We start from the raw sequence: 233,526 nt of genomic DNA, 5'->3' as shown, positions 1-233,526 counted from the left end.
TAAGGTGTTATCTGTTGGGTTGGTACTCGGATGTGTACTCTTCCTTGGGTATCAATGTAATAAGGCAAAGCTTTTGCCTTTGTCTCAAAAAAAGGATTTGCAATTTCCTTGATCTTAATGAAATTTGGTCAGCACCCTATCGCCGACCCGGCAAAAAAGATTTGCAATTACTGATGACCTCTGAAATATGAAACATGGATAATTTCTTGCTATTTATTTCATCATTGACATCACTGAAGGACAGAACATGTTTTTATAGGCCTGTATTATCACTCTTACTCATACATATTTTGAGACGGAGGAAGTATCAACCTGGAACATACCAGTGAAACGAGGTGATGGTGATAGGGTGTGAAATTTTAATTGCCAGGACATTAAGACTACGTTGTTATGCTATGATTTTAGGCAAATAATTCCAAAGTGGAGCCTTCTGCATTTCAGGTCCAGCCTTCTGAAAGTTTAAAGCTTTTCTTGATACTTTTTGAAACCGCAGTCTCCAAAAAATCCTGAGGTAGCTTTACTGCAATAAGAGGGTTATTCATCCCAACTTGTAAGGCCCATGAGTGCCTTTCTAATTGCAGCCCACAATGGCACAACCAATCCTCTCATCTTTTGTAGATTAAGCATGGATAACAGTTCTCTGGGTTCATTAAATTTAAACATGATGCAGCTTTTCTCTCTTCTTTCAATTGATGCCTACTTTTATTCCATATATCTGTTAAATCTCTGGTTTTCAATGCTGCACCATATTACTACATAGCTATTCCTTCATATTTCTTGGTAGACCAGCGTGAATAAATGCAAGAATAGAGGGGGTGCTCGTCTTATCATTTCAAGAGGTTTTGTTCCGGATGTACTTTCTCTTTTTTTAATGCCACTACTATTATGATCCCATATTTTTTTAAGGCACCTATGCCCATATCACAATAACAAAATAAATGGATACTATTCAACTCGGTCATATAATTCAGCGATCAGAATCTTTTCTTGACAAGGAACAGTGTGAGAAACCGGCAGGTTTATTATCACTTTATGGCAGATATGCAGCTATTCAGATTGGCCGTATCTACACAATCATGTTGCCATTCAATATGAACTCTGCAATGCAGTGTTTTTGCATGATCTATTTTTAAGACCTTGGTACGAAATCTGACACCATTAATTTCGTAATTAGCCACCATCACATGGGAGGATTCCCAATGTTTTATGCTATTCTGTGCAGAGGTTGTCAACATTGTTTTTCTTGCATTTGTGCGTAGATTTGTAGGACATAAAGCACTGTTCTTTCCTTATCTAGACCCATGCCATTAGATTTCTGCTTCATGTGACCATGGGATGCACATTGTTGTCACATTGTGAAGCAATCTATGTTTGGTCTTGTACTTAATTACTAGTAATGCTCCCACGAGAGCTTAACATAGTAGTATGTTACCTTTTGAGATCAGTAGTTAGGAACAAACTTAACAAGTATTCCCTCCCTCCGTACTAAAATATAATAACTTTTAACCCTCATAATTTGTTATAAAATATAACAACTTTTCCACCAACATTCTTTTCCCAACCAATCACAACCCTTCACCATTCACTTTTCACACCTATCTCTACTATTCATCCAATCACAACCCTCCACCATTCACTTCTATATACTTTCTTAATAACTATATCTAACCCCTAAAACTTCTTATATTCTGGGACAGAGGGAGTATATACAATGGTTTGCTTGTAGCATTTATGCAGACAGAGTGACACATCATCAGACTGGTTGGCCATGCATGCCATCTGTTGCAGCAGCAACGTTTTGTGTTCTTTGAGATGCTTTAGGGCCCCAAAAAGGTACAAATGGACACGAGAAGCACCTTTTTCTGTTGCACCAAATCATCTATTCATTAGGCCATGGGCATGATTTGCACAGGACAAGATGCTTTCCTATGAGTTTGGCATTGCTAGATGAAGGGACAACAATTGAGAATGAAAATAGGAGGTTGGTAGCAATTTTTGGGAGCTTTCGTACATGTCGTTAGCACTGTCTCTTCAACAGTTTTACCAAAGTAAAAAATGTTGTTAATCTCTTGTGCTTCTGAAAGTATGGAAAGAGGTTTCACCATGTGACAATTTCTTGTTTATCTTACCAAGTGAAAACTAGTCCCAACTTTTTTTTTCTTCAGTTAAGTTAGTTGGTAAAGCAAGCAGTTTAGTGCTTATGAGTTGTGACAGCTGATTTCCCTTCAGAAAGCGATGGCATGTTTGCTCCAAACTAAGACATTATGATGGCAATCCAAAAGGAGTTGTACGTGACAATGGATTGGATATACTGTAGAGTGTAGACCTAGAAAGAAAAGCAGTGGTGTGTGGAAGGCATAAGGAATTGTGTTCTAGAGTCACGTTTTTATCACCATTATTTTTCTTGTTTGCTTATTATTGACTTGTGGTTCCCTATTTCACTCTAGATAGCCAAGGGACCAAACTGAGAACTAGTTTGTGACCTCTATACAGTACTCCCTCCATTTTAAAAAGAACAAATACTGCTTAAAATTTGATAGCTTTTTCAAATTCATAGCCAAAAAAATATTTTTTTAGGGGACAGAGATGGATGCTGTATGCATCTATGGGTCAGTTACAAAATTATGCAACAAAAGCATTGTCGAACTTCAGGAAGGAAAGCTGTTTAGGTTGGGCACACAACTGCCCCCCATGAATGACATGGCCAAGAATTCAAGCTGATGTGGAAGTTTGAGATATTAAGTCTAACAGAAATTAAACGCTGGTTTGCTAAATTTTCCAGCCAGCTAGTACATACTTCTATTGCTGTGGTCAATTTAATTTGAAGGTCTGGACCATGCTGAATCTTTCTGTTAAAGGAGGCTAGTCATGGAAACGGCATGTTCATCGCTTTGTCAAGAAAATAGCCGGGCGAGAAGTACAATGTACTTATGAACAAGAATGTGACGTGTATTGACAACAATTTGAGAGTAACTTTCAGTCTTCAGTGTTCATCCCATATCAAACTTAATTACGTCCATGCTTATCTATTTTTGTTTGAAGAAAAACAACTTGATATTTTGGACATAATGATTTGAATATCTGACAAATCAAATTCAGTGCTCATACAGGTGAATATGTAACAACACTCCATCACGGAGTTCAGTTAACTACCAGTGCAAACCCAGGTTCTGAATTCAGAAACATTGAATTAGTTTGCTTACAGGTATCACATCAGTAGGTTAGGAAACTGCAAAGTCGGATCTTTTGATGAAAGAAGAGACCTGTCGACGGTACCAAACCAACGCATGAAGTTATGCTATGCAAAAGTATGTGCTTGGTTGAAATTTGAGTACTTGACCTACAAAAGCAGTGGTTTATGGCGAACTTGCTTTTGTAGTGTCATACAGTCACATCCCAGTCACCAATTTCTTGCGCATGGGTTTATGAGATTATGCACTCCTTTTCAATTGTTTTTGCAGAATGCAGATAACAGTAAAGAGGGCCGCTGATTAACACCCTATACATGCACCCAGAAAAATAAAATGAGTACTATAGATATAGATAGCTTGATCAAACTATCACAAAACTACATATTTAAGACGATAGTGTATCTTAAATTATAGTTTTTACACCAAAATCATTCTAAAATTTAAGGTAGAGTATCGCAAAACTAAGGATTTAAAAATTAAATTATCACAAAACTATTTTAGAGTTTAAATCCCTAGCACTATTATCATGCTCGAATTCATACCATTGTAGTTATGTGATTACATTTGTGGTAAATTTGTAGTTGTATGATAACTTGATTATAAAATTTGTTGTTTTGTGATACTCCATCTTAAATATATAGTTTTGTGATGCATTTCATGTTAAATTTATAGTTTTATGATATACTATCTTAAATATATAGTTTTGCAATAGTTTATTTGTAGTATGTAGTTTCATGAAATTTATTCGAATAAAAATATAAGAAAATCTCCTGTATGAATTGGGCTAGGCATGATGCATGGTGTGTGTGCTCGTCGTGTAATGGTAAAAAATGGTAGGCTTCATTACAAATTTTAGTTTCTTCTAACATTTTAGGTTTGCCTGGTTATGCATGTCTGAAAATGTCACATGGTTTCTGGAGGGCATTCACAGCTCACATGCTGGCTGAATTTATGAGAGAACCTGGACCATGCATGCATACTGAATCCTCTGTCATCACTCATCAGCCTGTAGCCAATGTGATGAGAGTTCAATGTATGTAGTACAAAATTCAACCCCATCTTCCTTTTTTTGTGACTGACTTGCAAATTTCAAAAAGGAATGGCATATGTATGGGATATACTTGATTAACTGGACCAGCTGTAAACATTTACATCATTGTAAGTGTACCTTCTATCATATCACATGGGTAGGGGCCCTGAAAATATATCCTAATTAATGTATGACACTTTTTATGATTATAAGAATCAAGAAAAGAATTGGCGGGAACAAATACAACAACTGTGCGTGGTGGACTTGTGAACATGGACAGTGAGAATCGAAGATCATCATGGAGAAGAAGAGGAAGAAGAAGAAGAGAGACACAGAGAAGAATTCACCAATTTACCCTCTCTACCACCCAAATGTGAGCTATACTGCTCTACGCTATTAGTTGACCTTGGTGCAGACTCGCCGGATCTCGGCGTCGGAGCCGGCGGCCGTCTTGACGCCGACGCGGCCGAGCTTGGTGATGGCGGCGACGAAGGCGTCGAAGAAGGCGGTCTGGTTGGCGGCGAAGTAGTTGACGGTGGCGCGCGAGCGGCGGTCGGCGAAGAGCACCTGGTCGGAGGCGAGGAGGCCCTTGAGCTGCTGCAGCGTCTGGAAGTAGCCATTGTCGAACTTGTTGGGCGAGACGGCGTCGAGCATGGCGACGGTGGTCGGGCTGTAGCTGAGCGGGCACGTCTGCCTCATCTGCCGCAGGAACGCCAGGTTCATCGGCGGGCTGTACTGCGGCGCCGCCCCCTTGAACTGGTACAGCCGCCGCACGAACTTGTCGCAGTGCGTCACCCCTATCGTGTGCCCTCCTGCACCACATTCGTTACGACTGATAAGCTAACAAGCAGACGATGAAAACAGATTCACCCAAAAGTTCATTTGAATTTTATAAATTAGTTTTAGAATTTGATTTTATAAAAAGGAATTTATGTTAGTACGTTTTTAGAGTGATTTTACAATTTTTAAGAAGATATAGCTCAAGATACTCTGAGATACCATATATTCTATTCTATTGTAACATTTAACACCGAGAATACCCAATTTTATAGCGAATACCATATATTCTATTCTATTGTAACATTTAACACCGAAAATACCCAATTTTATAGCGATTTAGAGTGATTTTATAGTTCTTAAGAAGATACTCCCTCCGTCCCATAATATAGCAATCTAGTACCGAACGAGACACTTCATAGTATAACAAATCCAGATATGTTTTCTGTTCAGATTCGTTGTACTATAAAGTGTCCCATCCGGTTTTAGGTTGTTATAATTTCTAGTGTAGAATTTGGCACTCAGAATACAAAATTTTGGTACTGTAAAATTTGTCATGTTTTTGATACCTGAGAGGGCGATCATGTCGGTCTGGGTGAGGCCGTTGGTGGCGAAGAGCTTGTTGAGCTGGTCGAGGTCGAAGGCGGCGCCGGGGAGGCTGTGCTTCACCACGGCGCGCGTCCCGACCTTGCCGTCAAGCCGCCCCAGCTCCACCTGGTAGTAGGGTCCTCCTGCCTGCAACAACGACAACCACCACCACTGTGATTACCACCACACATCATACAACTTTTGCCTTTGCCTTGCAGTGAAATCCAAGCAATTTTACTGCTACTACAGCACGCCGTTCTTGCCATCAACTGCAACTACTCACGAGTGTGTGTGTGTGTGCGCGAGCAGAATTTTCGGCATGGCCCAATAATAATTGGCAGATTTCCGTAGCTCTACGAGTCCACAGCCTGCCTGTCGACTGTCGAGAGCGTGGCTGGTTTGGTAGGTACGTGTTGAACGCCGGCGTCTCTGCTTCTGTATCGCCGTACCGTACGTACGCGCGCGGCTCATTTAAGCGCCCCAACCCATACCGCGTAGGAGTAGTAGTAGATTTGAACGGTGTGTTTAGTTCACGCTAAAATTAGAGATTTGATTGAAATTAAAATAAAGTGACGAAAAAGTTAGAAGTTTGTGTGTAGAAAAGTTTTAATGGAATAGAAAAGTTGGAAGTTTGAAAAAAAACTTTAGAACTAAACTCGGCCTATACTTGTTTTTCACGCTGGAGAAAAAAGAATGGATGGATCCAATTGGAGAAGAAGAAAGACCAAAGCAACGACATCGCAGTAACTCTCGCTGACGAGACGACGACCACTATGCAGTGGTGGTTACATGGACACCCTGCTCTGAATTAATAGGACAGCTGAATTCGGACATGCTAGGGGGGACCACCTCCCTCGGCCTCGCGAATTTTAGCGCCAAATCCCAATTTTTCCGATTCCATTCGCTTAGGTGAATGAATTCTCTGCTTGGCTTTGGCTTGCTTCTGTGGAGTATTTTGGGCTTCTGTTTAGTGTAGCAAAGCACCGGACCGATCGATGTAACGAAGCGCACAGCGAGAGGCGCATAATTGCCGCACAGCTAAGAGCGTGGACTCGTGCCGAGACGGGAACACGCTGCGGCGCCGTGCGGGGCGGCATGGCATGTCACCCTCATCATCGCTGTCGCGCGCGCACGGTGAAAAAACGGCAAAAACTACGGGCGAAAGCGAAGTTTTCTCTCAAGCGAGCGCACTCGGAGCGGCACGCGCGCGCACGCCGAGAGAGAGAGAGAGGGGATGGTGTGGGTGTGTTTACCTGGGAGACGACGTCGCGGGCGGCGAGGGCGAGGATGTCGGCGCAGGAGACCTTGTTGGCGCACTGGGCGTCGGCGTCGACGGCGGCCTTGGCGCGGGTGATGAGGTCCAGCGCGTCCGGCGACAGCGTCGTGTCCGCGCCCGCGCTGTGCTCGTCGTCCGGCCCCGCGATCAGCACCGACGCGTCGCACCCCTGCACACGCACGAGCACGACACGGCACGATCAGCAACACGAAGAACACGGAGTCGATGGCATCAAGTTCTCGGGCTGGTCTGTCACTACTGTACCCTGACGAAGCAGTCGTGGAAGAAGAGGCGGAGCGTCCCAGGCGCGGCGTTGAAGGTCTCCTTGAGCTTCTGCGTGACGGCGCCGCGGACGAGCGTCTCCACGTTGGGGCACGTCGACGCGTAGTAGCTCTGGCTCAGCTGCGCCGCCGCGCAGGACGCCGTCGCTAGCAACACGGCGACCACCACCACCACCACGCTCTGGCTCTGACGCCGCGGCCCCGACCTCCTCCTCTGCCCCATTTTGCTTAGCTACCTATAGGCAAGCACCAGCTAAGCTCGCTCGCTCGTTTCCCTCTCGCTGCTGCTGCTGCCTATCCTCCCAGCCTTAATTACTCTCTCTCTCTCTCTCTCTCTCTCTCTCTCTCTCTCCTTGCCAACGCTAAAGCTCGGTGCTTTAAGTGAGGAGAGAAGCGGCTGCTTATATAGAGGAGATGAGACGAGACGAGCTCGATCGCGGCTGGACTCACCGGGGAAGAAGAGATGGAGCGTGTAACTACTACGGCTGCTGGCTGCGGCTGCTGCTACCGGTCGCGATTGCAAGCGATGATGGGGACAAGGGGAGAATATTAGGCCCGGCCCCGGCATGGGCCTCCTCCTTGGGACACGAAACGAAACCCCAAACCCAAGCGCCAACTAGCAACGAGCTGGAGGACGTGCACTGCTGCTATAGCTTACCTCCTCTACTCTCCCAGGCAGCCAGGCTCACCTCACTGGCTCACTCACTCTTGCGGTCTTGCCATGCCCGATGCCGCCGGCTGCCTTTCCAGAGAGAAACAGAGAAAGTGAAGCAACTGCTTGAATCAATGCGAATGTAGTACACCATGTACAATCTCTCTCTCTCTTAGCCGCACAGAAAAGTGATTAGTATACGATTAATTAAGCATTTATTATTAAAAAAATTAAAATTTTATTTTATTTTATTTTCAAAGTACTAATTTTTTATATAGAAAAATTTCACACTAAACACACGGTCTAATCGAGAAAGCAGCCAAACCAACCCCACTTTATAACAGACCCAAAGCTATTTGTTAAGATCATTTCTTAATTAAAATGTTTAATTTATCCCTATATTTAAGTAGATAATCCGAGATAATATCAATTATTATAGTAGATTATTTGTTTCGCATTCTAAAAAGTATGTTTCTTATAACTATTGTACTCCTTCTTTATGCCATTTGTCCTAACTTTTTTTATTAAGTCCATTTCTTAAGAGTGGATCATTTATTTCATTTTACGCGTTCATCAAACCTTGGTCACTGTTTTCGGCAGCCTGAGTACTTTTGCACTGGAGACGACCAACGTGGTCACACTATATCTAGCTGTGTACTACAACCGTGGCAATGTGTTCTTTCAAAAAATAAAACAACCGTGGCAATGTGGCATTCAGCTGCTTATTGATTATGCAGTCCGTTAGGAAGTACTACCTCCGTCCTAAAATAAGTGCAGCCGTGGATATCCGTGCCCAACATTTGACCATTCGTTTTATTTGAAATTTTGTGAAAAATTTAAAAATATTTAGTCACACATAAAGTATTATTCATGTTTTATCATCTAATAGCAATAAAAATACTAATCATAAAAAAATTTCAAATAAGACGAACAGTCAAACATTAAATGTGAATAGTGTAAAACTACACTTATTTTGTGACGGAGGGAATACCGAAATGGTATCAGGAGGACACAAGGAGAAGATCACCGAATTATAGTAGAAATCAGGCACGAGCTTGTCCGGCCGATCAACCCATGTGGCTTCCATAGTTCCATCAGCCTAACTGTTGTGTCATATCATATCAACAACGATACAAAAAGGTTCCTGTCTAGATATGCTCCGTGGGGCCCATGGAAAAGTGACTCAAAGAAGAAGAAGAAGAAGAAGAAGAAGAAGAAGAGATGGTACTCGTGGCGAAGGAAGGATCGACGGGGAGAAAGCGGCAGCAGCAGGAGAGCCAAAAAGGGCGCGTCTTTCCTTCTTTTTTTTTTTCTTCCTTTTTTCTGTCTGAGCATATATTCTTGAGAGATTATACTGGTTTAGTTTAATGACCCCACTATCAGACTACCCGTTATAGTGCAAGAGACATCTTTGCTTTTTCAGAGTCTTTCGGATGCAGAAAGAGACTAGTTTAAAGCGCTCCGCTTCTTGACTTCTTTCAGTAAGGACATCCTTGTTGGCACTCAAATGTTCTAGAGATAATCTTCTGGACGAAGAAATGTGCATAGAACTATTACATTCAGGGTGCCTAGTTATACCCATTAAACTAGCTACTAGTAGTACTAGTACATTCTTAAAGAAAATGTTCTACTACTAATTACTCCTTGCTGCTAGTACTATCCTGGACTTGATGACTGAATATTCACAGGCCGTGTTACTACAGATCGAGCTTAGTAGTACTCCCAAGTTAATTACTGGACATATTCAGATTTGCCGTAACTACCGTGCCAGTTTTGTACAGAGATGTCATCGACGTAAAAGGACCGGAGATCATTCCCTCACATGCCTCCTCCAAAAGTTCTGAATTTGTCTGTGCATGAGCAAAAAAGCAAGAGTTACTACCTCACTTTCGTTGCACCTTCACATGCTGCCTCCATCAAGTTACTCGTGTCCGATTTCATGAACTCAACAACCCGAGTTACATACTCGTGCACAACATCACGAGCAGTTATTAATGCGAGTGCTTGTGATCACTCGGAAGAAGTGGCCGGTGCGTCTCTCGGATGGAGCCAAGTAACTGTGACCTGTGAAATTCAGGTCACATCCATATGATTTCAGAACCACTGAAATCCCATTGGCACGATACGTTTTGTGGTTGCAGCTTAAAGAGCGGCTAGCTTTCGTGCTTTGAATTGAAAGTTCGAATTACATGAGTGGACCGATTGATTAGGTTATCTTTCGAGCTCTGTTATTACTCTAAGTTATAACTGGAGTACTGTAGTAAGGAAGACACTGTAGTTAGTTAATACTAGTATAGTAATAGTACTGAATTTTGGTATAGAACATTATATTGGGTTGGTACATGTGCTTGTGTACATGTTTGTATAACTTTCCATGCCTACCTATTGGATGCATTCATGGACAAAGAAAACTGCTTTCAGTGTCTAGATTAACATATCTCAAACTTCATATGCACGGAAGAGGATGCATGTGGCACAAAGCAATGCAAATTCGGTACAGATTGCTCAGGGATATGCCTCTTCTAGCCAACCAAGTAATTCTAGTTTATTTCCGTTTTGAGTACCTGACCATACCTGATCAGCTAGGAATGTGCTACACAAAAAAAAAGTGTTTGCACAAAAGAAACAAAGTTTTGCTTTGTCAGGTACGTGCAAAGGAGAATGATTGAAAGGGCAGATGAATTCTGATATGAGTGAATTCTGAGACCGGTCAGTAGGAAGCAATAATAATTGTACACAATCCTGTGCTTGAACGGTAACTGCTTTGGAAAAGCTTGACAGTTGCAGCGCAAAGCACAACACTTTATCGTGCTTACAGAACAAAAAGAAATGATTAATCGAGTGTTTCTGAGTAGATTTAAGCCCGGGTAGGAAGCAGTATGGAGGGATTATCTTAGGGGTTTGTGCTAACAAAGCAAGATAATAATCAGCACAAACGTAACTTGGACGGCAAAGTCAGGTAAGCCATGATTAATTAACAAAGGGTTAATGATGATTACAAGTTCTTTGGACGCCGCTCCTTCCACTGAGTGACAGACAACGGCTTCGGAGCGGGTAGTGACTCGTCTCCCTCCACTTGTTATTTTCCATCACTTGTATAAGTAAAAGAACACTGAAATGCCGGTAGTCTCAGCTTGTTCTTCACTCCCATCCATTCAACAGGTTACATGAATGAATATACAACAAACATTAAGTACTGAAAAAACAGATTTAATAAATCTGTCAGGCCATATGTGATGAATTAAGGGATGGAAACGGTCAGGAACTTTATCATTTCTAAAAAATGGTTCTCCATCTATTGAGAATCTTTTATATTTATCAATTTAACGACGATCTCAGTACATCGTTAATACAAACTAGAAAAGTCAAAATTTATGTATAATAAAAAATGTAAATGGTTGAAAACGGTGCTCCCTTCGTTTCACAATATAAGTCATTTTAGCATTTTCCATATTCATATTGATGTTAATGAATCTAGAAAGTACATTGTGAAACGAAGGAAGTACTATTTTTACGAAAACAATACTCGGTCTACCACGAATTTTCGTCACTATATTCATCATTTTCAGTAGTAACATGGATAAAGAGTACACTGGTACAAGAACAGGATCCTGTACACAATCGGCTTTGAGTACACAGTGGTAGTATTTCTTAGATGCAGATATCAACGCCGTATTAGCGTGTCACGGACAATTCTAGCCAAGGACCACGCAAAACGTTCTAGACTTCTAGTAAGGCGTGCACCTGCATTATGCCGGCATCCAGCCCCCATTCCACCCGGTTTTCCCCGTGAATCCACGCCGATATCGTTGGGCTGGCGCCTGCTGGCTTCGCAACCGTCTCGCCGCAGCCTCGGATTGACCAACGCGACGCATCACGCGCGCGAAGCAAGCAAGCACGCCTGCCTTCCAATCCGTCCCGATTTTGCACGACGATGAGGAGGTCGTTTTCGCGGCCACGACCACGTCGTTTTTGCACCGGATTCTCCCGTGCGCACGGGGCGAGGCGTACTGCCCTACTTGGGCGACCGATCGATCGAAATGGGGCACCACGACCACCGTTGTGGTGCGTGGCCGTATCTATCCGGCTTTCCCGGATGTTCCACCACTAACAGCGATCTTATCTCATCTTTCAGATTGTTTCGTCAAGCTAATCATCATGGTCGACGCATTCGTTGGATTATACGATCCTGTGATCCTACAAGGGTAGGTTTAAGTTAACCGTGGGGGTTGATTATTGCTGTCTCTTGTTGAGCCCGTGAACATTAGGTGGTGATAAAAACAGAGAGGAACAGACTACAGAGACAGGCCCAGCGCAATCTCGGACTCGCCCAATCATCGCCGATCCCGTCGTTACGCATCGTACTCGCACAAGTAAGCGACGCGAAGCCATTAAACTGGGAAGAAAAACTAGCCACACCCGTGAGCGAAGAAGATCAGATTAAATATAGACACCCAGCTGCGTCGTTGCAACGGGTGTGATTCGGCGCCAGTTAATCGCGCAGCAAGCAACTGATCAGTCACCCTAATCATCGGAGGAGCTCGTAGCCTTCTCGATCACTTGACGCGACGCTTGCCGCTCGCGATCTCGCATAGTGGCAACAGCTAAGCGTGGCAAGTGACGACGACGACGACGAGGCTAGCTAAAAGGGATTTAGGTCTTGTATCCATCCGTATCCTATCCTAGCTATATCATCATTCCGTCGTGATCCTGGGATTCGTGTACGGCACTTCTCCAACATACATAAATACATTATATGCATACTTTCTTGTATATTGCCCAATTTTTCTCTTCTTTTCTTTGGTCCCTCCCTGCCCTACATAATTCCACAGTATCCTCATCATCGATCGATCTCCTTAATTTGGAGTTTGATAGATAGAGTTAGGTTGCTTGACGGGTGGCAGAGTACTTCCCCTGCCTGAACAATGTGTAATTAGTGCAGAAAAGCAACGTACTACGCATATCCAATGGAATACAGTAAAGCGTGGTGTATATCTTCAAGGTTCAGCAAAGACGATAGGCACTAGTATATCTTTACTGATGCCCCCACATCCAGCGGCGCACGTCAAAGCTAGACATACATACATGCAAAGATGCAGTGGTACACTACACATACTGCAAAGACAACAAATTAAAGCAATAGATAGGATGGATGGGTACATGAATACGGTTGGTCTCGGTTTGCCGAATGCCAGGCTGGTCACATACATGCGAGAGGATGTGAGGTAGAGATGCCACATGGACAAAAGTACGTGCTCGCCTACAAAGCTATGTCCGGGGAGGTCATCTTTATCGGCTAGTCTAGCTAGCTACGCGAAGAAGAAGAATTTAGCCCGGAAAGTGACGGCCCACCGGCCGCTTCGATCGACCGGGCGCCGCGCCGATCGATCGACGGACGCATTCGGATGCAGTGCACAACTGCACACCACTTCATTTTTTTTTCTGTATGTGGCACGTACTGTTGTCTCCAAGCATGTACAGGACAGAGTTCACGTGCAGGTGAAGTGTAGACCTGGGCACCTGGCCGTAGAACACAAGAGGACAGAGAAGAGACAAACAGAGTTAGCTCCTCTGGAAGAAGCTACCTCTTAATCTAAGGGTGTGTTTAGTTCCACGTTAAAATTAGAAGTTTGAAAAAATTAAAACGATGTGACGAAAAAATTAAAAATTTACGTGTAGAAAAGTTCGATGTGATGTTTTTAGGGTTCAAACTTTGAATCTAAACACGGCCCAAGTCAATTTTGACGGCATCGTAAAATCGGTTTTGGCCGCGAGCCAGCCGTCCTGCAAAATCCGCCGCGTCCGCGCACGCCCGCGGCCGTCGGTTTTTCTGTCTGCCTGGTCCAGGAGAAAGCCTGTCTGGCTGGCTGGCTGGCTGCCTGAATGCGTTGATAGGGGAAGAGATGAGAACGAGATGGTGGTGGGCACTGGACAGGGTAGCGAGCCTGTACATCTGCATGCAGAGTAGTAGAGTATTTCTCAGCGTCTTCTCTACGTCCCTGGTCGCTACGTTACTAGTACGTTAATCAATCCGAGTTTTGGAATGTTTCGCACTTGCCAACCAAGTATGTCGGAATGTTGTGGTGGTAGTACACAGTAGTACACGGTGTGTGCTTGTCCTGTAGCTGTAGTCCGTGATGACAACTTAGTTCGACAGTACATTATTCATCCAAGTTTTCACCTACAGATTATAATAAACTTCTACTCTCAGTTAAAAGCCCTGGCAAATCAAGGCCAAGGACGGCAGAGCTTATCTAGTGGAGTACTAGTATATCCACTAGTTGGTGGCGACACGCATGACCCGATGCGACGCTGGGTGTGGATGACTGCTAGGTTGTGAGTTGTGACTGATCGACATCGATCATGATCCACTGTCATAAGCTTGCCTAGGACTGATCTTGGATAGATGAACTCCAACTTGAGATCATATTGAAGCTGTGCTGTGATTGTGAGATATATATGGGCCCAGTAGGCCTGCTGGGCTGTGCTCCACAAAACAGGCCAAGACAGAGATGTAGGTTGGGCTCCTGGCCGACTGACCTGATTAGACTAGCTCAATTAGCCGACACTGATGATGACATTTAGGGTTGGTTTGGTTTGTGGTCTAAATAGGCCTTACTAAATTTTGTCAGTGTTAAATTTTGGCACGTTTTGGTATGACTAATTTTGGTAAGGCAAAGTTGTGTTTGGATTGAAGCCAATATAGCCTAAGTTCACTATTGAAATGGCCTATTTTCTTAGGCATGTCAAAATTTGGCTTCAAACCAAATAGACACTAAACATTATTGAAATTGCTAAATATTGGTAAGCCTAATTTAGACCTCAAACCAAATCATCCCTTAGAGCCCTTCAATTCAGAGATGACGACGGAAGTACCAGCTAACTGAAAATTGTATATCTTGGAGATTAATTAGACAGACCCCAACCGATCGTTTTCAGGCTGCTTGATCGTATAACTGGCCTAAACACGATCGATTTCTTTTTTCGGATACGTAAGGAACATACTTTTTTCTATTAAAAGAAATAAAAGTTATTTACATGTAAAAGGAAAAACAGCATGAGACTGATACAGTCGATCATGCTGGGTGTGCTGTAGTTACGTACACGATTTGAGCAGTCAGTTAGTGAGACACCAGCGCTGAACTCGTTGCTAATTAAGCATTTCGGTATCTTAAGCTTCTATGTGTTTTTTTAAACAGAAGAGCAGAGCTCCTCCCCTTTCCATTAAGGAAAAGCACATGTTCAGTTCAGCATCTTAAGCTTCCATGTAGCAGTGGCATGCCGAATTTGGAATGGTTTTAGTGGCAACAGGCTAGCATGATAGGCAATTGTGCAAGGATTAGTTATAGCTGTGGAAGAGCTTAAACCTTTATAAACTCTCTCCCTGGCTTCTCTTCAACTATAAACACAATAGTAGTTTGAAAATCATTTGACAAGGTATCCAATTGCACGAGGCCATTTCAGGAAGGATTTAACTAACACTAGAGCCAGTTAAATCCAGACTATAACACGGTGCTTGTACTTTCTATTGACATATTTTTTTTAATCTTGTTTTATATATTGAGTTTGGATTTGATTTTTTTTGGTTGTAGAGATGTCGTTTACTCTGTGTTGTCAATTTTTCTCAAAACTCTTTATGCCTATTTGTATTGTATTTGAGGATTAACTGCGTGTCTGTTCGTAAAAACCGGAAATGTAAATTATTTCCATTATTAAAAAGTATATATATTTGAGGGATAAAGGTGCACGATGGGATATCATAGAGGGGTCAAAACCACTTCTAGGACCAACTGTGGCCTCCAACCAAATAATCTTCTATACCATAATAACAAAGAAATCCACAAAGTCAATAGTGAAATGGTAGAAAAAAGTCATGCATTAAATATGCAGAGACTTTTTCATTCCAACACTAGCTCATTCTAGTTAATAGATGGAGAATGACTCCTAACAACACTATAAATGTGGTCGTGTGCATCCCCTTGTTGTAGAGGCACCACAGGAGAAACGATCTTTAATACCGGTTATAACAACCGAGACTAGTAAATCAAGACTAAAGATGTGGAATGTGTGCATCCCCTTGTTGTAGAGGCACCACAGGAGAAACGATCTTTAATACCGGTTATAACAACCGAGACTAGTAAATCAAGACTAAAGATGTGGAATGCTAGGATTCGAACTCAAGATCTCTCAGCTCTCATACGCGTTAACATCCTATCTACTACACACATCTAACTTGGATGGAGATGCTTTCTTTTTAATTAACACTGGAGACATATTTAATACGGGTTGGTGTTACCAACCGGTACTAAATATGCATCTTTATTACCGGTTGGTAACATCAACCTGGACTAAAGATCCTCCAGCATTAGTCTCGGTTAGTGTTACCAACCGGTAGTAAATACACATTTTTAGTAAAAGATATTTTTAGAGACTTGAACTTTTAGAATCGGTACTAAAACACTAAAACATCTTTAGTACTTATTTTTAATCTTGCTAGGATATTTGTGTTTTGGGTTTAGGATAAAAAATCGCTTCTCTCTTGGTGAGGACGAGTTTTATTAAATCCATTATTACAAAAACAACACTAAATTAAAGTATACTATATCATATTGCAAATATGTCCACCTTTCATGGCTGTGCTGAGCCAACGAGGTAAGAGTGATTCAAGATGCATTTTACACAACATTCTTCAGAATGATTCAAGATGCATTTAACACAGCATTTTTCCGCGTTATTTCAAGCAGTACCATTACTGACAGTCTGACACTGCAAGTTGTGACATTGTGGCTGTGTTTAGATAAGTTTGGATCAAACTTCAGTCCTTTTTCATTATATCAACCTGTCATACACACATAACTTGTAATTTTTCAGTCACATCATCTTCAATTTCAACCAAAATCTAAACTTTGTGCTGAACTAAACACAGCATGTATCTACTTGTATATCATGCACGCATCACGACTCATTCCATGGCAATAATTAATGGAGGACTGGATGTTTCTCGTGGTCTAGCTAGTGACACTATATAATTAATTAGTGTAACAATAATTAGGTTGGATTAACCATGACAGATGATATTTTATATATACTGTCTCCATCTATAAATATAACAGATTTCGAGTTCGAATTTATCCATAGATATAACGAATTCTAACGTACCACTTTCATAATCCATCCAAAGCACAAGTTTACTCACAAAAAATTGCATCATAGGTGTAATCTTTGGAGAATGCAATACGTACGCTAGGGATTGAGATCCTCTGACATAACTTCCCTCTAACTTGGTGGATGATATGTAGGCCTAAGAGTGATGGGTCCACATGTTAGTCACAGTGAACAGTAACGTCAGAGGATCCCTCTCTGTACGCCAAATACCCGACGCTAACGAAATTATCGAGCGTCCACAGCCACTAGTTCCCCCTCTATCTCCCTACACACCTACTCTCTCACTCTCTCACACACACAAAACATGCTCCCTTCTCTAGTTCTCTCTATGCATATATACATGCATACTTCTTAACAAACTTCAAAACGACTTATTCAATATACAATCTAATTACGCTATTATATTCATTACAATTAAATTTTAAAACTATAGCTAATTATGTTATTTTTAATTTAAAAATTTAAAAAATAGCAAAATATCACATGATTATATTAGGATAAAATATATGTTTCAAGCGTTAAATTCAATGTTTCACCTTTCATGCGTGAGAAGAGAATGTTTCAACTAAAATTCGATCGTGTACGTTGCACATTTTAAGTTTTGTTTATCTATATATATTTTTGATATTTCAATTACTGGGACTCAGTTTCATTTCCTGGGTTGTCGGTGTTATAGTAAGTATTTTCAAAATATAGTATTTTTTTTAAAAAAAAAATGGTCAAGTGAGTTGAAATATTTGATCGAGTGAGATTTTCTTTGCAGGTGATGTAAACAACTTCTAGTTTTTTTTTTTGGGTAGAAGTAAACCCCTGATTTCGCCGTGATCTTTTCTAATCGAGTAAACTTCTAGAGCATCAAAGTAATTCTACCTCAACCATAAACTTGGCTAAATAACATAGCATTGCTTGTATTCATGATTCGTACAGCAGCGAGTTAGCCATGTGAGACATGGACAGAGATGTACCGTGCATGCGAGGATTCGAGGTCTCCAAGTTGATATGAACCCCCCTCGCGTGGTCATGGCTTTGCACGGTCAAGTAGTCGACGACGAGGAGAACACGAGGTCCACTACTGACGCAGTATTTTTAGATCGATTTGAGCGCTTTGATGAGTGAGCCGTGATGGACCGAAGTAATTAAGTAGGGGTCAAGTCGTCTTTGACAGGACGGCGACTTGGAGGTGGCCGGAGAGGGACGGGAAAGCGAGAGATGTCATGGCGGCGAGGAAAATGGAGGAGACGACGTCGATCTACAAGTGTTGGGGGACTTGGGGCGTCAATGGTTTTTGGGCACCGGCGGCGGCTAGGGGCTTCGGAAATTCGGTTTCTTTCAAGGAAAACTGACATACTCCCTCAGTTTCAAAATGTTTGACACCGTTAATTTTTTAGTATGTGTTTGACCATTCGTCTTATTCAAAAAATTTAAGTAATTATTTATTCTTTTCATATCATTTGATTTATTGTTAAATATACTTCCATGTACACATATAGTTTTACATATTTTACAAATTTTTTTTAATAAAACGAACGGTCAAACATGTGCTAAAAAGTCAACGGTGTTAAATATTTTGAAACGGATGGAGTATATGCAAACAACGAGAGAGAACGTTCCTCGACAATTTAGAATCCACTTTCTGTACTAGCCCATGGGCTTCTTTGCTATTAATGGGCCTGTAGTTTCTAAGGTCAAATCAAATTTATCGCTAGGAGTAAATTAATCTATCTAGTTTATCAACGTGTAACTGTATAAAGTCATGGATCGAGATTGAAACAAAGGAAAAAGAAAACACCTGCGCCATATACTTAGATGAGATTCACAAATGGAATTCAATAATTTTTTGATTCGTAATCTCAGTATGCTATCCGGGACTGAAGGGGTTGCATATCGGGGTTAAAGACGGTTTGTATAGCAGTGTGATCCTGTTATGATGTGGGAGTTTTTAGTAGTTTGTGTGTGCTTCTATTTCTTTAGACGTGTGTTTTGTTAAATTGGTGTAATAATTGGCTGTAGCTCTTTAATCAAAAGCCGGGATTATATTCCATTATCTAAAAAATCAGTTACGGACATCTATCACGTATGAATTATTGAATTGATCGAGATTAATTATTACAGTGACAGTCGTCGTGTTCATCGTCAACTAAGTACTGTAGTAAGAAGTCCATGAACCGAGCAAGATTGAATGTTTGCATGTACAAGTAGTAGTGCACCGTGCACGCACGTACGGTGCGAGTTAGCCGATCAATTCGGGAATCTGCAGTCGCGGCGTATCTCGCCGCCGGTGGCCGCCGTCTTGACGCCGACCCTCCCGAGCCTGGTCATGGCGGCGGCGAAGTCGCCGAAGAAGGCGCTCTGGCTCCACGCGTAGTAGTCGACGGTGCCGCGCGACCGCTGGTCGGCGTGCAGCGCCTGGTCGGAGCCGAGGAGCCCCCTGCCTTGCTGCAGGCCCCGGTAGTACGCGTTGTCGAACGCCGCCGGCGTCGCGCCGTCGAGGAACGCGAAGTTGTTGGGGTTGCCGCCGCAGGTGTTGCGCAGCTGCGCCGCGAAGCCCTGGTCCATGGCCGGGTCGGCGCCGATCCTGTACTGGAAGAACCTGCAGTCCGCCGCGCCGAACGTGTGCCCACCTGAATTCACGCGCAAGTGACGATGCGAATTCGCGACCGATCAGTCACACAGATTGGAGTAATCGCAAGCGACGTACGTGTGTGGAAAAGGTGTGCAGATTGATGAATTGTTGGGCAAGTGACAAGATCGATCGATCGATCGATCGGATCGTCAATGGATGTACAGCTATCGGGTGAAGTTTTTAGTCCACGATGACGACGATGAGTTGAGTTGATTAGACATTTTTGGAGTACCTGAGAGAGCGATCATGTCAGTCTGGGAGAGGCCGAGGCCGGCGAAGAAAGCGTTGAGCTGGTCCAGGTTGAAGTTGGCATGCGGCAGCACGACGCTGTCTCTGGTTGACACCCTGCCGTCGTATCTCCCCAGCTCCACCTGGTAGTTGGGCCCTCCGCTCTGCACCAACCAGCCAATGCATGCATCCATGCAGGATTAGTTACAGCGTTGAACGCGCGATCTCACGATCAATTTTTTTACCCATCATGCATGCATGCCCATGTGTGCAAATTTAATCTGCTATGCTAAAGTGAGTTTACCGTCCTAGAACTGAGGAAGCAACAGGAGGTATAATATTTTTTAATATAAAATTTGGTACTCCCTTAATACTCATAAAAAAAGTCGTTCCCTCCATACTCATAAAGAAAATCGTTTAGGACAATATTTAAGTCAAACCCTGGAAATATAAATCATGAATAACTCTTAAGTTGTTGAGTTTCAAAATGTAAAAATTATATGTATAGATTTGTCTTGAAAAATACTTTTATAAAAGTATACATATATCACTTTTCAATAAATATTTTTATAGAAATAAGAAGTCAAAATTGTGTTTTGGAGACCGTGTTGTTGTCCTAAACGACTTCCTTTACGAGTATGGAGGGAGTATCTCCCAATATCTTCAATATTATAAGATATATGAAAATTTGCAAATATATTCTACAGTTCTTAAAAGTACTAAAAGATAACAAAATTTTAGTGCAAATTTCCGTATATCTTAGTATTGTGAAGTGATATATTACATATTAACCTATCATGTTAATTTTTTAAAAAAATTTCCATAACTATTTAGATGACATGCAAGAAACGGGTGGACATCCACCCGAGTGCTTAAAACAGTTTCTCTAGTTTTTACTGTTTTTCCTCTTTTTTCAATGTATGAACTCTTATGCTTTTTAGTGAAAGCTGGGCGTAATGCCTTCATCTAAAAAAAACAGTAGAAAATAGAAAACATGGTATCTCCTTAAAAACTATAAAATCACTTAAATTTAAACTGAAAATTTTGGTATCTCCAAGTGCTGTAAAATTTCTTGCTATGCTAACCTGGTAGACGGATTCTCTTGCGGCGAGCGCCAATATGTCGGCGCAGGACACCTTGTAGCGGCACTGTGGATCGCTGTCGACGGCGGCCTTGGCGTTGAGCACCGTCGTGAACCCCTCCGGCTTCAGCGACTGGTTGTCTGAGTTCCGCCACTCGTCGTCGCCGTTCGAGTTCACGATCATGATGGACGCGTCACAACCCTGCAATCGAAATCACACACTGCAGTGATCACTGCTTACTTCTACTGATATGATATTCTGATCACCACATTGCTTGCATCGATCTATGGCGGTCGATCGATCATTATCTGTTGCAATCTCTAGATGTACCCGGACGGCGCAGTCGTGGAAGAAGAGCCTGAGCGTCGCCGGCGCGGAGATCGGTGACGCGGCCATGGACTGCTTGACGGAGCTCCGGACGATGGTCTCCAGGTTGGGGCAGATGGTGGAGTAGTAGTCCGTCCTCAGCTGGCCAACCACGGCGAGCGGCGACAGCAGCGCGGCCGACGTGACGGCGAGGAATGCCAACCCAGCAAGGCTCGCCGCCATTGATCGATCGATCGATCACTCTTCTTGCTTGCTTGCTCAGTGACGACTCTATCTGCTTCGTGCTAGCTAGCTAGCTGTTGCGTGAGTCTTCCAAAAGCTTGGCTGGCGATCAAGATAGGCAGCTAGCTAGATACAGTTTCTGTTTCGATTGATCAGGATGATGATCTGTGAAAGTGACGCGATGTTTGGCAATCGCATTTACATGGGTATATATAGTGTAGGGTGGCGTGAGGGTTGAGAATGTGCTGGGCTTCGATGGTCTTAAACTGTTTGGTTAATTTAAGCTGAAGCTGCACTTAGTACTACTGTATATACAGTAACCATGTGCTTTGTAATTAATTGGAGAGTCTGGTTAAAGTGATATGCAAGTAGCAGATTATGTCGGTGACTAATTCACAGCTCATTCTAACTTGCCAAAGCCGCATGGAGTACTGAAGCAATGCAAGCCACCGGCCGTTCTACAGATATGTACATTGTGGGCTTGTGGCGCTCTTATTACGGGCCGTTTCTTCGTCAGAAATCAGCTTTACAGTTACGTAGAGCTACTGATCATAGGCGTGTGTGAACTTCGGCCAGAAGCCCAGAACAAATGCTCTTGCGGCTAATTCTACTTGCCATTGTGCTGATCATTGGCTTGTCTGCCACAGCTTAAAAATTAAATTTTACTCCCTCCATTTTTATTTAGATGACATTGGTTAGTTCAAAAGTTTCATTTTAAACTAACCAACGTTAAATAAAAAAACAAATGTAGTAGAATTTAGGGCTCCTTTGAAACGTGTGATTAAAAAATAGAGAAAAACATAAAAAAAATATAGTATTTTGATAAGAATACAAGTGCAAATAAGAATATTTGAAAACACATAAAAAACAATGGAATGGTTATTCGATTAGACCTCATGAAAATTGAAAGGATCGGATGAGAGAGATAGACTACTCAAAGGGAATTTTTTCCAAAGGTTATATGTTTTGCTAACTTTTCAACAAAATGTCTATACGATCATCAATTTCATAAGAACTTAAAGGAAATGATAGGATTCAATTTTTTCTTTCAACCGCTAAAAAATATTCTTTGCTTCAAAGGTCTACATTGGAATTTTTTCCATTGGATTAAAATCCTCTAAATTTTCTATGTTTTCTACAAATGTAAAGGGGTCTTAGGCTTTTTTCTTGTGCTTTTGATTATGGATTTTTTTCCCCACCACAAATTAAATTGAACTATTTAGTAAAAAAAATTACTATGTTGCAACTTTATCTAAAATCTAAATATTTAAAACAACTAAACTATATAGTACACTTTTATTAGAAAACTACAATGCTATGAGCGTTTGACATGTGGGCCCAAAGTGCAACAATTTGAGTATTATATATATGTACACGTGGACCCAGACCTACAAGATGAATAAGTTGCGATTAATAATAAAATCTTCAACTATTGTTGCAGTTTCTCTGAAATGCCCAACTGATGTTACAGCAAACCTATAGTCTAGACGAGATAGTACTTCATAGTTACAACTCTCTAAAATTTACACTAAACTTGATTTTGGAAGCGGATTCTCAGATTCAAAATATGTTTTCTACTAAAATCCAGCAGCTAAATAGTTGCGTTTGTGGGTTTTGAATAATAATATAAATTGCATATTTCATATGTATCAAAATCTAAAATCACAACACTACAACAAAAACCTTATATAGAGGCACTTTTGTAGAGGCGTTTTACAAATTGCTTCTAAGATCAGAAGTTTTATAGTGTAGAGACACTTTATAGGGCCACTTTAAAAATTGACTAGAAAACTTTTACACTAGAGACATTTTCAGCTCAATTTATTAGATTTTATCTTGTAGAGGCATTCTTTCGGTATTGTAAAATGCGTCTGATATGTAAAGGCACTTTCTTCAGACATTTTAAACTATGTAGAGACACTTTTAGAATGATAATGTGTATTAAAAGACTAAATATAAGTAACTAAAGGCATAAACATATAAGTAATGACCTAGAGTTGAGTTGGTTAGTATATTGAAGATAAAAAAATGATTTGTCCAAGAGATCCTGATTTCAAGGCATGACAAAAGCAAAGAAACTATTTTATTCTCCTTTTTTGACTGGTTTCATATGTTTATGGTACAATTTAATGTCTCTAGAAAATACCTCTACCATCTTATAGACATTTTATAAAATGTCTCTTCGTTTGTAGAGATAATTCACCATAAGACACTTATGAGACATTTTTAAAAGGGTAATTAATGCCTCTACAATATTGTAAAGGCATTTGAAAAGTGTCTCTACAATACTAGAAAAATATCTTTACAAAGCATTTTTTTTAGTGCAACCAGCTTTTCTAGGAGCAGGATTATGAGAATCGAAAGCAAAACAAAACAAGGTCTCTTTTTTTTAAAAGAAAAACGAGGCGTTTCTTTCATTACTTTAGCCTTTTCTTTAAACCGCTAAGAATAAAAAGAAAGATTTGGAGGGAGAGATGTCACTCCAAATATTTTTTTTAGAAGAAATTGTGAGCTTATTAGGGATTGAACATAGGATCTCAGGGTTAAAACCACACACCCCTTATCACTGCACTATCAAATGCATCTAAGACCGCTAAGAATAAAATTATAGTAGTATTACTCTAAAATTATTTTTTGTTATGTATTTTATTTTCTACCATTTATAGCCATATATAGCCCATCAAAGAGGCACTTGGTGATTTTATTTGGTTTAGATCGAATCACATCGAACATTGATAATGAAATAGTACAGCCTAATAGGTGGTTGCCCATGATTTTTTTCTTGTGGCTTCAGTGGTGAATCTGAAGTCAGAACGATCTTTTGGATCGCACGGCTACATACGGCAGATAATTGATGTGCTATAGGGGAGATTGATATCAGAAAAAAAAAAGTTCTTCTCAATACTTTTATTTTTTTAATAACAAATTTACTTAGCTCGTGGCATTTTCATAGATCTAGATCACATAGCCTTGGAAAATAACTTTGGTCAAAATAGGCATGCATATGGCCTGGTTGCACACATCTTAAATGTAATTGGTTCTGTAACTAGGGGGAAACATGCAGCAACCAATGCCATGTTTCCTCGCATGTTGCATCTGCATATAAAACCATGCAAAATTGGCAACATGGTGTACGTGAATTTCACCATCATTTCATCACCATCCTATCAGACGTGCGCACACACTGGTACAAATATTTGGTAACGCTGGGAAAATTGTACCTTAATTTAATAATTTTAATCTCTCGTGTGTTCAAAAGTTATATAAAGTCTCAAAAAAATTGACAACCTCCATACAATATACACATATCAATCCACAAAATATCGATTATAAACTGAACTCACATGTCAAGAAATAAAAAAAGATAAATCCATCATTGAACAATACTATTCAAACCTAGGTTTATCTTCTTTTTTTTTCTTTTCTCATTGTGTAAATCAAGATAATTTGAACCTGACTTTTGTGGAGTGATACATGTAATTTTTTCTAAATTTTTTCTTAACTATTTTCATTAAATTTGATTGAGAAAATATGTACGAGGGATATTCCCGTCGAGGAATTATAATTTATTCCTAGTAACTCAGCATAGCTAGCTAGCTACCTTGTTTTCTCAGTGAACCCTTGACCATTTCGTCAGTAGTTTGTCACACAGCTGAAGCAAGCGTTTCGTTTCCTTATAATTTATAGAAAACGAGATCATCTGAACCGTGTTTCTTCGCCGAGACACCGGCGCACATGCACAAATAGGATGGTGAAGGCGTCAGATATCAAACAGATCGATCGATCCCTCGCCGAAAAATCACGTCACTGCGTGTGGGAATTTTCGCCGTGTTGGCCTGGCACTTAGCCAATGTCCATGCTCGCGTGCGTATGCACGTAGACGTTAGCTTATTATATTGCAAGTGAGCACTTGCAAAATTTGTGTTGCAACAAATGGCAGAGTTGACCTGACATAGATGCGGCATTATCTTAGTTTTTAACGCACCTGTTTCTAGATGCAGGTTACATGCACTTTGTTAAAACGAAGACTAGCTATAGGAGAATTTTTATAAGAAAGGGTAGGAGTTTTTTAAGGGACAAGCTAGGATGGTTAGTAGAATGGCGAAGAATAAAGTAATAATCCTCGCAGAGGAAAAGAGTAAAGTATTAATTAAGATGCACACCATTTGCATCCCAAAGAATTAATGAGTTTGTCCCATATGAGATGAACAGGAGCACGATTAGCAAGAATGGGGGTGACTCACTTATTAATGAAGTCTTCTGGCTAAAATACTTGCTCTGCATAGCTCGGGACAGCGGTACAACGACTTTGGGTGTGTTGGTGAGAAGAGAAAAAGACAAATTGAAAAGATATACAAAATGATGTGAGCTATTACAAAATGAGGTGAGCCATTAGCACATAATTAATTAAATATTAATTATCACACACTTAAAAAGTGGATTAATAAGAATCATTCCTATAGACCTATAGATTATTTTTTCAAACGCACTATTTAATAGTTTGGAAACAGTTTATTTAATAGTTTGGAAACAGTGCATGCAAAGCGAGAGACTTTCCAGCCCAATTGCCTTAGGCCCGTTTGAAACTGCAATTCAATTTAGCTTTTTGGCGATACATAAAACGATATAATTCATTGGCGTATAATTAATTAAGTACTAATTATTACAGATTTTAAAAATATTTTCAAGTAATTTTTAAAGAAACTTTTGTATAAAAAGATTTAGAAAAACACACGCGCGCGTATTTACGAAAAAACGAGGGTGTTGTAGTTTAGAGTTGAAGAAAATAATGTACGTGTGTTCACATGTCTCAGATGGAAACTTTTTCCCTCCGTACGGAAAATGGAGCAGTCCATTAGCACGTAATTAATTAAGTATTAGCTATTTTTTAAAAAAATGGATCAATTTGATTTTTTTAAGCAACTTTCGTATAGAAACTTTTTGTAAAAAATACTGTTTAGCAGTTTGAAAAACGTGTGCGCAGAAAATGAGAGAGAGGGGGGGTTGGGAACAAGAGGTTGCAAACACAGTCGTAGTTCTGCTCTGGGCCCTGTTTGGTTCCATGGGCTAATGTTTAGCCCTCACCTTTTAGCCTCAAATTAGCCCTCAAGAATCCAAACAGGTGGGCTAATTTTGAGCTAATGTGAATTAGCCCCCCTCAAAACATTAGCCCCTCCAAGAGGTGTTAATGGGGCTAATTTTGTGTGAGGACCATCAAAAAGCAGCTCTCTCTCTCTCTCTCCTTCTCTCTCCTCTTTTTCTACTCTCTCTCTCCACCTTTTAGCCTTTAATTAGCCCATAGATTCAAACATACCACCCTAGGCTAATGTTTAGCCTACCAATTCATGACTAAACATTAGCTCTCAACATTAGCCCTAGGCTAATCTTTCAACCAGGGCCCTGGTTTAGCTAGCATTCTATTGACATTCCATCACATTTGATACGGAGGTTATGAAGGAAGAAATACCACTATACTAGTAGTAGTAGCATGCAGGACAGCAGGGTCATGATCGAAAGCGCAAGTTCATAACGAACCTATGGATCTATGACCAAATCTAAACACTCGAACTTGGGGGGTTTTACTGTACTTGCCCGCGAGTGTGACCAGTACTGTACCATTAATTATTCTTCTCTTAATTGATTGGCAAATTTTCTGTACTTGCCCGCGAGTGTGACCAGTACTGTACCATTAATTATTCTTCTCTTAATTGATTGGCAAATTTTCTGTACTTTACTTTTAAAGATTGGTATTTGCAATGTATTAACTCAACTGTCACCTACCATTCACCGTGATGTACAAGAGGAATAAGTGCCAAGTTGTAGCAAAAATTAACACTAGTATATACACTAGGTGATCTAGCTCTTAATATTAACTCCAAAGTCGAAATAATAATAAAGACCATTGCCACAAGTACTTAATAGAAATTCTTGTCACAAAGAAACTTATCAACCGTTTGATGTAGTTTGTTGGAAGTCATAGAAAATCAAGACCCATTAGTAGTGTACGGTGTACGACATCATCGTTTGTAAACGTTTTGTAAGAAAAACAAATGTACATACAGCTTTCCTAACAAAAGAAACTCATGAACATACGCTACTCTACAAAATATACACAATACCAGTGAAAAGGCATGTAGCCTAATAGTTGCAGTGACCTAAGTAACACATTAAGGTCCTGAGTTCAAATCTCCATAAGAGCGAATTTCAGATTGGATTGTTTAAAAGCTAAGTTTCATGTTTGATAGGCTAGGTTTCTAAATTAAAATGGTTGCATATATCCGATTGGATATAGAGGCTGGGTAAAAAATAATTTTCTCTTTAAAAAAAATACACTATGATTGAACATAGAGACTGGGTAAAAAATACCCTTCCCTTAAAAAAAAATAATACACTCTACCGAACTTCCGTGTGTGCATGTCCTTAAATCCAACGAACAAATGCATCGCGTCACATTCATTAGAAACCGTCCGATCAAAGATGAACGGCTCAAATTAACTTGAGTGCACCTTAAAAGTTTCCAGTAAAAGTAAAAAAAAAATATATTATGGACGAGTTCAGTGCCCAGTGTGACGTCCTGGAGCTCACAGTTTTGCACCCATTTTGTGATGTGTTCGTCTTAATGTTGACACCTGCGTGTGGCGATATGTACCAGGTCAGGTCTACCCACAGATTGCGATTGAACTTATAGTTTTCAAAAAAAAAAAAAAAACTGCACTTATAAGCCCCTCGTCACCAAAGCAAATCATGGAGGTACACGTTACATAACGAGTATGCAATGGGTTTTCAAACTCTGTGCTAGTCAATCATGCATGGCTATATTCTTCAACGGAAGCTACTTCAATTTCTTTTGTGAAGGTACAATATAATGGAAGCTGCTTTCTGGAATGCAGAACAGAAGGGTGGAATTCAGAAATGCTGTTCCATCGATCCAAAGTTGAGAGAAACAAAATATCATCATTTTGTTTTTGTTACGGAATTACAGTAGTAGTATGATCAATATTCAGAGGGACAGATCTCACAAAAAAATTTCCAAAAAAAAAAGAATCCTACAAAAAAATAATGTTTGTACACCGAAGAAGTGTATCATACCCGGATCTCAGTTCATCAGAGACATTCAGATCCGTAGGAATGTTGATTCACAAAAAAACAAAAGAGATTAAGATCTGTAGGAATGTTCATCTGATCAGAGCTGGATTAGTATATGCAGAAATGCAGAGAGTATATATAATTGAGCAGAAAGCCAGGACCCACAGTTTTGCCCATCTCGAAATCAGGTTTTGAGCTTAGCTGTGCGTGATTAATCATGGCCATTAACTACCAGTTGCAGATTGACCAGTTAAACCTCAGTTAAACAAATGATCATTTGCATGATCACCTTCTGAGTCTACGCACAACGAGGCAAAACCCTAAACAAATGGATCAGAAGCTCTCAGAGCGAGGACGACACACGCCATCACTCTCCTATATAAACGCCACTCACCCATCGCTTGCAAAACCACCTCGAGCTCAAACACAATTTATTACATTTCAAGCTTGTTTAAGCTCAAGTAGTGAAGAGAAAAACATCGACAGGATGAGGAGCTTCCATTTCGTCGTCGTCCTCGCGCTGGCGGTGGCGATCTCGTCGCCATTGGCGGCGGCGCAGCTGAGTCAGAACTACTACGCCAGCATCTGCCCGAACCTCGAGAACATCGTGCGCGGGTCCGTGCAGAGGTCGATGCAGCAGTCGCCGATCGCGGCGCCGGCGACGCTGAGGCTCTTCTTCCACGACTGCGCCGTCCGCGGGTGCGACGCGTCGGTCATGATCATCAACCCGAACGGCGACGACGAGTGGAGGAACCCCGACGACCAGACGCTGAAGCCGGAGGGGTTCACGACGGTGATAGCCGCCAAGGCCGCCGTCGACAGCGACCCCCAGTGCCGGAACAGGGTGTCCTGCGCCGACATCTTGGCCCTCGCCACTAGAGACTCCGTCTTCCTGGTAACTCACACTCACTTATCTGTATCGAGTTGCATGCACCGACCAGTTTAACTCAAATATTTTAGCTCATAAGAGAAAACTGGCAATTTAGTTTATATTCGAACACGCACGAATGGCCATTGATGGGTTGGCTGCATGATGCAGAGTGGAGGGCCGAACTACGCGGTGGAGCTCGGCAGGTTCGACGGCAGGGTGTCGACCAGGAACAGCGTCAACCTGCCTCATGGCAACTTCAACCTCGACCAGCTCACCGGCTACTTCGGCAGCCTCGGCCTCAGCCCCACCGACATGGTCGCCCTCTCCGGTACGTTGCCATGGCAGCAGCTACGTGCACAGCAATGGCGGCGGCGGCGACGCGTGTGATGTGACAACGATGTCTTGTGGAATTTGTTTTTCAGGGGGTCACACCATCGGGGCGGCGTCCTGCAGCTTCTTCGGCTACAGGCTCGGCGGCGACCCGACCATGGACCCCAACTTCGCGGCGATGCTGCGCGGCAGCTGCGGCTCCAGCGGCTTCGCGTTCCTCGACGCCGCGACGCCGCTCCGGTTCGACAACGCCTTCTACCAGAACCTCCGCGCCGGCCGCGGCCTCCTCGGCTCCGACCAGACGCTCTACTCCGACCCGAGGTCCCGCGGCCTCGTCGACCGCTACGCCGCCAACCAGGGCGCCTTCTTCAACGACTTCGTCGCCGCCATGACCAAGCTCGGCAGGGTCGGCGTCAAGTCGCCGGCCACCGGCGGCGAGATCCGCCGCGACTGCAGGTTCCCCAACTGATGACATGGCGCACGATGCGATGCACACGTGCGACGTGACGTGATCTACCTCGAGGGGGATGCAGGCCTCTGCACTTGTGCAGGTTGCATGTTCTTGGAGGGCAATTGGGCGATAGATGGCAATCTTTCCTTTTGGATTTGGGGAAAAAAACAATCGGTAGTACATTATTGTGTGTTCAAAAATTTAAGTTGTTTTTGTCAACGATCCGAATAAGTTGTAATATACAACGATGTAAAAGTGATTTGTTCGATTAATTTGTGTTTGACTTGACTTGACGTGCAGTTTGCCACGATTTCGTCGTTGCTGTTTTGTTTCCATATTTTTGAATTCGTTAGTCCTGACACACTGACACGTACTGGGAAGGAATTCGTTAGTTGAATTCGTTGCCTCACTCAACTCATGTACATGGTTGAATGGCATCCCTTAACGGTAAAACAGGTTATAATCCGTCCTCCAACTCTTAAAACCATTCCAAATCGACTCCTCGGGTGGTTACAGAGGTGGTTTTGTCTCACGTGGTATATTTGACCTTGTTGATTGGCTGAATCAGCTTGCAGGACCCACATGTTAATGACAAAAATTAAAAAACGCTGGGCCCACTGTCACTGCCCACTGCCGTCGGACGCGTTCCCCACGCATCGCCTGCGCCGCCTTAACCGCATCGCCTTCGCCATGTTTCCCTCTTCCAATCCACCACCGATGTCGCCGGCTGATGCCCTCTCCTCCCCCAACGTCATCGCCGCCGCCACCGCAGTCGAGGATGAGGCCGCGGTAGCAGCGAGCAGCGCCAAGACCTTAGCGGTGCCCCTCAGCAGCAAGAGTCACCCCCCCCCCCCCCCCCGCCACCATGGCAACCCCAACCTAGGGATTGGCTTTGCCTCCTCCGATCACATGGTAGCACCGCCACCTCCTCCTTCACGCCGCGCCCCGCGTTTGCCCAAGCGGTGCCACGCGGGGGTCACCTCCTCGTCCCGCTCCTACCAGCCACCACCGGCGTCTCTCGTTGTGGCTCCGTGGAATCAGTTCAGCCACCTCCATCGCACGCGTCGCCCCCGCCATGCTGTGGGCCGTTACCGGCCATCCATTTGCGTTGCTGTATAAACGAAGGTGCGGAAGGAGGAGGGAAAAGCGCGGTGGGAGGAACATACAAGTCATAAATCAGAATACAATACAAGATATGCATGGTACTTCCTCCGTCCTCTAATATAAGGGATTTTAACATTTTGCTTGTACTGTTTGACCATTCGTCTTATTCAGAAAATTTGTGCAAATATAAAAAACGAAAAGTTATGCTTAAAGTACTTTGGGTAATCAAGTAAGTCACAAATAAAATAAATAATAATTTTAAATTATTTTAAATAAAACGAATGGTCAAACAGTGTAAGTAAAATGTTAAAATCCCTTGTATTCGAGGACGGAGAGAGTAACACATGAACTTACCAGTCAATCAACGTCTGCACTCTGCAGTCTGGACTTGCAAGTTGAAATAGTACTATCATATTGTACTACTGCTCATTGCCCAACTGATGAAAAAAATGCATAAATAAGTAACCGCTGATCTGACTTGCTTAACCGGTGCAAGCAGTCGTTCACCACCAAGAACTGGTTGTAATAGTAGCCGTCGTACTCCGCCTGCCGCTCGGATGTCCTGCTCCTGCACCGTGAGCCGCCCGGCACGGACCCACGGATCCAACACCGCCTTCACCTCCGGGTTGACGCCGCCGGCGTCATGGAAGACGAGACGTAGGGCTGGAGCTGCCACAATGCGACGAACAAATGTGAGGAAGGCGAGCGAGAGCACGAGAACGACTTGATGTTGACGCACGGGACTGACGAACACTCTGCCGCCCGCGTCTTTCATAGCTACTTATACCCTGCTGCGCGCCCGATAGACTCCCTTGTCGCCAGGCGCCGCCCAGCACACCAGTGGTGGAGCCAGAAAATTTCCACGTCTAAGACTAAGCTAATGAGATCTCAAATATTTTCATAAATTATATAGCATTTTTCAAGATTATAATGGGGATTATGGAGTTAGGCATAGGGCCCAAGCCCTAGCTGCCCCATGCCTGATTCCGCCCCTGAGCACGACGAACCATTAGGCAAGGCAGATCGGCGGGCAGAGAAGGCAAGGTATATATCAAGACTCAAGAGGACGCGAAGGATGTGGATGGTGATGATGGGAGAGGCGGAAGGGGACGGGAGCGAAAGGGTGATAAGAGTATGAGACCGTTGGTGTTGCGCGTGAACTAAAACCCATTGTTTTCATTTTTATCCTCATCCCTGACATGTGGGCCTCACAAGCTGACTCAGAATCAATTATGTCATGTGGGACAAAACTACCTTCAAAACCGTTCAGGAGTCGATTTGCAACGGTTTTGAGAGTTGGGGGATGGGTTATACCCGGTTTTACGGTTGAAGTATGTGATTCAACCAAGGACGTGAATTGAGGGATAGAAATTGACTTATTACTACTGGAAATATAATACGAACTGGGCCTAGTGCGCCAGAATCTGGATTCGAGTTACGGGCTGTGGCCTATGATTCGGCAGCTTTGGAAGCCCATCGCATCTCATACTGTTGTTGCTGTTAGTTTCAGAAAAAGAAATGTGACTCCCATACAAAATGAAATTTTGAGCAAATTCAAAATTTCGAAAAAAATAAAAAATAATCATGGACGTAGTGCTTGCTTTGCAGTGTACTATGGTGAAGATATTTATTGAAAAAGAGTAAGATAAATTCAAATTTGAGAGCAAAACTGAAAGTCAATTAGGAAATAGGAAAATGAAATAATGAAATGGGCCTAAGTTTGCACTGGTCATGCGGCCCTTTAAGGCCCATGTGGAGAAAATATCTCCTGGTATTCTCATCTCTCTAATTTTCTGTTATTATCCCTAAACTCTACACACATTTAATTATTTCTCCAATTTAATTTTTACATTTTTTTTCATTTTGTTCTTCTTTCGGCCAAACATCTCGCGGTTACCACGCAAATACTACAGTAATCATCCCAAACCGCGCGGTAACCGTGCCAAAAATTGTAATACCGCAGTTTTTTTTTAATTCAAATTTTTGAAACCGAAATTTACAATGTTTTTCACGGTTATTGCGTGGTTACCGCGGGGGGTCGGTAACCACCCCAAAAAACGGTAAGGGGAACCGTGGTACCACATCACCGTTTGTAAATGTTTTGAAAGAAAAAAAAAGTATATATAGCTTTCCTAATCCTAACAAAAGAAACTCATGAACATAGGCCACTCTACAAAATACACTCTACCGAACTTCCGTGTGTGCATGTCCTTAAATCCAACGAACAAGTACATCGCATCACATTCATTAAAACCGTCCGATCAAAGATGAACGGCTCAAATTAACTTGAGTACACCTAAAAAGTTTCCAGTAAAAGTAAAAAAAATACATCAGAGAAAAAAAATATGCTTCCTTTTGTTGCTCGAGGCATAGCATAGTACTGTATATTTGTACACATTTTGTATGGGAGTCACATTTCTTTTTCTGAAACTAACAGCAACAACAGTATGAGATGGGCTTCCAAAGCTGCCGAATAAATAGGCCACAGCCCGTAACTCGAATCCGATTTCTGGCCCACTAGGCCCAGTTCGTATTATATTTCCAGTACGTGTCAGTGTGTCAGGACTAACGAATTGAAAAGATGGAAACAAAACAGCGACGACGAAATCGATCGTGGCAAACTGCACGCCAAGTCAAGTCAAACACAAATTAATCAAACAAATCACTTTTACATCGTTGTATATTACAACTTATTCGGATCGTTGACAAAAACAACTTAAATTTTGAACACACAATAATGTACGACTACTACCGTTTCTTTTTTTTCCAAATCCAAAAGGAAAGATTGCCATCCATCGCCCAATTGCCCTCCAAGAACATGCACCCTGCACAAGTGCAGAGGCCTGCATCCCCCTCGAGGTAGATCTCGCACGTGTGCAACGCATCGTGTGCCATGTCATCAGTTGGGGAACCTGCAGTCGCGGCGGATCTCGCCGCCGGTGGCCGGCGACTTGACGCCGACCCTGCCGAGCTTGGTCATGGCGGCGACGAAGTCGTTGAAGAAGGCGCCCTGGTTGGCGGCGTAGCGGTCGACGAGGCCGCGGGACCTCGGGTCGGAGTAGAGCGTCTGGTCGGAGCCGAGGAGGCCGCGGCCGGCGCGGAGGTTCTGGTAGAAGGCGTTGTCGAACCGGAGCGGCGTCGCGGCGTCGAGGAACGCGAAGCCGCTGGAGCCGCAGCTGCCGCGCAGCATCGCCGCGAAGTTGGGGTCCATGGTCGGGTCGCCGCCGAGCCTGTAGCCGAAGAAGTTGCACGACGCCGCCCCGATGGTGTGACCCCCTGAAAAACAAATTCGACAAGACATCGTTGTCACATCACACGCGTCGCCGCCGCCGCCATTGCTGTGCATGTAGCTGCTGCCATGGCAACGTACCGGAGAGGGCGACCATGTCGGTGGGGCTGAGGCCGAGGCTGCCGAAGTAGCCGGTGAGCTGGTCGAGGTTGAAGTTGCCATGAGGCAGGTTGACGCTGTTCCTGGTCGACACCCTGCCGTCGAACCTGCCGAGCTCCACCGCGTAGTTCGGCCCTCCACTCTGCATCATGCAGCCAAGCCATCAATGGCCATTCTTTTTTCACGAACGCGCAAAAAGATTGCACGTCAATATATTGGAAGGAGAAGAGTTTTTTTTCTACACAACGTAATTGGTCAGACAGACCTATGTTAAAAGAAGAAAAAAAAAACAAAACAAAAACTGTAGCTAGGAAAAAGAAAAACTACTATGGCAGCTAAACGGAACTCCAATCAGCGGAAAGGAGGGCAGAACCACACTACACTACCAACAAGCCCCTCAAAATAGCAACATCAGCGGAAGAGCACATACGGCCCTCCGAGAGAATGAATTCCAGAATCATTCGTGCATGTTGGAATATAAAGTGAATTATTCGTTTTTTCTCATCAACTTAGGCTTTTAGATTGTAACTCGATACCGCGCAAAAATGGGCCGGTAAGGTAGGGTAGATACAGGCAAGTGAGTGTGAGTTACCAGGAAGACGGAGTCTCTGGTGGCGAGGGCCAAGATGTCGGCGCAGGACACCCTGTTCCGGCACTGGGGGTCGCTGTCGACGGCGGCCTTGGCGGCTATCACCGTCGTGAACCCCTCCGGCTTCAGCGTCTGGTCGTCGGGGTTCCTCCACTCGTCGTCGCCGTTCGGGTTGATGATCATGATCGACGCGTCGCACCCGCGGACGGCGCAGTCGTGGAAGAAGAGCCTCAGCGTCGCCGGCGCCGCGATCGGCGACTGCTGCATCGACCTCTGCACGGACCCGCGCACGATGTTCTCGAGGTTCGGGCAGATCTTGGCGTAGTAGTTCTTCCTCAGGTTCGCCGCCACCAATGGCGACGAGATCGCCATCGCCAGCGCGAGAACGACGAGGAAATGGAAGCTCCTCATCCTGTCGCTGTTTTTTTTTTTCCTTCACTACTTGAACTTAAACAAGCTTGAAATGTTATATAAACTGTATTTGAGCTCGAGGTGGTTTTGCAAGCGATGGGTGAGTGGCGTTTATATAGGAGAGTGATGGCGTGTGTCGTCCTCGCTCTGAGAGCTTCTGATCCATTTGTTTAGGGTTTTGCCTCGTTGTGCGTAGACTCAGAAGGTGATCATGCAAATGATCATTTGTTTAACTGAGGTTTAACTGGTCAATTTGGAACTGGTAGTTGATGGCCATGATTAATCACACACAGCTAAGCTCAAAACCTGATTTCGAGATGGGCAAAACTGTGGGTCCTGGCTTTCTGCTCTATTATCGTACTCTCTGCATTTCTGCATATACTAGTCCAGCTCTGATCAGATGAACATTCCTACAGATCTTTATCTCTTTTGTTTTTTGGGAATCAACATTCCTACAGATCTGAATGTCTCTGATGAACTGAGATCCGGGTATGATACACTTCTTCGGTGTACAAACATTATTCTTTTGTAGGATTCTTTTTTTTTTTTTGGAAATTTTTTTGTGAGATCTGTCCCTCTGAATATTGATCATAGTACTGTAATTCCGTAACAAAAACAAAATGATGATATTTTGTTTCTCTCAACTTTGGATCGATGGAACAGCATATCTGAATTCCATCGTTAAAACAAACATTTCTAAATTCCTCTGTTCTGCATTCCAGAAAGCAGCTTCCATTATATTGTACCTTCACAAAAGAAATTCAAGTAGCTTCCGTTGAAGAATATAGCCATGAGCCCATGATTGACTAGCACAGAGTTTGAAAACCCGTTGCATACTCGTTCTGTAACGTGTGCCTCCATGATTTGCTTTGGTGACGAGGGGGCTTATAACTGCAGTTTTTGTTTATTTTTTGAAAACTATAAGTTCAATCGCAATGTGTGGGTAGACCTGACCTGGTACATATCGCCACACGCAGGTCGGCAGGTGCCAACATTAAGACGAACACCGCACAAAATGGGTGCCAAACTGTGAGCTTAAGGACGTCACACTGGGCACCGAACTCGTCCATAATATATATAGTATCCTGCTGAATTTTTTTTGTTTTTTCAGCTGAATTCCTAGCCACTAGATCGCTCCATGATTCGTGCAACTATTACCGGGCCCGCAACTTGATTTGGGTTTGGATGAGGACGGATTTGGGTTTGATTCCCTGGCATCCCCGCCGGCGAATCTAGCCGTTTAGAGCCGAGGGATGTGAGCTACCGTCCATCTCGAGGACGAGGACGGAGGTGGAGCAAGGAGAGCGTAGCCAAGTGGTGGCATGAAGACGATGGGCTTCTTTTATGATTTCAAGCGCTTTTCTTTTGTGTGCGTGTTCTCTTCCGGGGTGGTCAGGGAGGCGGCTTATGTGGCCGTCGCTGATGAGAGTTCTACGGCAGTTGGCTTGGTGGATCAGGTAGTAAGCTTGGCGGCTTCCGTGGCGGCTGGTAAGGCATTCACACTGGTTCTTGCTGCGGGGGCAAGGTGCGTATAGATGGCCAAACGGGTGGCACGGCCCGGCGGCCCGACCAACACACCGGGTCATGCCGTGCCAGCCCACGGGCCGCACACACAATCTAGGCACGGCCCAACACGACTCGGGTCGTGCCGGGCTGGCCCGAAGGCATGATGGTCCATCGTGCTTTTCCACAGAATAAGTCTAATTTTCCTCCCTCCTCCTGGACCGTGACATATAACTAGCTAAAAAGTCTATATTTTCTCCCTCTTCTTTGGGCTGTGACATATAAATAGCTAATAAGTCTATTTTAGGTCCCTATTCTTTGGACAGTGATATTAATATGTCTATTTTTAGTCCCTATACTTTGTGTGCCAGACCTAGCCTACCGGCCTATCGTGCCGGGCCAGCCCAACGTGTCGGTGGAGAGGCCCAAGCACGGCCCGATGGTTGGGCTGGGCTATCACGGGCCCGACCCAAGTCGTGACGTGCCGTGCTTGGGTCGGGTCAAAATGTCGTGCCGTGGGCCGGGCCTTCGGGCCTCGGGCGTTATGGCCATCTATAAAGGTGCGGGGAAAAGTACACCGAAGGTCCCTCAACTTGTCGTCCGGATAAAAAATGTTCTCGAACCGCAAAACCAGATAGGCGAGGTCCTTCGGTGGTTTTGAACCCGGTTTTGGTCTATGTGGCGGCTGAGTCAGCGTGGGACCCATGTGGGCCCCACATGTCAGGTGTCCACGTCACCCTCTCTCTTTCCTATCTTCTCTCCCTTCCTCATCTCTCTCTCACTTCTCTTCAAAGCTCGCGGGGGCAAGGCGGGAGGGCGGCGCCGCAACGGCCGCCGGCGGAGGCGGCGTGCGAGCGCGGCGGCTTCTCCGCTTTCTTCGCCTCCTCGTCCCGCTCGGGCGACATGGGCTGAGCATCTGCGGCGGCAATGCGGTCGTGGCGCCGGCGTTGCCCGCGGACGACGACATCGACTCCGCCGCCCCGCGCGAGGAGGAGGAGGAGGAGGAGGGGACGGGCGCCGCGCGCGCCGCCGACGCGTCGTCGTCGGGCGGGTCGGGGAGCAGGAGCGGGAGCTACCCGCCGTTCAAGCGGGGGAGGGACGAGCTTGTTGACAGCCTTAGCAAGTTTGCCGACGAAACCCGGCCGTCGAAGCGGCCCGCGGCGAAGCGCCGGACTCGCGCCACCGAGGTCCATAACCTATCGGAGTGGGTAAAACCTCAAGAACACCAACCAACCATTGATGGATAGATGGTGTTGCCTCATTTGCAACAAGGTGAATGTTACTTGATTTTTTCTGTTCTTGCTGCAGAGAAGAAGGGATCGGATCAAGGTAAAATATTTTTTGCGAAAAATTGTGGGAAATTTTGTTATTATGTTTCTGAAAGGGTTTTTGTCTAGAGCAATTCTATGGTCGATGAGGTACCAAAAATTTAGTATAGTACCTGAGTACCCAAGAGGTACTAAATTTACAATAGAAAAATGATACCTCATGGTACCTTCTCAAGGACTGTAAAATTGCTCTTTTGTCTATGGGAGATGAACTGGAGGATCCCTTTGCATAGATAATCAAGACAACAGGAAAATGCTTCATATGATGCTACATGTGTGGAAATGACATGCACCGGCAATATATGAAGAATATAGTGGCTGTGTGGATTCAGCTTGAGCCGGCATAGCAGCAGCTGCACAAGAACATAACAGTGACAGTTTCACTCTTCTTTTAGCTGATGTTACAGTTATATGATGCCTGAGGGACCTGCATCTGGTGAGTTCTTACAAGAAAAATTCTAGGAACCAAATGACAGTTTTGGTTGCTATGTTGATTTTTCAACTGGATAAGCATAACCATCGGTTCTTCAAGATTGCACATGGTCTGAAGCAGAAAGAACCTTCAAGAACTTAGGTAGACTGAACCATGTGCGGAGCGCGGCGGCTTCTCCGCGAACGCCCGGCACCCCACCACCGCGTCCCACGCACGTACGCGTCGCCGGCTCCGCTGACAGGGCTGACGCGTTCGTCGGCGCGCACGACGACACGAGCGCGCCCACGTCGGCCGAGCGGGACGAGGAGGCGGAGAAAGTGGAGAAGCCGCCGCGCTCGCGCGCCGCCTCCGCCGGCGGCCGTCGCGGCGCAGCCCTCTCACCTCGCCCCGGGCAGCTTGCCGTTGCAGAGAAGTGAGAGAGAGATGAGGAAGGGAGAGAAGAGGGGAAAGAGGAAGAGGAGGATGACGTGGACACCTAACATGTGGGGTCTACGTGGGTCCCACATTAACTCAGCCGCCACGTAGATTAAAACCGGGGTAAAATCATTGAAGAATATCGAGTGACCGGTTTTGTATAGTTAAGGAACCCCGTATATATGGTTTTGTGGTTCGAGATGTTTTTTATCCTGATGACAAGTTGAGGGACCTTCGGTGTACTTCTTCCTAAAGGTGCGTATGACTCCTTTTTTGCTTTGCAGATGCTCTCTTGTTATTGTTTGTTCCCTATGATCCATGTGTTTTGTTGCTAATATTTGTATATAGTAGTGTGGGTGATGTTCATAAATATATGGATCAGACTATGCACTTGTATATGGTAGCGGGCTGATGTTCTGGTCTAGTAGCGTCTCGCAGATCTGAAACCTTCTGACGAGTTCATGTTTTTGGGGTTTCTGTTTGGGTTGAAACTGAATCGAAGCATTAATTTTCTAGCCATGATGTAGGATTGAAATTTTTGCTTTTTGTTCAGCCAAAACTAGCTGGGTGGCCCGTGCAATTGCGCGGCTAGCACTTAAATAAAATCATATATTTTTAGTATGATTTTATTTAAAATTTATTAAATAGCTATCTCATTGTCTTAAGAGTTTGAAAGACCAAACCTTATCATCCCTATGTTTCTAATTATATAGTTTTTAAAAGTCACACCAGTTGCTACCTCTTATGTCATCTCCTTCTTTATTTGCTTGTTCGATCTACCACTATTTCTATTCATTCTTCTTGGAACCTTTAAAAATTGGATCTTATAGTTTTTAGAGTTTTTTTGTCACATTGGGTTTCGTTTTTATAATTTCTAGGTGTCCAGTCAAACGTTGCCATTATACTCCTCTATGGTCCGTCCACTATCTCTTCTCTTTATTGTCATTGAGATTTTAAAAATCGAACATAATTATCGTTTGGGTTCATTTTTACTTTCTAGAAGTCTTGCCAAACCGTCAGCGGCTTTGCTATTGTAGTTCTCTACGGCTCGCCCGCTGTCTCCCTTCTTTATTATCATTGAGATTTTAAAATCAAACATGATTATCATTGTTTTTGTTTTACTTTTTAGAAGTTCCGAACCTTTAAAAATTGAACCTTATAGTTTTTAGAGTTTATTGTCTTGTTGGGTTTTATTTTTTATAATTTTTAGAAGTCTCGTCACACGATGCCACTATGCTCCTCTATGGCCCGTACGCCGCCTACTCTTTATTGTCATTGTGATTTTAAAAATCGAACATAACTATCGTTGGAATTCATTTTTTATTTTCTAGAAGTCCCATCAACCGTCGGCGGCTCTGCAACTATACTCCTGTACACCCCGCCCGCTGCTTCTCCTTTTTATTATCATTGAGATTTTAAAAATCAAATATGATTATCATTGGGGTTTTTTTTTACTTTTTAGAAGTCCCGACAATCACCTTGTTCGTTTGCTTCACGGCCTTCCTACCGTCCCTCTTTTTAATCGTTATTAGGATTCTATTTGGTGTTTTATTAACAGTTTTTATATGTTGTATCAACCGCCAACACTTTACTCTATTATAGGCCTATTACTTAATTTATCTCGTCATGTCTTTTAGATGGTCTTTTCTTTCAATAGTCTTTATTTTTATCATAAATTTTAGTTAATTATAAATTGAAAAGTTATTTTTCGTTTTGTAATTTTAGAAAATTTTTTCCCAAATTTTAATTAATATCGTATTGTGTTCTTTTAATATTTTTATTTTTTATTTTCAAGAGAAAAGCCCGTGCGCTGCAACGGATGACAGCTATTTTAGTCTTAATTCACTGTGAGAATTCGCTTGGATCTATATATTTCTATAAAATCATAAGCTGCGGTTAGGAGTCTGTTCATCTAAAGTCAGCATGCGAATTTTTTTATACGACTCCTATATTTCCAAAAGCGGACGAACTTAAGAATCAACTCAAAGGATATATATTTTTTCAAAAGCGAACAAATTTATAAACCGACTCATACACGGATGACATACCAAAATACCGACAAAAGAACATCTTAAATTTTTCATAATAGTAGAGGTTTTTTCAAAAAAAAAATAGTAGAAGTAGAAGAGAAGAGAAGATTACGGACAAAAAGTCATTTTCGAGGCAATCGTACATTTTTTTTAAGGAATCGGTCGTTTTTATTTTTTTATACGGTAGAAGTTTTTTTTCTCTTTTTTTATTAATTCTTGCCTTTTTTTCTCCACAGATAGTCGGACTTTTTTTATGGAGTCGGACGTTTTTTTTTAACATAGAATTTCTTTTTCTCTTTTTTTCTTTTTTTTTTTCCACCGGAGGAGTCGGTCGTTTTTTTAGATAGAAGTTTTTTTTCTGTTTTTTTGATACCGGCAAAAACATCTTCAATTTTTATAATAGTACAGATTTCGGTTGTTTCAAAATTATATTCCTACTTGAACTCTCTTTTAATTTATCTAATTTTGGATATTATTTTATTTTTTATTCTGAATTTTAATTAATCACATATTGGGTTCTTATGTGGATTCTTCTTTCAATATTGTTTTTTTAATTCCGAATTTCAGCTAATTTTAAATTGTACTCCTATTTGAACTCTTCTTCTTTTTTTTCTAATTTCGGATTTTATTTTTATTTTTATTCCCAATTTTAATTAATCTCGTATTGTGTTCTTATATGGACTTTTCTTCTAATATTCCCTATTTTTAATTCCGAATTTTAGCTATTTTAAAATTGTATTCCTACTTGCACTATCCTTTTTTTTAATTTTGGATTTAATTTTATTTTTATTTCGAATTTTGATTAATCTCTCGTATTGGGTTCTTATATTGAAACTTCTTTCAATATTGCTTATTTTTTATTCCGAATTTCAGATATTTTTAAACTGTATTTCTACTTGGACTCTATTTTTTTTCTAATTTCGGATTTTATTTTATTTTTTATTTCGAATTTTGATTAATCTCGTATTGGGTTCTTATATGGACTCTTATTTAAATATTGCATATTTTTAATTCTGAATTTCAGCTATTTTTAGATTGTATTTCTACTTGGTCTCTCCTTTTCTTTTTTTTTCTTTTTCTCCGATTAATGTGGGAATTTCTAGCCCCTACAGCGAACGCGGTGCCTCTTTTCAAAGCTGTTTGAATAATATAACAAGCATGGTGACCCGCGCAGAATGCGCGGCTAGCACCATTATGTTTTCTCTCATATAATAGCATATATGTTTTCTCATTATATTATTCAAATATATTAAAATGACAACATAATTTTAAATTTTACAATAACTTTATAAAACTACTAATGTGTAATATTCATATTATATTTTATATTCGTGTTAGTTATTAATTATTTTTAATATCAAATTTTAGTTATTTGTAAATTATATATATTCCTACATGTACTCTAGACTCGTCTTTTAATATTTCTTTTTTTTTAATTCCGAATTTTCTGTAAATTGTATTTCTATATAGACTCTATGCTCTTCTTCCAATATTATTTATTTTTATTTTATGAATTTTTATTGTTTCTAATTGTATTTCTATGTGGATTCTAAACTCATCTTTCAATATTCTTTAATTTTAATTTCGAATTTCAGTTACTTCTAAATTGTATTTCTATATTTGTATTTCTATATTGACCTTAAATTCTTCTTCCCATGTTTTCTTAATTTCAAATTTTACTTATTTGTAAATTGTATTTTTATACATACTCTAAACTCTACTTTTAATTTTATTATATTTATTTCAAATTTTAGTTAGTTTTAAATTCCTATATGGACTCTATACTCTACTTCTAATATTCCTTATTTTTTAATTCCGAATTTCTATTTTTTTTCTAAATTGTATTTCTATATGGATTCTATACTTTACTTCTAATATTCCTTATTTTTTAATTCCAAATTTATATTATTTCCTATTTGTATTTCTATATGTACTCTATACTCTACTTCTAATATTCCTTATTTTTAATTTCGAATTTCAGTTATTTCCTAATTGTATTTCTATATGGACTCTATACTCTACTTCTAATATTCTTTTTTTAATTCCGAATTTCAGTTATTTCCTAATTGTATTTCTATATGGACTCTATACTCTACTTCTAATATTCCTTTTTTATAATTCCGAATTTCAGTTATTTCCTAATTGTATTTCTATATGGACTCTAGTCTCCTCTTCCAATATTCCTTATTCTTTAATTCCGAATTTCAGTTATTTTTAAATTGTATTTCTATATGGACTCTGCCTTTTCTTTTTCTCCGATTAATGTGAGAATTTCTATGCCATGAGAGCGAATGTGGAGTCTCCTTTTTCTATTCCTTTAATAATATAATAGATAGATTTGAACGATGTGTAGCTCTAGCCCCTTTAGTAGGTCTCATTACCTTCTGAGTAAGAGCTAAACTCATACTCCTACATGTCTGTTGTGTGCCAAAATATTTGCTTTTTTTTGCTCAGCGCCAAAATCAATGCCTCTTTGGCACAGGTCAGCGCGGCTACAACAGTCATCAAGGCAGGCATAGCGTGATAGCGACTCCCTCCGTGAGTCCTGATTGATTTTGTTTATAATTTTGTGGCATTACATTCATCATCAGAAATGAGCATAGTTTCTGTTCAGACCAGTGTCAATTTTGTATTTTTGTCATTTTTTAAAACTTCTAAAAATAAGTGGTTTTGTCATATTTGTATTTTTATATTTTGTTGTTGTCAAAAAATAAGTGGTCGCAAATCCATTTATTTCTCTGTCTTTGTTTTTGTATTTGTTTTTGTCAATATTTTGTTTTTGTCTTTGTTAGATTTTTATAATTTGGTACATATTAATCAGTTTATCGCTTATTTAGGTCATAGCCTAACCACTTGAAATCGTTCTTAATGCCGCTGTTTGCTTCCATAAAAATCTCTCAATTCTTAGTCCATGTTTTTGTCATAAACAATCTTATATCAAAAATAAGTGGTTGCAGATCTTGTTTGTACTGTCCTTTTCTTGGTCTTGGCAATCAATAAGCTGAAATTAAATGCCTTTTGACCATTGTTTTAAGTGATCTAGGATTTTATGTTTTGTCTTACCATATACTTAAGTTTAGCATCAAGTTAGGACCATTTGTCCCTAAGCTACACCAACCCATATGTTTCAGCTATATCTGACTGTCGGCAAGAGAAAACATAGGAGTAACATGGTTTCTCCTACCTAATTAGCAATTTTAGAAATAAGTATATAAGTAACATAGTTTACCTGTATTTTTCACTGATAAGATCCTAGATTGTTCTATAGGAGAGCTTAGTGACTTTGTATCTTAGTAGCTGTTTTTTTTTTCAACTTTATGTTGAAGCCCCATGGAGACTTAAATAATTCGTGGTTATTTGGATTATACAAATACACTTGTTCAACTTGCTCCAAGACAGTTATTGACATGATACATCAGTGAACATTGTTAGATCAAGAGGTATCTATTTCTTCTCTACAGATTATATGTAAAGTGGCATGGACGTCATGCAAACTTGGTAATGACTACTAACTGAAAAGAAAAGCATATTCACACAGCTGTGCTCCTGCTACCGCTTTCATGGCTCAAGTTTCTGTTTTTTGGTTTGCTGTTACTTCACACTGTGCAAAGTGCAAAAGCAGGAATTGTTTCAATTCTTAGGAATTGTTTCAATTCTTCTGTTCAGATATGCCTGATCATTGTGCAAACTACTATTTTGTCCTGTGTTTTTGCGGTGAGCATTTGTAAGCATCTTGTGTTGTCCTCTTATTTTCAGCCAAACAAAACGGATTTGAGGTTTTGTAAGTATATTGTGTTGGCCTCTTATTTTCAGCCAAACAAAACGGGTATTAAGTCCAGATCCAGCAAGCTGGGCCATATGGGGGACACGTAGACTTATTGGGCTACCGGGCTCTTTTGAAATGACAAAACGGGCTTTTAAAAAATTACCTAACCCAACAAAATGATCGGAGACAAGTACACCACGCACATCATGCTCTACGCGCACGTGAGGACAGGCAGGGGATGAGCGACACGTGGGGGTATCCTGCGGTAGAAAATTCGGCTGCAAACTAAAATTTTTTCAGCTGGCTGTCAGCTACTCCCTCCGCTCAAAAAGAGACAACCTAGGTGGAGATTTGACCTCACCTAAAACAACAAATCTGAACATAAAGTTGCCTTTTTTTGGGCGGAGGGAGTAGGCAGTCCCGAAATTTTCCCTTTTTTTTCTTTGAAAGAAAAAAAGACGGGAATTTATTCACATTGCATGGGAGTAACAATGGGCCTGTTCGGCTGGCTGGTACAGTCACTATACGCAGCCGTTACTGCTGCAGCTATAGACTCAACTTTGTTTGTGAAGTAAAGTTAAATACAGCCGAACAGGCGCAATGTCGATAGCACCGTGAAAACAACAGTCTGAAAGACTGAAACGCAGACGGTTTCTATGGAACGTTCTGGAGATTTCAGAAAGACTCAAGCAAAAATGAATTTTATTTTCATAAATTGACGAAATTTAAGTGAAAAAGTACCGGACGAAGCCGTGCCAAGCCACAGTGTTCAAAACAAGTTGAGCTACGCAACAAAAACGAGCGCTCAAAAGATCTCTCTCTGCTCTAGAACGTTTCACCAAAGCCATTCGCATTTGGCCACGTGGTGTTTTCTCATCTCAAGATAAGCCTTCTTCTACTACCTAAGCTTCGAGTTCTCTCCTCCCTCTTCCTCGCTGCAGCAATCCAAGACGAAGCTGAGAGAAAGAAGACGAATCGAGAGCAAAAGCTCAATCTAAGCTCGCAAGAAAGCTCGAGTAGCAGCCATGGCTTTAGCACCCACGTCTCTCCGGTGCTTCCTCACCGGAAGGCCACTGTGCAGTGCGGGCAGCACGGCGGCCGTGCTCCCGGCGCCGAAGCCGACGAGGCGGCGGCCATCGGCGAGGCTCTCGTGCAGGGCGGCCAATGAGGCGCCGTCGACGCGGGGTGATCTTCCGGTGAAGCTTGGCAAGCTGGCGATGGTCGCGCTGGCCGCCGGCGTGCTCGCGCTCTCGCCTGTCGACGATGCCATGGCGGCCAAGTCCGGCGGGAGGGTCGGCGGGCAGGCGTTCCGGTCTGCGCCACGGTCCGCGCCACGGCCGTCTGGTCCACGGATAAACAATTCGAGGTAATAAACGATGATTGGTTCCATGTCAAATGAAAATTTCATCACATTCACCATGGATAAACAATGATTTGTTCAGGCTAGTTGTTGTTTCTTTCAGTACGAGATCGATCAGATTTTGACTGAATGTTCACATCGTAGTAGTGTTGATTCATATCGATCTCTCAATTCGTTCTCAACTCGATCATGAGCAGCTGAAAGTCTGAACCCTCGAAAGATCAAAATTTTCGTGATACGAGTTTCTAATATCTGAAGGTTGTATGCTAATGTTCTGAATATTCAGTCTGGTTGATTTTTAATTTTCAGTACGAAGATCTGACTTAACTGAATGTTACAATTGTATGTTTTGCTCATCTCGATGATGGACAGATAAATGAAAGTCTGAAACCTCGAAAGATAATGGTTTTCTTCATGATATATCAATTTCTGAAACCTGAAGGCTGCTGATGCTCTGAACATTTTGTGACGCATTGGCGCAGGACGAACATCTACATCAACCCACCGGTGGCGCCGCCTCTGGTCGGCGGTTACGGCTATGGCTACGGCTACGGTTGGTCGCCGTTCTCGTTCTTCGCTCCCGGCCCGAGCGTGGCCGTCGGTGTCGGCGGCGGCTTCGACACGCTGGTGCTGTTCATCGTGCTCGGAACGATCGTTGGCGCTGTCAGGCGGTTTCTCAACAGGAACGACGACGACTACGATGATTACTGAATTAATTACTGTGTTGCTGATACTGTTAGGAACGATGTCATCAGATCATACCGTGTGTAATGTGATATAGCGAGGCTATTTTTTTTCATGTCAATTCTAAGGGAACAGATCGGTAAGCTAGAAGTGAAATACATTAATTGGTGCATGAGGAGCAACCTGTATGTATAATTTTGTTCTTGTGGAGTAAAACGAGAGTAGATTTGTATATCTGGAGTTAATCGATCTGAAATTGTCTGAAGAACTGATGGTTTAATTTGCACCAGTGTTTCCCTAGTATTGCAGCGGGCGGTGCAGCATGTCGTATAATTGTATAAACATCACGGCATTCGTGTCAGTTTCAACAAGCCATTAGCTAAAACCGTACGTAGATCAATTCACAAAATTACTGCCCACCTACTAACAACAAGCATAAGTGCAGAAGATATGGGGATTTTTTTCACACAACTAGAAAGATAGCTCGCGCATCGTAGATTGCATTTGGAAAACTTATATAGATAGGATATCAACCGGATGATACCTACCATGTTTGAAAAGCAATATTTCTCAATAAATTTTCTACATCGCATTGCTTAGATAATTTTTTTAAACTATTTGTTAGCTTTTAAAATATATGATATTTAATACATCCCTATAAATAATTATCTATGATCTCTTCAGTACATAGCTATATTTAGTTTGTTTAGAAACCATTTCTAATTTAAAAGTAAGGTGTTTTGTATTATTTAATTGAATGTTTAGTGTCATTTTTTTTAACAAATCAAAAAAACTATTATATTAGTAAATGTGTTTTATTTGTAGAATCAAGTTAGTCATCCTTTTAGTTGGTTCTTATTGACGCAAGTTATTACATACTTAGTATACACTGCTACCTTAGTGTGGCTTCTTATATATGTAACAATATGTCGAAAAACTCATAGTCCTATGGTATGGTATACTATAGATGTAAGGCCATTAATATCTAAGCATTTAAAAATTGTTATGAAAATGAAACATGCAAAGGTTGGTCCAATTTTAGTAAAAAGTAAGAACTATTTTTTTTTGAACTTATTAGACTTTCTCCAAATAATTCAATTTAGTCCTTTTGGCATTTTGCATTTTACTTCTATCATTATAGATATAATTTAATTATTGTGCAGTTATATACTCCGTAGAACGATAAAATATATATCATTTTTTTCATAATTTCATAATTGTTTGAATGTCATGATAAAGTAAAAAAAAATATAACCCCAAAGTGGCATATGAAAAGTTAAATTACAGTGAATATGGGTTTCTAAATGTAAAACAATCTAAAGACATGAATGGATCGCGTGATTTAGATGCTATAGTTATTTATTTTGTAGTATAAGTTTGGCAGCATTGCTCATAGTTATATTCATTTTGCTTTTCTGATTGTAAATCTAATTTAAATAATGAAGTTATGTACGATTATTATTATTATTATTATTATTATTATTATTATTATTATTATTATTATTATTATTAAAAGTCTAAAAATAAAACCCAAAATGACATTTCTTTTCAGAGTTGAATTATAGTTAAATTTGTTCTTCAATCGAAAATTTAGTCATAAGATATAAGCGGATCAAAATTAGTTATATGATTTAGATTTTATAAAACATAATTTTTGCTTTTCTAACTAATAAAACATGAAAATAGGAGAAGTAACAGGGAGAAAATAGGTCATATTTTTCCTTAAAAAAAGTAACATACGTAAGTACATACATGCCTAGGTGGGCCCAATGTTAGGAGGTAACTTTTTTTCTTTAAGATAATTATAGGTTGTTACAATTTCAAGTTTTTCTTATCCATAATATTGACATACTTATATAGTAAATATGAGTTTTTAACTGTAAATTTTTTAATGATAAATGATTTAGATACTATATAAATAATCTAACAACATAAGAACATAAGCATATAAGAATACACGTATTATTTAAATGCTTTCGATGGTTATCATAGGGGTAGGGTATACGTGTATGCGTCCTAGGGATGAGTGTGTGCATGTTGTGAGTGTCTGCGTTTGTTTTGTGTTTCTAAAAAAAGTACTATAGTTGCTTAAACGTTTAGATATAAATTTTGCTTTCCAACTAATAGAAGGAAAAAATAAGAGAGATAATAGAGTGAAAAGAGAAGAACATAATAGGATGGTACGGAGTACGTACGTATACGAACGTCCATACAAATAGGTTGGGTTCAGTTTAGAGGTAGATTGGTTTTTTTTTTTTCATTCTAATCTAACGGTTAAAAGAATGGATCCACCAATTTAAATGAAAATCGATGGTTATATAATTTTCTTCCACGTGACAGCTTAGGACCGTTTGTAGGGTGCCACATAGCGGTCTAGGAGCGTTTGTAGAAAGTTTAATAAACTTGTTAATATATAATAGATTGCAATAGAAATTAATTGGAGACAAACAGTTCAATTCAATATCTCATACATTATACATTCATACATAAGTGGATGAATTGAATGCTTTGTAAACAAGCATTGATGTTACATCAGTGTGACGTTCAGACTTCAGAATCGATCATACGGCTGCTGCAGCTGGCCGACTCCAACAAGGGTCTTCTTCCTCCTCTGGTTCTCTCTGTTCCATGTGAGAACTTCTCCCATGAGACCTCCGAGCAAACCGTCGCCACCTTCGTCTTCCAATCATGGAGAGGATTCCATTTTGCTAATCCAAGAAGATCCAATAACTCTCATACATTCGCATCAACCAACGTCACAATTTAGCTTCTTCTTCCTCTTTTTCTTGGTCTGTTCTTGTGCTGGCTAGCTCCGATGTGAGTCAGTATAGATCACCATGTCACCAACACCACAGTAGCATCATCCAAAAGCTTCTTTGATGATCTTTGCACGCGCAGCAATTGCAGTCGACTCCGATCAAACGATCTTTGCGCCAATCCATGCTGATCAGTGATCACGCACGGACTCGCTGGTGAAGCACGCCGCGCCGATCGTCCTCGAGCTTCTCCCAGACGGGGAACGGGACCATGGCCGTGCCGGGCGTCCAGAGCCTCGCCGCCGGCGCCGCCTTGTACGCCTCGTGGCACAGCGCGTCGGCCACCTGGTTCCCCTCGCGGTAGGCGTGCTGCACCTCGCACACGCGGAAGGAGTCGAGCAGCCAGAGGATGTCGTCGAGCATCGCCGGCGGGATGCGGGTGTGGGTGGACTCGCATCGGAGCAGCCGGACCAGGGTCAGGTCGTCCCCTTCCACCAGCAGCCGGTCGTTCCAGCCGTGGTCGAGCGCCAGCTGCAGGCCGCGGATGAGCGCTCGCGCCTCCACCACCCCGATCGTGGCGTGCGGCGTCCGCTCGGCGAAGGCGAGGAGGACGCGGCCGTGGTCGTCGCGGATGACCCCGCCGATGCTGGCCCTGCCGGAGCCGTCGTTGTGGACTGAGCCGTCGAAGTTGAGCTTGACCCAACCGTGGCGAGGCGGCGTCCAGCGAACCAATGTGATTCGTGTGGGTGGGGAGAAACTGTGTCCAGCCGCCGGACGAACACCTCGGCAGTGGTGGTGGGACGATGGGTGTGAAGCAGCAGCAGCGGGACATGAGCTCACCGGCGACGCCATGAGAGGGAGAGAGAGACCGAGGGAAGGAGAAGTGGAGTGAGATGTGCGAGAGAGTGAGACGGAGATGGTGGCCGAATGCTTGGAAATCAGGTGAAATTTATAGAGATGAGCTGAAACCGAATCAAACTTGGAGTCGGATTGTGTTACGAATCGGAGTCGGAGATCGGGCTACTCGCGCGCTCACGCCGCTACGTCCAGGTGCCGAACGCCGTCTCCTACTGCGTGAGGATGGACGTCCAGGATTTTCGCTAGATATGCTAGGAAGGAAAAATAGAAGAATTCAAAGGATTTGTTGGATTCAAATTTTGAACTTAACTTTGAACCAGGGTTTCGGAAGAGGGGCTTTTGATGGAATTTTTAAACAAGGAGGTATTCAATGAATGATTTCGGAGGGGAAATTTGAATAGCAAAAATTCAAATTTCGAGATTTGAATTCGGATATGGTTTTTTGAATTTAGTATTAAGGAGGAATCTAATTGAGATATTTGGCGCTTATTCCTTAATGACACAGAGAGAACCAACTTTTTGTAATTAGGGTTTATGTAAAATATAGTACTTTTTTAATGACTTAAAAATTGGGGTGTTACATATATCAAGAACTTAAAAAAAAGTAACACCCCAATTTTCAAGTCATTAAAAAAAGTATATCTAGTGCACAGCCCAATCTATATTTGTTTCTCCCTTTAATATGTACGTTGATTTTGAAGATGATTTTTTTTGAACGACTCGCACGAAACGATGCGAAATTCTATGTATAGAGTATGAAAAAAAAATACAAGATTACAACCCAGGAAGGTCGTAACCAGGAAAAAAGAAAAAAAAATATACCACCACCCACACACCAACAGCGCCAACACACAGGTCCAGGAGAAGGCTAGAACCAGACCGGCCGTAACTAAGCATGACCGGACACCGCTAGGCCAACAACGGATCACAGACGAGATCACCCAAAAAAAATGCCCTTACAACCAACACAAAGCCCAACTCTATCCACATCTTCCGGATTTAGGGAGAGAGAGTGAGAGAGAAGATGGAACACCTCTCCCCCTAGGCCCTCCAACATGGCCAACTTGTAGAAACTAGGACGCCGTCATAAGAGGATGAGAATCTAGAGCGTGCTTGCACCAATTGCTCGAGTGGTTTTGGCAAGGGGATGCCTAAACGACGTCTCCAAGGAGAGAAGCGACGGAGAACCGCCGCCGCTGTCCATTAAGGTCTCAAAGGAGCTAAGACTGGGCTTTCGTCCGGCAACCATCCTTTTAAAGATGATTTTTGGTAGAGTTAGATGTCAGTGTCACTATACTCTACAGCCATTTTTTTAATCAAATTTATTTTACAATCACTTAGTTGAATTTGAATAAAAACGGTATACAAGTAGTACAACCCCCTTGAGTATCGGCAAAATTAGTAGTAGTAGAATCAATTTCCAAGTTTGCAACAGATCGGAAAGGTGTTCGCGCTGCGTCCTCATGCCCCTCTTGCTGGCGCCGCCGCCGAGCGCCGCCCGGCCGCTGCTCGCCCTGACCGTGCCCCACCTCGTGCGCATCCTCCTCGCCGGCGCGCCGGAGACCCCGCCTCTCCTCCTCGCGATACTCCAGGCCTCGCCGCCTCTCCTCACGCCGCTCCTCTCCCACCTCCTCCTCTCCCACTCCCCGCCCCTCCCGGCGCTCTCCCTCTTCCGCCGCCTCCTCGCCCTCCCGGGCTTCCCCGTCCCGGAGGCCTCCCTCCCCGCCCTCCTCCGCCTCCTCGCGCGCTCCCGCCGCCACGCCCGCCTCTCGTTCCGCCTGCTCGACTCCCTCCCGGCCACGCACCCGCACCTCCTCTCCACTCCGGCGCTCGCGGTGCTCCTCTCCACCGCGCTCTCCGAGTCCGCCCCGGGCGCGTCCTTCGACGCCGCCGTCGCCTGCTTCGACTCCGCCGCGCGCGTGTGGGCGCGCGCGGGGCGCGAGTTCGGGGTCGCCGAGCTCAACGCGCTGCTCCGCGCGTTCTGCGCCCGCGGCCGCGTCGCCGAGGCCCGCGCGCTGTTCCACCGGTACTGCGACACGTACCCGCCCGACGCACGCACGTTCAACACGCTGCTGCTCGGCTTCAAGGAGGCAGGGAACGCCCAGGCGCTGGACCTGTTCTACCATGACGCCGTGCTGCGCGGCTTCGTGCCGGACGCCGTGTCGTACTGCGTGAGGATGGACGCCTACTGCAAGAAAGGGAGATTCTTGGACGCCCTCGACCTGCTCGACGAAATGCGTAAGCGGGAGAACTGCAGGCCGACACTGCAGGTGTTCACCACGCTGATCTATGGAGCTGGGATTGTGAGGAATGCGACACGTGCGCGCCAGCTTTTCGATGAAATGGGGCAAGGGGGAGTGACCCCAGACCGTGGCGCTCACAATGCGCTCATGGGCGCATATGTTAGGGCGAGAGACTTGCAGTCTGGGATGACAGTCATGAGCGAGATGGAGCGCAAGGGGATTGGTCTGGATGACGTTAGCTACAACACAATGTTGTGTGGATTCCAGAGAATTGGGGATTTGGAGGGCATCTGGAAAGTGTATAGCAAGATGGTTGGTTCAGGGTTCATGCCGAGGACTAGGACAACAATGTTGCTTATGAAGGTCTTCTGCGAGAATGCACGACCAGATCTTGGGCTAGAGCTGTGGGATTATCTGTTGGGAAAGGGATGTGTGCCTCACCGGCATGCACTGGATGTTCTGGTCACTGGTTTATGCTGCAGAGGTATGGTTTTGGAAGCATACAGGTGTTTTAGGGAGATGATTGAGATGGGGATGACACCTACAGAACGAGCTTTTAGGGTTTTGGAAGGGTTTTTTAAGCGGAAGCGGGAATTTGAGAAGCTTGAGGAGATTAGGCAAATGATGAAGGCAACCCAATTGGAGGAACATCAATGTGATGAAGAGGCTGCCTGAAGCCTGGCTGTGAAGTTTGATTGCGTAAGAACTGCAAGCCTCAATTTCTTAATAAGGCCAATGCAATTCTTTGAACTGTGATGTCATGGTCTTTAAAGAGTGAAATATTGCAATGGCCAAACTTGTTTCAGCAAGGAAAACAATGGGGATAAGGAGTTGGCCTGTGGTCAATTTGAGAAGCACCGATATGGTGAACCTTCAAATTATGAAGAGCTTTGGTACTACCCTAATTGGAATTTCGTGGTGCCAGGTTTATGAAGAGCTTTGGTACTACCCTAATAGGAATTTCGTGGTGCCAGGTTTTACTGAAGAGGCGGATGTTTCTAGTTTTATCAGAACATTTGCCTTTGCCATGGAAACGCACTGAAAGTCTGGCAATTCTATGATACGCTGATGTAAAACGCATCTCTATTCAGTGAAGTAACATTGGTTTAAAGTTTTACTGAATTATTTATATTTCAGACATACAAAGTGTTGTGATACGTTTGGTTTTTTCTTGTTGGAATTCTTGTGCATAAAGATTGGTACTGATCATCTCAGTACTTTGGTGTATTGATTCAGAACCATAAGACTAAAACTGAACGTCTTTAAATCACTGAAAAGCAAAGCTTTGTTTTCTCTTGAATCTTGATCGATGCATAACTGAACTCATGTTTCTACTCTGTCAACTGAACAGCCAGGATGGATGGTATCTTTTCCCTCAGTTTTTGTGTTACAGCTACACGTACTGTCATTACACCCGCTGCAGGTCCAGTTAACCGAACTTTGACGACGGATTCATCGATCTGAACAAGATCAAGGCTTCCACCTCCGGTGCCGGAAAGGTATGGTCTGATCTCATCCAGCACCTGCAACACCCAAAAAAACCTTCAGAATTACAGTGTGATAGTTCAGTAAGTTACTGAATTTGTCTGAACTGAAATTGGAACATGAACTTGCTGTCTAATGAACATTGGAAATGCAGGATTGCAGGAACATTTCAGTGACCTTGTCGACGTTGTCGTGGTTGAGCTCGAGGCCGGTCTCGGTGTCGACGATCTGCTCGACGGCGAGGATCTCGGGGATCTTGTCGCGGAGGCGCGTCTCGATGCCCATCTTGAGCGTCATGGTGGAGCTGGGGCACGAGCCGCAGGCGCCCTGCAGCTTGAGCACGACGACGAGGCCGTCGATCTCGTGCAGCGCCACGTTGCCGCCGTCCGCCATCAGGCTCGGCCGCACCTGGTCCAGCACCATCTCCACGTTCTCCTCCGTCAGAGGCAGCACACGCACCGCCCAGCCTGACACAAACAAGCACCAATTCGCACATTTTCCAGGTAACCATCAAACGCTCAAATCTGCAGCTTGCTGTTCGGTGATTCTTCAGGTACTCACCTGTTCGTTTCCCGCGGTTGTTCGGTGACTGCAGCGACGTGTGGCTGAAGCTGAGCCGGCCATGGATAAGGGGAGCAGAAGAATTCTGTGGACAAGTAGGATAAGTCAGTGGAGGAAGAAGGGTAATTGAAGATGAGGCAGAAAAGAATCGGAAGTGACAAACCTTGAGGAGAGCTGCGGCGAGGGGAGGAGCGCCGGTGGCCGCAGCAGCCGCCGCCGCCGCGGCTTGCCGGAGATGAGGGGAGAAGGGCCTCATCGGACGCACGATTTTTTTCGTCGGTCGCGAGGCAGAACGAAAAATCCAAAGCCGGCGCGAGGCTCCCTCGCCTCACCCACCACCAGCTGCCGCCGATTCCCTCGCCCCCGCAACCACTTGTGGCAGAGCTGAGCCGGAGGGGAAGATTTCATGGGCCGAGATGGGCCGGCGAGCTGGTTTCAGACGAGCCAAAAGCCCATACAGCCCATGGTCCTACCAAAATACTCGTACTTAAGAGTAAGAATAAGTTCATTTTGACTCCCTCACTGGTTGGTCCAATCTCAAATATATTGGCTCCCAACTATTATAACCGATTTAAAATAACTCCCTCGTAGTTTAAAGGCAGTAGTTTTTGCTGGCGTGGCTCATTGACCTAGTCTAACCGACCGAGTCATCATGGGCCACATTAGTGAACTAGTAATAGCCTCATATGTACGAACTATACTGGAGAACAATTTTAGGGGTTCAAGTTGCCGTCAAATAAACATGAAAGATTGTGATAAAAATTTGCGATGTATAACATGGTAACATGCTCCACTTTATTTTGCAAAGTTTCAACTCAAAATTCAATGTACACGCAGTGAAAAAGTGATGTTCGTTTAGGTGTTGATACGGTGATATACGCGTCTATCTAGCAGGTTAGTGGAACTCATTCCCAGTGGCCCCATTTAGGTTTCAAACCATTGTTGTGCTAGTCCTACTCGTAGATACCGATATTCAGGACTCCGACTGTCGGATTGACAAGGAAAACACACTAAAATCCCGGATACTGATTTTTTAGTGCTGACAAAGAAAACCAAATAAATCCGGATTGGGCTGGAATAATCCATATCTATCCACACAGGAGAAATGAAAAAGAAAAGAGGTGCTTATCACCAGGCTTCACTCCTTGCAATCCACTAGAAAAAAAGCTAGAGACTTTAAGCAGCAAAGCATGCAAAAAAGATTGTCCATGAGCAGCATATCAGCGAGTTAAATTGACAGATGTGTTTAACTGACGTTGGAGCGCAACGCAACACCCATAGTATCCTATGTCAAGAGCTACAGGACAAGAGCTGATCGGTATATCCAAAAAAATTGTGTGAATCGTGCACCCGGGTGTGCTGCAGTGTGGTCCCTGCAGTGAGCCAGCCAGTTTGATGTTGCTTGTTGCTACTGGCCACCAAGTGCATCTGCGTACATGGCTGCAGTTCCTCCCTCTGGATCGATGAAGACAAGGATGAAAAGGATTAACGGCAGGTAGCCTGTCGGCACTTTGGAAGAGAGTATGTGACAGTCTTGCGTTCATTTGGCTTCTGCTCCTCCTTATTTGGAATCTTTCTACATTTTGATTCTCCTCTCTGCACCACAGCAACAGTGTTTTGCAAACGCATGAAGAAATTCCCATGCTCATCAAGAATTAAAACACAGGAGAGCAAATTGTTCTAGAGTCTTGATTGAGTTTATATATGGATGAGAGCTATGTATATAATACGTACTTCCTCCGTTTGTAAGATTTTCTAGCGTTGCCCACATTCATATAGATGAGCATCTATATGAATGTGGACAATGCTAGAAACTCTTACATTGTGAAACGGAGGGAGTAGTAAATTAAGTTAGGTTTCATGAGCTAATGATTATCCATTATGCATGCTAAAGAACAAACATGAAAATAAAGCTACCTATGTTTCTACCTTTTATTAGCAAGTTTGTCTATACCGTTGATGTATTTGCTCCTTTGACAGGAACTATCCAATATATGGCCTGCACGCATGGTCTAGGAGTGCAACAACAACCATTAGATTGTTCTCGAAGTTATCCACATATATGTAGTTGGTGCTAGTGGCTTGCCTTTGAGTGGTACGTGGATGGCCATGACGTTGTAATGTTCCTTTCCGAGTTAGATATTTGGTTGTCTGATATCGGATGCGCATAACATATGGAGGAGAGCACATCAACATTCAAGTATTTAACACAGCTGCTGGAAAAAGAAAAGCTGTAGATTCTCTAACCTGACAAACAGCATGAATATGCTGTACTTCCTCCGTTTCACAATGTAAGTCATTTTTGCATTTCCCACATTTATATTGATGTTAATGAATCTAGACATATATATCTATCTAGATTCATTAATATCAATATGAATGTGGGAAATGCTAGAATGACTTACATTGTGATACGGAGGGAGTAGCAAAAATGATGTAACAGTACAATAATTACCAATGCCAAATAATACTAATTTTCATGTAGACCGGACGATCAAACATACATGCCATACATTAGCTTTAAACGCTTGAACCCATGATAAACTTCTCAGAAAGAAAACGAACAAAGAATCACATCACAGGGTCAGAGTTAGGTCATGCTATATATTTTCCATGTGAAAATCCTTTTCAGGAACAGTGGCAAATTGATTTTCAGAATTCCTTCTTTTGTGGATGAAAATTGATAACTGGATGTATTTTATTTTTCTGTTTGAAAGATCACTTGAGAACAGAATGTAGTTTGTAGTCAGAGTAGCTAGTAAGTAGCATGGCCTAATATCATTTTCTACGTCATTAAGTCTTAGGTGTTGATCATAAGAATCTTGAAAAGCCAAGTGATGTGCAGCATAATCTTATCCTACATTGTACTGCTACAGTGCCACTATCCTATGTGTGTACCAGGGTCCATATCTGAAGGGTACATAAGCTCTTCACAAAAATCGAGCAGCTATATATGGATAATGTTCATGTGGTGTGGCTGATATCATGACATTGATCAATCAAAGACAAATACAACTAAAAAATGCCAGAGTCGATTTCCCATGGAATCAGCTGGGCACCAGATCAAATCATGAACTGATTGAAGTATCGAGCAACAACAACCTTGCTAGCGTACTAAGTCAACTCAAACGGCAAAAAATAATAACAGTCAACTCGAATGAGATATAGAATAAGAGAAGACGCATAATAAATTTACCGTGTCGGTGTGATTAAGGTGTTAACAAGAGCTTAATCTGAGATCCAGACGTCCATAAATCTTGGTAAGGCATGCAGCAGGGTGGAACATGCTGAAGCAGAAGTACAGAAACAACCTGTCAAGCCGTCCAAGTTAGAAAAAAAAAACACAGATTAAGGGACTTGCAACTCACATGGAAACTTAAACTGCAATTTACTTTTCTGAGGCGGCTGTGGGCAGATCCCAGAGTTGGGATTGTGACGACGGTGAAGGACAGCCTAGGATAACTCATTGCCGTGGGCCCATGGTATCTCCAGATCTCTGCTGCAAACTGCAAACATGTGAAGATATGGGTGGCCAAGCTTATCTATGAGAGAGATAGAGAGGGAGAGAGAAGAGTTGCCAAGTACCTAGCCCAAACCTTTTGATATCTTTAGTCCCGGCAAGGCCTGCGTGGAATATCTGCTTCACATGTTTTTAGGTTGGCCTTGTCTTGTTTCATTAAACCAGCCAGATTTGCCTCTCCGATTGGCTGCTGCACTTCCCTGATCCTTCCTTGAGACCGTTAAACAAATACTTCACCTCCTGCCAACGATCTCAGCTTCTGAACCTTTTTTCTTTCGTGCCCTAGCATTCTGCTTAGCCACACACAGCCTGTCGACCTTTTCAGCATTACTAGTTTACTACCTTTTCTTATCTTTCGGTTGGCTCCTGCTGTTTCTAAAAAGGGATGTTGTTTGCTTCATAAGTATGAGAAAGAGCACCTGGCTGCTACATCCTACTCCAAACTGCCTTCCTCAGAAGTCTCTCATAGTTAGGACCTTCACTGCTGACAAGTGAAATGAGTCATGGGTGCTGAGGAGAGATTTGTGAAAGCTTCGTCCCATACTGTGCCCTTGCAAATATATGGAGGTTCCAAGTGTTCATGACCTGTAACCGAAGGGGAGGGAAAATGCAAGGCAAGCAGCTGGAACATGAGTTGCAAGCTTTCAGGTGAGTGAATCATCATGTGAATTCCCTTTGCTTAATTTCCTGAGATTTTATTTTGCATCAGTAACAATCATGAATCACTTTCCTTCATAGTCTGCAGTCAAAAAAATGACAATTACTTTGCAAATAGTCTAGTCAACTCCAGTTGCAGTTTCACTTCAGATGACAATTAACTTACCACGCAGACAAATAGGTTATGATGATCTATCACTCTGATTGTTTCAGGGATGGCTACTGATTTATTTGGCCTTCATAGAATCCTCTCTTCATTGTTGGAGATAGAGGGAACAAGAACCACTAGAGAGATAAAAAGTAAAGATTCTATTCAGAAACTAGCCAAAGTATTGCTGAAAGCTAATTGGCAAAAGGATTTACACCACATCTTGGTAGAGCCAATGGAGAAATCCAAACAAGACAGCAGGGAATCAGTTCGGAGAACAATCATGGAGCATGATGAAGTCTTCAGACAGCAGGTAACAAGGAGTGGCTTTGTTTTTATTATCATAAAATACGAGATTCACTCAATATCAATGTAGCACAAAAGAGGAAATTGTACATGAGAAAAAACAAAGTTCAAATACCTGAAAAGGTGTCAAGCCTTTTGCATTTTTCAGCCTTCAGTGAGAAAAACAAGCTGTCCCAGTTCCTTTTTTTTTCAGAAATAGTAGGAGAGCAACTAATTGCCTGGCATAGTAGAGAACAATCTTACATGGGAGCAAAGGAGCTGTTCCAGCTCCATAATATAACGTAGTGCACAACTGCAGACTAAGTTAGCAATTCTTCATGCTGCATAAACCTTCATCTGAAAAGTTGTCAACCAACTATTATGCATCCTACAGTCGTTTTCTCATTCTATCACACAAAATCTCTACAACTCACGCTGTCTGCTTCATCAGGTGCATGAACTGCATCGACTATATCGTGTACAAAAATCATTGATGGCTGAACTAGGAGGTGAGAAGCACAGGTTTCAATCAAGGACAGGAGAAACTCAAGAAATGATGCAAGGGCCCCTGTCAAACCTCAAGAATAGCCCCTCTACATCAGAGACAACCCAATCTGCTCATCTTGGTAGCACACAACACTGTGCTCCAGAGCAAGTTCCTGAGCATTCAATTCTTCAAGAATACAAACCAGCAACATGCCTAAACTTCTTCACTGAAGAAACCTCAAGAACACAAGAATTTAGACGAGAAGGTGGTAGATCAACTGGAGGTGAAAATTGGAGTGCTTCTGACCCTTCCGTAGAGAATGATCTTGACCTCAAACTAACAATTGGCCGCAGTTTGCATGCAACAAAAGCACCACACTGGCTCTTCTCAGGAAGCAGGGAAAGAAATCCTTCTGGTCAGCATCGATGACAAAAAGCTGGCATTGTAGAACAGTTAGTTGGATGACAAAAAAAGAGAGGAAGCAGAAGCTTCCTAGTCCTAGCAATGGAAGGCAACACTTCCAAGATATATCATCAATGCAACCAAGCCTCCAAATTTTGATCAGAGTTAAGCCTCGATCATGAGTGATCTGTGTGCAAACCATAGAGTGTAGCAGAACTAGGATTTGCTAGGAGCACATTATTGTAATGTCATGATGAGCTTTACCAACGATTTGGCTCTTGTTTGTCCTCTCTTCAATTCAGACAGGAAGAGAACAAACATTACTGAGGAAGTATCAAATTTGAAAAGAGCAAAATAGTTCCTGACTTCAGTCTTCCTGATGCAGTTGTTATATCAGTCGTCATATCGGTCTTCCATGATTGGTTATTTCTTATTTACATTTCTTTGTCTGCATATCCATGTACTCAGGTAATTCTTCAAAATGAATATGACTTTTTGGCGATCAAATATCCAAGCTCTTTACTACCCAAAGTCCCAAATATTGCAGACTACATCTGCATTGTGTGATACTTCAACATACAATGGATGTGCCATTGACTGCACTCAACCAATAAGCTGTATTCTTAAGTGTGTTTATCCTGCTCTTCAGAATCAAGTGGCCGATGTTCAAAAACTAGTCAAATAAATAATCTACCCCACATATCATTCATATCAAGATCCTGTTCTGCCATTTTGATATAGAGATCTGCTTTCACCAGAATCCACCACAGGAGCATTCTCCATTCTTGAAATGATGGAATCTCATATTGTCCCTGACTATAATCTCAACAGATTCAACTCTCGATACTAACCGCATAAACAAATGGCAGTCATCACAGATCCTTAGATTCTTTATGATCCTAATTGTGCATCCAGATCCAAGCGTAAGCAAACCGAACGACAAAGCAAGCTTCTCACTATGACCCATCAACAGCCTTTCCTTCTCTTCATCGTTCACATCATAAACAATTGAACTCAAAATGGGTACATAACCTTCAAGTTTTAGCTTTGCCACTAACTCCAACAATGCTTTCTTTATTTCATGTGTCCTTGGGTGGGCATTATCACCAGCAAAGAACTGGTGGACCAAACCATCTCTGCCTTCAAACAAGCTAACAGCAGGATCCTTTTTCAGTCTCTGCTTTCTCATCAATATCCTAACCTTTGACACTTCTTCCCATTTTCCAGCTGACGCGAGTATATTTGATAATAACACATAGTTTCCTATGCTCTCTGGTTCGAGTTTAAAAAGATGTTCAGCTACAACCTTAGCAATTTCACTCTTCCCATGAATCCGGCAAGCTCCAAGCAGTGCTCCCCATACACCACCATGAGGCGTCACGGACATTGATCTAACAAGATCAAGGGCTTCATCCACCAATCCAGCCCGGCCAAGCAAATCAACCATGCAGGCATAATGATCTGCAGATGGCATAATCCCATACTTGTCCTTCATCTGTGCAAAGTAGTACCGACCTTCTCCCACCATCCCTGCATGGCTACAAGCTGTCAGTACCCCAATAAAGGTAACATGGTTTGGTTCCACATTTGCCCTATTGACCATCTCCTTGAATAAAGCAATCGCCTCGCTAGCCCTCCCATGCGATGCAAGACCAGCGATCATTGAGCTATATGTGTACACATTCTTTTCCTGCATCCCATAAAAAACCTTGGATGCCTCATCAATGAGCCCACACTTGGCATACATATCCACCAACCCTGACCCAACAACTACGTTATTCCCAAAGCCAGTCCTCTCTGCAATCTCCTGAACCCAAGCGGCACGTGTCACAGCACCAAGCTGAGCGCAAGCTGAGATAGCACCTGTCAATGAAACCTCATCAATGACCATGCCAAGTTCTGCCAGTCGATCAAACACTTCTAATGCCTTCACTGGCATGGCATTCTGCGCATAGCCAGTCACCATTGCTGTCCAAGCCACCATATCCTTCACAGGGCACCGCCCAAACACCTCCTCTGCTGATCGCATATCCCCGCTTCTGGTATAGGCGACCACAATACTTGTCCATGAAATGACATCCTTCTCCACCATTTCATCAAACACCTTGCGTGCAGCTCCCACATCACCACACGCAACATAAGCACCGATCAGCGAGTTCTCAACAAACCGGTGCCTATCAAACCCGCCGACGAGGACCGACACCGCGTGTGCGGCTGCGGCAGCGGGGAGAGAGCGGGAGGCCGTGGCGGATTTGGCGAGCGTGGAGAAAGCGAACGGGAGGAACGGGAGCTCCGCGCCGTGAGCGCGGCGGAGGTGGGAGAAGACGCGGAAGGGGAGCAACGGAGGCTGCGTGAGGAACGCGAAGCGCAGGAGCGCCGCCGCGAGGAAGTGGTCGGGGGGAGAGACCGCGGAGAAGACGTTGAGCGCGTACGGCAGCGGCGCGTGCGGTGGTGGTGGGAGCGCGGCGAGGCGGCGGAGGAGGCGGGAGAGGAGGAAGGGGAGGGAGGTCGCCGGGAGCGGCAGGCGCACGGCGAGCGCGTGCAGGTGGCGGAGGTGGGGGAGGGAGGGTGAGGAGGAGACGGCCTCGAGGAGGGTCGCGGCGAGCGCCGGGGCCGGGAGGAGGGGGAGCGGCAGCCCGGCTGGAACACGCGGCGGCGGCGGCGGTGGGGCGTGGAGTCGCGGGATGAGGCGCACCATGCCGCCGGCGTCACGGCGGCGAGGTGAGGCGGCGGGGCGGCGGCGCCATGGCGAGGAGACGGGTTCGGTAGATTGGCTTTGGCAACGCGCGGTTTTTGGTGGCCGCGGCGGCAAAAGCGTCGCGACTCGCGAGGCTGCGGGAGCACGACGCAACGGGAGGACAAAGGAGGAAGACAGAAGAGCCTTGACGGCCCATCTCCACCGCGTCCTGGGCCGGCATCCATTGCTGAAACCGTGCTGGCCCAGTACTTTCTTGGGCTCCTGATGGCCTCATCCGAATGAGCGACTTGTTTCATAGCATTTCTAACCAAACTAAAAACTTCGTGTCAAAAAAAAACAAACTTAAAACTTTTCTTTGCGATTTTTTTAAAAATATATTTGAAGAGAGAGACATCCCTCCAAACATAAACATATTGAGGATTGAACACAAAATCTTAGGGTTGAAACCACACATCCCTTACCACTACATTATCATCTCTCCTTTACCTTTGCAATTACAAACTTGAACTTTTCAGTACAGTATGATTCATTCGGGCTAAAAAAAATTATTTCACGGGACAGCGCAGTCACAACCCGTAAGACAACCCATAAGAACATAATTTAAATATATCGTTAAAAAAATATTCCTTCCATCTAGTAATATGGTAACATGTCCTATTATACTATTACGAATCAATCAGGATGTGATTTTAGATCAGATATAGTAGTACTCCCTCCGTTTCATAATGTAAATCATTCTAGCATTTCCCACATTCATATTGATGCTAATGAATTTAGACAAATATATCTATCTAGATTCATTAGCATCAATATGAATGTGGTTCATTAGCATCAATATAAATGTGGGAAATGCTAGAATGACTTACATTGTGAATCGGAGGAAGTATGGTTGTGTTTAGTTCAGCTCAAAGTTTGAAATTTGGTTGAAATTGGAGATGATGTGACTGAAAAATTATGTGTGTATAACAGGTTGATTTGATGGAAAAGGACTAAAGTTGGGATCTAAACACAGCCTATATTGTAAATACCAGGTTTATTTTGACGCCAAACCAGGCATGCATGCCAGGTGTGTGTGCGCGCGTGCAAGCAAAAAGACAACAGCGAAGCTCTTGGTCAGGTTCTTTCTGATTCTGTGAATCGACATGTATGTCGCTCACCGGCGTCTTCTTCTCAGAACTCCTGGTTCATTTTCTCTTCATCTCCATCGCCCAATCGAAATCTCGAGTGATCGAATCTGTTATTTGCTGCATGCACATGATCCAAGCCTTCCCTGATCACCCAATCTTCTTTACATGCTAGTGACATTTTGTGACCAAATATACACAGCCACTAAATTCACTTCACTGCCAAGACAAAATCAATTATTCGCCTCCCAAGCAGCCGACCATATCAAATGTACCTATCAATGCCCATCGAAGGAATGCATAGATTCTGGCACTCTTAAGTGTCTCCAATAACCTAAAAGATTTTGTTTCTGCACAGTGAACAAATCTATCATCCATTCGCCGCCATATCATATCTTAAAGATGAAAAGGGCATAGCACCGATCCTCCACTTAGCTCGAGCGTGCATGAACCGCCATTTGAACACTACTGCACATCAGCAGTGCACTGTTGCCCATAACTCGCATTCAGTTGCAGAATTTTATTAATCTTGCCAGATTTACATATATAGTGTCAGTACACATCAGGATGCACCATTGCCTGCCTAAGGTCCATTCTGTTGGAGTTATGAGTGTTTTTTTTTTCCATCATGTAGATCTAAAAAGGCACTAAACAACTTAGCATTTCTAGTAACATGGTTGGACGGATACACTGTCCAACATAGGTGAAACCTGCCAAGAACCTTAACCATGAGAAACGCCTTTCTTTCGTGAGAAAGAAATGCACTATTAATTGCCTGTGAGGTGCAATCAGTTGAAGCATTTTTCTGAATCATGTTAGGCAAAAAAAAAAGAAAGAAAGAAAGATGCCAATTAACTTAGCATTTCTGGCACTACGATGCAGTGATGGACAGATACACTGTCCAACATAGTACGGCCTGCTAAGAACTATGTTGTTATTTTTTTTTTCAAATTTTTTGATAACTATTTATATAGCATGCAAACAACAAGGTGATGTCCCCTCGAGGGATGAAAAACCACATCCGTATTAACTTAACCATCAGAAATGCCTTTCTTTCCTAGGAGTAAGAAACTAAATGGGATCCCAACATGCCATTCTTCCTGAAGTAATTTCTCTGTGGTCAAAACGACTGTCAAAAGGAGGCCCCATAATCTTGGGCAGGATCACACTCTATGGCACATTCTTTTCACTTACAAGGTGACAAAAGCATGCGCTCAAAAAAGCCCTAGAAAAAGCTTCCGCACACGCAGCCGACCATGCCGTCTGGGAGAAGAAGAAAAGCTTCCACCAATCCATGCGCTTCTAGAACCTGTGGTGGTGCGCCACATCGCCCATCCATCTTCTCCCGCATATAAAATGGCTCTTGCCAAGCATGAACTCGCCATCAATCGATCGACACATCGATCTCTTTCCAAAACATTCAGCAGTAGTTTACTGATCAACTCTGCATGGCTTCCTCTGCAGCTTACTTTGCTTTCTCTGTGCTTGTGGCTTTAGACTTGTGTTGCTGTCATGGACAAGCTGCTGATGCTGCTGGTAGTAATAGCAGTGATGTAACTGCGATCTATAGCCTTGGTGACTCCATCACTGACACCGGGAATCTGATCAAGGAGGCACCTCCTGGCATGTTTGAGACCATCAAGCATCTCCCGTATGGCATCACGTTTGGGTACCCGACTGGACGCTGCTCTGATGGCCTCCTCATGATCGATTTCCTCGGTATGCACAGTTAATTACTGAATGTCTGAAACTCTGAATACTGACTGAATTGCTCATCTTTCTGAAGTCAGAACTCTGAACTGATGCATTAGTTTTCAAGATATCTGCAGAATGACAGGATTAATTGTGTAATTAGCTTGCATTTTGTGACATTGAGCTCTTTGTGCATGCAGCTCAGGACCTGGGTCTTCCATTTCTGAACCCTTATCTAGGCAAGAACAAGAGCTTCGACCATGGAGTAAACTTCGCCGTCGCTGGAGCCACAGCAATGGACCCTACCGATCAGTTCAGCGGGAGATTCTTCGCGCCTTTCTCTTCTAACTCCCTTAATGTGCAGCTTAGGTGGTTCAAGGACTATATGAAGTCCACCTTCAGCACTGACGAAGGCAATTCCCCTGATCAATTTCGTTCATTTTTTTTTTCTGAAACCAATATATTTGATTTGAAATGAAATAAGCAAGTACTACTAAATGTTGCAGTTTTACCTGTGTCATGTGCGACAATATTTACACGTGACATTTGTGTCTGCAGATATACGCAAGAGGCTCCAGTCTTCTCTGGTTTTGATTGGGGAGATTGGAGGGAACGATTACAACTACGCCTTGTTTGGAAAAAGTGTCAGCGAAGTGGAGAAGCTAATCCCAGGTGTCGTTCGGACCATCATAGATGCAGCCAAGGTATCAAATATCATCTTTCACAGTAATTTAGAAACAGTGATATACTCGTTCCGTTTCATATTATAATTCGTTTTGACATTTTCTCTAAAAAGTTTGACTAAGTTTATAGAAAAGCATAATAACATTTTCAACTCAAAACAATACATTATCAAAATATATTCAATGCTAGATTTAATCAAACTAATTTGATGTTTTAGATGTTGCTAAATTTTTCTATAAATTTAATTAGACTTATAAAAGTTTGATCAGGAAAAAAAAGTTAAAAAATAACTTATAATATAAAACAGAGGCAGTAATTAATTAAGCCAAAGATAGTTAACAACAAGATAAAATTAACTTTCTGTCGAATTGCTGCATCACTTTTCACAGGAAGTTCTTGAAATGGGCGCGAACAGAGTCATCATCCCGGGCAACTTCCCCATCGGCTGCATGCCGACCTACCTGACCAGCAAGCGCTCATCCGAGCCGTCGGACTACGACGCCACGGGCTGCCTGCGCGAGCTCAACCGCTTCGCCGCCAAGCACAACGCGAGGCTCCGGCGCGCCATCGCCGACGAGCTCCGGCCGTCGTACCCGGCCGCGGCCGTCGCCTACGCCGACTACTTCAACTCCTTCCTCGCCCTCCTCGACGCCGCCGGCGAGCTCGGCTTCGACGCGGGCAGCGCGCGCAGGGCGTGCTGCGGCGCCGGCGGCGGCGAGTACAACTACGACCCGAGGAGGATGTGCGGCGCCGAGGGGGCGGCGGCGTGCGCGGAGCCGGAGAAGTACGTGAGCTGGGACGGGGTACACATGACGCAGGCGGCGTACAGGGCGATGTCGAGGCTCGTCTACCATGGGATGTACCTGGAGCCGCAGATACTGAGTCTCGCGGATGCGCCATAGATCTCCTGAGGCTGGAGAGTGTGTCGTCATGCAGAAGCTGAGACGAAGATGATGGAGCTAATTTTGAGGCTTCTTCTCTCTGAGTTCATCTGCTCAGAGAATTTTATTTGAAAAAATTATTAAAAAAATAAAAAGACAAGTAACGCATAAATTATTAATCATGTTTTATCATCTAGCAACAATGAAAATATTAATTATAAAAAAATTTCATATAAGACGGACGGTCAAACGTTGGATACAGAAACCCAGGGTTTGACTTTTTTTTTGGACTGAGGGAGTATGTAGTATCAGTCACACAGTGAGTCGTACTAGCATTCATATGCTACTACTACATTACGACTTACTATGTACTCTCTCTCTGTCCCAGAAAATAGCAATCTCAAATTGGATAAGATGTATCCGTACTATGAATCTAGACAACCCTCTGTCTAAATTCGTATCCGTCCCATAATATAGCAACCTAAAATCTGGACAGTCCAGATTCATAGTACTAGAATACGGCTGTCCAGATTCATAGTGTTCATAGTACTAGAATACGGCTGTCCAGATTCATAGTGTTAGGATACGTCCCATCCAATTCTATTCTATTCCAGGAGGGAGGGAGTATCAACTATACCGAGTTAGGAGAAAGTGACACATATATGGCAGCTTTATTAAGGGAGATTAATGATCGAGATGGCTCCGGTGGACAGGACAGTAAATGAGCAAATCGAAAAGCAAAAACAAGAGCAACAACGTTGAAAAGAAAACAGAGAAAGCGTAAGGGCATCTGACTAGATAGCTCGAACTCGAATTTCCATGGTAAAGAAATCTCATAAAGAGAAGGGGCCAGCGGCCAAGATTTTCAAGGCTCAATTTCATCTAACAGCTAGTATTTACAACAAGAATACCAGTCACACTGGAAATCAGGAAGAATGATTTTTGGTACATAATTCATTGAAACATGATAGCAACATCGTCAAGTCTGGGTCAACTTCGTGCTTCTTCCAAGCTTCCTCAAATTGCTGCCCCTTGCATCTGCATGAGGATAGCTTGCTGTCACAGATATCTTGTAAGCACCAATGGTGAAATGCAACTATAAATGAATTTTCTATTATCAGAATAGGTACATAATGCAAGTTGAATTATGTTCCAGGGTATCTCCACCTCCAGGAACAGTAAGAGGTCTTGAGGTGCTCTGTTTTTTGGCCAAACAATATTTAACTGTGATGGATTTAAAAGTTGCACCAATTTGCATCATTTCTCGGTAGTCAGTACTCCCCAGCAAACAATGAATTTCTACTGAACATATACCGTATGCATATGCTGAATGGGCAAGTTCAATAGTAACTTCTCTTAGTGTAAAATGTGCAATACAATGCAATCTAAGATTTTGCTCCTTAAAGAGATAGAAGATGTGAACTCATATTAGTCTGGATTACTCTGAACAAAATGAAATCTGAAACAGTGAGTCTGACTGCATGGCATACATGCATGTGATGCCATCATGTAAATACTGGTATTTGCTACCAAATGAGAATATCTTACTTCTGGAGTGTAGCGAGCATTTCCAGGATGTGATTCCGCACGACCTCACGGCTGCTCCTTGTGGCTGACTCTTTGTATAAAAGGACAAGCTCATCCACCAGCCTAAATATGCACAGCATGAGTTGCAACTCACCTTCATTAGCTAATAACATAAGCTTTTGATCATCATATTATAACAAGCAGAGCAAGAGGGCATTAAAAGAAGTAACTCATAACTCATATTTCCTAATACCTTGAAGTATAAGGTGATTTCCTGATCCATGTGAGCTTAATAACTTCATGGATTCGCTCTAAGACCTGCAAATGGTTAACACATAAATAAGCTTGATCGGTATGGTTATCTTACAGAAAAAGGAAGGAAAAGAATGTATCACTGATGTTACCTAATGGTCATATAAGTTTATTTTATCTACGATATGTAAAAATTCCTTACCAGAAGAACTGTCTTGTCATCATCGGCATGCATCCATTGAAAGAAGAGAGAGAAAAGGAGACGAAAATGTGCTAATAGGAAGAGGCCCATAGCTTCAAAAACTGGCCCAATAAGGGTAAGCCATGCAACACGGCGTTTTTTATTTAATGGTTGCCGCTCCAGGTGGCCCAACATCTCAGCTAGCATACGATCATACCTGGAACCAATGCAAAAGAACTGAAGTTGATGGAAAATAAGAGAGATTTTTTGGATGTTCATACTACACATGGACAACATGTCAATATCTACTAACGCTATTGCGTGACTCATATTAAGAATCCAAAATATCAACCAGTAGATAGCTCACTAAACTTATGGCGGTGTCAAAGTTTTCTCTGTCCTTGCCTTCTCTAATAGTGACCAATGTTTGGGTCTTAAATTTTTTCCATCAATGAAATATAAGCAAAACAGTTTCCAGGTAAAAAAAAATGCAAAACAAATATTATGCCAGACAACAACCTTTATGTTCTCCATTAATAGAGAAATTGTTGCACCTCCTGTATCTCAAATTACTTTATAGAAGTTATCTTTATCTATACTTATTTCTCAAAGAAAGACCAGTTTTCTAGGTTTTACACTCTTACATAAATGCTAATTCCAAATCATCAGGAAAGTTCAGGACCTGATTTGTACTCCCTAGTTGGTTCATCTTCATTTTTTGGTGCAAAGGGGCAAAAAAAAAAGATACCACAGTGATGCAAATCATAATAATCATATCTGTTCCTAACTACCTATACTCCATGCCAGGGTAAGGTTTATTTGTTCTGAGTTTGTAGAAGTAGAAATAGTAGTTGTACTCAAAGTAGATGACAAACAAAAACAATATAAAGAGCTAGAAAGAAACCGCACCAAGGGCTACGTGGATTACTTCTTTGAGTGCAAGTCAACAAAAGCACGGATACCTCAACAGCGCGATACCACAACTCATCATCGGCGGGAATGTTATGGCAGCATGCGTCAAGTATTGCAACTTCATACAAATTTAATTCTGTTGCTTTCACACTCTTTGCTATGTGCATGAAGCTAACCATTCCCTGTTCCTGTAAGCATATGGAGCAATGTCACTTAAAAAGGCTCATTAACAGAACTAAAGCTTGAATTGCTGTACACACTAGAACCCCTACTCTAGTATTATCTGCAACAGATAAACCAAACAGATAAAAGAGCACGTACCTTAACTTCCGGTGACCAATGGTCTAAGGCAGTCAAAGCACACGGAATCAGTAGCCAACACAAGTCGCCAAGCTTAGGATAAGTAACCTGAAACATCCATACATGAAACTGAAGTGAACCTCTAGATCCCCAAGGTCATATCTTCACTTACTAATGCTTCTGTAGTTGTGCTGCTACTACTACAAGTTTGCAGCGTAAAATATTCCATCTCGACCTTTTGTTCTACCACAAGTATGAAATTCTATTGCCATAAGCTACTAACCAATTCTTACAACTCTTCCAAAGGATAACAACACATCGAATGCTAAAAACTAGTTCTTCTGTAACATCCACCATGGACAAACCTGAGACACCAGCCACCTGAACTGGTGAGCGGCGACAACGGCGTGCTCTTTGGGCGGCTTCTCCTTGCCAATCTCCTCCTCCTCCGTGTCCACGCACGTGGCCTTCACAACATCCTTCAGCGGCGGCACCACCTCCGGCATCATCCCCACCACCATCTCCCCTACATCGCCCCAGCCGCCCGCCGCCGCCATCTCCTCCACCGCGGCGGCGGCAGCGTCAGAGAGCGCCACAGGAACCCAGTGCAGCGCGGGGTACTCCGGGGAGGCCGCGCGCGCGGCGGCGCAGAAGAGGAGGAGGCCCGCGGCCTCCTTGCTGCGGGCCCCGCCGCCGCCAGCCGGAGCCTGGGGATGGGACGAGGGGAGGAGGGAAGAGAGGAGGGACTTGGTGGAGGTGGAGGAGCCCTCCGGAGGCGCGTAGGGCGCCGCGGCGAGGGAGTCCCGGAGCGGCGCCGCGATGCGGAGGAGGGCGTCGCGGGGGATCGCCGCGCCGGCGGCGGGAGGGGCCATCGGCGGCGGACGCCGGACTGGACAGTTCGAGCAACCCACCTGCACAGTGAAAGCCCAGCTAATAAATGTTTGTGTCGTTGTGATTGTTTCGTGGGCCGGTTTGGGCCAGCGTTGACGCACAAGCTGGACGAGGTCGTCTGCGGACGCAGCGTGTCCTTGATTAGGTGGGGCCTACATGTCAGTGGCCCATATTTCTCTGACGTATGTCAAAGGAGCCTCATCCTCAGTCTGCATCTGCCTTATGTTTTTGCTATAAATTTGTTGACAAATTTGCTCATTGACTTTATAGGAAAAAGTCTGTATATACTAAATTTTGTCTTAGTAAGCTCTTACCATGTGTCACGATGAGTATATATAGATTTTCTATAAGTTTCATCTATTTAAATCAAAAGGTTGAGATTTATAAGAGTTTTGCAACGCTACAGACGCATGACCCAATGACTCATGTCGTCGACCGCGCATAGATGGCATATGCATAGTAGACATAGGAGGAATATGCAAAGCCGTATATGTCCTAGTTTCTCGTTTGATGGCATGTATGGATTGAAACACCACCAAGTGATGAAAAATAGTCTTGCATGCATCTTTTCCATGTTTCACTGCACAATGGGTAGGAGAAAATCCCACAAACTATATTCCACATGAGCCGTGACACGTTTTTACGATAATCACCTGTAGATTATACCAAATAAGTTATGATCCTAAACTATCTTACAATTAGACCCATACGGCCATACCTATATGAAGAGGGCAATATTATCAAGGCTAGCTTTGTAGTATTTAGTTTTAACCCCTTTATATCATATGACGATCAATACTTTAGTACAACCCCTTAATCCCGAGATAGCTAGAATAGATTGATGTTGATGGCGCCACTCTAGTTCTCGAGGAAGCCCCTGGTGGCAGCGCTCAAAGTCTCAAGGAAATTCCCAATGGTGGCACTCACAGACTCACGGAAGCCCAACCTCAACCGCTATTAAAAGCTCGATGGCAGTGGTTTGGAGCTTGGGGCATCGTGATTTCCTCTCCCTCTCATCTTCAGTGAGGGGCTCTAGTGCCTGTTTTCGTAGCAAACATGAGTTTACATCATCAAATGAATCAAAAGGATTTAAATTCTTGTAATTTTACAATTGTCACATCAATCTTTGGTGTTTATAGCTGTAGCTATTGGATGCTATATTGTTGTCATAGGGGTAGGCTAAGGCCCTGTTTGTTTCAGCTTATGATTATTATAATCTAGATTATTAAACCAGATTACTATAAGCTGTATTATAATAAACTGACATAGAATAAGCTGTGAGTTGTTTGTTTGTCTGGATTATTGGAGGCATGGATTATTGGGTTTGAAAGGCTAAAGTCTATAATGCCCTTAGCTATCTGTTCGGTTGATGGCATAGGTGGGTAATCTTTCTCAAGTATATAGGGGTAGTGGGTCTTTAGCCACTCAATAATCTGAAAAAAGCTCATCTAGAGCAGCTTATTAGATTATAATAATCTGGCTTATAGATTATAATAATCTGCTATAATAATCTACTTGTTTGTTTCAGCTTACTCCTAATAAGCTAGATTATAATAATCCTAAGCTGAATCAAACAGGGCCTAAATCTACAACCATGATTTTTTTTTTCTTTTGATGCATTCATTCTAAATCTAAATGCTTATTTGTTTCAAGTGGACTAACATATCGTTAGAGGGATTTGTTTCAAGTGAACTAATATATTGCTAGAGGGAAAGGGCTAAAAGGGGAGGTTGTGATGTGAAGTTATTTGTTCATAGTAGTATATTAAGCTACAATTTTAATTATAGGGACAAACTATGGTTTAGAAAAGGAAGTACAACAATTGAGATTGTCTAGCAAGAATGTCACCAAGAAGACAGTGGCAATGTCGAGGAGGCGAGCCACGCCTATGGTGTGGAGAAGGAAGACAAAAGGTTGCGTAAAGACAGGGACCGGTTGCAAATTTGATTATTGTTTTTAAGTATTCTAATGTCGATCCTATTGTTTAGAAATTAATGGTCGAATATTGTTTAGAAATTAATGGTCGAATATGAGTGTACCCCTCAAAAATGGTTAAAGTCTCTTTTAAGAATATAGACAAGACTCAACATCACATGACATCCAGAAAGAAGAAAAATATTAAAAGGATGGGATATTATTTATTGACCTTTGTGATATAGGGCAAACAAATATTTTTAGATAAACTACAAATCATATATTTAGTGTTGTGGAGTTATACTCTTTTATGAATTTTTTTTTATTGATTTCAACCGTTGTTGAACTTTTTATACGCAACTTTCATTGCATATATTTTACTTTTTCTAAAATATAAGTTCCATCAATCGTTTTAGCTATCGTCATAAGTAGTAGTTGTTGTACAGTACTTTTGCTAGAAAACTTGTTTTATTTATAGCTATAACCTTTAGAGCAATGCTACACGTACTAAATTTTTCTTACTAAACTTTTACTAACAATCATCTCAACCGTTTGATTTAAGTATATGGAAGTTACAAAAAAATCTAGATGCACTCATAGCATGACATATCAGTGTTAGTAAGAATTTAGTAAAAAAAAGTTAGTACGTATAGCCTTTTCCTAACCTTTATAATGTACCACCAAATGTCCTTATGTACAATGACAAATCATAACGAAAGTCTCATTAATATATACCATTTATTATGAAAAAGTTTTCATTTGTCATCAATTCTATTACCTATAGGAAAGGTACGACCATGCTGTGTTGTACACCCAGCGAGGTACCAGCACAAAGGAACAGGCTCACCACCGGCCACGGCGGTTCCGGTGGGCATTCTCATCTGGTGTCCGTGGGGGAGAGCAACCAACTTCGATCCGTGCTCCGGAAACCGATCTCCACCGTCCACGTACCCCGGCCGACCAAATCCAACGGCGCGGATCGACCGCACTGGACCTCGTCCAGTGCACGGCAAGGTCGGTTTCCCGTCCACTCGTTGGGTTTTTTCACCTCTTCCTCTCCAGCGACAGCAGCAGCAAACCCAAGCCCGAACCCACCACCTCCGCCCATTTCCGCCTCCTCTCAAAACCTCCTCCTCTTCTCCTCTTCTCTCATCCAATCGCGAGCCACCAAACCCTAATCCCCAACACGCACACGCACACGCACACGCGCGCGGTCGCGCAGCAGCGCGCCATGGGATGAGCCGCGGCGGCGCGGGAGCTCGGATCCGGAGCTAGGGTTTCGGGCCGCGAGTTTGCCCATGGAGTGGGACAGCGAGTCGGACGGCGCCGGCAGCATCGGCGCCGGCGAGGAGGAGGAGGAGGAGGAAGAGGAGGAGGAGGGTGGTTTTGGGGGAGGAGGTGGTGGTGGGGGCGGCGGCGGAGGGATGTTCTCGTTCGCGATTGAAGGGATGCTGCGCGCTTCGGGGCCGTGCGGGCTCGTCGTCACCGACGCGCTCGAGCCCGACTGCCCCATCATCTACGTCAACTGCGGGTTCGAGGAGGCCACGGGATACCGCGCGGAGGAGGTGCTCGGCAGGAACTGGTTGGTTCATATCAATCTCGCATATGTCTCAGTTATTGGTTCGACTTGTTTGATTTGGGCGTTCGAATTGGTGGCACTTAGGATCGAATATAATTTGCATTTTATATGATTTAATCACGCCGTGAGCATGATCTTTTGAATTAAATGACAAACGGTGCAGCCCTTTCGTCATTTTTAGTATTCCCAGCGATTACTTGTGTCCATTTTGTCTATAAAAAAAATAAGAACTAGTATGTTTTTTTTTTCACTAGTATAGCTTACGGGTAGCTGATGGCACTAATGGACCAGATAAAATAGAAATTAGCACTTAGCACCATAGGGTATCATGACCTGTTGCATCCTGATCTGGGTGAAGTTTGGCTTAGGATAGATTGACTTTGTAGATTAGACTTAGTGAACTGCATCTTGAGGCAATACTAGTTTTAAGAACATGATGCTTGATTTGTGTTGCTTGGCTCAGAAATTTTCTTTCTAATGCTACCAGTAAATATGACTTAATTTTGTTGCTAGTTTCTTTTATCTGACTCTAGGCTTGTTTAATAGCATGCTATATTTTGTGTTCACCAACACGCTAACTGCTAGACCTTTGTTTCAAGAAAAGAAATAAAGAGGAAAAAACACTAAGAGCATTTTAGGCTGCAAACATGTGCCTAGTTAGTGATTAGGTGGTCTGAGGCAGTATAAATTGGCTGGGTGGCCCTAGGGAGGAGGGTGCTTCTTAGCACATAGGTAGGCTAGTCAGGCAATTTTTAGAACATTGATTATGTTGTTATATCCTTAAGGAAGAATAGCTATTGCTTGTTGGTAGTTGGAACTTATGCTACTTATACCATAAAATGAAAATAAATTATTCAATGGAATGATCTCTATGTAAAGAAAATGATGGAACTGATTCAGTTAACGAAGTATCTGAAATAAGACTTCCCTAAAGGTTGTGAAAAGTTATTTTGAGATTGTTAGCCTGAACTGAATGAAAGGAGGTCCATAGGTCTAACACATTAACACAAGGTAGAACAAAGAAAAGTATTATATGGAAATGGATATTGTGGCCCCAATTCCTGGCTCCCCCTTGGTCCCCTGTCTTTGTTAGCGATCAAACCCCAAAAAATAGGATATCCGTGGACATAGGAAATGATAAAACCGTGACATGTTATAATATATTGCAGCAATGTTCTTTTTGCCTTTTTGGTCAACACCTTGGATCTTGAAGTTCATATACCAGAAACCTCTAAGCTTTTCCCCCCTGATATTACCTCCAAGGAGAGAGGATTTTTTCCATGCATATCTAAATGCTATATTAAAAAATAAGTCTACTTTGATCTATGGTTCTTACTAGAACATGTTAATATCAAATTTCAACTATAGGTTTGATTGATAAGATACATAGGAAAGCAAATCAAGTGGGTACTACTTTATGTGATGGAACAAATATACCACTGCAACAATTGTTTGGCTAAGTTTACAAAGATTGATCATGTAAGCGTGTGTAGTTTTTGCATATTTTGATTATCTGTTGTTTTTCATCTTCACTAACTTTCTAGTGGAGTCGAAGTGCTGTGAAGTTATTTTGTTATTAGGCACATGGTTTGACAACATGCTTGTGCCAAAAAAAAATCTCCCTTTTTTGAAGAGTATTATTCAGATACCTCACCAGGATTAACTTGCTTGGTTCACTTTACACGTTTAGGGATCAAAATGCAACTCCCAAGGTCAAGGAGCCATGTGATACACCCATGCAAGTCTAGGGGACTACTGGCCTATGATGCACTTCTATTAATCATTTATCTTATCCTACATTCGTGGTAGCAGTTTAGCACTTACCTCTCCACTATTACTATCACAATTATTCAATACAAGTATACAACACACTGGCTAAACATTTAGCATCAAGTATCAGTTGGGATGAAGTTTATGGTGTGAAGTCAAATTCAGATGTGGTTATTAGCCATCCAACTCATGCACATGTTCTTTCTTATTAATTCAGAAACCTGCCCAAGATATTTTTACTCTACGCCCTATGAATATGAGTGAAAATTTTCACATTGTTCGCATATGAAGGGTCAAATTTTTGGTGGCATCAGAAAAAAGTTTTGGAAAGAACATATTCTGTTGCTGAATTTTTCTACATCGTTGTTCACATCAAAAAGATCATGAAAACTGAGCTAACACAGCATCTAGTACCAATGTGCTTTTGTGAGAAGGGAGACTGAGTGGTGCTTACAACACTTTGAATTTCCTCGGAGACTTGTGCTCAAAAGTAGTTGGAAATGGCACTCGCCAACTGAAAGTAGCATAGGATTTTTGCAAGTGTGGTTCACATTTTTTTCACTCATATTTCTTAAATTGTTCTATGTGTTTTACTTAGTACACACTTACTTGTTCTTTATGTACTTTTCTTGACATTCTTACACACTGATGTTTCTTTCCCACTTTCAGCCGATTCCTGCAATGCAGAGGGCCCTTTGCGCAAAGGAGACATCCCCTAGTTGATGCCATGGTGGTTTCTGAGATTCGCAAATGCATAGACAATGGTACCGAATTCCGTGGTGATTTGCTAAATTTCAGGAAAGATGGCTCTCCATTGATGAACAAGTTACACCTGACCCCTATATATGGAGATGATGAGACCATAACTCATTACATGGGCATTCAGTTCTTCACCAATGCTAATGTTGATTTGGGACCATTGCCTGGCTCATTGACGAAGGAACCTGTCAGATCTACAAGATTTACTCCAGATAACTTTTTCCGGCCCATATCCACTGGACCAGGGCAGAGCAACTTCTGCCGGGAATATTCTAGCCTGTTCCAGTTGACTGATGAAGTACTCTGCCAGAGTATCCTGTCAAGGTTGTCACCAAGAGATATAGCATCTGTTAGCTCTGTGTGTAGGCGGTTGTATCTCTTGACAAGAAATGAAGATCTTTGGAGAATGGTTTGTCAGAATGCATGGGGCAGTGAGACTACTCGAGCTCTTGAGACTGTCCCTGCGGCAAAAAGATTAGGCTGGGGTCGATTGGCAAGAGAGCTGACCACACTGGAAGCTGTTGCTTGGAGGAAGTTGACAGTTGGGGGTGCCGTGGAGCCATCTCGATGTAACTTCAGTGCCTGTGCTGTAGGGAATCGTGTTGTTCTCTTTGGTGGGGAAGGTGTTAACATGCAACCAATGAATGACACATTTGTGTTGGATTTGAATGCTAGCAATCCAGAATGGAGGCATGTCAATGTAAGCTCAGCTCCTCCTGGCCGTTGGGGCCATACCCTATCATGCCTAAATGGATCGCTGTTAGTTGTGTTTGGTGGATGTGGAAGACAGGGCCTGCTTAATGACGTGTTCACATTGGATTTGGATGCAAAACAGCCGACCTGGCGCGAGATTCCTGGAGTTGCACCACCAGTTCCACGTTCATGGCACAGCTCCTGCACTTTAGATGGGACGAAGTTGGTGGTTTCTGGTGGCTGTGCAGACTCAGGTGTACTACTCAGTGATACATATCTTCTTGATGTAACGATGGACAAACCTGTGTGGAGGGAGGTACCTGCATCTTGGACGCCACCTTCGAGATTGGGCCACTCAATGTCTGTCTATGGTGGCAGGAAAATTTTGATGTTTGGTGGTCTTGCTAAGAGTGGTCCACTGCGACTCCGGTCAAGTGATGTGTTTACAATGGACTTAAGTGAAGAGGAACCCTGCTGGCGGTGCCTCACCGGTAGTGGAATGCCTGGGGCAGGAAATCCAGCCGGAGCTGGTCCACCTCCTCGCCTTGATCATGTTGCTGTCAGCTTACCTGGGGGGAGAGTTTTGATATTTGGTGGATCAGTGGCAGGTCTTCATTCAGCGTCACAGCTTTATCTCTTGGATCCAACTGAAGAAAAGCCTACCTGGAGGATACTGAATGTTCCTGGGCGACCCCCACGGTTTGCCTGGGGCCACAGCACCTGTGTTGTTGGAGGAACAAAAGCAATAGTGCTTGGAGGACAAACTGGAGAAGAGTGGATGTTAACCGAAATCCATGAGCTTTCTTTGGCTAGCAGCACAGTTTGAGGTTCGAAGTTTATTTTTTATGTTTCAGCAAGCTTCCTTCAGAACAATCATGATTATTCATGTGTGGCCTGAAACTTTTCTTCACTGGCAGGACTGGAACACTGGATGAGTATACTGAATCTTTTGGCAACGACTTGTATTTACTTGGAAGAGGTGGTTTGCCTTGAGTAGATCAAAACCTACATTTGGGGTTGCTTGCTTTATGTAGTCAAGGTGTAGTGATATGTTCTTTTTCTTGTTGTTTGTTTTGTCTTTTACCAGAAAATATAATTCATAAGCTACTCTTGTGAAATGAGTACCAATTTTATGTATTCTCAGACGCTTCTGACATGCATTATGTTAGGGAAAACAGAACAACGTTGTATAGCTGAATCATTTGTGATGTACTATGCTTCTTGAGCATCTTGCTGCCATCTCTGGCCTCTGGGACACAATTTGACGCTTATGTGATGTATGCGAGAAAAATTTTGATCGATCCTCTTTATTGTAAATCATGTAACATGATGTAGCTGCTTTGTCAGGTGAACTAAGCTCTCTATGTTTCGGCGTGACCATCAGACACTTCCAATGCAGCTGTTGCCTGAGAACTGTGTTTAATTATCTTCGCGGTGTCCTTTGTTTTTATCCTGGATAATATACTTCATGATGATTTATTGTAACTTATTGAAAGACTGCCTGTATTTTCCGCATGTGATTGGTTACTTGGATGTGTACAGCCATATATAATACAGTACAGCGATTGGATGGAATTGTCTAGCAGAAGTATATATAAAGAATGGACACTACAAAAAGGCACTCCATTATCTCGAGGACTAAACAGAGTGAGTTACTCTGCATTTTGCATTACAATTTACAAATGTACATGTACAAGAATATTTGAAAGACCATCACTTCCACAAACTCTCGCCTACCCGGTAAAGCCGGTGCCATGATCACCACAAGGGATAGCGGCGAAGCGGCGGCGGCTCCTGCCTCGGGGACGCCGCCGGCTGACCGATCTTCGTCTCATCAGCTGCTGCTATGCCGTCGACGGTGGCGTTGAACCACGGAAGCCGAAGCGCCTCCGCCGCCGACAGCCGCGCGTCGGGGTTGCAGGTGAGGAGGCCGTTCAAGACCTCGAACCCGTCGCGCGACAGGCGCTCCTCCGGGAACAGGTCGCGCAGCCGGTTTCGGTCCCAACTCCGGCAAATCGGCACCGCGCCGAAGAGCGGCAGCGACGGGTAGCTCGGCCATGTCTGGCGGCACGGCGCGCCGAGCAGGCGGAAGATTCTCAGCAGCTCGTCGGTCTCGCTGTGCCCCCGGAACAGCGGCACGCCGGCGAGGAGCTCGCCCATCACGCAGCCGGCCGACCAGGCGTCCACGAGCTCGCCGTAGTCCGGCTTCCCGAGGAGCATCTCCGGCGCCTTGTACCCGGGCGATCCAGCCTTCTGGTACGGCGGCTTCCGCGCCGCCGTGTCCATGGCCAGCCCGAGGTCGCACAGCTTCACGACGCCGCCGTCGCCGACGAGGATGTTCCCGGGCTTGATGTCCCGGTGGACGACGTGGCGGTCGTGGAGCCTCTGCACCCCGCTCAGCAGCTGCCGCATGACGCGGCGCACCTCCTCCTCCGTGAACGGCGGCCCGCCGCCGCCGCCGTGGCGCTCGCGCAGGACGCTGCTCAGGCTAGGGCCGACGTGCTCCATGACGAGGCCCCACATCCCGGAGCGCGGCTCGAGCGCGAGGCCGTGGTAGTGGACGATGGAGGGGTGGTGGCTGCAGCGCGCGAGGTAGAGCGCCTCCCGCAGCAGCGCGTCCTCGCCGACGGCCTTACCACCCATGCCGCAGCGGTGGCGGCGGAGGAACTTGATCGCGACGTCCCTGCTCGTCGCGCGGTGGCGCGCCCTGATGACGGCGCCGAACGCGCCCTTCCTGAGCCAGCACGTGACCTCGTAATTGTCGGTGCTCTCGATGCAGCTCCGCTTGCCGCCGCCGCCGCCGCCGGCGTGCTCGTCGGCGTCGGCGATGCCACTATCCGCAGCAGATCGCTTCTCGCCCATGGAGACCAAGAGGAGATTTGAAAGAAGGTGTCAAGCTTAGCCGAGGTGAGTAAATGGAGGCCAAGGCTGGACGTGGGCGAGTTTAAATAGTCACCTTTCGCGTCATGAATCCGCGTCGAACTCGAACTCATGCCTCCGTTTCGCATTCGGTTTCTCGAATTCGAATCCGAATCAGCGCTCGCCTCGGCTTCGCGCCACAAAATACGAATCGGACTCCGTCTCGTGTGGCGATATAAGGTGGCCAGCGACGCCATGAGAGCGTGTCTCCACTCTCGCATTCCTCCTCCTCTCAATTGATCGCGCGCGCGATCGATTCCCCTCTTGTCGAGCGGCGACCAAACCCTAGTGCCCGATCGCCATGGCGGAGCAAGGCGTTCTCCGGCGGTGGAAAGCGCTTCTTCCGGGCGTTCGCCTCCATCCACGCCGCCATCGAGGCCGCCGAGCCGGGCATCTCCCGCAGGGAGTTCCGCGACGCGACAGACAAGGTGGTGGCGATGCTCTGCAACGCGACGGACGACGAGGCGGTGGCGGAGGAGCTCCGCGTCGTGCTCGACGGGATGATGGTCGAGGCGCTCCTCACGCTGGAGCTGGTTCCGGCGATGCCCAAGATGCTGGCCTCCACCGACCTCGCGCAGGACGTCGGCGCGCTGAGGAATCACCCGTCGGAGCGAGTCCGCAGCCTCGCCATCGGCATCGTCCGCGGGTGGAGGGCCTCCGTCAAGGACGAGCTCCTCAAGGCCGCAGCCGCCATGGAGAAGCTCTCCCAGGCGATGGAGCCCGACGAGGCCGACGACCATCACGCCAAGATCCTGCAGCCATCGCCGCCCAAGAAGACGGCAAACACCTCACGGTCACAGCCGCCTTTCCCCAAGAAGCAGAGTGCTCGTCCGGTGGTCCGCGGCAGCCGTGTCACCACGACGGCCAAGATCGATCCGCCACCGGAGAAGGCGCCGGCGGCGGCTGCGGCTCGAAGCTCCCACCACCGCGAGAGCGTCGTGCCGTGCTGTACCGACGAGAAGGCCATGAACGCCGCGAAGAGGAAGCTCCGGGAAGGGTACCAAGAAGCAGAGGAGGCGAAGCGGCGGCGCACGATCCAGGTGATCCAGGCGCCGGACAGGCAGCGGAAGATGCAGGCGATCACGCGGCCGCGAAGCCGACCGAGCTTCGCCGCCGCCGCCTCCACGGCGAAGAAGAGCTCTGGATTCTCATCGCTTCGGAGGTTTTAGCTAGGGTTCTTGTTCTCCTCCGGTGTAACAGTGATGTGTCCATGATCAACTGATCATCCCCAAAGTGTATTGCGTCAAAAAAAAAAAAACAAAGAAAATCCCCAAAGTGTATGTATGTAATTGGTTATCGAGTTTATCCTGCTCGTCCTGGATTACTCGCGTGTTTAATCTATCAAATCAATGATATATTGTTGTGAAAATTGAGCAAATTTCTTTATGTGATTGTAGTATGTGTCAATCTGATCGCGATCGGCTTGAGGGGCGAGAGCACTGTTTCTGCTCGGAGTGAAGCTTCGGCTTGTTTGTCCCGAATACCAGGCTTCTACATGGGCCTGAGGCTTAGTAGTCGTGGGCTGGAAGCCCGTTATAAGCATGGGCCAGCGACGCCCGTGACAAATGGGAATATCTGGGCCGGCCCATCAAGCCAGCTTTGGTCTCCGTCTCTTCCGGGCCCATCACGGAAGAGTCTTCTCGAAATCGCAGCCGTTCGACCACGATTTGACGGTCGCGATAGATCGCCGCCGTCGAAACGTAGCAGCGCTAGCCTTTGCGCACAAATGTCGCAACGAAACTACGAAAGCAACATGTATAAAATGGAAATGAAGCCCCGACACGATTGCCATGCTCTTCAATAATACAAAGCATCACATCAGGATGAAACATGCATCGTACATGGCATCGAATCGTGCTATTATTCGCATTTAGAATTGAAACCTTGAAGGAGATTGGTAGGATCAACACGGGAGATTCCAAGAAGATTGTAATTAGCTGTCCTGCTCGTGTCAACACGTCTTACTGTAAGGGACTCCTAAACAAATATAAACCACAACACTCTGCATATTATAGATCGATCAGAGATTGCTGGTTTGGTTTGCTTTTGGGTGCCTTCAACACGCAAGCACATCAGCAAACGCTATCATCACAAGCAAAGAACAACTTTTCTTCAGTAATCAGCACACCACTCTTTCCAGACGCTTGCCTGATGCGTCGTGAGCTCAAAGCTGCCAGCCACTGTGGCTGTTCACGGGTCAAGCAGCAGAAATCTTGTAACTGTTGTGGCTAAGGCCGTTTTAAGCAATTGACCAGTGGCAGTGGCAGTGGCAGTTGCAGTTTTCAGTTGTACAACTGAAAACTGTAACTGTCTACTCATCGAAACAGAAGCAACTCCAGGCAAACCACTGGGAATGAACTCAATCTTGTTCTGGGAATGTCCTATGAAGTCTGCTACATCCAAGCAGCATTTTTCCAGCATTTTCCAAAAACAGAAGTTTTCACCAACATCGCTATAGAGATGGGTGCTGGATATATACAAAATGAAACTAGAATCATGAAACCTGTTGCGAACGATCAATGGAGAGTTCTGTTGCTAATTTATATGCACAGGAAGTTTAGGCTGGGGGGCAGGGCAGCACCTAGCAACGATAGAGGTCGAAAAGAAATGTAAATGAGCAGAGGTACAATGTTCTCATGATCGCTGCATCACATAAAGACTATGCTCCTTTTTAATAGCTGGTCCTACAAGTACACCATTTATCGTCCATATCTTGTATCCCTGGATCCATCAAGAAAACATCATATATCAACTCGTCAGAAATGAAACAAGGACAGCGTCATGCTTTAAAGTTTTAAATTTAAAGAAAAACATGAACTATATTATTTACATCTCATGCTGAATTTGGAAGGTAGTATCAAATTGTTTTCTCCACAATGAAATCAAAATTTTAGGGTAGGTAGCCTCATGTTTTCAGTATTGTACTGCACATGCACGTCTCAGGCACTAAAATCCTCTCCTGAAACTTTACTAACCCCACCTAAACATACCAAAAGTCTTAACACCTAGCGCATAAATATGCAATAGATCGGTTAAAAGAAGGAGCTACCTCAAAGATGCTTTCACTATGCATAATGCCATCAAGAGGAAAACAGGGAACATGACAAAGAGTAAAAAATGTAAACGGCTGTATTTTCTATGCATAACATGGCAGCTCAGGTAGGTACTGTAAAAGTAAGTGCATCAGGAACAAGAAGATTCCAAAAGTGCGGTATGTTTGTATTCCATATTCTCTACAACCTGAATATTTTTCATTGGACTAGCATGTGTTCTTTGTTCTTACAAAAATGATAGATATAGCTCCAATAACTAAGGAAGATTAACAGTAGACTGTTTCTACAGACCTGTAATGGAAACTAGCCATTCTTCCAGGTGTTGCAATACTAGGTATGGCCCCTGTGACTATGTATTCATCATCAATTTCATCAAATCTGATTTCTCTCAAGTCAACAGATTGTGTGGGAACCTCGAGGTTAAAGCTTTCGAGATGTGCCTGATTGCTGTTCCTCCTTCCACTGCCTCTTCTTTCCCTTGCCCTTGCTCTTCTTCGTCTTCTTGAAGATCTAGAGAATCCCCTGAAAAACATACAAGACCACCAGTGCCTTCTGACCCGCCTGAAAACTTCATATTCTTCTCCAGTTTCATCATCCCCATACTCAATGACATAATCTCCCAGAACAATTCCATTAGGAACTTGTGCATGAATCGTGCTCAGCACATCAACAATATCAGAAGATTGCTGGAAGTTCTCCCAATCAACTTGCCTAGCAGGATCAATTTCCGAAGGGCGTGAGTCTGGATGCTTTTGTTGTGTGTGCTTCTGAAGTTCATTGAAGTTACCAACGAATGAACAACAATCCTCTTCACAGCATCTTTTCTTCTGGTTAAGATGTAGACGAGCCTCACCGATAACAATCCATCCAATGACATCTCCTCTACACAATGGGCAGCTTGGGCGGTTGTTCACATTAGGAGCCACAATATGGATACTATCAAGAGGAGCCACCGCAATGGTTGAAACTTTCATATTGGCAGGGAGCTCATATGCACCTTTAAACCTCTCAAGACAGTTTGAGCGGGTTTGATCTGTATCACAGACAAATGGCCTGCAACCTTTCTCATAAGATGTACATCTTAGCAGGACAGCATTGTGAGGGTAATCAAGACAGATTGGGCAAGTAACATCCTCTGTCCAACTTTTATCAAGCTGTATGTCGAAATCAAAAGAGCTGGGCCTCACCACCTTCTTCATCATCAGGTTTCCTGACCCCATGTTAGATTTTCTAACAAAACTAGTAGCTTTATCAAGTGCTACTTTTCATTAAAACCTGCATGACATCAAGATGAAAATAGATTAGTTTGAGACTCATCATTTCTAAACATAGTATATTTCCAATACACAACAAAGTTTAGCATTTCCATCGATCCAACATGAGTTTAACGGTATCACAGAATCATGTCAATGGATATTTGGTTCCAACTGGTTGTTTTGAACTGCACAAACTAGAATCTCTCCTACATCAACCCATATGATTGCCAAAAGGTTGAATTAGTAAGCCTTCTCCCAACAAATTCAACTACTCAGCGTTCATATCATCTTCCCTAAATCCCCAAAACTACAATACCCACCTGGTCAAATCCACCAAAAACCAGTCTCCTCCAGGATGCAACACAAGCGAAAGCAATCCGCACAACTACAGAACGAGCTCTATAGTTAATCGCATGGGAACTACGCCTAATTCAAATAAGAGAATCCAAACCAAAATTTCCATTCCCCAAATACAAATACCAGTAAAAAAATTGCAAAGCAACCCCCCATAAAACTCGATCTGGAAACTGATCAGACCCCAAACCCCAAATTCCCAACCAGCTCTTCCAATCCAATCTAACCTCGGGCACACGAACCACACGCAAACGAGATCAGGAGATCGCCAGCCCCCACCAAAATTACACCTCATCATCAGCACACTCCCGAGACTAAACCCCCGAGCTCCGTAACATCCACACCGAACGAACAAACTCCCCCAAAATCAACTACTCCCGCTACACCCGAGAACCCAAATCAAACCCCACACACAAACACATGAAGCCATCGATCGCCAGAATCCGAGAAAAAAAAGTCAAAATCGAACCAAAAAAATCTGGCGAGAAGGGGATGAAGACGAGGAGGAGGAGGGGGAGAGGAGACGTACCGCGGCTGCCGCTGCCGCTGCCGCTGCGGCGAGGGTAGGTGGCGCGGTGGTGGTGGGAGAGGAGACGAGAAGAGAGGGGAGGAGACTGGAGGGGAGGAGGGTTGAAAAGGGAGTCGAGACGCGAGGCTGCGAGGGGGGGAAGAGAAGATGCTGCCGCCGCTGCTGATGCTGTTGCTGCTGCAGCCTCCCTATCTATCTCTCTCTCGCTTCATTTCGGCTGTTTTTTATATAATAAAAATATTTATTATTTATTTATTTGGGTCAGCATACTGGTGCTTTTTAAATTTGTATTTGAGCGGTTTTTTTGGATTATCTTGTGGCGGGGAGAAAAAACATGCGGACTGTGCAGGGTGAATGATTAGGCAAGGTCAAAAGTCAAAACCATGTTTGGATTTGTAGGAGTATGTTCTACTACTACCTCCGTCCCAAAATAAGCACAGTAATAAGTTTCCGCGTCTAATTTTGGTCGTCCGTCTTATTTATTTTTTTTATAATTAGCATTTTTATTGCTATGAGATGATAAAACATGAATAGCACTTTACTCGTGACTTATGTTTTTAATTTTTTTAAAAAAATTCAAATAAGACGAGCGGTTAAAGTTCGGCGTGGAAAATCATGGTTGCACTTATTTTGGGACGGAGGGAGTACTACGGGAGTATGAATGCAGTACGGGTTGAAATGTTGAATAGGTTGACGGGTTTGCTCGTCACGTTTTAACCATCTTTGAAATGAATTTGCATGATTTTCTTTCAAGGTAGTTCAATTCATGTGAAAATTCTCTAGAATTCTTAAATCGAGATAATACAGTATGAGAGTTTTTTTTTTCTACACTACATGAAAGACACATATGCATACACAATAAAAAAAAGAGCATATAGATCAATGAATATGTTAGCTGTGTACTCACTTTAAGAGATGAACACCAACGATAGCTCCGTAATCTTACTAATATTCAATTGAAAACACAAGTAAACTCTGATGGATGAAGTACTACAAACACTTCCCTTAAAATCGGTGAAATGTTTGTTTAGATGTATACATGATTTATTCCTTATTCTAAAATTGAAATAAAAAATTAATTTGTTTATTTTATTATTTTTTATCAGAAGAAGTAGACTAATTTTGTATTCCAGTGATCGCTCCTAACCGTTCTACGAGAGATAAATTAAGGTTAAATTCCCTAGACAAACCGAACTTCCATGCGCCGATCGTTAAAATCTGTATTCTAATGATCACTTCAAATCATCCATTGAAAGATGAATCAAGGCCAAATTCCATGGACAAACCGAACTCATCTTCACATATGGTCTTCTCAAATCTCAACGCGAAGACTATTATAAAGGGAAAGGGACTCCCATCGTTGGAAAAAAGATGTGAAAAGGACGGGCATGAATCATGAGTGACGCGTGGAGGACGAGAGCACGGCATATGAAGGAAACTCGTTTGCAGCTTCAGCGCTGCATACTTTTAAGTTGTAACAATCATCTGATGTGAAATGAACAAGTTGCATTTGCCGTGGAAAATTGGCTTCTGCTATGCAAAAAAGAGTCCATACTAGTTTAGATACAAGTTGTGAAAGTCGGGCCTATTGAAATTCCGATCCTACAGTTAAATTTTGATATGTAGTTTGACCATTCATTTTATTTTTTTTAAAAAAATACAAGTATTAACTATTTTTTGTAACTTTTATATAAATACTTTAATCATAATCTATCTATATTTACATATTTGTATTGTTTTTAAAAACAAATGACCAAACATTATGTTGAGGCCTAACTCTATATTAACTTGGGCACAGATGGACTGGGCTAGGCACGACAAGGCCATGGCATTAAATGGGCCACTTTTGGGCTAGCCCAAATCTGAATTGCACACGGCTGTGCCGGTTGCTTCAAGTTTGCTGAGGAGCACCTCAACAAAGTCAAATATATCTCCAATTTTGACGGGTTGAACTTCAGTTTTGTGTTCTAACATGACTAAATATCCTGGTTATTGTTGGAACATGTTTTGGCTGTCCTATTGTTCTGTCAGTTTTCAATTTTCAATATGCTCTTGTTGTCATTCTGAATCCCGTAACTGCTCTGACTGGATGGAGTAGTCTCTGTTTGCTTGATCAATTTTGAGCCCCTGCAGAACAGCAAAGTTTCTTGCACATGACTTTTTTGTTGGAATGCAGCTTCAAGCTTACAAAATGGGATATCTTATCTTCTAATTGGGTCATCCACATCTCAATTTCTTAGCAACTCGATTACCAAAAAGGGTAAAAATATCTTCAGTACGTTGCAGCCTCGCTTGGACAATAGAAGAGAGTGAAAAATCACAGTATAGAAACAACTCAAACATGTAATAGTATATAGAAACAAGCATGATATGATACTCTTATTCCAGGAGCAACTTCAACAACATAAAGATCTGTGTCCACTTTAACAGTTATTACAGAACTTGACAGTAAGGTTCTATTATTCGATTATTATTGCTTCTGTGCCATGACTAGCAGAAGCACAGAAAGAACACCCATGGCCACAAGCACAAAGGTGATGCTGTAAGCCTGTACTGGAGCTCCAGGGACTCTTCTCTCACAACCAGAGTGGAATGGCCTAGTATGGGCAGTTCTTGGGCAGCTTGCGGATCACATTGTTCTTCATTCCAATCTTGGTACGCATGTTCTCCACAGTCTTGTTCATCGCTCGGAGAGATTTCAGCCTTGCAGCTTTCTCCTTCGACTGAAGAGTCACCAAACGCATTCCCTTGTAGCTGAAAATAAGAGAATCAGGACATGAGAAATAATAACAACACTGGGCTTGAAGAGTTCTACTGATCTTATCGATGTAGCATAGCACTGCAAATAACCAAATGGATGGGAATAATAGAAAAGAAAGAAAGAAAAGAAGAAAGGTTTCGGACCTGGAAGCCAGGGAAAGTGGAAGAACACGATCCGTTGCAACAGGAATATGTGGTTTCAGGCGATCTTCGTAAGAGAATCCCCAACAAGAACGAAGAGCCCTGACATAAGCTGCAAGATTTTGCTTAGTATCAAAAGACTCGAGATGATGCTCAGCCCAACCGCTTTCCATCTCAACTAACTCATTATCCTCTTCTTTTATCCGCTTACACCCTGTTTGGTAAATGGCAAATGGGTTATGGAGGTTGGATTGGTAGATGGAAATGAGTGAGTGAACAGTTAGGATTAACTGGAGGTGTAAAAGAATGGATGCTAGGATTGAATCTTACACCTTGGTTGGTATTCCCAAAGGCCAATGTTAAGCCAGCACTGAAAGTCCTCATCCTCTATATCAGCAAAACTGCAATGACAATATCAGAAACCATTGGCCGTTAGATCTACGAAGACTCCACTTCCACTCACCACAAAATGTAAATTGTGATCTCGAACCTTGGCCTGTAGTGCGCTTCTTCGCCCATGAGTTTCCTCATGGCCTCTTTGGAAAAGCTGGTATCTATCATTGCAGTATAAAATCACGCTTCACCTGTAGGTAGAACAACCAAAACAACCTCATTATTGAAAAAAAGGAGTTAATTTACTCAAAAAGCAACCCCATAGATGATAAAACTCGATCCGGAAACTGATCGGAAGCAGGCCCAATTCCTAACCAGCTCTTCTCACATCCACATGGAACCAGGACACCCAAATACATCCACCAGCTATGGAAAGGAGATCAGGAGAGCGCCTCAAAATTACTAACACAGGAGTATAACTCCAAAGCTAAAACCCTGAGCTTGGTAAGAACTAGCCAGACCGAAACGGAGGAAACAACCCAAAATTAAATTGATCAAAAACTCAATCCAGAAATCATATTCTGCGACGACAAGAACCTAAATCAAACCATGAATAACAATCTAATCTCAAACGGGCCGCCATCGATCGCCAGGATCCCAGGAAAAAAAGTACTTCCTCCGTTTCACAATGTCTAGCATTTTCTATATTCATATTAATGTTAATGAATCTAGGCATATATATCTATCTAGATTCATTAACATCAATATGAATGGAAAATACTAGAATGACTTGTATTGTGAAACGGAGGAAGTACAATACAGAACAACAATCTCATGAAAAAAAAAGAAGAGGAGGCGTACAGCAGTGGCTAAAAAAATGCCAATATAGAACTACAATATTTTAAAAAAAGCTAATATAGAACAACAACACGATGAGAAGGGAAGGAGGAGAAGAGGAGTACCGGAGCGGCGGCAGACAGACAGGGTAGGTGGTGGTGGTGGGAGTGGAGAGGAGAGTGAGGGTCCTTTTAAAAGGAGCCAAGAACCTGGAGGCAGAACGCAATCCGAAAGGCCAAAAGCTCAGAACTACTCCAACCCACGACCTCTTCAAGCAGGCTACCAAACCAAATCCCACATCACTCCACCAAAGCAGGCAGGTGAGGCCTGGGGGAAACCTCATCAAACAGCTAGGATTAGGATTGCTAAATAACCATTTTACAGGCTGAAAAAACTGCAAATCTTTCTTTATCTCTCCTAAAGCAGGCAGGGCGAGGCCTGGGGGAAATCTCATCTAAGAATCAGGATTAGGATTGCTAAATAACCATTTTACAGGCTGAAAAACTGCAAATCTCTTTTATCTCTCCTAAAGCAGGCAGGCAGGCGAGGCCTGGGGGAAATCTCATCTAAGAATCAGGATTAGGATTGCTAAATAACTATTTTACAGGCTGAAAGACTGCAAATCTCTCCTGCTAAGTCATAGGTGACGTCATGCATGTTAATATTATTACTTCAGCACGTCATAGGTGATGTCATGTATGTTAATATTACTTCAGCATTATCTTGTTGGTGTATTTACTCCATATATACCACTTATGCTTCCCTAGTTTCTTGGATTATTTTGTGACATAAAAAAAAACGAATGCAAACATGAGACGAGTATGCATGTTCAAAATCACAGAAGGTGATGTGTTTACCGAAGTCATAACTCTTATACCGGATACAGTCTTGTTTCCAGTAAGCATGATACTCTCATTTGAGGTGCAAATTAAACAATATAAAGATCTATTGTTTTTGCGAATATCACAAGCTCTCTGCCATGGCTAGCAGATGCACAAAAAACAGCCATTGCCACAAAGATGATGCTGGAGCTCCAAGGGCTTTGATCCTGCAACAGGTGGCATCGACTAATATGGGCAGTTCTTGGGGAGATTGCGGATCACGTTGCTCTTCATTCCAATCTTGGTTCGCATGGTCTCCACACCTGTCTTGTTCATTGCGCGGAGAACTTTCAGCCTTACAACTTGCTCCTTTGACTGAACTGTCACCAGACCCATGCTCTTGTAGCTGATGAGGAGAAGCAGAAATCGTGAATAACAGCATCAAACTAAGGAGTTGCTAAGATTTTATTGATGTAACATGGCAGATAACCAAATGGAGGAAAAGTGGACAATAGGTTCAGACCTGGAAGCCAGAGAAAGCGCAAGAGCACGATCTGTTGCAACAGAAGGACGTGGTTTCTGGCGATAGTAGCGAATAAATTCCCGAGAACCAAGAGTTCTGACACGAGTTCCTTTCTCACTCTTGTTCGTTATTACAAGCTCAGCCCCACCACTTCCCAGTTCAATGTTATCCTTGTCATCTGCAGCAACCAACTCCTTACCCTCCACATCAGCATAACTGCAACGAGAATATCAGAGACCATTGGCCGTTAGATCTACAATGATTCCATGCATTCAACCAAATAAAGAAATTTTGATCTCCAGTGCTAACCATAGTACCTACAACTAGGGCTCTGTTCAACATGATTATGATACATAACGGAGGAAGAACTAGTATACCCACTATCTATATCATCCCTTATGGAGGAAGAATTTTGATCTACCACATGATTTTTCAATTAAATCTATAGTGCTAGGATTGTTCTATTATAAAAGTCTCACTACCAGTCTGAGAATATAATTCAGTCATGGAACATAAGGGTCAAAACTCAACAGACAATAGCAAAAACTATTCAGTCATCAACAGCAGATGCTCGGGGCCTCTATTATTTGTAAAACATGGCACACAAAATGTTAGTGAGTAAACCAAGGTACCCGAAACCCACAGTGCAATTCATTTATGTTTAACTCAACATTCAAACATAATAATGAAAACAAGCAATATTGAACTATTGTAAGAGGAAACTCTTAATAGAAACCTGCTGCTGTAATCATAGAAATCTTCAAGGTCAGCATCTTCATCATCCCCACCATCTCCATATCGTACTTTGCAGTGTCCTTTTGCATCCATATGCTTTCTCACAGCCTCTAGACTTTGGAAAGGCTGGCATCTGTCATTGCAGTATAGGCATATAAAATCACGCTTCACCTGCAGGTACGATAATCAAAGCAACCTTATGATTAAGATTATAGTACCCAAGAAAAGTAAAAGAGAAGACTTTACACAAATGAACAATGCCTACCTTCAGACCAACATATATAAGAAGACCATTTGGATCTTTCAAGTATTCGCTATCAGGTATGAAAAACCCATGCTTTTTGTGCATGTGGACCATGCAATTCTCAATGGTGTCATGCTCAAGATCACACATGAAGCAGAATGTGGGATCCAACTCTTCAAACTCATCCATCTCATCATCTGATTTGGAGGAATGCTCATCTACTTGCATTTCCGAAGTCGACTCTAACTCACTTGGGTCCACTTCAACCCACTCTTCCTCCTCATCTTCATCTTCATCCTCTTCTACTGCAGATGGAGCCCTGCGTTGAACTCGCTCAGGACGAGGCTTGACTATGGTAATTCCAGCAATGGATGCATTAGGCTCCTGAGAAGCTTTCATGAGATGTGATCGTGAATTAAGATGTTGGGCATGAGCTTTTGAGCTCCTGTACTCCTTTCCACAAAGAGCACAACTGTAGAGCATTGGAGTGCTATCAGAGTTGCTCCCCTCTGCTAAAGCAGTTTGTCTAGCCAAAAACAGAGCCTCAGTCACTCCAGGAACTCCAGCCACCTGACACAGAAATAAATGTGTCGGTCTTAGTCTCACAGAAGTTCAATTAATAATTCTCTAGAAGCATGTTTTCCAATCATAATGCTCAAGATAGACAAATTTCTAGCAAGTATGCTTCTACAACATAATGTCACACATCGACTTGCATCTATGTTGCTCCCTAAGAATTTACCCAACAGGAAGCATGCTTTGCAAGGATAATCATAATGAGTAAAATAGTTTGTCTAAAACAAAAGATGTAAATCTACATCAACTATCCCATATAGGTTTTTGTAACAACATGCGGGATATTTCTACTGGGAACACGACAATGCTTTTTTAAAGGGCATCTCATGCATGAACAAATTCACCAAACCACAGCCACTCAATGAAATCTCTGCCAGCGCCAAGAGGCCAACAGAGATGCTCGTGTAAGTGTAACACATATAGAAAGCTCTCCTCTCGAGTTAATCAAAGCATTAGAGCCTCCAGTTCAAATTTCGGCCACCATAATTTTACCACTAATATTGCCTTAATAGCCGTAGGAAAATATTCATCCTGAAATTCTCCAAAATCCAGGACTGACCAATTTCAGTTGGAAAAACAAACTATTTCCAAATTTCCAAACTTTTAACAGGCGACTTCAAAACAAGAGCAAAATTCCATCACTGAAGAGTTCGCATGGGCTTTTCCTACACTTAAAGTTTCAAATTCGGTCCATATACGCGCAACACACCAAAGTGCCTAACTAAAGAACGAATCATCTCCTACATGAACGGAAAAAAAAAACCCTAAAAACAAAACACGCTCCCTAATAGACCTAAAACCCCGAGAGGTCGATACAGATAGGAAGGCGGCCAGGCCACCCCACGGTGGAAGGTAAACGATAGTACCTTGCGCTTGAGGTTGTAGCGGTGCCACTCGGAGCGGTAGTGGAGGCGCTGCTGCTCCTCGTCATCGAACCCCGCGTTGCACGCGTTGCAGGTCACCGTCGGCATCTCTCCCTTCCCCCCTCTTCTTCCTTCCCCCTCGCTCTTGGCCTCGATTGGCTTTGGCTTTCCTTGCCGGAGGCGGAGGCGGTGAAGCTCTTCCTCTCCTAGTCTCCTTCAGGTTTGCCTCTCCGCGGCGGTGCAGTGAGTTGCGGGAGAAAAATCGAGGAGTGGCGGCGGCGGCGGCGGGTTTGATTGGGAGAAGTAGAAGAGAGGAGAGGAGAGGTCGAGGCGAACACGCTCTGTGCTGACGTCGGCGCTTCGGTGAGGCCTCCACCGCCTTTGGGTTTAGGCCCATTGGTATCAGATCCAGGCCTTTCTAAATGGGCCCTTAATTTGGACTGGTAAGGTTACGGCCCAGTATCCTGGTTACAGAAGAGAAAAGAAAAAAAATCTGAAGGTTCTCCTCCCTTCCCCAAAGTGGGAAAATGAAATGAAAGGGAAAAAAAAGGAGTATTAAAAAAACTAACGTAAGATTTTTTTTGTTAAAAAACTTTCAAATGCAACTATAGTATAGTTGAAGTGTAATTGCATTGTAACTGCACTATAACTATATTGTAACCATGATATAACTTATATAAAACTTACATTCAACTATGGTTTAGTTAACTTATATAAAAAACTTATGAAAGTTTTCTAGCAAATCCGAAGGAAAGAGAGTACTGACGACAACGCAGCATCTCTAAATAATTATAGCACACAAGGATAGTAACTGAATAAAAAGTGAACATAGAAGGCCACCATATGATGATTTTCTTTCTTACGGATCTGTATGGCTATATGAAACCTATGAAATTCCCTTGATTCAGAACCAAATCACATCGACAGGTAGTGGAAAATGAGCATTGTTTCTCCCCAGGTGGAAAATATTTGGATTTTTTTTAAGGAAGGGCAAAAGCTTTGACACTTTTGTAAAGTTTGGGAATATTTGATTATGTGAACCCAAAACAGAGAAAACATGTTGCTGTTCTATTATTGAAAAACAAAGGAAAAATGCCGCTGCGCAATTTGCAGCCTAGAACGGTTAAAAAGAGAAAAGGGAAAAAGAAGGAAAGAAGAGAAAGCCTCAACGAGTATAAATCATAGAACACTGTCACTGCTACTCCATTGTAGTCAGTTCCATCTAAAGTTTGGAAATAATGAACCAGAAATAAACAATCAAACAAGTGCCTTAGGTGTCTGTCAGTCTGATATGAATCTCAAGTTCTCTCAATCTTAAAGCAACTTTTTTTTTAAACCGTATCTTACAGCAACTAGCAGGTATAGCAACAAGCTTTGCGGCCCATAGCTCAACGGGCACCGGGCAGCTAGCAGGTTTCAAGCACCGAATCCAACAATTGAAGAATAATTTTGAATCGCATGGCTACAATATGACCAAATATTCTGTTACAAAGGCATGAAAGGTAAAAATGTTGCTAAGAATTCTTATATCCTAAAAAAACAACATGTGTTATAGCAACATACATACTTACAGGCATGCATTATACTATTCTTCGTCGTCACTGCTTTGCTCAATCCTAGCCTTCTTCACTTGTATTTGCATGGCAGTTTCTGGTCTTCTCTTAGCACGATGGACCCGAGAAGGTAATCGAATCGTTGACAATGGCACCATGACTGGCTCAGCATCGGGTGTCCCTGTAACTCTTACAAGACAGAGTCCCCTGTGATCGGCTTGTCTCAATACAAATGCTCGTTTCCATTTCTGATCAATTTTCACTTCAATAGGCACCCAGGGTGGCATGGCATATGCACCAGAGACCAGCCTCCTTGGGCCATGACCCATTTGAGCACTCGGTTCCCTACACACAAGTTATTCTGCATCAAATCATTTGATACAATTACACTTACAAAATAATTGTACAAATCTGCCATATCATGTTCATGCAAATATGGTAGGAACTACCATAAACACTTATTGTTATGCGTGATCCTACGAGGCAATACTAACAACGGACTTATGGACATAGTGCAAGCACAAACATATAAGAATAAAATAAATGCAAACAGCCAAACATTATAATCTGTAAAAGTGCAAAAACTTCTGGAATGAATGAAAAATAAAACTAATATCAGAGCTTCAGGAAAGCAATGCACCATGGCAGGAGACAAGGAGTCACATCCCGGCAAAAAGGAGAAGTGGTAACGATCTAACTGCAGGAGTATTTGCGACTTCAATTTTTTTTAACGCAGGATTGATATAATAAAAGGGTAACAATTAATAACTCCTATAATTATCACCTATACCTTGTAATAAAGGAAACTATGCTTCGACTGTTCAGAAAATACAGCAGATGGATCTTCACGCATTGATCACAAGGTTGTTTGAACAGTTGTTAAATTAAAAAATAAAACGGTCCATGAGGATTCTTTAGTATATCGCATGAATTGTTCCACTCATCACTTGGGAGAGAACATTCAGGGATGATATTCTTGTGGAGAACTTTTTTTTAACCAATTGTAACTATGTAAAAAAAAATTCAATCCTACATTCTTATCGCAGTTTTCATCACTGAAGCCAATGCTCTAGAATTCGGCCATAGACGCACGCCTATTAGGCGTTAGGCTGCAGGCATCCACTGCGATCAGGCATTAGATGGCTAACCTGCCTTGGGTGCCCTTGTGCAATATGCTTGCTAATTGCTTGGAATTCACTAGTCGAGTTGGTCCTAGGTGTTAGATGCCAACACTGTAGATGTTTAGTGTCTGGCGTGTTCATGAACCATGATTCAAACAATGGAGCAACATCACTTCTTATGGTGTCACTGCACGATTTGTCAGATAGTATCTATTTCCTTGCAAACATATCTGTTACCACATATTTCTAATATTCAACAGCAGTCTAAAGCAGCCCACCGGAACCATTAAATTGCCAAAAAAAAAAAGTCAGGGGCGGGAGGCCAGGAAGCACCAAAAGCCATGCACCCAAGCAGTTAGGAGAATATGATGTAAAAAAATAAAAATCACCACCACTTTTGTAGGAGGGAGGATTTGAACACGGGTGGGCTAGCACACCAACCATTAACTAACAAATCCATACTGTTGCAAATTTCAGATCGAATAACTGCAGTATCATTAGGTGCATAAATGGTAACATGAGTAGTTCAGGTTGCTCCTATATATAATCATTCCAGGAATGGAAGAGAGCATCAATAAAGCTGCTCCTATGGCTGCTCGCATATAAGCAGCAGACATCGTTTCATTAATCACAGTATCACAATCACCTTATGCCTCAACGGCACAACACAGAATTTCCTTAATAGGGAAAACCAAATTTCAAATGTGTTGTCTGACTATGCACAGACACTTGTAATAGCTTAGACCTGACACTTTAAAACACAAGGAGTAGTGGAGTACCAGCATTGCCAACTAGGTACAGGAGGCAATTCTGTGCTCCTCCTTATGTTGATTTCTACTGAATCTTAAATCAGAATTGGAACATGGGCACTACCTGTTTTGATACCCCTACAACTCTAGTCCTAGGATGAAGTATACAAGCACTCCAGCACAGGCCTCGATTTAGCCATGCAATGCGAATCGCAGGCTCACAGCAGCAACACAAAGCAGAACTGCAGTGACTTTTGTGGCGTTCCGCACACAACAAGACTCGTACCTAGTGAGATCCTACAGGCCCTCCCAAATTGACTTTCACCACAAACCAAATCCCAGAACCAGATAAGCATCTCGAGCAAATCGGAGATTCGCACCACGGATCCATCCAATTCTTTTGGACTCAAACTGCGCAATCCCCATTGAATTGAGTACAACATACTCACGAAGTACCATTTCACACAAATCGCAATTCATGGATTAATTAACAAGAGGTCCTATCATCATATTATGAGATGGGAGGAAGAGAGGGATGATACCGAGACCCGCCGGCGAGGACCGAAAGAGCGCCGCCGCCGACGACGACCGCACGGAGCTGCAGCGGCGAGGCGGCGAGCCTCCTCTTCGCGTGCCGGATAAGCTCTCCTTGAGCGCGGCGGCGGGCGAACTCTTGTATTCCTTCTCGAAAGCGGCTTTCCCTCTTTCCATGCTGCGTTTCCGCCTTCCAGTTCAGGACGCGCCCAGAAGGGTGGGAATTCGAACCCGCCTCTCTGACACGGAGGCCCCACCTGCGGGTGACAGCTGCAATTTTCCCCATCCCCCACGCCACGTCATTTTTCTCACGCGGCTCCGATTTTTTTATTTTTCCCGCTCAAACAAACTCCGCCTCGTCTCGTCCCCTCCGAAACCGCCGCGCTCCGACGCCGCCGGCGAAATGGCCGCGGCCGCGTCCTACTTCTCCGGCACGGCGCTCATGCCGTCGCAGCGCAGCGGGGCCCCCGCGCCGGAGTACTCCGCCGCCGGCACCGGCGCGGCCGCCGCTCCTTCCCCTTCCAAGGTTCGTGATCTTCCGTTTCGTCGTAACCCTATCTCCGTCTCGCTCTCCCCCGAACCCTAACGCCGTCGAGGTTTCCTTGTCAGCCGCGCGACCCCCGCTTCTCCGGATGCGTCCCCGCCACCGTGCTCCACATTTCCCGGTCCTTCGCCGCCGCGCTCGCCGCGGACGGTGGGGGCGACCCCGTCTTCTCCATCGACGGCGTCGAGACCACCAACGTAGGCTACTCGGCACCTCCACAGCTTCCCTCAATTTATTTTCCGTGGCCCCGCGTAATCTTTTTTTTTTGGGTGCCGTTGATGGTTTTAGGTTAGGGTTTTGGGGAGGGTGGTGAGCGTGGTGAGCAGGGATACTGACGTGTGCTTCACTCTCGATGACAGCACCGGGAAGATCCCACTCGTTCGGTGGTGAGTTGCAATTTTGTTTCCCCTTTCGCATTGAATGCTGTTGCGATGCAGTACATGTGACAATTTTTTTTCTGGGATTGTAGGATCACTGATCAGTCGGATACTCGAGACACGTCTTACATTCAGTATGTGATGTGTATTAGTGTATAGGCTCTGAGATGTGCTTATTTTAGTTTCAGCGATTTTATATTCTGTTATTTATATTTCCTGTACATATGAAGGGAGGGAGTGTATGTGAAGGTTCAAGTGAACCTCATGGGATTTCAAGCTAAGAAGCAGGGTCTTGCTCGATCTATCAGGTAAGGTACTTGAATTCCTTTTGTATTGATGTGGTGGTACTCTGTTAATTCACCTAGAAAGCTTCTGCTCATTTGAATGAAGTACTACTATGTTTTTTAAAAGTTTTACCTCTGAAATTCATAGTTCTACTGGAGTTACATTAATTTTCAATAGCAATTATGCGCGCTCTGAAGTTTGCATACAATGCTGGCAATCTTTGTTGTGCACTTGCACCCAAATGTCTTGGCCGTTTGCTTTGTTTGAAGATCATGGGCTCACAAAGTATTATTTTGTGGATAATACTTGAACTCTGTTCTTACAGTAAGTTTTCTTGAAATATATTATATCATTTGAATGGAGTGCTAATCTTGGATGACCTGATTAGATACATGGTGGATGCAAATTTAGAAGTGTTTTGAAGAAAGTATGGGGATGTTTGAGATAAAGGTTTTATTGTATGTGTAGCGGCTATCTTTCGTTTTCTTTTCTTTTTGTATGTTTGTGTGTGTGTTTGATTCTTAACACTATCCTCTTTCAGAGTAGTTTTCTCTGTTCATCTAAGTTCAACCTGGGTATGTCTTTTGGAACTTGTTGCTGATTTTTTTTCAGATAGTACCATCATTAGCTGTTCTAATTTATTAGATCTTTGCATAAAATGTGCTGATTTTTCCTTCCGTTGCACACTACCTTTTTCTTCTATTTCTTCACCTCAGGTGTTTTGGAACCTTTTCTTTAACTTGTTCAGTTGGTGGACATGTTAAATCTGTTGCACTGTTATTGATTGATGTGTATTGTATGTACTTCCTTAATTGCACTCTTTTTTGTCATGTATTGCATAACCATGTTGCTATCGTGTATCTGTATTCTATCTCTGTTATACCTTTTCTGAAGTGTACTGTTGGATGAACTACTGATCCTACGAACAAGCTGGAAACTGAATTAATCAATCCTTGCTTCGCTGATTTAATTCAGTACATTTCTAATACAAGTGAAGTAAATGGTCTGTAGAAATACTAGCTCACTATTGTAGTGTTAGTTTATGAGTACTTGAGGAAACTATATATATTTGCTCATTTCTCTGTTATTTACTAAGAGTACTTCTATTCTATTAAGCTTCAAATTGTGATTCGTGTATTTGCAGGCCTATTAACAATTTCAACGAAGTGGTGCTACATTTCATTGAGTGTATGCATGTGCATTTGGAAAGTGTTCAATCGAAGGTACATAAAGCAAGTAATTCAATATTATGGCAATTCTATTACTAATTTGACAATGCTAGAAGTCATTAATGATCGCTACCTTTCCATTTTGAAGATGCAAAGGCAACTCCCTCCTTCAGTCCAAACCAATGAATATACTCATGTGCCCTCATCTGGTGGAGTGAGGGATTACCAAGTTCATTTCACTCCTCAAGTAAACCAAGGACTACCCCCTGCAGTTCAAACAAATACATCTACTTATGTGCCTCTTTTGGGTGGAGTTAGAGATCATCAAGCTCATTTTGCTCAAGTAAACCAAGGGCAGTTTTCTCCGGCAGTTCAAGCAAACACATCTACCCATTTGCCTTTTTCTGGTGGAGTTGGAGAACATCAAATTCATTTTACTCCTAAAGTAAACCAAGGGCAATTTCCTCCATCAGTTCAAACAAACACATCTGCTCATGTGCCTTATTCTGGTGGATTTAGAGAACATCAAGTTCATTTTACACCTCCTGTAAACCAAGGGCAATTTCCTCCAGCAGTTCAAACAAACCTGTATAATCATGCGGCTTCTTCTGGTGGAGTGAGAGAACAAGTTCATCTTACTCAAGCAAACCAAGTATGAAATTTTACATATCGTTTTGAGAATTGCTTGCTTATAAAAAATATAACATATTAATAGTATATGATTTAGTTGGTATATCTGAGAACTGAGATTTGGTTTTATTTGATAATTTGTGTCAGTATTATGGAATTGAGATTTTTATTGCCTTTTCCCTAGCAAAGTTTTTAGTGCCTTCCGTTTAATTCACCAACATGCATTCTTTAAGGCCCTCTTTCTTGTTACATGTTCACTCTTACCTGATCTTGTTAGATCTTTTATTTCCCGGCCCAGTTTTCAGCTTACTCAAGCACTGGTGGACTACAGCATGACCCACAAAGAATGGTTTTGGAAGCTCTGCAGCAACCAGATATACTGTAAGTGTATTGTCTTAGGCACTGTTAACCGATGATAGCTTATTTTGGATATTTGGACTGACTTTTTATTTCCACAGTGCTCTCGAACATGGAGCACACGTTGATGAATTGGTTAGAAGAACTGGAATGCCCAAAGCAAACATTATGTACTCTCTCTCTCTCTCTCTCTCTCTCTCATGTATATTTTTTTTTCTTGTGTGTTACTAGTATTATTATTTTTTAGTTGCACATGAATGATGATAAGCTCGACCGTTCACAATGCAGGGGGGTTGTCAAGCATCTGGCTGCAGCAGGCTTCGTCTATTGGACCATTGATGACAATCATGTCAAGTCTATGTGTAATGGTTGATCAATGCAATCATCCTCAAGACTAGTATAGCAGTGTGAGATTAAGTGCCCTGCGGATACTAAAAATTCGTGGCACATGCTGTAAGTAACTCATATAGGGTGTGACTCAGTCAGTCTTTCCTTTCAATAATCAAGTAGATCAAGTAGGGATATTATGGCCCTTTTGCACTCGGAAACTGTGATTGCTGAATGGATCTGTTTATTACTGCATACAAAGGTCACTGGCTTCTTCGATATACAATTTACACTTTTCATACTTAGGTTTGCTAAGCTTGATTGTCTGCATATATACTTATTATATGTTATATCACTTTCTTACTATGTCAATGATTCTTTTCATGCTTATGGGATTTTAATTCTTATTTTAAAATAATCTGCTGCTTTAACCAGATATAGACTCCGGTAAATTCTGATTCCTCAGCACAAGTGGCTACTTAGGTTTTGATAAAAGAAAAACCTTTTGCCTGGTGGTTTGCGGTTGTCCTTGCTTATCAAATACATTGTTTATGTCTTGTCCAATTCATTGCACCATGAGAATGGAATAAGAAACAGTAGGAATGATAGATAGGGGTTTGCTTATCAATGTCAGGTCAACTACTATTTGTTTTTACTGTTCATTGTGCAATGCATTTTGTAAGTTTTAGTTATCTTTACTCTTTAGGTTGTCTTCTCAAAAGTATGCTTATCTTCTTTGCGCATTGTATAAGAGCTTTAGTGTACTTTTCTGAGGTGCATTTCTTAATTGCTATCTAGTGATCATAAAGGTACACGTGCTATCCTAAAGTTTGTGCACCAAGGATTCTTAATTTATCCATCTAACTAACACTAGTTTGCTAATACGTGCACTAGCACTGGAACCCCCTACATCTTATTCTTATCCTAGATCATTCGGTATTACATTTATTCTGAAGATTACATACAATAGCTATGATAAATTGAATATAAAACGTGTAGAAAGAAGTCAATATCTTGTTTGAGACGGTTCTAAAACACCCTTGGATTAGGTACACTGTTCGATTCTCTGTCGTGACCTGTTTTACCACGAATATGCAAAAGATTGGCGCTGTGCATCACTTCAACTTTGTATTTCGAAAAACCAAAATACAACGTTTTACATGAGAAACCTTGGCCTGAAAAAAGCATCTAAGGCTACTACTCTGAAATAAAGTTGCGGTTCTGCTGTTTTGAATAATCACGTGTCCATTTTTCCCCTGTATTTCACTCACATCGGTAAAGAAATATCTCAAGGCTGCACATGACATGATGCATTTCTGTCAGGTCCATTTGGTCTTGTTTTCCCTGTAACTCTTTTTAGTTTTCTTTTGAAATGAAAGTAGTTTCTTTTCTGCATTCTTATCAGCAGATTTCCTTTAGTTGTCCATGCATAAATATGTTACGATGCTCAACATACTGAAACCATTATGGAGATGAAAGCAATATGGCACTAGTTCTTAAATGCACAGGAACGTCCTTACCAGCTTATTTTCTTCTGGTGGTGCATTATGTGGTTTCTGATAATATATTAAGAAAGATATAAGGATGAAGGAGTAGCAACCAACTGGACATGTTTATCTGGATCTTTCTATTGATAGACAACTCTCTTTAATATTCTTTAATCATGTCACAAACATTTATACATTCATCTTACACCTTACTGGCCATCATTATCAATGTGTGGTCCTTACCATGTCTAGATGCCTTCCTACAATCCAGCATCGTCAAACTATACCACGGGAAAAATGGGCTGATGCATTATAAAAAGTGTAGTCTTGCATTTATCTTTGTGAGGGAATTTTACCATGATACATTAATAAATAAATTAGGTTAATGAGAAATTTTTTCCACTAAGTGCTAATCTTAATAATTCTAGCTATATTTCAGAGAAACTTATGGTATTGTTGAACATCGCATTCTTCCATTCCTGTCTAACATTTGCTGGTGGACTGTCAGCCACTGGGTCAACAGTTTTTGTCAGGCATTTAGTTGCTATAGCTTTGCAAGTGATTACAACTTACAAGAAAGAGATGGACAAATTGCTCATTTCAATGTATTAGGTCCATGCTGAAGTTATTCTTATGATAGTTGAGATTCGTTTTCCTACTGATCATGCAAATGTTGCTGGTAATTACAAAGTATTTATATTGTCGTTTTCATAGGATTCTTTTTCCTGCCTTGCATTTTTTTTTTGTTGCTGGAAAATGGGAATGTTTGCCTTGTGGTTTTTTCAGGGCATTTCATCTCCAGGTTGCTCACTGAACCTTCTGTTTGTCTTAGTTTAGGTAAGCACTGGGAACTGTCCCACTCTGGTTTGATCAGTTGATTTATTGAGTATCTCATATCTGCTAGCCACGGTAGGTTTGACTGTGCTCTAATTCTGAACCCCTCACTTCTCATTTCTTGGAACCAAGCCCTTGTTTCTTTCTCCAACGAGTCAGATTTGGTCAGACCTTGCACGCTTGGATAAGCGTTAGCTAAGCCATGTGTATGTAGGTATTTGGTTCTAGGATACCTAAAAGTCTTGAGGGCCAATTATTGAGAGCTGATATATTACATGCATCAATTCTTTCATGTACCACCGGTTTCTCCTTTTTGCTGGATTCTTTTCTTGGGACTTCTCTCACAGGTGTAGAAACCACCTCAATCTGTCAGAGAACTATTTCAGACCAAATCATTTGGCACAACACTGAAGCAAGCACAAAGGTTTCAGGTTTTGAGTGTAACTGTTCATAGTGTAGTACCATTAGACTTAAGGAACACGCACAAACTTTGCCCAAAAACAAGCACATTATTAGTAAGCCATACGCTTGGAAACCAATGTATTGTATTCCCACTTTTAAGCTTTTGGACCAAAATCTCTCTTTCTCAAGGATGTTTTTCTTGTTAAGTTCTAGGCACACGCCTAGACATGCTCAACAACTTCCAGAGTCTAGAGAAGATAAAAACACACCTGCTGCACTTCACAAGTTCACAATTCACCTCAACAACTGCCACAACCATTAGGATTCATGTCTGAAGGAGCATCCAGCAGCAGGCAATTTAGGTCAGGATGGGGTCCAAGAGTCGTACAAATGGATGCAGCACCAGCACGTACCCTGGCTTTAAGGGGGTACAGCTCAACCTGTTCCAAACTGCCATGCCACGGCATTGCACTGGCCTTGAGAAATTGGCACAGCAAAACCAAGCCTACTTGGCCACGAACCCAACTGCCCGCCTTATAAATTAGTGCCACGCTGTGTCGCCTTCATACACCTGTAACCCAGCTGAGGTTGCAGGTAGCCTTGACTGGTACTCTTTCTTCAGAGGGGGGGCCTCTATCATCAAGGTTTAGGTCAGCCTGTGGCCGACAAAATCTCAGTTTGCTTGCTACTATTCCGCTGCCGAATTGATACATTCATCAACACACTTCCCCCCCGTATTTTATGCGTGAAAGTACACTATCTTTTGATGTTCATGTCAAGATCAATTGGACTGGTACTCTGGTATTGGTACTACTTGCTTTTCATAGCCTGTTGGATGATGATAAGATGAAAATCCTTTCTATTTACAAGTGGGCCCAGTGGAGAGTAACTATCAAAAATTTCATCTTGTAACAACATCACAAGCGTACTCACAATCTTAGATACTATTACTAACTACTAATTGCTCAAAGATGATGAGCAAGAAGATGGGGATGCAGTGTTGAACTCCTCTTCATCTTCGTCATCTTCGTCATCTTCGTCATCCAGGTCATCGAATCTCCATAGCTCCTCGTCGTCGTCGTCCTCCACTGCCTCGGGCATCGTCCACCGTTCTTGCCGGATCTCGACGCCTTCCAGCAGCTCCAGCACCTGCTACCACAACCAATTTATGGCCTACATTACTAGTAGTGCTGTTGCAAATTACTTGTGTTGTTACACGTAAACCAAGCAACATCATCAAAGGAGTAGTTTGTGGGTTACTGCTACATGGAGACATGTGCTTGGGGGCACCCTGTCATGAATCTCTGCCCTAAATTATGACTGTTTACATGGAAATGCTAACCATGCTAATGAAAAAAATATTTGCAAGTAGGTAAGCAATGTAGTGTTCCATCGCAGCAATCCTACTTGAGAAATGGGCAAGCGTTCGTTGCCTTCTAATCAAGGAACAGAGTGTGTGACCAATCATGTTTGTTACCTCGGTCATGGATGGCCTCCACTTCGCCGACGAGCGGATGCACAGCGACGCCACGAACGCCAGCCGCCGCGCCTCCTCGCCGTCGTAGTCGCCGCCGATCCTCGGATCCACCAGCGACTCGATCCTCCCCTCGTTCAGGAACGGCCTCGCCTGCACGCTCACAATTCAGATGATAATTTCAGACTTTTTCAGTGATCAAACAGTAGTAATACTGATCGCGAATGCTGAACTATTTCGTGGTTGGATTACCCAGCTGAGCAAGCTCTTGTGGCTGCCATCCACCGGCTTTCTCCCGGTCATGATCTCCAGGAGGAAGACGCCGAACGCGAACACGTCCGTCTTCTCGTCGACGATGCCATGCGTGTAGTACTCCGGTGCCAAACACCTGGAAGAAACCATGTCATTTCAGCCAAAATTCACCGTCAAACCCAGCAAGAATTCGACTCGACCATGAGCACAGAAATCTTTACCCGAATGTTCCTTCGATCGGGGCGATCGCCCGGTGCGTCCACTCCGACGGCAGCCACTTGGCGAGCCCGAAATCGGAAATCTGTGATAATACGATCAGTTCATGTCAATTGAAACAGAGGAGGTGATGAAAAATTGAAAATGTGGTGGATGAGATGCGGCTTTTTTTTTTTGAACGGAACCAGCACAAGATTGTGCTTATAGATTAAATATAGTTGGAGAAAAATACAGCTCCTAAAAAAACTTGGACCATTTCTCAATTTGTGTGTATCATCCTTGCGCAGGGGCCATGATCTTCTCTGTATCGTTCCAAGTTCCAATTTTATCAGATGTCTCTGAAGAGACTGACCTGAGGCTGGAAGTCGTCGGTGAGAAGCACGTTGGATGCCTTGATGTCCCTGTGGATGATCCTCCTCTGGCACCCCTTGTGCAGGTACTCCAGCCCCCTCGCCGTGCCGACGGCAATGGCGCGCCGCACCGCCCAACCCATCGCCGGCGCCTTCTTCTCGTCTGCGATGCAGCAATCAAATCAAATCAAGAAACGTCAAAACGCCATTAATGGCGGCGCGTTCGTGCTGTTGCTGTTAGGTGTCGCGTTCGTGTCGCTGGTACCGTGGAGGTTGGCGGAGACGGAGCCGCGGCCGGAGAAGTGGAAGACGAGGTAGAGGTCGCGGTCGACGCAGCAGCCGAGGAGGGCGCACACGTTGGGGTGGCGCGCGTGCCCCACCGTGCCGAGCTCCGCCAGGAAGTCACGCTCCCGCCGCTCGCACGCCCACGCGCCCATCAGCCGCTTCACCGCCACGGCCCGCCCGTCGGGGAGCTCGCCGCGGTACACCTCCGACGACCCGCCCTTCCCCACCAGGTTGCCCTCGTGGAACGCGTTCGTGGCGCGGTGGATCTCCTCGTAGGAGAAGCACCGCCACGCCGGCTTCCGTGGCGACTCCGGCGCCGCCGCGGCGGGCGTGTATCTCTCCTTGGCGGCGGCGTCGCCATTGCCGTTCTTGGCGCCGCGGTGGCCGATGGAGAGGAGCAGCTTCTTGAAGCTGCCGCTGCTGCGCAGGTAGAGAGGCCTCATCTCTCCCCTCGGCGACACAATGCCCTGCAATGCAAGCTGCGGGCGGTGGCGATCGCGGCGGCGCCGGCGACGGCGAGCGAGGTGATCAGAGGAGGCGAAGCGGAGGAGGGAGACGAGACGGCGAGCTGGTGGTGGCGGAGGAGGAGGAGGGAGGCATTGATGGGTACTAACGCCGAGGTGCTCTCGCGAGTGCCGCGCGAGCCGTGAGCAAATATGAACGCGACGAGGCGTTTCGCGGGGATACGCACGCGCTGGTCACGCGTGGACACGGTCCTCCATGGACCGCCTCTGCATAATGCTATAGCAGATTAGCAGAGCAAACATTCTCCTGAATTTGACACTGGATTTTGGTAATCTATGTGTGAGATTTGAGAAATTCTTGTACTGAAATCTTGATTCTGTCCGATGCATATGATCAACAGTTCATATACAACATGTGCTCAACAGTGTTAAGGCCTTCAGGGTCGTTGATAATAATAGCGAAGTTGGTGATCCATGACCATGTTAAGCAACATGTTTATAGGTTGTACCAACACAAATAAGAGCGTCATGACCTTCTTGAAGCATCATCTTCAAGATCTTGTTTTACCATTGTCATGCGCTTCTCTCAGTTTGGTTTTCACCGTTTTGTCAGTTATCGTTATTGGGTTGTCGTGAGCGACGAGTAAGATATTTTCTCCGTGAGGATAACTGGAGCCCACCGTACATCTTCTGTTTTAGAGCTTGTATTTGGGTGAGGCGTTTATGACCATTATAGGTTAGCAGCGTTCGATCACACATATCGGTGATCGGTATGGTGCTAGTTTTTTTTTTCCCCTAGGAATGTATTTGGAGCTGCTAGCATGTGATGACGTTGTGTTGGTTATAATCTTGTATTTTTCATCGTGATCTGCTTTGTTAAGGAAAAAAAAACATCTGGACCACTCTGCTTTCCCTGGTCTGACGGAGTGTGCACATACACAGGTCACAGGTGGTGCCGTGGAACATGTCTAGATGGGGGTGTGACGACGGGGACAGGCGGCAGCGTGGAACGGCAGTTGCTTATAAACAAGGGAAGGAAGCGTTTTCAGCAGCAGGGGAAGGGAGAAGGGTAGCCCCTCTCTCTCTTCTGTCCGTCTTCTCTGTCCTTTTTTGCTAGTACCGGTTCCACTGTGCAAAGGGAACCTGTCTCGTGCCATCTAGTACTAGTGAACAACACAACACTCGCCACCTATGTGCCTACGTGCACAGTAACAAAAAACGTACCGACGGTGCGTAAAAAAAATGACCAGGCATGTAGTAGAATCAGCTAGTAGTAGGAGTATAGTAGTACAGTAGTAATGCATCGTCACAGTCTCACAGATGTCAAACGTGTCCTTGTAATCTCGCCCGTGCTGACACTGTCGCGAACAAAGAAAATTTTGTGCTTTGTACTCCTACATGACTCGTGTCGCTTGTCAGTGTCCTAGCTTATGCCGTGTCCCATTTCAGCATTTATGCTCTCGTCTTGGGCTGTATCATAGCCTGGCCCATGAGCCCTTGATGGTGAGAGGAAAAGGCCAAGGCCCGTTTGACGCGCGAGCTGGGTTGCAGCTGCACACTCCTCGATTGGACTAGGGGATATCATTGCGATGACTGCCTTGGCTTCTCCTCGCCGCCGCAAGCACATCACTACGTCATCGCGGTTCATCGCCATGGGGAATTGGGGGTAGCCGTGTCGTGGAGGGCGTAGCCTGAGGGGGCGGCAGCGAAGAGAGGAGAGCAGACGACTATCTCCAGGTGATAGCCTGATACTGATAGGAGAGGCGCGATAGATCTTCCTCAATCCTCATCTTCACCCCAATCTGCAGTTATACATGCCAGGGTTCCTCCCCTTATCTTGGTCAGTAGTCAGTACCCAGCACCTAGCTAAACATTCTCTTTTTTCTCTCTGTTTTCGTGTACTCTTTTCTGTGTTCTTTTTTTTTTTCTGTTCGAGAAATGTTGCATATTGATTTGTTTTGCCTGTACTCTGTATGGGATTCTCGGTCGTCGTTCTTTCGACCTGTAATTTTTTTTTCTGACTAAATCACCGCCGGGGGGGGGGGGGGGGGGGAGTCCCTACCTGAATATATTAAGCCAAATGATCGGCTTTACCTACAGAGTACAGAAACGCAGGAGCCTTGGAGGATAGGAGAATAGAATACACGAGGATAGGAGAATAGAATACACGGAGAATACAAAGAGGAGAGAACAGAGAAAGGAAAACCTCTCAAAAGATAACAATTGACAAACGACATCCGCAAAATTACCCGGCCAAAAACCAAAACCTAAAGCTAACACCCTATCTTATCAACATCCATTTCCTCACGCAGCCACAAACCAAAACCTAAAGCTAACACCCTATCTTATCAACATCCATTTCCTCACGCAGCCACAAACATGCCGGAATAGAAGAAAGGCCAAAGAAAGGCTGCAGAAGTCCAAGGCCACCTGCATGAAGTCATCAAGAAGCTAACTTGATCTTGTTGCTGTTTGGATCAAAGCCCGCCGACGCCCTCTGGGGGAAGGAAGCCCCAGAGGAGGGAGGGCCACTGAAAGATGTGGCCGAAGGCCACCCGCAATGAGTTTTCTTCAATCAAACTTTATCGAATTGCTTGTTAGATCAACGCACTCCAACGTCCTTCAAGGGAAGGAAGCCTCAAAGGAGGGAGAACCTTGCGGTCTTGGACATCTCAAGGAAGGGAGTGAAGACAGCAGAGGCCAGCCAAGGTGCTGGAGGAACACAAATCCTAGGACAAACATCTGGACCAATTGTCAACAGCATGCCGAAAATGAGAAGGTTTTGAACGGGGAATAGCACCAGCAAACCCAAGAACAATGGAATAGGCCCAGGTTTGGAGCGGGGAGGGAAGAAGGCACAAGATCGAGGGCACTAGGGAGAAGGGAAAGAGGTTTGCTGCAACCAAGGGACGTGTCGGCAGCCAGAACGCGCGCAGGGGGACGTCCGGGCTCCCGAAGCCAGCCCTCCACGCACAACCCCGGCCGGCGGCGGCTGGAGGGTAGAGCTACGTCGCCGACCCTCGTAGCGCCACGCATTGGCGCCGCCGCCCAGACCCAGCGCTGCACTCATGGACAACGTTGGGGGGGGGGGGGGGGGGGGGGAGGAGCGCGACGGGGACAGCGGGGGAAGGAGCCCGCCGCCACGGATCCGACCAGATCCGGCCGCTAGGCGCCGCCAGCTGGGAGCACCGGGCCCAGCCCACACCGCCGGCACCAGGGAGGGGGGCGCGACGATGAGGATGCCGAGCCGAGGCCCTCCGTGGCCACATGGAGCTGCGACGGCGAGGGTGCCGCGCCGCAGAGAGAACCCGTCGTCGCCGCCGCCAAGGGTCCGACGAGATCCGGCCGCGAGGACAGCGGATCCGACCGCCGCCAGCCGGAAGCGCCGGGCTCGGCCTCCACCGCCGGCCAAATCCCTCCGCCGCCAACAGTTCCACCACCTAAGTGGCGGCCTGTTGCTCCATCGGCACCGTCGCCATTGCACGCGTCGGAGGCTCGCTCGCGCAGATCTGATTGAGGAAGGACCGGATCCGGCCGATCCGAGGTCGCCGCCGTCCTGGGGACGCCGAGCCAGGCCGTCGTTGCCTCCAAAAAGTCACCAGCTCCGTCGAGCTCTTGCTTCGAAAAGAAGGAAAAAAAGCAACCCGCCGTCGCCATCCTTGCCACCGCACGGGGTTCGGCGGCCGGCTCCGGCGACGGCGAGTGGGGAGGGAGGTTGGATGGGGGGAGGGCCGGTGGAGAGCGCGTCGCCTATGTCTTTCGACCTGTATTTGATTGGCTCTCTTTTTTTTATTGCTGTATAAATTGTGCTTGCATTCTGTCTAGTCTGAATGTCTGATTCGTGCGTAGGATTATAATTAATTGTTTGCTCATTAATCAGCGTTTTTACATTGGGGATTCAGACACTGCTTAAATGTAAAGCGAATCTTACTCCATTTTAGTTGAACCAGAATAGCGATATGACGCTGAAGTGTAAATTTTTTCTTTCTTCTCTGTGATCAGGGCTTACATGTACATAGTTTTTTCTCACCCTACTTAATACTAACACCAGCGTTTTGCTGGCTCGGTTACCAAAAAAAAAAAATCTTGCTCCATTTCATATCCAAACGGCTTCCGTTGCAGGTCAAACTAGGACAGCCAACAGCACGGGAGCTCAATCCAGATAGTGGGCCCCGCTTGGCAAAGGAATCGCGAATGGTGCCAGTCAGAATTGCCTTTGAAGTCGTCGCACGGGAGATGGTGTTAAGCCTTTCTTCCGTTTTCGCATCCTTCAACTTCTCTGCCACTGGAAGCAAAGGTTTAGAGAGCTCAGGAGTCAGGCCTCAGGTGAATGCTGCGCCCCTCGGCTGTGAAGGTGAGATCCAAATAGCTTTGCTTCTAAAGCTCTTGTCTCTAGCTTGTTCGATTGGTTCAGTTGGATAGATCAAATCCAGCATTCATTTGCTAGTTCGTTGTGTGATTTTGACTTTGTGGCTAGTAGATTATTTTTTTTCTTCTTTGTGAGAAAGTAGACACTAGTAATAAACAGAGTTTTAGATCTACACTTCTCGTAGTAGAGCTTTGCCTGTCCATGCAGCTATCAGCCGATAGCCACTATCTCAGCTATCTTCCACAATAGTTGCTTTAGTTTGCCTGTTCTTTTTTCTCCAACTGTCATAGACTAATAGTTACTTTAATTTAGTTCTAAAAGACTTCTCCATAGTAAAGCATGCGGAGATTGTATTTCTCAAAAGAACTAATAGTGCTTAAAATTATTACTCCCTCCGTCTCAAAATATAACTATGAATTTAGACATAACCTTGTCTAGATTCGTAGCTGAAAGTTGTTATATTTTAGATTAGTAGCTGAAAGTTGATATATTTTGGCATGAAGGGAGTAAGAAAACTTTTGTTAACGCATAACAAATGTTTGTTCACTGCGAATATCAAATGATCATGCCAAGCATGGTAACCAAAGATATGTTATCTACTGTTAGACATTTCCTTTGTATCTTTCTTACAGAGTATTTTGTAGTACCCACAGGGACACTATGGCAGAGGTGAATATATCGAGCTTCACGATCTCAGTTCTTGAAAAAGTTGCGTCCTTTGGCATTGATTGGGCTGTTGGTGAGATCAAGTCAGCTTGGAACGTCAAGAAAGAAATAGAGAAGTTGGAAAGGTCACTGAGATCCATATGTGCTGTTCTTAGAGATGCTGAGTACAAGCAGTCTACTTCACATGCCCTTCAAGAGTGGTTGGATAATTTGAAGGATGCAGTCTATGACATAGATGATGTTTTGGATGATGTGGCCACTGAAGCCCTAGAGCAAGAAGTTCATAAGGGTTTCATCAATCGAACGAGACACTTACTTTCTTATCCATTCAAATTGAATTACAAAATAAAGAAAGTTCGTGAAAAACTCGATGAGATAGGAGCCAACAGAGCACAGTTTGGATTATCCGAGCAACCAATTGATAACCTAGCATATGGGAACAACAACAGGGAAACACATTCCTTTATAATTGACCCAGAAATCATTGGAAGAGATGAAGCTAAACATGAGATTGTTACGAGGATTTTGATAGCTACAGAGTCAAATTCTTTCTCTGTGCTTCCTATTGTTGGTTTAGGAGGCATAGGAAAAACGACACTAGCAAAATTGGTCTACAATGATGTAAAGATCACCGAGAAGTTTGAGAAGAAGCTATGGGTTTGTGTCTCTGATGTATTTGACATTAAGAAGATCTTGGATGACATAATACAATCAGGTACAGGCACAAACAACAAACATTTGAACCTAGAGATGCTACAGAGTAAGGTACGTAGGTTTTTATGCAAAAAAAGATATCTCTTAGTGTTGGATGATATGTGGAATGACAATGCTAGTGATTGGGAGGAACTAAAAGGTCTACTGTCTAGTGAAGGAAGTGGAAGTATCATTATGGTCACCACTCGCAGTATAAATGTTGCATCGATGGTGAAGACCCTACAACCTTATGATGTGGCAAAACTACCTGAGGATAAGTGCATGCAAGTATTCATGCATTTTGCATTTAGAGGTGGAGAAGGAAAGGACCCTGAGTTGTTGAAAATTGGAAAATCCATTGTTGAGAAAAAATGTTGTGGTGTTCCCTTGGTAGCAAAGACATTAGGGTCACTCTTGTGTAATAGTCAAGATGTTGAGGAATGGCAGCGCATCAAAGAAGAGAAATTGTGGAATATTGAGAAAAATGAATATGGCATCTTACAAACATTGAAACTGAGCTATGATGCACTTCCACCCCATTTGCGAGCAAGCTTTTCTTGTTTATCCATTTTCCCAAAGGACTATGAGATATTTGTAGATCTTTTGGTTATGTTCTGGATGGCATTAGGGTTGTTGGACACAAGTAGCAAAAGCAAACAAGTGATATCTACTGGAAGAAAATACTTCCTTGAACTTTTCGGAAGATCGTTGTTCCAAGACCCATATGTTCTTTATGATAGAAGCATTAGTTTTTGCAAAATCCATGATCTTATACACGATCTAGCATTACTTGTGTCTCAAAAAGATCACGCTGTTGTCAACTGTGAAAAGACTGTTTTCTCTGAAAGGGTTAGGTTTCTAGTGTGGGATCACAAGAACTTGTCCACACAACTCAATTTCCCTAAGAAACTGAAAAAGGCTTGTAAGTTGAGAACATTTGCTAGCAGATACAGCTATGGTACAGTGAGTAAAGTTTTTCTTGAGGATCTCTTCTCAACTTTCACACTTTTGCGTGCCTTGATTATTTCTGAAGTTGATCTTGAAGAGCTTCCAAGTTCGATTGGAAATTTGAAACACCTACGGTACTTAGATCTACAATGGAACCGGAAAATCAAATGTCTACCAAATTCTTTATGTAGGTTGGTGAATCTACAAACTCTTCATCTTAGTAGGTGCGACCAACTAGAGGGGCTACCAAGAGATGAACATCAACTTGTCAGCCTTACATACTTGGTCCTCACATCCAAACAGAAGTATCTATTCAAAAGTGGATTTTGTGGTTGGCCTTCCCTGATGTTTCTACATCTTGATTCCTGCAGTGAGTTAACGTCTCTGACGCAGGGATTTGGGAGCCTCACTGCCCTTCGAGAGCTGTACATCCTCGGGTGTCCAAAGTTGGCTTCTCTTCCCTCTGCAATGAATCAGCTCTCTGCCCTTGAGAAGTTGGTGCTTCATAACTGCAGCAAGCTGGATTTGATGGAACAAGAGGAAGCCTTGAGCGGGCTGGGGAGTGTTCGTACACTCGATCTTGTTAGGCTCCCGAAATTGGTAGGTTTCCCAGAGAGCCTCCGATCTGCTGCATCCTCTCTTCAATATGTTGCCATTGTTGATTGTGAAGGGCTGGATAAGCTGCCAGGTTTCATTGAAAGTTTCACTTGTCTCAAGAAAATCGTGATTCTTGACTGCCCCAAGCTGAGCAGGAGATGTGCGGTAGTATCCGGAGAGGATTACCCTCTCATACGCCATGTTCCTACCATTTGGGTTGAACGGAAGCGCTTGCCAAAAGTAAGTCCATCATCCACTATATATGTTTTTGTTTTTTACAGACTATTGAATTCCACAATTATTTCTCTTCCAGTACAAAGTACCTCTCCAATCACAAAATAATACATCATTTTAGAACACATGCAGTCAATATATGTTAAGTTTGATGACATTATTGTTTAGACTATAGGTTTTGGACATTGTGTATCATTTTGTGGGCAGGTGCAAAAGAATTAAGCGGCCAGAGCTATGTCTGGTCGACTTTGAAAAGACAAGCATTTGTTCTTCTTTTTTGACGGGAGGGAGTAACATTGTTGCTCCAATCCATGCACTTTACCGAGTTAATTTGCATCATCTCACGAGATGTAATTGAAGTTTTGTCCAACTTCGTGTATAGGAAACATGAGAGTTGACGAGACTCTGCCGAGCTTGTAAAGCCTGAAACTGATCAAAGCAACGTATGACGCATTGTCCAAGTACTGAGCTTACATATGAGCAAAATGTACATGCTTTTCATTGTGCGGATTCCTGGCCTTATATTAATTGTCCATTTTCCTGTTAGTCACCGATGAATTGTGTTTTTCCTTCATGTGTAATGCTACCTACTACTCATAAGTTTGTGTTAGCTAAGAATAAGCGGACATGCACCAGTGCTTGAAATGCAATGACAGTGCAACATTTGCTTATCCCGTGTGCATGCTTCTACTGTCGGTTGTTTGTGGATTGAGTGATTAGTACAGTAGTGCTCTTGTCGCTGTGGTTTGTTCTTCTTTCCCAGCAGTCCAGCAGGGCCTCATCAGCATTGTGTGGCGTAGGGGTGTGATTGCAATTTAATCTTGAGAAGACCCTCTCCCATACTTGCTTTGTGAATGTGCGGTCCTTAAAAAGGTGTTCTCTTGTCTCCAAATTTATGTAGCATAGCTAACAAAAGTAATTGTTGGGCTATTGCTGGAGCTGCGGATGATCAGCTGTCCAAATCTTGTTTTGCAGCAGTAGCCACGTGAAATTCTTGCATTTTGATGGCGCCCAATATTTCTAGATCAGATTGGCAGCTCTTGATCCGCTTCTGCCGCTGAATTGAGCCATATATGCTGCTGATTTGCTGAATATTTGCCACTGTTCGTCCATCTCCAAAGGATAGTGTCTTCGGTGCCACTGGAATTGCAGGAGTACTAAAGGAAAAAAAATTGAAAATATACTTTTTTTTTTCTTTCAATTTACAAAAATATACTTGCATGACACATATTTATGAAAATATACCTCATCCGCATATTGGGTTAGCGGGAGCGGTACGGTAGGCACGGTCGCGCGTAGTGGGGAAGCGGGATCGAGCCGGTCCCGTACGGCGGTTGCGCGGAAGCGATGCAGCCCGCGGAACGGGTATGCGGGAGCGGCGGGGATGCGGGAGCACCTCGGGAGGAGCACGGTCCCGCGGAACGAGCGTGCTGGAGCGGCTCGGTTCCATATTTTTTACTGTATCAGTACTGTTTTGACACTATTTGGCACGGTTAAAACAGCGGTACCGCGGATCTAATGTGCGGAACCGGCTCATGAACAGTGTCGAAACAGTGATGAATAGTGTCGAAACAGTGTCAAAACAGTGCTATATGCATGTATGTGCAGCTTGGCCGCGCAGTGCCGCGCGGCCGGCCTGCGTGACCGCGCAGTGCCGCGCGGCCGGTCCGCGGAACCGACAGACCGCCTCGGTCCCGCGTAACCCCACCGCGGGATAGGTATATTTGTGCAAATTTTCGTTACATAGGTATATAAACGCAAAATAATATAAAAAGAGGTATATTTTCAATTTTTTTCCGAGTACTAAATGAGTAACGAACGATTCGTTGCATTTCATGGGCAGGAAGGCGGCAGCGGCTCGGCGGCCACTCGCCACTTCGCCAGCCAGTCGTCGGTTCGAAGTTTCGAACGCTCGAAGCTTGGGCTTGACAGAATGTTTGGGCCGGAGTCGGTCGCACACGTCGCACGAACAGGCCTCGTTGGATCGTTTGGGCCGGACGACTTGGGCAAACAACCGGAATGAATGGGCCTCCTCTGGTGAAACACGAAAGCCTTCAGCTTTCTTCCTTGGTTCCTCCTCAATCCTTCGTTCCCAAACTCTTCCCTAACAAATCCTCCATCAAATCCCCCAAAATCCCTAGAAGTTTTGTATCAGGTGATGAAGCAACCTGACGCTCTGCCTTGCTGCAGCGAGGATCCGACAGCTTTTCGATGGCTGATGCGGTCCGTTTCTTTCTTCTTAGTAAGCCCGTGGTTACCGTGTGTTCATGGCTTAGTTTTTGCATGATTCCAATCCAGCAGCATTAGCTTATGGTGTGCCTAGGTGCCGGCAGTGAAGGCGAGCGTGCTGACTGTCACTCAAAATGCCGGTGCGGCGTTGCTCGATTATCTAGCCCTATGGGATGAACTGCAGCTGGTTCAGCTTCAGCAAGGGGTGGAGGATTCTATCCTTTGGAAGTTCTCAACCAATGGGCAATTCTCTGTTGCATCAGCCTATGAGTTTTTCTTCCTTACAGCAGTACGCTGCCCTTATGGGGAGATGATTTGGAAGGCTAGGGCACCAGCTCGGATGAGATTCTTTATGTGGTTGATGGTGATTGGTGAAAGGTCGCTGCCTCACAGCGGACAACCTTGCTAAGCGCGGATGGCCACATGATCCTGCTTGCCCCCTGTGTTCGTCAGAGCTAGAAGACTGTGATCATCTCCTCACCAAATGTTCCTTCACCATTAGAGTCTGGTCTTTGCTGAGGACTTGGCTCAACGTGAGCTTTCCATCCCCAGGACGTCAGAGTCTATCTCTGCCGGAATGGTGGCAGCTAGCACGGTGCTGTTTTTTTTTTTGGAATACGCGAGACGCGTATTTTTGTATTAAGAGGAATAAATGTATTTACAGAACGGGCCTAAAAAATAAAAAGAAATGGACAGGGTACAGGAGAGGGGAATAGAAAAGTAGAAGCCTAATCTCCCGAATGATTTGGCGACCAAAGAAGAAAAGAAGGGACTGTCATGCTGTTTTCAGACGCGCTACAGGCGTGCTTTCGACACCCTGTTCCTGCTGGTAAGCTGGTTAATATGGAAAGAACGCAATGCTAGAGTCTTTGATCAAAAGAGCAAAACGGCAGAGCACCTGGTGGCAGACATCAAAGGGAAGTAGCAGTTTGGAGAGCTGCGGGGGGTTTTTGAAAGTTGTGAGGAGTAGCCCTAGCATTACCACAGTTTTTCTTTCTTTGCTTCCCCTCCCCACTTCTGTTTCCAGGGGTCTTAACCTCTGGACCGACAATATAATGTCGTGTAAATATGTACTTATTCCCCCTTTCTATCTTAATGAAATTTGGTCGCCGACCCGGCTGCGGCTAGCTTCAGGAAACTTGCGTGTTTCTTGTTCTTGTTCATTTCGACTGTTGTGCCACCGGAATCACCAAATGGTTTATGTCCTTCTCACCGTCCCATTTTACCATCTTGGAATCGTTGCATCTCTCAGACTCTCACAGAAAAATGGAGAAGAAATGTTGGTGCTCACTCAACATCAACAACTTGGAGAGGGAGAAGTGAGAACCACTTGTTTACATTTTGGAAAATGACATGGAGTCGCTGCGTCCTGGTACAGTATAGAGGAGCCCGCTTGCCAGAGGAATTTGGAGAAGATATTTTGTTTGCGCTTCGGCGAAAGGTCTATAGGTGTGTTTATAGCAAGTACAATAGCAGGCTATAAGCCGGCTGTAACCATATATCGAGAAGAAAAGAGAAGAGAGAGAAGAAAGCGGACTACAAATTTGTAGCCGGCTACAACACAAACTCCAAAATGTTACGTGTGTATGAGAGGTGGGACCGTGTATTAATGGTATAGTATATTTTTATAGTTAACTATTGTATGAATTGGCTATTAGATTGGCTATAGATGTTTTGAAGCCAGTAGTTGGCTATACTATTGACCTTGCTCTTATAGGATTAGATTCTCCTTGTTTTCTGTTAGCACGCTTTTTAAACTGCTAAACGATATATTTCGTATGAAAACTTTCTATAAAAAAGTAGTTAAAAATCCAACAAATTTATTCATAAAAAAATATATATTAATACATAATTAATCATATGCTAATCGTATTTCTTGTTTTACGTGCGGCTAAACAATCCACCGTCACTGCTGAAACGACAGCTGACTTCAAAGTCGTCGCATGGCTGCCAACCATGTTCGATCTTATCCTTAACCCTATGTATTATGAGATCAAAAGCTGATCTGTGTGAGCTCTGAAGCGAATGTTGAGCCCCTCGGCTGTGAAGGTGAGATCACTAGCTAGTTTTTGAAGTCCTTTACTTTTGTACTGTTGCATATCTGTAAGATTATGTCTGTCTATTTGCGTACAATTGTTCTAGTTCGATGAATCAGATCCAGAATTTCACTTTATAGTTCATTGACTAAATTTCTTGCTATTACGCATGTAACCAGTAGAGTTTTACATCTACCGTTCCTATAGCTATTTTTCGTGGTCCTTGCAGTGATCAGCTGCTAGCTATTTTAGATAATGGATTAGATTAAACCTGGCCTCTAAAAACTATTATCTCTGCTCTCTTATTTGTCCAACTGTGGTAGACAAAAATATTGGTTTTAGTTTCTTTACGTTCCAAACGACTTTGCTCTTTCACACTCTTGGACGTGGAGAATATATTTCTAAAATTGTTAAGAAAAAAAAATCCACGTCATAAAAATGTTCTTCCACTATCAATATGAAATGGGCATGCCAAGCATGGCATCAAAGAAACGTATCTACTGTTGTACATTGCCTTGAATCTGTTGGTTACGGAGTATTTTTGTAGTACCCACAAGCAGGGTTTGAAAATTTGGTAATTTCGTCCCCCACCGGCAAGCTCACATCTCGCCCGAAATTTTCGGGTTTTTTTTTATGAATTTGGTCAAATTTTATTCATAATCAATCAAAATTTCAAATAATTTTGGCAAAAGAATTTGAAATCCCCCCCCATTGGGCACGCAAAAAAACTAATTTTGAAATCGAAAACCCTGCCCACAGGTACACTATGGCAGAGGTGAATATATCGAGCTTTGCAATCTCTGTTCTTGAAAAAGCTGCGTCTTTTGGCACCGATTGGGCTGTTAGTGAGATAAAGTCAGCTTGGAACGTCAAGAAAGAACTAGAGAAGTTGGAAACATCACTGAAATCCATATGTGCTGTTCTTAGAGATGCCGAATGCAAGCAGTCTACTTCCCACTCCCTTCAAGAGTGGTTGGACAATTTGAAGGATGCAGTCTATGACATAGATGATGTTCTGGACGATGTTTCTACTGAAGCCCTGGAGCAAGAAGTTCAGAATAGTTTCATCAATAGAACAAGGAACATGCTTATTTATCCATTAAAATTGAGTCAAAAAATAAAAGAAGTTCGCGAAAAACTTGATGAGATAGCAGCCAATAGAGCATAGTTCGGATTAACTGAGCAAGCAATTGATGTCCATGCATCTGGGAGCAGCAACAGGGAAACACATTCTTTCATAACTGAACCAGAAATTATTGGAAGAGATGAAGCTAAACATAAGATTGTTGAGACGATTTGTACAGCTACAGAATCGAATTCTTTGTCTGTGTTTCCTATTGTTGGTTTAGGAGGCATAGGAAAAACTGCACTGGCACAACTGATTTACAACGATGCACAAATTACTGAGAAGTTTCAGAAGAAGTTGTGGGTTTGTGTCTCAGATGTATTTAATCTTAAGAAGATACTGGGTGACATAATACAGTCAGGCACAGGTGAAAGCAACAAACATTTAAACCTAGAGATGCTACAGAGTAAGGTACGCGGGTTTTTATGTGAAAAGAGATATCTGTTAGTGTTGGATGATATGTGGAATGATAAAGTTAATGAATGGGATGAGCTCAAAAGCCTACTATCCAGTGGAGGAAGTGGAAGTGTGATTATTGTCACTACACGCAGTATGAGTGTTGCATCGATAGTGAAGACCCTGGAACCATATGATGTGGCAAGTCTACCTGACAACAAGTGCATGCAAGTATTCACGCAATATGCATTTAGAGGTGGAGGGGCACAGGACCATGTGTTATTTGAAATTGGGAAATCCATTGTGGAGAAATGCCGTGGTGTTCCCTTGGCAGCAAAGACATTGGGTTCCCTATTGTGCACTAATCGTGATGTTGGAGAATGGCGACACATTGTGGAAGATAAACTTTGGAATACTGAGGGTATAATCCCTGCATTAAAACTGAGTTATGATGCACTTCCTCCCCATCTGCGAGCATGGTTTTCTTGTTTATCCGTTTTCCCAAAAGACTATGAGATATTTGTAGATGTTTTGGTTATGTTTTGGATGGCACTGGGGATGTTGAATACAGGCAAGGAAAGCAAACAAGTGATATCTGTTGGAAGAAAGTGTTTTCATGATCTTCTAGGAAGATCGTTGTTCCAAGACCTGCGTGTTGTGTTTGATGAATCCATTCAGCACTGTAAAATGCATGATCTTATTCATGATCTAGCACAATTCGTTTCAAAAAATGAGCATGCTATTATCAGTTGTGAAAAGACTGCTTTCTCTAGAAGGGTTAAGCATCTGGTGTGGGATCGCAAGGACTTCTCAGTAGAGCTCGAATTTCCTAAGCAGCTGAAAAAGGCATGTAAGGTGAGAACATTTTCAAGCATATACAATTATGGTACCGTGAGCAAACCCTTTCTTGAGGACCTCTTCTCAACGTACACGCTTCTGCGTGTATTGATTTTTTCTCGTGTTGGCTTTGAAGAGCTGCCAAGTTCGATTAGAAATTTGAAACACCTACGGTACTTAGATCTACAATGTAACCGGAAAATCAAAGGCCTACCAAATTCTTTATGTAGGTTGGTGAATCTACAAACGATTCATCTTAGTGGGTGCGACCAACTAGAGGGCCTACCAAGAGGCGTGCATCAACTTGTCAGCCTCACATACTTGAGCCTCACGTCAAAGCAGAAGTATCTATTAAAAAGTGGGTTTTGTGGTTGGCCTTCCCTGACGTTTCTAAATTTGAGTAACTGCATTGAGTTAACATCCCTGACAGAGGAATTTGGTAGCCTCGCTGCCTTGCGGGAGCTGAGCATCTTCAACTGTCCGAAGTTGGCTTCTCTCCCCTCTGCGATGAAGCAGCTCTCCTCACTTGAGATGTTGGTGCTTCATAACTGCAATGAGTTGGATTTGATGGAACCAGGGGAAGCCTTGAGCGGGCTGGAGAGTCTTCGTTCGCTGGAACTTGTGAAGCTTCCGAAGTTGGTGGGTTTCCCGGCGAGCTTCCAATCTGCTGCGTCCTCTCTTCAATACTTTTGTATCGGCGATTGCCAAGGGCTGGAGAAGCTGCCAGATTTCATCCAAATTTTCACTTGTCTTAAGAGAATTATGATTCGTGACTGCCTCGAGTTGAGCAAGAGATGCACGGCTGAATCCGGCGAGGATTTTCATCTCATCCACCACGTTCTGCAGATTAACATCGAAAATAAAATCTGGAAAAAGGTAAGCCCGGCCGCTAGCTCCAAAACGCTTATTGCGTGTTGATCTACTCAGGATTTTACTACTGTATGAAAGGGAGTTTTTTTGTTTGTCTGTACTTTTGTGCATAGATATGTGATCATCTCCTAAACATGAGCTTACCTCTTTATCCGTCTCATTTACTTGCACTAGGATCGTAATGCCCCGCTGACGCGAAGCCTGTAGAGAACCACCGGCTGGTTTCAAGATTTTCAAGACTGCGCGCAGCGCAGATGTCATGGTGCAGCCGTTGTGCTCTCCGTGACCCGGCGTTCGACTCTGCCCTGACACGCTCACCCTCTTTCTTAATAAATTCGACATTGGGTCCTTCCCCAGTGTTCAGCGTTTTTTTTATAAAAAAAAAATTAATTGCAATCGAATATTTGGTTGGGTTGGCCTTCCCGGCTGGGGGTCCATACTACCCGTGTATTGATGCACATCATGCGTGTGTCATTTGTGCTGCACCATACTGTGTAGTACATACATACACGCTTGTTCCTTTGTTCGTTCCATACTTCCATGCATGCATACTTTGTATGTAATAATTGGGTACATTTGCTACATATTTGTGCAACTTTCATGTGTAATAAACGGGACAAACGTACTATGTACGAATTCATGAGCTGGATACTCAAGTTTGTATTTCTAATATCACATCATTTATTTTCAGAGCAGTTACTGGTAACAATATATACTCGTGAGAAACACCTAGGGGTTTTCTGGCTAGCTTCATAAGGTGGTGGGATAGACGACATTGGTTCGAAGCCTCACCCCCTTCTAATTATTTGATATTAGTTCATTCCCTAATATTCGTGTTTTTTTTAACAATGTATACTCGTGCTTTCATGGGCCAAAAGAGCTGGATCGTGTTTGACAGACCTGGATGGGCCTCTTTGATGGGCCGGATGCAGTCATAGGCCCAAAAAAATACGGAGAGTTGCCACCTGCGTGCCGGCCGGGAGTGTCCAGCATTCTCTCGCCTTGACCGCCAGTGGAGGGCGAGTGCTCGGCGACGGCGGCATGGACGGCGGCGCCGGCGAGGAGGACGACATCGTCGTTCATGAAGTATGGGGAGTGGGCGAGTGGCCAGTGCGCAACGGAATCGACCGTCTCGTACGTTGCGAATGCCGATGCAGAACACGGTGGCCGGCCGTGAACCAAATCGGACTCGGAGGGGAAGTCTCTTCGGCGTCCAGGAGCTAGCTCTTCCGGCTGGGCGGAAAAAATGGTGCATGCTTGCATTGAAGCATGAGCTAGATATATATGCTCGTTCTTGTGTTTCCGATACCACATCATCCATTTCACTAGTAACTGTAATCTCTGATGCAAATCACAACTCAAGAAAGAGCACGAGCAAGAATGAATTGCCTTGACTGACTGTGATCAGAAACTGGAATTAGCTACTCATGCCATTTTTGCGCGCATTCGGTATATATGGAATTCGAACCTAAGATATTTTTTTTTCTTTCACGCGTAGCCATTTTACCATGTAACTAATCAACCACCTGTCTAAATTCAATATGTTATTCTTTTGATTTTACCTCTCCACAAATTATAATGCTTATTTAGGCCTCTAAACGATATCAAAAGAAAAGTTCGTCATCTATAAAATTGTAAATCTCGTTGAGCTCTACAACTTTAATATATAACAGGTACATGTTAGAGATCGCTAAACATTCAAATATCTGTTTTAAAATATATCAGAAAGCTTCTACCAAATATTGGCCCTAAATTAAATAAGCTGAATGAAAATACTAGATCGGTCGATAATTTGCGATATACTGCAAATTAGATGACTAGAAAAAATGATAATGACATACCCGGTGACGATATAGTTGTCTATATTGATATTGATGTCGTACACCAATGGTTGATTACCCGGGCGGTTTAATCTGATTGGATTTCGGCGGCAGATGCCAGTTTGGACTTGCAGTGGTCAAATTTGACCCTCTACTGGGAGTGGTTATCAAACTTGTCGTATCCCTTTTTTCTATAAAGTTAAGGCCAAAAGCTTAAACCTCATGCTTCCACGTCATCATCAAATTGTGAACCGTTGGATGAATACATTATATCGCTTCTCAGACGTTGGATGCTATGCAGCATAGAGCCCAACCCATTAGTCACCGGGTGAGTCTATTCGCCTCCTCAGTGACATGTAGCCCACATGAACACATTGGCCCATCTCCACACACATCTACATGTATCCAGTCCGTTAATCCGTATAAAGGAGCTTTATGACTGAACGCCCCTTTAGTTGACATGTGCTACCTAAATTATCTACAAATTTTGCATATGGCTGCTAAAAATAATTTCTCCAAGAAAGCTATTTGTTTCTTCTGTTTCTTCTTAAGATTGTACCTCCTATCTAATATAAATTGATGTTAACCAAGTCACGCAGCAACGCGCGGGGCATCCTCTGGTATGTTAAGTTTTGATGACCCATACAGTCAATATATGTTAAGTTTGATGATAGTTGTTGTTTAGACTAAGTTTTAGACAGGGTTAATTTGATTCACGCATTACAAATGCCATGCCATATCTCAAACTTTACAAAATTATAATGGCATGGTTCTAATTTACCATTACAAATATATCATATTAGAAAAATGCCATTACAATTTATATTATTGGTTGGATGCCACTGAAAATTTTTAAAACTAGAAGCATGCCACTCCCGTCACTATTTTCGTCCTCCTCCCTTGTGTCGTCATCCTCACGCGGGAGGAGCAGCAGCAACGGCAACACGGCGCACGCGGGGAGCAGGAGGAGCAGCGTTGGCGGTGGCGCTGGTGGCGGCACGATGTATGTGGGGAGCAGGAGGATCAGTGGTGGTGGCGGTGACGGCAGCACTTCAGCGGCAGCGGCGACACGGCGCGAGCGGGGAGCGGGCACGACCACCGCCAGGAAGGACAGTCGCGTAGGGGCGCGGCCGCCGCCGGCAAGGACGGTCACAGAGAGGGAGGCGTTTGGGTTCTGGATCTGGCGCCACCTCGTCCTCTCTCGGCTGGCCAGCACTACCTCATCCTCGCTACTCGCTGGCTCTGCCTCACCTTCTCCCCATCCTCTCGTCGCTCACCGGCGTCGCCTCATCCTCGCCGCTCGCTAGTGTTGCCTCGCGTTTTCCCCATCTTCTTGCCGCTCGCTGGCACCCCCTCGTCCTCTCGCTGCTCGCCGGTGCCAGCGCCGGCTCACCTTCTCCGCGTTCTCTCACTGCTCGCCGGCGCTGCTTCGCTTTCTCCCTGTCCTCTTGTCGCTCGCGGGCGATACCTCTTCCTCTCGCTGCTCGTCGGCTCGCCTTCTCCCCACGTGCACGTGACGGTGAGGGTGACGATATGAGGAAGGAGGACGGAAATAGTGACGGGAGTGGCATGGTTTCAATTTTAAAAATTTTCAGCGGCATCCAACCAATAACGTGAATTGTAATGTATTTTTCTAATATGCCATATTTGTAATGGCACGGATCAAATTAACCCATGAAAATAACTATATTGTATGATAATTGTTAAGTTATATGATAATTGGATGGTTCTTGCCTGCTGATGCAATGTAAATTGATTGGGTGACGCTTCGGTGCTCTCTACTGGTAGTATAATACTACCAGTAGAACTAATCTGAATCACTTATTCTTAGAGCCCCACTCCGGTTGAAAGTAATCTAAACCGTTGATCTCATTTCATATAATGGTTCAAATCTATTTTCTATTACCATCCCTGTTAGTGGTAGTAGAAACGTTGAGAGACATTATTGTAAAAAAAAGTGTGAAGGGTTATAATTTTAATAGTGAATAAACTTTTTTTCTATCTCTTTTGTTTTCTAATGGAATATGAACGACATCAGCGTATTGGATGACTACAGATCAATTTAACCAACAAAAGAACATAAATAATAAAGTTACCTTTAATTTTTTATTAGTAAATTACTAATTTATCTATAATAATAAACGGTTCAGATTATTTCTACTGGCAGTATAATAATACTACCAATTATTATACTACCAATACCAATACCAATAGAGAGCACCGAACATCGCTCTTATTCTTCTTCTTCAGGGTAGATTAGTAAATGACTAACACAGATTTTGTGGTAAATTTGGCACTTAACACAGATTGGTAAATTCCGCTTCCTCATCGATCGGAACCGAGCGAAGATGGAGAGCTCCGCCGGCGGCGCTTGTGCATCGCCTTCCCTTCCGCCGACGGCGAAACTCTCCGGCGCCACCCCCCCCCCCCCCCCCCCCTCTCGTTCCGTTCCCCTTCTCTCCTCCGTCACTCGGCGTCAACCCGCTTCCCCGCCGTGCGTGCGTGCAGGGGCTTTTGCTGTGGAGAGTGCGACTCCGGCCGCTGGCGTTGGATGCGTGGTGCCTTTCGCGTGCGAGTGCGACCGATTGGGGCGGCGGTGTCCAGTTAGGAGGCTGCCCCGACGACTTCCGGCGCCGGCTGCCGCGATCTCCCTCCCCTTCCCCCACGCGTGCGGCTGAGACTCGTGGCGCTTCCAACTTCTGAAGAGTCGATCCATTCCGGCGACGGGTTATCGTCGGCCTTCCGCGTGACCCTGATTTTGTGGGCGGCGGCCACATCGGAGGCGGTTCCAATCCATTCCGGCAGCGGCTGGCCGTCCCCCTCCGCGTGATGCCGAGAGTTGTGTCGGCTCCCCACATCGGAGGCTGCTGGCCGCACTAAGTGTAGGTACAAATTTTGGTTTTCTCTTAATTTGCCCTAACCTTCTCCGCTTTCAATTTCAGTTATTGTCCCGCGAGCAAATTGGTGCTTTACTTGAAGCGATGGTAGTTTTATAGCTTTAATCTTGTGGTGTGAATGTGACTATGCATAGATAAAATATGCACGTTAAGGTTGAATTCTGTAGTGTCCCATTTGGATGATATGGTTTAGCTTTAAAGTTGTATACATGGTATTGGATATATGTGGTTAAATAAAGACAAATCGAGGAGATCCTTTTCAGTTTTCCATCCGAGTAGAATGAACATTTCAGTCCAAAATCATATCTGAAATTCTGAATGCAGCCTAATTATGAGATCCTCAATTGATGAATAGCTATGGCATGCAGATTTAGACACGATATGTGAAATGTAGTGTGTAACAGGACAGTACTAGTTATGTTGATGTTTTTCCAGACAATTGGAAGTTTCTTCTAGCATTTTGATTTATTTAAAATCGATGCTGTTGGATCGCAAGTTGACTTCAGTTGTTAGCTATGTCAGTCTAAGATGCTTTTAATCTTCATGACCGAGTAATAACTCATTATGTATGTACATGCCATAATTTTTTCAGCGTACATGCCAAATTTGCAGCCATTGTGTGGAATTCAAAAGACCTAATCCCACCAAATTAAAAATAAATCTTCAATTTTAATTCAAAAGATGAGCTGAAAAAGGTGGCACTTGTATTCGGATTCCGAGTATGGAGGTGATGCCTCAGTTTCAAGTTTTTGTTGAATATTAGTTTCCATGATTGTCATGAATAATTGATTGGTAGAATAGACTAACTTTTATCGTATTATGTTTTGATTGTGAGATACTCATGGTATATTCATGTTCTAAGACTTTGCGTGGCAATGGAAATGTTCTTTGTTTTTATTCTCAGAATATGTGGAAATATTAGTTTGTTTTTATTATCAGAAGTAACAGTATGTTGTTCCAACTCATGGGTGACATGTAAATCTTAAATCATACATTCTGAAATACAACAGTTTGGACTGTAGTAAAGGTTCAATAGTTTAGAGTGGTACTGAATTGATGCAGTCGATTAAACGAATATAAACTTATTTTGGGTGGTTGTACTGATTTTTTGTTTGTACTTATCTGTAGGTGCTGTTTGACACCATGAATTCGAGATACGTTAGCCTAGAGGATCAGGAGGAGTATAAAATGATGGGTAATGTGGTTTTTACACCATGAATTCAAGGTACGTTAGCCTAGAGGATCAGGAGGAGTATAAAATGATGGGTAATGTGGTTTTTTCAAGCGATGACGAAGGCTACATATTCTATTTAGACTATGCAAAGGGGAAGGGTTTCAGTGTGAGGAAATGCAAGTTGAAGTGAAAGGTCGGTGAGATCATATGGAGACAATTTGTATGCTCAAGTGAAGGGTATAGGGAGTTGAAGCACTTTGAGAGGACAGATCGGAAAAGGGAGCACGGGCCGTAACCAACTTTCTTAAGGATGCATTTTATGAATACAAAATCTGTGCAAATGACAAATTCAAAATTTACATGTTTCATTTGATTCCTGTCATTTTTTCAGGCCGTCCATCTGCTCCAGCTTCGGCTCCTGCTTGAGGCTGTACTAAAGTTCCTGGTGGTTTAGAGCTGAAGGAGAAGTCATTTTGGAGGACAAATGTGCAGCTTTATAGAGCTCAAACCCCATTTCTGAATATATTTGTTGAAAGTAGTATTGTTTCAAACTGGTTTGAATTAGTTAGGTGCATTTTTTTTACTTTGTTCATAGCTCGGCCTGGTTTGAACTGCTTCACTCTGAAGATGGTTGTTGATTTTGTCCGTGGTGTTTAATCTGGTTGTTTCGAAATACTGGCATGCAATGCTCCATCCTTGAAAGGTGCCAAACCGCTAAGCTGCCACTCTTATATATTTAAGTGAAATCCCAAGCTGCCACTCTTACATATTCAAGTGAAATCCCACTCTTATGGTATCAACCATAAATTTTAGACGGAAAGTTAGAGTTGATCACCGAATGGGTTGTCAGGTTTTGCAGCTGTCATGTTTTGCTTTGGCGATCATGGTATCAATCATGGTCGCGATGTAGTGGTGATTATTTTTCATTTCTTTCTACGTGCATTTGATTTGTTCTCCCTTATTCAACTCGTGCTTTCAATTTATAATGTGCTTAGTGCTCACGGCTCAGTATAGTAAATACGCGTTTTTTTTCATTGGGGATTAGGACGCTGCTTCAGTGTAGAAAACCTTCTATTATTATTATTCTATTTCACAGCCCGCCCACACCGAGAGATAGTGGATAGTGGGCCCCGCTTGGCAGTGAAATCGCTATTGGTCCCTACCAAGACGACCTGAAGTCGTCGCATCACATGGCTGTTAAACCATTCTACTCCTCAGTCCTCACATCTTCCCTACTCCTCTTTCGCTCAGACGCCCAGACTGCCGTTGGTAGCAAGAGTGCGAGAGCCCTCAAGCAAATGCTGCGCCGCTCGGCTGTATGGAGGTGAGATCCATTAGCTTGTTTTTACTTTTGCACATTTGCCAGATTGAATCTATCTACCACTGTCTACGTATATACGATTGGACCAGTTGGATGGATCAGATCCAGAGTCCACTTGCTAGTTCGTTGACTTTCTTGCTAGTAGGTATCTAACCAGTAGAGTTTTAGATCTACCAGGCTGTGTTCGGGAGGAGGAGGGCCCTCCTTCCCGGCACGTAAAACGAAGCACCTATTATTGCATGATTAATTAAGTATTTGTTAATTTTTTTTTAAAAATGGATTAATATGATTTCTTTAAGCAACTTTTGTATAGAAATTTTTTGCAAAAACGCACCGTTTAATAATTTGAAAAGCGTGCACGCGGAAAACGAGCGAGTGAGGTTGGGAAAGGGAGGTAAAGAATGCAGCCATCTTTCACTATTTCTCCAACTGTAATAGGCCAATAGTGGTTTTTCATTTCTTAAAAGAACTTATATAAAGTACTTAAAATTTTTAAGAAAAAAAAAATCCCGCCACCTATTAACAAATGTTCGTCCCCTGTGAATATGAAATGATCATGCCAAGCATGGCATTCAAAGATATGAATGGACTGTTGCCTTGTTGGACATTGCCTTGGATCTTCTCTTGCTTACAGTCTCACAGAGTATGTTTTACTGACAGGTCACAGGGATACTATGGTGGAGGTGAATATATCAAGCTTGGCACTCTCAGTTCTTGCAAAAGCTGCCTCTTTTGGCTCTGACTGGGCTGTTACTGAGATCAAGTTAGCTTGGAACGTCAAGAAAGAACTAGAGAAGTTGGAAAGATCATTGAGATCCATATGTGCTGTTCTTAGAGATGCCGAATGCAAGCAGTCTACTTCCCATGCCCTTCAAGAGTGGTTGGACAATTTGAAGGATGCAGTCTATGACATAGACGATGTTTTGGATGACGTGGCTACGGAAGCTCTGGAGCAAGAAGTTCAGAATGGTTTCATCAATAGAACAAAGCACATGCTTACTTATCCATTCAAATTGAGTCACAGAATTAAAAAAGTTCGTGAAGAACTTGATGAGATAGCAGCCAATAGACCACAATTTGGATTAACCGAGCATGCAATTGATGTCCACACATATGGGAGCAACAACAGGGGAACACATTCTTTCATAACTGAACCAGAAATTATTGGAAGAGATGAAGCTAAACATAAGATTGTTGAGATGATTTGTACAGCTACAGAATCAAATCCTTTCTCTGTGCTTCCTATTGTTGGTTTAGGAGGCATAGGAAAAACTGCACTGGCACAGCTGATTTACAACGATGCACAAATTACCGAGAAGTTTCAGAAGAAGTTGTGGGTTTGTGTATCTGATGTATTTGATCTTAAGAAGATCCTGGATGACATAATACAGTCAGGCACAGGTGAAAGCAACAGACATTTAAACCTAGAGATCCTACAGAGTAAGGTACGTGCGTTTTTATGTGAAAAGAGATATCTGTTAGTGTTGGATGACATGTGGAGTGATAAAGTTAATGAATGGGACGAGCTAAAAAGCCTACTATCTAGTGGAGGAAGTGGAAGTGTGATTATAGTCACTACACGCAATAGGAGTGTTGCATCGATAGTGAAGACCCTGGAACCATATGATGTGGCAGAACTACCAGACGACAAGTGCATGCAAGTATTCATGCATTATGCATTTAGAGATGGCGGGGCACAGGACCCTAAGCTATTGGAAATTGGAAAATCCATTGTTAAGAAATGTCGTGGTGTTCCCTTGGAAGCAAAGACATTGGGTTCCCTATTGTGCACTAGCCGTGATGTTGGAGAATGGCAGCGTATCATGGAAAATAAACTTTGGAATACTGAGGCAGAAGTATGTGGTATAATCCCTGCATTAAAACTGAGTTACGATGCACTTCCTCCCCATCTGCGAGCATACTTTTCTTGTTTATCCGTTTTCCCAAAAGATGATAAGATATATGTAGATACTTTGGTTATGTTTTGGATGGCACTGGGGATGTTGAATACAGGGAAGGAAAGCAAACAAGTGATTTCTGCTGGAAGGAAGTGTTTTCATGATCTTCTAGGAAGATCGTTGTTCCAAGACCAATTTGTTGTGTTTGATGAAACCATTCAGAAATGTAAAATGCATGATCTTATTCACGAGCTAGCACAATTCGTTTCAGAAAATGAGCATGTTGTTATCAGTTGTGAAAAGACTGCTTTCTCTAAAATGGTTAAGCATCTGGTGTGGAATCGCAAGGACTTATCAGTAGAGCTCGAATTTCCTAAGCAGCTGAAAAAGGCATGTAAGGTGAGAACATTTACAAGCATAGACAATTATGGTACCGTGAGCAAATCCTTTCTTGAAAACCTCTTCTCAACGTTCACGCTTCTACGTGTATTGATTTTTTCCGAAACTCACTTTGAAGAGCTGCCAAGTTCGATCAGAAATTTGAAGCACCTACGGTATTAGATCTACAATGGAACCAGAAAATCAAACGCCTACCAAATTCTTTATGTAGGTTGGTGAATCTGCAAACGGTTCATCTTGTTCGGTGTGACCAACTAGAGGGCCTACCAAGAGACGTGCATCAACTTGTCAGCCTTACATACTTGAGCCTCATGTCAAAGCAGAAGTATCTATTAAAAAGTGGGTTTTGTGGTTGGCCTTCCCTGACGTTTCTATATTTGATTTACTGTGTTGAGTTAACATCACTGACAGAAGGATTCGGCAGCCTCACTGCCCTACGGGAGCTGCGCATCATCTACTGTCCGAAGTTGGCTTCTCTCCCCTTTGCGATGAAGCAGCTCTCCTCACTTGAGAAGTTGGTGCTTAATAACTGCAATGAGTTGGATTTGATGGAACCAGGGGAAGCCTTGAGCGGGCTGGGGAGTCTTCGTTCGCTCACACTTGTGGGGCTTCCGAAGCTGGTGGGTTTCCCAGCGAGCTTCCAATCTGCTGCATCCTCTCTTCAATGTTTTTGGATCGGCGATTGCCAAGGGCTGGAGAAGCTGCCAGATTTCATCCAAAGTTTCACCTGTCTTAAGAAAATTGTGATTCGTGACTGCCCCGAGTTGAGCAGGAGATGCACGGCTGGATCCGGGGAGGATTTTCATCTCATCCGCCACGTTCTGGAGATTGACATCGACAACAAAATCTGGAAAAAGGTAAGTCCACCATCTCCAAAACGCTTATTTTGTGTTGATCTATTCTGGATTTTACTACGGTATGAAAGGGAGTTAGTTTTGTTTGTCTGTACTGTTGTGCATAGATATGTGATTATCTCCTAAACATGAGCTTACCTCTTTATCCGTCTCATTTTCTTGCACTAGAATCGTGATGATGCCTCGCTGATGCCAAGCTGGTAGAGAACCGGCTGGTTTCAAGACTTCCTTCTCAAGGAAAAATGGAAAATTGCATTCGAATATTTGGTTGGAGTGGCCTTCCCGGCTGGGCGTCCATACTCCCCGTGTATTGAAGCACATCATGTCTGTGTCATTTGTGCTGCACCCTATTGTGATACATACATGTTCGTTCCATGCATGCATGTATGTGTAATAATTGGTACATTTGCTACATATTTGTGCAATTTTCATGTGTAACAAACGGCACAAACATACTATGTACGAATGTATGAGCTGGATACTCATGTTTGTATTTCTAATATCACATCATTTATTTTGCTGGTAACAATGTGTTTTCTCCTCTCTGAACGAGTGAGCTTCAGAGCAGTTACTGGTGACAAATGTATGCTCGTGTTTTCATGGGCCAAAAGAGATGGATCGTGTTTGACATACCTGGATGGGCCTCTTTGATGGGCCGGATTCAGTCATAGGCCCAAAATGAAGATGGAGAGAGGAATAAGTTTACTTGAGGTTCCTCAAGTTTTCGCCGATTTTGTCCGTGAACCGAAATAGGCAGGAATAACTCATCTCCCAACTCACAATACCATGATAACTTTATCCCTCGACAGCATAGTGGCCAGTCAACTTTATCCCTTGGTAGTATAGTGGTCGGTTTTGGCTAATGTGGCGAGTGAGACTTAGGTAGGCCCATATGTCAACGGCCAACTCTTCTCCTCCTCTCCCTCTCCCTCTTCCCTCTCTCTTCCCAATCTCTCTAGGGCAGCGCGCGGCGCCTGTGGAGGTGTTGCGTTTTGGGTACTGCCATGTGTACCATCGGCTCGCGGACGCCGAGGACATGTGCGAGGACTATGTGTCCACGACAGCGTCGTCGTTGGGAAGGTGCTCCTGTCATGATCTCGTGGATGAGGCGAAGCGAGCTCGACGCTGCCTCCGTCGCCCGCCACCTACTCTCGACGGTCGGGAGCAGCAGCAAGACAACCTTCCATCCTCCTCCCGCTTCTCCTCCTCTTCCTTCTCACTGTCTCGGCACGACTAGTTCTCTCCCGCCGCCACGCCTCGCCGGCTCGTCGCCACTGAGATGCTCGACATTGTCGCGTCTCTGTCTCGGTGTAGGTTTTAGTGTCCACGAAGATCGTGTTGCTCCACCAGTTCGCCGCCGTGTCCACAGAGTTGTGGGGGAGCATGAAGAGGGACTAGCTCTACGGCTCCACTCCCGGGCCTTCTTGCCGGAGGAGCAGGGATGACACCAGATTCCAGAGCTATAGGTCCCTCATGTTGGTCCGCCTCGGACGGAGTAACTAGGTTCTACCTAATGCCGGCAAACGTCACGGCTTTCGAGGCATTGGTGACTAGGCGGTGGAGATACCCGGTGACGATAGGGTTGTCTGCATTGATGTTGTACAACAATGGTTGATGACCCTGTCCATGATTTGTAGCAACGCGGTCGGCGGTTTGATCCTATTGGATTTTCGATGGCAGATGCCAGTTTGGAGTGGTCAAATTGGACCATCTATTGGCAATATATGTTAAGTTTGATGACAATTATTGTTTGGACTAGGTTTTGGACAACTTTCACTCCCTCGTTTTTCATGCGCGCACTTCCCAAACTACTAAAAATTTTATATACGGAAGTTATTTTTCTAAAAAAAAATATATTAATCCATTTTAAAGTTTTTTAGCTAGTACTTAATTAGTCATGCGCTAATTTTCCACTCAGTTTTGCGTTAAGGGATGAAGGGTTTTCAACCTCTACCATCGAACACTTAATTAAAATAGCAGCCTGTATAGCGGGCTTGTGGCCTACAAGGCTACAAGCACACAAGGAGATGAGCTCTTCTATCTTGTAGGCTCTAACATGTGATAATTAGTCAAGAAAAAAATTTACCAGCATCAAATTGTTTTTCGTTTTCCATATCATCTAATTAATATATACTACTATATACTACTATAAAAGTTGAAAGATGTTTCCGTCAGAATTTTGATACGTCATCCGTGTTTGAATCAGTTTAAATCTATATACTTAATAAAAAACATTTTGTAAGGCTTCCTTTTTTTTCTCCATCCAGATTTTTTTCGTCACTGTTTTCTTTTATTTTTCTAGTTTTTTACGGTCCAGATTATTTTTTGGTCGCCGTTTTCTTCCGTTGCGTTTTTTTTTAATTTTCCGGTTTTTCCCGAAGCCGTTTATTGCGTTGCGTTTTTTTTCTCTTGAATCAGGCATCCATACTGCTACTATAAGACCTAAATTACACGGTTTTGTATAGTTTAGGGGTGAAGATTTTTAGTATTGGAGATAAAGGGATATCAAACAAACTCGACATAACGTTAAGGGACGTCAAGTGAACTTATTCCCCATCGATTTCGCTTAGGGGTCTAACCAAATCACGGTCCGGTTGATTAGCACAACACGAAACCTGTGGGCCATTGTTGTGGAGTTCGGCCTAATCAGACGGAGCTGACTTAGCTAGCGATGGCCGGGTTGCTGAGCTGAGTAAAATAATCAGCTTTGTGTTGAATGGCAGCGTCACACACCATAGTGGATAGCTCTGATCACTCTCAGAAGCACAATCTACATTACTTGCAGTATTGCGTCACCAAGGCACGCCAATATGGACGACTCAATAAAACAACTCTTTTGTACCATGATCCATATCTACAGTTGGTGTTTTTCCACCTCAAATCAAATTTCTGGGTCAACAATGATGCGAACTCTGGTGGACACCGGAGCTGAACTTGTGATGGTTATGTCTATCGTCTTGCTCGACTGGCCAATATATGTCGATGGCCTGCCAATACTAGCACCTCCATCAGTTAGCTCAGTTGGCTCCTTTGGATCTGATGATAGTATGCTTTGAGAGTTCAGAACTCTAGTAACATCTGTCATTGTGAGCCGTTCTGCTGGATCTTCTTGAGCACAAAGAAGCGCCACCTGAGTGCATCGCATTATCACAGGGCTTTCATATTCATCACACAATGCTGGGTCTACAAGCTCATGCAACCTTCCATCTCTCCACATATGCCATGCCTGAAATATGTTACAGTTAGTCAGGTGTCCAACACAAATACTATTTGCTAGAAGAAGACCATTAAAACAATTACTCACGTCTCGAATGAGATTGCCAACGGTATCCCCTTGTTTCTCCATTATGAAATTCTTTCGTCCACTAATGATTTCTAGAACCACGACACCAAAGCTAAACACGTCTGTCTTAAGCGAATAACGGCCTTCCGATGCATACTCCGGAGCTATGTAACCACTGGAAATGGATAGCAGAGGTAGGCATGAGAAAACTGGAACATATATGTTGCACTGCACCATTCTTTATATTTTGTTCAGCTCATACCTGGTTCCCACGACTCTCCTTGTACGCTCTTCTGCTACATCTGAAACCAGTGTTACCGCAGATCCAAAATCAGCAATCTTTGGGTTCATGTCATGGTCTAAGAGGATATTATTTGGTTTCAAATCCCTATGTACAATCAAACAGTGCTTGTGCAGGTAAAGAAGCCCCTCAGCTAGCCCTTTAATTATCTGAAGTCGCTTAGACCAATTTAGCAATGCGCCCTTCCTTTTATCTGTAGAATGATTGCAAAAGAAATGTACTTTAGAGAACATAGTAATTGCTTACATACTGTTCTTTATCAAATCAACATAGTTTTGGAATCAGACTTTTGCGTGTGTGCATGTGTGTGAAAGGTGTTTCAAATGTGTTGTTATCAGAAGCATAAGAACTGCTTTAGTATGTGCACATTTATTAGGAATTGGATTAAGCCCGTCTCGCAAAACGTATTAAAAAGAGACTGTTTAAAACTTACGGAAGATAATATTGTCTAAACTGCCTTTCTGCATGAACTCATACACAAGAATCTTTTCTTTTTCATGAATGCACCATCCCAATAACCTAATTAGGTTGGTATGCTGAAGCCTTACAAGCTGCAATTCACTTTTGAAATCAAATATTGCTGCATCCACAACAAATCTTTTGATAGCAACTGTATGTCCATCAAGTAGCTGGCCCTGCAATAGAATTCATGTAGCATTCTATTATAACAAATCATATTTTGGGTAGACAAGGAGTATATACATTCATCACCTTGTAAACAGTACCGAATCCACCAATTCCGACATTTCTGTTCTCTGAAAAACCATCTGTAGCATCCACAAGCTGAAAGAAACCAAACTTCCTAAATCCTGGATAGTTCTCTTCAGTTTGGATACAAAGTTTCATTATTGCCTCCATGTCCATTATTTTCTGTTCTTGCAGGTCCACTGTTACTGGATGAGTGGTAAATGACCCCATGTCACCAACGCAATTTGGACAAAAGTTCAATAACTAAAAATGAGAAATGCTCGACTTCTTTGTACAATAATTAGTGACTTCATGATGTGCAAAAGATATATTACTTATGTGAGCAAAAGATATATTCATGGTGTGCGAAAGATAAAACTTAATGAGAACAAATGATATTCATCATGCACTTTATCTACTTCACCTAGTGTAAAAAATGTATGATATCTTTAGCATCTGTATGCTTCTTCTCGCTGAAATTCTGCTTTTTGTTAGATGAAGCTAATGTTGCACATTAGCTGCTATTCTTGTTCAAACTGTGCTTAGTCATTTTTAACTACATTGCAGTGCTATGATGTGATCCAAATAGCCAACACTTGGCCACAAGTCATGATGCTATGATGGATGACTAAAATTTTTTCGAGGGAATGGGCAGGAGCTCTGCCATTTCAATTATAGAAGGAGAAAAACAGAATGGTTTGGTTCAGCGATGGATGACTAAAATGGAGGGGGGATTTTCTCTGTTCCAACGCATTTTCTAAGCATCAGCGGTACACTGTTACATTTATAAAATAAAGTACACTGTTACTGCGACAAATGCAACAATAAGATTATGTTCTTGATGATGAGAACATTTATTGCAATGTGGTTTTCAATTCATAATTAACAACTGCAGGAAACTCATAAAAGTAGTCACCTTCTAATGATTTCCCCCCGATTTCCCTAGGTTTGGTGGCTCCTTGAACATGTATTTCAGTGAACGCCAATACTCTTCTTGGAAACCTAAGATTGGTCAAATATACTCATTATATGCTAGAATCATGAAAAGAGGGTTCTCATTTCAGCCCTAACAAAATGGTAGTCATAACAACTGAGTTTTGAATATAAATAAATATAGACCAGATATGGTCAATGATTCTCTGGTTCCAGCATGAAAATATTCAATATCGGCTATAGTTCGCCTTCAATGTTGACAGTTTTTTTTTTCCCAAAAACCGTGATAAGGACATCAGCTCCCGGATTTGATATGGAAAGAAACATTATGTAATCAGTTATGGGGTACTGGAACAATATCTAACCTTGTGTGATGATCTGAACTACTTGGGACTACACTGGGCACACCCTCGGTTGCCTGCTAGACAACTGCAGATATCATTCACATGAAATTGGCCTGCACACAAAGTGGACTTTTGGAACTAACAGTGCACAAGTAAGGAAAATCTTATGCTCCAGAACTAACAGTTAGTACATGTCAAGTTGTTTGACTAAAAGTTGAAATGGCTATGTACCCCAATTCAGGTACAAGTGCACAACAGAAACATTGACAGGAAGGATCACTTGAGCATATCACTTCGATCAGATGAATCATCATAAAAAGAGATCAGCAATTTCTCCTCCATCTCGATACGCCATAATCTTCAGTTTTAAGATGAACCACCCAAATTATCTTATTACTAGAAAAGGATGAAACAAGGGCTTACCGTGACACGACGATTATTGTTGCTGCTGTCGACGAGAGAGATGAGAGGGATGAGGCGGATGTACATGTCAATCTCGTGCTGCGCTGCGCGGAGCTCGTCGGCCATCCGGGCGCCGAGGAGCAGGCGGTGGAGGTAGCCGCAGTCCTCCTGGCACGCCCTGACGAGCGCGTAGCACCGCCGCAGCGCGCCTTGGAGCCGCTCGAGGGGCCGCCTGGTGGCCTCCCGCCGCATCAGCTCGGCGAGCTCGAGCTCCCGCAGCAGGCCGCCGACGAGCTCCACGTGCTGCCCCAGCCGCCGGCACGCGTCCCGGTGGCGGCGCGCCGCCAGCGCCGCCTGCACGACCATGGAGACCAGCCCCAGCGCGTCCACGCCCACCAGCTGCGCCACGCTCGACGCCTGCCCGAGCGCGCCCCACAGGCCGCTCGCCATGGCCGATCCCCGCCGGGAAAGCTGCTTCGCCCGTTGCCGCCACCGCCATGGACGGGTATATGCGTCGCGACTCGCGAGTGTGAACGTGTCGTGGAAGGCGACTTTGACCAAGCGCGCTGCTGTAAATTGTGGTCGTGTCTACATGGACTCGAAGGCCCGTCTCCGTCGAGATGGCGTAGGGGCCCGAACTAAATCACGGCCCGGCCCAGAAAGACAATCGCGAAATTTATATGGGCCTTGTCTGTCAGATCATTATAGTGTACAGTGCCAGGGAGCATTCAGGTGTACCGAGCACAGGTGGCAAATCAGACGTGATGAGATATGCAGTGAAAATAAATACAGCGCCCAGAGGTTTTGCACTGCATTTTATTACTGACATTTTGTGGCTTTGTACAGGCGTACAGCTCGTACCTGGTTCGATCCCATAACTCTTCTTTTGTGCTCTTTTTTTACCCGCAAAAAGAAAAAAAAAAGAAACATCTGTAAGACTGAAACCAACGTTATAGCTGATCCAAATTCGTTCATGATCTGAAGGATGTGATTCGGTTTCAGGTCCCGATGTTGCATAAATTTTTCACAGGAAAACACTATCAGATGGGTAGGAGTACATTTTTTTTCACGTTTATGTGTGTACTAACGAGTAACGAATGATATTACAAATGCATTTCCTACTTGCAGTGGACATGATCACGGATGAGAGGAGGGATCCTAGACTCCTGGTCCATATGGACCACGCACAAGAACTGAGCAGAGGCCATCACACTCCGTGCTGTTTGCATTGAATCCAATTCAATTAGCTCGCGTTACTCCTACTCCTCTGTGCTTCGCATGAACACACAGCTACAACACTAAAGAAGAACAGTAGCAAGTAGCAGGCCAGCAGCAGCGGCGTACTACTCCTGGTCCCTGATTTCGCGCGTTAGAGAATCCTCTAACTTATTTTCCTCTAATTTTAACATGTAAGTCCGTTGTATAAAGAATCCATATATCAACTATCCCTCATTTTGCCATGCCTAGGCTGCCAAATAGGCTGAGGAACCTCAAAGGACATATGATCCACAGCACGTGCGGGAAGGAACGTGAGGGGCGAGAGCGCTCGGGGAGGAACGAGGCCGAAGCCACTCGCTCGGTCGCTCCACAACTCGGCTGCGTCGCGCTCTCCCTGCTACACGCGTCTTCGTTATCGCCGGAAAACGGGGAGCCTTCTTTGAACACGCGTGCTTCGTTTTGGTGGGCCCGGTTAACAGCGTGGCGTCAAAATCCCTCTCCGTGCCAACGTGGGACGGTAAGGCTGAATGCCATCACACCGCACTGTAAATGCCCTTGTGTTAGAGAAAGATAAGTCAAAGATCTCAATCCGACTAAGGGCCATTGCTGATGCGAGAGCTCGACCTGGCTGGCTGGCACTGAGCCAACTGGCCTAGTGACCTGGGCATGGATAAGGAAGAAAAAAAAAAACGGCTCAGCTTTTCATGGCCGGCGAGGCCAACGGGAAGACGCAACGAAAGCGCGTCGCCTCTCCTCCCGGCGAGGAAGAAAAGCTGCCGCTGCTCGGCGGAGATCCCGATCCTGCTAAAGCCATAGCCCAGGTGGCGTAGCAGGGGCGTCACCTACCTAGGAAGTTTCATCCTTCATGTGCCACGCAATGACAGTTTTAATTCCTCATCAGATCAAGATGATTAAGTTTTTCTTAATTCTTTTTAGCTGAAGGTGATTAGTAGTAGTAAGATTCAAGATGGCAGCAACGGCATGCTAGGACCATATTTTAGTGCTGGTCATCTGCTACAGGCTGGAGTACCTTAAATCCAAAACGGATGCAATTGGTGCTGATATTTTCGGAGGCAGTACAGCACAGTACCACCTAGGATTAGTGTAGTACTGGTACTTTATTTTAGCTGACATAGGATTAGTACTATCCCCAGTGATCATTAAACGCTCATAAATCGAGCACTGTGTGAACACCAACCTTGTCATTTAAGCGCACACCAACATAAACCATACTCCCATTCTCCTACTGGAGTAGTACCATAAACATAAAACACAACAATCCACATGAGTTGAGTACTAATCTTAAGTAGTAATACCTTAGTCTGTTTTAAACGTAGTTGTGGGTTTTTGTGTTTAACGTTTTAACATATGTCTTATTTAAAAAAAATTATATTATTAGTATTTTTATTGTTATTAGATGATAATTTTAAATAAAATACTCCATTCGTCTCAAAATATAAGTATTTTTAAACTTCGACACAGTTTTCGAGATGCTACTATTACCAACAATATCTATAAAAATATGTTTTAAATAAAATGAGTTGCATATTACGATAGTTTATTTAATGATAAATGTAGTAACATCAATTTACATGATTTATCTTTTTATTTTTATGTTTTAATAGTCAAAATTTAAAATATTTGATTTGACACTATTTAAAAAATATTTATATTTTAGGGTGGTGGGAGTAAACCGAACGGAAAAAAAAAAAAGAAAACTCATAATTACACTTGAAATAGAACGGTACGAGTACTAGCAGCAAAGCCAGCAATCCGTTTCTCCTCTACTGAAACTGCAACTAACTGACACGATGATGATGATGTAGGTGTATCTGCCTGCCCCTCGTCGCCGGCGGTCCACTCCACACGGCGAGTATAGGAGCAGCTCACCAACTCCACCAAAATCTCGCACGCTTTCACTCCCTCCCCTGTGGCTGTTGGGCCTCTGCTCCCTCTCCCGCTGAGCAGCGGGCCCCACATGGCACGCGCGCAGCGAGCGCACACCCAACAAGATTTGACTAATTGCTCGCCCTTTTTAGCTAGAGTGGGGTGGTTTTGCCTTTGCTCCCTGCCTTCTCCTCGCCAATGTCGCGCCGGAATGATTGTTGCAGCGCAGCAACACAGGCTAGCAAGAAACTCTAGTCATGGCGGCCATCATCACCAACTCCTCTCTCTACTCTAGTCTCTGGCCTCTTTCCTCTGGATCCTGGCATTTTGCGTTGTCGTTTGCCGTGTTAGTTTAGTGAGCAGATTGTACTTTGGGGGTGGTTAAAGAATCCGGGGGTATTTGTGGGGTGGTGGATGCTGTGGTGCGTCCGCGCGGAGGACGCATTGGCCGCCGCTGCAGCCGTGGCCGTGGCGTCCGACAAGATGCGCTCCGTGACCCTGTCAGTCTCCTGCTGCTTAATTTTACCTGCTTCTCATGGATGTTTGCTGTTGGCCCGTCTCCTCAAGGTTTGGTTCTTTCCTCGCTGTGCGCGCGCGTGTGTGCAGGGGCGGCTCGATCCAGAGGGTGATGCGGAGGATTGGCGGCGGCGGCGGCGGTGGCCGGAGATCGGCCGGGTCGAGGGGCGCGCCGCAGCGGGCGGAATGCCTGGGGGCGGCGAGCGGCGACGCGTCGGCGAGCTGCTCCGGGGTTGGTTTTTGTCTTTGATCAAATTAAAGCCCACTTCTTTCTTGTTGCCAAGCATTTGTGCAATGGGCGTGCAATTTCTTGGTTCCTCCTGCGAAGATTGTTTGTTCTGAAAGCTCGCAAATGTGGTGTTTTTGGGTGCATCCTGGGCACTGGGCAGTTTCAGACGACAAGCTAGCTGTGTTCGCGTGCCAGATTTGAGGGGCCCAGATGAAGTGTCACTTTCCCCTCTCTGTTCTTCGCATTTCTAGTGTAGTAGATGCAGAGGTTTTGACTGCTTGTTTGCTGCATTCTGAACTAAATTTCTTTTGGATGGATTCTGTCCCGGCAGGTGTCCTAGACTGGGGATTTTGTTTGTTTCCTGTTTTTTTGGACAGTTTCAGGTGATATGTGAACCTGATTGCTCTCTTATCTTTCCTCTGTAGGATGATAGTAGCAATGGCACTGGCAAGAGGGATGGAAGCAGAAGGGTAAGGATGCGGCGGTACAGATCGGAGCTCGAGCAAGAAGTGAGTGCTTTTCTTGGTGTAATTCTACTCGTGTTTGAGTTCTGACGACTTTTGTTCCTGTTGTTCAATGAAAGTTGGTACTGATGGGGCTAGCTAGTATAGGCTGTGGCATTATACAATGCTTCATTGAAAATTTATTCATAGAGTGGTCCTCAAATGAAGTCTAATATTTGCTACCTAATGTTTGCTAAAAATTTAGTTACTCTGACGGAACTATATTTGCATTTCAACTGAGTAAGGACTAAGAGCTAATATTTTCAGATGTCATACATGTTTCAGGTAAAGAAACTGCAGAGGCAACTGGAAGAAGAGATTGACTTGCAGTTGGCATTAACAGATGCCATCACAAATAATGCTACACTGATACTTGAGCCCTCTGCAAAGCTTCCAAACAAGGTACAGATTGCATTTTAGTGGATATTTTGCATGTGTATCTAGATAGCCACTCTTTAATATATTTGCTACTTCAATATTTCACGTGCAGGCACAGGAGCTAATAATTAGCATAGCCTCCTTGGAGAATACTGTCTCAAAACTTGAAAAAGACCTAAATGACTTATGTTACCAACTGTGTCATTTAAGGAACAATACGCGACTTGCAGAAAATAATTCCAGATACTTAGAAACTCTAGCTGAAGAAAATAATTCCAGAGGTCTACTGTCTACATCATTACAGTACCAACCACCGTCAACTTGTAAATGTACAGGGGAGGAAGTAAGTCTTTATTATAGAAATGGTCTCATTTTATAGTGCTTCTTTTGGCATTCAAATAGCAACAATTTTTTTCCCTTTTATGAACTTTTGAAGGACATATCAACACTAAGAGATACGAAGCTCGGAGAATCTGAGTCAATGCAAGAAAATTTATTCCCTGGGCTTGAGGACCAACAGAACATTCAAAAAGAGAGTGAAGGGAGAGAGAGAGTATCTCAAGATGGGCTTCTCGAAGAGCATCAAGATGTTCCTTCAAATAGATTGTTGGAAAAACACTGGGACGAAGAGGTTTATATTTATCAGTATTAGGCAAACTTGAATTTATGCTTTATCAAAATATTAAGTTTTCAAAAACTAAATTTTAGCTTGTTTCTTGGCAGATGCAAGAGTCCTATCCTATGGAAAATGGAGGCAGAGAACATCAGATAATAGATGCATTATCATTTGACCAATCTTATCAGAGGAAAAGCAGCATCAACGGTAATGTGTGGAATGGCAATCCAAATAAGCTCTCTGAAGAGATGGTGCGCTGTATGAGAGATATCTTCCTTCGTTTATCTGACTCATCATCCGAGATATCACCAAAGGGGTCTTCTGTTAATTCGATTTCATCAACAGAACGTCTATCTGGCTGTACATTGACATCTGTATCAGATTCATCCTTGATGGCATCAGTGATGCAAAGCCCTTCAATTGATTCAAACCATGACAGTATCGATGAAGTTAGATACTTCGATCCCTACAATGTTAATGGCAAGGAGGTTCGAAGAGACATTGGGAACTATTGTTCAGTAGCTGAGGTGTCTTGGATGTATGTTGGCAAGGAACAGCTTGCATATGCATCTGAAGCTCTAAAAAATTTCAGGTTTCCTTATTAAACTCTATCTGTAGCTATCAACACTAATGAATTTCATTTCATGTCTAAATAAATAGCCTAGACCAATTTAGAAAAGCAAAACTATAGCAATAATTAAGCATGTGAGAAAAATGCTACAGTGGAAGATTCAGTTATTACAAAAAATTCTTCAGTGTTTGTTTCTACCTTGTAGTGCAAAGTAGCACTACTTGGTGTTACGTTTATGAATAAATGATGGACATTATATTATACATGACTTCGATACGATTGCTATTAATTGTTTAAATTACTCTCGTCTGCAGGAATCTCGTGGAGCAACTATCAAAGGTTGACCCTACATGTATGAACTGTGATGAGCGGTTAGCGTTTTGGATTAACCTGTACAATACGTTGATAATGCATGTAAGTATCGGTTCAAATAAAAATGTATGCAAGTATTATCCACTACATTGCATGGAAATATGATGTTATAATTAGTTATTAGCAAAACAATGTGCCTTTTTTTTATGAAGTGGTAATTTTGAAGGCGGTGTTGTGTCGTATATGCCACTGTGGTGTTCTGTTGTAATTTCAGTTTCTTAGTGTATGCTACCATGGTGATTTCTCATTGAAATAGTATTCTAAAAAAAATTACATAGCAGTTCCTGCTCTTTGTCTGCACTGTTCTTTATTTTGGGCCATGCATTACCTACTCTCATGTGTTGTGCATGTTCTATTTGAGGTTACAGGCATATTTGGCCTATGGGGTTCCAGAAAATGACATCAAGCTCTTCTCACTAATGCAAAAGGTTTGTCATCTTTGGCTCTTATTTAAAGATATCATTGGCTTTATAATCATAGTTCTTTAATAAGATGTTAACCAACTTAGTATTGCAGGCCTGTTACATTGTCGGTGGGCAGTCCTTCAGCGCAGCAGAAATAGAGTTTGTGATTCTGAAGATGAAGACTCCAGTACACCGGCCACAACTTGTATATGCACTCTGCTCTTCATTGTCATCTCCTTTCTTCCTTTTCGGCATGCAAGTCGCAGTGAAGCTTATTGTTTTCTCATTTTTCAGTCGTTGATGTTGGCCCTTCACAAGTTCAGAGTTACCGAGGAGCACAAGAAATATTCGATCGATGATGCAGAGCCCCTTGTATTGTTTGGCCTTAGCTGTGGAATGTTCTCATCACCTGCTGTAAGTATATTTACCTTATCTTGGTTTGTCATCTCAACATGTATACACGGACAGTCTTTTAAAGAAGCTAAAAGTTACCAGTATGTTTCAGGATTACCTTATAGTGTTATACGCCTCTGAATATATTCACTCTTGCCTGAAACACTCATAAATCTTCTTTTATGTGCCAGTATTTACAACAAAAGAAAAACTGTCATTTTTCATGCCTATCCTCATTTCCAAAATGAAATGTGCGTTTGCTGTCAAACAGGTCAGGATTTTCTCAGCTGGGAATGTTCGGCAGGAGCTTCAGGAATCGATGAGAGACTACATCCGAGCATCGGTTGGTATAAACGACAGCGGGAAGCTCATCGTCCCAAAGCTGCTTCAGAGCTATGCCAAGGGCACCGTGGAGGACTCTCTGCTCGCCGACTGGATCTGCCGTCACCTCACACCAAACCAGGTCGCAGCTGTCCAAGACACTTCGTCGTCGCGGAAACAGCGGCTTCTTGGTGTGCGCAGCTTCAGCGTCGTTCCATTTGACTCAAAATTCCGGTATCTGTTCTTGCCTGACAACAGTAGCTCCCAGCACTGAACCAAGCTTGCCCTGCCAATTGTTCAGAAAGAAACCAAGAGTAGCATTTTGACAAACTGAAAAAGAAAATGAAGAGATCAGCTGTACATGTTGTAAATCTTTTAGGGTGATTCTTTTTTTTTGGCTTGTAAAGATCGTTTGTAAGCCATGGATGCTTATATAAAAACTGTAGTATAAAGGTTTGTGTATAATTTGCTTCTTTTTAGCAACAATCAAGATGGTAAAATGCAGACAGTTTTTCTTCTAGCTTCCTGCTGTCCTGACCTCCTGATTGTAGGAGCCCCGACCGTCATGCTCAACACAATAAGGTTGTGTTTAGTTGGATCCAAAGTTTGAATTTTGGTTGAAATTGGAGATGATGTGATTGAAAAGTTGTGTGTATGATAGGTTGATGTGATGGAAAAGGACTGAAGTTTGGATCCAAACTTTGGATCTAAACACAGCCTAATGTTTGGCATGACCGTTTGCATTATTGCACGGCACTAGCAAATGCTGATAACTTGACAAGACATTCTTTGGTGAGCAGACAAAAGGTTTCCATGATTAGTGCTAAGTCTCCGGTGGTTCAGTTTCTGATCGGCGCATTGACTAGAACAGCGCATTGCAGAGGTCTCCCTTCGGGGAAATTAGATAAACAGGTCTCCCTTCGGGGAAATTAGATAAACATAAGCTCAACCAAGAAGATGTATACTAAGGGTTATCTAATTACTATTAGGCTAAATTTATTCCACCTTAGTTGCTATCATTGTGAATTTGTGATCCGTGCATATGCATACATGAAACGAGTTGCAAACTGTCATACATATGCATACCATACCATCGATATACCGGCTCATGAAGCCCGGTGATTATTGGATGCACTTTCCTTGTCATGCAAACCTAAGGTAGAGGAATTGAAAAGTCAATAATCTAGATTGACCTCGTCGTCTAAGGCCATGTTTAGTTCTCTGGCTAAATTTTTTTAAGTATACATATACATATTTGAAGTATTAAACGTAGACTAATAACAAAATAAATTACATATTCCGCTTGTAAACTACGAGACGAATTTATTAAGTCTAATTAATTCATCATTAGCAAATGTTTACCGTAGCATCACATTGTCAAATCATGGCGCAATCAGGCTCAAAAGATTCGTCTCGCAATTTACATGCAAATTGTACAATTGATTTTTTTTTGTCCACATTTAATGTTCCATATATGTGTCCAAACATTTGATGTGATATTTTTAGCTAAAATTTTTTTTATCTAAACACACACTTGGTTGAAAAATGTATGTAGCACAGTTGGCATGCAGGGTTGACGAACAAACCACAAGTGGCCACGTGCCACTGCCAACTCTTCTTTTTCTTTTTTCCTTTTTAACAAGAGTTGGTGAACAAAATACGACCCACAGGACTGCATCGTAAAATTTTTAGAAAAAGCTATATTTACTATTCATTTTTACTAAATTCTTATTAATATTGATGTGTTATGCTACGAATGTATCGAGAAATTTTTTATAACTTCTATCTATCGTAGCGGTGCTCAAAATGTTTGGGGGTAAAAGAGAGACAATTGACTGGACTTTTGTCGTGTTGACCACAGCCTAATCCTCCTCGGATGTCTCCTCCTCGAGCGGATTAGGGTATGGTGGCGCCGTGCGCGGCCTCGCCGACGAGGGAAAAGGTCTCCAGTGACCTCCCGTGCGGCATGACCGGCGAGCGCGGCGACCTCCTCGCCCGCCTCGCCGGCGGGCGCGGTGTCCTCTTCGACGGCGCGACCGCGCGAGTAGTAGCGCGGCAGCATCTCCCGGCGCGGCGTGAACGGTTAGCCGCTTCTGCATCTGAACTTGGGCTAACATTTGCCTGAATTTTCTTTTCGATTTCGAAATCTACCTATAAATGTTATTCAGGAAAATCCTGAAATAATCACTTTACGTATACTAAGGCTGTAAGGCATATCGATTATCAGTTTAGCACACTAATCGCAGAAAAGGGGAATATGTCGTACATTGTCGCTGTGGATAAATTTATAACCGTGGAGATCCACTGGGCAGAAAGCTCATAACTATACTGTATATAGTTATATAAAACATATAATTCCACTTCAAATAAAATTAAATATAGTGCCTACAATTACATGGAAAATTTAGCTTATCTCATTAAAAAAACACATTTTTTTCCCTTTACAAATAGATCAACCCTTCATCGCAAACAAGTAGTATACAAGAACATCAAGGCTCACTGACTCGCTCTGTGTTGAAAACTGTGTGCTTTCTGGCATTATGAACTGAGACCGTATGAAAAAAAATAATCTGTTGACTGCGTCCATTTGTTTGGTATGCAAATATTCTACTTTAAGCCAACTATTTTTCACTAATCAGTACCGCTACCAATTCAGCTCAAATATAAAATTCTGCAGCTACTCTTCATTTTACATTTTATCCGTTTGGGTGAAGCTGAAGGCCCACATACCCTCGTGCTCATGGCTTCAGCACTACAACTCTCAGGCATCTTTTATCATGGTGTTTGGATCAATATAGTTTGATTATATGGTTTTTATTTTTTCTTTCTGACATGACACATGGTTTCAATTTTCAGGCAAGATCCACAAATCGGCCGCGCTGTTCTTTGGCCTTGCTGTTGTTGTTCTGCTCTCCTTTGCCTCTCCGACCAGCTTCTGCACGGAGCAGGAGGAGAGCTCCCTCATCGGCTTCCTAGATGGTCTCTTGCAAGGTGGCAATGGCAGCCTCGGCATGTCATGGGTGAAGAGGACAGACTGCTGGAAATGGGAAGGCATCACCTGCAGCAGTGATGGCACAGTCACAGATGTCTTGCTGGCTGCTAAGGGTCTCCAAGGGCACATCTCGCCATCGCTCGGCAATCTTACTGGGCTGTTGCACCTCAACCTGTCTCACAACTTACTCGATGGCTACCTACCAATGGAATTGTTGTTCTCCAGAAGCATCATTGTTCTTGACGTCAGCTTCAACCGCCTAGATGGTTCTCTGCCAGAGTTGGAGTCCCCTAGTGGTGGTTTTCCTCTCCAGGTACTGAATATCTCGAGCAATTCATTTACAGGGCAGTTCTCATCGAAACAATGGGAAGTGATGAAGAATATTGTCGCCCTTAATGCAAGCAACAACAGCTTTACAGGACAGATACCATCTTCTATCTGCATCAACTCCCCATCATTTGCTATCCTTGACCTTTGTTACAACCAATTCAGTGGCAGTATTCCCTTGGGGCTTGGAAATTGCTCCAAGCTGAGAGAGTTCAAGGCTGGCTACAACAATTTTAGTGGAGCTCTCCCTGAAGAACTCTTCAGTGCTACCTCATTGGAGCAGTTGTCTCTTCCTAACAATGATTTACAGGGAGTTCTTGATGGTTCCCACATATTAAAACTCATCAAGCTGACAGTCCTTGATCTCGGATCGACTGGGCTCAGTGGCAACATCCCGGATTCTATTGGCCAACTAAGCACATTGGAGGAGCTCCGGCTGGACAACAACAACATGTCTGGTGAGCTGCCATCGGCCCTAGGTAACTGCACAAATCTGTGGTATCTCAGCCTCAGAAACAATAAATTTGTGGGAGATCTTAGTAAAGTCAATTTTACCCGGTTGAATTTGAGAATCGCAGATTTCTCAATTAATAACTTCACTGGTACAGTTCCAGAAAGCATATTCTCATGCAGCAATCTAATTGCGTTGCGGCTGGCTTTCAACAAGTTTCATGGCCAGCTGTCACCAAGAATGGGCAATCTGAAGTCCATGTCCTTCTTTTCAATAGCCGATAACCATTTCACAAATATCACAAATGCACTTCGGATACTCAGGAGCTGCAAGAACCTTACGTCCCTGCTTATGGGAACCAATTTCAAGGGTGAAACCATACCACAAGATGAAACAGTTGATGGTTTTGAGAATCTTCGGGTACTGACCATAGACTCTTGTGGATCAGTTGGGCAAATCCCCCCTTGGATATCAAAGCTCAAAAAACTGGAGGTGTTGGATTTATCAAACAATATGCTCACTGGAGAAATACCATTTTGGATTAGTGATATGCCTGTTCTTTTCTATTTAGACATAACAAACAACAGTCTTACAGGGGATATCCCAGTTGCATTGATGAACTTGCCGATGCTACAATCAGGGAAGAATACTGCCCAGTTGGACCCAAATTTTCTTGAATTGCCTGTTTATTGGACACCATCACGTCAATACCACTTGCTCAATGCTTTTCCTAACGCATTGAATCTAGGTAACAATAGTTTCACAGGAGTGATTCCCCCTGAGATTGGTCAGTTGAAAATGCTTGATGGTTTCAATGTCAGCTTTAACAGGTTATCTGGAGAAATATCACAGCAGATATGCAACCTCACAAACCTGCAATTGCTAGATTTATCAAGCAATCAGCTCACAGGTGAACTACCGGCCGCACTGACTGATCTGCACTTCCTTTCTAAATTCAATGTTTCTAACAATGAACTAGAAGGGCCAGTTCCAACTGGAAGACAGTTTGATACATTTCTCAATTCTAGCTATAGTGGGAATCCAAAGCTATGCGGCCCTATGCTCGGTAACCCTTGCAGTCCCACTACAAGAAAAGAAACCTTCACCTCACAGCGGCACAACTTACGGCGTGCATTAGTCATTGGAATCACCTTGGGAGCACTCATCGCTCTTGCTTTGCTTGCATGCTTCTTGATTGGGCGGTTGGTATATGATGATCACACCGAAAGCCTAACTCACCTTCAAATGCGGTACCGAAGATAGATGCTTAACAGATTCAGTTTTTTTATTTGATTCTGATGCCAACATTTATGGTTTAATCACTTTTAAACTTCTTTTTATGGCTGCTCATATTGTTTTTTTTTTTCGCCAGGGGGGGGGGGGGGGGGGGGGGCTCGGATAGCCTGAAATAGCATGCTACTAAACGGTTATGTGAATTTACTGAATCAACTGTATGAACCAAGTTATATCCAATTTCAGGAATCAGATGAGGGGAATTTGCTAGGCTTTGCATTTGTGCCAACTCTGAACAATGAAGGAATGGGTGAAATGAGTAATGTAGAGTGATGGCTAATTTAGGTGATGGAAGTTCTGTTTCTCTCTGTCTAAGCCGTAGGCTTGTAACAAGCTCAAAACATTGCGTTCAAGGTGATTTTTTTTTTGAGAACTTTCAAGGTGATTTTAAGTTCAAATCTTCTCGAACATGAGAGTCAGAGATTTGAATCCTTGTTTGCTTGACCTCTTCCGCCGTGGATTTGTTAACTGGTAGTTGAGTAGTTGACCGCCACTCTGCAGACTTTACTTTGAGTTCACGCGAGTGTCTGAATCCTTCGGACCTGCTGCGCGCTAGCCCACTGCACTGTCGATGAACAAGTGGTCAGAGTTGCTTGTTTTGTTCCTCTGATCACAGAAATGAAAAGAGAATGAATATTATGGCCTTATGGCATGGCAGTGCTTACTGATGTTGATCAGCTGGCATTTGAAGACGAATCACAAGCTACAGTTCAAAATATGCGCTGTGCACAGCAAGCAAAACTTTTCTATGAGCCATATACATCGTGTAAAAAAGGTACTATGTCCCAGAAAAATATTATCTACTACTACGACTACTACCTCTGAACTTGAAATTCAGAGAAATACTCGCATGCAGAAACTATATTTGGCCATGCACTTGGGAGTACAATGTCATCTCAAAAACCATCAAACAGTAGCCATCCCGAGACCTATAGCGAATTAGCGATTGACATAGACAAAACTCTGCTAGCTGCTCCAATATTCTTCCATTGTTCGGTAAGCAGACGAGGTTTTCCATGATTACTGCTCTCTGTGTCCGGTGAGTCAGTTCCTGACGGCGCATTACTGGAAGGACATTGCGGTTTGCAGAGTTTTCATGCATATACCCTACCAAACAAGCCCTCCAAACGAGCGCCGGCGCCGGCGCCGGTCACCGGAGTCCGGGGCGGCGGCCGGAGCCAGATCGCCTGGGCCAATTAACACCAGTTGAGTCAAAAGAACACGGAGTCCAACTGATTGAGCAGGATTTAGCCATGGGCCCATGGCCCATGGGCCTATCTTGTGGCTGCATCTCGCGGTTTAATCGATCAGTTACGGCCCGTGTAGGCGTGCAACCCACCAGTGCACCGGCCTACTTCGCATAGGGTTCCAGCTTACGTCACGGTAACGTAAGTTGGAATCTTCTGGAGTGTGAGAATCACCCGGAGAATTGAGGAATAAAATTTGAAAATATACTTTTTTTTCGTATTTTGTGTTTATATACACGGGCGAAAAAGAATTGCATGAATATACATCTTCCGCGGAACGGAGGTGCGGGATCGCCACTCGCCACGCGCTCCCGCGGCTTGGCCGCGCGGGACCGCCGCTCGCCGTGCGCTCCCGCGTTGCCGTTGCGCGGGACCGTTTCGGTCGGCAGCAGCATGCATGCATCATTGCGTCATTGCTGCATCATTGCGATGCAGCGTCATCATTGCGTCAGCTCGGCTGGATGTATGCACGGCTCCGCAGGGCAGGTATGCGGGACCGTTCGGTCCCGCAGTGCAGCCGCGTGGGACCGGCGCTCCCGGAGCATCAGCGGACAATTTTTTTGTCCCCGGTGTGTGGTACCGCGTCGGTCGCGCGTCCCCGCCGCGCGGGACCGTGATGTCGCTCGCGGGTGCGACGGTTCCGCGCGGCCGTTCCGCGGGAGCGAGTGGCACCGTCTTGGTCCCGCACCTCCATTCTGCGGTAGAGGTATATTTTCGCAATTCTTTCCCATGCATGTATATAAATGCAAAACGTTGAAAGAAAAGGTATATATTCAATTTTTTTTCGAGAATTGAGAAGCTTCTATTCTCAGCTCTGCACCGTACGTTGACTCGTCACCAGTCACCACCGATCGAGTTGGGTGCAGGGTTTACAAAACCGCACAGGTACCATGCGGTTATCGTAGTTACCACGTGCGGTAACCTTTTCGGTTTTTAAAACTATGGTATGTCTCGCGGTTATCACGCGGTTACCGCGGTAACCGTCTTACCATGGGGTGCGGTAACCGTGTAAAAAAGGTAAGGGAAACCTGGTTGGATGCACGTGAATGTCTGAGCTACTCTAAACGCAGACTCGCCCTGCCGCTGTCCCACTCGCACTTTGCCACTGTCGATAAAGTCGGTACTCCCAGCCTATACTGATCAACTGTCATTGCGAGGATAACACTAGTAGTAACTACTCCTATAAGACCGAGTTTAGATCCAAAGTTTTTCTTCAAACTTCCAACTTTTTTATTACATCAAAACTTTTCTACACACATAAACTTCCAACTTTTCCATCACATCGTTCTAATTTCAACCAAACTTTCAATTTTGGTGTCAACTAAACACACCCTAAGCCAACTATATGTCTATATAAGATATACAAACAATAAAAAATATTGGCTCTATTGCAAGAGCAAACTCTACACATATTTTAAAATATTTACAATATAAATTCAAAATGAGAGAAAAGAAAATATAGAGCCAACCTTATAGTCTACCTATGTTAGCTTTAACATAAGCTAATAGCTAATGTAACTTATGTTTTTTACTCCCTCCATACCAGAATATAGCAACCTAGTACCGGATGGGACGTATCCTAGTACTACGAATCTGGACATGCCCCATGCCCAAATTCGTAGTACTAGGATACGTCTAATTTGGTCCTAGGTTGCTATATTCTGGGATGAATGGAGTAGTTTTTTCAAAAAAAAAATTAAAATAAGAAGGACGATTAAAGTTGGATATGGAAACTCATGGCTACCAACTATGGAAGTAACGAAATTCCAGAGTTTTTGACCCTGCACTCTCTTCGGTCTCAAAGGTTCTAGAATCCATCCTTTCGGAGAGTCATCTGGGATCATTAGCTAGCATTGCTACTTTTGGAGATTTTTTTGGGAGTGTAATGTGGCTCTGCCCCTTCCCGCTGATTGGAGTTGCGTTTAGCCTGTCACAGTAGTTTCTTTCCTTTTGCTTGGTTTTGTCTTTTTTTTTTCACTTCCCCTGGCATAAGCCGATCTGGTTGATTTGCGTTGTGTAACAAAATTTTTTTCTTCTAATATATTAATGTGTAATTCTTTTGCATATTCACGAAAACTTATAGCTGCGTTTATTTTGAGACGAGAGAGTACTATATTCTCTAAAAATACGTGAAAAGTGTCAAATCAGTATGGTTGAAAGTTTCCTGAAAAAAATGTCTACTGCTCTGAACTCTGAACTTCTGGAAACATGTACTCGCTCGCAGAATTGCCCATGCACTTTGGAAAGTCGGGCGGCAGCAGAATACAATATCCTCTGAAAGAAACATCAAACAGTCGCCATCAGAAAGCGTGTGGTGATTGACATCGACAAAACTATACTACATGCATTAGCAAATTTCATCTGATCAGCAACTAACCACAACGTACAAACACTAGAAAATTTGCAACTTGAGTCTTAAACAAATTAACCGCCCTTTCCGCACCCAATCAGCCAGAGAAACCCAACAGCCAAAGTCAAACGTGCTGCCGGAGCATAACTTTTTTCTATATTGAGATCAAATCCAAAAATATACTCCTATAAACTTGCAAGAACTATCCTGGTATCTCCTTTTTAAATATCCAGATTGCAGAGTTCATTATTCACATTATTTGTTAGCTCCTTCGTCATTTCTTTTTAAACGACTCGCAACCAGACAAGACGTAGTTTATATTGATAGAACAGAAAAAAAAAATACAAGATTACAACTTTATAACTAGAAAAACAAAGAAAAAAAAGGCCACCACCCGCTCACCGGTAGCTAACACATGGACCTAGGAGATCGAATGCCCTACATATATCCACTGCTTGACAATAAAATCCAATATCCCCACAACGAATTGTCAGAAAACTTTTACAAGTTTTTTTTACCTCCAATACATTCAGATTTATGACCATCAAATATTCTCGAGATTTATGCATAAAGGAAAAAATTGTTAGAAAATTTTTCACACATGTCACTTATAAAATCACGGTTACAGTGTTATGTATAAGTTATGTCTTAGTTACAGTGTAATCACAATGTAATTACATTTCGACTATATTATAGTTACATCTGAACTTTTTCGCTAAAGAATAATACTCCCTATAATTCTTCACCGTAGTTAGTGTGCACCTCGCCGTGGAAGGAGAAGACCGGCAGTAGCGACGACGTCGATTATTAAAAAAAAAAAACAAAAATATATGCGGACTCTTCGAGTCCAACCTGAGCCGGATCATGAGTTGATGACTTCTCGCGATGCACTACGCGAACGCGGCGCTGCCTGCCTGCCGCCCCGCCTGCACGTACGCCGCAGTTGACTCGCATTACAATATGCAGCTCAGCTTTCAGTTACAGCGTCAGATAACGTTATACAATGGCGACCTCTCCAATCTTCTTGCGCCAGCTGATACTTAATTTGACAATCTCTTCTCCTTCCTCGATTTGCTCCCTGCTCCATCGCCATTCGCCAAGCCTAGCTATCAGATCGGTCGCGGTGGACTTGGGAGCATGCGTGGCAACTCGGCCTCTTCGCCGCCATGCACGTCGTGGTGATCTTGCCACGGCGGAGAGCCGGAGATGAGTAGCCGGGTCGTCGTCGTCTCGGGAGTTCTTGTGCTGGTTTTGGTCGTCGTCTCCGTTTGTGGCCGGGCAGCTGCGTGCGTTGAGGCGGAGAGGGAGGCGTTGCTGTCCTTCCTCGCCGCTGCCGCGCCGCCGGCAGGGGATGGCATCGCCGCCCAGTGGCGAGGGTCGCCGGACTGCTGCGCGTGGGACGGCGTGGGGTGCGGCGTCGACGGCGCGGTCACGCGTCTGTGGCTGCCGGGACGCGGGCTCGGCGGCACGATCTCGCCGTCGATCGCCAACCTCACCGCGCTCACGTATCTCAACCTGTCCGGCAACAGCCTCTCCGGCAGGTTCCCCGACCTGCTGTTCGCGCTGCCCAATGCTACGGTTGTCGACGTCAGCTACAACCGTCTCTCCGGCGAGCTACCTAACGCGCCGGTGGCGGCGGCGGCGGCGGCGACGAATGCCCGTGGCAGCCTCTCGCTTCAGGTGCTCGACGTGTCGAGCAACCTCTTGGCGGGGCGGTTCCCGTCCGCGATCTGGGAGCACACGCCGCGCCTCGTGTCGCTCAATGCCAGCAACAACAGCTTCCATGGCTCGATCCCGTCCTTGTGCGCGAGCTGCCCGGCGCTCGCCGTTCTCGACCTCTCCGTGAACGTGCTTAGTGGGGCCATCTCCCCCGGGTTCAGCAACTGCTCGTGGCTGCGCGTTCTCAGCGTGGACCGCAACAACCTCACCGGCGAGCTCCCCGGCGACATCTTCGACGTGAAGCCGCTGCAGCGTCTGCAGCTACCGTCCAATCAGATAGAAGGCCGGCTTGATCCGGAGCGCATCGCCAAGCTGACCAATCTGATCACGCTTGATCTTACCTACAATATGTTCACCGGCGAATTGCCGGAGTCGATCAGCCAGCTCACGAAGCTGGAGGAGCTCCGGCTTGGCCATAACGACTTCACCGGAACTCTCCCACCGGCGTTGAGCAACTGGACCAGCCTCCGATGCCTCGACCTCCGGTCGAACAGCTTCGTCGGGGATCTCACGGTCGTTGACTTCTCCGGCCTCGCCAACCTCACCGTCTTCGACGTGGCCGCCAACAACTTCACCGGCACAATCCCGCCAAGCATCTACTCCTGCACGGCAATGAAGGCGCTGCGTGTCAGCAACAACCTCATGGTCGGCCAGATCTCGCCGGAGATCGGCAACCTGAAAGAGCTCCAGTTCTTCTCACTGACCGTGAACTCCTTCGTCAACATCAGCGGCATGTTCTGGAATCTCAAGGGCTGCACGAGCCTCACCGCGATGCTCGTGTCCTACAACTTCTACGGCGAGGCGCTGCCGGACGCCGGCTGGGTCGGCGACCACGTCAGGAGCGTCCGGTTGATGGTGATGCAGAACTGCGCGCTGACCGGCGTGATCCCGTCGTGGCTGTCGAAGCTGCAGGATCTCAACGTCTTGGATCTCTCCGGCAACCGGCTCACCGGCCCGATCCCGAGCTGGCTCGGCGCCATGCCGAAGCTGTACTACGTCGACCTCTCCGGGAACCAGCTGTCCGGGGTGATACCGCCGTTGCTGATGGAGATGCGGCTGCTTACATCCGAGCAGGCCATGGCGGAATTCAACCCAGGCCATCTCCCGCTCATGTTCACCCTGACGCCGAACAACGGAGCCGCGAGCCGGCAGGGCCGCGGATACTTCCAGATGTCCGGCGTCGCCACGACGCTCAACTTCAGCGACAATGGCATCACCGGCGCGATCCCGCCGGAGATCGTGAAGCTAAAGACGCTGCAAGTGCTCGACGTCAGTTACAACAACCTCTCCGGCGGCATCCCGCCGGAGCTGAGCAGCCTCACCAGGTTGCAGATTGTGAACTTGCGCTGGAACCGCCTCACAGGGACGATTCCTCCGGCGCTCAAGGAGCTCAACTTCCTCGCCGTCTTCAACGTGGCGTACAACGACCTCGAGGGGCCGATCCCGACGGGCGGCCAGTTCGACGCGTTCCCGCCACGGGACTTCACGGGGAACCCGAAGCTCTGTGGCGAGGTGATCTCTGTTCCCTGCGGTGACAGATTCGACGCGACAGACACCACTTCGTCTAAGGTCGTCGGGAAGAAGGCCCTGGTCGCCATCGTTCTTGGTGTCTGCGTTGGCCTGGTTGCTCTCGTCGTCTTCCTCGGATGCGTTGTGATCGCCTTCAGAAGAGTGGTGTCCAATGGAGCCGTCCGTGATGGCGGGAAATGCGTGGAGTCGACCCTGTTCGACTCCATGTCTGAGATGTACGGAGACAGCTCCAAGGACACGATCTTGTTCATGTCGGAGGCCGCTGGCGAGGCGGCGAGCGGAGTGACGTTCGTGGACGTCCTTAAGGCGACGAACAACTTCAGCGCGGGAAACATCATCGGTTCGGGCGGGTACGGCCTGGTGTTCCTCGCCGAGCTGCAGGACGGCACCCTGCTCGCCGTGAAGAAGCTGAACGGCGACATGTGCCTGGTGGAGCGGGAGTTCCAGGCGGAGGTGGAGGCGCTGTCCGCGACGCGCCACGAGAACCTCGTCCCTCTCCTGGGCTTCTGCATCCGCGGGCGGCTGCGGCTGCTGATCTACCCGTACATGGCGAACGGCAGCCTCCACGACTGGCTGCACGAGCGGCGAGCCGGTGCCGGCCGCGGCGCGCCGCAGCGTCTGGACTGGCGCGCCAGGCTCCGCATCGCGCGCGGCGCCAGCCGCGGCGTGCTCTACATCCACGACCAGTGCAAGCCACAGATCGTGCACCGCGACATCAAATCGAGCAACATCCTCCTCGACGAGGCCGGCGAGGCCCGCGTCGCCGACTTCGGGCTGGCGCGCCTCATCCTCCCCGACCGGACGCACGTCACGACGGAGCTGGTCGGCACGCTGGGGTACATCCCGCCGGAGTACGGCCAGGCGTGGGCGGCGACGCTGCGCGGCGACGTGTACAGCTTCGGCGTCGTGTTGCTGGAGCTACTGACAGGGAGGCGGCCCGTCGAGGCTTTGCCGCACGGGCAGCAGCGGGAGCTCGTCCGGTGGGTGCTCCAGATGAGGTCGCAGGGGAGGCACGGCGAGGTGCTCGACCAGCGGCTGAGGGGCAAGGGCGACGAGGCACAGATGCTGTACGTGCTCGACCTCGCATGCCTCTGCGTCGACTCGACGCCGTTGAGCCGGCCGGCGATACAGGACATTGTTAGTTGGCTGGACAACGTCGAATTCATCGGCTGATCAGACGTCTGAATGTCTGTGATCTCCAATGGCGAACATGTCGGATTGTTCTGCCAAAATGGAGCATTTCTGTATGCTGAGCAGGTGTTGAAAAATGCAAAAATGACTGTAATCTGAACAGTGGAAAATTACGTATCGGTGGAGCAGTGAGTTGCTTAACAATCATTAATGGACTACAGAATGTAGATGGATTCTAATCACTCGGGTCTCTGTCTCTCCGCGCGACACGAAGCAGCAGCAAGCACGTCCATCTGTCTCGGCCTGTGAAACATGTCGAAACTTTCTCTAGGCCCATTTTAAGACCTTGTTTGGATTGACATGGTCCGGTGTTGGACTGGTAGATTGCATGCATTGATTAGGAACAAGTTCATTGTGCGTCCCTCAATTTGTCGCCGAATCCGAAATTCGTCCCTAAACCAAAATACCAGATATAATGAGTCCCTCAATTTACAAAACCAGATCACCCGAGATCCTAAGCAGTACCCGATTTTAATTGACGTGGCAAGCTAAGTCAGCGTGCACCCGATATGTTAGTGACCTCATCTCTATTCACCTATCTCTTTCTCTTCCTCTCCTTTGTTCCTATCTCACCAGTGCGGCGGCGGACGGTGATGAGGATGGCACCAACGACGGGCACCGGTGGGTGATGAGGAGGACGGCAGCCGGCGACGAGCGGTGAGGAGGATGGCAGCGGCAATGTGCATATGCAATTGCTGTTGCAGTGAATGGGAGGAGAGGTAGTAGGGATGGATCTGAAGGATGGCATGGGTTAGAGAGGAGGGCTAGAGGGGTATGGCGGCAGGTGCAGTGCCGCTGGCATTCAACGAGTTCCATAAACATGGATGAGCTGTTGTGAACTATCTAGAGGGCAATGGAGAGCCACTGAGCCAGACAATGGCTTCGGCGTCATGGGCGCGGAGAAGGAACGGGAGGGTGTGCGTCGGGGGTGAGGTTATGAGCGCGCCGGGGACAAGGGCGATGTTGAAGTAGATGAGCACGTATGCGAGGCTCGCTAGGGGGGTGGGGGGTGGTTGCTAATGCGCGCGCCAGTTGGCCTCCCTCCTCGCGCGCCTCTTTTTTTTCTTTATGTTCGTACTTTTTTTTCCTCGGTTTTGGCGCCTCCGAATGCCATTTTCTTTTTGTTTCGCCGTTTTCTTTATCTGATTTTTTCAATCTTTCGCACACCTATTTGCAAATGTAGAATTGAAAGTTTTCAAATTTGAGTTGAAAATTTTTAAATCTTGACTTGAGAGTTTTCAAATTTTGTGTTGCTAGTTTTTAAATTTGAGTTGAAAGTTTTCAAATATGAGTTGAAAGTTTTAAATTTGAGTAGAAAGTTTTTTAAATTTGAGATGAAAAGTTGAAAAATTTCAAATTTTGACTTCAAAAATTCAAATTCGAGCTGAAAGTTTTTAAATATGGGGTGAAATTTTTCAAAATTTAACTTCATGTATAATTTCTTTTCAATCTGTTACTTAAAAAAAATCTTCCGAAAAAAGGCAAATTCTACCTTAATTATAGTCATTATTTGAAACTAACCGCACTAGCTTCTTAGTTACTTTAGATGTACGCGTCTCAAAAAAAAATCTTGGAAAAAAAGAAAGCTCGCAGGGTGATGAGGGCTCGCCACGTGACACACGCGCGACTTAGAGAAGTTGCGCGTACGCGCTAATTAGGAAAACCGCTCGCTAGGAGCACCGACTGCCGCATGTACTCGCTCCACCCCTGCCTCATGGTACCCACAGCCTCTTCACTGTCAAACAATTGATCAAGAAGCATCGCCAAACATTAAAAAAAAAAATTCTCCAATCTGAATATCTGATACTGATCGATGAACAGTTGTAGAACTAGGCTGCTAATCACCTGTTTTTCCTATGCTGAAATTGGAAGCAGGAGGAACAGGCAGCATGTGAGGTTGTATTCTCAATTAATTGCACTGGCCCATAATTAATGCTACGAGGATTAATACCACCATGTAAACTTAAGTGAGGAGATCTTAATTTAAATAAGAAGCTACTAGAGAGCCCCTATCGACCGGTTGAGGTGATGGTAGGATTGTCACACGCGTGTGCGCACACGCCTAGACGAGGCAGGCGGCTGCTGCCTCTCTCTCTCTATTCTGTAACAGACAAGAATTGAATCAATGTTAATTCGATTAATCAATTCTATACCATACGAGAATTGAATCGACGTTAATTTGGTTATTAATCAATTTTGTATTAATGAGTGGATGCATTCCAACGGATTGATTTCGCTGTTAATTACAGAATTGAATCGGATTAATTTCAATTTAATTACTCCTAAACGTGAGATACCCGTTCATCCTCTCACACCGAGCTTCCTCACTGGTTCCTCTCAGTTCTATTCTTGCACTAGCCACTGCTTTCCCTGGTCCTGTTCACCTTGGCACACGGGTAAACGGGACGAGCAGGCCTCTGAAACTTCATCCGCTTGTGTACTTGTATGGGTAGGCGGGCGACCAAGTTTTTGGGTAGCGTTCTCGGGCGCGACTGCTCTGCGTCATCTACGTCAGGCTCTGCTTCCTCTACGTTAACATGTCTGCTGCTGCTGCTACTGGAGGTGGCGAGGGCGCAGGGAGTGGTGGCGTTACTGAAGGAGACGGATCTAGGAGCATCAACACCAATGAAGGCAGTACTGCCTCACCATCCAGTGGAGAACCATTCTCGAGGTATACTTCTATTCTCCCAATTCTACTAGATGTTTCATTGTTTATATTCATCGCAATGTCAGCATAGCGTTATCATGTGAATGTTGATGCTTATATTATAAAAGGCATGCTCATGTTGCTTACATCTAGTACTGTCACTAGACCAAATCCTATTGCGAATGTAATGTTTATTATCTTTTTATTTTAGATTAAAATATGCTGAATTGTGACCATATTTCCAACAGTATCTCTTAGCCTTTTATTTGACCAGGCAACCAGCAGATATCTTGCCTAATTGCATAAAAAATTTAATTCTATGTCTCTGTGTACTTAATTAAAGTTCTTTATTTAGGGAAAACGAGTTACATATATCGTTTGTAGTTAATGGTACCATCTACTCCCTTCGTCCCATAAAAATTGCATTTCTAGCTCCAAGGCTTTGTCCCACAAAAATTATATTTCTAGTCATGTGGGGCACAACCAATTGATTCATCTATATAAGTTTCCTTCCATCCCACTTAATTTGGGCTGCTAATGCTTGTAATTTTATTAAGTATGCTAATTATATGGGTGAATTCTCTCAAACTTCCTTTTAATCATTTGTATATATGGAATGTGTGCATGCAGTGGGTTCATTAAATAAGGTTATTGTGGTCATTTTTCAATCCTACTATTTTGTCCTAAATTAGCTAGAAATGTAATTTTTATGGGACGGAGGTAGTATGTGTACATGCTCTACTAAATCATTTTAAAGGATAACAGACGTAAACACAATTATTGAACCATCTCGTGCAAAATACTCACCTCTTGCAACTTTTCATGAATGAAAATAGAGCATTTTATTCCTGATATATTTCTAAACAAATCTGTTAGCATTTATTTTATTTCCTAAAGCCTCTCCAGTAGGTGTATGTGCTCAGTTATCATGTATAACATCAGATAACATTGTTCTGTTCAACTGTTATTTTTGCATGTGCTTCTGAACTATTCATATCATGCCATGCCAATATTAGTGCCACACTTGTTTTCAAAGCTAAAAATATGTTATTATTAGTTGGTGAAAGATTCATCTATAAATGTGTTGCTCTGATTTTTGAAGTAGCGTTCTCAGAGCTTGTGTAGATCCAATTAGTTCTGACTGTTGTTTTGATGTTCTAAGCTTGTACCAAATGTCTTTGCTCTGTAGGAGATGGATTTAAGCATATATATAACATTTTATTTTGAAATTGATTCGAGTCTGAAGCTCCTTTCAGGTTTGATCAGTTCTTTGGTGAAATTGGTGTCGCCAAAGACGTGTATTTATGTGGTCATGTGTTGCAACGGATTGCTGGTTTCTCTTTCAAATATGGTCTTTCCAAAAATGGCCATACATATTTTTAAACCTTTCTTAAATGCTGGACAGAGGATTGTGATACAAATGGTGATTATTGATGAAACAATAAAAAACCTTAAATTGATATTTATTTATGCATGTAGAAAAATAAGAACCATCTTATAAAGTAGTCAGATCAACTATTACAGATCAACATGGTAATAGTGAACAGATTACTCTTGATTGAGACTTGGGACTTTTATAACTAAAGGCTACTCCTGTTTGTAATAATAAAATTTTAAAAAATGTGGACCTCAAAGGCTCAAACAAGTAAAATATTTTTTAAGTACGAAATGAACTTTTTTAACATGGGTTCCAATTGTATATATATTTACTTAGCACGAACAAATTACTAGTCTGTAGATAGTTAGGATTCTACTTGACATCAAATCTATATGTTAAAAATATATATAAGATCATTAAGAACTGGGAGAGAGGAGGAGGAGAGGACGGTGATGATGACAGGAGGCATACGTATTAACTACGTACGCACGCACGGAGACGGAAATGAGGCTAGGTGGGACATATAATTATCTGGTTTGTTTAACGTCAATCAAATCTAATCCAGCTAATCCAAAGTACGGTCTATAATGTTGGACTCATATATTTAAGTGAAAAAGAAATTCTCGGATAAGAACTGAATATTGCATCCTCATAAGTCAGAACCTGCAGGAAGTCAACCTGGAGGCCTTACTTGGTACAGTTGTACTCCTAGTAGCGTGGCATGGCAACCAGGAATCCACCTGTACGTGCACGTTGCCCGCGTCGGCCGCACAAGGACAGCGCGCGACGTAGCCCGCTTCACTTCGGCACCTCGCCGCGCCACACCACACGGCAGCCACGCGACACCCCGGCGTGGCAGGATTGCGGCCAGGTGCACGCGGCCACGGCGGCGAGAGGAACGGTGGCCGGCCGCGGCTACGCGCGCTGCGGAATACAACGTCCGCTGGAAAAACCGCCCAACAGTTGCCATCACGACTCGACCAGCGAGTTTTTTTTTTTAAAGATAATGGAAGCTTTATTGGGATGAGGTTTTTCATCCCTCAAGGAGATATATCTCCTTTCATTGTTTGCATGTCATTTAAATAGTTATAAAAAAATAGATTTATACAAAATATATCACTCCACAAACATGCTTAACCAAATTCAACTTCTACAAGTTTCAATAAAATTTGTTACAATTTGTAGAAGTTGAATTTAAACTTGCATGTTTGTGGAATGATATATTTCATATTAATCTATGTAGCCAATTTTTTCATATTTTTTATTAGTATTTAGGCGGCATGCACGAAACAAAGGAATATCCCCTCGAGGGATGAAATCACTTTCCCGTTTTATTGATCGTCATTCTGAGAATACTTCTGGTCTCTGCACCACGACAGTGCATACAACCAGCAAACTCCAACACACTAAAAAAAAGAGAAAAAAAATACCAGCGTGCAACATCAAGGCCCTACAACCCGAAGACTAGGTCGCGACCCATATGCCAGGATAAAAAACTCCTTAACCACTTGCTATAAGTGTAGACAAGCTAAAGTGACAGCGAGTGACGTCGACGAATTAACTGAAGCCTTTCTGCTATTTTGTCCACGCCGGATCAAACTTTCACTAAGCAGCTAGGCCATGTTTATTTCAGGGTGAAAAGTTGTTATATGTCACATCGGATATACAGACATATTCAAAGTATTAAACGTAGTTTAATAATAAAACAAAATTACAGATTATGTATGTAAATTGTGAGATGAATTTCTTAAGCCTAATTAATCCATCATTCGCAGATGTTTACTGTAGCAATTGTCAAATCATGACGCAATTAGGCTTAAAAGATTCGTCTCGTAATTTACACATAATCTGTGTAATTAGTTTTTTATGTTTATTTAATACTCCATGTATATATCCAAACATTCGATGTAACAGGGTAAAAAGTTTTTATTTGGAAACTAAACAGGGTCTAACCAGAACAGTAATTAAAGCACAACAAGGTAATGTGCATCTGTGCAACTTGGGGGTCTTAAACTAGTCTTAATTAGCTGCCGTCAACCATAGCCTATTCGTCCTTCTGCAGAAATAGAAATCATGGGGATGTCCTGAAGGTGCTGAAGCATTGCCTAGCTTTTTTAATCTATGGATGTGTTGTGTAGAACTCAAACAAATGATGGATGTGTGTATTGCCACCATACCGATGACACAGTTGACTCGCATTGGTATGAATCTGGATATATCTCTGTCCAGATTCGTTATATTAAAGAAATGTAACACAACTACGAAAATATAAAGTCTTACGATCTTCATGAAGGAGAACACCCCCAGGTGCTCACATCCAGCCAAAACGAAAAACGTATCGTTATATATATATATACAACAGTGAACTCTCCAATCAGATCAACCGCGTTGGACTTGGACAGCGATGCTCGACGTAGTGAACTAGTGATCATGCCACGTAGAGAGCTAGAGATGAGTTGCCACGTCGTCGTTTCGGGAGTTCTTGTGCTGGTTTTGGCCGCCACCATCTGCGGTTGTGCAGCTGCGTGCGTGGAGGTCGAGAGGAAGGCGTTGCTGTCCTTCCTCGCCGACGCCGCGTCGCGGGCAGGAGATGGCATCGTCGGCGAGTGGCAACGGTCGCCGGACTGCTGCACTTGGGACGGCGTGGGGTGCGGCGGCGACGGCGAGGTCACGCGCCTGTCGCTGCCGGGACGTGGGCTCGGCGGGACGATCTCGCCGTCGATTGGCAACCTCACAGCGCTCGTGTATCTCAACCTATCCAGCAACAGCCTCTCCGGCCCTTTCCCCGACGTGCTGTTCTTCCTGCCCAATGTCACCGTCGTCGACGTCAGCAACAACTGCCTCTCCGGCGAGCTACCTAGCGTGGCGACGGGCGCCACTGCCCGCGGCGGCCTCTCGCTGGAGGTGCTCGACGTGTCGAGCAACCTCTTGGCGGGGCAGTTCCCGTCCGCGATCTGGGAGCACACGCCGCGCCTCGTGTCGCTGAATGCCAGCAACAACAGCTTCCATGGCACGATCCCGTCCTTGTGCGTGAGCTGCCCGACTCTCGCCGTTCTTGACCTCTCCGTCAACGTGCTCAGCGGGGTCATCTCCCCCGGGTTCGGCAACTGCTCGCAGCTGCGAGTTTTCAGCGCCGGCCGCAACAACCTCACCGGCGAACTTCCCGGCGACCTCTTCGACGTGAAGCCGCTCCAGCACCTGGAGCTCCCGTTGAACCAGATAGAAGGCCAGCTTGATCACGAGAGCATCGCCAAGCTGACCAACCTGGTCACACTCGATCTGGGCTATAATTTGCTCACCGGCGGATTGCCGGAGTCGATCAGCAAGATGCCGAAGCTGGAGGAGCTCCGGCTCGCCAATAACAACCTCACCGGAACGCTCCCGTCAGCGTTGAGCAACTGGACCAGCCTCCGGTTCATCGACCTCCGGTCGAACAGCTTCGTCGGGGACCTCACGGTCGTTGACTTCTCCGGCCTCGCCAACCTCACCGTCTTCGACGTGGCGTCCAACAACTTCACCGGCACAATCCCGCCAAGCATCTACACCTGCACGGCGATGAAGGCGCTGCGCGTCAGCCGCAACGTCATGGGCGGGCAGGTCTCGCCGGAGATCGGCAACCTGAAAGAGCTCGAATTGTTCTCGTTGACATTTAACTCCTTCGTCAACATCAGCGGCATGTTCTGGAACCTGAAGAGCTGCACGAACCTCACCGCGCTGCTCCTCTCGTACAACTTCTACGGAGAGGCGCTGCCAGACGCCGGCTGGGTCGGCGACCACATCAGAAAAGTTCGGGTAATTGTGTTGGAGAAGAGCGCTCTGACGGGCGCGATCCCGTCATGGCTGTCGAAGCTGCAGGACCTCAACATCTTGAATCTCTCCGGCAACCGCCTCACCGGCCCGATCCCGAGCTGGCTCGGCGCCATGCCGAAGCTGTACTACGTCGACCTCTCCGGGAACCTCCTGTCCGGGGTGATACCGCTGTCGCTGATGGAGATGCGGCTACTGACATCGGAGCAGGCCATGGCAGAGTACAATCCAGGCCATCTCATACTCACATTCGCTCTTAATCCGGACAACGGAGAGGCGAACCGGCATGGCCGCGGGTACTACCAGCTGTCGGGCGTCGCCGTGACGCTCAACTTCAGCGAGAACGCCATCACCGGCACGATCTCCCCGGAGGTCGGCAAGCTGAAGACGCTGCAAATGCTCGACGTCAGTTACAACAACCTCTCCGGCGACATCCCGACCGAGCTGACCAGCCTTGCCAGGTTGCAGGTCCTCGACTTGAGCTGGAACCTCCTGACAGGGACGATCCCTTCTGCGCTCAACAAGCTAAACTTCCTCGCCGTCTTCAACGTCGCACACAACGACCTCGAGGGGCCGATCCCCACGGGCGGCCAGTTCGACGCGTTCCCGCCGAAGAGCTTCATGGGGAACGCGAAGCTTTGCGGCCGGGCGATCTCTGTGCCTTGTGGCAACATGAACGGCGCGACGAGAGGCAATGATCCGATCAAGCACGTCGGGAAGAGGGTCATCATCGCCATCGTTCTTGGAGTTTGCTTTGGCCTCGTTGCTCTCGTCGTCTTCCTCGGATGCGTTGTGATCACCGTCAGAAAATTGATGTCCAATGCAGCTGTCCGTGACGGCGGCAAAGGCGTGGACGTGTCCCTGTTCGACTCCATGTCGGAGCTGTACGGCGACTGCTCCAAAGACACGATCCTGTTCATGTCGGAGGCCGCCGGTGAGACGGCGAAGAGCTTGACCTTCCTGGACATCCTGAAGGCGACCAACAACTTCAGCCCGGAGAGAATCATCGGGTCGGGCGGCTATGGCCTGGTGTTCCTGGCCGAGCTGGAGGATGGCACCCGGCTCGCCGTGAAGAAGCTCAACGGCGACATGTGCCTGGTGGAGCGGGAGTTCCAGGCGGAGGTGGAGGCGCTGTCCGCGACGCGCCACGAGAACCTTGTCCCTCTCCTGGGCTTCTACATCCGCGGGCAGCTGCGGCTGCTGATCTACCCGTACATGGCGAACGGCAGCCTCCACGACTGGCTGCACGAGAGCCATGCCGGCGATGGCGCGCCGCAGCAGCTGGACTGGCGCGCCAGGCTCAGCATCGCGCGCGGCGCCAGCCGCGGCGTGCTCTATATCCACGACCAGTGCAAGCCACAGATCGTGCACCGCGACATCAAGTCGAGCAACATCCTCCTCGACGAGGCCGGCGAGGCCCGCGTCGCCGACTTCGGGCTGGCGCGCCTCATCCTCCCCGACCGGACGCACGTCACGACGGAGCTGGTCGGCACGCTGGGGTACATCCCGCCGGAGTACGGCCAGGCGTGGGTGGCGACGCGGCGCGGCGACGTGTACAGCTTCGGCGTCGTGTTGCTGGAGCTACTGACGGGGAGACGGCCCTTCGAGGTTCTTCGGCACGGGCAGCAGCTGGAGCTCGTCCAGTGGGTGCTCCAGATGAGGTCGCAGGGGAGGCACGGCGAGGTGCTCGACCAGCGGCTGAGGGGCAATCGCGACGAGGCACAGATGCTGTACGTGCTCGACCTCGCATGCCTCTGCGTCGACTCGACGCCGTTGAGCCGGCCGGTGATACAGGATATTGTCAGTTGGCTCGACAACGTCCAATTCATCGGCTGATCAGACTAAAGCTCTGGAACGATCCAAATCAATTGAGATGGAAAGTATGTGGAAATATAATTTTTTAGTAAATTCGATGTACAAATCTTTAATGTACAGGAATATTATACCAAGAAAGTCAATAATATGGAAGGTAAGAATTCCGACTAAGATTTAAGATTTTCTTGTGGCAATATTAAGAAAGGAGCGATTCTAATAAAGGACAATTTGGTCAAAAGAAGATGTGCTATGGCGAAGAAACAATCTACCATCTCTTCTTTGAGTGCCAGGTTGCTCGCTTAATGTGGAATGCCTTGTATGTAATGCTAGATATCCAATAGCCATCGTCTATCGCTAATCTCTTGGATGGTTGGCCGAGTGGCTTAGTATCTAGGTTGAGAGACCGGCTTTTTTGGATATCGGCGATGTGTTGGGCAATTTGGTTATCTAGGAATTATGTCATCTTTAATGGCTTAAAAACTAACTCTGTGATGTAGGTTATTTTTAGGGGGGACGCATTGGGCTCGTCAGTGGTCCTTGCTACTTGAGGAGAACAGAGAGGTTGTGAGAAGTGGGTGCAAAAAAATTGAAAGTCAAAATGATAGAGTTATTTACTAAGGCAGGGTGGAACTTGGAGGGAAGGTTAGAAGTTTGAGATTTGCTAAGGTCCAACTAAAAATATCTCGAGGTACCGGTACCAAATCATTTCTGATCGTTAGATTTAACAATGCCCATCTTATCCAGTTAGATCCAACGATCGGAAACAATTTGGTATCGTGAGGTACCTCGATGTACTTTTTGCTGGAACAAATCTCTAGAAGTCTAAGAGCTTGTTTTCTCTCTTTTGTAGCTGCTAGATATTGTTCGGAGGTCTAGTGTCTAGTTTTTATGTTTTATGTTTTGTTGTTTGGAATCTGTATTGCGAGCTTAAATGCTCAGACTATATAATTTTGTGGTTGCGTATATTCTACGGGATGGATGAAGAGGCCAGGTTTTTTCAAATCCATTATTAAAAAAAAATCGGCTGATCAGACGTCTGAATGTGTCTGATCCAATGCCAAACCTGTCGGATTGTTCAGCCAAAATGGAGCATTTCTGTATGCTGCGCAGGTGGAAATATGAAAAAATGACTGTAATCTGAACAGTGGAAAATTACGTATTGGTGCCTTGGTGGAGCAGTGGGTTGCTTAACCATCATTAAAATGGACTACAGAATGGCAGTTCAAGGTTAATGGACCCCAAATTTTCAGAACTTAGAACACCTTCTCTCTCTCTCTCTGCGCGACACGAAGCAGCAGCAAGCACGTCCATCTGTCTCGGCCTGTGAAACACGTCGAAACCTTCTCTGGGCCCATTTTAAGGCCTTGTTTGTGTTGACATGGGCCCGTCGAACACATGCTTTTGTCCGTTCGCGGATGGAAAAGGTACACCCAATCTCTTTTCCCTCCTCTCCTTTCTTCCTCCTCCTCCTCTCTCTCTCACTTTTCTCCTCTATGGGCAAGCGCAGGGGCGGACCTAGCCCAAAAATCAAGTGGGGGCATCTTATTAGAACTGATAGTGTGCTCAAAATTTTTTACTTAATTACACATTAGTAATACACTAAATATCCACTCCACATACTGTGGATCCGCCCCTGGGCAAGCGGCAAGCCGGCCGGCTGGTGGGGGAGGAGGTCGCCGGGGTGAGACGGGAGAGGAGGAGGTCCGGCGGCCGGCGACGCTGTGACGCCGGAGCGACGGCGCAACCCTCGTCAAAGCGACTCCTGCAGTGGCCGAAATTGACTGCCTTGACACGGACGCCCATGTCCACGCACGCCACATGCGACCTCGAGGCAGAGCTCTTGCATGGCGATGGAGAGGAGGCTGCCTCCTTCTTGATGAAGGAGAACATGCCGCCGATGGCCTCGCGATGGTATGCATCGCCGCCTCGTCGTGCTCCTTGCCAAAGACAAACGTGTGGACCAGCAGCAGATGGAGCGAGATGGAGGCGGCGAGGGGAGGAGCTGTGCGCGGGCGGCAGGGGAGGAGTGGCGCGCGGGCTAGGGGGAGGGGGGGAGGAGCTGAGCGTGGGCGGCGAGCGTCTGGGGAGAAGCTCAGACGCCCCTCCCACGATGACATCGTCATCCACTACTCCGTCGCGACCGTCTCCCCAGGCATCATGTTCATCGAGGCCGAGTACGACGACAACTCAGCTAGCACCGTGGACATTTGTCGCCTCACCGGCAACAACGACGAGCACCACGCGGAGGCCTTCAAGCGGCTCGTCCCGCCCGCCGCGTAGCTCCTCCCTCGGCAGCCTGCACCCAGTTGCTCCCCCGCCGCCCACGCCGCTCCTCCCCCGCCACCCGCACAGCTCATCCTATCGATGCCACCGCCCCCGCCCCCACACCCCAAACGCAGCGATCTCTGTCCCTCGATGCCACTCTGACCTCCGACTCCTGACGACGCCCTAAAAACATCCACGCCGCATCGCTGCCAAGCCCCACGACGAGGGTTCTCGGCTCCAGACGACCGCCCACGCCACCACAGTCCTCGCCACCAAAAGCAGCGATCTCCGTCCCTCGCGCTGCCCCAACCTCCCACTCCCGATGAAGCCCCACCACCACCCGCCGCCACCCTCGCTGCAAACGCGGCGACCTCCGACTCCCGACGATACCCTGAGCTCCTCGACGTCACACCATTGCCTAGGCCTCCGACCAAGGCCCTCACCGTCAAACGCCTCCGGTCTCCCCTAGCAGTTGCATGTCTTCGTCCCGAACTCCGACCTCGGAGCGGCGGCCTGCTCCTGTGTCGCAGCCGCAGCCGCCTCGTCGTTCGCCGCCAGACCGGCCTCCTCCTTTCCCGCCTCGCCCCGGCGACCTCGTCCTCCACTCGGTGGCCAGCTTGCCGCTTGCCCAGAGAGGAGAAAAGTGTGTGAGAGAGAGAGAGAGGAGGAGGAAGGGAGAGAAGGGGAAAGAGGTAGGGTGATGACGTGGCATCCTGACAGGTGGGGCCCACATGGGTCCCACGCTAACTCAACCGCCACGTCAGATAAAACCAGGGTCAAAACCACCGAAGAACCTAAAATGAACGGTCTTATAAGTTAAGGATGTCAGATATCTGGTTTTGTGGTTGAGGTACCTTCTGTGTACTTTTTCCGTTCGCGGATACGTCGCTTGTGTCCTGCATGCATGTGCACTCGAGCGGGATATCGAGTCCGACACAAACGATCCAGTTAGCCGATGGCGCGTCCCTCGGTCGTATATATGCTCCCACGTCGGCCTTGAAGCTAACTCCTGCCCATGCGTTGCAATTGAAAGCACAAATGCATGAGATGTGTCTCGTACACACCAGCATCGATCGCGCATCTGACTCGAGTGTTGGTCGTCCGTGCGTTCGCCGGTGTAATTCCACATCCTCACCGCTTCCATTTTTGGGACCTACACATCGATCGAGAACATGTTTTCTTCATCGACCTGATTCACCTTATACGAAGTCGTTTCCCCGATGATATGGACAATGCTAACGTACCTCGAGCCACCACCCGCTAAGCACACGGTGCACACGTGAGCCAGCGTGCCGTCGTTACCGGTGCCGTCATAGAGCGGAAGCGCCTAGGAGATCCATAAAAAAAACAGTATATATAAAAATTCAAAAAAAATAAAAAAAAAGAAGATTAGGAGAAGAGTCTAGAGTCCATATAGTAATACAATTTATAAATAAATGAAATTCGGATATAGTAATATAATTTTAGAAATAATTGAAATTCAAAATTATGAAATAAGGAATATTGGAAGAAGAGGGAATTAAAAAAGGAATATTGAAAGAAGAGTATTGAATCCATATAGTAGTACAATTTAGAAATAATTGAAATTCGAAATTAAGAAATAAGGAAAATTGAAAGAAGAGTCTGAAGTCCATATAGGAATATAATTTAAAAATAACTGAAATTCAGAATTTAAAAAAGAAATATTGAAAGAGTAATCTAGCATCAGGAATACAATATAGAATTATCTAAAATTCAGGATTTAAAAATAAAAAATATTGGAAAAAGAGTTTAGAGTCCATAAGGAAATAAAATTTATAAATAACGAAAGTTTAGAATAAAAAATATGAAATATTGGAGTAGTTTAGAGTTTATATAGGAATACAATTAAAATTCAAAATTTAAATATAATTAACAAATCATGTATATAAAACAAAATATGAATATTACACATTGGTTACTTTGGTTAAGTAAATAGTATAGAATTTAAAATTATATTGCTATTTTAATATATGCTAATAATAAAATGTGAAAATATAAATGTTATTATGTGAGGAAAAAATATAGTGATATTACTCCACACATCTTGTTTGTAGAATTTTTTTAGTGTTATTGTCATTCTTCTCCCTACGCCTGCTTTGTGGATGCTGCTTGCGCGCCACCTGTTTTGTGTACCAAATCGTTTATTAATTATGCTCCTTCTGGCACACATGGCACAATAAAACAACACAAATTTGACTATGAGTAGCTTTAGTATATTCAAAACTAAATTTGTTTATTTTGCTTCTCTTTCTGTAGGTCGGCTTTGAACATTAAATTTTGCAAGATGGTAGGTGCCTACTATATAAAATGCTGCTAATTCTTCCTACAGTTTCTTATGACGGTTTTCTTAATTGATGATCGAGGTTAAAAAAAAATTCCCGAATAAGAATTGAATATTGCATCCTCAGAAGTCAGAACCAGGAAGTCAATCTGGAGGCCTTACTTTGTACTCCTAGTAGCTTGAATCGCCTGGCATTGCAACCAGGAATCCACCTGTTCCACGTTGCCCGCGTCGGCCGCAGGAGCCGCGCGCGCTGCGGAATACAACATCCGCTGAAAAACAGCCGAACAGTTGCCATCACGAGTCGCCCAGCGAGTGACGTCGACGAATATTAACTGGAGATTTTCTGCTATTTCGTCCACGCCGGATCAAACTTTCACTTAAGCAACTAACCAAAACATTAAAGCTAGTGGTAATGTGCATTTGTGCAACTTGGGGGGGGGGGGGGGGTCTTAAACTAGTCGTAATTAGCTGCCCTCTCCACAAGTCAATCCACTCTTCCTTCGGTTTGTATTTCAGCAGTGCTGCTGGACAGCTGATCTTTCCCAGAAGTGTGGCATCAATAGCCACTCTGCCTATCCTTTTTGCGCTCAGGAGCTTAAGACGCGAACCACATCCTACTCGACTGTGTGTTCGCTCGATAGACCTGGCACCGTGTGTTGTCGCCCCTTGGCTGGACTGCCCTCTCCTCCTCCATGGCATTTCGCTTCAAGATTAGTGACCGTCTTCTAGGGCTTGCTTACCTGAGCACCTTTGCTCCGGTTTTGACTACTTGGTCCTCCTGGTCTCTTGGCGGTTGCGGGAGGAGTGAAACTCCAGGGTTTTCGACTTGACACTCTGCTCGGTCTCTGTGGTTTTAGAGTCCATCAATTTGGAAGGCCGTCTGTGGTCTTCCGTAGGCATTGCCGCTTTTGGGGGTTTGCTGAGAGTGTAGGGTGGCTCTGCCTCCTCCCTCTTGTTGTCCTGGAGTAGCCTTTTTTCACAATAGTTTTTCCATTCTTTTCCTTTTGGTTTTTCTTTCTTCCCCCCGGCATATGCATGTCTGACCGATTGCGTTGTGTAACAAAAACTTTTTTTCTTCTAATATATTGCTGGGCAATCCTTTTGCATGTTTGCGAAAAAAAAGTCAACCCGCAGGCTATGTGTCCTTTTCCAGATATAGAAATCATAATATGGGGATGTACTGAAGCATCGCCTAGCTTTTTAATCTATGGATGTGTTGTATACTTGTATAGAAACTCAAACACATGATGGATGTGTGCCACCATGCTGATGGCACAGTTGACTCGCATTACAAAATGCAGTTCAGTACAGTTTACCGTCAGATAAACGTATCGTCATATACAACAGTAGAACTCTCCAATCAGATCAACCGCGGTGGACTTGGACCGCGATGCTCGCCGTAGTGATCATCATGCCACGATAGAGAGTAAGGAGATGGGTTGCCACCAGGTCGTCGTTACGGGAGTTCTTGTGCTGGTTTTGGCCGCCTCCGTCAGCGATCGTGCAGCTGCGTGCGTCGAGGCCGAGAGGGAGGCGTTGCTGTCCTTCCTCGCCGAGGCCGCGCCGCCGGCAGGCGATGGCATCGTCGGCGAGTGGCAACGGTCGCCAGACTGCTGCACGTGGGACGGCGTGGGGTGCGGCGACGACGGCGAGATCACGCGTCTGTCGCTGCCGGGGCGTGGGCTCGGCGGGACGATCTCGCCGTCGATCGGCAACCTCACCGCGCTCGTGTATCTCAACCTATCCGGCAACGACCTCTCCGGCCCTTTCCCCGACGTGCTGTTCTTCCTGCCCAATGTCACCATTGTTGACGTCAGCTACAACTGCATCTCCGACGAGCTACCTGACATGCTGCCGCCGCCGGCGGCGGACATTGTCCATGGTGTCCTCTCGCTTCAGGTGCTCGACGTGTCGAGCAATCTCTTGGCGGGGCAGTTCCCGTCCGCGATCTGGGAGCACACGCCGCGCCTCGTGTCGCTGAATGCCAGCAACAACAGCTTTCGTGGCACGATCCCGTCCTTGTGCGTGAGCTGCCCGGCGCTCGCCGTTCTTGACCTCTCCGTCAACATGCTCACCGGGGCTATCTCCCCCGGGTTCGGCAACTGCTCGCAGCTGCGCGTTCTCAGCGCCGGCCGCAACAACCTCACCGGCGAGCTCCCCGGCGACATCTTCGACGTGAAGTCGCTGCAACATCTCCATCTCCCGTCTAATCAGATTGAAGGCCGGCTTGATCATCCGGAGTGCATCGCGAAGCTGACCAATCTTGTTACGCTTGATCTGAGCTATAATCTGCTCGCCGGCGAACTGCCGGAGTCGATCAGCCAGATCACGAAGCTGGAAGAGCTCCGACTCATTCATAACAACCTCACCGGAAAACTCCCACCGGCATTGAGCAACTGGACCAGCCTCCGGTGCATCGACCTCCGGTCGAACAGGTTCACCGGCGACCTCACGGGCATTGACTTCTCCGGCCTCGACAACCTCACCATCTTCGACGTGGACTCCAACAACTTCACCGGCACCATCCCGCCGAGCATCTACTCCTGCACGGCGATGAAGGCGCTGCGCGTCAGCCACAACCTCATCGGCGGGCAAGTCGCGCCGGAGATCAGCAACCTGAAAGAGCTCCAATTCTTGTCGCTGACCATCAACTCCTTCGTCAACATCAGCGGCATGTTCTGGAATCTCAAGGGCTGCACGAGCCTCACCGCGCTGCTCGTGTCCTACAACTTCTACGGCGAGGCGCTGCCGGACGCCGGCTGGGTCGGCGACCACATCAAGAGCGTCCGGGTGATTGTGATGGAGAACTGCGCGCTGACGGGCACGATCCCGTCGTGGCTGTCGAAGCTGCAAGACCTCAACATCCTGAATCTCTCCGGCAATCGCCTCACCGGGCCGATCCCGAGCTGGCTCGGCGGCATGTCGAAGCTGTACTACCTGGACCTGTCCGGCAACCTCCTGTCCGGGGAGATACCACCGTCGTTGAAGGAGATACGGTTGCTGACGTCCGAGCAGGCCATGGCAGAGTTCAATTCAGGCCATCTCCCGCTCATGTTCTCCGTGAAGCCGGACAGGCGAGCCGCGGATCGGCAGGGCCGCGGGTACTACCAGCTGTCGGGCGTTGCCGCAACGCTCAACTTGAGCGACAACGGCATCACCGGCACGATCTCGCCGGAAGTCGGGAAGCTGAAGACGCTCCAAGTGCTCGACGTCAGTTACAACAACCTCTCCGGCGGCATCCCGCCGGAGCTGAGCAACCTCACCAAGCTGCAGATTCTTGACTTGCGATGGAACCACCTGACCGGGACGATCCCTCCTTCGCTCAACGAGCTCAACTTCCTCGCCATCTTCAACGTCGCGTACAACGACCTCGAGGGGCCGATCCCGACCGGCGGCCAGTTCGACGCGTTCCCGCCAAGAAGCTTCAAGGGGAATCCGAAGCTCTGTGGTCTGGTGATTTCTGTCCCATGTAGCAACAAATTCGAGGCTAGGTACCATACTTCGTCCAAGGTCGTGGGGAAGAAGGTCCTGATCGCCATCGTTCTTGGAGTTTCATTTGGTCTGGTCATTCTCATCGTCTCCCTCGGATGCCTTGTGATTGCCGTCAGAAGAGTCATGTCTAATGGAGCGGTTCATGATGGCGGGAGAGGCGTGGGTGCCTCACTGTTCGACTCCATGTCGTCGGAGCTGTACAATGATAATGATAGCTCCAAGGACACGATCTTTTTCATGTCGGAGGTCGCCGGCGAGGCGGCGAAGGCCGTGACGTTCGTCGACGTTCTGAAGGCGACCAACAACTTCAGCCCGGCGAACATCATCGGCTCGGGCGGGTACGGCCTGGTGTTCCTCGCCGAGATGGAGGACGGCGCCCGGCTCGCCGTGAAGAAGCTGAACGGCGACATGTGCCTGGTGGAGCGGGAGTTCCAGGCGGAGGTGGAGGCGCTGTCTGCGACGCGCCACGAGAACCTCGTCCCGCTCCTGGGCTTCTGCATCCGCGGGCGGCTGCGGCTGCTCATCTACCCGTACATGGCGAACGGCAGCCTCGAGGACTGGCTGCACGAGCGCCACGCCGGTGGTGGCGCCCCGCAGCAGCTGGACTGGCGCGCCAGGCTCAACATCGCGCGCGGCGCCAGCCGCGGCGTCCTCCACATCCACGAGCGCTGCAAGCCCCACATCGTGCACCGCGACATCAAGTCGAGCAACATCCTCCTCGACGAGGCCGGCGAGGCCCGCGTCGCCGACTTCGGGCTGGCGCGCCTCATCCTCCCCGACCGGACGCACGTCACGACGGAGCTGGTCGGCACGCCGGGGTACATCCCGCCGGAGTACGGCCAGGCGTGGGTGGCGACGCTGCGCGGCGACATCTACAGCTTCGGCGTCGTGTTGCTGGAGCTGCTCACGGGGAGGCGGCCCGTGGAGACATTGCCGCCGCCGCAGGGGCAGCAGTGGGAGCTCGTCCGGTGGGTGATGCAGATGCGGTCGCAAGGGAGGCACGCCGAGGTGCTCGACCCGCGGCTGAGGGGCAATGGCGACGAGGCACAGATGCTGAACATGCTCGACCTCGCATGCCTCTGCGTCGACTCGACGCCGTTCAGCCGGCCGGAGATACAGGATGTGGTCAGATGGCTCGACAACGTCGACACCATTGGCAGAGCAGACTTCTGATCAGGCTCTCCGAAACGGGGCATTCTGTTCGCTGCGCAGGTGTCACAATGAAATTATTGACAGTAATCTGAACACTGGAAATCACGTGTTGCTGGAGGCCTGGAGCAGCGAGTTGCTTAACCATCCTGTAGAATGGCACTCTCAAAGTGTTCCAAATTTCAGATCCAGAAACTTCTGTGAGACTAAGCAGCAGGTACATCTGTCTCGGCCCGTAAAACACGTCGGCCCATTTCAGATGGATGCAGACAGGGGAGTTCTGGACTTCTGAGAAATGCAAGATCCTACCTCACTGGTGTGTAAGATTCATCTAAATTACTACTTCATTTTAGTTGCTACCAGTGTGCTCCATTCATGTGCAAACACAAAACAACTTGTAAATTCCCATGCATGCAAAGCGCCACCGTTGTTTGGGCCAACACACAAGGCCTGCAATGTATTCTTTGAAATGGTATGAGTAGTTCGGTAACACAAAAAGGTCAAAAACACAATTAGCACAAATGGTATGTAAATTCCCATGTATTGTACCTCCAGTGAATCCTCCATAATACGGCTCGCCTTACCTACAAAATTTTGGTCCAAGCTGCGGACTTCAGTATGGCAAATCACACATCTAATCAGAGATATGCTACTATATATAACAGGGAAATGCTAACTGGTGGTTCTACGTGACTGTACTTGCCCAGGAATTTCACTCCATTATTTTTGCATCGTGTGGACATCATTCTCTGACTTTGTCTTAGACTTAGAGGTGAACATCATTCTTAGCTCTGACTTTCAGGTTGGATATCATGACATTCAGAGAATGAAACTTCAGATTCTGTTATTTGCACTATGTACAGCCTCCCTATGATTTCATTTCTCGTGTTTCCGGTCCAGATTCAGAAACAAATCCCCCATGCCTTTTGGGAGCTTCGTGTTATGCTGTTGCTGCTGCTCACCTTTGCCTCTCCCACCAGTTCCTTCATATAGCAGGAGCAGAGCTCCCTCGACTTCGTTGCGCAGCTCTCACCTGAACACAACGGCAGCCTCAACATGTCGTGGGCATTAGGTACTGACTGCTGTTCATGGGAAGGGATCAACTGCAGAGGTGAAAACACAGTCAGAGATATCTCGCTGCCTTCCAAAGGCCTTGCAGGGAGCATCTCTCCATCCCTTAGCAATCTCGCCAAGTTGTTGCACCTCAACCTCTCCCACAATTCTCTCTCCGGTGGTCTACCAATGGATTCGTTGTTGTTCAGCAGCATCGCTGTCCTTGATGTCAGCTTCAACCACCTAGATGGTCCACTTCAAGAGCTGCAGTCATCAAATCCTAGCCTTTCCCTTCCACTACAGGTAATGAATATCTCCAGCAATTTTTTTCACAGGACAATTTCCATCAGCAGTATGGAAATGATGAAAAACCTGGTTGCTCTGAATGCAAGTAACAACAGCTTTACAGGACAGATACCAGCATCTATCTGCATCAGCACCCCATCATTTGCAGTGCTTGATCTTTGGTCATTTGGTGCAACCAATTCAGATGCAGAATTTCCCCAAAAGTACGCAATTGTTCCATGTTGAGAGTGCTCAAGGATGGACACACAACGTTACTGGAGCTATCCCTAATGAGCTCTTCAGTTATACATCATTGGAGCACCTCTCTTTTCCTTTACAAGGAGTTCTTGATAGTTATCACATAGTCAAACTTGGTAATCTGACATTCTGACTGTCCTTGATCTTGGATCAACTGGGATCAGTGGCAAGATCCCAAACTCTATAGGCCAGTTGAATAAAAAGAACTCTATAGGCCAGTTGAGAAGATTGGAGGAGCTCCACTTAGACAACAATAACATGGTAGGTGAGCTGCCATCAGCACTAGGTAACCGCACAAATCTCAGATTCATTACCCTCAGAGGCAATCGATTTACTGGAGATCTTGGCAAAGTCCACTCCACAATGTTGGATCTCAAAATTCCCAATTTTTCCATGAATAACTTCACTGTTACAATTCATGAAAGCATCTACTCCTCCAGCAATCTCATTGCGTTATGGCTGGCTTTCAACCGCTTTCATGGGCATATCTCACAAAGAATAGGCGATCTAAACTATCCTAAAGTTCCTCTCCTTCCTTTCAATTACCAACAACTCTTTTACCAATATCACAAATACACTTCAGATGCTCAAAAACATGCAATAACCTCACCTATCTGCTAGCAGGAACCAATTTCAAGGGGGAAATCATTCCGCAGGATGAAACAATTCATGGTTTTGAGAACCTTCAGGTACTCACCTTGGATGGTTGCCCACCGGTTGGATAAATCCCTCTTTGGCTGTCAAAGATCACAAAGTTGGAGGTGCTAGATTTGTTAAGCAATCAACTCACTGGAGTACTGGACCAAATACCATCCTGGATTAATGATTTGTATCTCCTATTATATCAAACTACAGGCTTACAGGAGATATTCCATCTAGCATCTACGTTGATGAACATGCCGATGTTACTATCAGAAAAGAAACCTGCCACTTTGGACCTCAAACTCCTTGACTTGCCTGTATATCGGACACCACTATGTCAATATTGCCTGATCAGTACCAATTTCAGCTCGAACAAATCTGCAGCCTCACAGGCCTGCAAGGCTGCAAGTACTAGACTTGTCAAACGACCTCTCTCAACCTGATCCCCACTTATACTGCATCATTGTTCGCATCCCTGCTCACAACCACGTATTGTTACTGATTTAGCCGGTAACTTCAAATAGCATGACTTAAAATGTTTAGGACATAACGATTGATGATTCAATTATATGAATAAAACTACTCTATAGACAAACTCTGAGCAAATGCTACTGCATAAACGAAGTGCTACTATTCTTGGACATAGCTACCATATGCAATCTCTAGATTTGAACCCATTAGAAGCTAGAGCCAAAGTGCACAAAAATTCTAATTCGTTGAGCCCTCGGAGTTTTCCCCAATCCCCATAGTACAGCGAAAATAATAGGGTTACCTGAGTACTTATTTTTGCGAGGAAAATAGTCCTGAACAAGAGAGTAAACAGAGGATTAATTGAATGCGTACCTTCTGCCGTGATTCGCTTCGCACTGCAAGTTTTTGCAACCAGGAATCCCCGCCCGTACCCCGTTGCCCGCGTCGGCCGCTGCTCGCGCGGCCTCACGGAGAACTAGAGCCGCTTCGCCTCGCCGGTTCGCCGCCACAGCAGGGTAGCCAGGCTACACCCCCGGGTGCGGCTGGATTGCTCGGCGGGAGGGTGAAGCCCGTACGCTCGCCGCGCACCTCCGCCCCCAGCCGCCGCCGCCGCCGCCGCTCGCCCACGGGCTTGCCGTTGCGGCCATGGCGGCGAGAGGAACGACGACGACGTGCTACGCCTCCACGGCCTACGGGTTGTCTTGTGGACTTCAGGTATGGGTCCATGGGCCAGAAGGATAGTCCAGAATACAATATCTTCTGGATAACCGCTAAACAGTTGCGTGACGTCGACGAATTAACTGGAGCTTTCGTCAACGCCGTATCAATTCACGCTCATCAACCACGACATTAATGCTCTAGATAATGTGCAACTTTGGTCTTAGACAGCTCCTCCACGCCCAATCAGCCAGAAAAGCCCAGCTTCAGAAGTGAAGTCAAACTTGCCAACAAAAGCATATGGCGTATACGGAGTACATTTCTTAAAAATATTATAGTAAGTACAAACAGAAATTATATCCTGAAGAATCGGTTTAATCAAAATTTGATCCGAACCTGATCCCCGGAGCACGACGTGCACGGCGACGCACTACGCTGCAGTTGACTCGGATTAATATACTTCCCCTCCTCATTTCAGTTCAGTTCAGTTCAGCATTAGATAACTTATCGCCGGATTCAACGGCGAACTCTCCAATCAAATCGGCCGGGATGGAGTTTGACTTCCGCCACGCTCGATAGCTCGCCGTGGTGATCATGCCACGATGGAGACGAGTGGCCGAGTCGTCGTGGTCGTCTCTGGAGTTCTTGTGCTGCTTTTAGCCATCTCCATTTGCGGGCGCGCAGCTGCCTGCGCCGAGGCGGAGAGGGCGGCCTTGCTGTCCTTCCTCGCCGAGGCCTCGCCGCCGGCGGGGGATGCCATCGTCGCCGACTGGCGAGGGTCGCCGGACTGCTGCAGGTGGGATGGCGTGGGGTGCGGCGGCGCAGGCGACGGCGATGGCGCGGTCACGCGTCTGTCGCTGCCGGGACGCGGATTCAACGGGACGATCTCGCCGTCGATTGGCAACCTCACCGGGCTCACGCACCTCAACCTGTCCGGCAACAGCCTCGCCGGCCAGTTCCCAGAGGTGCTCTTCTCCCTGCCCAATGTCACCGTCGTCGACGTCAGCTACAACTGCCTCTCCGGCGAGCTACCTAGCGTGGCGACGGGCGCCGCTGACCGCGGCGGCCTCTCGCTGGAGGTGCTCGACGTGTCGAGCAACCTCTTGGCGGGGCAGTTCCCGTCCGCGATCTGGGAGCACACGCCTCGCCTCGTGTCGCTGAATGCCAGCAACAACAGCTTCCATGGCTCGATCCCCTCCTTGTGCGTGAGCTGCCCGGCTCTCGCCGTTCTTGACCTCTCCGTCAACGTGCTCAGCGGGGTCATCTCCTCCGGGTTCGGCAACTGCTCGCAGCTGCGCGTTCTCAGCGCCGGCCGCAACAACCTCACCGGCGAACTCCCCGGCGAGCTCTTCGACGTGAAGCCGCTCCAGCACCTGCAGCTCCCGGCGAACAAGATAGAAGGCCGGCTTGATCAGGATAGCCTCGCCAAGCTGACGAATCTGGTCACGCTTGATCTGAGCTATAATTTGTTCACCGGTGAATTGCCGGAGTCGATCAGCAAGATGCCGAAGCTGGAGGAGCTCCGGCTCGCCAATAACAACCTCACCGGAACGCTCCCGTCAGCGTTGAGCAACTGGACCAGCCTCCGGTTCATCGACCTCCGGTCGAACAGCTTCGTCGGGAACCTCACGGACGTTGACTTCTCCGGCCTCCCCAACCTCACCGTCTTCGACGTGGCGTCCAACAACTTCACCGGCACGATGCCACCGAGCATCTACTCCTGCACGGCGATGAAGGCGCTGCGCGTCAGCCGCAACGTCATGGGCGGGCAGGTCTCGCCGGAGATCGGCAACCTGAAACAGCTCGAATTCTTCTCGTTGACAATCAACTCCTTCGTCAACATCAGCGGCATGTTCTGGAACCTCAAGGGCTGCACGAGCCTCACCGCGCTGCTCGTGTCCTACAACTTCTACGGCGAGGCGCTGCCGGACGCCGGCTGGGTCGGCGACCACGTCAGGAGCGTCCGCGTGATTGTGATGCAGAACTGCGCGCTGACCGGCGCGATCCCGTCATGGCTGTCGAAGCTGCAGGACCTCAACATCTTGAATCTCTCCGGCAACCGGCTCACCGGCCCGATCCCGAGCTGGCTCGGCGCCATGCCGAAGCTGTACTACGTCGACCTCTCCGGGAACCAGCTGTCCGGGGTGATACCGCCGTCGCTGATGGAGATGCGGCTACTGACGTCGGAGCAGGCCATGGCGGAATTCAATCCAGGACATCTCATCCTGATGTTCTCTCTGAATCCGGACAACGGAGCGGCGAACCGGCAGGGCCGCGGTTACTACCAGCTGTCAGGCGTCGCCGCGACGCTCAATTTCGGCGAGAACGGCATCACCGGCACGATCTCGCCGGAGGTCGGGAAGCTGAAGACGCTGCAGGTGTTCGACGTCAGTTACAACAACCTCTCCGGCGGCATCCCGCCGGAGCTGACCGGCCTCGACAGATTGCAGGTGCTCGACTTGCGCTGGAACCGCCTGACAGGGACGATCCCTTCTGCGCTCAACAAGCTAAACTTCCTCGCCGTCTTCAACGTCGCACACAACGACCTCGAGGGGCCGATCCCCACGGGCGGCCAGTTCGACGCGTTCCCGCCGAAGAATTTCATGGGGAACCCGAAGCTTTGCGGCCGGGCGATCTCTGTGCCTTGTGGCAACATGATCGGCGCGACGAGAGACGATGATCCGGACAAGCACGTCGGGAAGAGGGTCCTCATCGCCATCGTTCTTGGTGTCTGCATTGGCCTCGTTGCTCTGGTCGTCTTCTTGGGATGCGTTGTGATCACCGTCAGAAAAGTGATGTCCAATGGAGCTGTCCGTGACGGCGGCAAAGGCGTGGAGGTGTCCCTGTTCGACTCCATGTCGGAGTTGTACGGCGATTGCTCCAAAGACACGATCCTGTTCATGTCGGAGGCCGCCGGTGAGGCGGCGAAGAGATTGACGTTCGTGGACATCTTGAAGGCGACCAACAACTTCAGCCAGGAGAGAATCATCGGGTCGGGCGGCTATGGCCTGGTGTTCCTGGCCGAGTTGGAGGATGGCGCTCGGCTCGCCGTGAAGAAGCTCAACGGCGACATGTGCCTGGTGGAACGGGAGTTCCAGGCGGAGGTGGAGGCGCTGTCCGCGACGCGCCACGAGAACCTCGTCCCGCTCCTGGGCTTCTGCATCCGCGGGCGCCTGCGGCTGCTGCTCTACCCGTACATGGCGAACGGCAGCCTCCACGACTGGCTGCACGAGCGGCGTGCCGGTGGCGCGGGCGCGGCGCCGCAGCTGCTGGACTGGCGCGCCAGGCTCAACGTCGCGCGCGGCGCCAGCCGCGGCGTGCTCTACATCCACGAGCAGTGCAAGCCCCAGATCGTGCACCGCGACATCAAGTCGAGCAACATCCTCCTCGACGAGGCCGGCGAGGCCCGCGTCGCCGACTTCGGTCTGGCGCGCCTCATCCTCCCCGACCGGACACACGTCACGACGGAGCTGGTCGGCACGCCGGGGTACATCCCGCCGGAGTACGGCCAGGCGTGGGTGGCGACGCGTCGCGGCGACGTGTACAGCTTTGGCGTCGTGCTGCTGGAGCTGCTCACGGGAAGACGCCCCGTCGAGGCGGCCTCGCCGCCGCACGGGCAGCAGCGGGAGCTCGTCCGGTGGGTGCTGCTGATGCGGTTGCAGGGGAGACAGGCCGAGGTGCTCGACACGCGGCTGAGCGGAGGCAACGAGGCGCAGATGCTGTACGTGCTCGACCTCGCATGCCTCTGCGTCGACTCGACGCCGTTCAGCCGACCGGCGATACAAGAAGTGGTTAGCTGGCTCGACAACGTCGACACCATCGGCAGATCATGACATTTGAGCCTCATTTGCTAACATCGATACTGTGTTCGAACTGAGCGTTCTGTGATGCGAAATTGGGAGTAATCTCATGTAAATTCAGTCATTAGCAGTAACCGGAGATGGAAACCAGGCACTGGAAAATCAAAAAGGAGCCTCCACGTTCGCTCTCATGCCTAAAAATTCTCACATTAATCGAAGAAAAAGAAAAAACAGAGTCTATATAGAAATACAATTTAGAAATAGCTGAAATTCGGAATTAGAAAATAAGAAATATTAGAAGAGGAGGCTAGAGTTTATATAGAAATACAATTTAGAAATAGTTGAAATTCGGAATTAAAAAATAAGGAATATTTGAAGAGGAGACTAGAGTCTATATAGAAATACAATTAGGAAATAACCGTTCGCTCTCATGGCCTAGAAATTCTCACATTAATCGAAGAAAAAGAAAAAACAGAGTCTATATAGAAATACAATTTAGAAATAGCTGAAATTCGGAATTAGAAAATAAGAAATATTAGAAGAGGAGACTAGAGTCCATATAGAAATACAATTTAGAAATAGTTGAAATTCGAAATTAAAAAATAAGGAATATTTGAAGAGGAGACTAGAGTCTATATAGAAATACAATTAGGAAATAACTGAAATTCGGAATTAAAAATAAGGAATATTAGAAGTAGAGAATAGAGTCCATATAGAAATACAATTAGGAAATAACTGAAATTCGAAATTAAAAATAAGGAATATTAGAAGTAGAGCATAGAGTCGTAGAAATACAATTATGAAATAACTAAAATTCGTAATTAAAAATAAGGAATATTAGAAGTAGAGGATAGAGTCTATATAGAAATACAATTAAGAAAACAAAATAGAAATTTGGAATTAAAAAATAAGGAATATTAGAAGTAGAGTATAGAGTCCATATAGGAATTTAAAACTAACTAAAATTTGGAATAAACATAATAAAATTAAAAGTAGAGTTTAGAGTCCGTATAAAAATACAATTTATAAATAACTAAAATTAGAAATTAAGAAAAACGTGGGATGAAGAGTTTAAAGTCAATATAGGAATACGATTTAGAAGTAACTAAAATTCAAAATTTAAAATTAAAGAATATTGAAAGATGAGTTTAGAGTCCACATAGAAATACAATTAGAAATAATAAAAATTCAGAAATAAATATAAATAATATTGAAAGAAGAGCATAGAGTCTATATAAAAATACAGTTTACAAAAAATTCGGAATTAAAAAATAGAAATATTAAAAGACGAGTCTAGAGTCCATATAGGAATATATATAATTTACAAATAACTAAAATTTGATATTAAAAATAATTAATAATTAACACGTATATAAAATACAATATAAATATTACACATTAGTAGTTTTGTAAAGTTATTGCAAAATTTAAAATTATATTGTCATTTTAATATATTTGAATAATATAATGAGAAAACATATATGCTATTATTTGAGAGAAAATATAATGATGCTAGCCGCGCAATCTGCGCGGGCCATCATGCTAGTTATGGTGTATAAGTATAGAGATGCGCGTGAATGGGGAGGATTTAGTAAAATGTACATTTGTACGTTCTGATTCGGATTGTGAATAGTGGAAGAATTCCATAATTTCAGTCTTTCAGAGCCTAAAACCTCTGACAAACGACGCAGAAGGTCCATCGGTTTCAGACTTTCAAGGCTTTCAGCCCGTGAAGCACGAAGCCCTTTTTGTCCAGGCCCATGTTCAAAATGAGTTTCTCTGTTCTTTTAAGGCCTGTTTTGGATATCATGGGCCTATTTTGTGCATTGCAGCTTGCAGACATACTACTGTACTTCGTAATACCGAGTATTCTACTACGATTCTTGTAATTCTTTGCAGTGGAGCTTTTGTTGGTCTGAACTTGAAGCATTACATGATAGTAGCACCTGCATCTTCTTTGTACATATATGTTTAGCGTTGCATGTTGGGTATTTGGATGTGCACAACTAGGGAAAAAGAACATCTGACTTCCTCCATGTACCACCAACTTATATTACAGATGCTAACTCAACAAAATAAATAAGTACAAGTACTAGTAGAAGTGTAGAACATGAAAGGGAAATGGCCTGCCATAAACCAGCCAGCTAACTATTACAGTACAGTATTACTCCCAAACTAACTAATTAACTTACACTAGAAAATACCTATAGAAAAAGGAAATTGAAAAAAAAAACTAGGACTACAAAACTGAAAAGCTACCAGTACACAGGTTCAACCTCCCCAAGCTCTGCTTCTCGTAGGCAATCACCCATATAGATGCTTAGGTTTGTTCACTTGAAGCCGTACACTGCAATAAGAATTGAAGAGAATGCACAAATCAGTTGATGTTGCATAAAATTGAGGCGCCCATTTCAAACAGAACCAGATGAATTTCATAAGAAATAGTCCAGTTTCTAAGCGAAGCCTACAAGTAAAAAACTGTGACAAAAATTTTGGCACTGACGACGATGAAAAACTGTATATCAGCAGTGTGTATACCTCATCTGTTCTGGATGGGATTCCAGCCGGATCTGGGAACACGTCGACGGCCGAAGCTCGCCGCCGTCGCAGGCTGCTTGAAGGGCTTATTCGCACCATCAACTCTCATTTGCTGCTGCTGCTGACCGGCCCTATGCTGGCTCGACGTCGCCGCCGGCGACACCAGCAGCCGCCGCGGCTGCCACCTTCTTCCTTCACTCTCAGCTAAAGACGACGACGTCAAACACAGCAACAACACGAGCAGCAGCAGCAACGCTGCCCGGTGAGAAACAGAAGCAACCCTGCAAGAACCCATGAATTTTCTGAAGCTGCTGCTGCTGCTGCAATATTCTTGTGCGAGTTGTGCTTGGGGCAGTGTGGAGATGAGGGTATGTAGTGGGGGGAGGTGTGGATTGGAGCAAGGATCGAGGAGAGATGGTGGGAGTTAACGTGGGCTTTGGGGTGGTTTTATTTCGGATTCTGATACTCTAATCCATCTCTATGACCAGTAGCAACTAGCAAGCGCCGCTCCTAAGCGGGTCGGATCTTTGATCTCGGCGGCAATTCAGATCATTCAAACCCAACTCATGAATGGTTCCAAATTTCAAATTTATTTTTTTATATATATATATATATCAAATTTCAAATTCAGTAATACATTTTTTTGGCCGGATGAGGGGTTACAGGTTTACAAGACTGCAGATTTCAACAATAACATGTCGAAGCGCCGAAAGGCACGCTACCTGAAGTGGTTCAGAGCGAAAAATGCTTGACCTGCTACAGTAATACATGTAACTCGCTATATTCCGAATGACCAAATGATGCAACAAAATTTTAATGGATTCGGGTGTCACTAGATCTGAACCCGTAATCTACAAGTAACCAAGATATTAGTAGTCACTAATCTGAGCATCCTGTAGTTGGAATTCATGTGCTAGTAATTAAATTTTTCTGGTTCCCAGTGGGGGAAGTCAGGCATCATGTGCTGCAGCTTTGACTGTACTGAAAAACTTTTGGTATTGGCCTAAGACTAGGGCTGGTTGTGCTGTTTGATCGTCAAGGACTAAATCGGCTAGTTTTTAACTGCTAATCCACTTATTTTTGCCGGGATCACGTGATGGGGGCACGTGATTCTGAAGATACTGTTGCTGCTAGCTGTTTTACTTTTAACTGTCGAAGTTTCTGTTTCTTCTCCATATAGATGGAGTAAAATATTAACCAGGAAGGAATAACTGCTAGATGTTTCAGAATGTTGTGACAGTTTCAGTTTTCACCTGACGGTAGTACTTCTGCAATGCAGGTAAGAATGTTTTCCCTTCTTTGTCAGTGGTGAAAATGTGTACCCTACTCCTTGTGCTACTGAATAATACTGCTTGCCGTTTGCAGACCTGCAGCTCAAACTGTATCCCCAGTTCGTCCAAATACACAGACATGATCTGAAATTCTGAAGCAGAGTACTGTAAAGATAGTAGGCCTAAGCAGTGACTGTTCTCAAGTTCAGAAAAATCACCTGAAGTTCAGTGGACTTGATCAGGGGAGGAGTAACAATTTTTGAACAACAATAAAGGACACTTCAGAACAGTAATAAATCACTAATAATATACTTTGGCCACTGGATTTGCTATGCCCGAAGCAACGTGTCCCTGGTTGTGCCATCTGAATAAACAAGCAAGGAGATCGTCAGATACTCTCAGATCGACATGGAGATTGGAGAGGATACTCCAGCCACGTCAACGAACCACAAGCAAAAAGAGGAGTGGCTTTTAAAGCAGGGATTAACTGCAGCAAAATGCATATTCGATGTGCTGCAAGTTGCAGTTGCAGACAGTTAAAAATTTGGCATGTCTGAACATTGACGATCAGAGAGATGCAGGCACAGAGAGAGTCAGTGCTGCAGTGCGTGGTTTTGCATTGGGATCGGTGTCTGTCTCTGCAGTTTTTGCAGAGACGAAGTGGATCCTAGGAAGGTAAGAAGGACGGTGCTCTTGATGGATGCGCAATTGGGATTTAATTTACTTCCAAGGTTATTACTAGTAAATTCTTGATCTGAAGTTCTGAACAATTGGCAACGAAATGAAGATGGTTTTCTCTGCAGGGTCAGCACACAGCAGCAACATCCTCTGGATGATTCCACCTCTGTTGTAACGACCAACCACTGCAAAATTTACAGTTTTTCTCCAGCTTTACATTCTGCAGTAATATACTACTACTCTACCAGAAACTGTAACGCGGTTACAGAAGTGAGACGATAAGGCTACGAGAGGAGGATATGTCTGCATCTGCAAGCAAGATTAGGTTGCTGCACTGTGAAAGAGCCAAAAAGCGTTCACTGGTGTGGTATTCGATGGGCGCGTGCGTGACGCGAGACGAAGGCGCCGTGCGCGTTAAAAATACGCGAATCGTGCGGAGCTGGACATCGGCCATGGCCGGAGAACGTGAAGCTTTTTGCTCTCGCCGATCGGTACGGCAGCGTGCCGTCGCCACGTGCATTGGCCTCCTCATCGCTTTGCCTTTGGCTTTTGCCCGCGATGAATGAATCTACGATTTCAAGAACGATTTATAGTATGAAAATCTCTAAAAAAAAATTGGAGGGCAATATCTGTTGAATTAAAAATCCATTTTAAATTATGGAAAACAAAATCAATTAGGCTGGCATGATAGAATGGAAATATCTAACAATTAAAAAATCAAACAAAAATGAATTTGAACAATATTTGGTGAATTTAAATAAAAAACTGAATTTCTCGGGGAAAGATATCCTACAGAGGAGATGAAATACCCTAAATTTCAGAAATTTTAGTTCCATATGTCACCTTAAGTTCCATATATTTCAGAATATTTGAAACTATGGAAATGTCAAATTTTAACCATATTTGAATAAGTTTTGTTGTTTCTTTAATATATAAAAAAGAAAGAAATTTTCATGTGACATAGTTGGCGTCCTGAAGCTTAAGCATTGCACGGCGGGTGTGACGATGCGACGAGGGCCAGGGCAGATCAGATTGCAGCCCCGGACCCCGGTACTATGGGAATGGAAGGCTGGCTGCAGCAGCCTTGTGCCTATGGCACCGTTCGTGTTGGCTGTGGCGCAGCTACAGTCCAGACGTCCGAACAGGCCTAAAGGTGTTTTTCTTTTTTGAATAATATTTTTTTAACGACCAACATTAGACGGTGCGATGATTCATTGAATAGAGTAGAAAAAAATTCCAGCGCTAACACCTTAAAAGAAAATCTATCACCACGCACTGGCAACACCTAAAAAAACATAGGAGAAGGCTAGCACCGGACTGGCTGCGGCTAATCGTGATCGGCCGCTTCTATACTAACGAAAAAGCTGCAGCTGAACGGCCCAAAAACAAACCCTAACAATCGAGTATCGTACTCAACTCTATCCACGCGTTTGGTATTGGAGGGGAGAGGATGAGAGAGAATAATGGAACCCCCCACATGGCCCGCCAACATGGCCAACTTGCATTAGCTAGGGCTCTGATGCAAGAGGACAAACATTTAGAGAGAGCACACACAAGTTGTCTGAAAGAAATTTGGCAAGTGGGCCTTTAAACATCTGTAGGGAGAAAATCGATGATGAGCATCGATGTTGCCGTCCATCAAGGTCCTGAAGATAACCAGGACAGGGTTTTCACCTAGCAGCCCTACCAGAGGAAGAAGAACAACTCGACAGAGCCCCCAAGAGGGAAAATGACGCCAAAAGCGTCGTTGTTGTCAACCCAGCAATGTCGAGCTAGGTTTTACACCTATCGCCTGCCCCTTGTCAATTCATACATGTCGGCCGGGCTAGCCTCTTTGCCGTTGCCCGCACCGACCTCTCGTGCAACCACCCGCTCGCCGCACGGGCCTCCCATGGTCATGTCGCCACTGACCGCGCCAGCTGCGCCTCCTCGCGTCGTGCTAGCCTACCACCACTGGCCACGCTAAGCTAGCCTTCCGCCGGGAGCATTCACAAGCACTACCACAATTGCGCCGTCCTGTCACCGGTGGCCAAAGAGGAAGAAGGATTTGTCACTTGCCACCGCATCCAGTCGGCGCCACAGTGCCCTCACCTTCCAGGCACCCATGATGACCTCAACACTCCCATCAGCAGCAAGCATGCAGGGAATGGGGAAAGGACGCCTTCTGCTCCCAGCCGGCACCGCCAGCTTCCTCCCATCCCCGCTGCCGCCTCCACCACCTTCCTACCAACGTCGTTGACCGGACATAGCCCGCTTACCTGGTCGGCTTCGCAACCTCCTCTCTGCATGGTCATGCCCACAATTGAAGCAGCGCCGCCGCGCCCTTCCTACCTCACCCCGCCATCTCCATGCAGCTACACCCACTGCCTCGTTGCCATTATCAGCTCGGGTGCACGTAGGGGAGCCGGTCGTCCGCACTGAGGAGGCTAGATACGGATAGGAGGAGGTTGGATTTGGCGTGGACGCTAGATTCGGCAGCGCCGCTGGCAGCCAGCCTCTTGAGGCACCGACTCCAGCCCATCACCATCATGGCTATCGCAGCCCTGATAGTTGTCATCCCGAATCTAGTCAGGGTCATGGGCTCCAACCCCGTGACCTCAGGGAAAAGGAGGGTCCCTCCATCGTTGCCCTTGTGGCCGCACAGTTTCCAACGGCCCGCTCGGGTGGCGGCCAGGGGGGGTGGCGGCGGGGGTTGTTGGCCAATGATCTAAGTAATATGTCTTCCAATAAATTTTGTACAAGATGAATTGAGCTTCGTACGTACCACATCCCCGTATGGTACACGTCTTCACAGTACCGATCGAAGTCCAAAAGGGAGACCGACTATCCGTCCATGTCCGCACAGATGTTGTGTGCATATATACAAGTGCTGTGCCGTGTTTAAAGCCTGTATAATATTCGTGGCGAGCAGTGAAATTAACCGGGGCGATCGATTAGATCGACGATCGACGACGATGGCGAGGAAAGGCAAGGACCTAATCAGCCAGCTGCCCGACGACATCCTGGTGCACATCCTGTCGATGGTCCGCTACAAGGAAGCGGTGCGAACCACCGTGGTGTCGCGGCGGTGGAAGCACCTCCACACCAAGCTCCCCGCCGTGTCGTTCACCATGTCGGTGCTCGGGCTCCAGGGCTCCCCCTTGTCCACGCAGAGCAAGCAGCGCGTCGAGAGCATGGCGCGCACGCTTCGCCGGCGCTGCGCGGGGCCAGACCACGACACCGTGCAGCGGCTCCGTCTGTCCTACCGCAAGGACGTGCCCATGGAGTGCCGGTACGCCGACGAGTTCATCGCGCTCGCCGCCGCGTCGTCGTTGGTGCTGTTCCTCAACTGCCCAAAGAACCTACGTAACAACGACGCCGGGCCGTGGTCCTTGCATCTGCCGGCCGCCACCGCCTGCTTGTCAATGGAATCGTGCTGGTACTCGGTGAGGCCGCCTCACGTCCATGGCCCCGGCGCCAGCGCACTCAAGTCGCTCACCTTCAAAGACAGCTTCATGGTGCTCCACCCAGGCTATCTCCAGGACACCGCCTTCCCGTCGCTGGAGGAGCTCCACATCTCCGGCTGCACCCTCTCCGGCAGCATCGAGATCACGTCGGCCACCATGCCGCGCCTCAAGCACCTCCGCATCGTCGATGTCAGCATCATCTCGCTCGGCACGGAGGCCGCAATCACCGTCCTCGCCGATGAGCTGGCCACGCTGCGCGTGTCCTGCCACGACGGCGGCAAGCCCGACCCGCCGTCCAGTCACGAGATGCTCTGCGTGGAGACGCCCTTCCGCGCCAGCTTCACCGAGTACTCGTGCTTCCGCCTGCGCGCGCCCAAGCTGCGGGTGTTCGAATGGCGCTGCTGCTACGCCAAGGAGGTGCGCGTCGACGCCGTCGGCCGCCTCTCCGACGTCGTGATCGAGCTGTTCGCCGGCAGGCTGCCTCGGTGCTACAACGAGGCCAAGAGGTTCCTGCAAATGGAGGATTGCGACAAGTTGATGAAGCACATCCTGCAAGGGATCATGCCTGGCCGCTGGAAGTACGTCCAAAGGTACATACTGATAATTAATCTCATAAATATAATCCTTCTTGCTTGTGTTTTTTTATATATCATGCATGCTACACGTCACATATTCACGTAATCTTAATATTAAATTCTTAATACATGCTTGATAGAGAAAAGTTCAACCATAAATACATAAATACGTGAATTCAAAATTATATTATAGTGTGTGTATATCCAGTGGCGAAGCCAGGATTTAGGTATAGGGGGTGCTGGCCAGGAGACGTAAGAACTCACCAGCTCCTCGGTAGATAATATAGTGTGGATCTTAGAGTATAAAATTGAACTTATTTTAGAATGGAGGATGTATGTCCGAATGTATGTTAATATAGCATGAAAAGAACCATTTTTAAAGTCACTAAATAGCACCAACTTTACTCAATACAGAATGACACACGACATCATTTCTATTCATCCTTTTTAATTTTGGAGACTTGCAACCACATCGCTTAGTTACGTTAATTAACTCAGGTAATCACGTAAAGCTAAAACCTATTGGACAGCTAGGTAGGTATAGGCTCAACTTGCAACAAATTAATGAGCTAATTTTATGGATTAGATGGCTAATTACCCGGGGTGGGGTTTGCAGCGCATGGGGATGGGGGTGCCAGGCCCACCCCGGCACCCCCGGTGGCTTCGCCACTGTGTATATCAATAGGCTATCTAGCGACAGCCAATTACGCTAAGCGGCGGTTGGTTTGGTGCTAGTTTTTTTTTTCTCGGGCATGTGGATAGGCAACTTCAGTGCGTGGTGGGATTGGTGGTATTTTTGTTTTTCTTTTCCTAGCTGTAACCTCCCAAGGTTATATATCTTTTTAATCTTTTTATGCTATATTCAATTAAACTTCGCACTTTTTAAGGGCTGATTAGTTAAAAAAAAAAGAAGCAATCTAGCGAACTTTTTGACCGCTCACCTATTAGAGCATCTCCAAATACCTATTTAGCCAGCATGCCAACCAAATAGTGTCAATTTTGTTTTCCTCTCCAACAGTCTCTTTAATTTACACTATCCAATCTAGTAATGGGTCCCATATGTCGGCCTCTAAATACTTCTTCCTCCCTCCAATCTTCTCCTCCCACTGTCGGTTGTCCACGAGTAGTACAACGTTATTCTCTCCCTGTCCCCGCTTTCTGTGCCCAAACTACGGGTGCAGCCGACTGTCCCACCGTGGCCCAAGCCGCTGCCACAACCGCTGCAGCCTACCATATAGGAGGGCGAGAAACGAGGTGAGATGGGAGGGGGGAGCAGGATGACAGGGAGGAGGAGGAGGAGGTGGGGTTATGGCGCCCTGTGATGGATATGTTGACGACGATGGTAGCGTCAGCGGGGCCAGGTGGCGACTGCACTACTGCATCGGATGGAAAGACGATGGCGGTGACTGCTCGAGGTGATGGGATTCACAGAGGCGTTGCTACTCGCAGGCGGGCATGACGGCAACAATGATATTGCCGCCATGTTATTCGACAATGATGGAGGCCTCCTCCTTCACTGGCAATAACATCTCCACTCAATTCCGGCAATGGGGATGGGGGATGATGTTGGAAATGGTGATGGCGAAGCTGGGATGAGGCGGCACAGGAGGGCGGGAGGAGACTCTAGCTTGCCATCCTCCCGCCTCATTGTCCTGCGTTCGTGTCGACAACCAGGGTGATGATGGGACCTTCTTTCTCGAGCTGGGCCGGGGAAGGTGGTGGCAACTCTGATAGGCTTGGATCCGGAGTGATGAAGGACCTTGGCATCGGTGTTGCGAGGCGGTGGTGGTGAGGTATCTACTTGGGAGGCGTTGTCGCTGGCCCTACTTGGGACAGTATTGCTTGATGTTGGTGTTTGGCCAGCCCTCATGGATATTTGGTCAGCGAGAGGCTTAGCCATTCAAATGGAGATCAGTTTGTTATAGTTCATTTTCTTACTATGTTTGCCATTTTTTTTTGCATGGAGAGGGATGACCAACCCGTTAGAGTTGCTCTTAGACCTCCGTGTATTAAATCCGTGCATACGTAAATTTTCCACGCATTGATTAAACGTTTTTGTTGTCCTTTTTGCAGGAATTTCATAGAATGTGATGAATTGCGCCTGCGCTGCGAGATAACCGAATATGACATGTGATCGGTGATCTTAATCAGCGATCTCTTATATGCTTGTAGAATCGAGGTTAAATCAGTTGCATGCATGTAATTAGCACCATCTTGATTACAAGAGAAAATGACACCGTTGTCCCCTACCGTACCTCCATGCAAAAATAAAGTATAAAAAAAAGAGTAATCCATCCTTGTGCCGCACGCCATGACTAGCACCGTTAAGCAAGCGTTAACTTGAGAGTTGAGACATATTTGCCCCTAAGCACGAAGCCTGCGCAAATCAAGATGGGCCGGGGATTCGAGACGGGCCGGAGCGACGTCTCGGTTAGATTTCCAGACGCCAAAAGGCCGGATTTCCAAAAAAGGAAGTCCAGAATTCCGGCCCATTCGCCGCCGCGGCAACTCCAAATGGGCCGGCTGGCCGGTGTCCCCTTCCTTCCCATCGGAGCCGCCGCCGCGCCGCCGTCTCCTCCGCTCGCCGCAGATTCGAGCGAAGGCCTCCACCGGCGGCGGGAGCAAGCCGCATCTGAGGGTCAGTATAGCAATCGCTTGACACCTACGCGCGCATTTGATTTCTGCTACTAGTATACTTTTCCAGCAATTGTTCCTTCGTTTCCGGCTGCCCTAATATATGTGTGGGATGATTGGCTTTCATATCTTGCAAGTTTTTATTCAGAGAAATCTGAAATCTGCTCTGCGTATGTTCAACATTATGTAGTGTTGACGTTGAACAACTTTTCTGAAGAGCTCAAGAAAAGAAATGTAGATGAATTGAACCAGGGATCCTAAGTTCAATGCTAAGTTTTTTAGATGAGAAATATTTCCACAAAAAAGAGGGAAACTAAATACAGAAGCTCATAACTGCGAGCCATTCCTTTACACAGATGTACAATCAAACTGTAATATTTGTTAGCAAATCTTCTTTCTACTGAAGTTACACACCTAGTCTGTAATACAAAATCATCTCTGCATCTCCAGGTCTATGGATCTGTTCTCCTTTAACTACATCTGCACCTGCAGGTCTGCATCAACATTGTCCAGGCAGGAGACCACTTCTTGGATGGTTGGCCTCTTGCAAGGATTATGGCTGATACACTTGCAAGCCACATCAAGCACCTTCAGCATTTGCTCTTCATGGCCTCTTCCTCTCAGTGCTGGATCCAACACCTCAGTATCCTTTCCATGAGATCTCATCTCCCGGGTCCATTGGACAAGTTCCTTCGACTTGGACAAGACCTGGACTGGCCTCTTCCCTGTGAGCAGCTCAAGCAGCACCACTCCAAAACTGTATATATCGCCTCTTAGTGTAGCCACCCATGCCTGGCTGTACTCAGGTGGAATATATCCCAGAGTGCCAATTAATTCAGTTGTAACATGTGTGTCATAGGGAAGGATCAATCTGGCAAGGCCAAAATCCGCAACACAAGCTCTGAATTCTCTGTCGAGAAGGATATTGCTGGATTTGATGTCACGGTGAACAATGTGAGGCTTGCAGATATTATGGATATATGAAAGGCCCCGGCTTGCTCCTTGTGCAATCTTGAGCCTTGTTGGCCAGTCGAGAAGTGGCCTGCCATTGTCTCTGTTGTGAAGCCAGTCATCTAGACTGCCGTTCTCCATGTAAGAATATATGAGGAGCCTTGAGTTTCCTTGGATGCAGTAACCCCATAGTGGCACAAGATTGTCATGTTGTGCCATAGAGAGTGCTTCTACCTCTGCGGTAAATTCTCTCTCCATCAGACACATTTCACCGTTGAGCTTCTTGATTGCAAGCTTGGATCCATTGGGTAGCTCAGCCTTGTAGACTAGACCATTACCTCCACATCCGATAATGTTCTGCTGGTCAAAGTTATTAGTGGCCTTCAAGATATCCTTGAATTTGAGATTATTTGATCCTCCCTTGCCTTGAGGTACCATCACCAAAATGGTTCCTTTTATCATGTCGTGCAAGTGCTCTGAAACAGAACTCAATGAAGCTGCTTCTATGTCCCCATTGTTGCTGCTCTTGTTTTGGTGGACAGAGCTTGTTCTTCTGATGGATATAAGAAAACGTCCCAGCAAGAAAAGGATGGCAATCCCTCCAAAGAACACACCTAATGCAAGTGCAATAATGGCCTTCTTGTTGCGCCGTTTCATGGAGGATGCATGTGTTGGTACTGAATCACACAGGTTGCTGAGCATAGGGCCACATAGCTTTGGATTCCCACTATAGCTAGAATTGAGAAATGTATCAAACTGTCTTCCAGTTGGAACTGGCCCTTCTAGTTCATTGTTAGAAACATTGAATTTAGAAAGGAAGTGCAGATCAGTCAGTGCGGCCGGTAGTTCACCTGTGAGCTGATTGCTTGATAAATCTAGCAATTGCAGGTTTGTGAGGTTGCATATCTGCTGTGGTATTTCTCCAGATAACCTGTTAAAGCTGACATTGAAGCCATCAAGCATTTTCAACAAACCAATCTCAGGGGGAATCACTCCTGTGAAACTATTGTTACCTAGATTCAATGCGTTAGGAAAAGCATTGAGCAAGCGGTATTGACGTGATGGTGTCCAATAAACAGGCAATTCAAGAAAATTTGGGTCCAACTGGGCAGCATTCTTCCCTGATTGTAGCATCGGCAAGTTCATCAACGCAACTGGGATATCCCCTGTAAGACTGTTGTTTGTTATGTCTAAATAGAAAAGAACAGGCATATCTCTAATCCAAAATGGTATTTCTCCGATGAGCATATTGTTTGATAAATCCAACACTTCCAGTTTTTTGAGCTTTGATATCCAAGGAGGGATTTGCCCCATTGCTCCACAAGAGTCTATGGTCAGTACCCGAAGATTCTCAAAACCATCAACTGTTTCATCTTGCGGTATGGTTTCACCCTTGAAATTGGTTCCAATAAGCAGTGACGTAAGGTTCTTGCAGCTCCTGAGTATCTGAAGTGCATTTGTGATATTTGTGAAATGGTTATCACTTATTGAAAAGAAGGACAGGGACTTGAGAGTACCCATTCTTGGTGACAACTGGCCATGAAACTTGTTGAAAGCCAGCCGCAACGCAATTAGATTGCTGCATGAGAATATGCTTTCTGGAACTGTACCAGTGAAGTTATTAATTGAGAAATCTGCGATTCTCAAATTCAACCAGGTAAAATTGACTTTGCTAAGATCTCCCACAAATTTATTGTTTCTGAGGCTGAGATATCTCAGATTTGTGCAGTTACCTAGGGCTGATGGCAGCTCACCAGACATGTTGTTGTTGTCCAACCGGAGCTCCTCCAATGTGCTTAGTTGGCCAATAGAATCTGGGATGTTGCCACTGAGCCCAGTCGATCCGAGATCAAGGACTGTCAGCTTGACGAGTTTTACTATGTGGGAACCATCAAGAACTCCTTGTAAATCATTATTAGGAAGAGATAGGTGCTCCAATGAGGTAGCACTGAAGAGTTCTTCAGGGAGAGCTCCACTAAAGTTGTTGTATCCAGCCTTGAACTCTCTCAGCTTGGAGCAATTTCCGAGCCCTGAGGAAATACTGCCACTGAATTGGTTGTAACAAAGGTCAAGGATAGCAAATGATGGGGAGTTGATGCATATAGAAGGTGGTATCTGTCCTGTAAAGCTGTTGTTGCTTACATTAAGAGCGACAATATTCTTCATCACTTCCCATTGTTTCGATGAGAACTGCCCTGTAAATGAATTGCTCGAGATATTCAGTACCTGGAGAGGAGAACCACCACTAGGGGACTCCAACTCTGGCAGAGAACCATCCAGGCGGTTGAAGCTGACGTCAAGAACGATGATACTTCTGGAGAACAACAATTCCATTGGTAGGTAGCCATTGAGTAAGTTGTGAGACAGGTTGAGGTGCAACAGCCCAGTAAGATTGCCGAGAGATGGCGAGATGCGCCCTTGGAGGCCCTTGGAAGCCAACGAGACATCTGTGACCGTGCCATCGCTGCTGCAGTTGATGCCTTCCCATTTGCAGCAGTCTATGCCCTTCACCCATGACGTGCTGAGGCTGCCGTTGTGGCCTGGCAAGAGACCCTCTAGAAAGCCGATGAGGGAGCTCTCCTCTTGCTCTGTGCAGGAGCTGGTCGGAGAGGCAAACGAGAGCAGGAGGATAACAAGAAGCCGAAAGAAAGCCACAGATAACTTGGTGGTGGTGGTGGTGGTGCTGCTGCTGCATGGCAAATTGGGCAGCTGCATGGTTCTCTCATGAAACTCGCCTGCTGCAAGAATGTTTGATTTGGATTCTGATTGGCTAAAGAACCAAATGGTTTTTTCAACAATAGCCTGCTATGGTGGGAAGGAAGAAGCTGCTTTCTGTTTCTGTATTGTTGGTCTTTCCTCCTTGTGCTCCTTTGAAGAAGATGACCAAAGGTTAGATGCTATAGACACATCCAGATCGGGTTTTTTACACGTTTGCCACTACCGTACTGTCAATAAGAGGGAAAAAAACAAATATTTTTGTACCCCAGTTCACATGTTTGACGTCTTGCTTAGGCAGCTAAAATTCTACGCAAAAGTCCAACTTTCCTGTGCAAAACGGTAGTTGTTATCCTTGTCCAGGTCGTCATCAAACTTTGGAAGTTGCTACTGAATACTGCATCCTGCTCTTATAATTTATAGTGGCCATATATTTTTATGCATATCTTCTGTGATAACCTATGCTCTCATCAACTTCATGTCAGAGAGATTTGTTTTCCTTTGCTGAAACTTCAGAAGTCAGAACGGAGCGCTTGATAGTCAACAAGCTCTGTCCAATGGAAGTGCTAGTTTTTGAAGAATTCTAAGAAACAGCTCAATTTTCTCATTGCAAATGTCTCCTCACAATTTGAACTTTTTTTTAGGATCTCTTTCATTGAACAGGGAAAAGGCGTCGACCATGCGCGAAAGGAACATCTGCTCAAAGATTCGAGCGTTTCTACAAGGCACTTCTTCTGCTAGTGGCAGGTACTTGGAATGCACTTACTCTATCTTCACATCAATTATGACTTAAAACAATCATTAGCGTCGTATTCGAGTTGTGTATGTTCTTGATTGGTAGCAAGTGGAGCTTCAAGATAATGGTGAAATTAGGAGAAGGGAGAGGTGGGTGGGTACCCTCCCTTCTTGGCCCGAGGCGTTTACTTCCGGAGCTCAGTGTATGGGTGATGTATACGTCTGCAGAAGCTTTTTTTTCTGTTATGTTTTCCTTGACCCTACGGCGTATGAGCATGACACATGTATGGATCCTGACAAAAACATAATGAAAAAAAAATCAATTCTGGACTAGCTAGGTAACGTGGGAAATGGAGTAGCTAGATACTAGTCTGATAATCTGACATGTTTAAGATTTTGAGCTACAGAGATAAAGAGTACTGAATTCCATGTGCATGGAGTTAGACCATCAGAAGAATTATTCAGGCAATCAATCATAATGGATCAGTCGGAATTCTCGGGTCAACATGATGTGCAAATTAATGCCATAGCATTAGTTAAACGCAAGATTTAATTGAACAGAATCAGTAATGTATTGTATTCTTCACTAGAATGGATTTTTAGAATTTTGTTTCTTTAGGTAGGTAGCACCAGCAGCTGCTGCTACTACTACCCTTTATTGTTGCGTGTATTCATACTGATATTGTTCTTTTGCAATGTATTAGTTGCAAGAACCAGTAGCGTATGTGTGGAAGAGATCGATCACGGATACCTCGTGCAATCGTCGATCTGTCTGTCCAACAAGGGAGGAAAAGTCAATCCTGTCCAAATCAAACCATTCAATTCAGACCTCGATGAATTAGATCTGATTGATGCTATCAGTGTCATGAAATTTATAGCATGCCGTTTGTATTAGTGTCCGTAATAACACACAGGGTTTCCCTTATGGTTTGGAAGGGGTTGTCACCTTCGTAGTAAGCCCGATTATCGCGGTAACCATGGTAAACCCCCAAAAAAATATTTTTGCTATATATTTACCGATAAATTCTTCTAAAAATTTGACAGATGATTACAATACAATCGTAGTGTAGTTACGTTGTAACTTATATGTAATTACGCTGTAACTAATATAACTTGTATGTAACTTTCAAAAATCTCCCCGTAACATGTTATTTCGGTAAAATGAAGGCTGTGGGAACAAATCCTCTCACATATGTGTGTTTATTTCGGTAAAATGAAGGTCGTGGGAATAAATCCTCTCACATACGTGTGTGCTGTGATTTTTTTTTCTTCCTCACCAGAACAAATCTTGTAATAAATCTTATGATTCAAAATTACGTGAAACTTATATACAAATTACAGTGTAATTTTTAGGAGAAAATTTATCGACAAATGTATAGGTGATAAAAAAAAGATAAAAAAGCCCGGTTATCGTGGGGGCGACGAGCAATTTTACAGCTGCTCGAAGACCACACACGGCAACATCAACTAGGTTCAGTCATAGACTTAGTTTTCACCAGCTTAGCACGTATTCCACACAACCTGTTGCCTTCACAACACAACAATTGCACACAAAAAAAATTATGGCCACTTTTTTTTAAAACAAAAACGGATGGCAGGAGCTCTCTCCATTTAATATAGCATACAATTGTTGGTGACGAGTGCAGATAGGAGGCGTCCAAATGTTGACGTGTTTGGTTCTTGTCTTCTGGCTATAAAGGCATCCTCTCTTTTTTTAAAAAAAAAAAGAAAATTAAGTGACATTTCACTCTCGCATTGCCACTATATTTAGATAGAAATGTGGCTGTGACGAGTTGACACATGATCACTACGACTTCAACCGGTGGTTGCGACGTGAATTGTTTTGGCATCGTTGTGCTCTATCCATGGCCGTCCTTGTCTTGATGGACGGCCACGGCCGAAGCACATGTGAGTGATCCATATCCTCTCTTTTTTGAGAGAAAAAAGAAAGAAAGAAAGAGAGAGATTAGAAGATGATCCATATCTTGCAAGCACCTAGCTTTGCCGGGCAAATGCTTTGCGGCACAAAATTAATTGTGAACTGGAGTAATGAGCTAGCGCTTGTCTTTTTCAAATGCTGGTGCTCGCCGCATTTGAAGTTCATGTTCATGTATGTACCTGTCGATCTAGGACTTGATCTTATATAGAGAATATTGTAGAGGAGAATGTGCAATATTTGGACACAGGATGCATATTTAAGCTTCATCCGAAAGGATAATAGTGCTACACGTCCTGTAAATTTTTATTACTATCAGAAAATATGTTACAAGGTGTTGCTTACTATTTGGGATGAATATTTTTGTCTTCAGCACCTTATTCACATGGACTGTACCTCACTTTGTACCAAAATATTTTTTAGAGAAAGAAGATAAATACATGGAAATTATATATTCTAGTTTGTTTTTTGTTAGGTAGCACTATGACTCTCAAGAGAAGATCCTGTTCTCACTCGAACAACCCTCTACTGTTCCTATTACGGAAATCCTCCATTAGTCAATTAATTTCAGTTCCTTTCCTGCATGAGTTAAAATGTTTCACGGACCTATATTATGCTGAAAATAATTAAAAAAGTTATGTTTTTTTTCTGCTAGTTGCTTTATTTAATTTCCACGTCCAAATCTCCTTGCAAAGTCAGAAATATACGTGCTTAATTGGTCTTGTGTTCCTTGTACAACATTGTCAACATCTTTGGTGAGGTGAACGAGTTGGTTTTTCTAGCTGGTACTACTTGGCATTAGGTGGGGGTTGTTTTGACAGTTTTTTTTATTGATTAATCCGTACTAACCCATCAGTTGATAATCAAATTGTCAATTTCTTAATTTCACTGACTTGTCATGTGATATAATCAAACACAAACTTATGTTTCAACTAACCAAAACCAGGAGCTGTGATTCATACAATGTAAGCTCATTCTTGGCCGTCTGTTCTAACACACTTTACCTTTACTTTTATATATCCGTTAAAAACTGGGTAAATTAGCTCGAAAGCCTTAAATATGAAGCTGACGTATAGGACCGGAACCACAGATCAGTGACAATGTGACATGCGTGTGCTATTTCAATTTGTAACTCAATATTAATATATGGTGTAATAACCTTGGACTGATTCAAGAATCATCATATGGTTCACATTGTACTACTACAGTGACATCATGGCTCACCAGCTCCCTCAAAACTGTACAGTTTGCTGCTAGCTCATCACTCATCAGGTATACGTAACCCTGAGATTAGTTGTAAGATGGAGACTGGATGCATTTATGATTTATGAACTGTTGTCTCTGAATCTATGATCTTGGATCTAGCTCTTGCCCAATAGCATGGCCGGCCAGATACATATATGTATCTGCAATTCTGCCTATTCGTACAAGACCTGTTCTTCTGAATTCTGGAACCATTGGAGAGAAATTTCAGGTCCATGAGCATTATCCACTACTGATGAATGCTGCATAGCCTGAAAGTTTTCTCGGTGACTTTCTGAGTTTTTGACAGGTTCCTAGGGTTTTCGGAAGACTGATCAATCGGTCAATTAAAGGAGCTGCGTGCGTATTCGCCTCTCTGAAGTTTTGAAAGTCGTACATATGTATGTACACGTTGAAAAGGAGCAGTTTGATGGATATTTATCGGTTTCAACCACGTGGAAAAAATGTCCCCTTGGAAATATATCTCCCTACCTTTCTAAACCCTGTCTCGGTTGTTAGACAGCTACTGAAGAATTAGTCTATGAAAAGACTCTGCTAAAGAAATTCAGGCATATGGTTACCAATTCGTTGACCAACGATGCCTCGCAGTAGGCAGCTGAAAGGGGGTGAGAAGAAGAAAGCTCATGGCAACTCAGCCCATGAAGAAAGACTTGGACAGGCCCATGGAGAGATGAAATATTCACAGCCCATAAGAGGCCCAACCTGCCCTGTTTCCGCGTTTGAGCAAGATTTTACTGAGGTTACTGTTTTTCTGTCAGTCACTTCAGATGTTTCTTGTTCCTACACTTCGCTGCTTCAGTGCTTACTAATACTCCTTTAATTCTAAAATAAACCACACATCCTAATAATATGAACAAAAGGTCTATTTAGATTTATAGTACTAGAATGTATTACATATCGTATTAGATTGATTAACTTTGGGAGGAAGGAGTACCGGTTACGAAAAATTCTGGAAAAATTTTGTTTGTCAGATGTAGTGTGCATGTGTGGCATTGCATCAGAAATGAGAATCAAAAGGCTTAGCTTAGGTCCTGTTTAGTTCCTATGTAAAATTTTTTTACCATATAACATCGAATATTTGGACACATGTATGGAGTATTAAATATAGAAAAAAAACTAATTACACAGATTGCATGTAAATTGCGATACGAATCTTTTAAACCTAATTACTCCATGATTTGACAATGTGGTGCTATAGTAAGTATTTGCTAATGACAGATTAATTAGACTTAACAAATTCGTCTCACAATTTAAGGGCGGAAACTATAATTTGTTTTGTTATTAGTCTATGTTAATACTTTAAATTTGTATTCGTATATCCGATGTGACACGCTAAAACTTTTCTTCTCGCGGGCCTTATCCTTCCATCGCCATTGGCATCCCAAGAACGGAACAAGATGCTCCATTATTGTGCTCCATGTCGACACAAAGCGAACAAGGTTCATATTCCTTCTTCTCCTTCTTAAGGCTGCACCCTTCGAGCGAGCCGATCGAGCTCCGAGCAAGAAGCTCTATCTTCTCCTCTCCTTGTCAACCTAGCTAGTAGCTAGGTAAGTTACCTCGATCGTGCAGGCGATGGCAACGCCGGCAGGAGGACGGCCGTCGCAGCCGCAGCCGCAGGCGCAGCAGCTGTCGGTGGATTTCGAGGCGCTGAGCTACATCAGCAGCCTCGTGGAGGCGTTCCAGGCGTTCGACTCCGACAACGACGGCCTCGTCACGGCGCCGGAGCTGAGGGGCCTCCTGGCGTCGCTCGGCCTCGACAAGCCGGAGCACGAGGTGCGCGACATGCTGGCGCGCGCCGACGCCGACCGCGACGGGAAGCTCAGCGTGGAGGAGCTCCTGGACGTGATGAACGCCGGGCAGCTCGGCCTGGGCGCGCTCGGCGCGCTGCTGCAGTCCGCCGTGCCGGCGCTCGAGTCCGCGGCGGGGCCCGACGGCGTCCTCGGCGCCGATGAGCTCGCCAGGCTGCTCAGCGTCATGGGCACCGCCAGCGTCGAGGACTGCATGGAGATCATCGCCTGCATGGACGGCGACGGCGACGGCGCCATCAGTGTCGAGGAGTTCAGGCTCATGGCCCAGCTGCTCTAGCTTACTATCCACTCCGTAGGCTCTACCAAACATGTACTTTGCAAGAAGCTACGCGTTGTTGGAGAATACTTGATGATGGTTTTAGCAATAAGAGATCGAGTTTATCAACTCTGAACTCTGAATTTTGAATTCGAACTCTGAACTGAGCACAGCTGAAGCTTTGATCCTATCAGAAACCCAGGAAGTGATAATGATTCTCCTCAAGCCCTAATGAATCATTGCGTTATTCTAGAGTACCAAGCTGATATGAATGACACACGACTTCGATTGACACGATACTATGTCGCACAACAAAATTTGCTCGAATTTAAGAGGGAGACAAGAATAGCTCGTTGATTTCATTGAAACAAACATCAAATTGATTGTTGTTTACATAAGTACACGAGTAATCCACGTCGAGCAGGATTAACTCAAAAGAATCAGTTCATTACGCACATCAATTTACAGAGAGATGGGCGATCTGAGAGCAAGAAACAATTCTAGAATCTACGACGCAACGACGACGTGTGCGAGGCAACTCTAGATCGGTTCCGCTCCTGCACGATCGGGTGCCTCTTCCGCTGCTGCTGCTTCGGCGCCTCGATCACCTTGATTGTGCGCTGCCGCTTCGCGTCCTCTGCTTCTTGATAACCTTCGCGGAGCTTGCGCTTCGCAGCGTTCATGGCCTTCTCGTCGGTACCGCACGACGCGGCACTCTCGCGGCGGAAGCTTCCGACGGCGGCCGGCAGCTTCTCCCGCGGCGGCTCCATCTTGGCCATCGTGACATGACTGCCGCCGGCGACCGGAGCACTCTGCTTCTTGGGGAACGACGGCTGTGAGGAGTTTGCCGTCTTCTTGGGCGGCGATGGCTGCAGGATCTTGGCGTGATGGTCGTCGGCCTCGTCGGGCTCCAGCGCCTGGGAGAGCTTCTCCATGGCGGCTGCGGCCTTGAGGAGCTCGTCCTTGACGGAGGCCCTCCACGCGCGGACGATGCCGGTGGCGAGGCCGCGGACTCGCTCCGACGGGTGGTTCCTCAGCGCGCCGACGTCCTGCGCGAGGTCGGTGGAGGCCAGCATCTTGGGCATCGCCGGCACCAGCTCCAGCGTCAGGAGCGCCTCGACCATCATCTCGTCGAGCACGACGCGGAGCTCCTCCGCCACCGCCTCGTCGTCCGTCGCGCTGCAGAGCATCGCCACCACCTTGTCTGTCGCGTCGCGGAACTCCTTGCGGGAGATGCCCGGCTCGGCGGCCTCGATGGCGGCGTGGATGGAGGCGAACGCCGGGAAGAAGCGCTTCCACCGCCGGAGAATGCCTTGCTCCGCCATGTCGAGGTCGAGGTCGAGGTCGCTGGATGGAGGATCTGGAGATTGGTGGAGATCACCGGGGGGAGGAGGGATGCGAGAGATTGAGACGCGCTGAGGTTGGACAAGGGCTTCCTTTGCAGCCCGCCTTATGTCGTGGCGCCAACTCGAGTTCGAATCGGAGACGGTGAGACGGTGAGGAGGTTAGAGTCCGGTTCGAATTCGTGGCGCCAAATCCGAGTCGGTGTCGCGCGGTGACATTGCAAATTCCAAATGGATTCGCGAAGGAGATGGGCCTGCTGGTTCGTGTGGGCCGAAGGGTTGGCAACAACAATGTGGGCCTGTCAGTATTTGGGGCAACGACATGGGCTTGGCCTTTCCTCTATCGATCTGTTTCATTCTGGGCTGGTCAATTTCTGAATAAATTTCAGAGAACCTACGCTCGGTTGGCTAGCGTCGCCAGGTGAGCGAGCAGCCCGCGCGGGTTCGATCTCTGGGATCGCAACGCGATGCGTCTCACCAGCGGTTTTTTCCTATTTTATTGGGAATGACTTCGGTTGGTCCTGGCTAGGTAATAGGATCGCAACTCGCGTCTCACCAGGTGTTTTTTCCTATTTCTTCGGGACTGACTTTGGTTGGTCCCGGCTAGGTAACAGGGTACACACGCGTGCGGGCGTGTTCAGTGGGACTGCACGTTTCCCGTGCACTGGAGCCTAGTGCCTCCAATCTCATTCCTAGCGTGTGTTAGGGACGCGCACGCGTGTGTGTGCATGTGTCGTGGTGTGAGTGCGGTGTGTGTAAGTGTACTTTCTGAGTTATACCCTTCTCAGAAAAAAGAGAATAAATTTCAGAGAAATCGAACTTGAAGCATTTTTCTCCTCTGCAAAAAAAAAGTTCCTCTTACTCTTAGCACCAAAACCTTTTTAAACAGTTCATGAATATGCATTGAGATGCTAAGAAATGTCGATATATATTGGTACCGGTACATTTAAATGCATCATAGTGAACATCACTAACAATATCCGAGGTTTGATGGTGGTGGAGCATCGGTGCATCAGCCATGGACTCGCAGGTGGTGGACGACAGGTGAAAACCTAGCCCGGCCTTAGCCAGGCCAGCAACAACGGCATTTCGAGCGTCCTCCCCTCCTGAGGGCGTTGTCGAGCCGTCTCATCTCCTCCAGTGGAACTGTCGGGTGAAAATCTAATCTTGGCTCTTTTTGAGACCTTGATAGATGGCGGCGGTGGTTTTTCGTTGCTCCTCTCCCTAGAGACATCATTTAGGCAGCCCTGGCTAAATCCTCCAGTCTTTTGGTGCAAGTTCACTCTCTAGATGCATGTCCTCTTGATCAGTACCTTAGCTTATGTAAGTTGGCCACATCGAAAGGTCTAGGGAGAGAGCGGTTCCATCCTTCTCTCTCAACCCCCCCTTCTCTCTCTCAATCCTAGAGAGGTGACTATATTTGGGGTTTGGTGTCAGTTGTTAGGGATAAGTTCGGGCAACCTCAGCTATAGTTCCTCTGTTGGCCTAGCGGCGGCCAATCACGCTTATCAATGGCCGGTTCGGTGCTAGTTTTCTCCCGGGTTTGTATTTAGTACTGTCAGTGCGTAGGAGGTGAAAAATCTTTGTATTTTTTCTTGGTTACGACTTTCCAGGATTATAATCTTATAATTTTTTTTCTATTAATATGAACTTCATACTGGTTGATGTGAGTTGTTAAAAAAAACTAACAATATATGTCTGCCTCTCGGTTAATTACTCGTAAGAACGGTGAGAAACTAACTTGATGATGATGATGCTTACGCTTGCTAACCTTACGCACCTGGTCGGGCAGTTCAACAACTACTAGTAAGATGCAGCACATGGCACTATCAAAAGAAAGACACATGTTAGTACTACAGTACAGTGACGGTGCCACTGCCGACCGCACCTAAGCTCAATTAACACCCTGCAAACAGTGTCCAGGACCGCGAATTCTCATCGCAATTCGCAATCAGCAACTACTCCCTTGCTAACTTTGCTATCAAGTATCAACGCACACCTGTGTGCGACCGTCAGCTCGCTGTCTCAGCTATTGCCTCTTCCGTGCACGCACCCCGCACGTACCAAAAGTAGCAGTTTTACATCCTGTTTTTTTCTAAACAAAAACCAAAAGTCTCTTTTGAACGAATAAAAACCAAAAATTACTCGAGTTGTTTTTGAAAATTTTACCGACCAGGACGGTTTGTACTACTAAATGTTTTTGAACGGACGAATGGTACAATGCACTCGAGCCGGTCACATCATGGGCAACGGCATGGATCGGTCGGGCACATGCCGTGTTGTGTTCGATCAGATTAATTCAGAGCAAAGCAGCGGCAGTGTGTCATATTCTAGCCGATGGTTTGGTCAGCGAGTGTCACGACGGCTCACCTGCGCTGTCAATGCAGCCGCTCCCAATCAGAATCAGGGACTCGTGTGTCTGTCAGGTCGGCACACGCATTTTCCTCGTGCGCGCCGTACTTGGCATCACCGGCGCCACGGTATGTCAGTCAGATGGACACTGTCGCACGTTTCTTCCAAGTGCGTAACTGCGTGTCATGCCTGCCCATTGTTAGTAGGAGTACTCTCTCTATAAAAAAAATCATTTACATTTAGTATATCCTAATACAATAAATATAAACAAGACAACCTTATATATTAATTAGGATGTGAAAACTCGTATTAGGCTATGACACATCCTAGTACAAAAAAATTTAGATATAAAATATAAATGTTCAGATTCGTTGTCACAGTTTAATACTCCCTCTGGGGCACGGTCTCTAAAAAACAATTTAACTATTATTTTTATTATAATATGTATAAAAGTGTTAATAAATATATTATCTTATTAAAGTCCTTTTAAGACTAATCTATACATGTAGTCATCATATTTAAAAGACAAATATTTTAAAAATAATTAATAATTAAAGATTCTAAAGTTTAACCCTTATTCTTGTCTAAAACGATAAGTATTATCACCTTGGAGAAAGTACGATATTAGCTTTTTCTTTTTTAATGGATGGAGTACTACATATGAGCAGTAGGGAGGAGAAGAAAATTGTGCCCTTGGTATTATAAAAGAAGAGGATATACTAGGCTACGAGTACTAGAGAATACTATGTACGAGGCAGTGAATTATTGGAAAGAAAACAATGGGCAACTTGATCATAACCTTAACATTGGAGTGAACGGATATTCCAGTTAGGTAGTAGGTACTGCGTTGGAGTACTGTATATCACTGAGTAGTGACTGTATATGGGCCACTATCATGTACCAACCGGTAGTCCAGATCTTTAAATACAGTGGTTCATTACGATGATATACCTTCCGTCGTAAAATAAATTTATTTTTTATCATTCGTACGCGAAAAAAAGAGATCAAAATACTCTCATATTCTCAAATCTTAATGTAATTATTTCTCTCTTTATCTATTCAAATGTATTTATTCTCTAATTTTGCAAACTCAGATGCAATAATTATTTTAAAAAAACTTATTTTGTAACAAAGGTTGGAGCTAAAAATAAATTTATTCTAAGATAGAGAGATAGAGCCTGTATTTCATTACCTGAATCGGTAGGTCTGCATGCTTCCCAAAAGGAAAAAAGAGTAGGCTGCCTGAAAAAATAGGTAGGCTTGTTTGCTTGTGGGAATATACAACTTGCTTACGCCGTAGTATTAGGTTTCATCACGTTTTTTCCGAGTGCTAAAAACCCCATCCAATCACGTTGATTTGAGAAGCAGAAAATTGATTGGGTATATATATGTGTTAGTCAATATACTCCTCAATAAGAGTACAAAAGAAACAGTAGCTCGACTAGTTTACTCGTAATAGGTTAGCTGGTACTACTGAAACTAGAAACATCCATATATCAACCAGACAACGGAACGACATGCCTAAAGACGACTATATTATTGTACGCTTAATTCATTGAATTCTAGATGTAGAAATTGGTTGCCCAGTTGTTGTGTCTACTGCGGCATATGGTTCCATGCCACTCAAAATCAGAAAAGGAGATGGCCCATTTGATCTCCATTTTCCCTTGCTTTTAGGTAATTTGCGTTTTATTTTTATCCTCTTTTGGTCTCTTAAGTCCCCGTGGCAAAGTAACTGCTTCCAAAAGCTACTACGTTTTTCTTTTGCATACTACTACCATTTGTTAGGACGTCTCTACTTAATCATGATTAAATGACAATGACCCACACATTAAAGATTGGACCAGACGCAAGCTCTTAAAAAAGAAATTAAAAAAGAGGGCCAACTACAAACCTAATATATCGCCTCAAGGGGACATGTTCCAAAGGGACTGTAAAAATCATAGTGACATGGACATTTCACCACATCAATGAAACTCTCTTAAAAATATCAGCCTTTTACCACGTGTGACAAGTGGAAATGTGTTAAGTGGAGGCGTGAGGTTGCCGAGTCCAGTTGGCTAATATGGTTTTCAGCAATCAATTAGTATCTTTTACGAATATCGACGGTAATTCGGAATGGAGATAACAGCACCGGAGCCTAGACAGTCGTCCGACCTATGTGGGAGATGCCTCTGTCACTAAAGACGTTTGATGCCAGCATTGCATGCATCTTCAACATCTTGAAAAATAAAAATAAAAGAGGTACAGCCTGTACAATGAGTTTAGCTAAACTAGTTAGGTTTCTTGTGATGGAATTTACCTATTGTGTTCGTATTTATAATTAATTATTCTTTAATGCATGATAGGTGTCGTGTTTATCGATAACGAGATATTCGTAATGACTTCATCAATCTTAGGATATATCAACAATTTGTCACGGAATTCCAAACATACTCATAGGAGTAGACCGTGGTAGGAGGTGCGTGTGTCGGTGTCATAGGAGTAGACCACGGTAGGATGTACGTGTGTCCATCTACAGGTTAGGTGTGCATATGTGTTTGTATCATAATTTTTTTTTTAAAAAAAAAACCCAAAAGGAACGTGGCCTCCACAGTAACTAAGGGATAGAGGCACAGCTGCAGGGCTGACCTAGTACACCCTAAAGGCTTGTTTAGTTACCTTTAAACTTTCAACTTTTTCGTCACATCAAATGTTTGGACAAATGCATTGAGCATTAAATATGGACAAACAAAAACCAATTATACAGTTTGCATGTAAATTGCGAGACGAATCTTTCGAGTCTAATTACGCCATGATTTGACAATGTAGTGCTATAGTAACATTTGCTAATGACAGATTAATTAGGCTTAATATATTCGTCTCGCAGTTTATAGGTGAATTATGTAATTTGTTTTGTTATTATTCTATGTTTAATACTTTAAATATGTGTCTATATACGTTAAATTTTTTCGCGAAAACAACTAAACACGGCTAAAACGTGGCTAAAAACAGGTGAATCTAACGTTTCCAGGATAAGGGACTATATGATGGCTAGCTGATGCCCGTTTCCACCATAGTAAAAAAATCCGGACCGGTAAGTGAGTCGGCCGACCTCTTGGTTGAGCGGTCCACCGGTCCGACCAGTGACCCGGGCGGTCGAACCGCGGTTCACAAAGTACATGTATATTACATATTCACTCATATACACCTTCATTGGATGGCCTGATGGCTAGTTATTTGCTCTTGTAACCCTTGGACCCGGGTTCGAATCCCATGTAGCGCACCATTTCTTACTATTTTTGCCAAAAAAAAAAAAGACCACCAGCTGCACCAAATGGGCCTTTAAACAGCCCACTGTGGCCCATTAGTATGGCTAGCCGGTTCAACCAGTGCCGGTTTAGTGTCCGGTCCGCCAAAAACCGGCCGGTTCATCCGGTTTAGAGCAGTTCGATTGCATGTCCGGTTCATCCGGTTCAAAGCGGTTCGATTGCATGTCCGGTCTTTAAAGGAAACCGAACCGTGGTCACCTCTGGTTCCGGTTTTTTCTGGTCGAACCGCCGGTCCGGTCTGGTTTTTTCCACTATGGTTTCCACCACGAGTGGAAGGTGCCTCGTCGTGTGCGTTCACGCATGACTCCCACACACACACAGCAGCAGTAGTGCCGACCAACTTGGCCTGCAATGTCCTACTTGCATGTCCGGTCTTTAAAGGAAACCGAACCGTGGTCACTTCTAGTTCCGGTTTTTTCTGGTCAAACCGTCGGTCCGGTCTGATTTTTTCCACTATGGTTTCCACCACGAGTGGAAGGTGCCTCGTCGTGTGTGTTCACGCATGGCTCCCACGCACACACAGCAGCAGTAGTGCCGACCAACTTGGTCTGCAATGTCCTACTAGTAGATGGTGGTCTATTAGTATTACTACGTGCACCCAATGGTTTTCCTCGGTTGTGCTGGCTAGATACGAGTGCGACTGCGACCTGTGTTTGTGTGTTCCCTGTGGTACTACTCGGATTGTTGTATTTTTCACAACAGCTGAGTTGGATGGATGACTTGTGCGTCCTTCGTGATACTGCCCATCTATGTGTTGTATGATGCTAGTATACCTTATTAGAAATTGACACTTCAAAGGAAGGTAGGGGAAATGTGGAGGTTACCAATAAATTATACTCCCTCCTTGGTGAGACTAAAACTTAGGATGGGTTCATGGTAACTCCGTGGTATCTAAAACGATGCTAGCCATTAGCGTGTAATTAGTTGAATATTAATTATTATAAACCCAAAAATATGTTTATTTGTCTTTATAAGGAACTTCTATAAAAAAAGTTTATTTTAAAAAAGAAAGCACCCACCGTATATCAGTTTGAGAGTGTGCTAAAGGAAAGCGATGAAGTTGCAACTTCCAAATAAATAAACAGACGGGACCTTAACGTATATATGATGATAAATATACATGGCTTAGTGCAATCCCCATGATATTCATATCCTCCATATCATAAAGAATTAGTTGACGTTACTTTTCCAGTGCAAACATTACTAATTTATATTCGAATCTAATGATGCTCCTCTTTCATAATGTTTTGGATGGTGTTTAGAAACCATTTCTTATATAAGACATGGTTTACTTCTCTTTCTTAATTACCTCACTTGTCACATCATGTTTTTTTTCTATAGTAACTTATTTAATTCTATGGACATGTTGTATTGTGAATGTCCTTAGTATAGTCGTTTTAATGTATAGTTAAGATCAATATGCCATTTGAAAAGGTCATCCTTATATGATGGATATTCCAACGCAATTAATGTGGAAAACATGTTACAATTAGTATGTATACATATTGGAATTGTTTTCAAACATCAGGGAGAAAAAGGGCAGCAGGTAGTATCAAATAGTACATGTGCAGCAGCGAGAAAAGGACACAAGTTAGAGCAGTGACACTGAAATTCCATCTCACAGAAGTGCTAGAGTTTTTAAAATTACAAGTGGAACATGTCTGTTTGATACTCTATACTGCTCAAGATGCCACATTTGCAATTGTAAACACTTCCCAAAGAGAAACAAGAAAAAGAAAGAAATCAGTCCTATTCATAACAATCATACATCTCAACAGAAACCTGTGACCCAAAATAAATACAGAGGATTGTGACTAGGTGATGAGGACCTGAGGTGTTGTGGCGTCCACACTGCAAATGCATCGCTCTGAAAGCTGCCTGCAGTTGGAGGTTTTCCAAGCTCGGGCGACATCATCCTGTGTGTTACTGTTTCTGCCTGCTGCCCTCGATCCGACGCTATCCCTACACTGTTTGGCAGGACGCAGAGGACCAGGGATCAAATCCTGAGCGTCCATTCGAAGCAAAATATGGAAATCAGAAAAAAAAAAGAGATAAAAGAAATCACCAAAGAAAAGTTTGCTTATTGGCAAAACGGCAGCCGGATGCATGTGTCCTGTTGCTGCTATTTTTTTGAAAAAAAATTGGGTCGTGTACTTTAATTGATCCAAACTTCATCTCCTTGTAAGGTGCAATCATTAGAAAAATGAAGAGGATCACGGGTGTATTACTCAGAAGTCAGAACATAGTAGATTAATGGTTAGCAAATGGTGTTGACGATGATAGGCAACATTAGACGCTACACTGGATGAGACAGTCATCAACAAGGCATGCGATGAAGGCACTAACTAATTGGGGGGCAAAAAAAAAAATAATGAAATTCTCAGGCGCCACTACTGATGCGTCACTGTCAGTGTGGGCCCCACCTAACACAAATAATGTGACAGCAAGTGGTTAGCAATAATACAAGGCAACGAGCACGAGCGAAATTGAAAAAGGTGGAGGAAATAATTAATTAATTTAATTAATTGATTGACACAAGTAGAAGCAGATAAAAATGGAAAAAAAGGAAAAGGAGGAAAGGAAAAAAAAAATTCTGCAGCGCTGGCTTAATTTAATCCCCTCCATTCCGGATGCCTCTCCCTCCATTTTTTGCCCCCTCGACTGCAGTCTGCAGCCCTACTCCCCCACAAGCGCGACGCAAGCAAGGTGTTTGTCGAAATGGAGCACGGTGGCCACGAGCTCGCCGTCGTCGTCCTCGTCTTGCTGCTTCTCGTGTCCGCCACCTCGTGCACGTTCCTGGAGGAGGACGTGATTCTTGGCACGGTGGAGGAGGCGAAGGTGGCGAGGCTGGGTGGCGGCGGCGGTGGCGGCAGCAAGGGCGCGAACGCGAGCACGAGGAGAGCGGACAACACCTGCGCCGGCGTCGGCGTCGGCGGCGGCGGCGGCGGTGGCGGTGGCGGTGGAGGGGGTGGGAGAGGGAGGTTTTACGTGGGGTGGAAGGAGGAGATTGCCGGGATGGCGGGGCGGCCGGAGACGGCGGCGTGGCTGCGCGCGGTGCGGCGGCGGATCCACGAGCGGCCGGAGCTGGCGTACGAGGAGGTGGAGACGAGCCGGCTGGTGCGCGACGAGCTGGACGCCATGGGCGTCGGGTTCCGCCACCCGGTCGCCCGCACCGGCGTCGTCGCCAACATCGGCACCGGCCGGCCGCCGGTGGTCGCGCTCCGGGCCGACATGGACGCGCTGCCCATCCAGGTACGCGCGAATCGCGACGCCGACTCCTTTTGCACGCGGTGCACGTGCCATCCATCACTACTCACCGGCATACTTGCTGCTACTAATATCCAGCTCCTTTATAATTCGTTCTTTAATTTTCGCCTCGAAATTATTTGGGTGGATTAATTAGGATTACTACTCTGTAAACCAGTAATGACAAAGAAACTATAGTTACAAATGAGAGGTTTGCTTTTCTAAGCCTTTCATCTCATTTGGCGCGAATTCGTTACGACAAGTGTAAAATGCAGCAGTGTTAGCATGACTATTTGCTGACCAAAAACATTTTCATTTTTTTTTTTGCGTCTTTGTTTTTGTTTATAAAAGACCTTTTTGGGGTTGATCCAGACTGTGTGTGTGCATGTGGGAATTGGAGTAGTGACTATACCTGGAGGTACACAGTACACTCTGCTAGGCACACGGATGTACCCTTTCTTGTGAAAAATGTGAGATTCTCTGGTCTCTTATACTTGGTTAGTGACTGACAAGTGGGGCTCACTTTTTGCTGGTCATTAAGCCTTCAATATTTTTAAAAAAAAACTGAAAAAGAAAAGGAATCTGATGGCAAATTAGTAATGCATTTCCGATGCACTCCCGGAAATGCTTTCACGACCACCGATAAAAACAGTGACAGTACTAAAACTTTACTCTGAAGGAGTATTTTCTGAACTTTCTATAGAGATTGACAGCAACAAAGCAGAACCCCAAAATCAAAAGCTGAAATTTTTGTCACTGTCTGTTTTCTGAATGAGACAAATGAGTTAGAAGCATATCGTTAGGCATATCACGGTGATTAGGGTGTGCCAGATTGTATTGCTGTAGTTCAACAGAGGCTCTGAAAGGCAGGTAAAAGAAAAGGAGAGGACGCAGTTGATCGGCTGGAACACGTCGCTGGGTCACTTCGTCTTTGGTTCTTCTCACCTGTGAGGGCCCGTTTAGTTCCCTAAAATTTTTTTCCAAAAACATCACATCGAATCTTTGGACACATGCATGAAGCATTAAATATAAATAAAAAGAAAAATTAATTACACAGTTATGGAGGAAATCGCGAAACGAATCTTTTAAACTTAATTAATCCGTGATTAGCCATAAGTTTTACAGTAACCCAAACGTGCTAATGACGGCTTAATTAATCTTAAAAGATTCGTCTCGCGGTTTCCAGACGAGTTTTGAAATTAGTTTTTTCATTCGTGTCCGAAAACCCCTTCCGATATCCGGTCAAACGTTCGATGTGACACCCAAAAATTTGCTTTTCTCCAACTAAACACACCCTCAGTTTGTGACAAGATCGCAAGAATCGATTCTCCCACGAGCAGCAGAAAGAAGGATCGCTGCATTTCATCGCCATCGCCATCTCGATCTGCTTCACCCCTTGCTGTTTGGACTGTCATCACGGAATCTTCAGAGTTCAGAGATCGAGCGTTGCATCACGCCATCACTGTTCACCGATGTGAAAAAACAGAAGCAAAACTTTCGTAAGCACGTTCCTTCAGAAGGAAAAAAAATCTCATGGAATCATTGATTCATTCCCCAAATGGCCAGAAAAGTCGTGCTTCGTGAGTGCCCAGAAACGGGCCGTTTTTAGGACTAAAGCGAACCTTTCGTTGTCTGTTGATGCATGCGTGTTTGGCCGTTTTGGCACCCCGTTTTGATAAATTCATCGTGCAATTTTGATAAAATCTGACGCCTTTTTTTTCATTTTTCCTTTTCTGTTCAGGAAGCAGTGGAATGGGAGCACAAGAGCAAGAACCCAGGGAAGATGCACGCCTGCGGCCACGACGCGCATGTGGCGATGCTCCTCGGCGCCGCCAAGATACTCAAGGCTCGCGAGCACCATCTCAGGGTACGTCTACTGACTAGATTCTTCTCTGAATACTTTAAAAATGGTTCTTCTTTGTCTGAATCTCTGAATTTTTCAGTGTGTCTCGTGATCTCGTCTCGTCTCGTGCGTATATAGTTGTAGGAGTAGTTTTTTCTCTAAATTCTTTAAAAATGGTTGTTTGTCTGAATTTCTCAATGTGTCTAGTCTCGTGCATGTACACCATAGTTGTAGCTTCTGTCGGTTTGTGCGTAGCTCTTGCCGTGCAAGCGATGGTTTGTACTACCATGAGAGAGCTAGCTGCCCGCCCCTAGATTTGCATCATGGAAAAGGTGCAAATGCTTAAATTGTTATCATAAGACGCGCGTAATGTGTTAAAAGTCCAGGTATGATGTCGCCGCGTCATGGTTTGGTGTCAGCATCAGGTGTCATCCAAGGACAGCTTTAGGAAGGAAACCATTTGCATTACCCAAAACAAACTTTGCTTCGTGTTTTCAGCATGCACTGATTGTACTAAGTATAGCTGGCATCAGTGGAATGATTATTCTCTTGATTGTTTTTCTGATGTGATAAGAGATATTGGCGCAACATTCCTTCAGTTTAGTGGTGAGTAGTACTAGATTCTTCCTGCTTAGTTCTTGGCTTTTTTAGTTTTCTCTCTGAAACTTGAGAGCACATGCTTAGTGGAGAGTGGAGATTGAGAAGCTCCTTTTCTGCTTGCTTTAGTACTATACCAGTACTAGGTAGGCGTAATTGGTTGAGGATAAATATTGAGGTGATAAGGGGATCAATTCTTGCTCAATGGAAGTGAGTTAGACAGATGTGTATCTAGGCCCTCAAGTTCTAATTCAGTAGAAATGTCCCAATCTACTCTTTTACTTCCTAATAGAATGTTAAAACCACCAGGTCAGTTTCTTTAAACTTAAACGTACTCGTTACTCCCTCCGTCAATAAATATTGCTCCTAATATATAAGAATAATTAACCATTTGCCACTCTTACAAGTGGTGATAAATGATTTGCCACTAAACCCACATGTCATAAACAACTAGTGGCAAATTTTTAATTGTGGCAAAAAAATTAAATGTATCTAATACGGAGTATATGGTAAGCATTTCTTTGGAGTTTTAGCAGAGATTAAGGTGTTGAGATGAAATTTCTTTGATGCCCCTAGGATTTCAACTTATATAGTACGATAATAGGACAGCCGGTACGTGTTGTCATGTCGATGTGAAACTGTGTCCCAACGTTCATCAAGAATGACCCTACGCCAACTACTCTGTCGTATGTGTGGCGACAAAACTCAGCATTTTTAAGGAATTTTGGTACAAGAAAAGTGCTATGGAATGTGAGCTGGATTTCAGTTCTGGCTTCACAGAACAATTCACTTTGCATCGAGAAATTCCTTTTTGGTACTACAAGAGGGAAGTGCTCTGGAGTGTGGGCTGGATTTCAGTTCGGAGTTCAGACTTCATAGAACAATTCACATTTGCATTAAGAAAGTTTTGGTACGAGGGAAGTTCTATGCCGCGTGAATTGGATTTTAATTCAGACTTCATAAAACAATTCTGACCATATCATTCTTACTGCAACTAATTACTTAAATTTTGACCGCACCAATTAATCTCTTTGCCAATACTGATCTTACCATTCCTAAAACAGGAAGAAACTGTGTTTATTTGGAAGCTACTGCAAGTAATTAACTGAAGTGACCATGGTTTGAATTTTCATGTGTGCAGGGTACAGTGAGGCTACTGTTCCAGCCAGCCGAGGAGTCGGGCGCTGGCGCCAAGCGGATGATCGAAGGCGGCGCGCTGGAGGACGTGGAGGCGATCTTCGCCGTCCACGTGTCGCACCAGCATCCGACGTCCGTGATCGGCTCCAGGACCGGCCCTCTGCTCGCCGGCTGCGGCTTCTTCAAGGCCGTCATCCACGGCGGCCGCCGCTCCGGCGACGCCGTCCTCGCCGCCGCATCCACCATCATCAGCCTGCAGAGCATCGTGTCCCGCGAGGCGGATCCCCTCGACTCGCAGGTGGTGTCTGTGGCCATGGTGAACGGCAGCGATCACCCGGCGGCGACGGCGAGGGCGGCGGCGGCGGCGGAGGAGGAGGAGTTCGTGCTGGGCGGCACGTTCCGGGCGTTCTCGAACGCGAGCTTCTACCAGGTGCGGCGGCGGATCGAGGAGGTGATCACGGCGCAGGCGAGGGTGCACGGGTGCGAGGCGGCGGTGGACTTCTTCGAGAACCAGAGCTTCTACCCGCCGACGGTGAACGACGCGCGGATGTACGCGCACGTGAAGGCGGTCGCCGGCGAGCTCCTCGGCGCCGGGAGCTACCGCGACGTGCCGCCGATGATGGGCGCCGAGGACTTCTCCTTCTACTCCCAGGTCGTCCCCGCCGGGTTCTACTACATCGGCGTGCGCAACGAGACGCTCGGCTCCGTCCACACCGGCCACTCCCCCTACTTCATGATCGACGAGGACGTCCTCCCCACCGGCGCCGCCTTCCACGCCGCCATCGCGGAGCGCTACCTCGCCAACCACTCGCCTTCCTCCTCCTCCTCCTCCGACTCCGACGACCCGGACGTCGAGCTGGAGGCGTCGTGACCGAGCAAGGGAGCCCGGCAAAGTCAGTCGATCAGCGCGCCGCGCCGCGGGAGCGCGCCACGCCGGTTGGTGGTGGGCTGGACTGGTGATTTTGGGCCCATTTCGCGGTGGGCTTTGTCGCGAGCCATAGGGATCGGTGTTTTTGCCCTGCCATGGGGAAATTTAGGTGGGAGGGATTAATCTGAGGAAAAAGTCCACTTTTACTCCCTTAATGTATACCGAATCTAATTCGTACCCCTCAACCAGAAAACCGGTTAGGATGACTCCCCTAATTACTAAAACTGGTACAAATAGACTCCCTCGGCGGTTTCAAGGGCGGTTTTGCTGACGTGGCGGTGTTGACTTGGTCTTCGTCCCACGTGGCGTTGACGTGGCACTGATGTAAGATTAGATTTAAAAATATATATGTGGGACCAATTTGTCATTCACACACAAAAATTATAATAGGATCCACTGACTTGTGGGGTCCACATGTCATTCTCTTTCCAACCTTTATGCCTCCCTCTCTCTCCCTTATCTCTCTCTTTCTCTTCCCGTCGGCGAGCAGCGCGGAGAGCTTGCCGAGGGCACGGATGGCGGAGCAGAGGGCGGCGAGGGAGCGGAGTGGAGGGCGCCAAGGGAGTGCGTGAAGCCGTGAAGCCGTGGGCGGCAGTGGGTGGAGAAGGCCGGCGTGAAGGCCGGGCAGAGCGGCGGCATCGAGAGCTGCCAGTCGCTGCGGTCGCTCCTGTCGCGTATCCTACAGCGAGGCGACGGCGGCGGCAGCGGTGGGAAGCTCGAGTGCCGGGTACGGCTGCCGTGGCGGTACAGCTCCACCTCCGTGTTGATGCGATGTTGTTAACACTCCGCCGCTGCCGGTAGTGGCGGCGGCGGCGGCAGCGGTGGGAAGTTCGGGTGCTGGATGCGGCTACCGGCGCCGGCCAATGTCAAGGTCATCGGGAGGGCCCCGGAGTTGTCCCTCGACACGCCGCGGAGTTCTTGTACACTCGACGAGCGGAGAAATGGTATAATTCTTGTCGTGCGCGGCGCCGGTGCAGTGCCGGAGACGAGAGCGATGACACGGAGGAGGTGACTGACACGTCGGCGTCCTTCGCCGCCAAGGAGGGCGTCATCGCCGCCAAGATGGACGACGTGGCGGCAAGAAGGCCAAGGACGGTGGCGACGGTGGCACGGTGCTGGTGACGGTGGACGGCAATGTGGAGCTGGAGATGGAGATGCTACTGAAGGCGTCGGCGTACATCCTAGGCGTGGCGGGCAGCAGCATCATGTACATGGCGGTGCTAGACGACGGCGCCGTGCTGGCGGTGCGCAGGATTGGCAGCGACGACGCATCGTCCGCGGCATGGCGAGAGGGCTGGCTTTCCTCCACGACAAGAAGTTCGTGCGGCAACGTCCGGCCGAGCAACATCCTGCTCGACGCCGACATGGAGCCGCTATTGGCGGACCTCGGAATCCACTGGCTCATCCGCGGCGGGGGCACGCTCAAGCCGGCAGCAGCGGCAGCGCCGGAGCGGTTCGGGAGCAAGCGGTCGGCGAAGTGCTTGCCGGACCTGTCGCCGCCGGGCGCGAGGCCGCTGGCGGGGCCGTCCGGGTCCGGCGACGCGGCGGCGCAGTACCAGGAGAGGAGCGAGCCAGAGCTGATGCTGAGCAGCAACAACCACACCCTCGTCTACACCTGCGACAATGTGCAGTGCAGTGCCCGCACAACAACTACGCGCTCGGCTTCCTCGACCGCTTGCTCTGCTGTTTCTTTTTGGGGGATTTGGGGGAAAAGATAGAGGGAGAAGATGGCTGACAAGTGGGCCCTACGCTTTTTATATTTTCTCCTATCACTTATATGTGGGCCTTATCTGTATTTTGGTGACTGGGCTGACACGTCAGCACAATAGACCAAGTCAGCATGCCACGTCAGCAAAACTACCCTCTAAAACCACTTAGGGAGTCAATTTGTACCGGTTTTAGTAATTGGGGGAGTCGTCTTAACCGGTTTTCTGGTTGAGGGGTACGAATTAGATTCGGTGTATATTTAAGGGAGTAAAGTGGACTTTTTCCTTAATCTGATGAGAAAATGGGATGAACGTACGTTGAAAATGTACAGATTTTGTGTTAGACGTTTCATTGGATTTGTTGCACGAAGTTTCCGAAAATGTTGCAAGGAACCCTTGCACGTTTGTTGCAACGAGAAAACAGATGTGTTTTACCATTGCATTTGAAAGCTGTGCAACTTATCCAAACGTTGTTTACAGCAAAGCGAATCAATGACGTGACATTTCTGTACATTCTTAACCCTAGCCTGTGTTCAATGGATATGCTACTCGATGTCCAGCAAATCAACTGAGCATTTCTGAGATGAATTATGATGGTAATCTTGTAGGATCAACAAATTAATCTACGACTTCTCATGACCTTCTTTCGAATCGAGCATCTGTGCCGGAAAATTCCAGTTCTTCATGGTCAAAATGAGGGCCAGCGCCTCACCAAATGTTCGGTCCATTTCTGAAGAATTTGGCCGACCGAGCTTGCGTCAGGCATTCAGTTCAGGCTTCAGAATCCGGAGGCGCCGTACGTTGGAATGCCGTCTCTCAGGCCGTTGCGAGCACTCCCGCGTTTACTACAGTTTAAAGCCTGAAATTGTGTGATGGCTCGAGACCCCTTTTGGCTTAGGTGAGGTGCCAAAGTGATTGGCCGCTGATTTCGACCATCTTTTCAGCACGAGTTCCATTACCTTGATTTGTTTTCGGTAGAGAGAAAATTGCAGTGAAGGAATGCCGAAACAACACATTCCACAAGGGACTAAATATGTCTAAATGTTCATAATCATATATTCATAATCCTTGCCATTCAAAAAAATAGAATCATATTCCTTTGGTTCAACCAGAAAGTTTTCTGCAGCCAAACTTCAGACCACCAAACTATCAATCTAATCAGTCTCCTGCCAAACACCGCCTCCTACCATTGCCAAACAAATTGCAGCAAAACTAAATTTCTGAAACAGCAAAACTAGTTGTAGCAAATCATTTCGCTTTGAGAAAAAAAGGAGAGAAAAGAAGGGACACATTTCAACGCATGCCTCTTTGTTCTTTTACAACAAGATGTGCCATTGCATGCACTGATGCAGATGCAGTGCAGGGCGGTGCGAATTTGGACGGTTTCGAGGCAACAAGTCCACCACTTCTACCTCTGCACACGAACGACCACGAGTCCACGATATCATGTGCTTCCCCATCCTGCTGCCCTACATTTTGTCCGGTTCTAGCACCGTGCACACGTATGCTGCCGGCATGATCAGCTGATCTCACATGACGGGGGAGAAAGGTAGTATGGTAGTAGATCGCTTGATCTGTCCGTGTAGTTGTTGAAACCTGATGAAGCTTTTGAAACCAAATAACCATTGGATCCGATGTCCCTTTATTACACTTTTCTCATGCTCTGAAAAAAGTTTGGATCGCATCACATGTCCTTGGATCTTTTTCACACTTTCTTTCTTTTCAGCGAGCAATTTTATCAGAGTATGTACTCCACTTCTCTGCAGACAAATCTGATCAGTCAAGTGATCAAGCCAGATTTATTCTAAGAGTTTTTGGTCCCTGTAGATCTGCAATGGCTTCAGGATCGATCATGCCTGCCGTCTGAAGAAATGTACTAATCAGTACTCCACTCCGTGTGGTAGTACTCCATAATTAGTACAGTTTCACGAATGCAGTAACGGCAATAATTATGCAGGCTCGGATCATCCTGCACTGAAAAAGGCAAGGGAAACAAAGTTGGAGTAAATTGCCTGCACCTGACCATGTGTTTACCACTCCACAGCAACAACATTCATCAGAGAATCCTAAGAACCAAAACTGTCAAGGAGTACACAATGTGGTAGGTACACATTGTTGGGAGTGGCAAACTGGCAACCAAACACCATGGCCTAGGGTGTGTTTAGTTCCACGCCAAAATTAAAAGTTTGATTAAAATTAAAATGATGTGATGTAAAAGTTAAAAGTTTGTGTACATATAGAAGTTCGATGTGACGATTTATGGTTCAAAGTTTGATTCTAAACCGGGCCTGCCTAGTAAAGAATCAGATCCAATTGAATACACTATGCAGGAGGTTATCAAAAGTTTTTTTTTAAAAAAAAAGAGAAAAAGAATGTCTGTATGAAAGAGCAAGACAGGGGAGTAGGAGTAGCTTCGAGTTTCAACAGAGATGGACCACGGTTGAACTTGTGGAGGCAAGCAAGAAGGTCTCTGCATTTTGTGGAATCCAATGAGCCATTGATTTGTCACCCACCTCGGTTAATAACTCTAGTGCAGCTAGAGAGGAGAAGTATAACTTATATTAGAGTAAACATGTATAGTAAATGAGCTATAAGGTTATTTCTTTTTTTCTCCTTCTCTCTATCTCTCACCTATATATTTAATGTATTTATCTTGAAGTATGTGAATAGCTAGCTCTTGCATGAGAGCCAATCCTCTGCATTTTTTAAATTCTCTTTTCTCCACATAAGCATATAGTTGGCTTATAGTCTGCTATTATACTTGCTCTTAAAGGAGACCTCGAAACCGGCACGCCGATCAATCATGGTGTTCCGTGACAAAAAGCTCGCTAGCTGGACTGATGCAGCGCACTGCTCAACGCTGCGTCCCGACGAGAGACTGGCCAGTAGCCACAGCCACCAGGTCACCAGCAGCAGTGCCACACTGCCACTAGTACGAGTCATCAAGAACCATTGTAGTAAAAGGCCTTTTACAGTGCTGAGCACAAACAGAAATGCAGATCAAAGTTCTGAACTCATCACCGTCCTCCAATGAGGCAATGGCTGAGTGAAAGTCGATTCCTGAAGCACATTAGCTACTTCAAACTTCAAAGTTTAAACACATTACCAACTAAACTCAACTGAAGTTTAGTTCAATGAAGTTTAGAAGTTTGGTTAAAATTAGTATGATGTGATAGAAAAGTTACGTGTGTATGAAAGATTTGATGTGATGAAAAGTTGAAAGTTTATAAAAAAACTTTGGAACTAACCAGGGCCACTCAAGTGGCAGTACTCCAGTAATAAGTGAAAGTAAAATGCATATCTTGCTCAGGTGCACCAAAACCAGCTGAAATTGAACGGAAACAAACATATTACTAGTTTCAGTTCTTCCATATACCCATATACCTCCTCCTTTCCCGGCCTACCAGTGGTAGACCATCAGATCTCCTCACATTATACCCAAACCAACCGCTAAAACTACAGTACAACCCACTGGTTTAATGCTAATAATAGTATTATTATTATTATGGCACTAATACATGACGCATCAACAGCATCAAGAAGAACCAAGAACATCAGCAACAACAATGCCATGCACCATGACTAAAGCTAGCGTCTTTGCCATTGTTCATGATGAGTGGGAAGCAAATCTTTGCTTGGGTTGGGTTACGCTGTCTAGCGGCGGTGCGGGCAGAAGGTGACGATGTAGGACGCACCGGCGGAGCAGGTGAGGATGGAGGTCGGGTCGTCGTAGGCGTAGGAGTAGGCCTTGGGGCACGCCGTCTTGAACAGCCGGGAGTACGCCGTCGGCTTGCACTGCTGCGGGCTCCCGAACTGGCCGGTGCAGCAGTACTGCGGCGCGCCGTAGGCGGCGCAGGCGCTGCGGCATCCGACGACGCGGTTGTCGCCGCCGCCGCCGCGGACGGCGAGGCCGGCGGGGCAGACGCGGTTGAGGTCGCTGATGCACCCCGCGGGGACGCAGTTGGCGCCGGAGCCGTGGGACGGGGTCATGGCGATGGGGATGTTGTAGCCGTCGACGAGGCTCACGTCGTAGAAGTCCTGCGCGGCCGGGGTGGACGCGAGTGTGATCTCCGCCAGCGTGGCCGGCGGCGCGCCGCCGGCGCCGTTGCAGTAGAGCGCCCCGCCGCAGTCGCCCGTGGCGCAGCGGCCGCGCCCCGCGGCGTCGAAGCTGCAGCCCTGGCGGCCCCAGACGCGGCCGGACCAGCCGGCGGGGAGGCGGATGGAGGTGGCGCGGTTGGGCGCCAGCTGGAACCCGCCGCGCGCGAGCAGCTCCTTGCCGGCGCTCGGCTGGATGCCCGGCCACACCGTCTCCGCGCACCGGTTGTACAGCGCCAGCGTCGCCGCCGACGCGTCGCCCGCGAGCAGCAGCGCGACGACGAGCCCCGCCGCGACCCGCACCGCCATCGCCATTGCTCCCTGCAAAGCTCGCGCTGCGGTACACTACACTGGAGTGAGTGTGACAGTGTGAGCGTGAGCTTGCAGTGTGTTCGACCGCGCGGTTTTGTGGGGACGTATTTAACGAGGGGTTTTGAGCGTGAAATGGTTGTTACAGTGAAATAGTACTAGCTGGGCTGGTGGGGTTTTTGGCTTGCGAAAAGAAAAAGGTTGGGTAATTTGGCTGGGAGTGAAAGGTTCGCTGTAAAGTTTAAGCTCAACCAATGGAGAACAGTACAAATCAACAGTACTCTCTCGACTTTTAACATCTTTTGGTTGGGGGTGGGGAAACGACTTTGGTCACGTGCGAACTGCAAACACGACACGACAGAGATCGGCCGAGACGAGAGTAGTAGAAATTACCACACCATGATAGTCGTATAGGGTGTAAACTATGAGTGTAAACGTGGTCAATTCATAGGTGTTATAAATTTTTAGCCTTACCAAATTACTCCCTCCGTTAACTTCAAAACTAACTTCGGTCTACCAACCTGAACAACGACATCTAGGTTCGTGACCAAAAGTTAAGTTTTATGGGATAAAAAAAAGTACGTTGCTAAGTGGCCTCAATTGCTCCATGTTGGAGTGTAGCCATTAGCTAGTGATTCCTTCGTCTCGTAAAAATCCAACATATTACTGAATGTGACACATGTTATTACAAACAAATCTAGACATATGGTTTTTTTAGACGGAGGGAGTAGGCTCTAAGGCCATTCGAGATTTTGAGCCACGTTATCGTGGGTCGTGCCCCTACGAACAACACGAGCCTTTTATTTGGACGTGTGAACCTTGTCAGATTGTCAGAAGGAAGACACCTAGTGACGGACAAAACTGTGTTGGGGTGGTCATGCTCATGCCCCGGTGAGCGTCGGTCCCTTTTGTCGTCGTCGCCGAGGTTCTACCGCCGCCACCTCTCGAGGTCAAATCCGACGAGCTCGGTAGCGTGGAGTGGCCGTCGTCGCTATCATCGAGATGCCACGGCCGCCCGAGACTAGATCCAATGAACCACAAGTCAGATTTGGCAGAGAAGGAGGGACGATGACGACACCTTGACAAGGAATTGGACAGGTGTGGCACCGATGGAATGTGGAGGGAGAGCGATGCCAATGGTGAGAAGAAGGGAGAGCGGCGGAGATGGTGAGGAAGAATGATGCCGGCGATGGGAGGTAGGGAGAGCGGTGGAGAGGGGGATGAAGAGCTAAGGTCCCCATCGTTTGGCTTATTAAGAAATAAAAATGAATTTGTAGGTAAAACTTTTATAAATGTGTTATTGGTGACTTAAAAGCCAATGTTGAAAAAGAAACTACGTTGAAAATATCTCAAAATCAATCTCAAAATTAAGCTAAAAATTCAAAATTTAGCTTTTTTTTTTGGTTGATTAGGCCATCTGATGGGAGCCTACACTGTGTGGGGTAGAGTGGCAGAAAGGTGGAAGGAGAGCTGTGCCGACATAGGGATAGAACCGCGGTGAGGGGGGAAGAGCTACGCGTCAGTGGGGGAGGATGCATGTGGGTATAGAACGATACCATTTTACTCATGCGCGGATAAACAAACAAACAAACATGCAATTATAGCATTACTCTTACACATGTAAACGAATAGATATGCAACTATAGCATTTACTCTTGCACGAGTAAATGAATAGACATCGGTCAGATCATGAATAATTTGGGAAGATCTCAAAGTACGTCATTTTGATCTTCTTTTCTAAGTCAAACTTTATAATTAAGTTTATAGAGATGTGTAATGACTTTTGTAACACCAAATTAGTTCCATTAAATGTAATATTGAATATATTTTGATAAAATGTTTATTTGGTATTGAAAATGTTTCTATATTTTTCTATAAACTTGATCAAAGTTAAAAAAAAGTTTAATTTAAGTCAAATGACTTACTCACTCCGTCCCATAATATAAGGGATTTTGAGTTTTTGTTTGTAACGTTTGACCACTTGTCTTATTCAATTTTTTTGAAATTATTATTTATTTTATTTGTGACTTACTTTATTATCTACGGTACTTTAAGCACAACTTTTCGTTTTTTATATTTGCAAAAAAAATTTGAATAAAACGAGTGGTTAAACGTTGCAAGCAAAAACTCAAAATCCCTTATACTGTGGGACGGAGGGAGTATAATATAAAACGGAGAAAGTAAAATATAAATAAAAGCATTTTAATAACTTATAATTATTTTAAAAGGGTTGATAGAAAATAACCGGGAATTCGAGAGTGACATCACAGTGAGGGATTCTTCCGAGTTCGGAGTGACATCAAACCTCCAAAATCCTCTCTACTGATGGGCAGCACAGGGCGAATCGATGGCTTTTGCAACAGGACAAAAGATGATGGAGCGTGTTGAATGCACACCTGCGAGTGTTGCGCTCACCCGCGATTGGAAATCGATTGATTTCCATCGCTTTCTTTGCATGTGATTCCTTTTTTTTTAAGGCAAAGAGAGATTTTATTAATGGCTGAACATAGGATTACATTCTTGATTCAGAAGTTCAAGGATTTCTGCAGGAGCACTTAACTTTCACTCCGCATTAATCCCTGAACCTAAAGCCATTTGAGCCAAAGTGTGAGCTATTTTATTTGAATCTCACTTTATCTTGTGCACCTGCACCTGCACCAAGCATTGCATTGCTGCTTTCACTTCTTGGATTATACCACCCCATTCTGCTCTGGAGGCACCTGTTGAATTTTGCTTGTGATTTCTACCCTTTGGCAGCAATACGGCAGTGCCGCACTACAAATACTCCCTCCACGATAGGTACACTAGAACCTACACGGATTCGCATCGAACGTTAAACATCTGCATTATTAAATATAAACTAAAAAATAACTAATTATATAGATTGTGACTAATTTACGAGACAAACCTTTTAAGCTTAATTGCCTTATGATTTAACAATATAATGCTACAGTAAATATTACTAATGATGGATTAATTAGGCTTAATAAATTCATCTAACAGTTTAATGACGGATTTTTATTAGTTTTTTATTAGTGCTCGAACGTCATATACGATACACTGTATAATAACCGATATAACAAACCAAAACTTTACGCCCTGATGTAAACGCCCCAAATAAAGGCCACTATCTGCATTAACTGCACGCTGATCGATGGTGTCATACATTATGTGTGTGTGTGAGGTCAACTGTGCTGGGACCGGCGTCCAACTAGATGAGAAAAAACTGATTGAATAATTGAAAGTAGCAAAGCCTTTTCCCAGCTCGTGACTCGTCCGTTGCCGTTCCCATATGTTCCCACCGGCATGGCAATGTTGCACGGTAAATATGCATTGATACGGATCTGTTCAGCTCCACTAAAACTGAGAGTAGAGCTGGATGAAGCTCTCTTACAAAGTAAACTAAAGTTGTGGAGCTGGATTTAGATAGCTCCACAACTCTACTCCACCAGACTTAACTTCTAAAGTTAATTTAGAAGTTGGAGCTGTACCAAATAGGTTCGGAGTATAGTAGTACACTAGAAATGAAGTGAAGTGTTTTGCCGCGACGAGTACTCCTAGCTCGGGAGGGTAGAGGAAAGGAATGGCGAAAAGGGGATCGCAGTTCGCAGAGATGAGAGTTTCCCTCGGGCAGCCGCAAGACGCAGCGGCATGAGCATGGCTGTCGTGTGCATGTCGCGTCTCGCCCTGCGTGCGAGTGTCAGAAGATAATTTCTCTCCTTCTGCTTCTGGTTGGGCTGGTGTGGTGGGTGAAGCCCGCAAGCCCCCCATCCACGTGATGCCCGCCTCGCAGGTGCATGGCAGCGCCGCGCGGGCTCCCACATTCCCACTGTCCCATTTCTATCCTCACGATTTAACGTTAAAAAAACTGAAAATATTACCACACGTGATAACTATGATAACCATGTATTTTTTTAACCCCGTAACACAACCGTCACAACGTCCCCGTGCGTGCTCGATCGCCTGCTCGCACTCGCAATTTCTATCCCCACGATTTAACGGTAACAGTATATTATGGTTTAAAAAAAATGAAAATATTACCACACGTGATAACTACGATAACCATGTATTTTTTTGGAACCCCGCAACACAACCGTCACAACGTCCCCGCGCGCGCTCGATCGCCCGCTCGCACTAGCAATTTCTATCCCCACGATTTAACAGTAACAGAGTATTATGGTTTAAAAAAACTGAAATTATTACCACACGTGATAACTACGATAGCCATATATTTTTTGGAACCCCGCAACACAACCGTCACAACGTCCCCCGCGCGCGCTCAATCGCCCGCTCGCACTCGCACGGCGAAAGCGAAAGTTTTGGCTTGGCTGCCGGCATCGCCGTGCGCTCTACAATGTGGTGGTCTGGTGGTGGCTACCACTAACGCTACATATGAGTCACACTAGTATGAATTGTTAGTGGTTAGTGGCCAAACGGCCACCCACTAGGGCGCTCGAAAATGGTAGCCGTGCCAAGATAGCCGGGGCGGGCTGAAACCGTGAAAATGGCAAAGCGCCAGGTGCCCTACCACGGACGCCCGGCTGCGTCCAATGCCGTGAATCATATCAGCATTTGTGGCTTTTAGCTATTTTCGTGATTAGCTTTTTTTTGTTGTTGTGACTGTTTTCGTGATTAGCTAGGAGCACAGGCACAACTACGCGGCGTCTCCCACTGGGCATCTGCTACTCCAGTAGCTCACATTGTCGATCTTAGAAAACGATAATGGCGTCGCGATATGTGATGGGATCATGAGAGTGTAACTCTTGCATTTAACAGAGAAGAAACTGAAAAGGTGGTGCCAAGGAGAGGGCCAGTTAATAGTGTCGGCCTTTCTCACAGCCCAGCCCAAGAGAAGCCTGTTGTTCATGTTCTTAAACAACAGGCCGATAAGCACAAGAAAGTTTTTTTTGGTATACCAGAATTTTCCCTTTGTTATCCTGTGTTTCTGACAGCTTTCTCCTTCCGGTTCGGTACAAGGAATTTTCCGAGATTGAAACTTTGAAAGTTTCTGTCTGTCAAAGAGATGTGGATTTTTTACATTTTACACTTTTTTAAAAACTTATTTTACAAATATACCTCTAAAAAAATTAATCCGAAAATGGACCCTTTTTGCAGCACCGTGATCCAATTTTAACGGCGCCAATAACCTCTAGACTCCCTGGAGGAGCTAAGTCACTTATAGAAGAGGGGTCACGCCAATATCAATTGTGCTGAAGATCTATTTGTAAATATTTTTATTATAAATAAATTATTTTTCAATTTTTTTACAAGCAGGTCCTTAGCGCTAATGACATTGGTAACATCTCTCTTCATACAAGTGAATTAGCTTCTCCAGGAACAACGCCAATGTCATTGACACTATCATGTTAGACCACGACACCAATGATGTTGACGCCGTGAAAAGAATCTATTCTTGGAATAAGTGTTTTAAGGGTATGCTTGCAAAATTAGTTTTTACAAGGGAACAAAAAGTGAAAAATCCAGCCAGAGTGATACTGGTACGTATATATAACATCAAAAAGTTGTTCTGTAGAGTTCTGTAGATGAAATTTACAGAAGGTATCTTCCCCAAGTGAGATCAAAAGTTCTGCAACTTTTGACAACAATAGATTCAGTAGAGGATTCCTGTCAGGCACTTACAACTCCAAGTAGTAGTAGAATCCTTCAGTAGAGGATTCTTGTCAGGCACTTACAACTCAAAGTAATAGAAACCCAACCCCAGTGTATCTACAAGACCACAACTAAAAAAGCTGCAACACCAACCATGCTAGATATTCACTTCCCGCTAATTCTGCCTGTTTCTAGGACCAGAATTTGAACACAAGAAGTTGCTTCCCAGTAAGGTCAAAGTCCATGTTCCTGAATCCTGATCAATTGAAGTTCATATAAAATTCGTGCAAGCATGCATACCTATTGGTTATTGCTCCAAGCAAGGCCTTGACACCAATCACCATGCTTATCCAGATTCAGGGTTTGTGCTTTAGAACGAAGGGGCAAATGCATCCAAACTTACACAGCACCAAGAAGTTTTAACAGACAATTAGAACATCCTTAGGACCTTAACTCACTCCACCCCCTTGCTGTCAAGTGTAATTAACATGAAACAAAACGAACTCATCTAGTTCACTTCAGCCTCTTTGTTTCCTACTCCAGAATCACCAAAATAATTTCTTCCAGTTCGCATCAACCTCTTGTTTCCAG

The 233,526-nt window shown here is 45.0% G+C and overlaps 34 protein-coding genes, 2 long non-coding RNA genes, 1 other non-coding gene and 4 pseudogenes across 50 annotated transcripts; 22 read left to right on the top strand and 19 right to left on the bottom strand.

Moving 5' to 3' along the window:
- Positions 1-4,278: 4,278 nt before the first annotated feature.
- LOC127777293 (peroxidase 16-like) lies at positions 4,279-7,684 on the bottom strand. Its single transcript, XM_052303869.1, has 4 exons — positions 7,127-7,684; positions 6,840-7,031; positions 5,568-5,733; positions 4,279-5,033 (listed from the first exon to the last, which is right to left on the bottom strand). Exons 1-4 carry the CDS (start codon positions 7,364-7,366, stop codon positions 4,618-4,620), a joined length of 1,014 nt encoding a protein of 337 aa, XP_052159829.1. The 5' UTR covers positions 7,367-7,684; the 3' UTR covers positions 4,279-4,617.
- An 11,306-nt stretch (positions 7,685-18,990) lies between these two features.
- Positions 18,991-21,613, bottom strand: LOC127777300 (peroxidase 45-like). Its single transcript, XM_052303875.1, has 4 exons — positions 21,224-21,613; positions 20,897-21,094; positions 19,816-19,975; positions 18,991-19,581 (listed from the first exon to the last, which is right to left on the bottom strand). Exons 1-4 carry the CDS (start codon positions 21,440-21,442, stop codon positions 19,199-19,201), a joined length of 960 nt encoding a protein of 319 aa, XP_052159835.1. The 5' UTR covers positions 21,443-21,613; the 3' UTR covers positions 18,991-19,198.
- A 7,243-nt stretch (positions 21,614-28,856) lies between these two features.
- On the top strand, positions 28,857-30,473 carry LOC127777317 (peroxidase 16-like). The gene is made up of 3 exons (XM_052303892.1): positions 28,857-29,423; positions 29,568-29,727; positions 29,822-30,473. The coding sequence occupies exons 1-3, from the start codon at positions 28,857-28,859 to the stop codon at positions 30,196-30,198; spliced, it is 1,104 nt and encodes a 367-aa protein (XP_052159852.1). The 3' UTR covers positions 30,199-30,473.
- Positions 30,474-34,022: 3,549 nt separating this feature from the next.
- Positions 34,023-35,727, bottom strand: LOC127777580 (peroxidase 16-like). The gene is made up of 3 exons (XM_052304182.1): positions 35,265-35,727; positions 34,655-34,814; positions 34,023-34,560 (listed from the first exon to the last, which is right to left on the bottom strand). Exons 1-3 carry the CDS (start codon positions 35,670-35,672, stop codon positions 34,184-34,186), a joined length of 945 nt encoding a protein of 314 aa, XP_052160142.1. The 5' UTR covers positions 35,673-35,727; the 3' UTR covers positions 34,023-34,183.
- A 1,276-nt stretch (positions 35,728-37,003) lies between these two features.
- LOC127777066 (uncharacterized) lies at positions 37,004-38,810 on the top strand. The gene is made up of 3 exons (XM_052303571.1): positions 37,004-37,129; positions 37,970-38,383; positions 38,484-38,810. Exons 1-3 carry the CDS (start codon positions 37,004-37,006, stop codon positions 38,655-38,657), a joined length of 714 nt encoding a protein of 237 aa, XP_052159531.1. The 3' UTR covers positions 38,658-38,810.
- Positions 38,811-45,995: 7,185 nt separating this feature from the next.
- On the top strand, positions 45,996-47,476 carry LOC127775847 (uncharacterized). The gene is made up of 2 exons (XM_052302154.1): positions 45,996-46,512; positions 46,989-47,476. Exons 1-2 carry the CDS (start codon positions 46,172-46,174, stop codon positions 47,215-47,217), a joined length of 570 nt encoding a protein of 189 aa, XP_052158114.1. The 5' UTR covers positions 45,996-46,171; the 3' UTR covers positions 47,218-47,476.
- A 4,791-nt stretch (positions 47,477-52,267) lies between these two features.
- Positions 52,268-53,722, top strand: LOC127777065 (pentatricopeptide repeat-containing protein At3g61360-like). Its single transcript, XM_052303570.1, has 2 exons — positions 52,268-52,516; positions 52,667-53,722. Exons 1-2 carry the CDS (start codon positions 52,268-52,270, stop codon positions 53,720-53,722), a joined length of 1,305 nt encoding a protein of 434 aa, XP_052159530.1.
- Positions 53,723-54,211: 489 nt separating this feature from the next.
- On the bottom strand, positions 54,212-55,469 carry LOC127775648 (nifU-like protein 3, chloroplastic). Its single transcript, XM_052301927.1, has 4 exons — positions 55,257-55,469; positions 55,094-55,178; positions 54,710-54,999; positions 54,212-54,570 (listed from the first exon to the last, which is right to left on the bottom strand). The coding sequence occupies exons 1-4, from the start codon at positions 55,347-55,349 to the stop codon at positions 54,379-54,381; spliced, it is 660 nt and encodes a 219-aa protein (XP_052157887.1). The 5' UTR covers positions 55,350-55,469; the 3' UTR covers positions 54,212-54,378.
- Positions 55,470-56,094: 625 nt separating this feature from the next.
- LOC127777106 (uncharacterized) lies at positions 56,095-60,161 on the bottom strand. Of its 3 annotated transcripts, none has more exons than XR_008018252.1 (7): positions 59,840-60,161; positions 59,437-59,555; positions 58,679-59,352; positions 58,462-58,599; positions 58,290-58,380; positions 57,023-57,306; positions 56,095-56,689 (listed from the first exon to the last, which is right to left on the bottom strand). It is a non-coding gene; the product is annotated as an uncharacterized LOC127777106 (long non-coding RNA). The 3 variants fall into 3 exon arrangements; XR_008018251.1 differs by having other exon boundaries at positions 56,096-56,689; positions 58,290-58,404; positions 58,486-58,599; XR_008018250.1 differs by having other exon boundaries at positions 56,097-56,689; positions 57,023-57,244; positions 58,290-58,404; positions 58,486-58,599.
- Positions 59,128-60,758, top strand: LOC127777105 (uncharacterized). The gene is made up of 3 exons (XM_052303614.1): positions 59,128-59,261; positions 59,484-59,731; positions 60,155-60,758. The coding sequence occupies exons 1-3, from the start codon at positions 59,243-59,245 to the stop codon at positions 60,617-60,619; spliced, it is 732 nt and encodes a 243-aa protein (XP_052159574.1). The 5' UTR covers positions 59,128-59,242; the 3' UTR covers positions 60,620-60,758.
- LOC127777104 (pentatricopeptide repeat-containing protein At5g44230) lies at positions 60,748-63,557 on the bottom strand. The gene has a single exon (XM_052303613.1). The coding sequence runs from the start codon at positions 63,288-63,290 to the stop codon at positions 61,344-61,346; it is 1,947 nt and encodes a 648-aa protein (XP_052159573.1). The 5' UTR covers positions 63,291-63,557; the 3' UTR covers positions 60,748-61,343.
- Positions 63,558-65,797: 2,240 nt separating this feature from the next.
- Positions 65,798-68,226, top strand: LOC127775768 (acetylajmalan esterase-like). Its single transcript, XM_052302061.1, has 4 exons — positions 65,798-66,133; positions 66,307-66,519; positions 66,665-66,810; positions 67,180-68,226. Exons 1-4 carry the CDS (start codon positions 65,863-65,865, stop codon positions 67,690-67,692), a joined length of 1,143 nt encoding a protein of 380 aa, XP_052158021.1. The 5' UTR covers positions 65,798-65,862; the 3' UTR covers positions 67,693-68,226.
- A 265-nt stretch (positions 68,227-68,491) lies between these two features.
- On the bottom strand, positions 68,492-71,762 carry LOC127775766 (uncharacterized protein At2g39910). 2 transcript variants are annotated; one of them, XM_052302059.1, is made up of 7 exons: positions 71,209-71,756; positions 70,865-70,951; positions 70,541-70,731; positions 69,653-69,848; positions 69,452-69,516; positions 69,220-69,321; positions 68,492-68,727 (listed from the first exon to the last, which is right to left on the bottom strand). In XM_052302059.1, exons 1-7 carry the CDS (start codon positions 71,713-71,715, stop codon positions 68,598-68,600), a joined length of 1,278 nt encoding a protein of 425 aa, XP_052158019.1. In that variant the 5' UTR covers positions 71,716-71,756; the 3' UTR covers positions 68,492-68,597. The 2 variants fall into 2 exon arrangements, with proteins under 2 accessions (XP_052158019.1, XP_052158020.1); XM_052302060.1 differs by lacking the exons at positions 68,492-68,727; positions 69,220-69,321; positions 69,452-69,516 and having other exon boundaries at positions 69,715-69,848; positions 70,594-70,731; positions 71,209-71,762.
- Positions 71,763-74,719: 2,957 nt separating this feature from the next.
- LOC127775765 (adagio-like protein 1) lies at positions 74,720-79,688 on the top strand. Of its 2 annotated transcripts, XM_052302057.1 has the most exons (3): positions 74,720-75,230; positions 77,667-79,276; positions 79,367-79,688. In XM_052302057.1, the coding sequence occupies exons 1-2, from the start codon at positions 74,947-74,949 to the stop codon at positions 79,273-79,275; spliced, it is 1,893 nt and encodes a 630-aa protein (XP_052158017.1). In that variant the 5' UTR covers positions 74,720-74,946; the 3' UTR covers position 79,276; positions 79,367-79,688. The 2 variants fall into 2 exon arrangements, with proteins under 2 accessions (XP_052158017.1, XP_052158018.1); XM_052302058.1 differs by having other exon boundaries at positions 77,667-79,688.
- Positions 79,689-80,207: 519 nt separating this feature from the next.
- Positions 80,208-81,384, bottom strand: LOC127777063 (putative cyclin-dependent kinase F-2). Its single transcript, XM_052303569.1, has one exon. The coding sequence runs from the start codon at positions 81,309-81,311 to the stop codon at positions 80,208-80,210; it is 1,104 nt and encodes a 367-aa protein (XP_052159529.1). The 5' UTR covers positions 81,312-81,384.
- A 174-nt stretch (positions 81,385-81,558) lies between these two features.
- On the top strand, positions 81,559-82,537 carry LOC127775489 (probable mediator of RNA polymerase II transcription subunit 26c; annotated as a pseudogene).
- A 1,179-nt stretch (positions 82,538-83,716) lies between these two features.
- Positions 83,717-86,730, bottom strand: LOC127776516 (uncharacterized). 2 transcript variants are annotated; one of them, XM_052302918.1, is made up of 3 exons: positions 86,561-86,729; positions 84,713-85,696; positions 83,717-84,089 (listed from the first exon to the last, which is right to left on the bottom strand). In XM_052302918.1, the coding sequence occupies exons 2-3, from the start codon at positions 85,639-85,641 to the stop codon at positions 84,068-84,070; spliced, it is 951 nt and encodes a 316-aa protein (XP_052158878.1). In that variant the 5' UTR covers positions 85,642-85,696; positions 86,561-86,729; the 3' UTR covers positions 83,717-84,067. The 2 variants fall into 2 exon arrangements, with proteins under 2 accessions (XP_052158878.1, XP_052158877.1); XM_052302917.1 differs by lacking the exon at positions 83,717-84,089 and having other exon boundaries at positions 84,127-85,696; positions 86,561-86,730.
- Positions 86,731-88,912: 2,182 nt separating this feature from the next.
- LOC127776517 (cytoplasmic 60S subunit biogenesis factor REI1 homolog 1-like) lies at positions 88,913-90,827 on the bottom strand. Of its 2 annotated transcripts, XM_052302919.1 has the most exons (5): positions 90,757-90,827; positions 89,952-90,045; positions 89,792-89,862; positions 89,465-89,675; positions 88,913-89,314 (listed from the first exon to the last, which is right to left on the bottom strand). In XM_052302919.1, the coding sequence occupies exons 2-5, from the start codon at positions 90,020-90,022 to the stop codon at positions 89,158-89,160; spliced, it is 510 nt and encodes a 169-aa protein (XP_052158879.1). In that variant the 5' UTR covers positions 90,023-90,045; positions 90,757-90,827; the 3' UTR covers positions 88,913-89,157. The 2 variants fall into 2 exon arrangements, with proteins under 2 accessions (XP_052158879.1, XP_052158880.1); XM_052302920.1 differs by lacking the exon at positions 90,757-90,827 and having other exon boundaries at positions 89,794-89,862; positions 89,952-90,021.
- A 632-nt stretch (positions 90,828-91,459) lies between these two features.
- On the bottom strand, positions 91,460-94,724 carry LOC127776515 (cytoplasmic 60S subunit biogenesis factor REI1 homolog 1-like). Its single transcript, XM_052302916.1, has 5 exons — positions 94,397-94,724; positions 92,976-93,524; positions 92,712-92,881; positions 91,976-92,191; positions 91,460-91,858 (listed from the first exon to the last, which is right to left on the bottom strand). Exons 1-5 carry the CDS (start codon positions 94,499-94,501, stop codon positions 91,699-91,701), a joined length of 1,200 nt encoding a protein of 399 aa, XP_052158876.1. The 5' UTR covers positions 94,502-94,724; the 3' UTR covers positions 91,460-91,698.
- A 1,076-nt stretch (positions 94,725-95,800) lies between these two features.
- On the bottom strand, positions 95,801-98,527 carry LOC127775899 (uncharacterized; annotated as a pseudogene).
- A 167-nt stretch (positions 98,528-98,694) lies between these two features.
- Positions 98,695-102,338, top strand: LOC127778027 (replication protein A 32 kDa subunit C). The gene is made up of 10 exons (XM_052304669.1): positions 98,695-98,876; positions 98,960-99,091; positions 99,183-99,280; positions 99,364-99,405; positions 99,502-99,579; positions 100,701-100,779; positions 100,874-101,377; positions 101,654-101,736; positions 101,814-101,882; positions 102,001-102,338. The coding sequence occupies exons 1-10, from the start codon at positions 98,754-98,756 to the stop codon at positions 102,083-102,085; spliced, it is 1,293 nt and encodes a 430-aa protein (XP_052160629.1). The 5' UTR covers positions 98,695-98,753; the 3' UTR covers positions 102,086-102,338.
- Positions 102,339-105,017: 2,679 nt separating this feature from the next.
- LOC127778028 (probable receptor-like serine/threonine-protein kinase At5g57670) lies at positions 105,018-108,205 on the bottom strand. The gene is made up of 6 exons (XM_052304670.1): positions 107,320-108,205; positions 107,057-107,217; positions 106,710-106,789; positions 106,489-106,624; positions 106,240-106,389; positions 105,018-105,911 (listed from the first exon to the last, which is right to left on the bottom strand). The coding sequence occupies exons 1-6, from the start codon at positions 107,780-107,782 to the stop codon at positions 105,720-105,722; spliced, it is 1,182 nt and encodes a 393-aa protein (XP_052160630.1). The 5' UTR covers positions 107,783-108,205; the 3' UTR covers positions 105,018-105,719.
- On the bottom strand, positions 106,946-107,052 carry LOC127778154 (U6 spliceosomal RNA). Its single transcript, XR_008018424.1, has one exon. It is a non-coding gene; the product is annotated as a U6 spliceosomal RNA (small nuclear RNA).
- A 1,165-nt stretch (positions 108,206-109,370) lies between the features above and the next one.
- On the top strand, positions 109,371-116,144 carry LOC127778026 (putative disease resistance protein RGA3). Of its 4 annotated transcripts, XM_052304668.1 has the most exons (5): positions 109,371-109,643; positions 111,926-112,157; positions 112,817-114,670; positions 114,851-115,316; positions 115,518-115,685. In XM_052304668.1, exons 3-5 carry the CDS (start codon positions 112,833-112,835, stop codon positions 115,530-115,532), a joined length of 2,319 nt encoding a protein of 772 aa, XP_052160628.1. In that variant the 5' UTR covers positions 109,371-109,643; positions 111,926-112,157; positions 112,817-112,832; the 3' UTR covers positions 115,533-115,685. The 4 variants fall into 4 exon arrangements, with proteins under 4 accessions (XP_052160628.1, XP_052160626.1, XP_052160625.1 ...); XM_052304666.1 differs by having other exon boundaries at positions 112,826-115,316; XM_052304665.1 differs by having other exon boundaries at positions 112,817-115,316.
- Positions 116,145-119,321: 3,177 nt separating this feature from the next.
- On the top strand, positions 119,322-123,479 carry LOC127778025 (putative disease resistance protein RGA1; annotated as a pseudogene).
- A 6,397-nt stretch (positions 123,480-129,876) lies between these two features.
- Positions 129,877-133,667, top strand: LOC127776771 (disease resistance protein RGA2-like). Its single transcript, XM_052303317.1, has 4 exons — positions 129,877-130,019; positions 130,677-132,349; positions 132,811-133,170; positions 133,336-133,667. The coding sequence occupies exons 2-4, from the start codon at positions 130,691-130,693 to the stop codon at positions 133,369-133,371; spliced, it is 2,055 nt and encodes a 684-aa protein (XP_052159277.1). The 5' UTR covers positions 129,877-130,019; positions 130,677-130,690; the 3' UTR covers positions 133,372-133,667.
- A 2,255-nt stretch (positions 133,668-135,922) lies between these two features.
- On the bottom strand, positions 135,923-139,646 carry LOC127775662 (cysteine-rich receptor-like protein kinase 44). Of its 2 annotated transcripts, XM_052301939.1 has the most exons (8): positions 139,139-139,646; positions 138,737-138,789; positions 138,355-138,440; positions 137,463-137,644; positions 137,185-137,386; positions 136,713-136,944; positions 136,472-136,625; positions 135,923-136,393 (listed from the first exon to the last, which is right to left on the bottom strand). In XM_052301939.1, exons 1-8 carry the CDS (start codon positions 139,565-139,567, stop codon positions 136,049-136,051), a joined length of 1,683 nt encoding a protein of 560 aa, XP_052157899.1. In that variant the 5' UTR covers positions 139,568-139,646; the 3' UTR covers positions 135,923-136,048. The 2 variants fall into 2 exon arrangements, with proteins under 2 accessions (XP_052157899.1, XP_052157897.1); XM_052301937.1 differs by having other exon boundaries at positions 135,923-136,625.
- A 2,630-nt stretch (positions 139,647-142,276) lies between these two features.
- Positions 142,277-147,044, top strand: LOC127778082 (uncharacterized). Its single transcript, XM_052304731.1, has 12 exons — positions 142,277-142,722; positions 142,829-142,970; positions 143,393-143,476; positions 143,756-143,872; positions 143,961-144,191; positions 144,285-144,479; positions 144,572-145,056; positions 145,350-145,449; positions 145,776-145,835; positions 145,924-146,016; positions 146,106-146,225; positions 146,476-147,044. The coding sequence occupies exons 1-12, from the start codon at positions 142,637-142,639 to the stop codon at positions 146,797-146,799; spliced, it is 2,037 nt and encodes a 678-aa protein (XP_052160691.1). The 5' UTR covers positions 142,277-142,636; the 3' UTR covers positions 146,800-147,044.
- A 1,312-nt stretch (positions 147,045-148,356) lies between these two features.
- On the top strand, positions 148,357-152,019 carry LOC127777425 (receptor-like protein 2). 4 transcript variants are annotated; one of them, XM_052304013.1, is made up of 2 exons: positions 148,357-148,607; positions 149,382-152,019. In XM_052304013.1, exon 2 carries the CDS (start codon positions 149,537-149,539, stop codon positions 151,556-151,558), a length of 2,022 nt encoding a protein of 673 aa, XP_052159973.1. In that variant the 5' UTR covers positions 148,357-148,607; positions 149,382-149,536; the 3' UTR covers positions 151,559-152,019. The 4 variants fall into 4 exon arrangements, with proteins under 4 accessions (XP_052159973.1, XP_052159975.1, XP_052159974.1 ...); XM_052304015.1 differs by having other exon boundaries at positions 149,240-152,019; XM_052304014.1 differs by having other exon boundaries at positions 149,203-152,019.
- A 4,216-nt stretch (positions 152,020-156,235) lies between these two features.
- LOC127777424 (tyrosine-sulfated glycopeptide receptor 1-like) lies at positions 156,236-159,982 on the top strand. The gene has a single exon (XM_052304012.1). It carries the CDS (start codon positions 156,392-156,394, stop codon positions 159,605-159,607), a length of 3,216 nt encoding a protein of 1,071 aa, XP_052159972.1. The 5' UTR covers positions 156,236-156,391; the 3' UTR covers positions 159,608-159,982.
- Positions 159,983-166,088: 6,106 nt separating this feature from the next.
- Positions 166,089-169,438, top strand: LOC127777733 (tyrosine-sulfated glycopeptide receptor 1-like). Its single transcript, XM_052304353.1, has one exon. The coding sequence runs from the start codon at positions 166,102-166,104 to the stop codon at positions 169,291-169,293; it is 3,192 nt and encodes a 1,063-aa protein (XP_052160313.1). The 5' UTR covers positions 166,089-166,101; the 3' UTR covers positions 169,294-169,438.
- A 5,806-nt stretch (positions 169,439-175,244) lies between these two features.
- LOC127778104 (tyrosine-sulfated glycopeptide receptor 1-like) lies at positions 175,245-178,736 on the top strand. The gene has a single exon (XM_052304761.1). The coding sequence runs from the start codon at positions 175,277-175,279 to the stop codon at positions 178,505-178,507; it is 3,231 nt and encodes a 1,076-aa protein (XP_052160721.1). The 5' UTR covers positions 175,245-175,276; the 3' UTR covers positions 178,508-178,736.
- Positions 178,737-179,425: 689 nt separating this feature from the next.
- LOC127777062 (tyrosine-sulfated glycopeptide receptor 1-like) lies at positions 179,426-181,164 on the top strand (annotated as a pseudogene).
- Positions 181,165-182,233: 1,069 nt separating this feature from the next.
- LOC127775778 (tyrosine-sulfated glycopeptide receptor 1-like) lies at positions 182,234-185,818 on the top strand. Its single transcript, XM_052302073.1, has one exon. The coding sequence runs from the start codon at positions 182,452-182,454 to the stop codon at positions 185,680-185,682; it is 3,231 nt and encodes a 1,076-aa protein (XP_052158033.1). The 5' UTR covers positions 182,234-182,451; the 3' UTR covers positions 185,683-185,818.
- A 1,830-nt stretch (positions 185,819-187,648) lies between these two features.
- Positions 187,649-188,587, bottom strand: LOC127777829 (uncharacterized). The gene is made up of 2 exons (XR_008018373.1): positions 188,188-188,587; positions 187,649-187,996 (listed from the first exon to the last, which is right to left on the bottom strand). It is a non-coding gene; the product is annotated as an uncharacterized LOC127777829 (long non-coding RNA).
- A 4,503-nt stretch (positions 188,588-193,090) lies between these two features.
- LOC127775378 (putative F-box/FBD/LRR-repeat protein At5g44950) lies at positions 193,091-194,870 on the top strand. Its single transcript, XM_052301601.1, has 2 exons — positions 193,091-194,172; positions 194,843-194,870. Exons 1-2 carry the CDS (start codon positions 193,091-193,093, stop codon positions 194,868-194,870), a joined length of 1,110 nt encoding a protein of 369 aa, XP_052157561.1.
- A 2,179-nt stretch (positions 194,871-197,049) lies between these two features.
- On the bottom strand, positions 197,050-200,594 carry LOC127777145 (tyrosine-sulfated glycopeptide receptor 1-like). Its single transcript, XM_052303683.1, has one exon. It carries the CDS (start codon positions 200,455-200,457, stop codon positions 197,266-197,268), a length of 3,192 nt encoding a protein of 1,063 aa, XP_052159643.1. The 5' UTR covers positions 200,458-200,594; the 3' UTR covers positions 197,050-197,265.
- A 5,277-nt stretch (positions 200,595-205,871) lies between these two features.
- On the top strand, positions 205,872-206,648 carry LOC127777372 (probable calcium-binding protein CML29). Its single transcript, XM_052303953.1, has one exon. The coding sequence runs from the start codon at positions 205,967-205,969 to the stop codon at positions 206,477-206,479; it is 513 nt and encodes a 170-aa protein (XP_052159913.1). The 5' UTR covers positions 205,872-205,966; the 3' UTR covers positions 206,480-206,648.
- A 310-nt stretch (positions 206,649-206,958) lies between these two features.
- Positions 206,959-207,783, bottom strand: LOC127778117 (probable mediator of RNA polymerase II transcription subunit 26c). Its single transcript, XM_052304773.1, has one exon. The coding sequence runs from the start codon at positions 207,781-207,783 to the stop codon at positions 206,959-206,961; it is 825 nt and encodes a 274-aa protein (XP_052160733.1).
- Positions 207,784-216,086: 8,303 nt separating this feature from the next.
- Positions 216,087-221,641, top strand: LOC127777994 (IAA-amino acid hydrolase ILR1-like 6). Its single transcript, XM_052304625.1, has 3 exons — positions 216,087-216,716; positions 218,452-218,577; positions 220,292-221,641. Exons 1-3 carry the CDS (start codon positions 216,183-216,185, stop codon positions 221,156-221,158), a joined length of 1,527 nt encoding a protein of 508 aa, XP_052160585.1. The 5' UTR covers positions 216,087-216,182; the 3' UTR covers positions 221,159-221,641.
- A 4,611-nt stretch (positions 221,642-226,252) lies between these two features.
- On the bottom strand, positions 226,253-227,432 carry LOC127775479 (thaumatin-like protein). Its single transcript, XM_052301728.1, has one exon. It carries the CDS (start codon positions 227,329-227,331, stop codon positions 226,576-226,578), a length of 756 nt encoding a protein of 251 aa, XP_052157688.1. The 5' UTR covers positions 227,332-227,432; the 3' UTR covers positions 226,253-226,575.
- Positions 227,433-233,526: the final 6,094 nt, after the last annotated feature.

Source organism: Oryza glaberrima, chromosome 6 (genome assembly GCF_000147395.1).
Source record: "Oryza glaberrima chromosome 6, OglaRS2, whole genome shotgun sequence".
NCBI classification, from domain to species: Eukaryota; Viridiplantae; Streptophyta; class Magnoliopsida; order Poales; family Poaceae; genus Oryza; species Oryza glaberrima.
The sequence above is the reverse complement of the archived record's forward strand: the minus strand, read 5'-3'. Positions and strand labels throughout refer to the sequence as shown.

Excerpts from the sequence above, each read along its gene's own strand:
- LOC127775378 (XM_052301601.1), top strand. The coding sequence starts at position 193,091 with ATGGCGAGGAAAGGCAAGGACCTAATCAGCCAGCTGCCCGACGACATC. Across the intron at positions 194,173-194,842 it reads CGCTGGAAGTACGTCCAAAG|GCTATCTAGCGACAGCCAAT; the intron begins GTACATACTGAT and ends GTATATCAATAG.
- LOC127777065 (XM_052303570.1), top strand. The coding sequence starts at position 52,268 with ATGCCCCTCTTGCTGGCGCCGCCGCCGAGCGCCGCCCGGCCGCTGCTC. Across the intron at positions 52,517-52,666 it reads CGGGCTTCCCCGTCCCGGAG|TCCGCCCCGGGCGCGTCCTT; the intron begins GCCTCCCTCCCC and ends GCGCTCTCCGAG.
- LOC127777145 (XM_052303683.1), bottom strand. The coding sequence starts at position 200,457 with ATGCAGCTGCCCAATTTGCCATGCAGCAGCAGCACCACCACCACCACC.
- LOC127776516 (XM_052302917.1), bottom strand. The coding sequence starts at position 85,641 with ATGGGGTCAGGAAACCTGATGATGAAGAAGGTGGTGAGGCCCAGCTCT.
- LOC127775778 (XM_052302073.1), top strand. The coding sequence starts at position 182,452 with ATGGAGACGAGTGGCCGAGTCGTCGTGGTCGTCTCTGGAGTTCTTGTG.
- LOC127778117 (XM_052304773.1), bottom strand. The coding sequence starts at position 207,783 with ATGGCGGAGCAAGGCATTCTCCGGCGGTGGAAGCGCTTCTTCCCGGCG.
- LOC127776771 (XM_052303317.1), top strand. The coding sequence starts at position 130,691 with ATGGTGGAGGTGAATATATCAAGCTTGGCACTCTCAGTTCTTGCAAAA. Across the intron at positions 132,350-132,810 it reads GCATAGACAATTATGGTACC|CTCTCCTCACTTGAGAAGTT; the intron begins GTGAGCAAATCC and ends GCGATGAAGCAG. Across the intron at positions 133,171-133,335 it reads ACAACAAAATCTGGAAAAAG|AATCGTGATGATGCCTCGCT; the intron begins GTAAGTCCACCA and ends TTCTTGCACTAG.
- LOC127775479 (XM_052301728.1), bottom strand. The coding sequence starts at position 227,331 with ATGGCGATGGCGGTGCGGGTCGCGGCGGGGCTCGTCGTCGCGCTGCTG.
- LOC127778027 (XM_052304669.1), top strand. The coding sequence starts at position 98,754 with ATGGCCGCGGCCGCGTCCTACTTCTCCGGCACGGCGCTCATGCCGTCG. Across the intron at positions 99,092-99,182 it reads ACGGCGTCGAGACCACCAAC|GTTAGGGTTTTGGGGAGGGT; the intron begins GTAGGCTACTCG and ends TGATGGTTTTAG. Across the intron at positions 100,780-100,873 it reads TGGAAAGTGTTCAATCGAAG|ATGCAAAGGCAACTCCCTCC; the intron begins GTACATAAAGCA and ends TCCATTTTGAAG.
- LOC127777063 (XM_052303569.1), bottom strand. The coding sequence starts at position 81,311 with ATGGGCGAGAAGCGATCTGCTGCGGATAGTGGCATCGCCGACGCCGAC.
- LOC127777105 (XM_052303614.1), top strand. Across the intron at positions 59,732-60,154 it reads ATGAAGTCTTCAGACAGCAG|GTGCATGAACTGCATCGACT; the intron begins GTAACAAGGAGT and ends CTGCTTCATCAG.
- LOC127775766 (XM_052302059.1), bottom strand. The coding sequence starts at position 71,715 with ATGGCCCCTCCCGCCGCCGGCGCGGCGATCCCCCGCGACGCCCTCCTC. Across the intron at positions 69,322-69,451 it reads AAATCACCTTATACTTCAAG|GCTGGTGGATGAGCTTGTCC; the intron begins GTATTAGGAAAT and ends GTGCATATTTAG. Across the intron at positions 68,728-69,219 it reads ATGCTCGCTACACTCCAGAA|CAAGCTATCCTCATGCAGAT; the intron begins GTAAGATATTCT and ends TATCTGTGACAG.
- LOC127777580 (XM_052304182.1), bottom strand. The coding sequence starts at position 35,672 with ATGAGGAGCTTCCATTTCCTCGTCGTTCTCGCGCTGGCGATGGCGATC. Across the intron at positions 34,815-35,264 it reads CCAGAGACTCCGTCTTCCTG|AGTGGAGGGCCGAACTACGC; the intron begins GTAACTCACACT and ends TGCATGATGCAG. Across the intron at positions 34,561-34,654 it reads CGACATGGTCGCCCTCTCCG|GGGGTCACACCATCGGGGCG; the intron begins GTACGTTGCCAT and ends TTTGTTTTTCAG.
- LOC127775648 (XM_052301927.1), bottom strand. The coding sequence starts at position 55,349 with ATGAGGCCCTTCTCCCCTCATCTCCGGCAAGCCGCGGCGGCGGCGGCT. Across the intron at positions 55,179-55,256 it reads TCGCCGCAGCTCTCCTCAAG|AATTCTTCTGCTCCCCTTAT; the intron begins GTTTGTCACTTC and ends ACTTGTCCACAG. Across the intron at positions 54,571-54,709 it reads ACCACGACAACGTCGACAAG|GTGCTGGATGAGATCAGACC; the intron begins GTCACTGAAATG and ends TGGGTGTTGCAG.
- LOC127777994 (XM_052304625.1), top strand. The coding sequence starts at position 216,183 with ATGGAGCACGGTGGCCACGAGCTCGCCGTCGTCGTCCTCGTCTTGCTG. Across the intron at positions 216,717-218,451 it reads TGGACGCGCTGCCCATCCAG|GAAGCAGTGGAATGGGAGCA; the intron begins GTACGCGCGAAT and ends TTTTCTGTTCAG. Across the intron at positions 218,578-220,291 it reads CTCGCGAGCACCATCTCAGG|GGTACAGTGAGGCTACTGTT; the intron begins GTACGTCTACTG and ends TCATGTGTGCAG.
- LOC127775768 (XM_052302061.1), top strand. The coding sequence starts at position 65,863 with ATGGCTTCCTCTGCAGCTTACTTTGCTTTCTCTGTGCTTGTGGCTTTA. Across the intron at positions 66,134-66,306 it reads CCTCATGATCGATTTCCTCG|CTCAGGACCTGGGTCTTCCA; the intron begins GTATGCACAGTT and ends TTGTGCATGCAG. Across the intron at positions 66,811-67,179 it reads CCATCATAGATGCAGCCAAG|GAAGTTCTTGAAATGGGCGC; the intron begins GTATCAAATATC and ends CACTTTTCACAG.
- LOC127777300 (XM_052303875.1), bottom strand. The coding sequence starts at position 21,442 with ATGGCGGCGAGCCTTGCTGGGTTGGCATTCCTCGCCGTCACGTCGGCC. Across the intron at positions 19,976-20,896 it reads CAAGAGAATCCGTCTACCAG|AGCGGAGGGCCCAACTACCA; the intron begins GTTAGCATAGCA and ends TGGTTGGTGCAG. Across the intron at positions 19,582-19,815 it reads TGACATGATCGCTCTCTCAG|GTGGGCACACGTTCGGCGCG; the intron begins GTACTCCAAAAA and ends GCGTGAATTCAG.
- LOC127778028 (XM_052304670.1), bottom strand. The coding sequence starts at position 107,782 with ATGAGGCCTCTCTACCTGCGCAGCAGCGGCAGCTTCAAGAAGCTGCTC. Across the intron at positions 107,218-107,319 it reads CGTCTCCGCCAACCTCCACG|ACGAGAAGAAGGCGCCGGCG; the intron begins GTACCAGCGACA and ends GCTGCATCGCAG. Across the intron at positions 106,390-106,488 it reads ACAAGAGCTTGCTCAGCTGG|GCGAGGCCGTTCCTGAACGA; the intron begins GTAATCCAACCA and ends GTGAGCGTGCAG.
- LOC127777424 (XM_052304012.1), top strand. The coding sequence starts at position 156,392 with ATGAGTAGCCGGGTCGTCGTCGTCTCGGGAGTTCTTGTGCTGGTTTTG.
- LOC127777104 (XM_052303613.1), bottom strand. The coding sequence starts at position 63,290 with ATGGTGCGCCTCATCCCGCGACTCCACGCCCCACCGCCGCCGCCGCCG.
- LOC127777293 (XM_052303869.1), bottom strand. The coding sequence starts at position 7,366 with ATGGGGCAGAGGAGGAGGTCGGGGCCGCGGCGTCAGAGCCAGAGCGTG. Across the intron at positions 7,032-7,126 it reads TCCACGACTGCTTCGTCAGG|GGGTGCGACGCGTCGGTGCT; the intron begins GTACAGTAGTGA and ends GTGCGTGTGCAG. Across the intron at positions 5,034-5,567 it reads CGACATGATCGCCCTCTCAG|GAGGGCACACGATAGGGGTG; the intron begins GTATCAAAAACA and ends AATGTGGTGCAG.
- LOC127775765 (XM_052302057.1), top strand. The coding sequence starts at position 74,947 with ATGGAGTGGGACAGCGAGTCGGACGGCGCCGGCAGCATCGGCGCCGGC. Across the intron at positions 75,231-77,666 it reads GAGGTGCTCGGCAGGAACTG|CCGATTCCTGCAATGCAGAG; the intron begins GTTGGTTCATAT and ends TCCCACTTTCAG.
- LOC127777733 (XM_052304353.1), top strand. The coding sequence starts at position 166,102 with ATGAGTTGCCACGTCGTCGTTTCGGGAGTTCTTGTGCTGGTTTTGGCC.
- LOC127777066 (XM_052303571.1), top strand. The coding sequence starts at position 37,004 with ATGGGCTTCTTTTATGATTTCAAGCGCTTTTCTTTTGTGTGCGTGTTC. Across the intron at positions 37,130-37,969 it reads CAGTTGGCTTGGTGGATCAG|CTCGCGGGGGCAAGGCGGGA; the intron begins GTAGTAAGCTTG and ends TTCTCTTCAAAG. Across the intron at positions 38,384-38,483 it reads TCCATAACCTATCGGAGTGG|AGAAGAAGGGATCGGATCAA; the intron begins GTAAAACCTCAA and ends TTCTTGCTGCAG.
- LOC127775662 (XM_052301937.1), bottom strand. The coding sequence starts at position 139,567 with ATGGCGAGCGGCCTGTGGGGCGCGCTCGGGCAGGCGTCGAGCGTGGCG. Across the intron at positions 136,945-137,184 it reads TTTAGACAATATTATCTTCC|ATAAAAGGAAGGGCGCATTG; the intron begins GTAAGTTTTAAA and ends ATCATTCTACAG. Across the intron at positions 136,626-136,712 it reads AGGAGAGTCGTGGGAACCAG|TGGTTACATAGCTCCGGAGT; the intron begins GTATGAGCTGAA and ends ATCCATTTCCAG.
- LOC127778104 (XM_052304761.1), top strand. The coding sequence starts at position 175,277 with ATGGGTTGCCACCAGGTCGTCGTTACGGGAGTTCTTGTGCTGGTTTTG.
- LOC127776517 (XM_052302919.1), bottom strand. The coding sequence starts at position 90,022 with ATGATAGATACCAGCTTTTCCAAAGAGGCCATGAGGAAACTCATGGGC. Across the intron at positions 89,676-89,791 it reads TTGGGAATACCAACCAAGGT|GGTGTAAGCGGATAAAAGAA; the intron begins GTAAGATTCAAT and ends TTTACCAAACAG. Across the intron at positions 89,315-89,464 it reads CCACTTTCCCTGGCTTCCAG|CTACAAGGGAATGCGTTTGG; the intron begins GTCCGAAACCTT and ends TCTTATTTTCAG.
- LOC127777317 (XM_052303892.1), top strand. The coding sequence starts at position 28,857 with ATGGATCAGAAGCTCTCAGAGCGAGGACGACACACGCCATCACTCTCC. Across the intron at positions 29,424-29,567 it reads CTAGAGACTCCGTCTTCCTG|AGTGGAGGGCCGAACTACGC; the intron begins GTAACTCACACT and ends TGCATGATGCAG. Across the intron at positions 29,728-29,821 it reads CGACATGGTCGCCCTCTCCG|GGGGTCACACCATCGGGGCG; the intron begins GTACGTTGCCAT and ends TTTGTTTTTCAG.
- LOC127775847 (XM_052302154.1), top strand. The coding sequence starts at position 46,172 with ATGGCTTTAGCACCCACGTCTCTCCGGTGCTTCCTCACCGGAAGGCCA. Across the intron at positions 46,513-46,988 it reads CCACGGATAAACAATTCGAG|GACGAACATCTACATCAACC; the intron begins GTAATAAACGAT and ends GCATTGGCGCAG.
- LOC127777372 (XM_052303953.1), top strand. The coding sequence starts at position 205,967 with ATGGCAACGCCGGCAGGAGGACGGCCGTCGCAGCCGCAGCCGCAGGCG.
- LOC127776515 (XM_052302916.1), bottom strand. The coding sequence starts at position 94,501 with ATGCCGACGGTGACCTGCAACGCGTGCAACGCGGGGTTCGATGACGAG. Across the intron at positions 92,192-92,711 it reads TTCTATGATTACAGCAGCAG|TTATGCTGATGTGGAGGGTA; the intron begins GTTTCTATTAAG and ends TTCTCGTTGCAG. Across the intron at positions 91,859-91,975 it reads GCGCTTTCTCTGGCTTCCAG|CTACAAGAGCATGGGTCTGG; the intron begins GTCTGAACCTAT and ends TCTCCTCATCAG.
- LOC127777425 (XM_052304013.1), top strand. The coding sequence starts at position 149,537 with ATGTCATGGGTGAAGAGGACAGACTGCTGGAAATGGGAAGGCATCACC.
- LOC127778082 (XM_052304731.1), top strand. The coding sequence starts at position 142,637 with ATGCTGTGGTGCGTCCGCGCGGAGGACGCATTGGCCGCCGCTGCAGCC. Across the intron at positions 142,723-142,828 it reads AAGATGCGCTCCGTGACCCT|GGGCGGCTCGATCCAGAGGG; the intron begins GTCAGTCTCCTG and ends GCGTGTGTGCAG. Across the intron at positions 144,480-144,571 it reads AAAAACACTGGGACGAAGAG|ATGCAAGAGTCCTATCCTAT; the intron begins GTTTATATTTAT and ends GTTTCTTGGCAG.
- LOC127778026 (XM_052304666.1), top strand. The coding sequence starts at position 112,833 with ATGGCAGAGGTGAATATATCGAGCTTCACGATCTCAGTTCTTGAAAAA.